The sequence below is a fragment of the Pteronotus mesoamericanus genome, unplaced genomic scaffold (genome assembly GCF_021234165.1).
Source record: "Pteronotus mesoamericanus isolate MK-2021 breed Mesoamerican mustached bat unplaced genomic scaffold, CSHL_Meso_final scaffold_636, whole genome shotgun sequence".
Taxonomy (NCBI): Eukaryota; Metazoa; Chordata; class Mammalia; order Chiroptera; family Mormoopidae; genus Pteronotus; species Pteronotus mesoamericanus.
The window spans coordinates 1-284,679 of record NW_026555324.1 but is presented as its reverse complement, the minus strand read 5'-3'; the positions used below and the strand labels follow the sequence as shown (position 1 = coordinate 284,679).

The 284,679-nt window shown below is 53.1% G+C and overlaps 2 protein-coding genes across 3 annotated transcripts; one reads left to right on the top strand and one right to left on the bottom strand.

The window, feature by feature from the left end:
• Nucleotides 1-23,168: 23,168 nt before the first annotated feature.
• PTPRS (protein tyrosine phosphatase receptor type S) lies at nucleotides 23,169-119,719 on the top strand. Its single transcript, XM_054562172.1, has 36 exons — nucleotides 23,169-23,347; nucleotides 61,650-61,841; nucleotides 67,907-68,052; nucleotides 68,623-68,764; nucleotides 71,562-71,750; nucleotides 75,370-75,387; nucleotides 77,326-77,436; nucleotides 88,126-88,395; nucleotides 89,896-90,477; nucleotides 91,440-91,573; nucleotides 92,106-92,250; nucleotides 97,471-97,776; nucleotides 98,991-99,184; nucleotides 99,338-99,364; nucleotides 101,479-101,596; nucleotides 103,102-103,710; nucleotides 104,129-104,226; nucleotides 104,801-105,054; nucleotides 105,647-105,740; nucleotides 105,845-106,060; nucleotides 106,523-106,680; nucleotides 107,182-107,193; nucleotides 107,428-107,540; nucleotides 109,128-109,175; nucleotides 110,223-110,320; nucleotides 110,400-110,523; nucleotides 111,102-111,277; nucleotides 111,356-111,475; nucleotides 114,314-114,468; nucleotides 114,579-114,864; nucleotides 115,064-115,242; nucleotides 115,633-115,759; nucleotides 115,845-115,970; nucleotides 118,414-118,568; nucleotides 118,725-118,860; nucleotides 119,428-119,719. Exons 2-36 carry the CDS (start codon nucleotides 61,751-61,753, stop codon nucleotides 119,494-119,496), a joined length of 5,826 nt encoding a protein of 1,941 aa, XP_054418147.1. The 5' UTR covers nucleotides 23,169-23,347; nucleotides 61,650-61,750; the 3' UTR covers nucleotides 119,497-119,719.
• Nucleotides 119,720-163,313: 43,594 nt separating this feature from the next.
• KDM4B (lysine demethylase 4B) lies at nucleotides 163,314-278,435 on the bottom strand. Of its 2 annotated transcripts, XM_054562165.1 has the most exons (24): nucleotides 277,901-278,435; nucleotides 261,277-261,376; nucleotides 256,232-256,397; nucleotides 250,615-250,790; nucleotides 249,408-249,522; nucleotides 246,750-246,943; nucleotides 223,977-224,026; nucleotides 220,155-220,258; nucleotides 215,631-215,768; nucleotides 195,425-195,621; nucleotides 187,270-187,371; nucleotides 186,715-186,914; nucleotides 178,757-179,199; nucleotides 178,378-178,498; nucleotides 176,284-176,462; nucleotides 173,539-173,758; nucleotides 171,906-171,982; nucleotides 171,542-171,597; nucleotides 171,219-171,327; nucleotides 167,432-167,617; nucleotides 167,192-167,356; nucleotides 166,670-166,789; nucleotides 165,912-166,004; nucleotides 163,314-164,656 (listed from the first exon to the last, which is right to left on the bottom strand). In XM_054562165.1, exons 3-24 carry the CDS (start codon nucleotides 256,370-256,372, stop codon nucleotides 164,480-164,482), a joined length of 3,363 nt encoding a protein of 1,120 aa, XP_054418140.1. In that variant the 5' UTR covers nucleotides 256,373-256,397; nucleotides 261,277-261,376; nucleotides 277,901-278,435; the 3' UTR covers nucleotides 163,314-164,479. The 2 variants fall into 2 exon arrangements, with proteins under 2 accessions (XP_054418140.1, XP_054418139.1); XM_054562164.1 differs by lacking the exons at nucleotides 261,277-261,376; nucleotides 277,901-278,435 and adding an exon at nucleotides 256,480-256,534 and having other exon boundaries at nucleotides 167,192-167,617.
• Between the last annotated feature and the right edge of the window lie 6,244 nt (nucleotides 278,436-284,679).

Genomic DNA, 284,679 nt, shown 5'->3' with positions numbered 1-284,679 from the left:
CTCCCTTCTTTTTTTCCTTCCTTCTTTTTTTTCACTAATTTAAAACAACTTTATTAGAATACTTACATAAACCTCTTTCTATCAAGTAAATGTTCATGTGCAGACATACAAAAAAACGACAGAACAGTGACACATATTCTTTCAGCAAAGTGGGATGATCAAAGGTTCTTGAAGCAAAATAATTGTGTGACGAAGTCCTTGCTGTGAGTGACCCTGATTTTCTCTTTGTCCTTAAAAATATATTGTTCCCTTATTGATTCTTGATTTTTAGATGTATCAAGGATATCCCTATGAAAACTCATCATCTGAGATTTTTATATGTACTATCAATTTCACCATCGGCATTTGTCTCCAGGGCTGCTCTCTCTTTTGCCTTCACCTATTTTATTTTTATTTAGGGGAAATTCACCTAATGATCATAGGTTTGGGACGTATCCTTTTGATGCAGAGTACCCGGTACTCTGACATCCCTCCGTTCCTGGGTTACCGCTATTGCATTTGATGTGTTTTCTTCCAGTCTTTTTTCTGTGCATGTAGGATGTGGGCAGCTGGCCCCTCTGTGCCTGCTTCAGCCTTTCCCCTCATTACCAATCTAATTTGATTAATCACTAAAGTGAAGGCAGGAGGTTGGTCTGCCTTGGACACTGCTGTGTCACTGGTGCCTGGAACAGCCTGGCACGCAGGGACTTGGTAAATACGTGGTGGATTGATTCATGAGAAATATCTCAAGACCTGTTTTATTTTGCAACCCAGCGTGTTGACAGTTTAGGACCTTTTCCCCAAGCGTGTGAATGTGGACGTGACATGATCAGTATAGACTTGAGAACAGATGCCCCTCTGATTCAAGTGGAGCCTTAAGGGTCCCCCCACCTCCAAATGTCACCAAAAAGTCCTTGGAAACCTCTAAACTACTTGCTATTAATTAGAGTTGAGGAAACTGAGGCCCAGAAAAGGGGAAACATCTTGTCAAGGGCCTCAACAAAATAATATCAAGAGGGTCCCTTTTGTTTTTAAAGGACAGTGTCTTGGATGGGTGACATTTGACTGGGACTTTGCAGTTTGCAGTCGCATGGTTTCATGGCTCGTCACTCAGCCTTTTGATTATTGACCACATCTCTGTGCCCCCACCCCCCCACCCCAGGCCTGCTCTGTTGCTGAAAACCCAGGTCCTGCAGCTCCATGGGCGTAAGAATAATAATAATAATATGTGTTGTTTTTTGGACCATTTATTAAACACCTATTATGTGCTAGGCATTGTGTTGCACATACATTATCTTGTTTGTCACAACATTCTAGTAAAGTTGGCACTGTTATTACCATACCTATTTTACAGAGCAGGAAAACTGAGGCTCAGGTCAGGGAAGGGAATCATGCAAGGGGTGAGAAGAAAGAGACACAGCTCGTGCAGGACCCAGAGGTGGGCCTCGCAGATGGGGCACAAGTGCGACCAGAGCCCCCTTGGTGGGAGTGGACTCCATGCCAGACCGGGGCTGGAGGCTGCCACACCTGGTCTTGATAATCCTGAAACAGCCCAGGGGTTGGTTTGGCAGACAAGGAAACAGGCTTGATCTAGGGAAGTGACTTGCTTAGGCAGAAATAGGCCCGGCGAGGGAGCCAGCGGTTGGGGGCTCTGAGTGAGAAGCCCACGACCCACCCTGACTAGAAGGATCTCTGACTGACTGCCAACTCGCAGAGAGCCGCGGGGAGGTGATGATAAATCTTCCCGTGTCGAAAATGAACAAGGAGGAAATTTATTTCAGTGGCGCGTGGTTGCACCTCTCCTGCTTCTCTCCCCGCAGGCCACACACATGGTGGGTGCGGAGGTTTCAGGAGGGGAGGCAAAACAGGGAGCCCAGATTCAACAAAGCAGGGGGTGAACTCTCTAGAGGGGCAGAGAGAGAACAGAGTCCTGTACCAGGTGTAGGGAGGGGAAACTGAAGCTCAGAGGCGAGGACACAGACCTACCTCGCCCCTCCCTGTGTCGCCCACCGGGGTCCTCCGTGCGCTGTCCATTCATTCAGGTCAAGCGCCCCAGTCGAGCCCCATCTCTAGTCTAGCACATGGGCAGCACCTCACTGGAGCTCTCCGATGTATATTCATGCGCACAGGCACACCCCAGTTCGTGGAAAGAAACTGTGACCCAAGGAGCCTGGGCAGATGACCTGCCCAAGGTCACTCAGCTAGGCGTACATGGCACCCAGTCCGGCTGGCGACCAAAGTCTGTAATTTTTTACTGCAGGCAGCTCTCTCTCTCCCCCTCTCTCCCGTCTTCCCTCAGAACCATTTAAACGATTACAAAGATGCTATTTTTATCTCGGGGAAAATTCAATTATAGACATTGACCTTTATGTTTTTTCCCAGGCTCACGTGCCGCAAGCCCAGGGTGTGAAAGGCTTCTGTGAAATGTTCTCGGAAGCGAAACATCTTCAAAGGCAAAAACTCGAGAGGTTTCTGAGGAAGAGCAGAGGCTGAGGGTGAAGGCCCAAGGCCGTGGGATGGGAGTCCTGTCTCAGCCCTTGGGGAGATCCTGGAAGGCAGGAATTCCCTTTTTGTTGCCACGTTTTGGGGCCAAGGTCAGGGAAATCTGGACTGCACTAGTTTTGAGTGTGATCTCTTCAGGGGTTCCTCACCTGCCTTTCATTGTACTTTCTGTTTTCCTGGACAAATTTATCACGGACTATCAATAGTAGAAACTCATTCAATGGGTTCTGCTTCCCTTAAGTATTTAATTCTTCAAGAAATATTAATGGTATGTCAGAAGCTGTCCTGTTTCTGGGAGGAAACGGTGAGCAGAACAGAATGAAAGTCCCTATTTCCAAGAGCTGATGTTGTATGTTAAAAAGTAAACAAGTAAAACATACAGTGTTTAACCAATGTCACCCCAGTAATTAATTAAAAGATACAGTGGGTAGTAAGAATGAAGGAAAGAAACTAAGCGGTGAAAGAAGACAGAGAGATGTGAGGAGGTAAACCTTAAAAGGAGTGGTTGGCGGGAGGCCTCAGTGAGATGTTAGCATTTGAATACTAGAGACCAAAGAAGGTCTAGTAAAGGTCTTCATCTAGTAAAGACGAAGAAGGGAGAGGGAGGTAGAGGGCAGAGCCTGTGCAAAGGTCCTGGGGCAGGACCACGCCTGGCATGTTGGAGAAACAGCAAGGAGGCTCATGTGGCAGTGAAGGTGGGGATGTTCTGGGGGCAGGTCATGCAGGGCCTTGTGGGCTACCGGGAGGTCTTGGGCTTTTATCCTGAGGGAGGTGGGAGTCTTGGAGGGCTCTCAGCAGAGAAAGGATGGGACCTGAGTCTGGTGCTCACTGGCACCCTCTGGCAGTTGTGGGGAAGAGAGATGGGGGAAAGATGAGGGCAGCACCTGACTTGGGTTCTCACTGACCCCCTCTCCTCCTGGCTGCTGTGGGGACGACAGACTGTGGGGGAAGACGGTGGAAGTTGGGGACCAGGGCGCAGGTTGGTAGTGATGAAGCTGGATCAGAGGATATACTGTAGAAGGGGGGAAGAAGTGGGCAACTTCTGGAGAGATTGTGGAGACAGAGTGAATGGAATTTTCTAAAGGACTTGTTGTAGGGTTTGGGGAAAGAGGAGAGCAGCGGATGATGCCAATGTGTTTGCCCTCTGTGCGTGGAAGGTTGGCGTTGCATCTGAAGAGACAGAAGTATAGGGGAGGGGCAGGCTGGAGGGAAAGGGGTTGAGAATTGAGATTTAGCTTTGTTGTGTTTTTGGGTGCCCACATGGAGATGTCAAGGGGCCAGTTGGATATGAGCGTGTGGAGTTTGGGGGAGAGATACCTTATGAAGACGTAGGTCTGTTGGTCAATGATGGAAGAATGTATTTGAATCCGTGGGGATAGATGAGAGGGTGAGGGAGAGAAGATGCCCGTGGGCTGTCCTGTGTTCAGGAACTGAGCAGGGAAGGAGAGAAGCTGGCAGAGACTGAGGGGTCCAACAGACAGCATGGTGGAAGCCAGGTGGGTGCAGGCGCCCAGGGACCAAGTGAGGGCATGGTTCCCAGGGGGAGGAGGGACCGGCCAGGTGAGATGCTGCTGGGAGTGAGAGCAGGAGAGGACTGGGAAGCGACCATTGTATTTGGACTCGAAGGTCATTTTGACAAGGACAATCTCAGAAAAGTGCTGGGAAGGGCTCACCACTGAGATTTTAAGGAAGGACTTTAGCTCTCTGAGACTCAGATATCCCACATCTAGAATGAAAGTATCAGTGAGACCCTGCTCCCTCCCCCACTACCACCACCAAAGTGAGTCTGAGGATTTGGTGAGGTCATGTGCTCAGCACATACTCTGCTCCGTAAGGCAGAGCTGGTATTTCTGAGCTATTGTTACAAGCAGGAGAGCTATCTGTCCATCCATCCACCCCCCCATCCATCCACTCATCCATGTATCCATCCACCCAACCATCCATCCATCCATCCATCCATCCATCCATCCATTTATGCACTTATTCATCCATCCATCCATCCAGCCATTCATCCATCCACTCATCTCTCCATGCATGCATCCATCCATTCATCTACTTATCCATCCATCCACTGACCCACCCGCCCACTCATGCCTGCAGCCATGCATCTACTCACCCATTCCCTCATCACCCACCCTCCCATTCGTCCATCATCTCCCTACCCACCGTCCCATCCCTCCATCTACTCTTCCACTCAACCCTTCTGTGTCACACATGCTGAGCTCTATGTTCTGCTTCATCTCAGCCTGTCCTGCTAACTCCCCTGCCCCCTCTGGCACTCTCTTGATATTTTCAAAGCAACACCTAGGTTTGAATGCCTGCCTTCCTCCCCTACATCCTGGGCATTGCTCACCACCATCAACCTGATTTGCTGAATGGACCAGAGCCAGCCGGCTGTCCCTCCCGCCCCTCAGCCCTGAGCTGTGCACAAGGTAGAACACCCAGCTCTCTCCCACAGTCTTTCTCTGAAGGACTGTTTCTGTCCATTCAAGTCTCCAGATTCACAACACTTGTATCACCTGGAAAAATATCCTTTTGGGGGCTTTTCTAGCCCTGGAGCCTGATTAGGGAGCCAGCCTCCTTGTGTATCCCAACTCTGCTCACTGACGTCCCCCTTGGTCAGAAGGCCTGTTAGCACCAGCACCAAGCTTTCCTTCGACTGAATCACTTTGTCTTGTTTCTGTTTCTCTCACCATCCCCTGAGGAACGGACAGAATTTGATAGATGAGGGAGTGGAAACCAGCGCAGAGGAGTCTTGTCCCAGCTTGGCCCTGCCTTACTGCATGACCTTAAGACACATCATCAATCTAGGCCTCAGTTTCCCCAAGTGGAATGAAGCAATGAGTCTTTTTTCGCAAGGAGCTAAGATTATACAGACATGCCCACCCTGTGGGCGGGCCCCCTGCTGGTGCTTGACGAGTAGCCCTCTCATCTTCCGGTGGGGAGGCATTTATGGACAGGACCCCAATGAAAACGACATTAGATAAGAGTTACCCATAGCCCATGGTGGGCCGGAGGCACCTGGAGCTGGCCACGTGGGTTCAAATCCCAGCTCTTCCATGGCTTTCTGTGGGCAAGCTATGTTCCCCTCTGAGCCTCAGTTCTTTATCTGTACAATGGGGTTATAGTCCCCCACACCTATGACATGCCTGAGTTACACATCTAATGCACTTAGGACATACTAGGTGCTTAATGAGGACCAGCTCGTATTATTAACTATATTGCAACCCCCAGACATAAGCACTATTGACAGTGTGATGTGTGGTCTTGAGATACTTTTCTAGCATAGAAGCAGGGGATCATAAATGGGAACCTACTTAAAAGCATTTTCTCGCAATGAATTTTTAACTGCAACAATAGTAAAGTCTCCTAACCCAGAGCTAGGCATTTTAGATTTTGTTATATTCTTCCAACAGCTTAGAAAGGACATGTTTTCATTAGTCCTCATTCACAGAAGAGGAAAAGAGTCATGTGGTGAAAAGAAAGTCTGGATGCGACCCCAGATCAGCCTGATTCAGAGGCTCCGTGGGTGAGCCAGGCTGGCCCCTGCAGGGGAGAGGAGTGGCATATAACCCCCTTCACGCCTCGCCCCCGCCCCGCCCCGCCCCAGGGGCAGCCTGGGCCAGGCTCCACCCCAGCCAGAGACTTCCTCCCGAAGTCATGGCAACCGGCTCCTTTGAGATGCTAATTAAGGCAAATAGGAGAAGATTCCCACCCTCAGCCCTTCCAGAGAACTAAAAGGGCACTGCCTCCTCCACTCCCGGTGTGGGGCAAGGAGCACACGGGCCTGAGGGACTCGGTTTCCCCAAGTTGCGTCACTCACCCTGAGGCTGGGTGCCTGGAGGCTGAAGATGGGAGCAGGGAGGAGAAGGGGTGAGCTCACCACTTCTGAGGCTCTAGGTGCCAGCCGTAGGGCAGGCGCCAGGCACTGAGCTCTCTCCATTCACGGTTCACTCAGTGTTCAAAATTTTAGTCTTACGTATTTCTTTGTGTTTGGATAGGAAAGGATGGAACAGCGTACACAGGTCAAGAGTGGTGCTTAGACTGCACCTGCCTTATGCCAAACCCAGTTCTCAGCACCTGGATGTGTTACTTCATTATCTCCTCATCCAAACAGCCCTCCGAGGGGGGTGCGTCACCATTTTTGTTTTGTAGGTGTTGACACTGAGGCACAGAGAGGTTAAGCGACTTGCCCAAGGTCACTCAGCTGGTCAAAGGCAAAGCTGGGCTCTTCCCCACTGCTTTCTGAAGTACCAGAGTTTGGGAAGAAAAAAAATTCTCTCCACTCTAAGCCCAGTCGCCCAGTGTCCATCCCTAGAGGCAGCCATTGTTATAGGTCCCTGTTCCTTCCGGGGCCAGTGTGTGCACACAGAAGCACCTGTGTGTTTCCTTACCTACCTGCTTTTTGCACACGCGTGTGTACTCAAATGTCACCCTGTACTTTCCTCACTATCCCTTAGCAATGCACCTTTGAGAGCGTTCCTAATCGGGGTCTAGGCTCTCCCTTTTGTATGCTGCTGTCAACTCCTCTGAGAGAATCAACCAGGCTGCTTCTAATGTGCTAACAGACACATGGTTCACAAGTCACCTTTTTAACCATTTAAAATGTACAATTCAGTGGCATTAAGTACATTCACAATACTGTACAACCCTCACCGCTATCAAGTTACAGAAATTTTCCATTTCCCCAAAACAAACAAAAAAACTTTATGGTGATATAACATACATAACAAAATGTGCTATCTTAATCTACAGTGTGTGTATATGTATACACACACACACACACACACACACACACATATTTGAGAGAGAGAGAGAGAGATTTGGGAGAGGGTGCGGGTTGGTATTTCCCAGGGGTGACAAGGGCCCAGGTGGCCACGTGGGGCCTGGCACACATGAGGAACAGTCGAACACACTACCACGTGTGCCCTCAGACGAGCTACACAGCCAGGTGGCATCTTAATCCTTTTTAAGTGTCCAGTTATGTGGCATTAAGTACACTCACACTGGTATACAACCATTATCACCATCCCTCTCTAGAACTTTCTCATCTTCCCAAACTGAAACTCTGTCCCCACTAGACACTACCTTCCCCTCCCCAGCCCCTGCTTCCCACCATCCACTTCCTGTCTCTGTGGATCTGACTCCTAGGGACCTCCTGTGAGTGGAATCACACAGAACTTGTCCTTTTGTGTCTGGCTTCTCTCACTGAGCATAAAGTCCTCAAGGTTCATCCATGCTGCGGCAGGTGTCAGAACTTCCTTCCTTGTTAAGGCTGAATTCCATTGTTTGGACGGACCACGTTGTGTTTACCTGTTAATTCATCCATGGGTACTTGAGTTGTTTCCACTTTTTGACTGTTCTGAGTTAACACTGCTGTGAACATGCATGTGCAAATTTTCGTTGGAACACCTGTTTGCAGTTCTTTGGGGGATTAAACTAGACTGATATCACTAGTCCCTGTGGACGGACATTTAGGCTGTTTCCATTTTCATTTTGCCATTGCAGACAAACTGCAATCAGCATCCTTGCCAGCTCTGTGCCTTGGGCAAGTCACTTCACCTCTCGGCATATCTGCTCCCCCACCTGTAATATGGAGCTCATAATACTTCCTGCCTCGTAGGATTGTGGGAGAATTAAATGCGAAAACTGTAATAAAAGGCTTGGAATAGGGTCTGGACACAGTAAGTGCTCAACTAACGTTCGTCCTCCGAGCAAAGTTCAGAAACGCTTTGCTCTTCCCTTCAGAGTGTCAGCTTTTGAAACTCAAGAGCCAGGAGGCAGCTGGCTGATTGCATGTGGGGTGGCAGGGAGGAGAAGACCCGGCAGGGGGTGCGGGTTGGTATTTCACGGGGGTGACAAGGGCCCAGGTGGCCGCGTGGGGCCTGGTGCATGTGAGGAAACAGCCGCACACACTACCACGTGTGCCCTCATACAAGTGGCTTGGGCATGTGCTAAGACAGGGAAGTAGCGGCTAAGATTCACTGACTGTTGTGAGTCCACGTGCCTCCCCCCACAGGCAGCAGCAGGGACACATGTGGGGACGCAAATGCCACAATGACATCTGTACCCTGTGCCTCTTCAGTTAGACTCAGCTCATCAGACCCAGACAGGCAGCTCGGAGATGCAGCCAGTGCTGGGCTTGGGAGAGTGGATGAATCTGCTGCTTGGTCTGTCACTTAACTCTGTGTCAGATGCTGTCCTAGGTGCCGGGACCCAGCAGGCAGCAGGTAGCCATTTGTGGTCTCAGTGTCTGGTGGCTCATACTCCCATTTGACACATGAACAAACCGAGGCTCAGGGGAAGGCAGGGACTTGCCCAAGGTGACAATTCTAGTAGGAGAGACAGGCACTGAACAGGTAAATAATCCCTGAAAAAATATCGATTTTTACCAAAAGGTGATTAGAACTGAGAAGAACATGAACAGGGGCAGAGAATAGTTGGGCGTGTGCTCAGATAGGGTGGTCAGGGAAGGCTGACGTTTAGGCTGAGGCTCCGTGATGAGGAGAAGCTGAGGATGAGTCAAGACTTTGCGGGGTTTCCAGTCAAGATGGCGGCACAGGTAAACGCTGTGCTCACCTCCTTCCACAACCACATCAAAATTACAACTAAACTACAGAACAACCATCATGCAGAACTGCCAGATATCTGGCTGAACAGAAGTCCTACAACTAGGGAATTAACTAAGGAGCCACATCAAGACGGGTAGGAGGGGCAGAGACGCAAGACAGGCTGGTCTCACATCCATGTGGTGCGGGTGAAAATCAGGAGGGATAGCTCAGCTGCAGAGGTGCCCCCCGCGGAGTGAGGGGTCCGATCCCCCCACCAGGCCCCCCAGCCCAGGGTTCCAGTACCAGGAAGAGAAGTCCCCATAACTTCTGCCTGTGAAAACCAGTGGCGATTGTGGCTGAGTGAGATGGAGCGCTGCTGGAGTCCCAGGCATTCCTCGCGAAGGGCCCACACAGGGACTTACTCAGACTCACAGCAGCTTGAAAGGTGCCAGGGAAATATAGGGAGTAACTGAATTATCTAGTGAAGGCTGGAGGGGCAGCTTTCTCCCAGACAAAAGTCCTGGCAGAGGTCATTGTTCCTTTGCTGAGCCCTGTGCCCACAGAGCCAGCAGACAGGCGCCATATCTGTCTCCATCAATCTGGCTGACATTGTATGTCCCCTCTGGTGATTCCCTGAGACCCCATCCAACTTGCAGGCGAACCCAAGCCCTTTCTAGTGGCTTTTCCATACAGACAGCCTGTTTTGCCTCGTGCTGTGGAGTGTCCTAAAATCTCTCAAACGGGCAGCATCTGGCTTCAGTGTGCCACGTACCTCTTGCTAAGTGGCCTCAGGCCTGGCACTGGTGGCAGCCAGCATTGGTTTGCAACTTGGCCTCTCCTGGGTATCTCCAAGCTCAGGACAAGTAGCAGCCATCTGCAGATCACTTTGTGCTCAGGCCCTGTGTCCCCAAGCCGAGCACAGACAATGGCTGATCTTGGCCTGTACCTCCCAGGAGGCCCCGGAGCCGGCGAACCTGGTGGACAGCTGCAGATGCTCTGAAGCACCACCCTACCACCTTCACTAGCAACACCCTCGAGGGGCGGACGCAGCAGGCACCAGAGCCACCCTAATCAAGGCAGTCCTGCTTTGTGGGGTCAACCCCTGCACGGTAGATCCTCCACAGTGGTTGTGACCAGTCTTTGCAGCCCATTGGTCTGGGGGTAAATCCCTCCCATTGATGTAACAGCAGCAATCAAGGCTCAACTACAATAGAAAGGTGCACACAGCATACAGCGGGGGCGCACCCAGAGCACTCAGCTCAGGTGACTGGTGAGGTTGCGTCACTGGATGCTACAGGAGACTACTATATAAGGCCGAAGAGACGTAGCAGCTGTACCAAAATAAGACAAAATGAGGAGACAGAGAAACATGTCCCAAGTGAAAAAGAGAGCAAAACTCCAGAAAAAGAACTAAACAAAATGAAGACAAGTGATCTATCAGAAACAAAGAGCTTCCCAGATAAGAAAAAGCTAAAGGAGATCATCACCCCGAAACCAGTATTACAATAAATGTTAAAGGGACTTCTTTAAGAAGAAGAAGAAGAAAATAAAGAGATTAAAAATATGAATAATAAAATGGCAAAAAATAAATTTATCAACAATTACTTTATATGCAAGTGAATTAAATGCTTCCATCAAAAGACATACGGTGGCTGAACGAATAACAAAACAAGACCCTTACATAAGCTGTTTACAAGAGACTCACTTCAGATCAAAAGACACACGGACTGAAAGTAAAGGGATGGAAAGTAAAGAAGATATTTCAGGAAAATAGAAATGAAAAAAAAAAGCTGGAGTAGCAATATTATACCAGACAAAACAGACAAGGAAGGACCCAGCAATTCCTCTTCTGGGTATTTATGCAAAGAAACCCCAAACACTACGTTGAAAAGATATATACACCCATCTGTTCATTGCAGCATTATTTACAATAGCCAAAATATGGGAGCAACCTAGGTGTCCATCAATAGACAATAGTGGATAAAGAAGTGGTGCATATAAATATACATTGGAATATGACTCAGCCATAAAAAAAGGATGAAACCTTGCCATCTGCAATAACATGGACGGACCTGGAGGGTACTCAGAAAGACAAATGCCAGATGATTTCACTCATATGTGGACTCTAAAAACCAAAATAAACAAACATGCAGGGGAAAAAACCAAAACACGCTCATAGATACAGAGAACATTTTGACAGTTGGCAGTTAGAAGGGGGATTGGGAGGATGGGTAAAAAAGGTGAAGAGATTAAAAAGTATAAACTGGGCATTGGCTGGTGTGGCTCCGTGGTTTGGGTGCTGGCCTGCGAACCAAAAGGTCGTTGGTTCGATTTCCAGTCAGGGCACGTGCCTGGGTTGTGGGCCAGGTCCGCAGATGGGGGCCTACAAGAGGCAAGAGATCAATGTCTCTCTTGAACATTGATGTTTCTCTCCCTCTCTTTCTCCCTCCCTTCCCCGCTCTCTAAAAGTAAATATGTGAAATCTTTTTTAAAAAAGTCTAAATTGGTAGTTACATAATAGTAATGGGAATATAAAGTACAGAATAGGGAATATAGTAAAAAATATTGTAATAACTATGTATGGTGTCAAATCGTTACTAGATTTATGCGGGCAATTTCTTTGTAGGTTATAGAAATGTCTAATCACTGGGTTGTACACCTGAAACTCATATAATATTGTACATCAACTGTAATTGAAAAATAAAAAGTCACTTTTAAAAAGGATTTGGGAAACAGTGTATCAGACAACTGATCCAGCCTGTGCAAAGGCCCTGGGGCAGGCCCATGCTGGCATGTTGGAGGAAGAGTGAGGCCCGTGTGGCTGCAGCAGAGTGAACGAGGGGAGGAGAGGGAGGTGGTGAGGGCAGTGAAGGGATGGGGACAGGCGGGGCAGGGCCTCGTGGGCCCCGTGGGAGAATGCAAACTTTATTAAGAGAGCACCGGGTGCCTGTGGAAGAGAGACAGGAACCAGTGACCTGATATTCTGATGCAAGTTTTAAAGAGACTTCTCTGGCTCCATGTGCGAAACAGGCTAAGTGCAGTTAATTAATTAATTAATTAATCCATCCTTTCATTTCCCCAGAGGCAAAAGCAGCCACCGAGAGATCTAGGCAGAATAGCAACAGGATAGGGGTTGTGTTTTGAAATGTTCCCCTTGGCTGCTGAGTGGAGGATGGAGTGTTGGAGTGAGAGGTAGGCGTGGGAATTAAGCGATCTGGTGAGAACTGAGTTGCTGAGAGAGGCCACTTCTGCCCCCTGTGCCACAGGTTGGTTCAACCTTGTTTCATCCTGCACATTTATTGCTTCCCGAAGCCACCCTGGGTCAGGTACTGGCACGATGCTTTTATGGTATCCTCTCCTCATCACAGTTCCCTAAAGTCCCTCTAGTCCATGCCAGGTGACAAAGGAGGCAAAGTGATCCCAGTCACCTGCAGACATAAATGTTGAGGGTAGAACACCAGGCCAAGAGTTGGGAGGCAGCCAAGCATAGGGACAGTCCCCACTGTGGTTGGCAGAGAGCACCTTCCTTGGCAGGCCCAGGTGGAGGGAAGCAAGTGGGGACCAAGTGTGGGGACCCGGTCCCTCCCCGTGAGAGCCCCAAGCCCATCTGTCCCAGTGCCCACTTGGGTTTATGCATGCCGCCACCATGTGGGGGAATAAATGTGGGTGGCGAGTGCCAAGGCTTTGACAGCTCTGAGGACAGAACCCAGGTGCAAGAAGCAGCCGATGGTATCTGCCAGGTCTGGAGGGCAGACTTGGAACCAACCCTGGAGCTGGGTCTGGAGATAAAACGGAGTCGGCTGCGGGGAGGGAGGCCTGGAGAGGCCAGCATCAGCGTAGCCGGGCACGATTGCGCGCTGGGGCGTCACACATGCCACTCCACACAATCCACAGAAAGCTCCAAGGGGGAGAGATTTCTGCTCATTTTTTGCAGAGAAGGGAATGAAGCTCAATGACAAGAAACGACTTGCCTAAAGTTACACAGGGAAGATGCAGTCCAGCCAAAATTTGAACCCTGATCTGTCTGAGTCCAGGATCCATCCTACTGTCCTTTGCAGGAGGGTGTAGAGGGTTTTCTTTGAGAAGAAGCAGCCCCTTAACCTTAGGATGGCAAACATATGACATACATATCAACCATATTATTTCTGTTCAGCAGTCCATGACAGGCATCACCAATCAATAACAGAACTCTCCCAAGGAGCCAAGGCCCAGGCATCACTAATCCATTGCAGCACGCTTTCCTTGCAGAACTGGGACGCAGATTCAGAATCCAGCCCCCAAGCAGCAGCTGCCCATAAATGAGCAGGTGTGCGGTAGGAACTGTGAGGTGAACACAGGCTGGCAAACGTTCCTTTGTCTTCCGGATGGAGAACTTTAAGCCACAGATTTAATCCCCTGCCTGTTAAAAATCCCTTTAGTTTCTTTTTGTTGCCCCAAGGATGAAATTCAAACTCCTGGCCCTGCCTTTGCCTTCGCTGTTCTCTCTGCCCTCTGTGCCATCACTTGGCTCTTCAGAGAGCTCCCCTCAATCAGCCACCCTGGCTAAAGTCTCCCAGACATCTACCCTTCCATCCTGTTACCATGCTTTTGTTTCTTTGTAGCAATTGTCAGGATCTTCAATGACTGTCTTTATCCCTCAGTGCCCCCGGCCCTCCCACAAGGTGGGGGTACAGTTTGCAGTGTCTGCTGTTGGAGTCCTCGCTCCCAAGTCTAAGAGGAAAGAATCTGATTGGCTCAGCCTCTGCCCTGATCCGATCTGTTCAGAGAGTAAGGTGGGGGTCACACTGTGAATGAGTCAGGGGGCACTGTGTTAGTGGGGTGGAGGGTCGGGGCCATTCTCAGGAAAGTCCGTGGGCTGGGCAGACATCCCAGATGGGTTATGAAAGCAACAACAAAAACAATAAGGAGAGTGAATAAGAACAGCAAATAATCATAGCTAATATTATACTTTTAAAAGTAAAATATCGTTTGTATTTGGCAAATGGGGAAATCGAGGCACAGAGAGGGAATGCAACGTACTCAAGGTCACACAGCGAGTACTCAGGCGGTCACTAGGAACCTCCTTCTCCAGGAGGAGAAACACCCCTTCCAGACCCGACCAGCAGGGCAGCCCCCCCCCCGCCCCCCCAGCCACACACACACTCGGCAACAGGACATGAACATTCCTGGGCCTCAGCCTGGCCCTTCCCATGTCCTGAAAGGGCCCCAAGGGCAATTCCCTCCCCACAGCATCCCAGTCCTCTGTGACCTTCACTCCATCTGGGCACGGATCCAGGAACATGTAGGGCTTCAACTCCGGAGCAATTACGTTCTCTTTGTGGCTACTCGGCCCCAGCCACTCGGAAAGGCTTGGCACCGACAGCTGTGGCTGAAGTTTGCATGTCGAGGACAGGAAGTGTCTATCTTTATATTCTGGCATTAACGAGCTTCTGTCATATTGAAATGGCACTTTATTTCTCCTCCTAATAAATGAGAATGTATTTTTTTTTTAGCTCTTCCGCCATCACTTGATTCTCAAGTTTGAATTGTCTGAATGCTTAAAACACTTCTAACTATATCCACTCATTTTAACATTTTCCTCTCCTGAATGAGAAAAGCATAAAAGGAGGAGGAAAAAAGTGAAAAACATTTTGATTGTATTAACAAGAGTATGGAGAACAAAAATAAGGAGGTGATTGTGCCACATTCTCTGCTTGGAACTTACTAAGAGGAGTGTGTTTAATTCAGAAAACTCATAAACTGGAGCACAGGGAGGAATCAGGTGGGATAATATGTAATACATCATTCTTTTTTTTTCCATACAAAAGCATTTATTGAGCACCTAACGTGTGTCAGGTGCAGCCCAAGGTGCAGGGGCTACATACTGTACAAATGTGAAAGAGCAACAACAAGCCCTGCCCTCCTGACATGGAAAATGTGTGGGAAGGCAGAAGTTAAGCAGCTAATTACATAATTAACCATCACAGTTTATATGTAAACCCTTGGAACAGGAGGAGAAGGATCCCAGAGGGGGAACCTCATCTGACTTCTCAGCTGTTGTATTAAAGATGAGAAGCAAAGCCGGCAGGCGAGTGGGAAAAACATTTCTGGCAGAAGGAACAGCACGTGCAAAGGTGGTGAGTCAGGAAGGAGCTGGGTATGTTGGGGAGCAGGGAGAGGTTGGCTGGGCCTTGTGGGTCCAGATGAGGGGGCGAGTGTTACTCTGGAATCCTGCGAGTTTTTCGAGAAGGGCTGGATTTAGAGCATATGAGGAATAATCAACAGACCAATACCCGAAAGGAGAAATATTCATTGGATGAATATTTCCTGAGCATCTGCCGCGTGCCAGGCTCAGCTAGGTGCTGGTGGCACAGGGACAACCAAGGTAGGGCATAGTGCCCTTGTTTATACAGATGAGGAAACCAAAGAGCAAGCAGACAACATGGATTCCCTGGGGCCACAGAAATGCCAAGGGGCAGGTGTGTCTGGCTCTAAACTCTGGGAATCACCTGTTCCACAATCCTGGTACTTAGAGTGAAAGCTGAGGGGCTGCCTGGAGGAGGAGAGAAAGCGGGTAAGGGAAAGAAGGAGGGAAGAAAGAGGGAGGAGGGTAAAAAGAAGGGAGACTTTTTCTGAGCAACCTCCAGAGAGTAGGACCAGGGCCAGAGGAAAGAGGTGAAAGGGAGACAGCGACAAGGAGATTAAAGAAAAAAACTGCCCTTTAGCATCACCCAAAGCTCAGGAGGCTTCTCCATACAGGAAATGAGGGTCCCATTGCTGGAAGTATGCAAGTCCAGCCAGTGTCAGGGAGGGGTTTCCACTCTGAGAAATGCCCCTCCCCTCTCCAACAGCCTTTGATGGGAGGGCAGAGGGGGCCCCAACCTGAGACTCCAGGGCAGCCTTGGCTGAGCACAGCTCAATTCACAGAGACCTGGTTTCCAGTCCAGCCTTCACTGCGCTGGCCTTCAGCCTCTCTGCGTCTCACCTGTGAAATGGGGCCACAGCGGCACAGAACCCCCAGGAAAAACATTGGGAACAGTGTCTGGAACAGGGAGTGCACTCTGGAGATGCTATTTTTGGTGACACTTGGAGCTCTGGTCAGCAGAGGGGCTGTGGTTGTTACTAAGGCCTGGGCGGGGTCTGGCACACACTGGGAGTGGCTGGCAGCAGCCAACAGAACTCTGCAAGTGATGTCATTGCTTCCAACTCAGCTCTCTGCAGACTCCTGCTCAAGTCCTCGGAGTGGAGTGGGCTCCCATTACTGAGTTTTGGGGGCACAGAGTGCCTGAGTGCCTGTGGGCGGGGGCTCACATACCTCCACCTGGATTCAGGGGCTACGTACCACTCATGATTAGTGCACACCTATGGGCCAGGTCCTAGGACTCTGTCATCTGGGTTAACGATACAATTGTGTCCCGGCTTAGTCCCTGAAGGTCACTGAGGCCCCAGAAAGCCTGCAAGGAAAGTGTGGCCAAAGGTCATTCTGTCTCCCAATTCTGTCCTCAGTCTAGCTACTTCTCCCCCTGTTCCTGCACCCTGGTCCACCCGGGTCCCCTTGTTCCTGCCCTCACCCACCCAGGGTCTGTCTTCTCTGCAGCAGCCACCAGAGGGCACCTATGAGCACTTGAGTCAGGTCCCCATCCTCTTCCCATCCTCCAGGGCACCTACCTTGGGATAATAGCCCAAGTCTTCCCTGCAGCCCACAAGGTCTTCCACAACCTGCCCTCACATCCTCCCTCTCCCCCTCACTCACTGCTCCAGCCACATGGGTGTCCTCCCATGTCCTCCAACATACCAGGTACAGTCCTGCCCCAGGACCTTTGCACTGACTGTCCCTGCTGCCTGGGATGTTCTTTACCCACTATGGCTTTCAGGCCTGTGATGTTCAAATATCACGGTGAAGTCTTCCCTGACCACCCTATTTAAAATTGCACCCCCAGTCCTTCCCCTCTCCTGCTTCATTCCCCTCAGCCCTTCCTACCACAGGTTTATTCATCTGGTTTCCTGTCCGTGTCTTCTGTTAAGAAGCCAGCCTGGGATTGTTTCCTGGATTGAACCCTGTTGTGTCCCCAGTGCCTGGCACACAGTAGGTGCCCAATAATTGTATATCAGATGCATGGATACATTTAGAATGAGCTGCATCTAGACCTGGAGCCAGAAGCCCAGCCCTGTCTTTCCCAAGCTATATGAACGCAGCCCATCCTTTTCGATTCTGAGCCTCAGTTTGCTGGGCTGTAAAATGGGCAGAAATCACCCATCTTACTCCCCGGGGAAGATGTGTGCTGCTCAGCTGCATGGGAAGCTCTCATCTCACAACCCAGCACACAGCAGGTGCTCATCGGATGGGACTTTCTGTTGTCCTATGTCCGTGACTTTTCCCCTTCCCTCAGTAGCCTGCTACTAGCTTAGAAATATCCCAATATTTTGGTTTCTTCCTGGTCCAAGAAACGTCATGTTCCCTTAGGGGACAAGGACAGTGACCTAGGTTGGGGGGGAGGTCCATGTGCTGCTTCTGAAACACTGCGTATCTCTGGGACACAGGAAAAGTACCCCCCTGGAGGACCCCAGAGTACCAGGCACCTGGAGAGGAGCTTGACGGGTAATTGGGACGCAAGGCGAGCTGATTTATTTAGCACTTCCCGTTTTATCCTGCAGACGTTTCCGCTGCCAGGACATCCCACTCGCAGCCGCGTGGCTGGGTGGGAGCCACGGAAGGTGCCAGGTGGAGCGCTAAGCTCTACCACTGCCGGGACACCTGTGCCCACTCCTGACCCAGTTGCCCCCTCCCCAAGGCTGGGTTTCCTTTGGAGGTGTGAAATAACACTACACATCTATTAAGTGTCTACTACACGCCAGAAGCTTCTTTCATACCTGCAAATAACTGAAGGATACACTTTGATGTTGGCAAAACAACTTAGAGACAATCAGAGTAACTAACACAGGTTGGGTTAAATTGTGTGGCAGTGCATGTTATTTACTCAACTTTGAGGAAACATGCCAAGTATACAAATTGCAAGTAGATAAAAATAAGAGCAGCTTTATAACTTTCTAAAATTAAAAAAAAAAACAAAAAACAACTTACACTCTTAAATGTATGTAGTTTGATTAGCTTCTCATGGGGAAAAAGAGTTATGACTCTGACCCCACAAGCATTAGGGCAATCTGTGCCTCACCTATGCCTGCACCCTCCAGCTCACAGCCTTCTAGCTCTGCCCATAATTAGCCCTTTCTCCTCTCGGGGTGCTCCGGGACTACCCCCACGCCCCTGAAGCTTTGCTGCAGTCTACTCCCAAGATGCATCTGGGCACAGTATGCAAATATAGTGAGTTAACCCCTTTCACACTCAGAAAGGTCCCACACACCCCGCAGGTATTTAGCAACCCCCAGGGTGTGCTTGGCTCTGTGGGATGGATTAACTAACGAGTTCTCACAGGGACTTAAATAAGACCAGGGGCTGTGAGCTGGAAGTCAGCAGGTGTCTTGTAGGAGTTAGGAAAAATGTGGAGTGGCAGAAAGAGCAAGCCTGAAGTAGGCACAGCCTGGGAAAACATCCAGAGGTAGGACCGTCGGAGAAGGAAAGGGTGTAGCTTCTACAGTCTGGCTGATCTTCGTTCCAGATGAATCCCTGGGCCAGTGACGTCACCTCCCAGAGCCTCTCAGCTTTATTGAGATATAATTTACACATCACACAATTTGCCCATTTGAAGTGTATAATTCATTAGTTTTTAGTATATTCCTAAATAATCATTGTCATCATCAACCATCCACAATCTAATTTTAGAGTATTTTCATCATCCCAGAAGAAATCCCAACAGGATCCATTACCTAAGTCAAGATCATGAAGATTTATTTATGCCTGTATTTTTACCCAGGAGTTTTACAGTTTTAGCTCTTACATTTAGACCTACGATCCGTTTTGAGTTAATTTTTATATATGGTGTGAGGTAAAGGTCCAACTTCATTCTTTAGCATGTGGATATGCAGTTTTCTCAGCACCACTTATTGGAAAGACCATTCTTGCCCCATTGACTTCACAACTTTGTTGAAAATCAATTGCTCATAGGTGTGAAGGCCTTGTCTGGACCTGTGTGTCTATTCCTACGCCTGTACCACAGTATCTTGGTGACCATAGCTTTGTGGTAATTTTGAAGCTGGGAAGAGTGAGCCCCTCAGCTTTGTTCTTTCTCAAGATCGTTTTAGCTATTCTGGGTCCACTGAATTCCTGTATGAATTTTTTGATCAGCTTGTCAATTTCTGCAAAAGAAGCTAATTGGGGTTTTGACAGGGATCGAGTTGAATCTGTAGATTAGTTTAGGGTCTGTTGCCATATTAAAACTATTATGTCTCCTGATTCATGAACATAGGTTGCCTTCCCATTTATTAGGTCTTCTTTCATTTCTTTCAATGATATTTTGTTATTTTTATAGTATAATTTTTGCACTTCTGTTGGTAAATATATTTCTAAACATTTTATTCAATTGTAAATAGGATTGGTTTCTTAATTTCATTTTGTTTGTTCATTGCCACTGGATAGGAAATAAAATGGATTTTTGTATATTAATCTTGTATCCTGCAGCCTTGCTGAACTTGTTTAATAGTTTTAATAGTTTCTTTTTAGTGGGTTCCTTAGGATTGTCTATACACCAAATTATGTATGTGTAAATAGAGATAGTTTTACTTCTTACTTTCCAATCTTGATGCCTTTTATCCCCCCGCCTCCCGCAATTGCCAGGCTATAACTTCCAGTAGTTTTGAACAGAAATGGTGAGAGCAAACATGCTTATCTTGTTCTTAATTTTGGGGGGACAGCATCCTATCATTTATCATTAAGTATTTATGTTAGGCATAGTGCCCTTTATCAGGTGGGAGGAGTGCCCCTGTGCACCTGTTTAATTGAGTGTCTTATCATGAAGGGATGCTGAACTTTGTCAAGTGCCATAGTCACAATTTGAACCAATGTCTCTCTGACTCCAGAGCCCCAGCACTTACCTGATACACTAAATCGGTGGAATCCCAAAGGAGCACCCCCTGCCCATGGAACCCAGTAAGGAGCCAGTGTTCAGCAAATGGGGTGTCCTCATGTCCCCCTCTTTTCTTTAGCATTGGAAGTGAACTCAGGGAAAGGGGGGGAAGAGAAAGAGGACACCATGTTTAATTTGAAGGAATGTGTAGTGACGGTGGACTCTCCGGCATAGAACAAAGTTGTAGGGGGGATGTTTGGACCTGTCTCCCACGGATTTAAGGCTGGGTCTATGCAGACAGTCCTGAACCTGGATGAGGAGTACTGTTCACATACGGTATTGGGTGGCTTATGGCTTCCCTGCAGTTGTCCCAACAGAAACACACTGGAGCTAATTACCAGGTTCTGGGGGACATTGAGGGGTGGGCAGGCTGGGCGGGCAGGGAAGGAGAAGGCTGGCAGGGTGGCAGAGCCCCCTACTCCCAGCAGAAGATGGAAATGTTCATTGACTAAACTTTTCACCCAGCAAACAATGAGTCACACCCACTGCTTGCCAGGTGCAGAGACTGGCAGAGACCCAGAGCCCACCAAGCCCCACCTACCGATTCTATTGTTTTCCACAGTATGGAACTTGGAGGCTTCAGCCATGCATCCCACCCCCCTTCTCCCCAGGGAGAACATTCTCTCCTTGGTTCTCTTCACGCTCTGGCTTGCAGGAAGTCTTGGTTCGGTGTTACTGAATCCTTAATGCCTTTCTGACACTTGTCAACCTCCTGGGGCTGCCTGGAGGTTATGATAATATCAGTCTAGAATGTTCTGTTCTCCTTGTATTGATTTTTATGGTCACCTGGCTAGCCATCCTGACTTTCCCATTGACAGGGGCCACATTTATCAAGCAAGCCCTTCTTGAGTCTATACTTGGTGCCTTGATGTTATGTGGCTCACTTCACTCCCTCAACACCACTAGGAGATAGAGGCTATTACTATCCCCCATTTACAGGTGGTCAAAGAGAGGCACAGCTAAGTGGCGGGACAGACAGAAAATAAGCAAACTGGCCAAAATATAAAATAATTCCAAACTATAATAAATAATTTGGTACCAAGATGAAGGGTGAGGAGGATTCAGCCTTGGGAAGGACAGAAAGAACAGCATCATAGGGAGAGAGAACAGCCGGTGCAAAGGTTCTGAGGCTAGACTGTGACTGATGTTTGCAAGGAACATTGAAGAGGCTGGTGTGGGTGGAGTAAGCAAGGGAGACATGTGGAGGACGGAGGGGATGGGCACAGATTGTGTAGGACCTCGGGGGCTTCACTGAAGACTTGGGCCTTTATCTGGAGTGATATCCTGTAAGTCTCCTCCCCTGGACCATTAACTCCCAGAGGACAGGACTTCTTTTAGCCTCTTTTGTTTACATCTGTGTCTCAGACCTTAAAACAACCTGGTACACAGATTAATGGCTTGAATGGATGGGTTTCCTAGGCACACACTGTATCATATTTTATGCCTGTTTTCCTTTGTTCCTCAAAAAGAATTCTCAGAGGTAGATATGGCTGTTCCCTTTTTACAAATAGGAACACTGAGGCTCAGAGTGACTTGTTCAAGGTCCCTCCCCTAAATAAGTAGCAGAGCTGGGGCTCATGCCATGTCCATAATCCTAGAGTCTCATTCCACTCTACTTTCATTGAGCTTCAAAGACTTGAGCACCTACTGTGTACAAGAAACCAAGCTGTGTTTGTGAGACCACGCCATTTGATGCTTCAAGAGAGGGCTGTGTCCCCATTGCTTGGATGAAAACACCATAGCCAGAGACTGTTGATGTCTAGGTCAGGGTTGTGCAGCTAGGAAGGACAAAATAGGCTCTGCAAACCTGGCCACTGCAATGGCCGCTGGGAAACTCCAAGCTTAATTTAGGTTCCTTGATTAATTATTCATTTTCTCCTCTCTCTTCTCCTATTTATGACTTCCGTCTTCTCATTTTGTTCCCGGTTAGTGCCTTTTGTTTACATCTGCATCTTTGGCCCAGAATGAATGAATCAACGATTTTGAAGAAAAAATCCTCAAATTCTAAACCTGAGTTCCTTTGTGGGTACGGGGCCCTCTCCAAATACATACCTTGAAAAAATAACACTCTTTCAACCTGTTCAGAACACAATGACCCCACATGCAATGTTGTTTGGTGTCCGAGCACTGACACTTCCTATGGTAATCCTTTGCTTTTATTATTATTTTTTCCTGTCTTGTTTCTCATTATCCCATTTTCAAGCACCAACGACAGGCTAGGCAGGCACATCATCACAATTCATCCTTACCCTCTCCATGTGAGCGGGGGCTACCTTGCCCCATTTCACAGGTGGGAAATTGAGAAATAGAGAGGAAAACCCAGTTGGCAGGTGGAAAAACCAAGTCTCAGAGCCTCTCAAGGGTAGTCAGTTTCTGAGCTGGGATTCCTATGGTGGTTTGTCCTCATTCCAGGGCCTCCAAGGATGATAATTAGGTGGAATGTTTGTAAAGTGCTTACTCTGAAGGAAATGTTCCCTCATTCATTCCCTTATCACTCCACAAATACACAGGGATTTCAGAGCCCATGGAGCCTAGTGTGATCAGAATAAAACCAAGATGATGGCTAGAGAATGGGGCATCAGGTGGCTAGTGACCTGGGTCAGGGAGCCTTTCTCCAAAGAGTTGCTATTTGAGCAGAAACTGGAAGATCTTGGAGAAAGACCACGGCAAGCAAAAAGAACTGTCGTCAGGAGCGAGCAGTTTGTTGCAAATTTCAGGAGCTGGCTTCTCTGGAGCATGATATGGAGACAGAGTGGTGGGTGTGAATGCAGAAAGATGGCTGGATTTTATTCGAAGGAGACACCGGGGAACCTTGGCAGATCTTAGAACTGGACATGGCAAGCACCGTGGCCTTTGTGCGGTGTGTCCTGGGGTTCACGCGTGAACCGGTGGCTGGGAAGGGTCCCTCGCGCTAACGTCGCTGCCCACGTGTCACGCGAAGCTCCGTGTCCCACGTGCTCCCGCGGCTCTTTAAACGCCAGTGACCACGTGACTCGGCCGCGCCGCCTCATTGGCCGGGGGGCGTGGAGGCAGCGCGGCTGCGCAGCGACACGCGCAGGCCTGCCCCGCCCCGCGGCCGGCGGCAGCAGCGGCGGCGCTGGCGGAAGGGATGACGTCACCGGCTGGAGGGGGGCGCGCGAGTCGGCGCGAGGGGTGCGCGAGCCGCAGTGAGTGTCCTCGCGCCGCCCGCCCGGCAGCCCGGCCGGCGCGCGCACGCCGCGAGCCGCTGGCGCTCGGGCTCCGCTCGGATCCCATGTAACAGCCAGGATGTGAAGCGGGGCAGAGCCGGGGGAGCCCAGCCCAGCCAGCCTTCAGGTAAAGGGGGAACAAAAATTCTGAATTACCATGAAATTGCAGGCGCTCCAATGGGGGTCTTGGAGGCAGCAGAGTGGGCAGCGCGCCGGCTTTGTGCCGGGGAAGCCTGCACGGCCATTGTGCTCGGAGGACGCTCCGCTGCAGCCGACTGCACGCCCAGTCGCTGCGCCTGGCCAGCTGCGTCCGAACAATGCCCCCGGGGGCCGGACCAGGCGGGGACTACGGGGCTGGGGGCTTCGCCGCGGCGGTGGAGGGGGCTGGGCTGGACTCGCCCGGAGCGCGGCGTTGGAAGCTGCCCAGCGCCGCCGGCTGCACCACCCCGGGCTGCGGGCGGGGCGAAGGCGCGCAGGGGGACGTGCGTGTGTGCGGAAGGGGTCCTGGCCCCGGCGGCGCCGGCGAGGGACCCCGGGCGGGTCCTGGAGGCAGGGGGCGCTGTTCTGGGGTGGGGGATACGCGGGCGCTCCAGAGTGGAGACCAGCCCGGGACGGGTGGCTCCAGGTGGGAGTGAGAGAAGACCGGCAGGTGCGCCCAGGTTGGCTGTTTTGCCCGCCGCCTTCCGTCTCCAGTCCCCATCCCCTGGGGGCCCAGACTCTACGCGTTTTCCCTCGAGCGTTTGCCTGGCCTGTCCCCCTTGAAAGGGGAGTGCCCCTCCATCAGCCTGGCCTTGCCCCACCCTTCTGCGGCCCTGGCGTCCCCTACCAGCCCCCCGGGCGAGGCGAGACTTAGACCCCAGCCCCAGGGACTCTGGCGGACGGACGAGCGCGCACCCGGCACTCGACCTCCCCTGGGCGCAGGGGGTCCCGGGAGAGGGGAAGCCGCCCCTAGACCCAACAGCCCCGCGGGTTCTGCACGCCCCTGGACCCCCTGGGGGGCTGGGAGGGGCGGGTCGGTGACGTCATCCCGGGGCGGAGTCGTTGGAAAGAGGTTGAAGGGGCATGCTGGGGTGGGGGTTGCCCTGAGGGGGAGGCTCCCCGAGTTAAGAGTGCCCGTGCCCTGGCGTAAGGGTTTAGGCTAGGCTGCGGACAAGTTCCCTGCTCCTTATGGAAATCTTTCAAATTAAGCGCCCCCCCCCAGCACTCCCCCTACAAATCCAGGACACTTATCCCCACGAAATCCCCCTAAATCGGAGAACTCCTCTTTAGCCATTTTGCTCTCCAAAATTCCCGCAAACTGGGTTTTTTTTTCAGCCACACCCCCCCCAATCTGGAACCTAAGGGACCCTTTTCCGATTTCAAATCCTCTAGTAGCTCTGTAAATATGCAGCTTTTGAGAGCCCCTTCCTCTGCAACCTTTCTTCAAATTTAGTCAACACCCTAAGGATCTCATCTCCCCCGAATTAACAGACCTCCCCAGCGCCTCCATCTGGGGGGCTCCTTCCCTCCCTCTCATGGGCTCAGTTGGGATTCCCCTGTCCCCCCCATCTCCATTAGGGGGAGTCCCTACTCTGAGCATGGGGCCGTTCTGCCGCTGGTCAGAGCCCTGGAAAATCCAGCCTGGCCAGCACCGCTGGTGAAGGGGGTGTCTGAGGTGTCCAGGCTGGGCATTGAGACTCTTAGAAATGGGACAAAGCATGAGGATTCTGAAGGGTCCCAACCATAGGCACCCATCCGCTCTCGGCCCTCAGTGGCCTCCATCCAGACTTTGGTTGCCGGGGTTCTGGGCTTCTCTTGATATCTTCCATTGTCATTGTCTCTGGGGTGCAGGGATCAAGGCCCCCTCTTTGTTTGGGGTGCCCTGCTTCCCTTTTGGAGCCGCCAGGCGCCTTCAAGGAGAGGAAGCCAGCCCTCCCCGCTACTCCTATGATACCAGCTGCTGCTGCCGGAGCTTTTATTAATGCCTGAGGAACCCAGTTGATCTTCCATTTGCATAGCTTCCCTCCCTCTCCCAGGGTCCCTTTCTTTTGTACACCCCTTCCCCTGCCAGTCTTGCCTGCCTTCTGTCCTTCAGCTTTCTTCTTCCTCTGCCAGCTGATACTTTGGCTGAGGAAGGCAGGCAGCTGGGGCTAGTGACGGCTGCTTCCCGTGCCCCCAAATTCCAGAGCCCACCAACTTGGGCATCTGTCTCCGGCTGGACACCCCTACCCCCTACGTTTCCCTTCACTGGGCATCTTTTACTGCTTGTGCTGCCTGCTGTCTGCCCAGGTCTCCATTCTTCCTCTCCAGAAAGCTTTGTTCTGCCCCATCCCCAGGGCCCCCTGGGGGGGGACACCTTCACCATGACGGTGCACTTCTTCATGGGGCCCAGCCCCACCCCCAGCCCCTTAGGGGCTGCCACCCGCCATACCCTGTCACACTGAGAGTTGGTATAATTGGGCTCAGGCAAACAAAACGTCGCGGGAGACCTGGCCTGCCTGGTGAGCTCATGCGTTTTTCTATTCTTGCCACCTGGGCTACCTGGGCCGGTGACATCGGCCCCCCAGGGGTGATGGGGGGAGCTGGTACTGTCATGTCAGTGGACTTTGATAGTCTGGCTCACTCCCTTCAGGAGATGGGGGATGGGTTGTTCTGGTGTGGCCTTGGGGTGACACTGGAGGGCGTTCCTGGGGGGGAATGGGTTGGGCTCCCCAGGGAGTTCCTTTGCAGGCCCCTGGATGAGGCATGTGGTGGGTGCCCAGAGAGGGTCACTGAACACCAGGTGCCTGCCTGCTGCCTACTGCACGGAAGTCACCCTCCGTTGGCCGTGCTTCTTCTAGCCTTTCCCCTCAGAGCCTTTCTTTTTCCCCTGCTTCCCTGGGGGTTCCTGGCATCTCCACATGCCCGTGGGCCCCACCTGGAGATGCGATGCTCAGGACCGGTGTCAGGAGCAGGAGGAAGGGGAGAAGCTCCTCAGATGTCGGGATCAGTGGTGGCATCTGGGTGGACAGTTCTGGACCCATCCCTCTCCACCCTTCTTTTCTATATTTGGGTCGGCCAGAGCGTGGGACTCTGCCTGGCATTCCCCGGGCTTGGGCCCAGTCAAGGAGACAGATCCCCCTCTGCCGCGCACATGGAGTTCCAGGGCTAACTCAGTTTCCCCTCCTGTCTTGTGGGTCAGCAGTGTGCAGCATTTCACAGGTGTTAGAGTGCAGTGCACGCTCCCAACTGCTGCTTCCAGCATCTGGGCGCCAGGAGACCTGTGGCTCTGCTGGTTATCCCAACAGCCGCACGGCCTGAACGATGATCAGCGAGTGAGGTAGCTGGGGAGGGATGGGCAGGGACGATGTGACTCTGAGGCACAGAGTGGCCGGGCGCCCTCTACCCTGCGTTCCCCTGCAAACCATGACTTTAGTACCTACTGTGGCCGTGTGTTGGGGAATATAGGGATAGCTTGGGGAGAGTTCGGGGTGGGGAGGAAAACCCTAAAAATAAATATGGGTATTTATAAACCCAGCAGGTTTGGGGAATAATTGACGAAGCTTAATGTTTTCAGCTGAGAGCAATTTGCCTCCCTGACTGCATTAGGCTCCATTTGTGGAGTCATTCGGAGCCAACTGAAGGCTCTTGAAGAGTGTGGGTCTTTTTGCCGGGGTCGCGTGCTTCTGGAGGGAGACAGGGGGCCCAGGCAGGGGCGCTGAGACGCAGAGTCCCTGGCTCCATCCAGGGCAGCCTCCTGGCACACTCTCCCATGGTGGGTATCCCCCTTCCAGAATCTGCAGGGAGGAGAATGCCCGTCTCCCACAAAGCCGGCGCAGGCTGTCCTTGCTCTGTCCTTCTGCGCAGCGAAAGGTGTCCGGGGCGGGGTGTGTGGAGAGACCTCCACCTGCCCACCAGGCAGGGTGGCTCAGCCTCCAGTGGGGACCGGATGAAGGCTTTACTGTCGTGCCACGTGCCAAGCCAACAGAAACCCGCCATGGATGCGTGGACAAAGTCACTTCATCACTGCCTGTTTGAGGGAGAACTAGAGTTCAAAGGCTTTTCAGATGGATTTTAAATTTTGTCTTATTCCCAACGGGTCAGGGACCAGAAAGCTGCTGGCTTGCGGGGTGGGGGAAGTGGGTGCTGAACAGGAGCTGAGGTTCAAGTATGTGCTACCCTATTACAAGGATGATGGACAGCCCAGAGACGGGCAGATTTTAGCTGTGAGAGGCACAGGAAGTAGTGACACCTGGATCTCCTAGCCCTGCGGTTCAATTTGTCACCTCCTCTGCCTTTTTAGAAGCTCAAGGGTACTGAGTATAACGTGTGGGTTTATTTTTTTTCCTTTTTCCTTTAAGGGAAAAAAAAAAGACACGCAAAAAAAGGGAAAAAAATCCTGGCGTACCATTTCTGTCTTGTCTCTGGCTGATATTTCTGAAGTGGTGGTGGGGGAGGGTGCATGGGGAATATGAAAAAATCAATTGGCTTACACTTCTGTAAAGGCGAAAATTAGCGAGCGGGTGGGAGTGACTCACGGACAGGGCCTAGACTTTTCATCGCTTTATTTTTGTCTCCTTTCCCCCTCCTCTGAGGAGGTGCCTACCCTGGTCCTCCTCCCGCCGGCGTGGCCACGCTGGACCTGGGGGTCCGTGCTCTTCCACCTGGCCTTGGAATCCCCTCTTTCCTTTCCTGAAATCAAGGCGCCCCCAAAGTCCTGCCGAGGCCAGAGAGACCCCAGATGTGAAAAGCCTCCCAGGTTTTTGCTCAGCATCCCCGTTGGTTCCTTGCTTGGTCCCATGGATCGCACTGTGGGTCAGGGGTTTGGAGCCTGGGTTTCTGGATTGCAGTGACCCCTCCCCCGAAAATGTCTGACCTGGACCTGAATTGAAAATGTCATTTTTCTTTCCAAGGGGCAGATTTTGTTCAGAATGCTGGGTGGTCCTTGTGACTTTTGAGGGTTTAAAAAAAAAAAAATCTTTGCTGTTAGCTCCTTGTAGGAAGGCCAGAGGTCCCCTGCCTTCCTGCTGGGAGAACTGAAAATCCCAACTTCGCTCCTGGCTCACTCCTTCCTTTCTCCCTCTGTGTGGCCTTGCCTCCACCCTGTTTCACTTGCAAAATGAAGTTATGCCCCTGATTCAGGGTCAGAGCCCTGACCTCCACCACCTGCCCGGGCCGTGCACACCGGGGTTGGTTAGTTGGCCGCTGTGTTGCTTCATCTCTAAGATGAGGGCGATCAGAGCCTGCCGCTTGTGGAGCTGGGACATGTGATGCTGTGTGTCCGGTGCATGGTCCAGCGAGGCATAGCAGTGCAGTTCCAGAGGCGTGGGCCCCCAGGATGGAGGCAGGGGGGCAGAGAGGGGCTGGGACGAGGTTCTATTGTCGCGCTGTCGTGTGGGTAATTGAGTGTTGGTGGAAACTTAGGGGTTCTGGGAAAGCAAGGTTGACGCGTCTGTGTGTGTATAATTTAATGCCGTTTATAATTAACCTTGTGATCAGCAAATGAGGGGATGTCGGGGGGATAATAATAGCTGCTCCGACTTATTTGGAGTTGGCGCCCCATGCCAGGCCCTGTGCTGAGTAAGCACACGAGGCATGGCCTCACGCCTTTAACCTTCACTTGCCCTGTGAGCTCAGTTGCTGTACTCAGGGCCCCATTTCTCAGAGAGGGAAACTGAGGCACAGAGAGGGGTCTTCATTGGCCTGGGGTTACACAGCTTGTAAGTGACAGAGTGGAATCTGACCCGGGGTCAACGGATGCCGAAACCTGAAGTCTTTGCTGCCGAGTCAGGTGGTCTGCCCAATAGTCCAAGAAGTTGTTTTGATGATGACATTTCTTTCACCTGCTGGGGACACCTCCAGGTTGCCGCAGAGGCTCTGGGGCTCCCAGCTGCCTTCCTCAGAGGGTGACAGAAGAGCATGGATGCTGGACTGTGGCTGCCTGTTCAAATCCCAGCTTGGCCACTTGTCTCTGTGACCTGAGGCAGGTCGCTCAGCTTCTCTGTGCTCCCGTTTTCACATCTGTCGAATGGAGAGTAATAGTGCCCACCTTGCAGGGTTGTTGGGAGGTTTCAGTGAGTTAATATGTGTAAAGCAGTGCATTGTTACTCAGTGGGGCCTGTCTGACGGGGGCTCCCCAGCAGCCCCCCGTGCCTCCATGGGGTCCAGCATGGTAGATAGGCTGTGATGACTCAGCCACTGCAAACTGGGGCGTTCCCTGTCACTGGCTGCCTGATCAAGGCCGCCCTGCTTCTGCAGCAGGGTGGGCCAGGTGCCTGGCAGGATCTGAGCCACGGGAGGCCAGGTAAGGCTGGTTGCGAGGGCAGGTGGCTGCCTTGGAAGGCTCTGGGCGCTCCTGGGACCCCAGGCGATGGTCCCCGACTGCCAGGATCTGTGGGAGCTTTGAGGGAGTGCCCAGGGGGAGGTCAGGGAGGCCTCACGGCTCCACGGTCTCAGCTTCGACTGAGGGCGCTCAGGGGTGGGTCAGTTCACAGACGTGATGCGCCAGCATCCGTCCGTCCGTCTGTTCGCCAAGTCATTCCTTTGTTGGTCGGTGTTTGTTGGATACCACCTGCCAGAGAACCTGGGAGACGGGCTCTGGATTCAAATTCCAGCTCTGCTGCTCCGCGGCTACAGGACCTTGGGCTAATTATGTAGCCACCCCGTGCCTCAGTTTCCTCATCTGTAAAATGGGTGTTTTGGCATTGCAGCGATCAAAATAGGGTCACTGTGAGGGGCATACGAACTAAGCCTGGCAGAGAGAAAGTGCTATGTGAGTATTTTTTTCTTTCCTTTTAAAAAATAATAGCAAATAAAAATGAAATTCTGGGGACATAGCAGTGGACAAGGCAGACTGCGTCCCTGGGACCCTGCAGTGTATTGGAGGAGAGAGTGAGTACGTAAATAGGCACAAAAATAGTGACTGCAGTAGGGTTTTGTGACCGAAAACCTGGTGGCACCTGGTACATCACCCAGCGACTGTTTTGTCTGGGGTGGGGGTGCAAGGAGGACCTTCCTGAGGTGACCTTTGAGTTGAGAGCTGAAGGGAAACAGAGGAACAGGTGCTGGGGACAGCAAGTGCAAAGCCGGGGAGGGGGGCGCCCTGGCTGTGTGGCTGGAGGGGAGGGAAGCGGAAACGAGGGGTGGACGGCCCCACTGGAGGATGGGCCGGGTCCCCTCACAACAGTCTGGAGGGGGAAACTGAGGCAGAAAAATGTGGCAAGGACATCATTCTCAAACCCCAGGGCCCATGAGGGCCTGGCAGCAGTGCCAGTGGGTGGTGTGGGCCAGGCCAGCTCCCCCAGCTTCCTGGGCATCGCCGGACAGCTCCACAGCCGGACCTGCCAGTTCTCCTGAGAAAAACCTGAAATCTACATTTCATATGAATTTGCCCTATTTTATATCCTTGGATCTTTCTTTTTCTTTAAACACCTCCGTCTGCTGGTTGTGTTACCTTGAATCACCTCACTTGCCATTGCTGAGCCTCTGTTTCCTGGGCTGTAAAATGGATTTAAGATTTGAAGTCACCTCAATGGGTTCTTTAGTGGCACCAGCCCAATAACTCATGGGAGGCCCGAAAACAGGACCCGGGCCAATATCCGCGCTCAATAAACGTTGGCTCTGATTGTATTAATATTGGTCATAATGATAAACTTGACTTAAATTAAATGCTGTGCAGAAAGAAGCCGGCTGGTCCCGCGGGGCAGGGCTGTGAATTATCTTCTGGCTGCAGGACCTGTTCCTTGCACTCTCGACTTTTCCGGAACATACCTGTTTGCTCTTGAGCCTGGGGTGTGGGTGTCAGCAGCATCATTTGTAGAATTGATTGCAGTGGTTTGCAACCAGGGGTGATTTTGCTCCCTGGGGGACACAAGGCAGTATCTGGGACCATCTGGGGTTCTCTTGGCATTGAGTGGGTGGGGCCAGAGATGCCACTCAACACCCCACAGTGCCCGGGATGGCCCCTCACAGGGAATGACCCAGCCTCAGTGTCGTCAGTGCCAACGAGGAGACCCTGATTCATGCTCAGGCCCCAGGGCGGCATGAGAAACCAGGTTGTTGGCTTGTCTGTGGATGTCCACCTCCCACGGTCCGCAGGGTCCTGTTGGACTTGAACGCTGAGATTACTGACAGGTTTCCTCTGTACACCTGTCCAGGCCCACTGCCCAATCGATTATCAGAAGCAGGTAATTGCCCCTGACATGCGGATTCTAGACGTCGGGAATGGCTGGTGTTTCTGGCTTTGGTGCTGGACCTGGAATGTGGAGGGGCTGTCACGTCCAGGTTTGTTTGTTTTCCTCCTTTTGTCCCACCTGCCCTGGGAGCCTAGGCTCTGTCCCCACTGGGGAAGAGCTTTTGGAAGCTTGAGCTCTAATTTCAAATTCTGACACAGATCTTTCCCAGCTGTATGAGGCGACCTGCTGTCCCCTCCCCCCAGCCTTGGTTTTCTCATCCGTGAAATGGGGACAGCTTGTCTGCTGCGTCATTGGGGATTAAATGTGTCATGCTGACACAGTGCCAGGCACCTGGGGTGCACCCATAGGGGCTGAATGACTGTGCCCCCCCCATCTTCATGAAAAACGAGGGGGTTGAGGACGGAGCCCTGTACCTGCAGTGTCCCAGCAACTGCAGCAAGGGGAGGTCGCCTCCCTGTCATGCAGCCTGCACTGGCCTCCAGCTCTGTGTTTTCTCTCTTCTTCTGAGAGCAGCCCAGAGAGGTGGCAGCTGTTGCCCAGCCCGCAGATAAGGAAACCGAGGCCTGCAGTGGGGATGAGGGACCGGAGAGGCCGGAGCCTTCTGTCAGGGCTGCCCCCCGCCCAGCCAACCCGAGGTGTCACTCCTGTGCTTGTGAAGGTTCAGAAGGGTCTGCACTTGGTTTAATGCTCTGCGGTTATTTTCCGGAAATTCTTAATAATTTTTGGTTACCCTGCAGTTTGATTCTGCACCGGGCCCTGCACTTGGGGAGCGGCCATGGGACTGGAAGGCTGCTCCTGTAGCGGCTGTGAGCAGGGCCAAGTGGGGGACGTTGTTGGCCAGGTCTGGTTCTATATATGCCTTTGCCTCTCACAAGCTGTGTGACTTTAGGGAAGTTGCTTTGCTTCTCTGAATGGCACACCCAAACTCCCCTCTTGGCAGCAAAGCCCCTGCCGGCCTCCCTGTCCTCGCGCCCTGCCTCTCTCACGCCTGCTCATTCTGCAGCCACCAGCGTCCCACACTGATTGTCCCAGTTAGGTGGATCATGGCTGGGAAAGCCCTGCCTCAGCAGGTCAAGCACCGCTGCTCAGCTCACTCTGCCCTGGCAGGGAGGCCAGGAGACCTGGTCCCAAGTGGAGGTGCTGTGTGACTTTGGCTGTTCACTTGCCATCTCTGAGCCTCTGCATGTCCGAGATGTCTGGCTCAGAAGCAGTGACGAGTAGTCATTGAAAGTCAGGGGTTTTGAGGATAGGGGTCAGGGAACCCCGGAACAGTCCATGACATTTCCCATCTCTTAGGAGAAGCCCAAATGTGTTGGGACCCCAAAAAGGCATGGTAGCCAGGCCAGATGATTTTAAGACTCAGTTACTCCTGATGTTCATTTGATACCCTTCGTGTCCGGCCCAGTTGCTGGAGAAGACACCAAAGAGTCCCCCTGGAACAGGCCAGGCTTTCTTTTGGGACCAGATTTGACATTTGAAGAACCCGCATTGGCGTCTTGGCTTGGCCTCATGCACACTGTGACCCTGGGCAAGTGGATCCACCTGCAGGGGCCTCAGTCTGCCCAGCTGTAAAGTGGGTGTGAGACTGTCTCCTGGGTGGTTAGGAAGATCCACACTGAGCACGCTGGGGAGGTGCCGGCCTAGACATCGTGTGGTGCAATGTGGTGATTAATGCCCTCTGGGAGCACATTGGGGGACCTGTGTACAGAGTTTTGGGGGATAGGGCTTGGGGGTGCTGAGGAGCAGATGGGCCAAGTCTGGCTTCTCTCAAGGATGTGGAGTCATGCCTGAGCCTTCTGCTGCAGTGCCAAAGCAGGCTGGCAGGAGCCGGTGCCAAACCCTGGGCAGATGACACCACAGGCCCGGCTGACGCCGAGATTGACGCTGGCAGGCGGCCTTCCCTGGAACCACCTGAGCCGTGGTGGAGAAGCCAAGTCACACCAGCATGGTCAGAGTCCTGGGCAGGTGCAGGGAGGCGGGAGTCAGTTCTGAGGCCACCCTGCAAGCTGTATTGAGGCCCCTGGACTCCCTGTCCGGTGCTCTGCCGGACACCACCTAAATTTTCAGTTGCTCACTATGATATGCGCCTTTTGCACTGGCTGCTGGTGCTCCTCATGAGTGAATAGTTTTCTTTAAACCCATTCTCTTTTAAAACTTAAAAGGGAAAACTTGGTCTTACTCTCGTGAATGGGAACCTGGTATATCCTTGACATAAGTAGGGGAACCTTACAAAAAATGGGATTGGAGGAAAAAAAACCCCATTAAATCATTTGGCTTCTGCCACAGGCTTAGCACAGAGGCCGAGGGCTACTGAGACATCAGCTGCAATAGACCCACCGGTGACTTCAATCTCCAGAAGGCTGGGAAGCACCCAAGGCAGCAGGAGCCCCCTTTCTGGTTGAGTCATTGTTACTGAATGTGGCTGGAACTGTTTGGGGTTTTCCCAGCCTTGCTGGGAGGCCAGGTCCCCTCTTGCCTTCCGACTGAGTTGCTTGGACTTTCTTGTTTGTGTCTGAGTATTCCTTCTTAACAGCCTGGGGAGAAGGTTATTTCTCCCTGAATTCAATTAATGAGCCTATTAAAAACTATTTATTTTCCCTGACAGTTGTTTACTGAGGAAAAGGAGATGAATTGGTCAGGCGTCCTCACCAGGCAGGCAGGAGGGAGGACGGGGGATGCCTGGTGCCTTGGGCACTGGTGCTTGGTGAGTGTAGACTACGCGTAGACCTGCCTTCGGGAGGCCCCCAAAACGCAGAGCTCGGGCTGCGGGCACTGATCCTGACCTTGGAGTTTTGGGGGAGGTGGACCCTGGGATGTGTGAAAACCACCCTGGCGTGGAGGCAGGGAGCTGGCTCTAGTGACTTCCGTCTCCACTTTCCAGGCCGTAGTGTCCCAGATGCACTGGTTTGGAACCTAAGACCTGACCTCATTGGGCCATATGTTTGTGGCAGGGTGTCCCAGTATTCCTTCTCTTCTCCATAGCAGTAAATCCTGACTTACCTGGGCTGGTGGCCACCTCGTGAAAAAAAAACAAAAAAAAAAAGCATTTTCCAGTGTACTTTGCAGCTGTCTGTGCTATATGATACAGTTCTGACTAGTGGGATAAATAAGCAGGATTTTTGGAAATGCCTTCAAAGGAAAGTGGTACATGCTCCCTTCTATGACCCCCAGCTGGAATATGGAGGGGATAGTAGGCACTCAGGCAGCCATTTTGGACCATGAGGCAGGTATGCGTAAGAATGGGGGAATCAAAGAGATGGAAGGAGCCTGGGCCCCAATATGTGGGGTGGGCACAGTACCCCTGAAAGACCAATCCTAGGAGCTTACTTAATATGAAGAGAGAAATTATGCCTCTCTTGTGAGTTTTTTTGCACCCATAAGGCCAACCTGATCCTAACAACAGCAGTACATGAGCCTTAGGAAATGGTGCTTTTCTTGTCTCCTTCAGGTCTCTGCCACCCACCCCCCTTTTTTTAAAAGATTTTATTTATTTTTAGAGACAAGGGACGGGAGGGAGAAAGAGAGGGAAAGAAACATCAATGTGTGAGATAAATCTATTGGTTGCCTCTTGGATGCCCCCTACTGGGGACCTGGCCCACAGCCCAGGAATGTGCCCTGACTGGGAATTGTACTGGCTACCATTTGGTTCGCAGGCCGGCACTCAATCCACTGAGCCACGCCAGCCAGGGCACTGGTCATTTTTAAGTGAGGCTTCCTCTGACCTCCCTACTAAGATTTGCAAAATTTGCCCCTCTATCCAGCTGCTCATCTGCCCCTTTCTCAACTCAACTGCTCAGAGCAGTTGTCACCATCTCCATGTTGTGTGCAGCTTACTCATCATCTGCCTCCTGCTCTGGCTGGGAGTTCCTGGGGAGGCGTTTTTGACTGTCTTCTCTGCTATGTCCAGAGCAGCTCCTGTGCAGAGTAGGGCTCAATGCATACATTTTGCACAAACAGAGCTCTGTTCGCAGGGGAAGACATGAGGCCTGAGGGCTTCCACCGAGCTGGAGGCAGTGCCTACACTTGCACCAAGCAGGTGGCTCCCAAGTTGTTCTCCCTTGTCACCCTGCCCCCCGACCAGTTGGCCAGTCCAGGCGGGCAGAGTCAGCCCCAGCGGCTGCTCCTGATCCTTTCTCTCGCCCCCATATTCTCACCTTGGCCTCCAGAAATAGCCCCTTTAAAATAGCCGTGTCCTTGTGAGCCTTCCGGGGCTTCTGCCTGCCCACGGATATGACGCTTGCTGACGGGCCAGTCTCCTTACTGCTGTGGGATTTTTAAAAATATAGTTGGTGTTAGGTGGGGTTTTTTGCCCCGCTTTCATGCCTGAAGAAGCCCAGTCACCCACAGGGCTGCTTTCCCATCTTTTTTACTTGTCATTTAGGTTTGGCTCTCTGTGTCCCTGTGGATGCTGCATCGAGTTTGCAGGGCCGGGAGCGCCTGCTGTAGGTAGGCTCATGCCTGCTCAGGCCCACCATCCCAGGGCTGCTGGGGAAGCCTTGAGTGTGAGTCCCATCACTACCTCTGGCTGGCTGTTAGACCTCGGGCAAGTGTAGACTGGCTCGGAGCCTCAGTGTACCGTCTGTGAAATGGGGACACCTCAGGACTTAGGCAAATGGCTGAAGTCCTCTGAGCCTCAATACATAGCTAGTACTCTGTAGAAGTTATAGGCATTTTCTTACGCGTTATTCTTGTCATTTATTGAGACCATGTAAATTAGTGGTTAAGAACTGGATCCTAGGGCCAGGTGGCCAGGGTTCAAGTGCTATTCCTTATTTGCTGTGATTTCACCTCTTGGCCTCAGTGTCCCCATCTGTAAAATGGGGGCACTGATGTCCCCAGCATGCCAGGGTCCTTGGGAGGATCCAGCGGGTTACTAAGGGGGAACCCCTTAGACTAGCAGCACTGGGCTCGGAGTGAGGTGCAGTCGTGCTTGTAAGTGATAAGTTGACTTGATAACCATTTATCAGGTGTCTTCTGTCGCCTGGCTCTCCCCTGGGACAGGGTCGGTGAGACGGGCGCTTCTCCGTTCTATCTGTTTGTTCCAAATCGAGGTCCTGGATCAACTTTAGGGTCCTCTCTCTGACCAGGGCAGGGATTAAACTGGCCGGAGGGACATGCCCAGCCCAGTCACCATGCAGGAGCCCTGCTTCCTGTGTTTGCTCAGCAGGTGCTGGGCCGCGGGGTGGCTCAGAAACGGGGACAGGAAGGCCCCGCTGGAGGAGGCGTGGATGCTTCCGATGCTCACCCTTCAGGCCCAGTGGCTGGTTCAGCTGCAGCCACTGCCTCCCCCACACCGGCACCCTCAGTCGTCCAGGGAGGTTCTCTGACGCCTACCGTGTGCTGGGCTCTCTGCTGGGACCCGGCTGGGGAGGAAGTGCTTGCCTTTGTGGGGCTCATTTTCTGATCACAGAGAGACAATAAGCAAAGGAAAATGTGTCACGTTAGATGGTGATAAGAGAAAGTAAGAAAGGAAAAAAGGGATTTGGGAGTGGAGGGATGCGGGCTGTCATTTTAAATGGGATGATAGGGACGGCTTCATTAAGGGGGTGACAGTTTGAGTAAAGGACAGATGGAGGTGAGGGAGGGAAGCAAGTGGCTATGTGGGGGAAGAATGTTCTGGGCGGAGAGTTTAGCCTGTGAGAAGCCCCTGTGCCAGGACCATGCCTGGCGTGTTGGAGGAGCCGTACAGAGGCCCGCGTGGCCGGGGGGAGCGTGGGGGGGCGGGGCGGGGAAGGGGCAGGCTGTGCAGGGCCTTGTGATCTGTGGGGAAGGGCTTGGGCTTTTAATCCCTGGGAGGTGGGAGCCCTGGAGGTCTGTGGTCAGGGGAGGGGTGAGACCCAACGCAGATGCTCACGGGCACCCTCTGGTGGCTGCTGGGGGAGCACAGCCTCCGGGGGGGGGGCTTGGTAAGGACCAGAGGTGAGTGGGATCCAGGGGGGGACGTGGGCAGAAGGGACTGCGCTGGTTCCAGTAGCTGATGTTGAAACTGGACCAGGTGGAGGTAAAGGAGAGGGCAGAGGTGGTCGGATTTGGGATCGAATTTGCAAGCAGACTTTTTTGTATATTCTTTTTGCGGAGTGGGGGGGAGGTTAGTGTTTTCACACACATTTAATTTTAACTAAAATTTTTCCTTAAAATATTTTTAAACTAAAAAATAATCAATACAGACAATTCTTTGTACAGCGTGATATATGCTTTAAACAGTTTTTTAAGTATTAATTTTTCCTGATTATTAAAATTTTCAACAGAATACAAATAAGAAATTCTTCAAATTAATGAATGGGGAGACAGATTTTTTTTTTGTTTTGCAAACTTTAAGTTATTTTTTAATTTTTTTATTGTTCAAGTACAGTTGTCTCCCTTTTCCCTTCACCACTTTCCCCTGCCCCACCCACCCCCACCTCCCACCCTCAGTCCTTCCCCACTTTGGCTTTGTCCAGGGGTCCTTTATACATGTTTCTTGATTTGACCCTTCCCTTTTCTTTCCCTGTTACCTCCCCCTTCCCTCTTGTTACTGTTGGTTTGGGGTTTTTTTTTTTTCAATGTTGCTTGGTTGTATTTTTCTTGCTTGTTTGTTCTGTTGCTTAGGTTCTACTTATAGGTGAGATCATATGGTATTTGTCTTTTACCTGATGGCTTATTTGCTTAGCATAATGCTCTCCGGGTCCATTCATGCTGTTGCAAAGGGTAGTAGCTCTTTCTGTCTGCTGTGTAGTACTCCACTGTGTAAATGTACCACAGTTTTTTGATGGGCGCTTAGGCTGTTTCTAGCACTTGGCTATTGTAAATAATGCTGCTATAAACATAGGGGTGTATAGGTTCTTTTGAATTGGTGTTTCGGGATTCTTAGGGTATAATCCCAGCAGTGGAATTGTTGGGTCAAAAGGCAGTTCCATTTTTAGCTTTTCGAAGAAATTCCCAACCATTTTCTCCAGTGTCTGCATCCCCACCAAGAGTGTACTTTTTGTAGGTTTAATCTTCAGAGTGGCTGTGAAGAGGAAGAGACTCTTATACCCATTTAACAGATGAGAACACTGAGGCCCACAGTGGCTGAGTCATCTGACAAGTGCTGCACAGCTCGATGTGGCATCATGGCAGGGTAGCCAGCTGAGCTGACCCGCCGCCAGGCCTGGCTGGGGTACATGTTGCTCGCCAAGCACTGGACAGCCATCACTTCTTCCTGATTTATAGATTAACCACATGCAGTTAAAGGCTGTGTGAGGTTAGTTTTTTAGTTCAGAGGTCAATCAGGGCCCACACCCTGTCTGTCCTGTTTTAGGAAAATACATTGTAAGGCTGTCAGCTGTGTGGACCAGTGGCAAAGCTAGCGATTCTGTTAGACCTCAATTTAAAGTCTGCCCTCACCTCTTGCTTTGCTGTGTGACATGTGGCCAGTGCCTGACCTCTCTGAACTCTCATTTTCTGTGACATTTGTTTGTTCATCCACTGCTTTTTTTTGGGGGGGGGGGACACTTGCGATGCACCCGGCAGTTTTAGTCAGGGTGGTTATTCTTGCTTTGATCACTGCAACCTCCAGCGCCCAGTGACAAAGCACAGTGCTTGGGCCTTGTGAGCATCGGCAGGAACCCCAGCTATCGTTGGTACCTTCTGTGGAGCCCTTCAGAGGGTGCTGGCAGCCAGATGGAGACCCCCAGGCAGCCGCCCTTGGGAGCTGCTGGGTGCGGCGCTGGGTGCAGAACCCCCGCCTGACGAGTCTGTGTGGGAAAGCAGCTCAGAAAGTTGGGCTTGGGACACAGAGAAGTTTTAGGAAAACTTGAACCTTATATTTTACTTATGTTTTCCATTTCGTGCCTAATTCACGAGAGAAAAGTGATTAAAATCTTTCTTCAAACCAGTTTATAAGATGCTCTTTCAATAGCTATCAAATGACACTGCTCTGTAATAAAGAAGTCATGTCCAGTTTAATTGGCAACTTTTTATTCTCCTGTTGGTATGTAAAATAACGATGCATCTTAAACTCAATGAAGTATAGAAATTGCCAGACTTGGAACTAGGGTGGAGGAAGGGAAGAAAAGATGGGAGGAGGGGTCAGGGAAGGCTTCCTGGGGGAGGTGGCAGCTGATCTCAGATGTGGGGGTTGAGTAGGCATTAACTGGGAGGTAGGGAGGGAAGGGTGTTCCAGGTAGAGGGAACAGTGTTGGCAGACTTCCCTGTCTGTACAAAGTCACAGTGAGCCCCGAAGGTGAAATGGTGGTTTAATCTCGCATCTTGCGCTGCTCTCAGTCCCAGATCTGGATGATGCCACCCACATGGCTGTTGCTTTCTGGGGGCTGTGTTTTGAAAGACCTGAGGCCCAGAGGCTTGGGTCTGTCTGAAGTCCTTCAACAACAGGTTGTTGAGCAGGAATAACCCTTCAAGGGCTCTCACCCTCAGTTCCCTGCCCCGCTGCTAATGAGACCAGCCTCAGACACACAGTGGGCCTGCAGCCTGAAAGGAAAAGAAACCCAAAGCAAACTTTAGTATAAAAGCAGAGGAGTTGATTGGCCCTCGTGACTGGCAAGGCTGGTGCTAGACCGTACCAGCCTCAGGCATTGCTCGATCCAGGGGTGCACACAGGAGCCTTTCACAGAGGAAGAGAAGCAGACCCGGACTGTTTAAAACACTTGCCTGAGTCCACAGAACTAGGAGGCAGTTAAGCCAAAATTCAGATTCAGGGCTGCTGTGAGCGTAAAGTCTGTGGCTTGGGAAGGTTGTCCCAGGCCAGGGGGTGACAACTCCATTTCACAGATGGGGAAACTGAGGTTCATAGATGGGAAATGATTTGGCAAAGGTCACACAGTAAACAAGGAGCAGAGCCCGAACTGAGCTCACATCAAACTTGTGTTCTTGGACCTCTCACCATATGGTTCTCTGTACATCCAGGTTAAATGATGGGTTGGTCCAACTGAGGTGGAGAAAGGAAACGGGCTTGCTAGGGGCCACGTTGACTGGGGGCCAGGCTCTTCTCTCTGCACCCAAGAAGTGCCCCTTCATGCCTCCTCCTGCCACCCACCCCAGATGGTATGACATTCCCCTTGCTCTTGATGAACACATCACGGGTGACAGGTTGGGGAGGTCCCCGCTGACCCTGGCTCCAAGCCAGCCGTGGGCCCTGGCCAGGCGTGCCCATCTCTGTCACAGGAGGAAATGAGACTGGCAGCCACTTGCCATCCTCCGAGCCAGCCGCCCTACTCCCTGAGGCCCAGGACCCTCTGTGTTGTGTCGCTTGCCTGAGCCTCCCCTCCTCCCCGCAAACACCCACCTGACCGCCCAGCAGCTCCCGCCGTCTCCTCCTGGAGGTGCACGCCCTGCCGCAGCTCACCTCGCCCTTGCACATCTCCGTGACATTTATTGGACACCTGCAGTGTACCAGGCACGGGGCTCGGCTGCTGGCAGGCTTTGCCATCACATAGCCCGTTCTGCCACATCCAAGCTGTGTGATCTTGAACAAGCATCCTGACCTCTCTGAGACTCGGTTTCCTTGTCTGTAAAATGGAGAGAATGAGGTGAGATGTTATGTGTAAAGCACTTCAAACAGTGCCCGGCACATAGTACGTGGTCTTCAAATATTAGCCATTGTTATTACTGCTACTATTACTTTAGCCTCCGTAAATATAGTCCTGTTGTTTTCCCTTTTCCACATGCCCTGCGCCCACATTGGCATTCGCTGGATTCCGCCTGGTCACCTACAAAGAGTGTTTACACTCTCCACTCCGGTCACCAGTGAGCCAGTGCAGGCCTGCCTGCAACAGCTTCGTGGGACAGGCATGTTTTTCTTCTTTCTTTGTCTGCTCTTGGCCGCTCCCACTGCTCCAGTTGCAGCAGCCAGCGCTGCTGCCCACCCATTCCCTCAGGGGATGGTTCAGCTCTAAAACTTTCTTCTGAGAGTTGAGAAAACAATCATCGTGCCTTTTCTGGGCCCAGGACCCTGAGCGGGGTCTAGATTCACCAGTGGATGTTTATTGAGCACCTCCTATGTGCCAGGCCCCAATCTGGACGCTGGGAACGGAGTGGTGCAGGGGACAGAAGAAAAAGCCCTGTCCTCGTGGAGTATAATGGAGAGAAGGACAATACACAAATAAATAGACGAAGTATTTATTAAGGGCCTACTGGATGCCATGACTTTAAGGAAAATGAAGCCAGGAAAAGGGGTAGGTGATAAAGAGGGGCTATTTTAGCTACTGAATCAAGGCAGGCCTCTCTGAGGAGGTGGCATTTCAGTAAAGACCAGCAGGAGGTAAAGAAGTGAACTATGTGGAGTTCTGGAGGAAAGGTATTTCTGTCAGAAGGAACAGTCCATGCAAGGGCTCTGAGGCTGGTTCCTGCCTGCGTCATTGGAAGAACAGCACGGAAGTCCGTGTGGCTGGAGCAGAGTGAGTGAAGAGGAGAGGATGGAGCAGGTGGTACAGGGCCTTGTGGATTTCAGGGAGAACTTGGGCATTTAGCGTGAGGGAGGTGGGAGCCCTGGACGGCTGTGGGCAGAGAAGGGATGTGCCCGGGCTCAGGTGCTCTCGGGGGAATTTTTGCCGCTGCAGGGAGGACAGACTGTGGGGCCACAGGCAGGAGCAGGGGGACCGGGGTCGGGGGGGCTGACTGCACTAGTCAAGTGGAGGTGGTGAGGGCTGCACCAGGTGGAGGCAGAGGAGCGGGGATAGGCGGGTGGGTTCTGGAAGGATTTTTCACAAAAGCCAGTGGGATTGGCCAGGCAGTTGGGTGAGGGTGGGCGTGAACGGAGTCGAGGATGAGTCCTAGGTCTTTGATCTGAGCATCTACAAAGATGAGAGGGGCAGGCATGAGGATCCCTCCGTTACAGGACAGCCACCAAGGTTCCCAGAGGGCAAGGGGCTGGTTCTCCCTGGAGGCCTGGTGTGGGCCTCCTGAGGGTGGTGAATGTGACCTAGGCCCATGTCCCTGTGCTGCAAACAAGCCAGCACCCTTGGCAAGGCACATTCTTTTCTCAGCCTTATGTAGAAAGCACTTAGAATAGCGCCCAGCTACGCCCTTGGGGTTGGACGGGCTTGGGTTGGGTCTTGGGTTGGGGCCTTGCCAGGTTTAAGCTCTACCGGGGCTCTTGAGGCAGAAATGCAGAGATTCACAGGGGCCTCCAGTTCGGGATGCAAACGGGGCCTGGTTTGCACACAAGGAGACTGAAGCCCAGAGAGCAGCCACGCAGCATGTGGCAGGGCTTAGACCCCACGCACGGGCCTGTACTCCCCCTCCTCACCTCCCACCTCCTCTTTCTTCTTTTCTGCGTGTCTCCCGCCCCCGGGCTTGCTGGCCTCAGTTCTTGGTTTCCAGGCTTCCCTTGGCTCCAGCTCGACACTCACCTCCCATCTCCTCGCGCTCTGGGCCCTGGGGCTGCTGCCCGGTAGGCTCGAGGGACTTGCTGAGCACCCGCTGCCTTACACCAGGGTTCCCTCGGCCCCCGCCCGACCCCCGGTCCCACTAATGATGGAAGAGGAATGGGAGGGAGCAAAATTATATACACATGAACATATAAAAATTAGTTTAGGATCTGGGCCAAGAACCACTTGCGCTTGGCCAGGCATTGTGGGTAATTCATCGCCGATTACCATAAAAGCCAGAGCCTGGCTGACAGGCTGCTGTGGGGCTTTTGTTTAAGATTCTGATGAATATATAATTTCTCTCCAGGTCTGGAGCCTGAGGGTCCTTCCGCCTCCTCAACGGCAGGACCCCTTCCCACCCTGCCCATCCGCGTCTCCCCCGCCCCCTGCTGAGCACTGTCCCCAGGAAAGACGCACACAGGCTCCTGCCCAAGGGCCTGGCTGTCCTGGCCCACCTAGGAGCCAGGCGGCCCCGTGTCCATTGGTGACATGGCCTCGGGGAAGCTTGGCTTGGCCTTCCATGCCCACTGCCAGCCTTGTCATGCAGCCCCATCCCTGGGCCCAGTTCCCTCAGTCTGCCGTGTGCATTTATTGGGCTTCAGGTGTTTACTTGGCCCTGCACGGATGCTGGGGACGCTGTGGCGATTGAGATGGATGGAGTCCCTGCCCTCTGTTCTTTAAGAGACTGTAGTTGATGGATGAGTGGATGGGCTTTTATCTATATTTAAAGATTCCCAGGAGATGCAAATTAAAACGATGAGATAACCATTTTTTGCCCACCCTCCCGGCACAGTGACCTGGGGCTTGGTAATATCTGGAATGGCAACAACAGGGGTCCAGGCCTTCTGGGTGCTGCTGGCAGGAGAATAAATAAGGATTGCCACTTTGCAACATCTTTTAATGTATGTTTCTGGCCAGATAATGCATACATGTGGGGCCCAATTGAGGGTGTGCAGCAGAATGCACAATGGAGGGTCTCTGCTGCCCCCCAGATCCTCGATTCTCTTTCTCCTTCCCCAGAAAGCGGTCAGTAGATTATTTTCTGCAAAGGGCCAGGTAGTAAATCTTTTCAGCTTTGTGGACTGGAGGATCTTGTTGTACTACTCAGCTCTGCTATTGTAGCAGGAAGGCAGCCAGAGACAATAGAGGATAAATGGGTGTGGCCATGTGCCGATAAAGCTTTATTTACACAAACAGTTGGCGGGCCAGATTTGGCCTGTGGTTTGTAGCCTGCTGCCCCAGCTCTGTATCAGTCCAGTAGGATTTTTATGCAGTGATAGAAATATTCTCAACTTGTATTTTCTGATAGAGTAGCCACTAACCACATGTCCTCTTCTGCATGTGTAATGTGTCCAGGGCAACTGAGGACTTGAGTTTTAAATTATACTCTATTTTATTCCAGTTAAATGTAAACAGCCATGGCCAATGGCCACCATTGTGGACAGTGCAGTTACATAGAGCTCTCCCTTGAACACTCAGTAGGCGAGCAGCGTGCTACTCCTTTTTTTAACCAAATGGTAGCATCCTTTACATGCTGTTTTGTCCCTTGGTGTGTGTGTTTTTTTCCCCTGTTTAAAAAAACAGGATCTTAAAGGTAATTTCATAATTGTATATCTAGCTCCCCCATTCCTTTGCACACCTGTGATACTAATCTCATAATACCAAGAGATACTAATTTTTGTGGCATTATCTGGTCCCTTGCACTGTTATATATTTAACTGATCCACTCTTGATAGGCACTTATGTTATTGCAAGTCTTGCTGTGAGGACTTTCTACATGTGTCATTTCAGGGGAATGTGCCTGTCAGATAAATTCCTAGAGGTGCCGTTTGTAGACTTAAAGGAAATGTGAGAACACCCTTCCACCTCTCAGCATCGAGAGAGAGACAGACGCTTCCCCAAGGGCCTGGGAGGCGTGAGTGTAGAGGTTCACTGTGGCCTCGGATGAGCAACAGGGAATCATAATAAATGGGTCCAGTTTTGTAATAGAAGGTTGTAAGGCAGGTGAGAAGAGGAATTGTACACACAGGAATGTGTGTGCAGTGTCATGTGGAAAAAATGCAAGTTCGGAAATGACCCAAACAGGATGATACAATTTCCGCCTAAAAAGCCCACTCCGTGTTCTAGCGTTACCTTTGGGCTGTAACTACGTGGGAAAGGTCTGCAGAGATTGACACGAACCAACGACAGAGGTTGCTTCTAGGAGCAGAGGACTCTTCCTTCCGCAATGTTCACGTCTGCCGTGTGCCAGCTGCTCGCTGTTCCAGGCACGAGTCATTTAAAAGAACAAACCTCCTTCCTCTTGCAGCTCGCAGTTTAGTTGGGGAGATAGAGAATAAACAAAACACAGAAGAAAAATGTCCAATGTCAGGATGGTGCCTTTTCCCAGGGAGGGGAGGGGTCAGAGAGGGGGATGTGGGAGTGTCAGTGTGGAAGGCGGAGTTTTAAGTAGGCGCTCCGGGAGTCTTCCTGGCAAGGGTAACACGGGAACAGAGATGGTGAGGGAGGAACCAGGTGGGTTTCTGGTGGGGGGAGTGGTCCTGGCAGAGGGATGGACAGTGCAGAGGCCTGGTGCTGAGTTCTCCGGGGACCGTTGCTGAGCCCAAGCCACTGTCCTTGCCCATGCCTGTGCCTCCTTACAGCTTCCAATGCCAGGGGCAGCTGCTAGAGGATAATCAGTAATAATAATAATAATAATAATAATAATAATAATGACATATTACTTTTGGGAGCTGGTGGTCCATCCTTATGTCTCCAAGTGGCTGCCACATATGAAGACTGTGTCGCAGATGGGCTTAGTGTGAGATGCCATGAATCCTGGGACCTTATTATCTCCAAAGGAGGCAGGAGGGTGAGGGCTGGGGAGGGGAAACTGAGGCTCAGGTGAGTGGTTGAGGGAGGAGTTGAGAACCAGCTGGAGTTCAGGTCCTTGTTCTGCTACTCATTAGTGGCGAGAATTTGGGCTCAACCTCTGCCTCAGTTTTCCTAACTGAAAAGGGGGGAAATAATACCATTCATTAATACCATTTATTGAGAGTGTTCAGCTAGCCGCGTATATATGCCCAGCCTTCAGGAAGTCAGGAATAATAGCCAGTGTGTTCTTTGAGCACCTACTGTGTGCCTGGCTCAGTTCTGAGGTGCTTTTCCCATACTAAGTGCTTATAGAGCATTTGGTCTTGGAGGAGACAACATTAGGTCCAGATCCAAACCCTTGTCTAAAGATGTCACCTTCTCCCTGGTCTTGAGAGCTTGGGGAGCGGAGGTTGCACAGCGGGTCTGCCTGCCCCCCGCCCCCAGAAGCTGGCTCCTTAGTCCCTGTCTTCTTACCTGTGGAATTGACTGGGGCTTGGCCCGAAGTTTCTCTTCTCACCTCTCTCATTTTGTCCAGTGCTGCGTAGGTCTCCTTTCCCAGTTTCTACTCTTTCTTTACATCTGAGATATTTCCCCCTCCAGGAAGCTGCATCCCCAGGCCGGAGGTATCCCCATCACAGCTCTGATCTCCCGCTGCTGGAGCCCCTGTGTGCCTCTCCCACAGGCGGGTGAACTCCTTAAAACTGGGCTGGGGCTGCCTGGGTAGTCCTGCGCCCCTAGTGCTCAGCCTGGAGCCTGGTATACAGTAGGGGCTCTCTAAATGCAGGTAGGGTGTGAAAGAATATTTACAGGACTGTGACGATTGTTCATGCCTCAAATATATTCAGTCCTTAAATGACTTGCCTGCTCCCTGCCCGCCCCCTCTAATCCCATTTCTCAGCTACCAGCCACCTCTCTTTCCCTAGAACTTGGCCTTTGTGTGTGCTGTGTGCCCAGGACTCCCTCCTCACCCCTATTTTGCATGGCTGCCCTTGTCGCTCTCCTTCTCTAGAAGAGAAGCCCTGGGAGGCTGTCTGCCTCGGTCTCTGCTGTGTCCCCAGAACTCAGGATAGTGCCTGGGGCAAGGTAGACGCTGAGGTCTGGCTAGTAACGAAGACCAGATCCCACCTCACTAGAGAAGTCAGTCAGGGGCTGCTTCAGGCCTGGCCTTGGGGACCTTGCTGGCTTGTGCCTCCGTTTCCCTGGTCTTCAAAGGCCTTGAAGCCACAGAAGTCTGCTTCAGACACTAAAAAACTGATTTTCCTCTGTACATGTAGGGAAACTGAGGCCCAGAGAGTGTTGAGAACTTGAGTAGGGCTACGTAGCTCTCTGGGGACACAGTTGGGAAGGGAACCTTGTCCTCCTGTCTTCTGCGGGCCATGATTTCTAAAGTGGGGGCACTGCCCCCAGAATGAAGCTGTCTGGGGTGACCTGTGGAGGAGGTGTCCGGTGACACATAGCTGCACAGACTAGCAACAGCTCCCCTTTCCGGTCACATGGAACAGGTCAAGGAGAAAGACTCAGTCAGGTGCAGGGTGATCTAGAAACCAGCACTTGCCAGTCTCTTTTTAACCAAATCCCAGTCAGGCTGCTGCCTTTAGCAACAGTATCCAGGGAAAGTCGAAGAACTCAGTACATATTTTCTTAGAGAAAATTTTTTAAAGATTTTATTTATTTATTTTTAGAGAGAGGGTAAGGGAGGGAGAAAGAGGGAGACTCATCCATGTGTGGTTGTCTCTCACATGCCCTCTCCTGGGGACCTGGCTTGCAGCCCAGCCACGTGCCCTGACTGGGAATCGAACTGGTGATCCCTTGCTTTGCAGTCTGGCGCTCAGTCCACTGAGCCACACCAGCGAGGGCCATATTTTCATTGTAACAATTTTTCTGGTGACTTTCAAGGCTAGTTAGATCTGTGCATTATCGAGTTAGTTTCTGAAGTAAATTAGTTTAAGGCAGCAATTTTCAACCTTTTCCATCTCATGGCACACATAAACTACTAAAATTGTGTGGCATGCCAAAAAAAGTTACATTTCTTTCCTGCCAATCTGACAAAATATAGGTATAATTTTGATTGATTTACGAAAAAATAATAGTAATTTTTTTTACTCCAAAGTGTCTTTTTAAAAAATCAGATGCATATACTTATCTGTAAGAATTTTTGGTACCAAGAATTAAGCAATCAGACACAATCTTATTGTGCAACATAAGATGCAACTGTTATTATATGACCTATAATATATATTTATGGTTCAAGACAGGGCATTCACACCGAATGGTTATTGTGTTGGCTGTTGCCATTTCTTTATTTGACAGTCTGAGGGAAAAGAGGTCAGTGCCCCTGACTAAATAGTCATCTGTTGCGTGTTTTAAAAATTCTTGGGGCACACCAGCGGAAAATCTTTGGTTTAAAGGAAAGGCATGAGCCAGTTGAAGGAAAGATTTAATGAGGGGCAGGCACGGGGCAGAAGTCATGGGCAAGGAGGGGAGGGTGTGGGCAGCACTGCGTACTCACTGGGGACCTGGTGATCCCAGAGGCACCTTGCAGGGAGGATGTGGCCAGAGCCGTGGAGGCAGCCAAAGATGGTGCAAGGTGGGAGACGGGGTGGTCAGCATATTGGTGCTGGGCTGCAACACGGCAGCTCTTTACAAATTGCTGCCCTTGGGACTGGAGTCATAGTCCCCAGAGAGTGGCAAATCAGGGAGACCCAGGTGCAAATCCCAGCTTGTGCACTTGTGGCTGAAGATGGCACCTGCCGACCTCTGCGCTGTCCTGCAAATGCCCCTCTCCAGGCTTTGCAAAACCTCTTAGCTGCTCATTTATTCATTCATTTATTTAGAGAGCATTTATTGAGCACCTTCTGTGTGCCAAGCCCTGGAATCCAGCAGTGACCAGAGCCAGCCCTGTCCCACCCTCCTGGCTCCATCTCCAGCAGAGTTGTCCCCAGAACTTTCTGCGACGATAGAAATGCACTCTGTCTGCACCTGTACTGTGGCCAGGAGCCTCATATGCGGGACGCCCAGCCACTGTGACTGAGGAACTGAATTTTGAATTTTATTTAATTTTATTTAACTAGTCATGTGTGGCTGTTGGTTCCGTAGTGGACAGAGCTGATGTAGACAATGAAGAAGTAAATATGGGGTGAGGCTAACATAGGTTTATGGTTGGTTGTATGAAAAATAATGCAATAATTAATAATACAAGAATAAACTCTGGTTCATGAACTCACAAGTGTAAACCTACGTTTTAAAAAGACTGAGGGCATTGAAGGGAGAAAGAGAGGGAGAGAAACATCGATGGGTTGCCTTTTGTACGTGCCCCGACTGGGGACTGAACCTGTAGCTCCAACATGTGCTCTGACTGGGAATGGAACTGGTGGCCTTTCACTTTGTGGGATGACACCCAGCCAACTGAGTCACACTGGTCAGGGCAGTGTGAACCTACCTTCTGCTACACCCTGTAATTTCAGCTGAAAGTGCCAAAAAAGAAAAAAATTTGAGGAATGTGTGATAAAGGATGATGGAAATGCTATCTGAACTGGAGTGATCAGTGAGGCATCTGTGAGATGATGTTTGAGGGCGACCTGAACGGTGAGAAGGAAACAGCCATGAAAATGTGGGGGAAGGGTGTTCCAAGCAGAGGGAACAGCCTGTGCAAAGGCCCTGAGGCAGGATGGTTGCTGGTGTGTTGAGGGAGGAGGCCATATGGCTGGAGTGGATGCACAGGAGGAAAGAGGGAGGAGGTGACAGTGGGAGGGAGTGGGGGCAGGTTGTTTAGGGCCTTGTGGGCTTTGGCTAGGGCTTGGGCTTTTACCCGGAAGGAGGTGGGAGACCTGGAGGGCGGTGGGCAGAGGAGGGACAGGGTCCAGGAACTGACTCAGGTGCTCACAGGTGTCCTCTGGCTACTGTCGGGAGGACAGACTGTGGGGAGTGAAGGCAGGAGCTGGGGGCCAGGGCAGAGGTGACTGGTCTCGGCAGGCAGTAGTGGGAACCAGGCAGGGTAAGAAGGCACATGGAGGAAGACGGATAAATTCATAAGAAATTTAAGAGGGACACTTGGGGCTGTTTGCAGACCAGCAACATGTACAAGTGAGGGAAGACGATTCAGGGCTGGCCCCCAGGTTCTAGCCTGAGCCTCTGGAAGGATGGAGCTGCCATCACCTGAGAAGGGAAAGAACCTGGGAAGAGCAGGTGCATCTGGATCCAGCTGTACCTGAAGGCACCCTGGATTTCTCCAGAAAGAGAGGAAGGTGGCTGGGCTTGGGGGAACCGGGAGGTGAAAAAGGCAGGTGAGGAGCTGGGGCATGTCTGCAGTGGGCAGTGTGCCCGCTGTGGTGCGCTGGCAGGCGCACATGGCGCCGTGACCATGATGTAAGTGTGGGTGAGGTGGGCTCCCGGCTGGTCGGCACACGCTCACTTCCCCAGGTCATGAATACTGTGCTGGCTGGGAGGGAGGGGAGCCCTGCAGCCTGGGGGAAGGAGGAAGCTGCCCAACCAGTTTCTCCCTCGCTCTGGATCCCAAGCGTGTAGAGTTTGGTGGTTGTATATAACTGAAACTTTGAGAGATTTTGGCCCCAACTGTGAGGACAGTGGGACAGGTTGGGAGAGGGCTGGGAGTAGGGGTGTCCTGCACAGGTGTGTATGGTTTTGCCTGAGGGCGCCATATCAGGGCAGGTGTCACAGGCTGTAAAACATCCTAACAGAGACACCTATTAGTTGGAACTTCTCTGCAGGAAGGGACAGGCCACAGGTTCAAATGTGGATGTTCCTCTCAGTGTGGTAGTTTGTAATGTAGAACAAATGGAAACTGATTAAACACTATGGGTTGGACATAGGCAAATGGTCTCATAATGGTGATCTCCATTTTTGAAAGTACCAATTTGCACACATAGAAGAAAGACTGGAAGGAAGCAGTTGGCCTCAGGACTTTTGCACTGGCTGTTTCTCCTGCCTGAAACACTGTTGCTCACGGGCATTTGTGTGTCTGATTTGCTGACTTCATCCAGGTCCTCTGAGAAGCCCCCCCGCCCCCCCAACCCGGGCCCATCCCTCCAGGCTTCTAGAGCCTCCCTGTGCATTTTCTTTTCTTTTTGGACTCTCTCAGCACTCTCCAGGGTTATATTGACAATAATAGTTTCCCTGTGAGTGTCTGTCTCCCTCACTTGTCTTGAGGGCAGGGGAGCTGGCTCTGTCATGCCCACTGCTGTGTCCCCCTTAGCCTGGCACACAGTAGGTACTCAGTGTTTGTTGAAAGAATGAATGAAAATGACCACATGCTCCCGTTTTCTCTCCAGGAGAGGGGTGGATTATGGGCAGTTTTAGTTTTCTTCTTTAGGCTGATTTTCTCTAATTTTCTGCTGCATCTGCCTTTTTAGAAAAATATTTATTTTTTAAAGATTTTTTAATTTACTTATTTTTGAAGACGGGAAGGGGGAGAAAGGAAGAAAAACATCAATACGTGGTTGCCTCTCTTGCGCTCCCCCCACTGGGGACCTGACCTGCAACCCCCAGGCATGCGCCGTAGATTGGGAATCGAACTGGAGACCCTCTGATTCGCATGCCGGTACTCAATTCACTGAGCCACACCAGCCAAGTCTGCATATGCCTATTTTGTAATTAGAATAAAAGTTACTTTGAAAAAAACAAAACAAAACCCATTACCCACACATGTCCCTGCTGCAGGGGCTGATGTGATCTAGCCCCATGCTTCTCCCCAAGGGCAGCTGTCTCCTGGGTGTATATAGAGGACATATCAGCTGAATCTTCCAGGGGCTTCTGGGGTCAGCCCTCAAGGGCATTGGTTGGGCAAAGCAGTCAGGGAGGGCTTCCTGGAGGTGGCAGCTTTTAATTTTCAAGTTGCTCAGGCCCAAACACTGTAGTCATCCTTGAGTCCCTGCTTTAATTTATGCCCCACTGCTAGTCTTTTGGAAAATTCTGTTGGCTCTGCCTCTATAAACTCTCCAGAATGTGCCTCTTACTGCTGGCCCAAATATGTGCAGTCACTTGCCCTCTTTCCCCCATTCCCCCCACTCCCCACAGTGTCCTTGCAGTGGCCAGAGGGCGCCTGTGAGAACCTGAATCAGGTCCTGCTCCTCTTCTGCCCACCACCCTCCCAGGGCTTCTACCTTCCAAGGCGTAAAAACCCAAGTCTTTCCTGGGGGCCCACAAGGCCCTGCGTGACCTGCCCATATCCCCTCCCCGCCCTCGCCGCCTCCTTCTCTTTCCCTCACTAGCTCTGCTCCAGCCACACAGGGCCCCTCCGTGGTTCTCCAGCGTGGCAAGCCAGGTCCTGCCCCAGGACCTGGGCTGCACTTCCTCCAAACAGCCCTAAGTTCTTCACAGTCCCTTACTTCCTTCGAGTCTTAGGTCGAATGTCATGTCTTTACACCTGGACCTCCCTTTTTAAGACTGCATCCCACGTCTACCCCTGCTTTGTCCATATTCAGGGCACTTACTACTGACCCTTGATGTGTTTTATTTTTTCTGTTTCCCTTCTGTCGCCCTCACTAGAGCATCAGCTCTGTGAGGGAAGGGATCCTTGCCAGCCTTAGTCCCTGCTGTGCCTTAGCCAGTCCTGGCTTACAGAAGGTGCTCGGGAATTTTTGATTAAAAAAGGGTGGGTGAAGATGCCTGTTTTGTGATGAGGGTGTCGCACGCTGTAGCTCCCGGGGAGAACAAGGTTGGAGAAGGATCTCATGGGTAAGAAGGGTCTTGGCCGTTTATGTAAAGGTTTGCTGAAACCTACTTCTGCCAGGTGCTGAACACAGCACAGGGTGTGTGCTCTGATCAAGACAGAGACCTTGAGGTCTCTGTCCAGCCCTTGGAGGTCACAGTCTGGTGTCAGAGGCAGGCCTATGACCAGGCAGTTAACGTATGGGGTCATTAGAGCCGTGATGGGGGACATTCAGGGTTCTGTGCAGACAGAGTCACCCAGCTGGGGAAGCCCAGATGCAGGCCTCACTCCTGCCCAGATCCCTCCCACCCCTTCCACAGGGGTGGCTTTGTTCCCTGCCCACTGTGGTGACCGCCACCTCATAGAGGCAAGAGGTCATCCTCAGGCAGACAAGGGCAACAGGCCCAGAGAGGGCAGGGCCAGCGTGGGAGGAGCTGGCAGGTCCTCAGCCACCATCCCCTGGGTCCGAGACAACCCAGAGACGGGCACTTCCGCCCCAGGCCCTACAGCCCTGGTCATTCTGACATGTCGGATCGGGGCCTTGAGGTGCAGGCTCTTCCTTGAGGTCACGTGGAGTGAACTTGGGTTCATTCCTGGTGTGTATGAGCCCTGTGCCTGGGCCGTCTACCCACCAATGCAAGCAAAGCACCCACTGTGCTGGTAGCATTTCCTGAGGGCCCACTGTGTGTGTGCCCTCCTAAGGTGGGGCACGCTGCTTGATTCCACATCTTGCTGACCCAGAGCACCTCCTATGTGTTCCACATAATGCGGGGGTGCCAGGTATCGTACCTCTTAAAGCACCTACTGTGTGCCTCCCACAGCTGGGGCTGTGGGGGAGTGGAGGTAATCCTAGTATCTCGTGTTTAGCAGCATCCCTGTGTGCTCTGTGTAGAATCCACAGCCAGACGTTCACAAAAAACCTTCTGCGCCCTTGGTGCTTTGAGAGCTCCAGTGCAGGCCTCCCCAGTGCTAGGGAGGGTGGCATTATACACTGTCTTGCAGAGGGGAGAGCCGAGGCACAGGTAAGGAAAGGGGCAGGTCACCAAGCCTCCAGCACTGGGGAGAGGTGGGGAATGGATCCTCTACCGCAGTCATAGCAGAGTATGGATGGGCCACCGTGGGAAGTGAGTTGACCCTGAACCCTTATCAGGGGCTCCTCTGGGCTCCCACAGCTGCCTGTGTGTCCCCATCGAAGCCCATGTCCTTTGTCGCACTGGGCAATGAGCTTATAGAGGCTGTGTCCCTGGATGCTTTAAATTTGTAGCAATTTCTCCATTTGTCAGTTTTCCTGCTCCAGGCCTCCACCAGTTTTGTCGGTAAGGGCTCATCCACTTGGTTCCAGCCCCTGCTCTTCCTGACCTTGGGCAAGTAATGTCTTTATTCCTCCACTAACCCCTGTGGAGATTGGGGTGACACTGGGGTGACTTGAGCAGGCACAGCACTTGGTATACACTAGGAGCTCAATATGTGTTAGCTGTGGGATTCATCCTGAGCACTGATGGTGGAACAAGTGGCATTTTCACCAAGGAGAGGAGCAGATGGGGGAGCCAGTCCCTTGCGGTGGTCCTTGGCTCTCCTTTAGGGCCTCCGCCCCTCCTTGAATGCCTCCCAAGCTCCCAGAACCCAAGGGGCCTCCAGTTCCCTGCCTCAGCCCTGGAGTTTTCAAACTCTCACCGGGGCAGAAGCGGAGCCTGGATTGGCTGTCGGGGTGGGGCGGCCCCTCCCTCTCCCCCCTCCCTTTCCACCCACCCCAATGGATCCGGCCTGGCACGGTGGCCCCATCTGTTTCCAATCTGGGCTTGCGCTTTCCGCCCCCTCCTTAGGGTTGTGCCTAGGGTGGGGGCCTCTGCCACCGTGTCCCCCATTCATTTCCTAGACCCCAACCAGATCCCAGCAGGAGGGCAGCCTCTTTGTGCCTGCGCCCCTCCCCCACCCTCTGGGTCTTTCTGTGTGTCTAGGGGGCGCGGCCTCTGCCATCCTACTCAGACTGGGAGGGACTCTTGCTGCCCCCTGTCCGACCTCCAGTATTTGGGTGTGTTTGGGGAGCCCTCTGCTGCGGAGTCCGGCCTCCAGCCCCTTCATCCGTTGCCATGGTCACGATCAGCACCTGGAAAGGGAGGGGGAGCAGGGTAGGGGTTCCCTCTGGCGTCAGGTTTCCGAAGGGGCGGGTCTCTGGGCAGTCCCTCGTGCATGTGCTTGTGCGAGGGCACAGTACCCCCCTTTAATGCTTTCCCCACACAGGAACCCCATGGAGGCTTCCAGAGCCCCCAGATGGGGCTCCCCTGCTGGTCCCCCGCCCCACTTCCGTCCGGAGCCCCGCCCCCAGGTCGCCCCGCCCCCGGCCTCGCCCCCAGGCCGAGCTCTTTGGGCCGGGGCCTCTCCCAAGTCCTCCCTGCGCGCGCGTCTGTAGCGCTCAGGGTGGACGAGGGACAGAGGGACCAGCTGCAGCGGGGCCCGGCCCCAGCTTCTGAGCCGCAGGGTGAGTGCACCTGGGATCTTTCTTCATATCTAGGACCATTCTGCGCTGGGCTTTGTTTCCCTCCTTGTCCCCGCTCTAGGCTCCGGTGAGGGGGTACTCTCGTGGCCCCCACCCACCCCCTCCCCGCACGGGCCTGGCCCAGCCAAGCAAGCTCCAGGGACAGCCCTGGACCTGACGCTGCCTGGCGCTCCCCTACTCAGGCCTGTAGTTCTCACTTTGGAAAACTGTTGACCGTTATGCTCTGTAGGGTCCCCTCCCCCGCCTGGCCCCCAGCCTTTTCTCCTCCCCCACCTCCTGGGGGCGGAGCTAGGCTGGGGCAGCCTTAGCTGCCAGCCCCAGGGCGCTTTGCTGGGGGGGCTTCTGATCACTCCCTCGGGTCCTTGGAGAAAACAGCAGGACCGTGGGGTTGGGGTGGGGGATACGTGGCTGGGATCTTTACTCTTAGCCACCCCGTAAAACTTAGGGAAAGTTTCCCACTCTCCGTTTGTCCCTGTGCCCTTCTGGCCTGTGGACCCCAGGTGGACTGTGTCCCGTTGAGGCTTTAATAAACCGGAGAGTCAGGGCAAGCATATTAGCGCCCACCTACTCCCCTGCCATTCCTGTCCCCAAGCCCCATGCCTTTGTGCCTCCCGTCATCACCCATGGAGCCCATGCCCCGGCAGCCCCTGTGATTGCCAGGGAGCCCTGCTTCCCAAGATTCCTTCTTCGTCCCGGGCCACTCCAGAAGAACTTCCTGCAACTCCCCTGCAAGGGGCCCAGCCCCCCAAGTCCTGTCTGCCCTTCTTCGAGTTTCACTTACACTTCTCAAGGCTCAAGCTGACTGCTACAGCAGATGTAAGTTACAGCTGGCAGTGTGCCCGGTTGGCCTCCCCTGCCTGTAGTGTCTCCCTCTGGCCTCAGTTTCCCCTTCTGCAGTGGACGTGATCATAGGAATGATGTAGGTTAAAGTGCCAAGTGGTGCCAGGCATGCAGTAGGCATCCAGTATATGCAGGGGCCTTGCCCCATTCCCATGGTGTGGAGAAGGCTCCTGTCCTAGAGCCTGACAGGCCCGTAATGGGAGCAGAGCTGCGATAGGAGACACAGGGTGCTGGGGGAGCTCAGAGTGGCTCCTGATCCAGCCTGGGTCATCCAGGGGGGCTTCCTGGAGGAGGTAACCGCTCAGCTGAGACCTGATGATAAGTGTGATGGCTGAGGTTTGATGGGGAAGGAGAACAGATATGCTGGGGGAAGGAGCAACATGTACCAATACCCTGTGTGAGCCAGTGCGCAGTGAGTGCGGCAGTGGGGTTCAGGCAGGGTACTGAGGGTGCAGCGTGATGGGGTCAGCATTCTGGAGGCTGTTAGGAGCCTGGATTTTCATGGATGCAGATGAGAGCCATGGGAGATTAAAAATCTGCTTTCTGAGAGCAGAGGAAGGACAGAGTCAGACACAGCCACTCCCAGCCCCAAGGGGGATCGGACAAAGCTGAGCTGACAAGGGTCCTGGGGCGGGGTTGGGGGGGCAAGGCTTAGGCTGGGGTGGGAGGATCTGTGGCCTCAGCTTGGAGGATGAGTTGATAGGTGGGCCAGCTGGGACACGGTATACCTGGTAGGGGGACCCATGTTGAGAAAGGTCTAGAGGCCCCAGGCAGACCAGTGCACTCTGGGAACGGCAGTAACGTTTGGGAAGAGGCCACAGGGTGAGCCTAGGTCAGATCCTAAAGGTCCCTGAAGGCTAGCAGAGCACCCTGGAGGGTGTGAAATTTTGGTACCTCAAGCTCCTCCATGAAGCCAATGTGGGGGCCATGCCAGCAGAAGCGAGACTGGCGGCCTGGTCACTTGGGAAGTCGGACTCCGGGCCCCATGGAGAACCAGTCTCCAACCTTGAGTCCCAGGCCAGTGTCCTGCATGCTGTGTGACCCTTGGCCAGCAGGAACCTCTCTCTGAGCTTCATGTTCTCATCTGTCAAACTGAAAGAAGCTCAAGGAGTGTATAAGAGGGCTTGGCACGCTGGAACACCCCGCTAAGATTACTGATTTTTCCCTCTGGGACTGGGCCCGGCTCCCTGTCTGCCCTGCCCATCCACTCCTGGTTTTGGGGACAGCAATTAATACAAATTGATATTCAATTAAAGGTAGCTCCCTTGCCCCGGTCCCAGCCTGTTCCGGGAAGGTGGCAGGGCTGGCCCAGCACTTAGTCTGTTTCCCAGTGAGGGTACAGTGACGCCCTAAGAGGGAAGAGGGCTTGGCTGGAGCCTTTGAGCCCACCAGTGACTCAGCTAGAGCTTGGACCCTGCCGGGCACTTTGGGAACACAGTTATCCAGCAAGGCTGGAAGCCCAGCCCCTGCCTCGAGAGTCTCCGAGGTCCTGTAAAAGGGGTTCTGGGCAGCAGGAAGGTCCGCTGGCCCAGAAGTGAAGCGGTGGGGAGGGAGGCCTGGGAGGGGGTGTGGATGTGAGGGCAGAGAGGTGGTCCCGTCCGGGTGTCCTGAAGCCCCACTGCCAGCATTGCTGCCTTCCCTTCCCCTGGCCTGAGGCCGTGGAAAGTCTCCTGAAGGTCAGAATTGCACCAGTAAGCCTAGACCCCTTAGGACAGGATGAATCCTTAGGCAGGCGGGCGGGGGCGGGGGCCCAGGGCATCCTCTGGCCCCAGCAGACCCCGCCTGATGCAGTGACCCAGCCTGTTCACTCTGCAGCCCTGGGTCATAATCATGCCTTTATGTTCCCCGCTCTGCGTGGGTACACAAAGCTGGCTCTGGGATCGCGTGACCCACGCCCTGGTGCCTGGCTGGAACGGGTGCCCACTCGTCCCCCGTTAGCACAGTAAGGGAGCCCCCAGTGGTTGCCCGGCAGAGCTGTGTCAGGCGCTGAGAAGATCATTGAGTTTCCTGAGGTCACATAGTGGCCAAGGAAGGACACAGTCATGTGATTAAATGTGGGCTCTGGACCCAAGTTTCAGAGGATCCAGGACCCAGCTGGGTGCCTTGAGCAAGCCCCCAGGGCCGCCTCTGTAAGCCTCAGTCTCCTCGTCCCAGCTGGTTGCCGGGAGCACGTGGTGAACAGCTCAGCACCTGGTGCAGAGGAAACTGAGCGGATGGCTGCGCGGCCCCTCCCCCGACCCTGGGTCCCAGGCCTCGAGGCTGCTCCTTTCTCCTTCCTTCCCACCCCCGGCCCAGCCTCATTTGCAGCCTGTTGTTTCCTGCAATTCCCACGGGTGGCTCTTCCCTTTGCAACAGCCACACCGTCCTCTGGGAACTTGGGATTGCAGCATCATGCAGCACCAATGCACCTGCCTCAGTTTCCCTTTCTTGACAGCACAGGGCTGGTGTCCCAGGCTGCTTTCTTGAAAGGGGCACAGGGAGGAGGCTTGGCCAAATGCCAACCTGGCCACATCCCTCCCTGCCCAGAGCCGCCTAGGGCTCCTTCCTGTCCTGTGTCTCTGCCCTGATCTCTTCTCGTCTCCCTCCTAGGACTTCTAGGCTCTGCTGCTTCTTGCTGTTTTCCTTGTGTGGATGACACCCTCCCCCCAATTCCCATTCACTCTCTAATTTTTAGCCAAGTAATACTATTAACATTAAATCTGGAAGCAGAGAGATCCAGGCAGAGGGAACAGCCTATGCAAAGGTCCTGGAGCAGGACCTTGCCTGATTGGTTGGAGGAACAGTAAGGAGGCCCATGTGGCTGGAGCAGGTGCCGGTTGAGGGAGGAGGGGAGCCAGGGAGGGGATGGGGCAGGTTGTGCAAGAGCTTGTGGGCTGGGGGAGGACTTGGGCTTTTACCCCAAGGGCGGTAGGGAGCCCAGGAGGGCTGTGGATAGAGGAGGGACGGGACCTGACTCGTGCTCAGTGGTGCCCTCTGGCTTCGGGGTGAGGACAGACTAGGGGAGTAAGGATTGGAGCGCTTTGGCCCAGGGAGGCGATGATGGGGTTGGGCCAAGTAGAGGCAGAAAAGGAAAAAGTAACAAGTGGGCAGATTTGGGATAAATTGAAGGCAGAGCTGACAGGGCTTTTTAATATTCTCAGGTCCCTTACAAAAACCCCCATCTCTTGGGGACTTTTAGAAAGCGGTTGTTGGCAGGAGAGTCGTGGGCTTTGCAGGAACTTACCTCTGTCATAGCAAGTCTCCAGGGTGCATGTGGGCCTAAGAGACACTGGTACTTTTTATCTTCTGTGTAGCGACTGGCCCTCTCCCCTCCGAGTCTGTCCCATGCCTCCCATCCCCATTTCAGTTTCATCATCCAGGCCTTGGAAAAGCCCCCAACGCTGTGTCCTCTCCCTCCCTCCCCGTGACCCCCGGCCCCCGTAGCTGGGTCTGGGGGAGTCAGGCGCTCATGACCTGGAGCGGCCTGTACCTGGTTCAGCCCTGGCCTCCCCAGACACGGAGAAGGCGTGGGTCCAGCAAGGCCGGCACTGCGGGAGCCACTGGGTAATTTGGAGCCGCCTTGTTTAGAAGACACTGCCCCTGGTTCCCACGGGGCATGGAGAGTGGGGGAAGCAGTTGTGGCTGGGGCCCTCCCGTACACGAGGCCTCCTGTGCAGGTGGCCCCTTCCCATGCCAGCTGCTGATCTAAGTGAGGAGACTGAGACTGGGACAGGGATTTCACTTCCCTGGGAGTCCATGGTAGGCTGGGCAGTCCCGGTTTTGAGCCCCTCCGTGCTTCAGGCTTGCTCTGCTGCCTCGGTTTCTCCAGAGGCTGTCTGAGGGCTCACCCAGCTATCCCAAGTGGTCTGGGCCAGAGCCCCCCTCCCCAGATGTGGCCAAGCAGATGTGCATCTGTGGGTGGGGCCAGCTGCTGTGGTCACCCGGGCCTCAGCTGGGCCTCCACCTTCCTCGTTGGCCACTTTTGCTCTTAAAGGGCCCATGGCTGGGGTACAAGGTGAGGGGCTGTGCTCGAGGTTCCAGTTGCCCCAACTTCCTAGTCCCCCGCTGGTTGTGTCTGAGTGTGTATCTGTAGTCTATGCACGTGTCTGCCTGTGTGCCCCTATGGTGGGTGGGGGGGATCTGGCTTTGCACGTCTGGATTTATTGTTGGCTTGGTGAAAGTGTGGTTTGCTGACTGCTAGGCCTGTTTCTGTAGCCTGACTGTGTGCACGCATCTGAGTCCGGAGTCTGTGTGCTATGTTTACCTGCTTGTGCACCACGGAACTCTGACCTGACTCCATACTTTCCTTTGCTTGCAGCTCAGTCATGTAAGTGTGGTGTTGACCTGACCAGGACCCTCTGTGTGTGTGTCTGATCAGTCGGACGATGCTAGTGGTCTGAGACTGTGTATTGTCTGCCCCACCAGGACCCTGTGTGTGTCCTGTGTGACTCGGTGTGTCTGAGGTCTGATTCTGTACCTGTCTGTGCTTGTGGTCTGACTGTGTGCAAGTTTCATTTGCCTGCCCTTGCGCGTGCTCCCGTCTCTGTTGCCTGGCTGCGTGCATACATCTGTTGACTGTTTCTGGTCTCCCTGTCCCTCTGTGGTCTGACTGCATGTCAGTGCCTGTCTATGGTTTGACTGCACAGGCCTTCTTCTCTGAGTTTTATTTGACTGCGTGTCAGTTACTGGTCTGACTGCAGGCTGAGCCCCCCACCCGACCCCCCAGCCCAGCTTCCCCGCCCTCCGCCCTGGGCCATGACCTGGCTACCACCCAGTCTTCCCCTGGGGCTGCTCCATGGCTGGGCGAGGTGACCACAGCTGGGTATTTTGGGAACCAGATGACAGGGGCTGCCCCATCATTATGTGGCACCCGTCCCTGTGGCCATGGTTCAGACCCACCCAGGGCATGGCCTGGGGTGGGTGCAGGGCTGGCCTGGCCAGGCCTTATCCTTGCGTCCCTCCCTGCCCCTCCCTAGCCCTCTGCCCTGACTCTGGCCAAAGCGGAGCCTGGGGAGGGGGCCAGCCCGGGGTTCTGCCCGTGGAACAAGGGACCTTCTGCCTTTAGAGGAGTTTAGATTCTTGTGGGAGAAACAGACACTGAGGGATTAACATTCCATTTAATTTACAAACTGGGGTATATGTTGTGGAGGATGGTCTTAATCATTTCTTAGGCTGTGGGATGTAGAATGAGGTGGGAGGGCTGACCTTCGAGTGGCAAGTCACGTCCTGGAGAAAGTGACATCTGAGCTGAGACTTGTCATGTGCTAGTCGGGGGGAAGGGGGACAGCACTTCTGGCAGAGGGCACAGCAGGGGCAGAGGCTCGCAGGGGGAGACTGCGCCCAGGCCGCGTGGCTGTCAGCAGGCGCGCCCTCCTGGGGGGACGGCAGGGGCCGCAGCAGGTGTTCGAGCAGGTCAGAGACCGACAGGTGCGTGTGTGTTGGGAGATCCGACTGCCGGCTGTGTTAGCTGGAACCTCGTCCTTCTGGAGTTCCAGGCTATGCGGGGGAGACGGGTTTTCAGAGCAAATTCTTACGCTGATGTTCAGTCCTGGTTTGGGGCCTGACTGGAGTCAGGGTGGGGCTCAGCTGGGTGTTGGGGCTGTCTCAGTTTGGGCTGCCGTAAGGCGGGGAGGTTACTTACAAACAACAGGCACTTATTTCGTGTGGTTCTGGGAGCGGAAGGCCAAGATCAAGGTGCTGGCAGATGCGGTGTCTGGTCAGAGTTCGCCTCCTGTTCACAGACGTCGTCTTCTCGCTGTGTCCTCGCATGGTGGAAGGGGTGAGGGAGCGCTCTGGCGCCTCTGCCATCAGGGCATTAGTCCACCCTCATAACCTAATCACCCCCAAGGGCCCTGCCTCCTAATACCATCCACTGGCGGTTAGGATTTCAACATGCGTGGGGGGCAGTGACGCAAACATCCAGTCTGCAGTAGAGGCTCAGCACTTTCTTTCCACCCCATCATCACCCTACAGCCCTCCCCCCTTGTCCTGTGACCCCGTCTTCTCCACTCCCTGTGATCTTCCTGCTGCCTCCCCCATGAAGGCCCCCCAGTTTCCCCTGTTCCCATCTCACGGCCCCTCTGTTGTCTCTGCAGACGCTGCCTCGTCTGACGCTTGGCTCAAGGCCTCTCTGTGAGGGACGGGGGCCATCCCCCCCTCCAGGGTGGAGGTCGGAGGTTGCAGGTCACTGCCAAACATGGCACCTGCCTGGGGCCCTGGCGTGATGTCTGTGATTGGTCCCGTGGGCCTCCTTGTGGTCTTGCTGGTCGGAGGCTGTGCAGCAGAAGGTAAGAGTGGGGCACAGGGCATGCAGGTGTCTGAGTACACGTGTGTGTGTGTGAGTGGGGGGCGGGGGCGGAGAGAACCACACGTCCTCTCTCCAGGGCTCCTGGTTTTGCCAAGTGGAGCCTCTCTGCTCCATGAATGTTACTGAGTAAAATGCCTCCTATGCACCGAGTCTGAGAGATTCAGAGGTGTAAATAATAACGATGGAATTGGTAAAACAATAACAGTAATGGTGATGATGAGGATGTCTGCTTCCCCAGCATCAACTCTGCACCAAGCCCAGTGCTGAATACAGACTTTACGTGCCTCGTCTTCCTCTAGCCTCTCAAAACCCAGCATGCCAGTTCTGTTTACCTTCTGCATTTTCCGATGAGGGAAACTAAGGCTCAGCGTAGGGAGTGACTTACTTGAAGTCCCTCACTCCTGAGTGAGCCACAGAGTTCACCTTCCTTTGCCACAGGTAGAAATGCCAGCACCTAGGTGGCAGACACAGAGGCATCAAACCTTCTAGGCAGGGGCATTTAGGAAAAAGAGGGCATTAGAGGTGGGGCTTTGTGGGTATGTAGGAGTTCGTTGATGGGGAGGGCATTCCTGGTGAGAGTGTTAGCACATGGAGGTGAAGGAAGAGGTTGGTGCAGTTTGGGGGTGGGCAAGGCTGCAGTTCTGGCAGTAACATGGAGAGGATGAGAGTCATTTGTGGGCCCATCACCAAGACCCACCTCACCAGGAGGGGCCTCGAGGAGGCATCGCTCAGTCCCATGGAGACACAGGGTCAGGCCAGAAGGGAAAGACGCTGGGATTTTTGAGCAGGCTGGTTTTGCTGAGTACCTGCTGGGTGACCTCAGACAAGTGACTCAGCTGCCGTTTTTGCCTTGATTGAGTGAGACTCACAACATTATCCCCATCCCAGCGTTCTTGTGACAAGGACACATGATAAGTGAGGCCCTGCATGCTGCCTGGCACAGAGTAGGTGCGCAGTCCCATGTCACTTCACAAGCTCAGTGATCATTGCTGCTGAGCGAGCGCAGCAGAGACACGCCTGCCTCGTGCGTCAGTGCGTCCTGTGTAACACAGGTCAGCCGCCCCGATCCGATGAGATGAATGCTGTCGTCATCATCTCTGTTGTACCAATGGGGAAACTGAGGCACAGCCAGGTTGCCACCTCCAGGCCCAAGGCCAGGCGTGGCTGGGCTGTGGTCTGTCCAGTACCACCCCGGGCCTTTGTCTTCCTGGGCTCCCAGCAGTGGGAATGGCGGACGGAAGGTACTAAGAATTTTTAGTTTCTAATTCATTACTTACCATGGGGTTTCTCCCCGTGGGCATGCTGACGTTGCGGTCTGGTCATTCTCTGTGCAGGGGGCCACCCTGGGCACTGTGAGGGGTTGAGGAGCTTCCCCCCCGCACCCATTCGGTGCCAGGAACAACCCCAACGTGATAACCGCAGATGTCCCCAGACAAAAATATCTCACCCCTAGTTGAAGAAATAATATATTTACTGCCTGATGTCTTGCTCCACTCAAAACTACCAGCCCTGGCCATGGTACAGCTGAGCTCATCCCCGTTTTCAGGTGGGGAAACTGAGGCCACAAAGTGGCCATTGTGATGGGCGAGAAAGATCACGGACTTCTAGTCCTGGGCTCGAATCCTGTGACGTGGGAGGGACTGTGTCCTCATTCACATAAGCAACTACTATGTGCCAGGCACTGGTTTAGACACCGGGGAAAAACAAGCACCTCATCGCCTTCCAGAGCTGCTAGTCTCTGAAGGGAGAGACACGGAGGGTGTTGGAAGGTGGACGTTCCTGAGAGCGAGAAGAGCAGGGCGGGGGGCAGTTGCGGCGAGTAGGTGGCACCTGTGCAGGCCGAAAGGCACTGAGACGTGCACTCAGTGGTATCTGGGGGGAAAGTATCCCAGGCAGAGGGACTGTGCCTGGTTTGTTGGAGGAACAGCCAGGAGGCCTGTGTGACTCGAGCAGGGAGGGGGAGTGAGGGTGCCGAGGGGGCAGAGAAGGTTGTACAGAGCTGTGTGGACTTGAGGAAGACCGAGGCTTTTACCCCTGGGAAGGTGGCAACCCTGGAGGGCTGCGGGTAGAGGGGCTGTACCTGACTCGCGCACTCACTGGCGCCCTCTGGTGGCTTTCGTGGGGAGGACAGACCATTGGGTGTGGGTAGAAACTGAGAGGCTAGGTGGTCAACGATGGGGTGTGACCCAGGATGTCAGCGCCTGGCATGTAGCTGGAGCTGGCTCAGTGAGTGAGTGCTTGATGGTCCCATAACTGCTATGACGGTGTTACAGTAGGTGTTGGTAGCCGTCAAGATTCCAGCCCAGGTCTCCATCTTTGGGGCAGGAGCATCTCGGCCCCAGTTGGTGGGTCTTTTTAGCAGGAGCCCTGTCATCTGGGGCCCAGCAGAGGAGCTAGGAGCACCATGATTGGCACTGCCTGCTTCAGAAAGTGGTCCAGGTCCTTGGGGAGCCATTGGGGCGGGGCCGTGAGGCCGCGAAGAGCCAGGGGAGCCGCCGAAGTGCTCACCAGCCAGCGCCGGGAGGAGTTCTTGCTGCTGCAGCAGTGGCTGCCGGTCCTGTGGGGCCCGTCCAGGCAGGGTTGGAGGGGATGGCAGGTGGGCGGGTCTCTGGGTCTGGCACCAGGTTCTTCTCCGCAGAATCTGAAATGGAAAACTGGCAACCAGGCCTTTCCCAGCCTCTGCGCTACTGGCATCGCCTCTCAGTCTCTTCACCTAAGGAACAGGGACCCCTGGAGCGCCCTCCGCAGTGGAGACCCACGGCCCCATTTATCTAGCGTACTGTTCGCAGGGCCTGAGCACTGGGTAGGATCCGGTTGGAATCCTAGCTCTTTGCCTGTCATGAGCCAAGTGACCCCAGGCAGGTCACGCACCCTTTCTGAGCCTTGGTTGTGCTCATCTGTGACGTGGGTGTAAGAACAGTGCTGAGCCCTGCTGGGCCTAGCACAGAAAGAGCACTTGGTGGCACAAACTGCGGCCATACCCAGTGCATACATCTTGTGTCCAGGGCTCCTTTGCCAAGAAGAGGAGGGGAAAGAAAGAGAGAATCCAAGTGTCCACAAGGAATTTTCTAGCAGGAAGTGCAACGGGTAGAGTTCTCCTGGGCTGGCCAGGATCCGGGAGCTGTCCGGAGAGAGGCCGAGAAGGAGACTTCTGGGACGTGGGCGAGCAGGAGTGAGGGACAGCTTCACTGGGCCCGGTGTTAGTGGGCGTCGAAGTCAAGAGCCCCACTTTTTCAAGGGTCACTGGACACAGAGAGGCGGTATGATGGGATCCTGGGGAGCAGGACTGCCTGCCCGCACCCTGCCAGGTGGCGCATAGTCAGGTATTTAAGCCCGGTGGGATCAGGGGCGTGTCCAGGCAGTGGCAGGGACAGAGGGGCTCTTGCCCCGGCCCGCTGTAACCCGAGGAGCCTCCCAGGGCAGGTGCCGGCCCAGTGGAGGTTGGTGCTGCCCGATGAAGGGAGGAGGACAGGGCTCCAGGAGGAGGGAGCAGCAGGGCTCCTGGGGCGCCTCCCCCGGCAGTTTGCCGGGTGCAGGGTGTGTTCCAGCCCCGATAAACAGGCAGTGATGTCTTCCGCAGCTGCTCTGCCCCTCTCTCCAGCGGCTCTCAGGGAGTATTTTCCCGGAAGTAAGATTCTTAACCTGGCCGCAGTGACTTTCCCTGTGACCTTGGCTGGGGACCCATGTGGCTCCAGCCGCCATCCCTGAGGCTCGGAGGAGGAGTGGCTGGCAGGCAGGCAGAGCCAGGGAGGCCAGCCCAGCCCTTGGCTCAGCGTGGAGCAAAACATCTAACTCAGGCTCAAGGCCCGGCGGTGATTGAGAGCACTGGTGGGGTCTTGGGGACAGAGGGACCGAGGTTCAAACCTGGGTGCGCTTATTTCTGAGTTCTGTGACCTTGTGCAAGGTTGTTAACCTTCCTGAGTCTGTATCCTCCCATCTGTACAGTGGGATTAGCAGTCACTGCCTCGGGGATGCCCAGGAGTTGAAAGAGGTCACACGTGCAGCACACAGTGGTCCCCCAATTTTTAAGCGAGAGGGGCAGTGCAGACACATGGTCACAGCCGTGGCGGCAGAGCCCTGCATGAGGGAGGTGATGCCAAGCAGACCACTGACGTGCGCGCTCTGTTTTGTTCAAAGCCGAGCCTGAGCCATGGGTGGGATAAACAAGCACCCAGACTTGGAACCTGAGGCCTCCTTGAGCTTCTCATTCCTTGAGCAGCCAGAAGTTTCCCGCTGAACCCTGGTGACCCTCCCCTGATTTTGGGGGCTCAGAGACCCAGGGTTGCTATGGTTTGAATTGGTCAGTCTTTTTTCTGCCTCTCTTCAGACCCCAGACTTTTTACTCAGTAGTTTCTCTAATCAGCTCACCTTTAAAAAAGTATTTTAAATTTATCCTTAAATAGTTCTAAATCTAAAAAAGTACCAAGATACGAAGCCTCCTTCTGCCTGTGTCTAGCCACGTGGTTTCTGTCTCTGACTGCTGCTTTATTTTTATTGATTGATTGATTTTGAGAGAGAGACATCAACTTGTTGTTCCACTTATTTATACTTTAATTGGTTGATTCTTTTATGTGCCTGACTGGGGATTGAGCCCACAACCTTGGCATGTCGGGGTGATGCTTTAAGTAACTGAGCCACCCGACCAGGGCCAGCAGCCACTATTCCTAAACACACACACACGCGCGCGCGCGCGCACACACGGTGCATACAGTCTGTCCCCCTTTTCGTTTTTCTTATCACACAAACAGGGAGAAGGAGAGGGAGAGAAACACCAGTGTGTGAGAGATAAATCAGTTGGCCGCCTCTTCCACGCCCCCTACTGGGGACCTGGCCCGCAACCCGGGCAAGTGCCCGGACTAGGAATCAAACTGGCGACCTTTTGATTTGCAGGCTGGCACTCAATCCACTGAGCCACACCAGCCGAGGTTCATTTTGTGATATGTTTTGTTGGTTTTTTTTCTCTTAATAGTTCATCTGAAAAGCGTCCTTGTTCCTTTTTATAGCAGCATAGTATTCCACTTCATTAACAGCCCAGTATTCATTTACTCATTTCCTTTTGGCTGGATATATAGATTATTCCCCTCAAGACTTTGCAAGTATCTTGCAGTCCTTAAGTCTGCGAGTAAAAAAATCTCAGAAGTAACTGAATTCATTTTATGGGATACTCTGTAGCATGACTGTGAATAGAAATCCACTATCCCTTTGGGCAATTCAGAGGTTACTGTGAGAAGTCAATAAAAAGAAAGCAATGTTATTGAACTCTGGCTGGCCACTCTAGCCTGTGCTAGGTGCAGAGTTGAGGCTGTCTGGAAATATTAAAGACATAGTAATTCCCACTTGACACTTTCTTGGAAAGACTAAGATCATTGTGAGAGGAAAGAATCCACGTGGGCTCAGGAGCCAGCCTGGTTCAAATCCCTCCTCAGCCGCGGGCTGGCTGCGCGTCTGAAGCAAGTGCCTTGTCTGGCCAGTGCCGCAGCTCCCTCATGTGTGAAATGGGAATTTCAGTGGCCTGCCCCTCAGTGCTATCAGAGGGATTAGATATTACTAATCTTAAATGTTACTAACCTGCTTGGTGCCTTAGTTTCCTGTGTCTCACCAGGGGATTAGATCGAGTTATCTGCTTCTAAGTCTTTTTAGAACTAAGGCCCCTTCAGAGTTTGGCTGGTTGCCACTGGGGGCCTCCAGGTGCTGACTTTGGAGACCTCAGAATTTCGGGGGTCTCCCCTTCCATTATCCCCTGTGGCACTAAGCGGGTGAGCTCGTGTCCACATAGGAGTGTACGAGGCTGTTATACCCAGTGGTGGCGGTGTGGGGCGGGGCTGTGTAGACCCCAGGGTAACCGTAGGTGCCTTGGCAGGGAGAGGGGGGTATTTAATGGTAACATCTCTTCACCTTCCTCCTCCTCTCTCCAGCCCGGCTGTTGGGCGCCATGGTAACTCCATGGCCAGGCACAGGATAAGGCGTGTGTTTGTGTGGCCCCCAGGGGTCCTGGCCACTTACCTGGGCCCACTGGAGCCCCTCTTTTTCCTGCTCAATCCCCAGAGCCCCCCAGGTTCATCAAAGAACCCAAAGACCAGATCGGCGTGTCAGGAGGTGTGGCCTCCTTTGTGTGTCAGGCCACGGGTGACCCGAAGCCACGGGTGACCTGGAACAAGAAGGGAAAGAAGGTCAACTCGCAGCGCTTTGAGGTGAGTTGGGGTGAGAGGAGGCAACCCGGGGCCAGTGCCCCCCCAGACAGGGCCACAGCAGCTCAGTCGTGGAAGATTATGCAGCAGTGTTTCCCAGACGTAACGTGGGCAGCCAGGGCTGGGCAGGCCTGGCTGGGTGTCCTCTCCAGCCGGGGCCTCTCCCGGCCACGCAGGCCTGCAGTCTGCTCTGCGAGGGCCCTGCCAGGCCGCCTTGCCCTGCCGCCTTCGTGCCGTGTGGTCTCAAGCAGGGCCCTGCCTTCTCCAAGTTTCACCTTGTGCTCACAGAGACTCACATCCAATGCTGCTGCTCACAGAAAGGCACCTGTACACATACATGCACGTGGTCAGATATGCATGTTTCCACATCCCACACATCTTCACATGCCTGCCCCACAGACCTAATGTGCATATCATACCCCTGCATGCAGTACTCTACTTGTATGTACCCAGGCCCAGTTTTCTGCCTCCAGTGCATGCACGTGGGACAGGGTGTGCACAGCCCCTCGGCTCCTCTCCCTGGACCCCTGGGGCCCCAGCCTCGCCTTGACCTTCCTCCCCTGCCCACGGCAGACGATCGAGTTTGACGGGAGTGCGGGGGCCGTGCTGAGGATCCAGCCGCTACGGACACCCCGGGATGAGAACACGTATGAGTGCGTGGCCCAGAACTCGGTGGGGGAGATCACGGTTCAAGCCAAGCTCACTGTCCTCCGAGGTATTGGGTTCCCCAGTGTGGGCGGGGGAGGAACTGGGCCCTCAGCTTTGAGGACAAACACCAGAGCCACCTGTGGAAGTCACACTTTGAATTCTGTCTTCCGGAGAACTTGATCTCCCTTCTTTAACCCCTGACACCACTGAGGCCAGAGCCTACGGATGGCGTTTAGCAGGCCTTTGCAGCAGAGAGGAGTGTTAAGGGACTAGAGTCATCCTCGTTTTCTTATCTTAATCATGCTCTTCTGATTACTAGAGGCTGACTGCACCCAAACTGATTCAAGTAAGAAAGAGAATTCATTGATTCATGTAATTAAAATGTAAGCAGAGTGTCCAGCTTCAGGTTCAGCTGGATCCAGGAGCTCAGACTGTTCTCAGAGCGCTCTCTCTGCCTCTGGTCTGGGCTCATTCTCTTCCACATCAACTGTATCCTCAGTGAGATGCCTCCTACTGACTCCAGGCTTCCAAGCCCCCAACCGAAAGGGAGGACTGCATGGCCCGGGACCGGTGCGCACTGGCCCAGCTTGACAGTGCCTGAGCCAGTGGCTACGGCTGGAGGACCAGTCAGAGGCTTCTGACTGGCAGAGCTCTCCCTGGAGTCCAGGGTGTGTCAGCCGCTTAGACAGTGTCAGTGAGGTGTGGTTCCCCCAAAGAACTCAAGGAGCGGTGGGTGCTGGACAGGCAGAAACAGCTGCCCACCGCTTCCTCGTGCCATCCCATGGACCCTTTGGGAACACTGCTTCGCTGGGCTGCTTGGTCTTCTCTTTCAGGTGGGCTGGGAGCACTGGAAAATTGCTTCCTCATTCTCAAACAGCAGCATTCCGAATGCCTTGCTGCAAATTCCCACCCAGCTGCTCTCTTCTGCCTTCTCTGTTACAAGGCAGTTTTAGCCCAGAGGCCTACAGCTTGAGTTCCAATCCTGGCGCTGCCACTCTGGAGCTGTGTGACTCAGGACAAGTTAGTGAAACTCTCTGAGCTGCAGTTTCCCCACCTCTGGAGTGGGATGACAGTGACACTCACACAAGGAGTGGCTTCGTGAGTCAGGGGCGTGGACGGTGCAGCCCGTGGAGGCTCGTGCAGTGCTGTACAGGGAATGAGCGCTCCATCAAGTCTGTCTGATAGGATTATTATTGTCATTGCTGTCATTCTGGCTTGAATGAAACAGCACAGCCCCCAGCCATCGTGTGGCTCTCAGGTGGGCGGGCTGCTCCCATCACCTGCAGGGATACCCTGCCCTCTCTCTCCTGTTCTCTAAGCATGAGCCACAGCGGTTAGGTGGGAGGTGTCCCCTCACGTGGCTCCTGTGGTGGCGTTTTTCCAGTGTCCTCCAGGGCAGCAAAGCTGCAGTCTGCTTGGAGCCCTGGAAGAGGCATCCCACTGGCCCCCAGGAAACTTTGTCCCAGACCCTGGTGTGTGACCTCTGCAGGGTCCCTCACTCAGAAAGCTCTGCTGTGACCGTCTAGAAATTCTTAATGATGTTTTAACCAGAGGCCCTGTTGCTTCATTTTCCATGGGTCCTGGAGCCCGTCCTGTGGCGGCGGATGGAGGCAGGAGGGAGGAGTGGGGAGGAGTTTGCAGGCTGGCCCGCCCTGCCCCTTCCCAGCAGATATTTTTGCCCTGACTTTTCCCGGGCACAGACGGAACAGCCTGCCTTCCCTCGCCCGGTGCCAGCCTCCACTGTAAGGGCTCAGGGAGTTAAAAGAACAAGCTGTGGATCTATTAAGTACCCTGGGTGTCTGGGAAAGCTACGTGTCTGCTCCCTGCCCCCCATCAAGTCCTCCTTGGCACCTCTCTGTGCTCCAGCTGCTAGAAGGACGCAGAGCTTGGGCTGGCACCCAGCCCTGGGTGCTTGACCCAGAATGCCTAGCCTCCCCAGCCCCAGGGCCTGAGCCCCAGTCCCCGCCCCTGGCTGAAGCGGGGCGGTCTGAGCTGCTAGGCCCAGCTTTCCCCACTTCTCCCTCCCTCCCCTGCCGTCTGATTGTGGACTCCGCTCACGCCTCCCACGCCGTTGTTTTAATTAAACTCCGAGGAATAGGGCACAATGTGGTACGCGATGAACATTTTTGTTTAATTAGGAGCTCACAGTAACGTCAGGCAGCCGCGGCCTCCCCCAGTACCCTCGTGCCTGCTCCCACCCTGGCTGGGGGCCACCCACACGTGCTCACGGGGACCCCCAGCAGAGCTGCATATACACGGGAAGTGCATACACATGGGACATGCTTGGGGTGTGAGTGCACACATGGGTGCACATGCATGCACACACAGAACCGAGCCCAGAGGATTGTAGGCAGCCTCCATCATGCACAGGCTAGCCTGGAGCCCCTGGAATTGGGGCCCAGTTGTTTTGGCTTTAACCTCTAGTGATGTCATCAGTACTAATGAGACCCACCTCAGATAGGGGCCTGCTGCTCCCTCAGACCCCAGGCCCAGTGTGAGCCTCTTGTAGCTGCCATCCCGGCCTCTTCCTGGCACAGCCAGGCCTGGGCGCAAATCCCAGCCTTGCCGGGTTCTGGCTGTGTGACCTGGGGCAGGCGTGTGTGTCTGAGCCCCGGTTCTCTGTCTGAAATAAGCCCGTGTCCTAGGAGGGCACAGGCTGGTACACAGCGTTCGGGACTTGGGACTGGGGCCACTTGCCTTCCGTGCAGCGGCCCCTGCGTGGGCCGCAGTCACAGCCCTCTCATTCCACTGGGGAGATACGGTGCTGTGGCTCCCGGCCCGGGCAGCCAGTCCTCGAGCTCCCCTGGAGGGGCGGCCATGTGAGAACCGGGCCTCTGCCCGGTTTTTCCTGTCTCCGCCCTCAGAGGACCAGCTGCCCCCTGGTTTCCCCAACATCGACATGGGCCCCCAGCTGAAGGTGGTGGAGCGGACGCGGACGGCTACGATGCTGTGTGCTGCCAGCGGCAACCCTGACCCCGAGATCACCTGGTTCAAGGACTTCCTGCCTGTGGACCCCAGTGCCAGCAACGGGCGCATCAAGCAGCTGAGATCAGGTGAGTGCAGGTGGGCGGGAGGATCGGGGAGCTGCAGAGGCAGCCGGGGGAGGGCGGCATCTGCAGGTCCTAAGCCTCATGCACTCACGGGAGACAGAGAGGCAGAGGTGACAGGCAGCCGTGGAGGCACCAATGGTGGGGAGCGCGTCTTCAGAGCTGAACCAGTGGGAACATGGACATTGCGGGGCGTGGACCGGCCAGGGTGAAGGAGAGCTGTGGCAGACGGGAGGGGAGAGTTTAGTGCCTGAGTGGGTGTATAACGGGCCCGGTTATGCACTGTGATGGGGGGCTGTGGGGGCCCCAGGGGCACAGGGTCTCTGGTACCCGGCAGTGGGTTCCCAGCAAGGCACAGGTAGTTGTTCCAGGTGATGGAGAGGTACAGAGGATGGTGGCGACCTGCAGCGCCTCAGCAATGGGGACACGAAGGGGGACAGGCAGCCAGAGGCGATGGGAGCCATGGCGGGCGGAGAGGGAAGGCCATCGTCAGTGCCTAACCACGGGGTGTATCGTGGGGGACAGGCACAGTAATGGAGAGCCAGGGAAGGTGGCACAGGGAGAGTGTCGTCTATGCTAAAGTAGTAAACACCCTCAGAGGAGATGGAGAGCCACGGACAGATGAGGCGTGGGGAGCCATAGAGAGCTGCAGGGTTAGAGTGTCTCCAAGACTGAAGCAGCTGTGGAAGCTATGGGGCAAAGACAGGCAGCCTCCCTTGCTTGTCTAGGTCCCAGCTGGGCTAGGGGGCCTTGGGACAGAGCACAGTGACTTGGTCACCTCAGGGATGGGTGGTTCCATAGTTGTGTCTCAGCTTAGCACCCATGTGCCCCTTCTGTGAGTCCACATGTCTGGTGGGTGCTCTGTGTGTATTGTGTTCATTTTCCCGCCTTCACAATGTGCGTGTGTGCGCGTGTGCGTGTGTGCGCGTGTGTGCATCCGTCTGTCCCCATCCCTGTCCCCATCCAGGCTCCCTCTGGTCTGGCCTGTGAGCACACGCAAGCCATGCCATCAGCACGTGGGTTCGCCGCCCCTGCCCCCACCCAGGGCAGAGCTTGTCTGCACACATCTCAGCCACATGTATACCCACGTGATAGTCCCTTCTGTGCTCCTGTGCCCCGGGCAGGCCCCCCCACATGCACATGTCTCAGGCCACAGCCCCTAGTCCTTGCGTGTGCAGACGTGTACTCACGCGTGTTTCAGTCTGTTGTGAGCATGCACGTTGGAACGCATCCCTTTTTGCTCTTTCTCCCCCCTTCCTCCGAGGGCTCCGCCTCAGAGCCACCCGAAGGCCTCGTAGTCGTCCTCCAGGCCCCTTCTTCACTGCCCGGCTGCGTCTGCCGAGGAGCCTGTCTGCCCGCCCCCTGCTTCCTGCCCCCCTCCCCAGGGAGGACCTAAGCTCTGGAAGAGGGCAGGCATTGAGCCCAGAATTTCTGCACTGGGCGGGGAGAGAGCCTGACCCCTCCTGACCTGTACAGGGATACTTGCAGCTTTGGGGGTTCAGCTGGGGGAATGATGGCAACCTCGGGAGTCCAGTTGCTTCCTTGTTGGCCTCCACCATCATCTCCCCAACAGAGTGAAATCATTGAGAACATGGACCTCAGGGCCTGATGGCCCGGGTCAGACGTCAGCTGCGTCCTGGAGCAGGTCCTCTCTGGGTCTCAGCATCCTTACAAAACCTGCCCACTCCCTGACGTTATCGTGAGGGGCCCAGGACAGAATGCCTGGCACGTAATAGGTGCTCAGTGAACGTAAGCTGTTATATTCATTGTAAGCGATCTGATTATTCTGACTCCCCTCCCCACCCTGCCCCCACGAGTGTGCGGGCTTCTGCGTGACCGCCTGTTAATGATCCTGTTCTCTCTTTCTTGTCCCTCTGTTGTAAACGTTCAGAAACCTTTGGTAAGTCTCGTTTCTTCACCGTGTCAGCAACTAACGCTCCCCCTTTGTGCCCTTGCCCCTTCCCCCGAGACTAACAGCCACCGTGACAGTAACTGTGACCCACTCTGCGCGGCATGTTTACTAACCCAGTCCTCTCCGCCAGCACTCCCTGCCGGTCGCCGAGTGTCTTTCCCAGCCAGGCTCCAGGGGGCTACAGAGAGAGGGCCCCAGAAGGAAACGAGGAAAAAGGCAAGGCCTCATGGGGTCATTTTGACCCCAGGATGGAGGCTGAGGGGAAATTGGGCCATCCTGGAGCTTTGCATAGAGCAGTCCAGCTGCCCCGTTCTGAGCCTTGATGCTGATGGAAAACGATGAAATTACAGAAGTTTGGGGGCTGAGGCTGGAATGAGAGGGGAGTTTTCTAGCTGGGCTGGTACTGGGCACTACTCACCCTCTTTTTCCCAGCATCTAACCTGAATTCCCTGAAACCAGCTGCTGGGCTAATTCTTACTGAGGTGAGAATGACTGATAGTGACCCATGATTTTTCCTTATTTTCCTTGGGGTACATCCTTTTCCTCTCAAAATAATGGCCATGGGCTACTTGGCCATCTCAGGAAGAAGTCCTGTTCTCTAGCCTCTAACTTCTGCCATCGTAACCCACATATAGTGGAACATCCTGAAGCAGGGCCGACCTGACTTCCCAGCTGCCCTGGGTTCTAGTTCGCCACATTTTTCAGCCTTAAGCAAATTCTCCTCTCTGTGGAAAGAGGAGAGAGTGGCCTTGCTGGGTTGAGGTGGTTAGAGATAATATGGGGGTCCCAAAAAGCTCAGGCTGAGGGTCCCCAGCCTGGTAGGCTGGATGGCTGGGTTCAGGGTGCACCCCTGCCTTTGATTCATATTGTGACAGTTCCCTTTGTCTGTCTGTAAGAAGGGCCTGGGCCTGGGCCCTGAAAAGGAGCTATTTTTTCCATCCTCAAGAGCTTCTCTGCCCTGGCCTTGGGGCCCCCTTGTCCTCGGCAGGGTTATCAGCTGTCATCAGCAGGGTGGGGGCGGGGAGACAGAGCCCCAAGAAGGTGAGCTGAGAGTGTGACACTCCAGCCCGGGACCTCCTTTTCCTGTCTGACTGAGTTGTCCCTGCCTCCAGCACCCAGGTGGACACACAGACAACCCTTTTTTCCTCTTTTCCTTTTGGAAGTAAAGGAGGCTGCAGGCCCTCCCTCTGCCCTCGATCCCCTTTCACCGCCCTCCCTGTCTCTCCCACTCGGCCTGTCTGTAACACCTTCCCTTTGCTTTATTAATGCCCGACCCTGGGGCACTAACCAGTCTCCCACCGTCTCTAACAAGATTCCTGAGATCCCTGTTGCTCCCTGTCGCTCCCAAGAGGGGAAGAAGGAGGGGAGGTCCTGGACCTCCCTCAGCCCAGAAGGAAGGCAGGCACCAGGGCCGGGCCGGGCCAGGCCATACACCTCCCGGGGGCATAGTGATGCCCCTCCTGCCCCAGGAGATTCCTGCCTTGCCTACGGGAAGCCCTCCTGACTGACGAGCCCTCAGACCCACCCTGCGTCTGGGAGCCTGGCCTCCCTTTCTTCAGCAAGGCCTGCAGGGTCCTTAGACTTGGCTGGCTCGGCTCCGCCGGGGTCAGAGTGGACAGCCCTGACTCGGGGCCTGGCCTGGCCGCCTTGGGGCCCCCGGCCCCCCGGGACTGCCGTCCGTCATTCACCTGACTCTCTCTGCTTCCCTTACAGAAAGCACTCCGATCCGAGGTAAGAGGCTCTTTACTCACCCACCCACCACTCATGCTCTCTCACTGCCCACCCAGCCCCCAGGCTCCAGGAGCGGGCTGCCTCAGGCCCCCCTCCACGCGTCTCCTCCTCGCCACCCTGCCCAGTGTCTGTCCATTCTCTGTGTCTGTGTGGCTGTCTGTGGCTTGGGGGCTGAGTCTGGCCGTAGCGGCCTCTCAGGCTACCTGGCTGCGGAAGGGGGCTGTCTCCTGCTCAGGAAGGGGCAGCGCCTGCTGTGCCCACCCGCAGTGCTCGAAGCTGGGTTTGTGAGCATCACTGTTGCAGCCCTCGTCTGTCTCCAGCCTCAGTTTTCCCATCAGTAGAATGGGCGTGCAGAAGGGCTCTGAAGCTTTGATCTGGAGCGGGGTCCAGCCTGAAGGGGCAGGGAGACAGGCAGCCTCAAAGGCCAGGTCTGTCTTTAGCCTCTGGGCGCTGCCCCAGAAAATAGACTGGAATAGACCTGGGGAGGAGACCCAGGGCAGAGTCAATGTCTAATCCTGGCATTACCACAAGGCACTGTGTGACTTGGAGCAGCCTCTCGGCCCTCTCTGGGCCTCCATAGCAATACCCACCTCCCTGCCTCCCCAGAGCCTTGAGGTCGGGGGGGAAGTAGCAGTGTTGTATGAGGGCAGGCCCGCACCCACCTCCCAAGTGAAGTGTCACCATGGGACACCCACGAACAAAGCTAGGAGGTGGGGTCTATTTGGGAGCTTGGACTGGATTTTCAGACTCTGCGCCAGGGACTCTGGCTGAAGCCTGTGATTCTAATGCACTTGGAGAGAGTCACTCATCTTTATTTACAGGTCAGCAAGCACTGGGTCCTGGCCTGAGATTCAGGCATTGCTTTGAGATGTTCACTCATCTTTATTTACTTGTGAAAATGAGGGTTTGCCCTAGGTTTTGGCTTTTGGTATTCTTGGGGGAATCCTGGGCTCACTTTCATTTACTCCCGGGCACTGTAGTGCTTGGTCAAGGCCTGTGCTTTCGAGTGTTTTTGAGAAGTTTCTTTCATTCTTCTGTGTTCACGGAGAGTGAAGTCCACCTTGGGCCTGCGATTTCTAACATGCTGAGGGGACACTGGCCCGATTGCCATACACCCCGCAGGCACCGTGGTCTGTGATGTGGGCTGGCGCTTGTAAACATGCTTGAAAAAATTGGCCTCTTCTTTAAATTTTTATTCATGCGTTGCCAACAAATTCTTTGATCCTGGCTTGTGGTTTCGAACGTGCTTGATGTGTATCGGTCTCAGTGTCCTTCACCTTAGCTGTCGTCAGGGACGGCCAGCCCAGGGACTTCGTTCCAACCCCCTTGAAGAACCACAGCCCTGCTGGTGCTGCCTGACGGGCACTGCGAGCTCTGGGGCCCGTGACTCCAAACACACCTGAGGGGCCCGGACCCGTGTCCCTTCTCACAGGGGCACTGGGTAAAACCAGCAGAGCACCTGCCAGTTCCCTGAGTTCGCAGGTCTCTTGGGGTGGCCTGTGAGGTCCCAGGGTCTCTGGAATGACGGCCACAGGTTATAAGTGCTCGTCCTGTCTTCGCCCTTTGCCTGGGCAGTGTCACTTGGTGCTTTTGCAAACGCACCTTCATGGCACACGCTCCCCCTCGGCTCATAGTTCACCTCGGCAGCCGTTTCTGAAGCCCCAGCCCCACCCATGAGCAGCTACTGTCACAGCAGCGGTGGAAGATTTCTGGGGAGTGTGGTGTGTCCAGGACACTATGGGGCTAGACTCATGGTGCGGGGACATGAGCCAGGGAGGCACTGGCCCAGCTGGGGCTTCTCGGCCAATAACCCAGCTCTCTCACCTGCCTCTCCGGCCCAGCCAGAGCAAGAGATGGGCCGGATGGAGTCTGGGAGAGCCCTTTCAGCCACCCCTGGGCCACGCCTCACTGGCTAAATGCTCTCCCTTCTCCCTACAGGGGCCCTGCAGATTGAGAGCAGCGAGGAGACCGACCAGGGCAAATATGAGTGTGTGGCCACCAACAGCGCTGGTGTGCGCTACTCCTCCCCCGCCAACCTCTACGTGCGAGGTAGGGAACGCCGTATCCAAGTCCAAGGCAGGGACCCGCCCCATCCCGTCCCCTTCCCTCCTCGGGCTCACAGCCTCCGGGCTCCCCTGTCCCCTGCAGACCTGAGCAGGAGGGCCTCCCTGCCCAGTCGTGGCAGGACCTTGGGCCAGGAGGCATCCCTCTCCAGATCTCAGTGTCTTTGTCTACAAACGGGGGCAGCTTAAGCCCCTACTCCTGTGCCTTGTGATGGACGCCCAAGTTGGTACAGGTCGTGGGGGCGGGGGCAGGAGGGAGCTGGGCAGGGCTGGGGGAGGGCTTCAGTCTTGAGCCTACAGGGCCGGGGGAGTCTGCAGGCCTCTGCCCCACCCCGCCCGCCCGCCCGAGTCGGCTTCTTCTGTGGTGTGTCGTGCGTGCCTCCCCTTGTCATGTGCTCGCTTCGCTTCTCCAAAATCCGTGGCCTCGTAGCTCGCCTCACCGCCCCCCCCTCCAGCACCCTCCATCTAAGAGTTGGGGACAGGTCTTCGAGGGTGCCCCTCACCACCGTCCCTGCACCCTCAGCTTTCCCGGAGCTCTCTCCCGGTCACCCCCAGGAAGGACTCACGTAAGCCGGAGCGAGCCCAGCGCCCGGTGCTCTCTCCAGGTGGCCAGGCTTGTCCCACCCATAGGCACAGCGTTGTTGCCCCAGCCCCCTACACCCCCAAGGGAGCCCCAGGCAGCTTCTACATACACTTCCTTTTGGGTCCCTTGGTGTCCTCTCAAAGGTCCTGGGTGCTTCCCCTGCCCCTAGATGCGTCTGTCGACCCCCTTGTCCCTGCGTTGGTTCTCTCTGGTCCTTTCAGAAATTTTAACCTGCCACCTCCTCCACTGTTTTTGTTCCTCTCTCCCACCTCCCGACGGATGTTTCGGATCAGATTCGAGGTAGAAGCAGCTTCTGCCTGCCGGGAAGTGGGCCCGTTCAAACCCCAGGGCTGTCCAGTTGGCCCTGTACACTTGGCTCCATCATGCTCCTTCTCCAGGCCTCAGTTTCCCCCGTTCAACATAACACCCTGCCATTCTCCACCTGGGACGCCGGGCAGCTCCCCCGCAAACCACAGCCCCACCCAGCAGCCCCACCCAGCATAGCCCCACTGGCCCTGAAGCAGCTCCTTGGTTCTGCACCTTGGGTTTTACATCTGGTCTCTGAGGAGGAGGCTGCACGGAGGGAGGGGACGGGGACGCGGGTGGGCAGGCGGGCAGGGGGCACACATTTGATGCGCTGCCATGGCCCCTCTGGTGAGTTATAGTGCGTCCATGACTCCAACCGACTGGTCTTCATCTAACCTGCTTATTTTTCTGCAAACACCGGGGATGGGAACGGATAAGGCTGGCAGAGCTCACGGAGCCTGCGGACAGCAGGGATGGGGCAGGGTGGGGGCGGGCCTCTAGCAAGGGTGTGACAAGGGAGGGGGTCCTCTGTGTCCTCAGCCCCCCAGAGGGGGGTCGCTGGCATGCGCCCCCTTCCTTTGGGGGGGGTCCAGCCTCCCAATCTTTGCCTGGGTCTCAGATGCTCCAAAATTGAATTAAAAAAAAGAAAAGGCAAATGTAGATCTTGTTTGTCAAGGAAGGCGTGGAGGAAAGGGAAAAGGTCATTGCTGTTCTTTTCTATTTTTTAATTTTAATTTTTTTTCTTTGGTTTAAAGAAAAAAACAAACTATTGCAGCTTTTAGCCTTGGGAAGTCCTCTTTTTACTCTCTGTATCTCCCCTATTTTTTCTCTTCTCCCCATGTCATTGTGTTCTGCATCAAATCCCCTTTACATCCCTCAGAGCTTCGAGAAGGTTGGTGTGTTTTTTTCTTTTTTACTTTCTTTACCCACATTTTTACATTCTGAAAGTGACATGCACACACACAAAGTACACACAGACACGCACACAGACACACACAGACACGCACATGGAAAATGATAGAAAAATGAACTAAAAAAGTAAAAACAATGGACTATAAATAATAAGCGCAAAGCAAACAAAACAAAAAACCGCCAAGCGAGAGCAAAAATGTAGAAAGACACGAAAATCTCAGCCGCGCCCAGCCCGGCCTAGGGCAGGCCGCACACATGCGATGCTTGCATTGTGGTCGCCTCTATGCATCCGTTGGTAATGTTGTTGCTAAGTTTTTTGCACTCCTCGTCGTCATGGTAACTTGGGCCTGATGCATGCTGGGAGAATGTAAAAATTTCTCTGCATGCCACTCTTGTCAGTTCGGTTTGGTGAATTCTCAACGCCTTCTGTTGGAGTGTTTTTCGTCTTCTGTTCGTTTTTCTCTTTTGGTTTTCTTCATTTTCCTTTATTTCTTTTGTTTAATTATGAGGGTTTTTATTTTTTGATTTTGTTTCATTTTAGGGGGGAAAAAACCGATCTGTTCGTTATTTTTTCCCCCTCCCATTCCCTTCACCCAGCCCTCTTCTTCTCCAAAGCATTTTGTCTTTGGTTCTGTCTTGTATTTCCGTGCTATTTGGTTTCGGTTTCTTGGGCTGAGCTGTTCTGTGGTTGTTCTCCAAACGCATTGTGATTTAAAAGCCAGTGTTCCTGTCCCAACTACTATCTGGGAGGGCGGAAGGGGTCCCACAGCTGGGATGCTGGGGCAGAAAGTGACCACTGGGCTCCAGGGTGCAGGGGAGGAGGCATAGGCAGGTGGTGGGACGTGGTCATAGCTGGGGTGGGGTGTGTGGGGAGGGCAGCCCAATTTGCTTGACCCCACTGGCCAGCCCCCTTTTACCCAGCCCTGTTGGGCAACAGTATTGGAAGGGGACTTAAGTGAGCACGTTCCCATTCTTCTGCCTCAGCACAAGACCACCTCCCACCCTCCCAAAGAACCCAGCTGTGAATGGGCAGTTGGCACTTTGAGTTCTTGTTCAGTACAGTGGCAAGTCCAAATGCGGGGAATGGCCACCTTAAACTGGACCATCCTCCCAAAGCGATGCATGCTTGGCACATAGGCAGCACGCAGAATGGCAGCTGGTGTGATGACTTTGTGGGTCCTGGCTGGGCACAAATATGGAACCGCCCGTCAGAAAATGTAGCATGACAGACTTCGGAAGAAGTGCTTAGCAGGTTATCCTGCCTTCTCACGTTACGCCTTCACCTCCCAGGTGATGTAGGCTGATTCCTCCACCCCCTCGCAGGCTCTGGGTCTAGTCACAGATGTCTGTTGTCCAGCAGCACAGCACGGTCACTTTCTGAGTACCTGAGCATCAGAACTGTGGAATTCTGGAGAAAACCCGGGGGAACTTTGGACACAGCCTCTCCCCCTCCTCCCTGTGCCTCCCCGATTCTCCCTGCCTCTCTCTCTCTCTCAGCTTTCTTTCTCTCTGTCTCTCTCACTCTCGCAAACCTTCAGAGACGCACGCCCCCATCATCTACTCCCTCCCCTGAGTAAAGGCAAGCCCTTGAGAGTTCCACGCCAACCCCCAAACCAGTCTCTAGTAAAGTCCATTTAGATTTCTAATCCCCAGCCACTTCCAAACATAGATGATCACTGAGGGCAGAGGGCAGCCTCTTTGGGGGTCACATGTTCCTCCTCTTGTCCCTTATCTGTCCCTTATCACTGAACAGCCAATTATTAAGTGTAGGGCCAAGTTGGCAAGAGGAGTTTAGATGCAAAAAGAGGGGATATATTCCTCTTGTCTCCTTTTTAATCCTGTGTGAGAGCTCTCAGGCTGACCCTCACGGAAGTCCCAGAAGATGGAAGGAGGGAGTCTCCCAGCCCCTCTGCCAAAGCTGAGTCCCAGTGAATTGGAACCAAGAGGTAGCTGAGGGTCTCTGAAGAGAACTTGGATTTTGGGGACATTAGAGCCTAATGATTAGAGCAAAGACTCTGTGCTCTAGCAGACCAGGGTTCAGATCCTGCCTCTGCTTCTCAGCTGTGTGGCATTGGACTGCTCACCATTTCCTCATAGAAACAGTAAGGATCGTTAATATGCCTAGCTTACCAGGTAGTTGGGAGGATTCCATCAAGCTAATTAATGCTCCTCAATTGCCCTGTGTAGTGCATGGCACCAAAAAAAAAAAAAAAAAAATCATTAATGGGGTTGTTGTAAACCAGGGAAATAAGGAGTTCAAGCAGATAGATAACCTGGACAAGTCATTTCCCTTCTTTGGGGACCTCAGTTTCCCTGTTACATATTTCACATATCCACTGTTTGAATGATACGGCTTATGGGAAACTGCTTGGAAAAGGGCAGAAGCTAATTCATTTGCTCAGGTCTTATTTTTGGCCAGCGCGTTTTTGAGGTGGTGCTGTGATCTCATTTTCTCCTGGCTCTAAACCCTTTCCGGTGGGATCAGCGGCCTCCCCAGGCCCTGTCTCTTATCTTACTCCTTGCCACTCCCCCAGGCAGTTCTGTGGCCACGGGATCTGAAGCGAGCAAAGAAGGCCCAGCTTGGGTGCTAGGTTTTACTCCGCCAGAGGAGATGGGCCACCTGGCACCCCTGCCCTGAAAGCTGCAAAAAGTTTACGTTGTTGCCAGAGCAGCCAGTCCCAAGAGTTAATTGCAAGGAATTTCCACCCCAAATCTAATTCTTCTTCAACTCCCATTTTGCTGATCCTGGGTTGTTCAGGGGGCAGAATAGTCAGACTTGCCCTTTTCCTCCTGATGTTATATCTCTGAGATCCAAAGGGGCAAAGTCAAACCAAGTCCATTTTTTCATGCATCTGGGAGCTACACTCCCAGAAATCCCCTGGGAAAGATGCAGCTCAGGCTTTTGACAAGGTGGGAAGGTGATCAGATTACATGCTCCCTGGCTGTTTATGTTCTTTTTTGTTTCTTTAAAATCATAAGCCTTTTAGGTGCAAGTTAGTGGCTAAAGATGGTGTCTTTATCACTTGGTCCAGCAACGTAGCATTATTGAACCACGATGCACAGGACCCAGGTGAATAGTGTGCCACACACCTACGTGGTGGGAACGTGCAGGAAGAACTCAGAGCAAGCTGGGGATGTGGGGAAGAACTTGCCACGTTTAAGGGACTTAAGATATCATCAGGGATTTGGAGGAGGCCATGCGGGGCTGGGATAATTGAATGCTCAACTAAGAAACTGGGCTCAGCCCCCATCACCAGGGGAGAGGTGAAGCGCCCCGGTCTCCAGGTGCCCCTCACAGGCCTTTATCTGAAACCTCTCCCCCCCGGTCTTTTCAGATCAGTTCATAGCCTGGAATTTTATGAAACAAATTGTCTTCAAAATTAAATTGCTAGCGCTAAAGCCATATCATTAGTAGATATGACTTCTAAGTGCTCCCCTTCCCTCCTGGCTCCCCACACAGGAGTAGGTGAGGATATTTGGGCCTGGAACCCCTCTCACTTCCTCTGTCTCCTGAAAGACTCCCACTGGGGTGTGTTGGTGAGCTCCCCAGTTCTGCTGATGGTACCTAGCCATGCCACCCCCAAGGCCCCTGACTTGATCCTCGGGGTAGGTGATGGCAGATCAGGACCCAGCCCTTCCCCTCATCCCACCCTCATCCCAAGGGGAGAGGGGGCTCCGGGGTGGGGAGGCAGGCTTTCCTCCGTTTGGGCACGGCGGGGGCGGGGAGGGAAGCGTCCCGCAGGAACACTGAGCTCCAGACACCTCTCGCCTGCTGCCTGCCTCACACTCTTTGCATCGCTGTTTCCTCTGTTTTTGGTGGGGGGGTGAGGGGAACATTAGATTACACCTTGTCATTTGAGAAGCCCCTTGTCTCTGGCTGCAGCAGAGGGGGCCAAGGGAGTCAGTTGATTGGCAAGATGTCATCCCATTTTCTGGTAGAACCAAAAATAAAAAACGGAAAAAAAAAAAAGTGGAGAGAGAGAGAGAGAGAGGGTATGAAACAAACAAACAAAATAAAGCAAGCAGCAGTGTCCAGCTCAAAATGCCAGCTGGCCAAGGCTGCTGGTCTGCCTGTGGGCCAGACGTCCGGCCAGGTCCCTCCAGGCCTTGCATGCTGTCCCCATGGCGGAGGGAGCTGGTGGTGGGAGGTGGGAGGCCAGGCGGCGGTGGAGGGAAGAAGATACACAGGGCAGGCCGGTGGGGGTGGTCCACACCCTCCCTGGACTATAGGCTGGGGTTCAATGGAGGGGCTGAGAAACTGGATTCAAAATTAGGCCTCGGACCCCCTCCCTTCCCGACAGGTGTAATCTAAGCTTAAACCCGTGGAGGCTGCAGAACTTCTTGGCATCTCTCCCCTGCCCTCCCCACCCTCATCCTCATTTTGGAGTCCGGAGGAGCATCCGATCGCTTCTCTCACCCCAAAATGCCCACCAGGGCCCCACGCCCCCACCCCCGCGGAGCTGCGGCTTGCTGAATCATTGAGATGTCTGACACTGTTGAGTTCCCTACCTAGTGCTTCAACCAGATCACCTCACTTTTGAGTTTCCCCCTCACCCTTTCCCACCCTTTTCCCCCTGAACCCCCCTTTTGGTTTTTGAGTTTATGCCTCTTCCTGTTTGGGGGAGGGGTCGTCTCCCGGTTGCTTTGACGGCTTTTGAGTTGTTTTTCCATGTGAATCGGGGTTTGAAGCGACCCACCCCCATCCCAAACCCGTCACCCCCCACCGCCCACCTTCCTGACCCCCTCACCCACGCGGGTCCCCCCCGCTGGGACCCCCGGCTACTCGGTGACGAGAAGAGCTGGAAACGAGAGCCAGCCGGAGCGTGCTGAGGACCAAGGCTGGTGTGGTCCCCTTATAACCTGCCTGGACCCTCCATTCAGGTCGGTAATTGGGGGCGGGGGTCCCGTGGGGCCACTCTGTCCCATGGGCTCCGCGCCCACCTTACTTTCTAACCTGCACCTCAGACTTGCAGCCGGGGGTGGAAAGATGACGTGGGTGGGTATCAGCACCAAACGGGGCAGAACACAGCGTCAGCCGCCCGCCCTTGCCAGCTAGGAGGGTGCCTGGAAGCCTTATGAAGACCCCCAAGGGGGCTCTGAGTCACCTAGTGCCAGTGGGCGCCATCCTCTCCAAACTTGTGGCAAACCAGCCCTCTTTCTCCAGCACAGCCTTAGCAATGAATGGGGTGGGTGAGAAAGCAAGTGGGCAAAGTGTCTTAGGTGTCAGCTTTTATAGCTATTGGCAGAGCCATTTAACTGATGGCTGCTGGCCATGTTGGGGATTATAAGCACTAAAATTACTGTAGTTGATAAGTGCCCTCCCACATTTAACCGACTTACAGTTAACAACCTTGCACAGCAAGTCTTCTACATATTCAAGAAGACTTGTCTCTACTTCTGAAAAAAGGTGCCTTCCAAATGATGATACTTCCTAAGGGAAGATATTTTAGGATCAGATGTGAACAGGGTCTTTTGGGTGTGATGTTGAACCTTACAGAGGGATAAATGGGGCTCACGTTTAATCTTCAAGCTCTAGAGCCAGCTCTTACTCCCTTTGATGTTTCAGCGATCCCTTTCAGCATAAGCCTTTTACTGAAGGCTTCTGGGCATTTATTATGATGACTAGTGGTTATTATTCAACTGGTGGTTGCCGGATGTTATTCAGTTAATAGCGGTATATAGGTGATGGGTACTTTGCTGTCCTCAGTAGGTAAGGACACACAAGTTTGAAAGAGCCAGATGCTGAAAAGGGACACCGGCCATCATTCTTGCTCTTTACCATGGTGCGAGCAGAGAAGGCTCGTGCTCTCCGAGGCAGGGGCCAGGACGCCTGGCTTTGCCCTCCGGTGCCCCGCTTCTGCCCTCCGTACCTTCCAGCCAGCCCTGTCTCTGCCCGCAGCCTCCCCTCCCTCATCCACAAAGCAGGCGTAAGGACATTTGACTCTCAAAGGGAGGGATAAAGCCAGATGGGGATTCAGCTTGAAGTCTTAATGTTCCATTTTTTAAAAAAAATTTAATTCTAATTCATCCTCGAACTCTCTTAAGGTAGAGGATGTAGGTAACCTTCCCAGCACCCTGGAAGTCCAGAAGGGAGCTTCACGGGTCCCGTGCCAGGCCAAGTAACTTCTCTGCCCTAGGCACTGCCCCAGGCAGCTCAGCGGCCTCAGTATGTCAGCGATTGCCTCCGTTTCACAGATAGGGAAACTGAGGCTCCAGAAGGATGAGGGATCTTCCCAAGACCACACGGTTCATTCAGTCACATCAGCGCCCTCCACCTCCGCCCAGAGAGGTTTTCCAAAGCCTTGAGGAGTTGGCCTTATTGTGCAGTTAGTGTCCGGTCCTCTGTTTCTTAGGCCCTAAGTGACAGGCAGGGTGTCCCTGAGAAGTGGGCTTAGAGGGGCTTCAAGAGAGGGGCTCGAGTGGGGCCGGGGTGGTTTGCCCCGAAGGTTCTTGCTCTGCGAGGATGTCGCCTCTGTGGCCGCCGAGGCTCTGGGGTGCTGGGTGGGGGTCAGACCCTGTGTTCTGCCAGGGGTGGGGGGTGCCGCCCGGGGGAAGCCACAGCCCTTCTCCTTTCAGACCCCGATTTTCAGCCCCACACCCATTCCATTTTTTTTGTTGTTGTTCTTGCTTTTGGGTGTTTTGTTTTGGAAGGGTTTTTTTGTTTGGTTGGTGTTTTGGGTTTTTCTTTTTTCCGCTTTGTTTCTTCATTTGTTTCTCCTGGTTTTGTTTTGGACGTTGATGCCGTTTTCTGTCCTTGATTAATTAGCTCCCCACGCTCATTCCCCCATCGTGTTCTGTTTCCATGACAACGCAGCGTTGGGCATCCCACTCATATGCCTCGCTGTGGATGCCGGTGGCGGCGGCTGGCCTGGACCACGTTCGCTGGCTGGCCAGATCCCATTCTCTTCCCCCGACTCCCCCCACCCTCCCCCCAGCCCTGCCAGAAAGCCACCCTCCCATCTCAGAGCCCCGCCCATCACCCACTCTGTCTGCATGGCTCCTCTTCCGCCCTGCCCCACCCCCACCCCGCCCCTCACGGGATACCTTCCACTTCCTCCATCCTGTCTCCAGCGTGACTCTGGACTTTTCGAGGGGCTTCCTTTTCAGAAGGGTGCCAACTTCTTGGCCCTCGTCCTCAACCCCACAGGGCGTCCCCCTTCTCTTTACCTCCATTCAGGGATTCAGAGAGCAGGCATTGGAGTTTCCAGCTGGGAGCCCAGGCCGCCTCCCTTTATCTGTCCTCTGCAGGGCAGGCTGCACCCTGGCCGGCACCCTCTTAGAGGTGCAGCTGTGCCCCAATGCCAGGTGAAAATTAGAGGCAGGTTGGAGTGCTGAAAGTCACATTGTGTCCCTGTTCTGCCTTTTGAGGCCCCACTCTGTCCTCTCTACAGCTAGAGACAAGACTCCTTGACCCACCCAAAGCTGGGGACCTGCCCATGTGGCTTCCTGAAGCCCTAACCTCTTAGCCAGAGACAAGCTTTCTGACTAGGAGGCTTTACTAGGCTATCGCCAGCCCTTCCCACTGTGGTCACACTCTCTTAGGGGGGCAACAGTGCTGTTGAGAAGTTTAGGTGCCCGTGAGCATCAGCCTCTTGCACCCCTAACCCGGAAACCTGTCCGACTTCCGAAAATGGAGCCCCCGAAATGCATCCTGCCGCCTTCATGGTCTGCGAGATGGGGACAGAAGGCTGCATCCGCTTTCCTGCTAAGAAATGCGCAGAACATGTCCCTGTTCTCTCAGCGTTCAAGTTCATCCCCCCCCCCCCCGTTTATTATTATTACTACTATTACTACTACTATTACTATTATTGTTGTATTCTGCCAGGGCTATGATGTGACAATGTGACATGTCACATTGGGTCACATCCGCTAGAATTAATATGCAGCATTGAAGTGGGCCCCCTCCCTCCTCCTCCTCCTCTTTCTGTCTCTGTCCCTCCCGCTCTCTGTCCCTCTACCTGTGTTCTCTCTCTCTCGCCTCACCTGTCTCTCCTCGCTGGTACCCACATGAGTATGCACTAAGGCCCCTGAGATCCAGGCCTCTTCGCTGCATTAGCGCGCTCTCTCTGTTCCTCTTCCTGCCTCTCTCTCTCTTTTTCTTTCTTTCTCTCCACCAATCTCTTCTGCATGCTGTTTGTGACTCTGAGAGCTGCATTTATCAATGGAAACTTGTGAGATCCGACAGAAGCTTTTAGAAGGGTTTCTATACCCAAAAACCACAAAAATTTCATTAGAGTTTCTCATCTTTTCCTGGAGGGCCCCCCGGGAAGTGGGCAGGGTCCCTGAGTCACCAGGGGGGCGAGGGTGGGGGGCTGAGATTCCCGGCCCCCTCTGCCTCCTGGTTCCAGCTCTTCTCCGGCCTCCCCGCTCTGCGCGGTCCTTCCCAGAGCCCCACACTGCCAGCCGGGACCTTCCAGAGCTCCCCACTTGGGAGAGCGGGTGGAGGGTCTGCTCCCTGAATCCACATCTGTCATCAAAGATGAGAAACAGCTGATAAATTTTTGTGTTCGTAACTGTGCTGTGACCAGCCCCTCTGGTCTCTGAAACCCTGTTGCTATGAAATAATGCTTCATGTCTCTGATTATATATCGATATATCTCTATTGTTTGTGAAGTACCTTCCTTTGAAGTTTTGGTTTCTTTGTGTTGGAATTTGTTTCTTTAATTTGGTTTCTTTGTTTTCTTTTCATTTGGAATAAAAATTTCAACTGGGGGAAGGAAACAGCCTTGTTTATATTTAAATTGTTTTCCACTTTTTCCCCCCTTTTTTTTCTTTCTTTCTGTCTTTTTTTCTTTCTTTCTTCCTGCTTTCTTTTTTCCTCTACATTGTCTCCCCCGCAACTCCCAACCCTGTGCATCTGCCTCCCACCCCCAGTCCGCCGCGTGGCCCCTCGATTCTCCATCTTGCCTATGAGCCACGAGATCATGCCAGGTGGCAACGTGAACATCACCTGTGTAGCCGTGGGCTCGCCCATGCCATACGTCAAGTGGATGCAGGGAGCTGAGGACCTGACACCTGAAGATGACATGCCTGTGGGCCGGAACGTGCTGGAACTCACAGATGTCAAGGACTCTGCCAACTACACGTGTGTAGCCATGTCCAGCCTGGGCGTCATCGAGGCTGTGGCCCAGATCACAGTGAAATGTAAGCAGAGGGCACAGGGGAGGCAGGCGGTCCCCTGACCCCAGGTGGAGGGGATGGAGTACAGGTGGAAATCCTCTGAGAATTGGCCGTGGGTATGCGTGGCTTTGAAGGGGACCGTTCTGTGGATATATATTTATTTGTTATAACTTATTCTGGGCCCCATGGCATGAGACATGGTCTTGCTCTGTCGATCTCACAGTCCAAACTGTGAGACTCCTGTGTAGCCCCGTAGCTATGGCACAGGCTGATTGGGGCTTTGATGGGGTTCGTGCAGCACCGTTCACATTCCGAGTAAAGGCCCTACCTCCCAGGAAAGTTAGATCAGGGAAAGACTAGAAGTTGAAAGGGAATAGCCAAAGCAGATGGGATGCGGTTCTAAGAAAAAAGGATAGCCTGTGCCAAGACTCAGAGGGCGGGGGGTGGGCAGGTGTGAGGACTGTGGTCGCCCTGTGTCTCAGGTTTGTCGTGTGATTCAGAGGAAGGTGCCCACAGATACTTTTTCTAGCTTTAAAACAGGGACCAGCACATTACAGCCCTCAGGCTGAATCTGGCCCGCAACTTGTTTTTATAAATAAAGTTTTATTGGCACACACCTATTTTTTCACGCCTTGTCTATAGATGCTTTCTGGCTACAAAGGCAGAGCTAAGTAACCTCAACAAAGGCCTGTAAAGCTGAAAGTATTTACCCTCTGGGCTTTTGCAGGAAAAGTTTAAGCAGCCCTGCCCTAGGGCTGTAAAAGTGCCAGCATCAGCTGGTTTGTGGATCATTTTGCTGCCACATCGAACTCCTGATGAATGCTTCCAGGGGCCTTTGGGATGTGAGATTTGGGACAAGCAGGAGAGAAAGTAACAATTATCCAGGTGCTGGGACACAGCTGTAAACGAAACTTTGGCCTTGTTGGCAGGGAGAACAGACAAATGTGAAAATGAGATAACCTTAGGTAGTGGTAAGAACTGGGCATGGGAACCGCTAGCCTGGGTGGCAAGCAAGGCCTCCAGGAATGGTCTGAGACAGAGCTGGTCCTGTGGCCATCTGAGCTGCCCGGGCACTGGAACAGCAAATGTAAAGTGCACACAGGAGGGCCCTCTGGCTGAGCACAGTGAACCACAGAGAGAGCTGCGGACCATGACCATGGGCCAGTGCTAACTTCAAACATACGTATTTTTCTTAAATAGCAAATATTTTTTATAAAAGTAAACGTTTTCAGCTCTGCAGGCCATCCAGTCTCTGCTGTAGCCACGCATCGCTACTCTCATAGAGTCATAGAAGCTGTCGGCAAAAATAAGCCCTGATGTGTTCCAATAAAACTTTATTTACAAAAATAGGCACCAGCCTTTGGACCATCGTTTGCTGACCCCTGCTGTAGGTGATGGGGTAGGGGTTATTGGTCACTGCCCAGGAAATCAAGTCTCAGAGAAGGCAATTGAGTAGCATAAAGTCACACAGCTTTCAGGGTGTGTAGGCCAACGTGTGACCATGCCTACCCACCTCCCCAACAGCTCTTCCCAAAGCCCCCGGGACTCCTGTGGTGACTGAGAACACAGCTACGAGCATCACCATCACCTGGGACTCAGGTAACCCGGACCCTGTGTCCTACTACGTCATCGAGTATAAATCCAAGAGCCAGGACGGACCATACCAGATCAAAGAGGACATCACCACGACGCGTTACAGCATTGGCGGCCTGAGCCCCAACTCAGAGTATGAGATCTGGGTGTCAGCAGTCAACTCCATTGGCCAAGGCCCCCCCAGCGAGTCCGTGGTCACCCGCACGGGCGAGCAGGCCCCGGCCAGCGCGCCGCGTAACGTGCAGGCCCGCATGCTGAGCGCCACCACCATGATCATCCAATGGGAGGAGCCCGTGGAGCCCAACGGCCTGATCCGGGGCTACAGGATCTACTACACCATGGAACCCGAGCACCCCGTGGGCAACTGGCAGAAGCACAACGTGGACGACAGCCTGCTGACCACCGTGGGCAGCCTGCTGGAGGACGAGACCTACACCGTACGCGTGCTGGCCTTCACGTCCGTGGGCGACGGGCCCCTCTCAGACCCCATCCAGGTCAAGACACAGCAAGGAGGTGAGGTGCCTGCGGGCGGCGTGGCTTCTGTGGGGCAGCAGGACTCAGGGTGTCCGGCGGGGGCGGCGGTGCGATCGTGTGCCTGCTCCTAATGGGCAGCTGGCTGATGGTGCCTGGAAGTTACAAAGTGGTTTGTATGTCCCACACGGTGCTCTGAGATGTTTTCACGCTAGTGTTTCCGAGCAGAAAGTTGTCCCAGAAAACCCACATTTCTGGATTCACTTGAAAAACCTGATTTGGAAAACCCGCAGGGCTATAACCAGGCATCCAGATAGATCCCCTTGGCTGCGTCTGAATAAAGGGCTCCCATTTCCAGTCGCTTCCATTTTGCCCAGCTCTCCAGTATCTGAGTTTGAGAGCCACTGTCGGCTGCTGTCATTGGAGAGATTCATGCTTATTTTAAAATAACAAACGGAACACGCTTGACTCAAAGGCCGTGGGCTGGCCTCCAGCCACTCAGGTTGAAGGGCCGGGGTGGGGATGGAGGACATCTAGGTGTGTGGGGCCCCAGCTCTGCAGGTGTCTGGTCCTTTCCTCACGGGCTCAGGCTTCCCAAACCTCAAATCCAGGAAGACTCAGGCAACTCAAGGGAAGCGACAGGAGGGCCGGGACTCCGCCACCACAGAGCGGAGAGGATGGAGGTCCACATCTCCCAACACTGCCCCCACCAAGTCCTCTGTCACTTAATTTGGGCGGGGTGGGGGGGTTGCACTGGGGATTTGAAAGGGGATTTGGAAGCAGAGAGAAAGGGGATTGGGGTGGACGACAGGGTGCAGTAGGAGGTCCCCCTGCGAAAGAAGTAGTAAGAGTGGGGGGACGTTCTAGAAGCACCTGAAGACAAACAGTCTGAGCTCCATGGGGCTCTTTGTGAGGAGAGTGCAGACACCTGGCAGGTTAGGGGCCCCAGGGGTGTACCCCTTCTTGGCCTCCCCCCATTTCTGTTTCTGTGTCCCTCACCTCAGTGCCTGGCCAGCCCATGAACTTCCGGGCTGAGGCCAAGTCAGAGACGAGCATCGGACTCTCGTGGAGCCCCCCAAGGCAAGAGAGTATCATCAAGTATGAGCTCCTGTTCCGGGAAGGCGAGCACGGCAGAGAGGTACCTGGGGGCCAGGCGGGGTGGGGGAGGCGCTCCTCCGGGCCTCCCTCGCCTGCTGGGAGCTGCTGCTTCTGTCTCGCTGACTGCATCCGGATGTCTCTCTTCCCTCTTCTCTTTGCCCCGTGTGTTGCTAATTTTCCCACCTCTCTCCTTTCTGGTTCTCCATCTCTTTCCCTGTCTCTGTCTCTTTCTCCCCCTTCCCTCTGCCCACTTTTTTCTTTCTTTTCTCTCTCATGTCTCACCCTCTTTCTCTATTTATAATTCATTGGTGTCTCTGTCTCTGTATGTCTTTCCATTTCTTTTTCTCTGTGTGTCTGTTTGTGTTTGTCTCTCTTGTAATCTTTCTCTCTATTTATGCCTGTTTCCATCTCTATTTCTCTATGTGTCTGGGGTTTTTTTGCCATCATCTCTAAATCTGTTTTTCTCTCTCTGTCTCTGTTTCTGTATGTTTGCCTCTCTGTCTCTGTCTCTGTCTCTCTGTCCATCTCTCTCTGTCTCTGTGTCTCTCTCGCCACCCCGACCCTGCTCCTAGGTCGGGACTACCTTCGACCCAGCCACGACATTTGTGGTGGATGACCTCAAGCCCAACACAGAGTATGCCTTCCGCCTGGCGGCACGCTCTCCGCAGGGCCTGGGCGCCTTCACCTCGGTGGTGCGGCAGCGCACGCTGCAGTCCAGTAGGTGTCTCGCGGACCCTGCCCTCACCTTTGGGGGGGGACCCTTGGCCATCGCAGATGCCCTCTGTGTGCATTGACCTAGGCGGGGCCTGCCGTAGGGGGTGGGGGCGCCTCTGGCCCACCCCCTCCTCGCTCTGCCCCGCAACCTCAGGCACACCCACCAGCACCACCCTCGCTTTTCCGGCAGGTCCACCAGGTTCTGCAGGCTCTGCTTTCTCTGCCTTCCTGGGGGTCAGCTTTGTGGTTTTGCCCTTTGTTTGGGAGGAGTTGCTGACTGCACCTCTCCCCTCTTCCTCTCCCTGATTCGGGGCTAATTAGAACAGTACATAGGCTGTCACAGCTTGCACCCCAGAGAGAGAAAAGGGTGCAGAAGCCATCTCACCTCTGCAGGTGGCCCTTCCTCCCCCCACCGCAGGGGCCCCGTGACCAGGGGCAGGGGTGGTGGGAGCCAGAGCCGACGCTGGGTTTTGGGCGTAGTGCAGCGCCCAGTGCAGGGCTCTCAAGTGCCTAGAGTTCCTGGCTGTGCCTGCCCGGCCTCCCCTTCACAAACAAGTGACCTGGCCAGCCCACTGCGGCTGGGAGCTGGCTCTGGGCCACACTGTGGCCCCCACCACCACCCTCCCTGCCTGCTGTGAGCTCAGGGCCTATGCAGGCCCCTCCTCCTGCTGCTTCCCTGCCTCCCTCTCTTCCTTCTGCTCTCTCCTCTCTGCTCAGCCTGGCCCAGCGTGGCCTCTGGTGTGGCCTCCGCCGCCGTGGCCTTCATCGTGGTGGCCCTCCTCCCCTTCCGCTTCTCAGTCAGTCACGCGTAGCCACCCAGGCCTTGTACTGGAAGCAGCCTCAGTGGCCAAACACTCGAGCCCCACCCCGGGTGTGTGCACCCGAGGGCATCACGGGTCAGTCGAGCATGGCAGCAACTCGGGCCAGGGTGTCTGAGCTGCTGGAATCAGGGGCCTCGGAGACACAGCCCCCTGCCACCCCCAGCCCCTTCCTTCCTCCACGCTCCTCCATGCCGAGCCCAGCGCTCTGCAGGTCACAGGCGTCTGGGCGTTCTTGTGCGTGAGGCGATCAGTGAGGGTGTCCTGTGGCTTGGGCAGCCACGTGAGAGACTGGCACAGGTGCCACAAAGGTGAGTACGCGCTGGTCTCAAGCAGGTTCACAAAGACGGCCCACCCTGCCTGCCCGCCCTGCAGCAGCTCCCAGCAGCTCTGGGCTGCACGGACAGCCCAGAGCCCAAATTCAGCCCCCCAAATTCTCCACTCCACTGCCAAGATGCATGCCAGCCCAGAAAAATGGGGAATCCGGAATCACATGCTGCCCCCGACGTGGGCCTGATTTCTGTCCATAACTGTCCCCTCCGGAGATGTCATGCAGGTTGGGCCGGATTGTGAAGGAGGCGGCCTCCAGGGTCGTCAAGAAAGTGGCTTTGGCCCAGCCATGCGAACCTCGGGGCGGCCCAGGACAGGGACCGGGAGAGAAGGGACTCTTCACTTCTCACCCCGAGACGGGTGGGGCCTGAGAAAACTGGCAGCCAAGACTCAGGGCCAGGCGTGTCTTCCCCGGGGCTGCGGGCTTCTTAGGCTGAACTCAAGGGTAGGTGGAGGCCAGACCACTCAGCCATGGGTCTCCCCTGACACCGTCCCCCTTCCCTGCCTCGTCGGCACCAGTCTGGAACTGCAGCGTGCCCACGCTGGGGGCTGGAGCGGGGCTGTAGGCCCGCTTGCGTCTGGAGACCCACCCAGAGCTCGGTCTGGCCTTGTAGCTCAGCACTCGCCATTCCCTCCCTCGTAAGAAAGTCATATAAGTTAGCAGTTGAAGAGTGGAAGGTAGGTAACCAGACTGGGATTCCTGGAAGGCGTCTTTCTTTTATTATGGTTTTTCTCATCATCATCACTGTTGTTTCGTATTTTATTATGGTTTTGGTTTTATTTTTCCTCCCCTTTTTCTCAGAGCATCCATTCTTTCTGGCACATTCCTTGGTTGGTTTTTTCGCTCCTGCCTGATTCCCCTGGGCACTTTTGATTGGGGTGGCTGGTCAAGAAATGTAGGAAGGGGCACTCCAGTAGTTCACTTAGAGTGAGGCTGCAGGGTCATTCTAGCTGAACTAAGTCAGTGGAATGGCCTCTGGGGTCTCTTGTAGCCTGATGACTTTGGAGACAGACTTCTGATTCCTCTCTGAATCCCAGGGTCTAGCTCAGGGTGTGCATGTAATAAGTACTCTATTAACACCTGTTCGGTGAACAAACGAGGCCGGCATGATGATGAGGGTTCTCTGTGCCTTGACATCAAGCAAGGCCAGTGACTTTTCTGGGCCACCCTCTAGGCAAGGCAGGCTCGAGTCCTGGGCAGCTGAGGGAGTGTGGCTCCAGTCAGCCTCAAGTGGCTGGAGCTGGTGGAAGGTACAGGCTGAGATCATAATTCCCAGCCTCAGGCCAAGGCCGTCCTCAGAGAACAGGGGAGCCTGGGTTCAAATCCTGTCCCTTGCCACATGCCCTTGGGCCGGCAGTTTGCCATTTCCCAGCCTGTTTCATCTATAAAATGGGAGGTGATGTACGAAAAGCACCCAGTACTCAATCAGTGATAATAGAAAACCCAGGCAGGTGGGTATTCAACCTGATTCCCCACCTGTAACATGCGGCAGAGCTGGAAGGGTGATAGTTCTGGCTCCATAGGGTGGTCATAACTATTAAATGAGGCATGACCAGTGGGACGCATTTTGAGTCTATAAAGGGCTTAGGGTGCTGGGCATGCAAAAGGTGCATATTACTTGAGGTTTATTACCAGTAATGCCCTTAACACAGGGCCTGGTCCGTAGTAGGTGCTCAACACATGGAGACTAGTACTGTTATTTCATAAAACCTTTAACACACAGTAGGTGCTTAATATGTGGGAACTATCACTGTTAGAATGTTGCCTAGCACACAGTAGGTGCTCCATATATACAGCTGCTGTTTTAAATCTAAACACACATTGTCACAGAGCTGAGCATATAGTTGGCACTCAATGAATGGAAACTGTTAGCAGTCTGCAACAAAGTTAACCTCATTCCAGGCACACAGTAGGTACCCAAAACATGAAGGCTACTATTGTTCTGCAAAGCCTTTGGTACAATGCCTGGCATACCATAAGTGCCCAATAAGTGGTACTTTCTTTAAAGAAGTTGGCCTGGTACTAGGCACAAAGTAGGTACTTACATGGGAGCCTAACATGGCGCCAGTACACAGTTTTTGCTCCAAACCTAGAGTTACTATCTGCAAAGGCCTTGGCATCATGTGCGCAAATAACAGCTGCTCATAAGGAGTATTACTGTTTTTATATAAGGCCCTTAGCATAGCGCCTAGCACACAGTATATGCTTAATACATGAGAACTATTTCAGTTAATCCAATAAAGCCTTCAGTATAATGCCTGGCATGTAGTAGGTACTTCATGTATGGTGATATTACTGTTATCCAGTAATACAGTTCTTGGCATGCAATAGGTGCTTAAGAGGTGAGAACTACTAAGGTTCTGCAAGGCCTTAGTAGAGTGCCTAACACATAGTAGGTGCTTAATAGGCGGGAGCTATTACTGTTTTTCAGTTAACTCCGTAGCACAGTGCCTGGCACACAGTAGGAGCTTTTGGCATGTAGGGACTATTACTGCTATCTGGTAAGTCCTCAGCACAATGCCTGGTGGCACACATAGGTGCTGCATAAAATGCAGCTGCTATTTTTATCTTTAGAGGGCTTTTATAATGCCCGGCCCATCGTAGGTGCGCAATAAATCAATAAGTAAGACTTGCTGTTGATCTTTAATCCTTAGTGTGGTGCCAGGTGCAGAGTAGGGACTCAAAACTCCGATCTGTCAAGACCTTAGCACACTGTACATGCTAAATATGGGCTGTGTTCTCTATAAAGCTTTGAGCCCAGGACCAACACAGTAGGCATGCAGTAAACAGGCACTTGTGGTATTAGCCTGTATAGCCTCTGGCATGCTAATTGGTACATAGTAGGTGCTTAAAACATTAGCGTCATTTTCAAGTGAGGTCTCTTCTGAGGTCCTGGTTGACATAAGCCATGGGGGTAGCCTCTGAGGTCTCGTAGAACAGGTGTTCAGGAAATAGGTGCTTTTACTATTAGGGAGTTCCTAGCACCATGCCTAGCACACAGTAGGTACCCAGTAAATGGAGCTTTTATCACTATTCCCCTCACGTTCTATTCCCCTGGCACACAATAGGTGTTAAGTAAGTAAATGCACTTACTATTATCCCATGAAGCTCTAGCACTGTGCCTAGCACAGTATAAATGCCCAATAAATGTGATTTTTATTGCTGTTACTTAGCATAATCTGTGGCACACAGTAGGTGTTCAATAAATATTTTACTGTCATTCTGTGAAGTTCTTGGTGCCTAATAGGGCTTTTATTGCTATTTCTCTGGCATACAGTAGGTGTTTATTAAATTAATGTATTTAGTGTTACTCATCTCTGGTGCTGTGCCTGGCACACAGTAGGTGCTCAGTCAGTGGAGCTTTTGCTATTCTTCTGGCACAGTACCTGGCACACAGTAGTTGCCTGATGAATGGGGCTTTATTGCTTTTCCACTTTGGCATGGTGGCTGGCGCATAGTAGGTGCCAAGTAAAAGGGGCTTTTATTGCTATTCCTCTGGCACAAGGTTTAGCACATAGTAGATGCTCAATAAATAAGTACATTTACTATTCTATGATGCACTTGGCATGGTGCTTGGCATATGGTGGGAGTTCAACAAATAGATGCTTTTGCTATTATTCTGTGAAGTCCTTGGCACCATGTCTTGCACATAGTAGGCGCCCAGTAAATGGGGCTTTTATGGCTATTCTACTTGGCATGGTGTCTGACACAGAGTGGGTGCCCAGTAAATGGGTCTTTAATTGCTGTTCCTCTCATCACAATGCCTGGCACCCACTTGTGTGCTCCACAGGGACTGTGGCTGCCCACTGCCTAAGACCTACTATGTGTCAGGTAGGTGTAGCCACATAAGTGAGCGCAGTGTTCTTGGCCAGCCCTCCCAGCCCCACCCCCACCCACCCATCTCACCTTTGGTTGACACTTGCTTCTTTTGGGTTCGACTTCTCTTTGCTTTGGTCCAGTTTTGTTTGTTATCATCTTCTTTTTTATTTTCTCTTTCCCATCTTTTGTTTCCCCGCCCCCTCCTGCCCATCCTGCCTCCCTTCCCCACTCCCACGTTCTCCCCCCCTCCAATAGAACCGTCTGCCCCCCCTCAAGATGTTAAGTGTGTCAGCACACGCTCCACGGCCATTTTGGTAAGTTGGCGCCCGCCGCCGCCGGAAACGCACAACGGGGCCCTGGTGAGCTATAGCGTCCGCTACCGACCGCTGGGCTCGGAGGACCCGCAACCCAAGGAGGTGAACGGCATCCCCCCGACCACCACTCAGATCCTGCTGGAGTCACTGGACAAGTGGACGGAGTACCGCATCACGACTGTCGCTCACACAGAGGTGGGACCAGGGCCCGAGAGCTCGCCCGTGGTCATCCGCACCGACGAGGACGGTAAGCACCACCCTGGCCTGGGGACCCCACGCAGGCCCCAGTCCATCCTGCCTTGGAGCCTCCTATCTGGAAAACTGGGCTGGCTGGTGGCCAAAAGGTAGAAGCCACTGTCATGAGAGGGAGACATGAAACAAGCATTCTCCCCAAGAAATTCTAGGCTCCTTGACTTGGAATTCTTCCTTCTAGACCTCTGGGCACCATTCGCTCCCTGAGCCTTGTGCCTGGAAAGCTGAGCTGGCAGCCCTATAGTTTGGTCCAATGGTGGAAACTATGGAAACAAAGTGTAAGAAGCAGCAAGTAGCACTTGGAAAAAATTTGTGGTCCCTAACCCAGAAACCTAGCTTTTAGGCTTATCTTGGGATGAGCCAGCATCTGCAGCTTCCTGGGTATAAACCATCCTTCCTGAAAGTCGGTAGACTGGGCTGATCCCATTTAACCACCAGCTCTCTGGGAGACGGAGATGGATTTGTACCGTTAGTCAACTTCTGGCATGTCAATATTCCTGCCCTAGCCAACTGCAAGATAGAGAGTTTTAAGCTGCAAAGTGATGTGGGTGCTCACGTTAGGGAGGCTGAGGGCCTGGGTCAAAGGAAAGTGAGCAGCTTCCTCAGTAAAACTGAGCCTCTTTGACCCTGGTTTGCTTTTCAAGCCGTTGGCCTGGAAGGTTTGATTGGCAGCCCCACGTTGTGTTCTAAGCATGGGGAAGAAGCGGAGCAGCTCCTCCTGGGCGGGTGTGGATGGAGAGGCCCTGGCCTGGGCCAGCTGCATACTGGGGCGTATAGGAGGCCGCAGCCGGGCTGCCGGGGTTCAGACCCCTACCTTGCCTCTTTCTAACCCTGTGATCACAGAATCAACTCTCTGGGCCTGTTTTGCTCTCTGTAAATGAGGGAAAAAAGAGCCCCTATCTGGAAGGCATGCTGTGAGGATGGCAGCAGTGCGCCAAAGTCACGTGGCCCTGGGGGGTGGCCATAGGCACGGGTGCTGCTCAGTCGCCCCCGCTGTACGTGGGGCACCGTCAGGGCTCCCTCCCCGGGCTGGGGGAGGCGTGAGGGAGGCATGCCCTCCTGGCTGGTGCTGTGCACTTAGAGTGAGCGCCCAGTTAGCTAGCAGCCACTTGGCACCCTGGCAGCGGGCAGCTGCCCGCGGCAGGGCCGGGTGCCCCAGTAACGGTGCCCCCCACCCTCCCCTCCGCTCCCTGCTCCCCCCCTCGCCAGTGCCCAGCGCGCCTCCGCGGAAGGTGGAGGCGGAGGCGCTCAACGCCACGGCCATCCGCGTGCTGTGGCGCTCACCCGCGCCAGGCCGACAGCACGGCCAGATTCGCGGCTACCAGGTCCACTACGTACGCATGGAGGGTGCTGAGGCCCGGGGGCCACCACGCATAAAGGACATCATGCTGGCCGATGCCCAGGTGGGCGGGGCTTCAGGGCGGGGCCTGGGTGGGGAGGATTCCAGGTGGGCAGGGATGTGCCCCACCCTGTGCTCCTGCCCTCTTGCTGCTTCTCTTCTCTGGCCACCCCGCTCATCTCCTCCTCTCTCCCCTGCCGCCTCTTCCCACGCTCAGTGGGAGACGGATGACACGGCTGAATATGTAAGTAGTGCTCTCCGGCCGCTGGCGTGCTGTTTTCGCGGGCCCTGCCTTGCCGTGCTGTGACCCCCGCCCCACCCCCGCACGCCCCTTGTCAAAGGGTCTCCTCCCCCGGGTCCCAGAGGCACATCCCATTATCTCTCAGAGCTTGTGGTCTCAGTTTTCACGTTGGACCAGTGGGCACAGCAGCCCAGGAGGCACCTGCTAGGGACCCCAGAAGGGGAACCCGGACACAAGGCAGAGGCCTGGACCCAGCGGCCATCCGTGTCCTTCTTACTTGGATGGCCCCTAGGCTCCCAGTTACACAACCCAGCCCTGGCCCCGCCGCCTCACTTGCTGTTCTCACCGCCACACCTTTGCTCAGGCTGTTCCTGTAGTGCCTTCCCTACAGGGCCACCCCGCTGTCTCCCCGTCCTCCCGAGACCAGAGCTGGGTCGCTTTCCAGCTCAGCCTGACCCTTTCATCACCTGCCTCAGCACCCCCTGACCTAGAACTTCTCTCTCTATCAGAAGTGTCCACTTCATCCTGGCCCTTGAGTAACGAGAGGGGTCAGTGGGCCCGGGGTGGGAGAGGAGCCCTGTAGCATCACCGTTTTCATCCGTCCAAGCTTTCTCCAGAGGCCCTGAACAGAGTCGGCATTGCTGTGTGACTTGGCAAGTCACTGCCTCTCTGAGCTGTCTCTCTGTCTTTAACTGGAGGCTACAGGGTCTTCTGAGAGCACCAGATCTGATGTTAAAGTAACACTGGCCCTACCCCCTCCCATAGGGAAGTTTCAGCCCGTCCCGCCCACCAGGACCCTGGGAGGGGGTAAATGTGAGGCTTAGGGGCAGGAGACCCTCTGTTCATGCATCCCTGACCCCCTTCCTCATGCTCCTGACCTGGGGACAACCCTCAGCTCCAGGCATGTTGGACCTTGTTTGTAATGTGCATGTGTGGGGAAATGGGCACGTGTGATGGTGTGCACGGGTGTGCGCGAGTCAGTGTCTGGCATTCGTTGAACAAGCAGTCGTTCACTGAGCGCCCGCGGTCGGCTAGAGCCTGTGCAAGGCGCTGCGGAAGTGACAGTGCCCAAGACAGAGCCCTGAGCCTGCCTTCCCTGGGGTCACAATTCAGTGCACGAGAGGGACGTTAATGGGAAAAAGACACAAATAGGTGTCTAGTTACAGCTCTGGTGGAGGCAGGGTGTAGACAGTGGTGTAAATGTCAGCTTTCCAGATGGGTGGGTGGGGGCAGCCCTGGTCCGTAATTAGCATTTGCCAGTGGTGTAAATACTCCCACCATGTCAGCCTCAAGCCACTGGCTAGATGTACAGTAGCTCATCATTCTAGAAGGTACAAGAGACAAAATAACCCTGACAGCATAGATAGGGGTAAACATAGTAGAATAATGGGGCGGGGGGGGGGGGGAATGAGTCTATATAATGCCTTTGGGTTTTTTTATTTTATTTTATTTTATTTTATTGTAAGTTTATATAATTTACTTTTTAATAATGGCTTTAATAACTGGCTCACAAAATTTCTGAAAATTTTAACTATTGGCTCTCACAAGCCGGTATAAGGAAATCCCAGCACACCAATAGGTATAGTGGAGGCAAAGAGGAATAGCCTGTGCAAGAGTCCTGGGGCAGGACCATGCCTGGCGGTGGGAGGAGCAGTCAGGAGGTCCTTGTAGCTGGAGCAGAGTGAGCGACGGGGAGAGGAGGAGGAGGAGGTGAGAGCAGGGAGAGGACCTGGTGGGTATTGCAGGGCCTCTTGGGCCACAAGGAAGACTTGGGCTTTTACCCTGAGAGAGAGTTGTGGGCAGAGGAGGGGCGGGGCCTGACTCAGGTGCTCACAGGGGCCCTCTGGTGGCTGCTGCAAGGAGGACAGACTCTTGGGCCGGGGGTGGGAGCCAGATTACTGGAGCAGAGGCAACCGCCCTTTTCCATCCAGTCAGGCTGCGTGTGCCCATATCAGCATGGACCTGCTACCCGTCAGGGTCTGTGCATGAGGTCGGGTGCACGTCTCTGCCTGAGGACCAGGACCCACACCCACCTTGTTTGAGCCCAGCCCTGGAAGGAGGGAGGACAGGGCTGATCTTAGCTCTGGTTGCATCCTTGACCCCACCCCTGCCTGCAGGAGATGATCATCACAAACCTGAAGCCAGAGACCACCTACTCCATCACTGTAGCCGCCTACACTATGAAAGGCGATGGCGCTCGCAGCAAACCCAAGGTGGTAGTGACCAAGGGAGCAGGTATGAGACTCCCCTGCTCTGGCAGCTCCTTGGCCCCCACAGTGTCCCCCAGAGTTCTTGAGCCCATTTGGAGAGAGTGTGTACTGGGCAGGGGGAACCTCCAGAGCAAAGGGGTGGCACTGCTCAAGGGGGAATTTGGAGCCCAGCCAGGTCAACCCCATCGCTTGTTCATCACACTCTTCCTTAGTAGCCAGCCAGATGCAAATAGTTAACGGCCGACTCTAACCCCTTGTCCTCCTGGCTTTTGCCCAGTTGCCTGGACGCCCTTGTCTGGCCTGGCTGTCTCTTCCCCACCCTTTAGGTCTTTGCTTTGTTTCTACCTCATCGGGGAAGCCCTCCCCACCCCACTCCATTCCACAGTCTTGGTTTGATGCCCCTCCTGGGCCCCCCAGCACCATGTCATTCCCCCATCAGCTCTGACCACCCTGGGCGGGTTGTCATTTTGGGGTGCAGTGCCCGTCTCCCCAGCTGCACCATGAGGACCCCTCTTCCGGCAGCCCTTCCTCGTTTTCCCTCTCTGGCTCTCCCCGTCCGTCCCAAGGTTCTGCTTTCTCCCGGCCACAACCGAGCTGAGCGAGGAGAAAGAGACAACTGTGCAGATGCAAGGGGAGGACGTTCCGAGCAGAGGGCACAGCCCAGGCAGAGGCTTGGAGAGGGGCGCAAGTGTAGTGTGTGCAAGAAACCATAGAAAGGCCTCTGCCCCGCTTCCCACACCCTCTCCTCCCTCGGGGACCCTCGATGCCACACCTCTGACCACATAGCCTGACATTCAGGCTCAACACAGCCCCTCTGCGCACTGCCGCCAGCCCTGCCCGTGCTGTTTCCTGAGCCTGGCTGGCCTGTATATCCTCCAATGTCCAGTGCCCCTGTCACCTCCTCCAAGGAGCCTCCCATGGTTTCCTCTTCCTCTCAGGGACGTTGCATTAGAGCCGTACTTGCTAAGCTGAAGCCACTGCATACGCTGTGACTGCTCATAGCACAGTCCATGAAAGGTCCTGATAGGTCCTGCAGCGGAGAAGCCTGGTTTCCCCCTTCTTTACCAGACCCCAAAACCTCATTTAGCACATTCGTTACTACTCAGACTGCGAGAACCATAGGGCATAGGCAGGATTCGGACACTCTTGTGTCCATGGATATTAATCAGGTGTCAGCAATGGGCAAATAAGCAAAGCAAGAAATATATGACTTGCTGACTAAAGGAGGAGATACACAGATGAGGCCTGCTGTGAAATCTAGGGATGTTTTCCTTGACTGTGTTCTCTGAGTCCCTGGCCGCCTCCTCGTCCCTTAGACTCGCCCAGCGCAGCCCTGGCTCGGCCTCTGCGCTGGCTGTCCCCTCTGCCCGGAACGCTGTTCTTCCTAGACCTCCCTGCGGCTTCCCCCTCACCCCCTTCAGGTCTCTTTCTCAGCGAGGCCTCTCAGAGACCCACTTTTAAAAGCAGCAGCCCCACCCTGTGCTCCCAGACTGGCAGGCAGTCACTGATGCTGGCCCTGTGTCCCCACAGTGCTGGGCCGCCCCACCCTGTCGGTGCAGCAGACCCCCGAGGGCAGCCTGCTGGCACGCTGGGAGCCCCCAGCCAGCACCACCGAGGACCAGGTACTGGGCTACCGCCTGCAGTTCGGCCGAGAGGACTCATCACCCCTGGCCACGCTAGAGTTCCTACCCACTGAGGACCACTACACGGCATCGGGAGTGCACAAGGGGGCCACATACGTGTTCCGGCTGGCAGCCCGGAGCCGAGGCGGCCTGGGCGAGGAGGCAGTGGAGGTCCTTAGCATCCCAGAGGACACACCCCGTGGCCACCCGCAGATCCTCGAGGCAGCTGGCAACGCCTCGGCTGGCACTGTCCTACTGCGCTGGCTGCCACCGGTGCCCGCTGAGCGCAATGGGGCCATTGTCAAGTACACAGTGGCCGTCCGGGAGGCCGGTGCCCTGGGCCCTGCCCGAGAGACTGAGCTGCCGGCAGCAGCTGAGCCCGGCGCTGAAAACATGCTCACGCTGCAGGGCCTCAAGCCCGACACGGCCTATGACCTCCAAGTGCGGGCCCACACACGCCGGGGCCCCGGCCCCTACAGCCCCCCTGTCCGCTACCGGACGTTCCTGCGGGACCAAGGTAGGCGCGGCAACCCCCGCACCAGAGCCGGACCGGGCCTTGTGCCCACCCCTACCCCAGCCCCTTCCCTCTCCCCCGCCCAGGTAAGTGGTCACTTTTCTGCTTCCTCGTGGATGCTCGAGGCGAGTCTGGACCCTGAGGCTCTGGCGTTGGCAAAGGTGGGACGTGCCTCGGTGGCACCACCATCCCCCCCACCCCCTCCCTCCTCTGCCTTCTCTCTGCAGCCGCGCCGTCTCCCCCAGCAGGGTCTTGGGACAGGGCCAGGCAGGGCCGGGCCAGGGCCAGGCAGGAAGGCCGCGGGCACAGCGGACAACAGGGAACGCCTGGGCCGCCCCGCCCCACCCCCGCCCACCCAGCCCATGCCTGGCACTCACGGGGCTTCTCTTCTGCTCTCTCCCGCTTGGCTGCTGCCTGGCAGTCTCGCCCAAGAACTTCAAGGTGAAGATGATCATGAAGACGTCAGTCCTGCTCAGCTGGGAGTTCCCTGACAACTACAATTCGCCCACACCCTACAAGGTATGGCCACCTGGCCGAGGGGTGGACTGGGCCAGGGTTGGAGCTCAGTCTGGAGTCAAGGCTTATTGGGGTGGCGTTGGGGTCCCGGTGGGCTCAGGGCTGTGCAGGATGGGGCTTCCCTGGGGACTGAGGCTCAGTCTGGGTCCGGGCTTAGTTCGGGATTGGGGCTCAGGCAGGACGGGGACTCAGAGCTGGGGCTCAACAGGGATTGAAGCTCAACCTGGGCTCGAGAGGTGCCCTGGCACCAGGGCTCAGCCCAGGATTAGGGCTGAAACTGGGACTCGTCTGAGATTGAGGCCCTGACTGGGGTTGGGGTTGAGTTTTAGGATTAGGGCTCAGTCAGAGTTGGGGCTCATTTGGGATTAAGAGTCAGTCTGGGGTGGGGGCTTGTTCTGGGATTAGGGGTCAGTAAAGATTGGGACTGAGAGTGAGGTTCAGAGTCGGGTCCGGGCTCGGCTGGGATCAAGGCTCAACCTGGGATCAGTCCAGCAGGGTGAGGGCTGAGCCTGGGATTGGGGCTCAGTCCGGGTCAGGCCTCCCAGAGCCGCACCGAGCCACTGGCCCTGGCCCACAGATCCAGTACAACGGGCTCACGCTGGATGTGGACGGCCGCACCACCAAAAAGCTCATCACTCACCTCAAGCCCAACACCTTCTACAACTTCGTGCTGACCAACCGCGGCAGCAGCCTGGGGGGCCTGCAGCAGACGGTCACTGCCTGGACTGCCTTCAACCTGCTCAATGGCAAGCCCAGCGTGGCCACCAGGCCCAACGCCGACGGCTTCATCGTGGTGCACCTGCCCGACGGCCAGAGCCCCGTGCCCGTCCAGTACGCCTGGCGCCCCGGGCCCCAGGGTTGCTCTCCGCCCCCCTCCCTGTTGGCCTCTGTGTGGCGGGCCGGCCACTTGACCTTTCTGTGCCTCGGTTTCCTCATCCGTCTATAAAATGGGGCTTACATCAGCCCTGTCTTGTGTGGTTCCCCTCTGCTTCTCATGGAAATAGTCGCTAAAATGTGGCCTTGTGTCCGCTTCTCTGGCATCTTCTCGCACCCCTGCGTGCCCTGTCTTCTACTGGTTTGGGGCTCCCAGATTGATGGGGAGGTGGCCAGGCAGACTGTCAGCCCTTTGGTGTGGCAGTCAGAGGCCAAGAATTGAGGGCTACAAAAGTGTGTGGGCATGGAAGCTGGGGCTTTGAAGGGTGTGTAGGAATTCAAGAAATAAAATCACATGGGATAGGCTTTCTAGGCAGAAGGAACAGTGTGATCGAAGTCCTGGAGGTTGAAATATGGCTGGGGCTGCAGGGGAATGGACCCATTGCGTGGACAGAAGGGAGGTTCAGAAAGGGAGGCTGCCTACTCGTCCCCAAACAGCCTCTCTGGGCATGCCTGGGGACAGCCCCACTGACTCTTCATCTTGTGGCAGGAACTACTTCATCGTGATGGTACCGCTGCGCAAGTCTCGTGGTGGCCAGTTCCTGACCCCGCTGGGCAGCCCAGAGGACTTGGACTTAGAGGAGGTGAGGGCTGGAGCCCAGCCTGCAAGGGACAGACATGTCCCAGCTGTCGTGAGCCCAGTCGATCCCCGCTGGCCTCTCAGCAGACCACACTTCTGTTCCCATAGCTCATCCAGGATATCTCCCGGCTGCAGCGGCGCAGCCTGCGGCATTCGCGCCAGCTCGAGGTGCCGCGGCCCTACATTGCGGCTCGCTTCTCCGTGTTGCCGTCCACCTTCCAGCCTGGCGACCAGAAACAGTATGGCGGCTTTGACAACAGGGGCCTGGAGCCGGGCCACCGCTATGTTCTCTTTGTGCTTGCCGCGCTGCAGAAGAGCGAGCCCGTAAGTCCTGAATGGTGTCTGCCCACATCCAGCCACACTCTGAGGGAGGCAGGCCTCAAAGTAGCCTCAGCTCCTGGGGCCCTGACCTCCGAGCCAGACACAGATCCCGCTTCCTGGGTAGATGGAAGTTGGAGGAATCCCAAGAGGAAGGCGTTTTAGAGGAAGGAACTTGGGAGCTGGGGCTTTGCCTGGATGCCTAGGAGTTCAGCAATATAAGGCACCCCAGGGTTTGCACATAGAAAGGTCTGGCGGTACAAGGGGATCAGAAGGGATTTCCAAGTGGCTGAAACAGGGGGAGCACAGAGAATGCCACACTAGCCAGGGCCAAGCCATGCAGGCCACCCTGGAGCCAGTTTTCTTGGGAGCAATAGAGAATCTAGAGTAGGAGAGGGACAGGGACCCATGTGGCCCCTGCGAGGAGGGCGGACACTGACAGAGCCTCTCTCCACCCCGTGTGTGCAGACATTCGCAGCCAGTCCCTTCTCAGACCCCTTCCAGCTGGATAACCCAGACCCGCAGCCCATTGTGGACGGCGAGGAGGGGCTCATCTGGGTGATTGGGCCCGTGCTGGCTGTGGTCTTCATCATCTGCATCGTCATTGCCATCTTGCTCTACAAGAAGTGAGTCGCCAGCACTCCCCTGCCCAACAGAGCGGAGGCTTTTCTGGAAAGGGGGTGTGTTTTGGAGAAGTCTAGAGAAGCATCATCTCCGAAGACTGTCAGGGAAGCCTTCTGTGGTGTAGAGAGGGAACCCGGGGCTCAGAGGTTCAGCCACGTGATCCAAGTCCTGCACCCTGGGAAGTGGCAGGACTGGGATTCACACTGGGACAGTGGTTTGACGCCTCTTTAGCCCCACACTCCACTCAGGAAGACGACTCGGGGTAGGGGTTGTCTCTGTCCAGTTTAATGAAGATAGTGATTGTCGTGGCCACTTGGGCCGTGTCCCAGCTTAGAGAGGGAGGGCAGTGGGCCTGGCAGAAAGGATCGTCCCTATTTTCTGGGTGAGACCAAGGCTCGGAGAGGTTCAGAAGCCACCCACCGTCACAGAGCGGGCCCTTTATCACCAGCACAGCCTCACCTGTTTTCTTTTTTCTCCTCACCCATGTCTGCTTTTGGGCGCAGCAAACCTGACAGGTAAGAACTGGCCCTGCCCACCAGGGGCCGAAGGCTGGCAGCTGAGGAGGGAGAGGAGTGGGGCTGAGCCGCGGGGCATGGGGTACCTGGCTGCTCAGGCTGCACGCGTGTGTGCGCACGGTCCTGAGGGCCCCCATTCTGTGTACACACGGTCCCTTTCCCACCGGCTGGGTTGCACACTCTTGGTGCCTGGAACATGTTCACTCACTGATTCCTCCTCTTCCCCCCATGAAGTAAACGCAAGGACTCGGAACCCCGCACCAAATGCCTGCTGAACAACGCCGACCTTGCCCCCCACCACCCCAAGGACCCCGTGGAAATGAGACGTATTAACTTCCAGACACCAGGTATGTGCTTACCCCAGGTGCCAGGGACGACAGTGACGGGGAACAGGAAGCTGCCTCCTGGCGACCCTCATCTGACTTGTCAAGCTGCACTTGGCGCAGTTCAAGTCCCAATTCCCAAATTCCCTCATGGGTCCTGGCCGGGAGCTCCCAAGGGTTGGTTCTGCTCACAGCCAAATGAGACTTGAAAAGTTGCGTTTAACTGGTGGTTGCAGTCTCCTGTGGGGAACTAAAAACCACCCCACCCCCCTAATTTCTTCTGGCAGAAAGAGCTCTGCTGCTGTTCACACCCCTAGTCTTAAGGCCGCTTGGCTTTCCCCGCACTCCCCTGGGACGTGCTCCGAGCCAGGCACAGAAATTACGCCTCCCGCAGGCCCCGTCTCATCCTCCATGGCCACAGACGCTCATGCTCCTTCCGCCTCCACACAGTTCCCTGGAGATGGGTGGGGGGCAGCGGAAGTCACCTGGTGGGACACTGCCTGAGGGTCTCGTCTGTGATCATCGTCACGTGCAGTGCGCCGCACGATCCCCCATCTCCCTGTTAACGGGCTCATAGCAGCTGCTTCTGACCAGATGAGTGTCGATGTAACCGGTGGCCGCCGTTCTCCTTCCGAGCTCATAGCAGAGTGACATCTGTCCCTCCACCTGCCCTCTGCTCTCCACGTCCCGTGTCTGAACTGGGTCATAGTGACTGTTCCCAGCCGAGGGGAGGTTTTAAACTCCCGTGTGTAACTGACGGCGGCAGCCCTCCCCGCAGGCTCACGGCCACCGCCGTGGACGCCTCTCTCCCTGCTGCTGCCGGCCCGCACCACGCCCGCTGTTTTTATCGGAATGAGGATTTTGAGCATTGTGCTTCCCTGCTGGCTGCAGCCCTCCATCCGGGTCCTGAGAGGTCTCGTGCGGCACCTCTGACGCACTCCCTTCTCTTCTCTGTCTCTGTCAGTTGTTTCCATCCAAATGAGGGTTCAGCATGTGTTTAACGGGTGGCTGCTGCCCTCCCTAAGGTTCATGGCACAGGCCCATATATCTGCCCCTCCTTTGCCCTTAGGTTTCCCCCTCACCACCCTGCATCCTTCTCCAAAATCCCCCCCCACCAGCAACCCCAACAGGGGACCCAAAGGCCAGTTTGGTGTGGGGCAATGTGTTGGTAGAAGAACGTAAAAGTCATGGCCAAATACCCTGGCTGGTGTGGCTCAGTGGACTGAGCACCAACCTGCAAACCAAAGGGTCACCAGTTCGATTCCCAGTCCGGGCGCATGCCTGGGTTGTGGGCCAGGTCCCCAGTGAGGGGCATGTGAGAGGCAACTACATTGATGTTTCTCTCCCTTTCTCCCTTCCTTCCCCTCTCTCTAAAAATTTTAAAAAAAAAATTTTTTTTTTTAAATAAAGTCATGGCTAAACACCAGGCAGAGGGAAACACAGCAGCTACCCTAGGTCTTGGGTGGGGGCCGGCAGCGTGTGTCCCTCATTGTTGAAGTCGCTCTGCCCCTGGCGTCTGTCGGCAGGCTGTTGTGCGTGCACCCAGCAAGGGGTGGGGGAGGCGGGGCCACCCGCGTGTTTTCATTTATTTATTGTTTGCTGTTTCTGCAGATTCAGGCCTCAGCAGCCCCCTCAGGGAGCCGGGGTTTCACTTTGAAAGTTAGTTCCTGTGTCTTTCTGTTCTCGGCTCCCTCCCCGCCCTTCGTTTGTTTTCATCTTTGGTTTCTCCATCCCGCCACCTCTCTCTGCCCACCTGTTCTGCGCTGGCTTCTAGTGGGGGGTGGTCTGGTCCACTGTGCCCTTAGGGTGCTGGTTGCGACTGGGGTGTGTATGGGGGGCGGGGACAGAGACGTAGGCGAGACACATACATACATAAGAACAGACGCCCACCTGTGTGGTGAGCAGGGAGAGCGACCAGGCAAATGGATACCAGCCTCAGGCCCCATAGAGGTGGGCTCTTAGGGGACACCCAGGGGCCCCACTTAGGGCAACAGTTGTTTATTAGCTGGTCTGGCAACGCTGGCGCCATTTAACACTGCCGCTTCTGTAGCGGCACGTGGCTGCAGAGCGCGCGCGTGTCGCGCTGGCCTGGGAGAGGGGAGGCGTCGGGCAAACCCAGGTGCCAGGGAGAAAGAGCCAAGCCCACTCCCTGCGTCCAGTCACCAGATCAGGGCTGACAGCACGGCGTGTACCAGGTAGAAAACGGGCCCTCAGAGTCAGGAGCGGAGGGCACCTGCCCCGAGCAGGTGCCCTGACAGAAGGGGACACACTCGTGTCTCCTCCGCTCCCCCAGGCCGAGGACTTCTCAGGGCCTGTGATCCCAAAGGGGCCGACAGGAGTGCTCGTCTCCCACCCCAGGGAATAACCTTTCTTCATTTCTGCTTCTTCATTTCTGTGTCACCCACCTGCTTCCTGCCACGAGGCACTAGGAGCTTGAAGCCTGTCTACCAGGGCACCCCTCCCCTAGCTGGGTTGGGGATGGAGCTGGGGGACAGTGTGAGCGGGGGCGTCGGGCTTGGCCAGGAGCTGCAGCCTCTGATGCTCCACTGTCAGACCCTCAGGCCTGGGGTCCCCACCCCCACCATGCCCTCTAACCGCAGCTCGTCCATCGCAGACTCACACTGTAGAGCACCCCCCACCCCTCCGCGGCCTCTGGGCCGGCCCCCCGTGACCGGCCTGCACCGGCGGGGTCTGCTCTCCCTGCAGGCATGCTCAGCCACCCGCCGATCCCCATCTCGGACATGGCGGAGCACACGGAACGCCTCAAGGCTAACGACAGCCTCAAGCTCTCCCAGGAGTACGAGGTGAGCAGGGCCCCGCCTCCCACCCTCTCCCGCTGTCGGATGCCCACCCTGACACCTGCCACCTCCCCTTTCCCTGCAGTCCATTGACCCGGGGCAGCAGTTCACATGGGAGCACTCCAACCTGGAGGTGAACAAGCCCAAGAACCGCTACGCCAACGTCATTGCCTACGACCACTCCCGTGTGATCCTCCAGCCCATCGAAGGTAGCACACGGGGCCTGGGCTCCGTCTTGCCCTTCTCATCCCCCCAGAGAGCCCACAGACCCCACACCTCACATCGGGCATGGGGCCGGGCCAACGTGGACGACCCAGGGGACAGATGGGAGGCTGATTCTGGCCTCAGGCCTGGTACAGCGCCCGCCAGAGGCCACTGGAAGTTTTTAGATAGGAATTTAACAGATGGCTGCCGCCCGTGACGTGTTTCCATCTGTCGCTCTGCATCACTGGTTCTCAGTTCAGGGAATTCTGTCACCCAGAGAGGTTTGGCAGTGTCTGGGGATAGTTTAGTGGTCATGAGTTGGAGGAAGGGGTTCCTAGTGGCATCTAGAAGGTAGAGGCCAGGGAGGCGGCTCAGTGCACCGCAGCGTACAGGACGGCCCCAGCAGAGGGCCGTCCGGCCCGTGGCAGTGGTGCTGAGGTGGAGGTGTCCCAAAGTCTACGCCGCACTCTGTCCTTGGGGACAGATTGGGGCACTCTGGGAGGGCTTCCGGGTGGGCCAAACGGAGCCAGCCTAGGAGGACAGGGCACCCCCACTGACCTCTGGCCTCTCGCCTTGGCCGTAGGTGTTGTGGGCAGTGACTACATCAACGCCAACTACGTGGATGGCTACCGGCGGCAGAACGCGTACATCGCCACGCAGGGGCCGCTGCCCGAGACCTTCGGCGACTTCTGGCGCATGGTGTGGGAGCAGCGCTCGGCCACCATCGTCATGATGACACGGCTGGAGGAGAAGTCACGGGTGAGGCCTGGGACCCGCTGCTCTCAAGCCCCCGCCAGTCCCTGCTCACACTCACCTCCGTTCTTTTGCCTGGCACAGATCAAGTGTGATCAGTACTGGCCCAACAGGGGTACGGAGACCTACGGCTTCATCCAGGTAACGCTGCTGGACACCATCGAGCTGGCCACGTTCTGTGTGCGGACGTTTTCTCTGCACAAGGTAGGGCTGGGGCTGGGGCTCGGGGAGGGGTCGTGGGGGCAGAGGAGGGAGACAAGGCCCCCCTACCTTCTGCCCTGGGAGCTCCCTGTCAGACAGAGATAACCAAGCACATTGACCCAGGCCGACCACGTTCTCATGAGGCCCCCATGATGAATGGGGAAACTGAGGCTCAGAGCAGGGCATCGCTAATCTCTGGCCACAGCAGTAGGACAAAACCAGCAGAACCCAGCTTAGCACCGAATCTGTCATCTATCCTCTTGCCGTCAGTCATGTCCCAGGTGTTCCCCGCCCTGGGTCCTGGCAGAGTCTGAGCCATGCCCCTCAGGGCCTTAAATCTTTGGTGGAACACAGAGCTGGGGAGACCCTGCCAGCCTTAGGCAAAGGTAGTATTTAGGCATGTATTTCACTAACCGCTGCCGTGCACCGTAGGACGTCATCCATCGTCTACAGCAGTGGTTCTCACCTGCGGCAGCTTGCAGTCCAGGGGGTGTTGGTTATTTTTTTATTGTCACATTGGCGAGAGGCGGCAGCACTAGCAGCATGATGCGCTCCAGACCCCATTCAGGTCCTCTCGCAGCGTTAATTAAGCACACGCCTGGGCCAGGTGCCAGAAAATGGAGTCGACAGACAGGAGGCGGTGCACAGTTCTTAGTTTCTTCACACTTACCAAGCACACACTGTGTGCCCGGCCCTGACCTGGGCACTGGGACACAGCAGGGACCCAGACCAACGAAAATGCTCTGACCTTGTGTTTAGTGGACAAGACACGGACAAAAGGCATGGAAGTAACAAATATTTTTAAATTACACGTATTAGGGTGGCATTGGCTGATGATAACATTATGTAAGTTTCAGGTGTATGTCCTGAGAGCATGATATCTCTCTAGTCCATTGTGCGATTACCGCTTGAAGTCCAGCCGCCTCCCATCCCTGTATATTTGACCCCCTTTGTCCTCGCGTTCTCATCTTCCCTCTCGTAACCACCATCCTGTTGTCTGTGCCTGTGAATTTGTTCATTTGTCGTTTCGTGAGGTTCTTGTTCTTTTTCATCTGACTTATTTCACTTACACGATACTCTCAAGAACCATCCACGTTGTCACAAGTGGTAGTAGTTCATCCTTTATTAAGGCTGCGTGGTATCCCGTTGCACACACACACCACGTCGCCTGTATCCATTGGGCCTTCAGAGGACTCTCAGATTGTTTCCACGTCTTGGCTGCCGTGCATAATGCTGCACTGAACACAGAGGTCCGTGTATCTTTGTGTGTGTAAAGTGTTACCAAATTTTTCAGGTAGATAGACACCCAGAAGAGAGATTGCTGGGTCGTGTGGCAGCTCATTCTTAATTTTTTGAGGCACCTCCTCACTGTTTTACATAGTGACTGCTCCATTTACATCCCCACCAGCAGTGAGTGAGGGTTCCCTTTTCTCCACATCCTCTCTGACACTTATTTCTTATTGGTAATAGCCATTCGGACAGGTGTGAGGTGGTACCTCATTGTGGTTTTGATTTGCATTTCCCTTATAGCTGGGGAAGCTGAGCATCTTTCCATGCATCTGTTGGCCATTTGTATATCTGGAAAATTGTTTAGGTTCTCTGCCCATATTTTAATCAGGTTGTTTTGTTTTCATTGAGTTGTATGAGTTCTTTTATCTTTTGGATATTAGCCTTTTATCGCAGTTACCACTTGCAAATATCTTCTCCCTTTCAGCTGGTTGTCATTTTCTTCTGTTGATGATTTCTTTTGCTATGCGGAAGCTTTTTAATTTGATGCTGTCTTGTACATTTATTTTTCCTTTGACTTCCCTTGCCTTCGGGGGAGAGGTGAGGTTCACAGAAATTTCTCTGAGACCAAGGTCCAAAAATAATAAGAAATCTTACTTGTAGGATTAAAATAAAGCAGGAGAAGAATAGAAAGTGTGCTGGGGTAGCTGGAGGACGCGAGGGCGGGAGCCACGAGGAGACACGGGGCAACGGCATTCTAGGCAGAGGGCACCGCCAGGGCAGGGCTGTGCCTGGCGTTGGGGGGCAGCGAGAGGGCCATGTGGCTGCGGCTGAGAGGACACGGCGCGGGGAGGGGCGGCCAGCGGGGCCATGGGGAGGGCCTGAGCTTTTCCCTCGAGGGCGGTGGGAGCCCTGGAGCGCTCTGGGCCCAGGGGGTATCGGACCTGGTGCGTGCTTGCTGGCACCCTGGCTGCTGTTGGGGAACAGACTGGGGGCGGCACTAGTGGACTGGAGGGACCAGGGCGATGAGGGCATGGCCCATGGTGACCACCGTGAGGAAGGTGAGAAGTGGGCAGCTTTGAGGTAGACTTTGGGTTTTTGTGGGGGGTTTTTTGTTTTAGTTTAGAGAACAAGAGGAAGGGTGAGAGAGACGTTGATTTGTTATTCTACTTACTTATGCAGTTATTGGTTGGTTCTTGTAACATGTTCCCTGACCAGGAATCAAACCCTGGAACCTTGGCATATCAAGACGACGCTCTAACCGACTGAGCCATCTGGCCAGGGCTGGGGTAGACTTGAAGGCAGCCGATAGTGCTGGCTGATGTGTTGAATGTGTAGAAGTTGAGTCGAGGGCAAGTTAAGTTCTGTTAAGAGCACCTGAAGGAAGGAACCACCATCAGCTCAGGTGGAGGGGCCAGATTGGGGGAGAAAGTTGGGACAGATGAGCTGCATTGTGTGAAACAGACATGACACTTTCACGTGGAGACCCCTCTGTGTCCAGGGGGGCAGACGGACACCTGCATCAGACACTCAGGGGTGCGGTGGTTTGGAGGTGTGTGCTGGCTGTTCTTGGATGTGGGCTGCGGTGACAGGTGGTCTCCCTGTGGCCCCTAGAACGGCTCCAGCGAGAAACGCGAGGTCCGCCAGTTCCAGTTCACAGCATGGCCAGACCACGGGGTGCCCGAGTACCCGACGCCGTTCCTGGCTTTCCTGCGGAGAGTCAAGACCTGCAACCCCCCGGATGCTGGCCCCATCGTGGTCCACTGCAGGTACGCTGGTCCCTGTCCTCTGCACGCAGCTCCTACCTGTGCCTTGCTTTCTACGTCCTACCTCATCCCCTCTCCTGAGGGGCCCCTGATCGCCACACCTGTCCCCGCAGCGCTGGCGTGGGCCGCACCGGCTGCTTCATCGTCATCGATGCCATGCTGGAGCGGATCAAACCAGAGAAGACGGTGGACGTGTACGGCCATGTAACGCTCATGAGGTCCCAGCGCAACTACATGGTGCAGACTGAGGACCAGTACAGCTTCATCCACGAGGCCCTGCTGGAGGCCGTGGGCTGCGGCAACACCGAGGTGCCCGCCCGCAGCCTCTACGCCTACATTCAGAAGCTGGCCCAAGTCGAGCCCGGCGAGCATGTCACTGGCATGGAACTCGAGTTCAAGGTGGGGAAGGCTGTGGAGGCTGCTGTGGGTAGGACGGGGAACGGGCCGAGGAGTGGGAGACTGAGGTCACCACTGACGATAGGGACCCCTAACGATGGGGACCAGAAGTTGGGGATGGTTTTCCCCTGCCTACTGTCCTGCCGTTTGCACTCTGGCTGGAGGCTGTTTGGATGGCAGCCCCGCCTCCTCGTCCCCACAGCGGCTGGCCAACTCCAAAGCCCACACATCCCGCTTCATCAGTGCCAATCTGCCTTGTAACAAGTTCAAGAACCGCCTGGTAAACATTATGCCGTATGAGAGCACGCGGGTCTGCCTGCAGCCCATCCGGGGCGTGGAGGGCTCCGACTACATCAATGCCAGCTTTATTGATGGCTACAGGTACCTCCCCTTTGCCTGGTCACACTGGGGCCCCAAAAGGGTCCCAGCCTTGTCCCCAAGTGGCCTCCATTCTTGCTTGGGAGAGAAAGCTACACAGACACTGCCAGCCCCAGGCAGTCACAGGTGAGGTGGAGGGCACCTTCCTGTGCGCGTTTCACCGATGGCGGCTGTCCGTGCTGTACTTCCGTCTTCCCTGTTACATTAGTGGTTGTCAGTCTGAGCAGTTCTGCCAACCGGGGGAAATTTGGCACTGTCTCGGGACGTTTTTGATTGTCGTGATTAGAGTGTGTTGAGCAATGGCTACTCCTGGGTATAGTGGGTGGAGGCCAGGGGTTTTGCCCAGAGCAGTGCCTCCCCTGAAGCCCTGGACTCACACACCTCACCCTGCAGGCAGCAGAAGGCCTACATCGCAACGCAGGGGCCGCTGGCAGAAACCACGGAGGACTTCTGGCGCATGCTGTGGGAAAACAACTCGACCATTGTGGTGATGCTGACCAAGCTGCGGGAGATGGGCCGGGTATGCGGGGGCCCCGGGGTGGGGGGCGGGCAGGGGCCCGGCGGGGACTCGAGCAGCGCTGACCACAGATTTCATCCCCCGATAGGAAAAATGTCACCAGTACTGGCCAGCTGAGCGATCCGCCCGCTACCAGTACTTCGTGGTGGATCCAATGGCGGAATATAACATGCCACAGTACATCCTACGGGAGTTCAAGGTCACAGACGCCCGGGTAAGTGTGGGGACGGATCGGCAGCAGGGACTAGAACCCAGACTGGGCTTCATGTTTCGTGGTGACCTGAGGAGGGCTTCGCTTGTTGCAGGTAGAAGCAGCAAAGGCCCAGGGATAGGAGTAAGCATAGGGGGTTGGGGGTCGGAAAGAGTTGACCAATTACTGCTATCACCCAGTGGGTGGAAGAGAGGACCACGTTCCTATGCTGGCCCCATAGTGTCCCCATTGGAGCATGTGTAACCCACTCACTAGGGAACATGGCCCAAGGGTCTCATGTGAAAGGGAGGGAGCAGGGCGTCCTCTGGAAGCAGCAGCCTGTGGAGGGAGGTGTCAGAGGCCTGAAGGCTGGAGGGAGAGGTTTGGTGGATTGACGGTGCTGTGTGGTGGAACCTGGAGCCGTGGGATGGAAAAGCGTCGCGTGCAACGGGAGTCAGGTGGTGGGAACTGGCACCGAGGGGCAGGGGGAGAGGAGGGAGCAGCGCAGATGGTGTTGGCTGATGAGGACTTAGCGGAGGGCGGCGGCGGTCGGAGAATAGTAGGTATTAGATGGCAACTGATACGACTGACACTGGAAGGTGGCCCTGTTGCGTGACAGAGGATCAAAGCTGGTGGTAGAAGAGGGAGTGGGAGAAGGCAGGGCTCGGGTGATGGGGGTTAAGGCAGGCAGAATGTCGCCGTGGCTGATGCAGCAAACGTCAGGATTGGTCCTAGTGTCGGGTGCTGTGAGAGGGTGCCCTTGGGGCGGTGAGATGTGGGACTGAGAATGGAGGTGGGTGGGAGGAAGGTGGGGTTGGGGGCGGAGCGCCTGGAGCGGACACTGCAGGCCGGTGAGGGTGGTGTGTTATCAGCGATGGGCGGAGGAAGAAGAGGTTGGAGGAGAGCCCGTGGGGGAGGGCAGGGTGAAGAAAAACAGTGGAAAATGACTTCTAAAAGTAAAGACTGACAGCATTCAGTGGTAGCAGAGCTGTGGCTGGTGCAAGGCGGGAAGACAGGACCGGAGAAGGGAAGTGGGAAGTGGTGGAGGACGGAGGCCGTGCGGTGCGATGGCACCGTGTTGCCGTGGAGAGTGTGGCTGGAAAAGGGCAGCTGATGGGGGGAGGAGGCTGGGGAAGGGCAGCGGAAGGTGTTCCTGGAGGTGAGGAATTTACTAGTGACGGGTCGTGGACACTGGTGCCATTGGGTCGTGAAGGACGTGAGGGGGCAGGGAGTCGGATGCTGGGCGGCGCAGCGGGGTGGCGGGAAGACAGGACTGGCGAGAAGGGGGGACCGAGTGCGGGGGCTGGAGACGGTTGCTGCCGGGTGATACCACTGGATGGTCGAGGAGCCGGGGCTGCCAGTGCCGGGTGGGAAGATAGAAGGTGATGTGCTGGCTGGTGCCCTCAGGTGAGAGAGGCTGGTGAGTACAGTTGTCCCTCACGTACCTGCTGGGACTGTGTTCCGACACCCACAATGGATGCCTGAAACAGAGGATAGTCCTAAACCCTGAACACACTAGGATTTTTCCTGTGCATACGTACCTGTTAAAATCTTTAATTTATAAATTAGGCGCAGTAAGAGACTAAACAACAACTACTAATAAAATAGAACAGCTATAACAGTATACTGTAATGAGTTCTGTGAGTGGTTTTGGGACCAGTATGAAGTAAAATCCAGGTCACTTGAATATGAGCACCGTGATGTTGCCACCAAGGCAGCTCCTAAGTGACTGACAGGCAGGGAGCATCTACGGCGTGGCCACGCCGGACAGAGGGCTGACTCACGTGCCAGGCAGAGCAGGATGGCGGGAGATGTCATGTCACTATTCAGAATGTCACACTGCCATTTACAATTTAGCAAGTGGAAAATTCCAGAAATAAACAATTCATATTTCGGACCGTGGTTGACTGCGGGTAACTGAAACCATGGAAAGCAAAACCGCAGAGGAGGAGGGGCTGCCGTCATCAGCAGTGGGTGGCGGAAGGGAGGGGTTGGGCGATGGAGTCGGGCGGCGCTGCTAAGTGATAGGCGGTGAGGAGTCGGAGCGGTGGATGGAGGCGACAGCACTGCGGGAGCGGAGGGCGGAGGAGGGTGGTCTGGGGCCGGTGCAGGCGGAGGGCGGCCGGGAGCGGCGCTGCTGGGTGCCACGCTGCTCGTGGGGATGGGGTTGGAGATGTGGAGAGAGGAGCACCGGGCGGTGGCGGGTGGAGACAGAGGCCGTGTAAGATCGTGTCGCTGGGTGGTGACAACGGGAGATGGTAGAGGAAGGGTGGTGTTGGCGGTGAGGCTGGAACATCTCAGTGAAAGGGGGTGCCATGTGAGGGTGAAGGACAGTGCGCCGTCAGGGTGGGCAGGAAGGACGGAGGGTGCTGGTGGCTGGCGCGGGAGGGCGTTGGAGGTTGGCAGGAACGGAGAACAGCCGCGACCACCACTGACCTCGCTGGCAAGACTGGGCGCTTCTTTCCAGGATGGCCAGTCCCGGACTGTTCGGCAGTTCCAGTTCACGGACTGGCCGGAACAGGGCGTGCCAAAGTCGGGGGAGGGCTTCATTGACTTCATCGGCCAAGTGCACAAGACCAAGGAGCAGTTCGGCCAGGATGGCCCCATCTCTGTCCACTGCAGGTGAGCTGTGCCCCGAGCCTCAGGGCGTTTCCTGGCTGGGGAGGCTGAGGCCTAAGGAGGGAGCCGGCGGCCTCAGGTGGCCCAGCCTGGGACATTTGCATGCCTGGGCAAGTGGGGGCTCAGCACCTGGCCCTGACTGCCATCTCCCTCCCGCAGTGCTGGCGTGGGCAGGACCGGCGTCTTCATCACGCTCAGCATCGTGCTGGAGAGGATGCGGTATGAAGGTGTGGTGGACATCTTCCAGACGGTGAAGATGCTGCGGACCCAGAGGCCAGCCATGGTGCAGACGGAGGTGAGGAGGGGAAGGGCCGAGGTGGCCTTCAGTGCCTCCTGCTCTGGGCTGGAAGGGGATTAGTCAACTCTTGACACAAGAGTCGATTGCAGTCCAGAGCCGAGAAGGGTCCCTTGGAATGGACAGAGAGGGGTCCATTCTAGTCCCAGAGTCACAGCAAGTTCATGGCTCAGCAAGGACCCTCACAGAGGCCACAGATTCTAAAGTCCTCCTGCTCCCCAGATGGGGAAGGTGAGGTCCACAGTGGAGCGGGTCTTCCCTACAGTCACATTCATGCTGGGCATTTTAATCATGTCCTCCCTCTCCTGTCTTTGGAGAGACAAAGCTGGTGTCACAGACTCGTGGCTTGGAGGCACATGTGGCGGGGATGGCTGAGCAGCCACGTCTTAAAATAGGTGTCCGACCTGTAGGCAGAGAGAGGAGAGGGCCTTTGGGGCGGAGAGTCTGCCCGTGCAAGGGACACACAGCAGGCTGTGGAGCGTGGCTGCTCCCAGGGGCCGTCAGGAGCTCTGAGAGGCATCAGCGCCGGGGGGCGCTGACAGGGCCCATTCCCCTCCCTCCCTGCAGGACGAGTACCAGTTCTGTTACCAGGCAGCTCTCGAGTACCTGGGAAGCTTTGACCACTATGCAACCTAAAGCCATGGTCGCCCCGGCCCAACTCCACCGGCTCCGGACGCCTATGTGTGGCCGGGCTGGGTGAGCCCCTGGAGGCCTGGACCCCCGGACCCCCGGACCCCCGGCGGCGGCGGCGGCGGCGTTTCTGCACGGTCTCTGGGAAAGATGCGGCCCCCAGCAACCTCCCTGGCACCAGCCGCCTTGAAATACTTGCCACATTCCTTGTTTCCTTCCAATTCCAAAACGAGCAATTCCGGGGTGGGGGGGTGGGGGGATGGTGAGCAAATGGGGGTTTTCCCCAAAACCAGAGGAGGGCGGGGCCGTGACCCCTCGTCCCGCAGGGAGTTTTCCAGCCCTGCCTGGGGGGCGGGGGGGGGAGGGGCAGGATTCAGCTTTTTGGTTTTTGTTTTTGTTTTTTTTTCAAACTCCGTGTAACTGTATCCAGTGACATTTCCTTTTTTTAAATAGCGTATTTTTTTCCAATTTTTTTTAAAAGAAGAAACAAACAAAAAAGTGACTTGCCAGTCAACGAATTTAAAAAGAAAAATGTTGCTTATTCCTGTTATCTTCACAGTCTATTTTTTCACTGTAGAAATGTTCTTGCGTGGTGGCCGTGTCCGCTCCGGCAGCTGTCCCTGGGACTGGCTTTTTTCTTTTTCCTGCCATCGGAAGCCGTGCCTCACTCAAGAGTAGGACGTCCTCTTGCTCCTGGTTTCTTTTTTCTTTTTTTTTTTTCCTTGTTTCTTTTTTTTAATGATTAAATTCTCAGACATATCAAGGACAGGTCTGAGGGTGGGGCAGCGGAGGGGGGGCCCTGGCCTCTGGGGGTGGCAGCCGCCGGCCTCCCTGCAGCCGGAGCCCCCATCACTCAGCCCTGAGGAGGGAGAAGGAGCGGAACGGGAGCTTCCGCCTCTTCAGGGGAGAGCGGCCGGGTGCTGCCCCGCTTCGGGGGCCTTCCCCCGGGACTGCGGGGCAAAAGCAGGAAGGACGGTATCCCCCACCCCCGAGCAAGTGAGTTTTTCTCTTTGTACAAGAGCAGATCTGCCGTTGCTCTAGACACTGTTTATTCAAACGGAAGCAGCTGGGTGGTTTTCCCACCTCTGTGTATGTAGATATATCAACTTTGTATTAAAGGAAGATGGTCTGAACCCAGTCGTCGGTGACATCTTTGTCGTCCTCCTGTCTGTCCCATCTTGTCCTGGGGCTGGCAGGGGCCTGGAAAGCTGTATCCTCATCCTGTCCTGTAACAATGCAGTGAGGAGTGGGGCCCATAGAGGTGGTGGTGCTGGCCCAGGATCTAAGGGGCTATGCTGGGATTTGAACCTAGAACCCAAGTTCTGGTTTTACAGGGGCTGCCTCATTGATAATAGTTATTCTTGTTGAGTGTATTGTGCCCGCTGTTGAGCACTACCAGGAGCCAGCTCTCTGAGATGGATGTCATCAGCCCAGTTTACAGATGAGGAAACTGAGGCTTGGCAAGAGGCAGGAACTAACCCAAAGTCACACTTTGGAATGGAGTGGGGTTCATACCCTGGTCAGTCTCAGCCACAGCCATGCTGCCTTCTCCAGAAGGGCCAGTGATGGAGCTGAGTTGACTGAATGAAGGACTGGGTTAGGAGCACTGTTCTTCCCCAGTGAGTGGACCCAGACTCAAAGCCAGGGTCAGGGGGTGGGGGGGTGAGCCATTTCCTTTCTGTGCCCCGAAGGAGCCAGAGATGGGATGAAAGATGCCCGACTCCATGGTCACAGAGGCTCCAAGGATGAGAAGGCGTGGGCTTTGTGAGGACGGGGCCCATCCTGGGAAAGAGTGGGGTCACTCCTTTTAGAAACCATCAGATCCTGTAGTCAAAACTATATACATATATATATATATAGAAGATGTAACTAATACCATTAAAAACCTTAGTCAGATAAGTTGATCAAACATTACATTCCCCAAGCCCCAAATTCTCAAACACATGGACCACTTATTTAAAAATCAGCATTTAGAAAATCCAGCAGTAGACATTTTTACAAATTCCAAGAAACAAATCTCAGATAAAATAATCTGATCTTGGTACCACGGAGCAGATTCTGCAATAAAGTCTGCCTCCCTAAAAAAGGCCTAAATTGGGAAATTTTAAAATACACATTTCTAAATAAGGCATGGGTTTAAAGGAAAAAATAGGAGGAAGTAGATTATGTAATGAAAGCTGTGGATTGCAGCCAAAGAGGTGCCCAGAGGAAAATATATAACCTTGAATACACTGATCAGAAGACAAATACAGAAACTTAATGAAGTTAAAAGGCAAATGAATGAAACTTTCCATTCAAATAACTGGAAAGTAATCCTAATTAAAAAAAAATAAAGATGAAAGTGGAAATTAATGGCATTTTTGAGGTTCTTTTGTATTAACAATTAAAAACATTTAGCTCCTGACTTCTGAATTCAGTAAGTAAGGGGGAGGGACCCTCTTCTTAGTGACCGACTGTGAGACAAAACAGAAAAGTCATCTAACCTAAGCTTGGTCCTTGCTGAATCATATAAGATGGCTCCTCTGTTCAGAGAACTCCCACTCAATTCTCAAAGTCCCTCTGGCCTCCTAAGCCCGTGAGGCTCAAGTGTCTAAATAGGGTGTCCCTTGCCCTCCTTACTGGAAACTGGATGAAGAGGATCTTCAAGTTAATATGTGTGATCCTCAGTTCTGTGGTTCACCCGTTGAGATGCTCGTGGCCTGGTTGGGAGTAGGTGGTGGCAGGCAGGGATTTACCTGAGGGCTTCCTGGAAGAGGAGGGCCAAAAGGAATTGTCTTAACCTACATGCATGACCACCAACGCACTCCAGTGGCCTTGGCCCTGCCACAGGATGCCATAACCACCCCCGTTTACCGAGCTCCTGTGGATGCTTGCCTTGCGCAATCTCAGTCCTCCTGACAATGGACAGATAGGGAAACAAACTGAGAGGTCAGGTGTCTTGTCCAGGATGACACAGGTGGTATGTAGTAGAGCTGGGCATGGGCCCAGGTCTGCCCATGGTCAGCATCAGCCACATACGTCACAACCCTAGGCTGGGAAGGACAGGGCCTAGGGCAGAGCCCCACCTCCTATCACCATGGTTCTGTGGGGAACCAAAGCACCATAGCAGTCACTGAAAAATATTTAAAGCAAAAACGCCCATGAGGAGGAATGAAAAGACACAGTGGTGCTGGAGACTGGACCTATCTCAGGAACAGAAAGACCAAGTCATCAAAATAAGGATCTTGAGGAGATGAATGATGCAAACTTGGTCGAATAGATATGTACAGACTTTGTCCCCAATAAATAGAGAGTACACCTCTGTCCAAATATCAGAGCTATCATGATATGGGGCGGGTTAGGTCATAAAGGAGAGCTCAACAGTCAGACTTATAGGCACAGAGCAATAAAATTATATAAATCAATGACATCCAGCCCTTGGAGTCCCCATAATTGGAAGTGTTAAATAATGAATGAAAAGTAAGTCATGTAAAGTGATAAAGTATTTAGAACTGAAGGATGAGACCGCCGCAAATAAAAGCCAGTGGGATACAAATGAAGATGTACTCCAAGGTCAATTTAAAGTCAAGTGCGTGTATGGGGAGAGGAAGATCACGGAACGTAAATGAAACAAGCAGCCAAAGAAGCACTTAGAGGCAAATATGTAGCTTTATATGACTGAAACTAAACTAGTTAAAGCTTTCAATTAAGCGTCTATTACAAAAAGGGACAAATGCAAGGTAAGTCAAGGGAAAACGTTACTAAGATGATCAAATTTATAAATGGAAAACTATGGCAGCAACAGGAAAATAATATAGAAAACTGGGTCTTTGGCTCTGACTGGGTAGCTCAGTGGGTTGGAGCATTGTTACACCAAAAGTTGCAGGCTCGATCCCCAGTCAGAGCACAAACTTAGGTTGCAGTTTTAATGTTTCTCTCCCTTTCTCTCTAAGATCAATGAACATATCCTTGGATAAGAATATTTTTTAAAAAGCTGGGTCTTTGGAACCACCCATAAAAGAGACCTTTGGCAGGAAGACAAAAGGCACAAACAACGTTATGGAGGACAGGAAACCAACTACTTACAGAGGAGGGGTTTTAAAGGGTGTGTACAATTTTATACCGCTAAAGCTGTAACAGGATAAAATAGAGGCAAATCTAAGAGAAAATTGAGTCTTAAAAAGTGAATGAATTTTAGAAGTTACTGAAATGATGGTCAAGGCTCTATCCCGTGTATGAAATACCTTCCCAGATGGTTTTTCAGGCGGGTTTTGCCAAATCTTCAAGGAAGAGATGATTTGCATCTTTTATAAACTACATCAGCTTGTAAGGGAAAAAATAGAAAGTTCTCAAACTGTACAAGGGAAGTTTGAGGTGGGGGGTTGCACATCCCCCTTATGTGTCTAGATGCAAAAAGGTTAAGAAAATACAGTGCAAATCTAGCATCTCATCAAGAGAATAGGATAAAATAATGGGGAAGGAGTTATGCAATGCAAGAGGAGTTCAACATTAGAAAATCTACTCAAATGAGAGCTAGAATAAATTGCTACTTTGGAGAGCAACTTGAGAGTGTCCAGTAAGTTGAAGATGTACATTAAAAAAATTTTTTTATGAGAGGGTGAGAAACATCAATGCAAGAGAGAATCATTAACCAGTTGCCTTGTTCATGTGCTCCTGTGGGACCAAGCCCATAACTTAAGCATGTGCCCTGACTGGGAATCAAACCCGCGACCCTTCAGTTTGTGGGATAACACCCAACCAACTGAGCCACACAGGCTGGGGCAAACATGTACCTAACTTTTTGACTCAACAATTCTACTCTGAGATACATGTTGCATGGACTCTTGCAAATGTGCCCAAGGAGATGTACAGGTTAATCCAGAGTGGAAGTATTTGTAGAGGAAGGGAGGTAGGAGAGAGAAAGAAAAAGAAAACATTAAGACAATCAAATTAATAAATGGAAAACTATGGCAGCAACAGGAAAATACTCCTTCTGAGCTCCAGCAGCAGGGTAGCAGCTTGAAAGGCACCAGTGCTATACAGGGAAGAACTGAAGTGGCTGGCATCAGGGCGAGCAGAGGCCATTGTCCCTTTTCTGAATCATCCCCCCAAAGAGCTGGCAAGCCACAGCTGAGACTCCATCAACCTGGCTAACACTGCCCACCCTGGAGATCCCCTGAGACTACCTCACCCAACTTATGGGCCCACCCAAGCTGCTTTTCCGTACGAATGGTTGGTCTTAGCTCATTCTTCACAACTTCCTAAATCCTCTCAAACAAGCAGCAGCTGGCCTCAGGGAGCCCCAGGCCCAGCACTAGCAGCAGCCAGCCTACATTCACAGATTGGCTTCATCTGGGAATCTCCAAGCCCAACCCAAGTAGCAGCCTTCCCAGATTGCTTTACAGCTCAGGCAGGGTGGCCCCGGGCAAAACCCAGGGGGAGCTGAACTTGGCCTGCACCACACGGAAAACTCCAGAGCCTGCGCACCCAGTGGGCAACTACAGACCACGTCAGAGCACCACCACTTTGCCCCTGCACAGCTGATCCTCCACGAAGGGCAGAAGGTGGTGGAAGTGGTCACAGCCAGTTCTTACAGCTGACTGGTCTGGGTAAATCCCTCCTATTGACCTACCTACAGCATCAAGGCTCACTACAAGAGGAGGGTGTACTCAGCCCACACAAAGGGTTCACCTCACATACCTAGCTTGGGTGATAGTGGAGGCTATGCCACTGGACCCTACAGGACACCTACTACACAGAGTCAAAGCAGCTCTACCTAACACATAGAAACAAACACAGGGAAGCTGCCAAAATGAAGTCACAAAGAAACATGGCCCAAATGAAAGAACAGATAAAAACTCCAGAAAAAAGCTGAACGAAATGGAGATAAGCAATCTATCAGACTCAGAGTTCAAAATACTGGTTATAAAGATGCTCAAGGGGCTTAATTAATGAGGACCTCAACAGCGTAAAAAATATCCAGTCAGAAACAAGGATACGCTAATTGAAATTTAAAAAACAATTTACAGAGGAACAACAGTAGAATGGATGAAGCTGAGAATCAAATCAATGATTTGGAACACTAGGAACAAAAAAAGAAAAAATCAGAACTACAAGAATTAAAAAGAATCCAAAAAAATGAGGATAGTAGAAGCAGCCTCTGGGACAACTTCAAGCAGTCCAACATTCGAATCATAGGGGTGCAAGAAGGAGAACAGAAAGAGCAAGAAATTGGAAATCTATTTGAAAGAAAAATGAAAGAAAACTTCCCTAATTTGGTGAAGAAAATAGACATGCAAGACCAGGAAGCGCAGAGAACCCCAAACAAGATGGATACAAAGAGACCCACTTCAAGATACATCATAATTAAAATGCCAAAGGTTAAAGATAAAGAGAGAATCTTAAAAGCAGCAAGAGAAAAGAAATTAGTTACCTACAGGGGAGTTCCCATAAGACTGTCAGCTGATTCCTCAAAAGAAGCTGCAGGCAAGAGGGGGCCGACCAGAAATATTCAGTCATGAAAAGCAGGGACCTACAGCCAAGACGGCTCTACTCCGCAAAGCTATCAGTTAGAATCGAAGGACAGATAAAAAGCTTCACAGACCAAGAAAAAAAACCCTAAAGGAATTCATCATCACGAAAGTTTAGTGTAGGAAATGGAGTAGGCAGAGGACTTACACACATGACCCACTGATGTGAGTAATGGTGAGGGAACCGCCTGAGGGAGAGGGGGTTGCTGGGTAGAGGGGGGCAAAAGGGCAAAAACCAAGGTAACTGCAATAGCATAATCAATAAAATATAATTAAAATTAAAGAAAACATTGTGATACTGGCATAAGGATAGGCATATAGATTAATGGGACAGAATTGCGAGGCCAAAAGTAAACCTTCGCATCTATGACCACTGATTTTTGACAAGGATGCCAAGACCATTTGGTGAAGAAAGGACGGTCTCTTTAACAAGCGGCGCTGGGGCAGCGGGACATCCACATGCAAAAGGAGGCAGCTGGACCCTTGCCTCGCACCGTATACAAAGTGAGCTCGAAATGGATTGGAGACCTAAATGTAAATTATAAAACTAGAAAAACTCGTCAATATACAAATTCAGGGCAGGGCAAAAGAATGTTCCTCCTGGGCAGGAGGAAGGGGGTGCACGAGCAAAGAGCGCGCAGGGAAATCCAGCGAGATGTGTGGTATTTTCCTTTTTAAGTTGGGTATGAAGGATATGGTGTTCATTATGTCATTATACCACCTGTGTATATCTGGAATAATAAAGTAATAAATTACCAATGGAAAAGGGGAGAAATAGCACCTCAAAGCATTTGACTAAAAAAAAAAAACAAGTGTTTCATAACTGGATAAATTAATCTGATAATGCAGGAACTTCAGAAGTTGGCAAAATTTTTCTGTAAAGAACCAGATATAAGGACTCTAGGCTTCGCAGGCCAGCAAGTCTCTTGCTACCAGTGAGCTGCATAGTCAACTAGGCAAAGCTTTCATTATTGTAGAAGATATGAAAGAATCATCTTCAATTGTACTGGAAATAAGAAAACCCCAAAAAATATGTTACAAAGCCACCATGAAAAGTTATTGGCCTATTTCTGAGGTTGGTGCGGCTCAGCAAAGAACATTTCTAGCCACAGACAGCTCAGATCCAGTTTCTTGTTGAGAATTCAGCACACTCATATTTATGATCATGTACTTACAGGCCAGAAAAAAATGCAATTTTCCACATAAAAGAGAGGACTGCCGCCCTCCCACACTCGGCGGTTGCACCTGCCCTCTCACTCTCTAGGCGAAGTCAGGCCGCGTTCACCGGCTCTTCCCTGCCCCTGTGCACAGCCAGAGTACTCTCTCCGAGTTGCAATTACTTATTTAGGAGAAGGTGTTTCTTGAAAGCCATTTTTTGTATCACTGTGACATGCACAGTGTTACCTGGTACGAGTTAGCTGTGATTACATGTTTCAGAAAAGACCAAAGCGAAGGAAGGAAATGACGGAGATGGTGCTGACGATGATAGTAATGGCAGTAAAATTAGTCGGTGAAAAAAGGATGATTGGACCACTTTCTCACCCCGTATACAAAAATAAACTCGACACAGACTAAAGACTTCAATTTAAAACCTGAAACAGTAAAATTCCGAGAAGAAAACATAGGCAGTAAATTCTCTGACGTTGCCCTTCACAGTATCTTTCTGGACATGTGTCCTTGGACAAGAGCAACAAAAGTAAAAAAAAAAACAAAAAAACAGGACTACATCAAACTGAAAAGGTTTTTTAAATTTTCTTTTAAATATATTTCTTGATTTTAGAGAGGAGAGAAGGAGGAAAGGAAGAGAAATGTTGACTGGTTGCCTCTCTCATGTGCCCTGAGCAGGGATTGAACCCACAACATTTTGGTATACGGCATGATACTCCAGCCAACTGAGCCATCAGCCAGGGCAAACCAAAAAGCTTTCGTACAGTTAAGGAAACCAACAACAAAAATGAAAAGACAAACAAACTACTGAATGGGAAGAGATATTCGATTATACACTCAATAAATGGTTTATATCCAAAATATGTAAGGAACTCGTACAACTTAACACCAAAAAGCAATTCAGTTACAAAATGGGCAGATACAAATGACCAACAGACATCTGAAAAGATACTCAATGTCACTATCATCAGAGAAATGTAAAATAAAACCACAATGAAATCTTACTTCACACCTGTCAAAATAGCAATCATCAATAAATCAACAAGTGTTGACAAGGAACCATAGTGCGCTGTTGGTGGGAATGCAGATTTGTGCATCCACCATGGGAGAAAGCGTATGGGTTCCTCAAAAAATTAAAAATAAACTACCTTATGACCCAGCAACCCCACCTCTGGGTATTTATCTGAAGAAAATAAAAACACTAATTCAAAACGATACATGCACCCTATGTTCATTGCAGCATTACTATTGACAGGCAAGATGCAAAAGCAACTTAGATGTCCATTTATACATGAATGGATGAAGAAATGGAACATATATACAATGAAATATTACTCAGTAATAAAAAAAGAAAAAAATCTTGCCATTTGCAACAGCATGGATAGGCCTAGAGGGTGTTGGTATCATGCCAGACAAAGACGAAGATCACGTCATTTTACTTATATGTGGAATTGAAAACAAGACAAATGAATAAACAAACAAAACAGAAACCGACCCAGAGGCACAGAGAACCAGCCGACGGGAGGGGCTGAGGTGGAGAAACAAGGGGAAAGACAGGAGGGAAACAGAATTTTGCATCGTCTCAGAGTTTCTCCACACAAGGTTTGATTTTTATTTATTTTTTACCAAAGAGAAAAGTAATACTAACTTTAGAGTGGACAAACCTGGCCAACAAGACCTTAAGCAAGTGACCAGGCAACATCCCCAGTGACGAGACGCGTCCGTGACACGCGCCTCCCGTTGCACTGCACAGAGGACACAGCATCGCTCCTGTGCTGTTCTTGCCGGAAATGCACAGCCTCCATCTAATTATGAGTAAACGTCAAACTCAAATTGAGGGACATTTAACTGACCAGTGCCTGTCAGTGGGTCAAGGCCATGAGAGATGAAGGATGAGAATCTACCACAGGCCAGAGGTGACGTAGGAAACGTGTTGACTACACGCAACGTGGGGTCCTGGACTGGGTTCTGGGCCAGAATAAGAGGCAAACTGCTTGCCTTTGAGAAAGGTCTGTAGATGAGCTACTAGTGCTGCATCACGTTGACCCCCCAGCGGCAGGATTGCCCTCTGGTTGTGTAGGCTGCTCGCAGGGCGAAGCCAGGTGCAGGACACACGGGATCTCTCTGTATTATTTTTGAAATCTCTGTGGGTCTAAAATTATTTCAAAATTTTAAAGTCATCCGCTAGTTGTAACAACAGCCATAACCAATGAGAAACTGGAAATAAAAAAAAGACACTAGATCCTAACAGTAGGGGCCAGAGGCTAAGAGGAGGGGGCAATGGGGAGAGGGGTTTAATGGGGTGAGGGGTTCGGATTGGCAAGACGAAGAGGGTTATGGGGCAGGTGGTAACAACGGTTGTACAACAATGTGAGTGCACTTAATGCCACTCAACTGTCCATTTAAAAACGGTTAAGATGGCAAGTGTTATGTGTATTTTGCCACAATAAAAGAAGAGGAACGAAAGAAAATGATTATGAGTATCTACCTCAAAAAAAAAGACACTAGATTTTTTCGGGGGGACACATATATGATTATAAGTACACAGAACAGAGAGATTGGAAAACCATGCGTCTGAGCCTATGGCACACTTCTGGGGAGATATGGCCATTTTAAAACATGAGCACAGACTCCGTGATACTTCTGTCATTGACAGGTGGGGTCCATGTCCCCTCTCGAATGTGGGCAGGCTTGTGACTGTTAAAATCTCCGGAGGACAGGGGAAGTGGTGCTAAGTGATTCCCAAGGGGAGGTCATAAAAGGCCCTTCGCGCTCACTGGTTCACTGGAGACAGATATCTGCTTTCTGGAAGGACCTCCTGGGGATGCTCTGTTGGGCCCCAGCCGCATGGAGAGGCCACATGCTGGTGTCCTGGTCTGCAGTCGCAGCTTCCTAGCCGACAGCCCAGACATCTCCCAGCGGAAGCTAGTGTCCCTGCCGCACTTGGTCCTGATGACTGAGTCACGGGATCAGCACTCACGAGCGTTACAAAACGATTGGTGCTCACGGCTTGGAATCCTAGGTGAAGGCTGCGTAGCAATAGAAACTCGAGCAGAGGGTGCAGGCGAGACCAGGATGAAAGGGGACTGAACCTGAGTTCTTACAGAAACGTTTCTGTTTCTACGATGGCAAATGCACTTACTTATTTGGTAATGGTGTGATTAAAAATGAATTTAAAAAATAAAGCCCTTCCATCCCTTATCAGCTATTAGAGACTTAGCTCACAGTGAGCAGAAAGCGCAGCCCACAAGACTGAGGGTACAGTGAATGGGGCTAACTATGCCACGTCCCCTCGGGCCTTGTCACTACCATTACAGAGAAAAAACCAGCTCCCATTGATTGAGACGTAATTGCAGTATTTCATACCACCGTGATAACATAATATTATCATCCCCATTTTGCGGATGAGAAAATTGAGGCACAGAAACATTAAGTAACTTGCTCAAGACCACACAGACAGAAGATGGCAGAGGCCAGGATTTGAACCTGGGCCTCTCTAGCCCCTGAGTGTTCACATCATTGAGCAAGCACCACGCCAGGCATAGTCAACAGTGAACAACACATACCCTACCTCCACCTGCATCGGGTTCATTGACAAGTAGGCGAGACGGAAATGTAAAATGGGAAATTTCTATGCTATTATGCTAGGTGGAACACAAGGGATCGTGGGTACATAGATTAAAGGGTGTCAGGAAAGGCTGCCCAGCAGTGCAAGGCAAATAGGATCTAAGATTTCAATTTCATCATGGTGGGGTGGGGGGCACAGAAGGGCGTGCCCAGAAGAAGGCACAGCTCATATAAAGATGAGTGAGAGGGCCCAGCATCCCAGGGCATCGGGGACAGATGCAAACTCACTGGTCCCATCATCCAACTCACCCTTATTTCTGTCGGCCTCCCCTCCAAAGGACAACCGCAGGGTCCCTGCCGCCCTGGCTGGGGTCAGTGGGGAGCTGGACCGCCCCTGGAGGAGGAAGGGGCCCGATGGCTGCGTTCCCACTGACGCCTCTTGTTCTGCTCAGGCCCAACTCGTAGGCTCCTCCACCACACGAGTCGTCGGGAGATGGAGGAGCCATTTTGAGGCAGCTCTGTGGGGTGTCAGCCTTCCCTCGCAGGTCCCAAGACCCAAGTGGACCCTGAAACCGTGGCAGTGCTGAACCCTATAGATACTATGTTTTTCCTACACATCCATACCTATGATAGAGTTTAATTTATTAATGAGGCACAGTAAGATATTAACACTAATGGTAAAATTACAGTATATTGTTATAATTGTTCTATAAAAGTTATGTGGTGAATGTGACATTACTACGTAACATAAGGGTGACTTGAACACGAGAAATGATACTGAAACAGTCAGTCTGGTCCCCTAGACCCTTCTCAGCGACTATCTGACGGAGCGTCACAACGAGGAGACGAGGAGACACCAAAAAAGGGAAGACTCACTTTCCTCCAGGGGACAGAAGTGCCTTCATCACGCGACTCAGAATGGTGTGCAATGGAAAACTTAGAAATTCCTTCCGGAATTTCCCATTTAATATTTTCGGACCAGAGCTGACCGCAGCTAACTGGAGACCCAAAGAACAAACCCATGGGCATGCGGCGGGCGGACGGCACTGCGGGGGAGAGGGAAGATGTGCCCGCAGCTCCTCCACTCACCCTGCCCGGGGCTTTGCCCAGGGGGCTGAATTTTCCTTCTGGTTCTATACTGAGTTAAACCAGGTCTAATGGACAGAACTATGCACCCCCCCCCCGCCCCGGCCCCAAATGCATATGTTGAAGCGCTGATGCCAGGACCTTAGAATGTGACTGGATTTAGAGATGGAGGCCTTTACAGAGGTGATCAAGTTAAAGTGAGGTCAGGAGGGTGGCCCTGATCCAGCATGACTGGTGTCCCTACGAGAGGAGGAGCTGAGGGCACAGACTCGCACAGAAGCGTGACCATGCGAGGACACAGGAGAGGACGGCCCAGGCGGAGGCCTCAGAAGGAACCCACCCCGCTGACACCTTGACCTTGGCCTTCCAGCCTCCGGGCCTGAGACCTGCTAAGTGTCCACTGTGGAAGCCCCCCAGCCGGTGACATGTTGTTCACAGTGGTCCGAGCAGCCTAATACACAGGTTCCCCAAGTTTCAGAACCAAAGCACAGGTGATAAATAGAAGTGACGGAAAGTGGGGTGATTTCACATGGCACTAAATAGCTCTGAATCCCAGATGGAGACGTTCGGTTTTCATTCTCGAAATTCTTCTGTTGGGTCCAGACAGAAAGGCTCAGTTGTGTGTTACTTAACAACCAAACCAACCCTTGCTAACCTCCCCTCACCTTGAAAAACATTGAGGTATAATTTACATGTCATCAAAGTCCAAATATTAAGTATATTGCTGAATGAATTTTTACATCTGTTCACCCATTAGAATGTTTCCAGCCTGTTATGCTAGGAATGCGTGTCCCCAAAATTTACACAGTTGACCCTTGAACAACGAGGCATTGGGGCACTGACCCTCACATAGTAAAAAACCCACACATAAGTTTTGACTCCTCCAAACATTTGAATAGTAATGGCCCACCGTTGATCGGAGCGTTAGGTATAACACACACAGTTGATGAACACGTATTTTGTATGTTCTATGTATCATATACTTTAGTCTTACAATAAAGTGAGCTAGAGAAAAGAAAATGTTATTAAGAAAATTATAAGGCAGAGAAAATACATTTATGAGTCTTTACTGAAAAGAAATCCATGTGAGAGTTGACCCATGCAGTCCAAACCATGTTGTTCAAAGGTCAAGAGTGCATTGAAATCCTACCTCCCAATGTGATGATATCAGGAGTTGGCATGTTTTGGGGTGATTAGGTCACCAGAGTGGAACCCCCCTTGCATGGGAGGAGTGTCCTTATAAAAGGGACTCCAGGGAGCTCCCTTGTCCTGCCACATGAAGACATGGCAAGAAGGTGCCATCTATGAACCAGGAAGACGCTCTCACCAAACTTAGAATCTGCTGACACCTTGATCTTGGACTTCCAGCCTCTGGAACTATGGGAAATAAATGTCTGTTGTTTATAAGCCCCCTGTCTCTGGTATTCTTTCTTAGCACCTCCCCCTGAGACCATAAATTAATCTTGCCTGTTCCTGAGCTTCATAGGAATGAAATCTTGAAGCACGTTCTCTTTGGGGTCTGGATTCTTTCAGTCATGTGGCTATGTGCCGCTTCTGTTACATGATTTCCTTGTTCTTGTTGCTGCATACGTAATATTCTGTGGTTGGATTATCCATTCTGTGGTTGGATTATCCAATTCTGCTGTTGATGAGCGCATGGGCTGCTTCTAGTTTAGGACCAAAGCTGATGTGAACATTCTTGTCAAAAGATGTGGAATATCATTCCATGGGATGGTGGAATACTATGCAACAATGAAAAAGAGCCAGCCATTGGGTAAACACGCAGGAGTGGGGTGGCTAGATACTCTAGTCTCCTAAATTTTTTAAAGGACATCAGGTCCAGGGTGCAAGTCCTTGGGCAGGAAAAATTCCATAACATAATAAAAAACATAACTGTTTCCTTTATACACATTTTATTTTTTAAAAGATTTATTTACTTTTTTAGAAAGAGGAGAAGGGAGGGAGGGAGGAGGAGAGGGAAAGAAACACCAATGTAAGAGATACATCAATTGGTTGCCTCTTGCATGCCCCCACCTGGGGACCTGACCCACAACCCGGGCATCTGCCCTGACTGGGAGTCAAATCTGTGACCTTTTGGTCCGCAGGCTGATGCTCAATCCACTGAGCCTCACCAGCCAGGGCTGTTTCCTTTATATATATTTTAAATAAAATTTGTTTTTTAGATAGGGTTTAGGTTCACAGCAACAGTGAGCAGAAAGTACAGGTTCCCATAAGCTCCCTGTCCCCCATGTGCACAGCCCCCTCGCCATTGTAACAGGCATCTTCCTCACCAGAATGAGACGCTTGTTACAGTCGATGAGCGAACGCTGACACGTCGTCACCCGGAGTCCGTAGCTGACGTTGGGGTTCACTCTTGGCGCTGGGCGTTCTCTGGGTTTAGGCAATTGACTGACGCCGTGTACCCGCCACCATTAGCGTGTCACACAGACCCGTCTCACTGCCCAAACCCCAGCGCCCCACCTGTTCATCCCCCGGCAACCTCCGCCCCTTGTGCCGTCTGCGTAGCTTCACCTTTGCCAGAACGCCGCCGAGTTGGGGTCATGCGGTCGGTAGCCTTTCCAGACTGGCTTCTTTCACTCAGTAGCACACATTTAAGTTTCCTCCATGTCTTTTCTCAGCGGACGGCTCATTTCTTTTTAGCACCGACTAACATCCCATTGTCTGAATGTCCCGCAGTTTGTTTATCCATTAACTACTGAAGGCATGGCTGTGTCATAAGATAATTCTATGTCTGTTTCTTTTAGGAAACTCCATACTGTTCCCCACAGTGGCTGCAGCAACTTGCAACCCCACCAGCAGTCCACGAGGGCCCCTCTTTCTCCACATCCTTCCCAACACTTGTTATTTCTTGTCTGTTGGTGATTGCCGTGCTAGCAGGTGCGCGGTGATGCCTTATTGTGGATTTGACTTGCATTCCCCTGATGATCAGTGATGTTGAGCATCTTTTCATGTACCTGTTGGCCACCTGTATATCTTCTTTGGAGAAATGCCTATTCAGGTCCTTTACTCATTAAAATCTGATTACTTGTTTATTTGCTATTGAGCTGTCTAAGCTTCTTGTATATTTTGTGTATTAAGCCCTTATCAGATGCATTGTTTGCAAATATTTTTTCCCATTCCATATGTTGCTGCTTCCCCCTGTTGGTTGTTTCCTTTGCTCTGCAGCAGCGTTCGCATTTGAGGCCAGCCGCTCATCTATTTTTGCTTTTGTCACCTGTGCTTTTGGGGTCTTACTGAAAATAAATCTTAACACCAGATCAATGCCAAGAAGTTTTTTCTTTATTTCTTTTCTAGTATTTTACAGTTTCAGGTCTCTAATTCATTTTAGACCATGAATTAAGACGTTAATTCATTTTGAGCTGATTTTTGTATGTAGTGTGAGAGAAGTGTCCAAGTTCATTGTTCTGCGTCTGGCTGTCTAGTTTTCCCAATATTGGTTATTGGAGAGACTATTCTTTCCCTACTTGTGTGTTCTTAGCGCTCTTGACAAAGACCAATTGACCATAAATGCATGGATTTTTTCTGGGCTCTTGATTCTGTTCCACTGAGCTACGTGATGGTTTTTATGCCCACGCCTTAGTGTTTTGATTATTGCAGCTTTGCATTATGGTTTGAAATCATGGCGGTGATGCCTCCAGCTTTGTTTGTTTGTTTGATATTGCTTGGGCTATCCAGGGTCTTTCGTGTTTCCACATGAATTTTAGGATTGTTTTTTCTATTTCTCTGAAAAATACCATTTTTCAGAATTTTGATGGAGATTGCATTGAATCTATAGGTCACTTTGGGTTATATGGACATATTAACAATATTAATCCTTCCAGTTCATGAACGCAAAATATCTTTCTACTTATTTGTGTCACCTTCAAATTATTCATCAATGGTTCATAGCTTTCGCTTCCTTGGTTAAGTTTATTCCTAAGTATTCCACTCCTTTTGGTGCTATTGCAAATAGGATGTTTTCTTTTTTTTAAAAAAAAAAGATTTTTATTTATTTTTAGAGAGAGGGGAAGGGAGGGAGAAAAAGAGGGAGAGAAACATAGATCGGTCGCCCCTCACATGCCCCCAGTGGGGGACCTGGCTCACAACACATGCATGTGCCCTGACCAGGAATCGAACCTGCAATAGTTCATTGTTAGTGTATGGAAACACAACTAATTTCTGTGTTTTGATGTTTGCATCCTGCAACTGTACTGCATTCATTTATTAGTTCTAACAATTTTTTTGGTGGATTCTTTAGGGGTTTTTTCTATATAATACCATGTCATTTCCAAACAGATAATTTTACTTCTTCTTTTCCAACGAGGCTGGTATTTACTTCTCTTTCTTGCCTGACTGCTCTGGCTGGGGCACCTAGTCCCTTGCCGGATGGAGATGGAGAGCAAGCGTTTTCGGACCTGTTGGCCACGTGAAAAGGTGGCCCTAACCTCAGAGAAAAACCTTTCAGCTTTTCACTTGATGTGATGAATGTGATCTGAGTGAATTACTGAGTTTTGAGAGTTCTTCTTACATTTTGGATAACAGCTCTTTGTCAGAGGAGTCTTTTGCAAACATATTCTCCCATATATTTACTTTTATGACGCTCCATCTGGTACACAGGTAACATTGAGACAGGATAGTAAGGAGCTAGGAAAATTCCTTGGCAAGTGGAACAGGAAGGTGAAGACAAATAGCTGGACAAACTGCCAAGCAATTAATTCACAGCTAGGTGCAGAAGGTCACCTCCCTGGAGACAACATCCAGGCCTCAGTTATATTCCAGCTCCAGGCCCAGAAAAGCAGCAAAACCAGGTGAAAGACTCGGGGACCAGATTCAATGACCAGTGAGCCCTGGGGCTGACCAATCAGTGGAGACCACAGCAAAAGGGCGCATGTGGAGAACTGATGCATAGTCTGCTGAAACCCTCCCCTGAGACCTCCTCTAAGATTCCCACCTGCAAGAGAGCGATAAAAGCCTCCAGACAAAGGACCCAGTGCACCCTCTCCCTCTGGGGATCAGGCCATGCCTTTCCCTTCCTCCTCATCTTCCCCCCACAGGCGTTCATCTCCTAAACTCTAAGGTCCCCACTAGGCTTGCAACCAGGGGAACAATGGGCCGCTGGCAGCTCCTCCCAGGCTAATCCCCTGAACCTGTCCCCAAGGCCCCCTTTTTTCTGACTTCCCAGTGAGCTTCTATGCTAACCCCTTCCTTGTTTGACTGTCCCCAGTTTCATAAATGTACCCTCATAGTCACTGGGACTCATGCAAAACCTTTCCTTCATGAAGGCACGAACCCACACCCTGTCACCTGGCTCTAAGCAGACCCGCTCCGGGCCAGGCCCCTGGCCGGTAGCAGCATCCTTTGCAGGCCTATAAAGGCTCCTTGTGAACCCAGAGGAGGAGCAAGCTGGTGGAGGACCCAGGCAGAACAGCCAAAAACAGGAAGAGCCGTTCAGACCACGCGGCATTGTGGGTACATTCTGCTGACTGAGGATGAACTGAAGGACCAGCCTGGAATCGAAAATTCTTCTTTTATGAAACATCTCAAAAGCCATTTTCTTCACCTGCTCAGCCTGTAACCACGGAATTCATTAAAACCCAGAAGAAAGAGGAGAAAGGAAGCTGGTGAATTCTAATTTTGTCTTTGCATTTCAATCGGGGGCAGACAATGGGCAGCTGCAGCCAGAGGGCTTCAGGCGAGACCTACCCCCGCAAAGTGCCCCCCACACAAAGGGGCCTCCGTCTGGGAGTCCGGGAGCTTTGTTCCCCAGCAGCGCCTGGCTTCCAACCTCTCTGGCGGCCCTTTCAGGAGCCGGATGGGGCTCCAGCTGAATAAGCCCCCTGAATGGCAACCTTACCATTCTGAGGTCAGCAGGTTCCCAGCTCTGGGATGACTAGGTTGGCTTAACCCTCTCTCTCCCATCCTGGGAGCCCTCACAGGGGACACTGAGCGGGAAAGTGGCAGAGAGCTGGGGCACTTGTACGTCACATCTATTGGGGGCCCACTCTCTGTCATGGGGTCTGAGCTCTCCCTGCAGTGACTTCCAGCAACCGGTGGCCCTCCAGGCTCATAAGCCATGAGAATCCTGTGAGCGACTCCACAAGCAACACACTAGGGTGGCTAACTTAAAAAATAAATACACTAACAGGTGCTGACCAGGATGTGGAAGGATTGAGCCCTCATTTATTACTGGGGCGTGTTCAAAATGGTGCAGCCGCTTTGGAACAGTGCAAGTTCCTCAAAATGTGAACTGTAGAATTAACATATAACCCAGCAATGCCACTCCTGGGAATGGAAAACATGTTTGCACAAAAAATCATATGCAGCCCTGACTGGTGTGGCTCAGTGGGTTGGGCATCATCCCACAACCTGAAAGGTCGCTGGTTCAATTCCCAGTCAGGGCACATGGCTGGGCTGTGGGCCTGATCCCCGGCTGGGGGCGTTGCAAGGCAACCGATCGATGTTTCTCTCCCTTTCTCCATCCCTTCCCTTCTCTCTAAAGTAAAGAAATGAAATCTTAAAAAACAAAAACAAAAAAACAAAAAGAAAACCCTTGTAGGGCAGGGGAGAGTAATGGGGAAAATGGGGACAACTGTAACTGAACAACAATTAAAAACGTGTTGAAAATAAAATTAAAACTTGCATGAAAACTGTTTACAACAACACGACTCACAGCAGACAAAACACAGAAACCGCCCAAGTGCACATCACTGTCAAGCAGATACACAAGCTGTGCCCATCAGCACGATGGAATATTTATCACTCGGCCGTGAAAAGGAACAAGACACTGACCCTCCCTACAACGTGGACGGACCTTGAGCGCGTGACGCTCCGTGAGAGAAGCCACACACAAAAGGCCCCACAGTGTGTGATTCCATTTATGTGACATGTCCAGGACGGGCACATCCTCAGAGAGAGGAAGTGGGTTAGGGGGTGACAGGGAGGGGTTGGGGGAGGGGAAGGAGGTTGGGGAATGACTGCTGATGGGGACAGGGTGGGTTTCCCTTCCTGGTGATGAAAATGTTCTGAAATTACATACTAATGACAGTGGCAAACTCTGTGAACAGACTAAAAACTACTGACTTGTAGACTTTAAAGTAGTGAATTTCATCCTATGTAAATTATCTCAATTTGAAAAACTTTTTTAACCCTTCAGAGCCTCCCAAGGCAAGCGCCTCACTCCCAGCCTCCCACCTCCCTCTCCGGCCGCCCCACCTCGTGGCCCCACCCCAGCTATTCCCTCCGTCTGGGGCTCCTGTCCCTACCCTGCCCAGTTCTGCGTCTCCCGCCCACCCTTCAGGTCCTAGCTCAAACTTCTTCCTCAAGTCTTCATGGACCTCCCACTCCACCCCAGGTGAGCCCCCCTTAAAACATCCGCCTAGCTCCCTGTTCCCTCTCAGCATTGGTACAGTTGTGATTTTGTATTTTTGCATGTTATTTATTGAACATTGGTTTCTCTTCACTAAATTGTAATGTCCCCAAAGGCAGGGATCTGGTGCTTCTTGGTTACCCCAGCTTCCCAGCACAGGCCTGGCACATAATAGGTGCTCAGGAAGTATTTGTTGAGTAGGCAAATGACTAAATGCAGGAATGAGTTAATGAATGAACTTGGAAGCCTGGCAACCAGTCACTGACTTGACAAATACTTGTTAACTGAGCGTCTGCCGCCTGCCAGGCACTGCGCCAGCTATGGGGACACACAGTGAACAAATACAGGGCGTAGAGGACAAACACGGCCAGGCAGCTTCAGACACACTCCCTGATTCCGTCTCCTGGTGGTCATGCCCGTATGTGATTCCCCACTCCTTGAGTGTGGATGGGACCTAGTGACTGGCTTCAAACAGAAGAAGACAAAAGGGATGAAACGTCATTCCAAGATGAGGCTGTAAATGTCCAGCACTTCTGTCTGGTTCGCACTCGCGTGCTGTGATGAAGTGAACTGCCACCTGGAATGCTCATGCCAGGAGGAAGGAGGGCGCCCCCGAGCCAACAAGGACTGAATCCTGCCCACAGCCACAAGCATGTGCTTGGGAGCGAACCCTCATTCCAAAGGAGGCCGCAGCCCTGGCCAAAACCTCATTAGAGCCTGAGAGACCTTCAAGCAAGGAATCCATCAGAGCTGCACCCAAAGTCCAGGCCCCAGAAATTGTGAGATAATAAGTGCTGTTGTTCAAAGCTAGTATATTTTGGGAATACTTGTTATGCAGCAATAGCTGACTGATACAATGCTTGACCACTGTGTCAGGGACATAAAGGGGCTCAGCGAATGTTAGTGGTTTTGATTACTCCTAACATGGGGCACGCTGTCCAGATGGACATGAAGAGCCACCTCCAGAGGAACGAGATGTCCTAGTGGGGACCCAGACCCCCCCTCAACACACACACTGACACCCGTCACCTTCAAACAGACTACAGCAGACAGCCATCACCTGGGGGCCCAGCACTGTCCTCAGCCACCCCAGGTTCTGTTTTAGGGAGTCTATTACTGGATGTGGCTTTAGGGTATCATGGTGTCCTCTTTTGGTGAAGAGATGGGTCCTTCCCTCACCTCATGCCTGCCTGCATGGGGGGCCATCAGGGTTTAGTCTGGGTCACTCTTTAGGCTGGCTTTGAGGCTGGTGTAAGTGACATGAGAGGAGGGAGATGGCAGGAGGTCATGCATCAAAGCTAACTGTCGCTCCTTTTCCATTCTGTTAAGTCCCCCATCCTATCCTTCCACTGAACCCCTTCCCCTTCAGGACAGCGGGAAGTGGTTTCTATCCTTTGCCATGGGAAAATCCCACGAGATGCACGCAGGTACCAGGCACAGGGCACAGTGACCGGGAGACAGAGCTCAGTGGCAACCAAATGATCCTGCACCACGGGGTCACCAGACTGGCCACAATGCAACACGCCGCAAACCAAGGTTGGTTTGGAGGCTCCGAGGGAGGCGGGGCCCCCTTAATGACCCTGGTCTGAAAGGCCATCCGTGTACCAAGTCTGACGAGCTGGCTCTGGAGGCTACCACGTCCCATTTCCTCATCTTGACTCTCCTCCTCCAGACTTTCACATTCATTTTGTTCTAAATTGAAGTTAGCAATCCACTAGGATAAACCCCCCCGCCCCATGGATGCCTGTTTTTTGTTGTTTTAAAAAAAAATAAATAACCTAAATAATGTTTAAGATTTTTTTTTAAGTGGGAAGAAAAAACTAATTATATCTTTGAGGGAAGAGAATCGTAAATCACAGCACTACAGTGAGAACATGGGCGGCTCAGGCCAGGCCGCAAGCCGGCGACAACTTCTTATCTCATTACGGTTTAATTAAGAATTATGTCTCAGAGTCTTCTGTTTCATTATCGCTGGGCCCAGCTGACTTCTAATCTCTTTTTACCCAGCACACAGGAGGGTCTGGTCCAAGATGTGTGCTAATGAATTTACAATTCTCTCTTTGGGGAACTTTAATAAAATTAGCGCGCACAGGAGATGAACACAGATCGGGTAAACTTCTGGAAGGAATATTTGCTTTCAATGATGGGAGGAAAGGACCCAGGGGGTCCCTGGGGGGCACTGTCGTGGCTCAGGAAGGATGACTGAGTGCTCCGCTGTGTGATCTGGGCTCCACTTCACTCCCTTGGCCAAGGAACGGCTGCCCTCATGTGTTTCCCTGTAGATATTGAGCGCCTGCTATGGACCAGGTCCCAGGCTGGGTGCCTTAGATGGAGCTAAGGTGGGTTTTCAGCTCTCAGGGGAGCAGGTGGATGAGCCAAAACTCTAAATCATCTATAAATAATTGTATAAAGATGTCTGTGAGAAGTTCTCCAAAGGTGAGCACAGTAAGGTGGGGAAAACTGGAACAGTATGGATGCTTTAAAACTGGATGATGGCATCAGGGGAGGCTTCCTGGAGGAGGAGGCATTTAAGCTGCAACCCAAAGGACAAATAGGAGTTGGTCAGGAGAAGGAGGGGTAATAGGTACTCCAGGGTGCAGGCTGAGTAAGGATGGCCTGTGAGATGCAAGGGGCTTGGCCATTTTAGGAACTAGGGGGTAGGAAGTGGAACAGGAAAGGAGGCCCAGGAGGTAGAAGCAAAGGATGCAGGATTTTGAGACCCCCATGGGAGCGTTTGTCCTATGGGCAATGGGAAGCCCTGGAAAATGCCTCAGTCCCTGATGAGTGAGTGGATGCAGCTCGCACCCTGGCCACACCCTCATGCTCACCTCAACACCAAAAGCAGATTGCAAACCCCCACCTCTGCCTATAGGATTTTTTTCTGGCTGCAGGAGCTAGTTCAGCCCTGTGCAGAGCGAGCCAGGGGAGCTGAGGATTTGCTGGCTCCAACCTGAGGCTCACCTCTCACTCACCCCTCACTCATAGGACAGCAGAATTTGCCAGATAATCCCCCAGCTCTCTTGCTGGTCAGGTGGGACCACCAGGTCGTGTTCCACGCTGTCCCTAGGGTCCCAGTTACCCACGCCTGCTCACAGCGCACTCTGTACTGGCTCCTCTCCTTCCTCAGCTCACTTTGCCACCCCTCCTCCCAGGGATTCCTAGAATCCCCTCTCATGTAAACTACTTGCCCCCAAATCCTTGTTTCAGGTTCTCCTTCTGGGGAACCCAAACTAAGATAATCAGTAAATATTAAAGTAACAGTGGTTCAAACAAGATAAATAGTGGCTCAGATGAGAAAAATGAAGTATCTGAAGGTGGGCACATCCATGGGCATTAGGGTTCCAGGTTTTTTCTTTTTTCCACCCTTCTCTGAGTCACTTAGGATCCAAGGTGACTGCCAGAGCTCCAGCCATCACACCTGCATTCCAGACAGCAGGAAGGTGAAATGAGGGCAGGATAAAAAAAGATGTGTCTTTCATCTGAACCAGCTTCCTTTAAAATAGCTGCCCTAGAAATCACACCCAAAACTTCTGCTAGGATCTCATTGGCCAGAATATAGTCAAAAGATTACATCTACTTGCAAAGGAGACTTGGAAATATTGTCTTTTTTTTTCAGATGTTCTTACCTTTATTGCAAATGTTTCTTTTAAAAATTTTGTATTGAATTTATTAGGATAACATTGGTTAATAAAATTATATAGGTTTCAATTGTACACTTCTCTAAGACATCATCTGTATATCGTATGTTCACCACCCAAAGTCAAGTCTCCTCTCTGCAGAAAATGCCATTCATAGGGATCTTGGCTGACAGTGACAAAACCCAACTCTGGACAGTTTTAAGAAAAAAGGCAGGTTTATAAAACGATATTGAGAAATGAACATTAAAGCCATAACATGATACCTCTTCAGGGCCTCTAAAGGGTCACTAATAGAACTTTCCATGGCAAAGAACATGGCAGCAGCTGGCCAGGTGTGGCTCCGGAGTGTGCGCAACTGAAGAACTGGATTTTTTTTTGTTTTATTTCCCCTGAATTAATTTGAATTTAAAGAGTCCCATGTGGCTAGTGGCCATTATAGTGGACAGCATAGCTCCAGAATACCTAAAATTTAAAAAGACTGACAACCTCCAGCGCTGGCAAGGATGTGAAGCAACTGAAATGCTCCAGTATTGCTGGTGGGAATGGATGCAAAACGTGATGAAATCACGTTGGAAATGGTTTGGCAGATTTTTATAAAGTTGATGATTTTCTTAGGTAGCACCTATGCATCCTATTCCTCGATATTTACCCACAAGAAATGAGAGCATGTTTACACAGAAGCCGGCAGACAAATCATATGTACAGCGGCCTTATGTATAATGGCCCCGAACTGGAAACAACCCAATCAGCCATCGACAAGTGAGTGAGTAGATAAGCAAACCAGTCCCTCTATAAAATGGGACACCATTTATCAATAAAAAGGAATGCAACATTCATACAGCATGGACGAATTTCAAAAACAGTGTGTTAAAAGAAGCTAGATGCAAAAGATGACATTCTTGGTGCTTGCATTTACATAAAATTCAAGGACAGAATGAATTCATCCATAGCACTGTATTGCCTTCTTATTGCTGCTATGTTGTTACCCAAAATTTTGTGCCTTAGAACAACCTAAATTTATTCTTTCACCATCCTGGAAGTGAGAGGGTCTCATGGGGTTAAAATCAAAATGGCTAAGGGCTGGTTGCCTCAGGGGAAGAGTCCACCTGCTGCCTTTTCTGTGTTGAGAGCCTCCAGATTCCCTGGCTCAGAGGCCTTTTGCCATCCTCAGAGGCAGCGCATGCTGAGTGGTCCTCAGGCCTCTCCCCTCCCTGCCCCCGCACTCCCCGCCCCCCCCCCCCACCGCCCCTCATGTTAAGTTCAGCTGACAGCAACCTTCCCTCCATCTGCAAACCTAACTGCCCTTTGCCACATAATCTAACATATTCACGGGTTCTGGAGTCAGGCTGTAGACATCTCTGGGGGCCCTCATCCTGCATTCCACCGTGACACTGAACACCAGATCACTGGTTATTGCTAGGAGAGGAAAATGACTGGAAGGGGACATCAGGAGACTTTTGGGGGCTGGCCACGTTTTGTGTCTTGATCTGGGTGGTCACCATACTCCATGCAGATGTAAAAACCCATTGAGATACACACTACAGATATATGTACTGCACTGTATGCTGTGCCGCAGTCAGTTTTTTTTTTTTTAAAAAGAGAATGATCTGACACCAAATAAGCACATAAAAAGATGTTCAATATCATTAGCCCCCAGGGAAATGCAAACTAAAGGCACAGTGAGATACCATTCCACACCTATTAGAAAAGCTAAGACGCCAAAAAAACAGAACTGTGACAACACCAAATGCTGGAGAGGATGTGGGAAAACTGGATCTCATGCACGGCTGGTGGGAATGTGAAACGGTGCAGCCGCTCTGGAACACAGCTTGATGCCTTTGCAAAGTAAACATGGAGCTGCCATTCCAACCAACAAATGCCTTCCTGGGCACCCGTCCTGGAGACATGAAAACATATGTTCATGCAAACAAGTGTACACAGTATTCATAACAGCTCTATTCATAATAGCAAAATTCTAGAAACCAGATGTCCTTCAACGTTTGGACGCTCGAACCAACTCCAGCAAAACAATACCTGGACTATTTCTCGGCCATTAAAAGGAAAAAATGATTGGCCCACGTGGCAACCTGGACGGGGCAGCATGAAACAGTTGACCTCGGGAGGTCCTGTGCTGTCGGTTTTTATTTATACATCATTCTCAAAATGAGAGACCTGCAGAGATGGAGAGCAGATTAGTGGTTTCCTGGGGACACAGAAGGGGATGCAGGGTTGATATAAAGAGACAGCACGAGCCCTGACCAGTGTTGCTCAGCTGGTCGGGCACCGTTCCGCAAGGCGAAAGGGCGAAAGGGCGGAAGGGCGCCAGTTCAATTCCCAGTCAGGGCTCATGCCTGGGTTGCGGGTTTCGTCCCCAGTCAGGGTGTGTATGAGAGGCAACTGATCAATGGTTCTCTCCCCTGCTTCCCCTCTAAAAATAAAATCTTAAAAAAAAAAAAAAAAGGAAAGGAAAGAAATAGCATGAGAGAATGGTTTTGTGGGGGTGAAACGGCTCCGTATTTTGATGATGACAGTGGTAGTAGGTGCACGAAGCTACTCATGGGATAAAACTGCATGGAGCTCCCACACACGCGCACACGAACGCACATTCTAAAAGCTGCGGGGAACCCCCGCAGTCTGGTAGGCAGCACTGCCACTCCGTCAGCCTCCCTCCGGCTTTGTCATTGCCCTTTGGCCCTGGAAGATGCCACCCCTGGGGTGGCTGCGGGAAGGGCACGTGGGACTACCTGCTACTTTTGCAACTTTCCAAAAGTCTCTAATTATATCAAAATTAAAAATTTTTTAAAAACCCAAAGAGAAAGATCTGATTAGCAACGAATTAAGAGAGAGGCTTTTAGGAAAACTAATGGAATCGCAATTTTGTTTTTCCCCCAAAATGCTCCTATGACTATTTACATGGCAAAAGTCAAAGGGCCAGACAGAGGCGTATGTCACCAGTGAGAACATTTGTTGGGAGAAAAATAGGCCCAAACTGCCGTCTAAACACTTGACGGTGGGTTTATTCAAAGAATTTGCACATAGTTGCAATAGTACATGAAGCCGTATGGACCTCAGGATAACATAAAGCAAGTTGCAGAGTTTGGTTTTGAAGATAAAGCCCTCGTTGAACCCCTAGAACTATTGCTTCAAATTCTGGCCCCTGATTTGTGTAGATTTGCTGCCTGGTGCATCTTTGATCCCGTAAGCTTAGCAAGGCTCAGCGTGCCGGGGGCCGGGCGCCTCCCAACCTGCCTAGTCCACTCAGGGGGCCATAACAAATCCCACTGACTGGGTGGCTTAAACAACAGACATTTATTTCTCCCAGATCTGAGGCTGGAAGCCCGAGATGAGGGTGCCAGCAGGGCCGGGAGGGCGCTCCCCCGCTGGCTCACACACGCTTTCTCCTGCACCGCACACAGGGCTCCTGGGTCCCTCCTCCTCTTACAGACACTAATCCCATCACAGGAGCTCTAACCTCATAACCTCATCCAAACCCAATTACCTCAAAAGGGTCCCCCCCAAATACCATCGCACTGGGGATTAGGGGCTCCGACAGAAAGCGCTGCGGGGGCGGGGGGGGAGGGACGAGCATCTAGTCCACAGCACAATGCCAGGGAGAAGGAAGCCTAAGGCAATTTCCTAAAATAGAATCACAAGCCCACATTTGCTCTTCTTCTAACACCTTCCCCTGAGACCCAGGAACCACCCTCCCCCCGCCCCCACCAAATGCCTGGGACATGGGGCTTCCAGGACAAGCCCGAATGGAGAGAAAAGCAGCTCTGAGCCCAGAGAAACCAAATCCCGTGCTTTGCGGGTGGGAGTGTAAAATGGTACAGCCCCTCTGGGAAATAGCTTGGCAGTTTCTTTAAAAACGAACCGTTTTCAATATGATCCAGCCATTGTACTCTTGGGCATTCAACTCAGACAAATGAAAACTGCAGTCCACACAAAACTTGGACATGAATGTGCACGGCGGCTTTAATCATAGCAGGTGCCAATGGGAAACAATCCAGATGCCCCCCAGCGTGTGAATGATTCAACAAATGGTGGTCCATCGGACCGTGGAATACTACTCAGTGATGAAAAAGAACACGCTACTGACACACAGCACCCAGCTGAATCTCGTGGGCATGACTTTGATTTAAGCCTGTCTCACAGAGCTGTGTACTGTGGGAGTCCCTTTACGGAATATTCTTGAAATAACAAAAATTGTAGACGGAAAAAGAGCTCCGTGGCTGCCAGGGGTTAGGAACGGCGTGACCCTAGAGAGAGAGCTCCAGGCAGAGCTTTGTGGAGATAAATCAGTTCTGCATCTGGGTTGCATGGGTAATTACAAGAATCTACACATGTTGATAACATTGCATAGGATTAGTCATTGTATCAATGTCAATTTCATGGTTTTGCTATCATACTAACCATGTAAGATGTGACCATTAGAGGAAGCTGGGGTTCTTTCTATATTATCTTTTAAAAAAATAAAAGATTTTATTTATTTTAAGAGAGAGGGCAAGGGAGGGAGGATGAGAGGGAGAGAAACATTGGTTGGCTCGCATGGGCTCCGGCCGGGAATCAAACCAGCAACCTTTCACTTTGTGGATGATGCCTGACCAATGGAGCCACACCAGTCAGGGCTGCTTTTTCTCTCTGTATTATCTTCGCAACTTCCAATGAATCTACTAGATTTACTTCAAAATGCAAACAAAAAAACCCCCACAAAAACATGGACTGACCTCTGCGGTCTTATACATGACAAACCTTCCAAGCGGCAAAGCCTCAAGCACAGATCTGACGCTTCCCTGGGAGATTCCCTTGGGAAGAATGAGCCAGCTCAGGGGAGGGGCCCCTGCAGAGCTCACAGCCCCACCTGCATGTAACAATCGCAAGGCGACTTCCCAGGGCCAAAAGCTGGGAAATGCCACTTCACACATGGCCCACGACCCTGGCAGACGCTTTATTTAAACTAGCCTGGTTGGCCTTTTGGCTAAAATCAAGTGTAAACCAGCCTTGCCAATAACAAGGTACACAGACATGCAGTCCATCACTTGCCAGTAGTTCTCGCAGTGCTCTGGGCCCTGGCAGGTGGCCACGACGCACGTGCGTGGCAATCGAAGCAACGTGCTGGGCCCAGACGCAGAGCGGGGATGCTCCCCCTCAGACGGACTCTGGTGAGCCTGCCTCCAGGCCTCCGCTCAGGCTGGTCCTCATGCCTGATGGCCCTTTTCCTATCCTGCCAAGCCCTTTCTGGTTTTCATCCCAGCCTGCAAATACATCTTCCTCTCCATGAATCCGCTAAAGACTCTGTGAATCCTCTAAAGATTCAGACTACTTTCACACAGTCAAAAACATATCCACAGCTCCGGATCTAAGCAATAAACACAGCTGTCCTTGGCAAATGAAGCTCACAGAGAGATGGATATGCAACACATCAAAATTAGGAAAGCTGGGAGGGCTTCCTGGAGGAGGTGACATCCAAATTGAAGGCCAAAGAATAAACAGGAGATGGCTAAAGAAGAGGAGCCCAGGGTCCCAGGCAGAGGGCACAGCAGGTACAAAGGCCCAGAGGAGGTGAGTTTGGGGACCTGCATGAAGCCATACCTGGAGTATAAGAGCAAAACTGGAGGAGACATTATAGGAAGGCCACATAGGTCATTCCCAAATGTTCTCAGAACCCACTGAGAAAACCCTGGAACACAGGGGTGAGTCCGAAGCACCCCCTGCACCACCAAGACAAACTGCATCAAAAGGGTAAGAAAAGGAACTGCACGCTTCTCCCCCCCCCCCCCGCCCTGGGCAGCACCAGGCCGAGGCCCAACCCCCTCCCCCGCCCCCTGAGCCTGTGGCTCCTCCTGTGGAAACACAGAGCCCAGGGTAGACATTCAGCTCACCCAGGCGCTGGGTCACTCCCTGGGAGCCCCTACTCCGGTCTCAACCCCTGGGGAGTGCAGGGGACTCTGTGGGGCTTGACCACTGGGAAAAAGACAGTGATGGCGAAGGGGGGAGGGGCTTTCCAAAACCAGCACTGGGGTCTCCCCTGACTGAGTTCCTACCTGTGGTGTTTAAGGAGCAGTCGTCCACACAGCGGCCTTGCTCACCTGCAGAGCCAAGGCAGGGGCACAGGCTGACCAGGGAGTGGTGGGGGGTGCAGGTCTGCCGGCCCTGCAGCCTGGACTGACGGCCCCCTGCCCACACAGAGGAGCTAAACTGCAGCCCCACTCACTGCTGTGTGTAGTGCGTGGAGCTGCCAGCCTCTCCTGACCCGAAAGCCTGACTGGGAACAGCCGGGAGGCCCTGCCAGGATGAGGTACTCATTCAGAGCCCCGCTCCCGGCTGAGTAGCTCCTGGCCCACCTGACCAGAAAAGCCAGCTGGGGACACGTGGGACACGTGGAAAGCCGTGTAGCACAGCCAAGCTGGAGCCGAGAGTCTGGCGGGCGGAGCTGATCATCCAGAGCAAAGCCAGACGCCCCGTCCAGCCAGGAAACTCGGGGCATGAGTGGGCTGAAGTCAGGGCCGCAAAGACCTTCGCCGGCCTGGGAACCGGTTCTCCTGCTGCACGTGCAGGGAAACTCGTCCATAGCTCCGCCCTCTGCTAAATACAGCCTTCAGCCCACCTGCGCAGGGAACCCACCCAGAGCACAGGAGGGGGCGGCCTCGGCCACCGCACAGCCACTCACAGGGGCACGTGGGCAGAGGTCACAGTCTGTGCCTTTCCAGCGCACGGAGCAAACCCAGCAGCCCCGCCTGGTCAGGGAGCTCAGTGCACCGCCTTGCCTGAGCCGGGCACCACGTTGCAGGCACCAGGGTCCGTCCTGCTGCCCAGTCAGACCGAGAAGACAATTCATGGCTCCGCCTATGTTGAGCAAAGCGCCCGGTCCCCCTGGAGAAGGAAGCCTGACCAGAGTGCCAGGCGGCTGCGGAGCCCACCCTCCAGGCCGTCCTGCGTAGGGGACTGAGAGGCAGTCCTGTCCAGCTGCTCTCAGCCGGTGGCACCCCCAAAATAGACCCTAGGAGCAGAAAAGTGACATGTGACACGAAAGGGAATCCCCATAACATTAGCAGTGGATTTTTCAACAGAAATTTCTCAGGCCAGAGGAGACAGAGATGTTATATTCAAAATCTTGAAAGAAAAAAAATTGTCAAACAAGAATTCTCTATCTGGCAGAGCCGTCCTTCAGAAATGAAGGAGAGAGAAAGACTCCCCCAAACAAAGAGCTGAGGGAGTTCCATCCACACTAGAGCTGCCTTAGAGCAAATGTGGAAGGTACTTCCCTGCATGGAAGTAAAAGGATGCTAACTAACGTCATAAGCACAGGAGAAGGTGGCATAAAATTCACCAGTCGTGGTAAATACGGGGTTGGGCAAAAGGAGGTTTACAGTTGTGGGTACATGAAACACAGAGTTTATTCTTGCATTATTTATTATTGTATTATTTCCCATATGAACTGTAAACCTACTTTTGCCCCATGCTGTATGTGGTCAAAGTTAGATTCTGTAATGAAATTGCGATACATAATTGACACACAACTCTGGTTTATTTTTTTATTTTTTTCCTCACTCAAGGACATACTTATGGATTTTAGAGAGAGAGGAAGGGAGGGAGAGAGAGAAACATCCATTAGAGAGAGAAGCAGCCATTGGATGCCTCTTGCATGCGCCCCGGCCGGGGAATGATTCTGCAACTTGGGCATGTGCTCTGACCGGGAGCAGAACCTGCCACCTTTCAGTTTATGGGACGATACAACAACCAACTGAGCCACACCAGCCAGGGCACAACTCTAGTTTAAAAGTTAAAAACCAAATGTAGTAAAAATAACTGTAGCTAACATAATCTGTTAGTGGGTACACAATATAAAAAACATGAACTATAACGTCAGTGACTTGAGATATGAAGGAGTAAAAGTAAAGTTTAGGAATGTCATCCAAGTGACGTCGTTATCAGGTTGAAACAGGGAGTTACCGTCTTAGCACTCACGTGCGCCTCGCAGTAACCACGAGGGGAAATCCTGAGCAACGACACAAAGGAACGGGGGAGTGTCAGCCACTCTGTACCAAAGACATCAAAACACACAGAAGGGCAGCAGAAGGAGCAAGGAAGAGCAAGCCTACAGAACAGCTGGAAAACAATGAACGAAGTGGCAATAGTAAGATCTTACCTTAATAATTACCCTAAACATAAACAGATTAAAAGCCGAGAATGCGGAGCCCTGGAAGCCTCCTGAGCGTGCTACCAGTTTTGTGATTTAGATGGACCCCTGTCCCACTCAGGGTTGGCGCGTCCTCTTCTTAGGGAGCTCAAGAGCCGCCCTATCTCTGTCTTCAAACTCTGATCACCTCACCGCACCTTGCGCCATGGAGCCTTTGTAACGGGTGACACCCTTCTCCCCAGAGAACTCCTCCTTGTCCTCCAAAGACTGGCTCCATCAGTGACTTACTTCCCCAAACAGCTTTCTGGGGACCTCACCCCAGCCCACCCAGGCCTCCCCCAGCTCTGACCCAGAGGACGGGGGGCGTCTGATTCTGGAGTTGCCTCCCCCCGATCTTGAGGCTCCATTAAGGCTAGACCTGAGGCCCCAGTTTCAACCGGCCCAGGAAGGGCACAGGTGAAACCATTAAATATCCATTACGTAAAGAAGTGACCGAGCCCTGCCAGGTGCGGCTCAGCGGATTGACCGCTGCCCTGTGAACCAGAAGGTCGCTGGTTCAATGCCGGGGTTGCGGCCACATCCCAGGTTGGGGGCATGCTGGCGGCAGCCAATCAATGTTTCTCTCTCACATTGATGTCCCTTTCTCTTTCTCCCTCCTTTCCCCTTGCTCTAAAAATAAATAAATAAATAAAAATCTTTTAAAAAAGAAAAAATGAGCAAAAGTTTGAATGTTACCAGTGAGAGCCAAGGAGGAGGGCATTAGCTGTGTGACCTTGGGCAGAGCTCTTTACCTCTCTGAGCCTCAGGGCATGAAAGGGACCTGCCAGTCAGGACTTTGCGTAGTGGGGATTGGCAAGCATTTTTTGCAAAGGGCCAGAGAATGAATAGTTACGCTCCGTGGGCCAGAGACTCTCTGTCCCCAGTGCTCAGTTGACGCTGCTGCACAGACGCAGGAGCAGGCATTAGGAAAAGGCATGGCTGTGGCTGGGTCCCCATAAAACTTCATGGCACAGACATTTGCATTTCATACAATTTTCATGTGTGGTGAAATACCTGTCTTCTTTTGACTTTTAAAAATCCATTTAAAAATATAAAAACATTCTTAGTCTGCAGCCTGCATAAAAACAGGCAGGGCACCAACTGTGGCTGGTGGGCCCATTTGCGGGTCTCTGGTCTGCGTTTTCAGGGCGGTGGTAACCGTGTGTGTGTGTCTGTGCGCGCCTGTGTGTGTGTTTGTACATGCAAAACTATTCAAGTTGGACTCTTAAGATTAGAGTGTTGTTTTATATTGCAACTCAGTTTGTAAGAGCAAAAAGAAGAAAAATAAGGAGGTAAATCTATCGGGATTTTCTAGAAAACAAACAAGGAGCGCAGCCAGATTTCATTAGAACAGGTTTCCTCTTTGTGAAAACCATCCCAAGATGCTGTGTGCATTTCCCTGGGACACGTAGACATCTACAGACACACAGCTTAGTGTGCGGGAGGCCCCACAAACGCAGGAGGTCCTGCTCTCAGGAGGAGGGTCCAGGCCAGGAAAAAGGGCAGGAGGTAGAGAAAGACGTTAGCTTTACTCATAGTGTTCGGTGGCAGCTTAGCATTGTATCTGTGCAAAAAGAGAGTGAAAAACATGGCCACACAAAAACTTGTACACAAAAAGGAGCAAAGCTCTGACACTCAGTAGAGCATGGACAGATCTTAGAAACAGGACGCTCAGTGAGAGAAGCCAGACACGAAAGGCCACACAGCGTGTGAGTCCGTTCATGTGAAACGTCCAGGACAGGCACGTCCACAGAGACAGGAAGTGGTTAAGTGGTTGCCAGGGGCTGGGAGACGGGAAGGGAGAGTGACTGCTGATGGGGACGAGGTTTCTTTTGGGGTGATGGAATGTTCTGGAATTAGAGGGGATGGCTGCACAGTCTGGTGAATACAATAAAAGTCACTGAATTGTATACTTGAAAAGGCTGTACTTTCTGGTATGTGACTTATATCCCAATTTTTTTTTAAATACAGATAAAAATTTTTTAAAAGAACATGGTAAAATCTGCATAAGGCTTGTGCCTGAGTTAATTGTACTATACCAATTCCTTGGTTTTAATAAGGTACTATGGTTGTATAAAATATAATTATTGGCGGAGGCTGGGGGCAGGGTACACAGGACTTCTCTGCACTATTTTTTTGGCAGATTCTTGTTAGTATTAAGCTATTTCAAAATAAAAGGTGATGATGATGATTATGACAATGATGGAAGTGGACTGAGATTCGGCCGCACCTGTCTGTCCCTGGAACAGCTTCTGAGCAGCCTGACTCCGGGCTAGAATCAACCCCTGGGCCCCGGCCAGCCAAGGACGACCAAGAATCAGGGTGACGAGCAGTGCCCAGACCCCCTCCTTTGCCTTGCCAAACTCAGAGGACCCAGGACACCTTAACATGTAGCAACCAGCTTTTAATTCCATGGCCCAAACAGCACAAGGAGATTATTAGTTTTCTGTAAGATTTGATTCAATTAATTAGTTCCCAAATATCAGCCTATCCAGGCAAGAAAAGGCAAACAGAGATAAATCCCAGCCCAACCTAGCTTCATCTTTTAAAGGCAATTAACTCTTAGTTATTAGCTTTTAATTAGGGAGTAATAATGGCCTCATTAATACACTTTATTATACTTGTCACCAGGCAGCTGTTGGGAACAGATCCTGTTATCAGGCGGCGGAGGCCCCGGCATGGGCAGTGCTCGCTCCGGCGGAGGCCGCGGCGGCAAAGCTGCCCTCAGCCCCAGGCCGGGGGTGCAGGGCTGGCCCATCAGCCCTGCCTGGTTCCATCCCCGTGGCCCTGCAGGAGATCACAGGGCCTCCTGCTTCACCCCCTCCCCCCAGATAAACCCCAGGCGGATCCTAACACGTCCCCCAGTGCTGCATCCCACCAGCGCCCCCCAGTGCTCTTCCAGCAAAGCGCACAAAGCAAAGACCTTCCCTGGGTCATTGGCCCCTGTAACCGCCTGTCCCTACTGTTGCTACTGGCTGCCGGTAATGCCCCTGACCTTCCAGCCTTTGGCCCTCCTCTGCTCTACAATTAAATGCAAGGCTCGTTGTTGCAATGTTCTTGAGGAGTGCCCCATGCTGGGAACCACCTCAGTGGGTCCCCCAAACAGGAGAAGCTTCTGTGAGAGGAAGTAAAATCCAAGGCTAAAATCTCACAAAATATCTACGTACCTCCATGGACATAAATGAGTTCACAGAAGCTTTACTTTCCATCACCAAATGTTCACCAACTAGTGAGCGACTGAATGAGCTGCACTCCAGCTGCATGGTGGAATATTACACAGCAGTGAAAAAGGAATGCCCTGCGGCAGTACAAAGCAACACATGTGAATCTCACAGGCATTGTGCTGACGGAAGGAAGCCAGGCACAAATGACTATTCTGAGTAGTCCCATACATAGGAAGTTGTGGAATAGCTAACACTAATCTATAGTGACAGAAAACAGATCAGTGGTTGCCTCAGAGCTTGGAAGGTAGATAAGAAAATATTCTGGAAGGAGGGAAATGTTTTCTATTTTATTATTCAAGGGTGTGCATTTGCCAAACTTATGAAACTGTACAACTTGAGATATGTTTTAGGGCTCAATAAAAAATTAAAAATATTAGATTGGCATTAAAATATGAAGCATAAATATTCAATGAGATGAAAAGTGTCCACAGTATAAAGTTAAGCTTCACACAGTTCACAAAAGCAGTCACAATCAAATGACTTCCCCGTGGCGTGTATTGCAGATCACTCTGCGATGGAGTGAACGCTTATGTCTCCCCAAAATTCCTGTTTAAATCCTGTGCCCCCGATGTGATGGGGTTAGGAGGTGGGGCCTGCGGGAGGAGATTAAGTTATGAGGGCAGAGCCCTGATGGGTTGGATGAGTGGCCTGATAACAAAGACTCCAGAGAACTGGCCTGCCCCGTCTGCCACGTCAGGACGCAGCAAGACAACAGCATCTATGAACCAAGAGTGCGCTCACCAGACACAAAACCTGCTGGCATCTTGATCTTGGATTTCCAGCCTCCAGAACTGTGAGAAATACAGCAGGTCCTTGTATGACGTCATTTTGTTCAACAATGCCTTAGGAACTTAACTCTCATTTATATCAATTAGTCTATGTTAAAATCGGTTTCATAGTACATCATTTTTGCTTAAAGTTGCAGAACCTATTGATAGCCTTAAGTGAGGACTTAACTGGAAATGTCTGTTGTTTATAAGCCACCCAGGTAAATACTGCAACCTGAAAACATGCTGTAAGTGTGAGCAGTGGCCACAGGTCAGCCCGAGGAGGAGACCGAGGATTAGTACACGCCAGCACGCATCAGGCCGTGAGCACAAGGGACTCGGGCAGACCCTGGAAAGAGTGTGAAGAGAGAGCACAGAGACAGATAAATGCAGGTCTGCATTTATCAGATCTGGGGCCACTCAAGCCCCGTTCTCCTGCGCCGATGGCTGGGCGGTGCTCTTAAAGGTGACATGGGGCCACTAGCAATCCGAGATATAAAATATAAGAGAACCTAACACAACACTTCTCAGACAAAACACAGTGACCTTTGGGCTTAACTGAATGTGAAGTTCTGGTATCGAATGAATAGGCTTGATTACCAGAGACCAAAGTAAAACCTGATTACAGAGGTGCCGTTCCACACCATGCTGCTCATGCGAGAGCCGCCCACGTCCCCAGCGGTGTGCAGGAGCCAGCTCATCTCAGCTCGTGAGGGCCAATCATTAAATTTTCAGGAATTTTGCAAACTGGTTGTCGAACAGCCATTATGAAAGATAAAATTATATAAACTTACAATTGAATATATATATTAAAACAAAAGCAATAAATACTCAAAACTCATCATTTGCTAATTATTTTACTACATTTTGCTATCATCTGTACTCATACTTACTTTATCTGTTTGGTGGGAACATTTTATAATGGTGTGCTACCCTGATTCTCTTTCAAATTCTTGAAATTTGAAAATTTCAAGAATTTGAAACAAGGTAGCACTGCTAACATGTTGGTAGCTTGAAATTGGTGGTACCATGAAAATAGGCAAACACTACCAATCCAATGAATGAATGAATGTGGTCAGGGACATCTTTCAGCCTCTGGCACTTGTGATTGTAAAATGGCTGCTGTGGCTCTAGCCATCATGCCCACATTCCATATGGGAAGAAGAGGGAAGAGGAATGGGAAAAGGATCAGCACCAGCCCTCACTGTCCCTTCCATGAGGAAATAAAAAACTTCGCCAGAATTTTCCAACCACCTAGGTCTCATTGCCTAGAACCTTGTCACATGACCATGCATAGCTGTGAGGAAGTTTGGGAAAGCAAGTATTTTGATTTCCCAGCCTTTAAAGTAGAAGAAGAGAATAAAGCAGAAGCAGTTGATGATGTCTGTTGGGTTTTGCTGCCATAGCATCTAGTAGCTAAAACCTTTTCTACGAGAAGCAAGAGGGTCTTCACAGTTGAGCGTTGCTTTGGAAGCTGCAGGTAGCTTGGGGGAGGGGAGGTGAAGTAAGTACTGGAGGCCCATCAGCTTGTGGACAACCAGGAGGAGACACCGCTACACAAATGCAAGGCGGCTTGTAAAGTACAAATCCTATGCAGCTTTACACGTCAAGAACGTCCAGCACCAGTGATGTCCCTCTTGGGGACACAACAACGAAGGAAGTGATGATTATGACAAGAGGCCTGTCTCCCTCTTCAGCTGAGAGGCAGGCTGGGCAGCAATGACAAGACTTCACTCTTCGTTTGTCAAAGGATGCAGTTGTTCCTGGGAAAAGGCACTCCCACGCAATTTTGAAACACAAGTTTTGAGATGACGTCTTTTGGTGACAGTGATCACCTACGTCCGCGGCTGATATTTCAGATGGCTGCTCTGCTCGCGGGGCTGCCCTTGGGTGTGCGGCCGGGAGGCTTTCGGCCCCTCAAGCAGCCTGAGGCCGTCCCTTTGGGCTGACAGGCCTCACTCTGAGAACAAATTGGGGTTTCTTTAAGAAAACTGAGCTTTTGCACAAATTGCTCCATCGCCAGGGGTCTGACCCTTCAGTGACACATACGATTTTCTTTTCCTGTTGGAGAATGAGATGGAAGATTCACCACAGGGCGTACTTTAAAACTATATCCAAATGCTTCAGCGAACACCGACGTGGGATTCTCTGCAGCGCTAGTGCAGCGGAAGCTGGGGCGCGGAGCGTGCAGCCGCCTCCTGGAGAGGAGAGGGCTGACTTGCCAGCCTGCTGCGGGACAGCGATGGCTCGGGTCTTTGGCAGATACGTCTGCATTTCCTGGGTCTTAGTCTGAACTGATATTAAGTCACCGGTGGCTTGTCACTGCTTTCACCACACAGTATGACGGGCTTGGTTTTTTCCAATTTCCCAGAATCAAATAAGGGAAGAGCTGGCCTGGGTGCGGTCCTTGACCCATCACTCACCAAGTGACACTGAGCTAGATGGACAGAGAACGGTGAAGGCCTAAACACCGGATCAGTGGGAAGTGGTCATCGGGGAACTTTTAAAATATGTTCCAAGATGGTTCTGACCAGAGGCTTTTAATCATATGAAGGAACGCTTAACTTATTAGAGGAATGAAGGTTTAAACCGCGATCAGATGCAGCTTTGCACTTATCAAAGAGACCGAGACCACGGGCTGCTTCTAGCTCCTGTCCTGAAGGGCAAGGGGACGAGGCTTCCTCCGCCATCGCACTGGGGGCGCGCAGCATTGGGGGTGATATCTGGCTGCAGGCATTAACAGTAAAGTTGTAGGTGCTTCCACCCAAGAACCCCCACACCCTTTTGAAAGAAATTTATTCTAGAAAAGCATACATACAAGAAAGCTGCTTGGCTGTAGCATTATTCCTAACTGGGAGATTTTGGAAATAAACTCAGTGCCCATCAATAGGGTATTGATTAAACAAATTGCAGCCCATCTATACAACAGACTTTTATTATTTAGCAAAGAACAGGGCCCTTCTGTGTGTAAAAATGTGGACGCCCCTCCAACCAGACATTCATGCTCCTCCTCCACCCTCGCTGTCCCTTTTCAGAGTCACAGGAACCTCCACCCTGTTGACCCCAAAGAATGATCACTTCTTTCCTACCATCAGTCCGGCTCCATCATCATCTCTCTGCACCATGCAGTCCCCTCCTCTCCTAGCCCCACGTAGCCTGCCCTACCAATAACAGCCACCAGGGGGCGCCTTGAGCCCCTGTGTCAGGTCTCACAACTCCTCTGCCGACAGCCCCCCAGGGCTCCCACCTCCCCTGGGGTGAAAGCCCAAGTTCTCCCCACAGCCCACAAGGCCCTGCACAACCTGCCTCCTTTACCCCTTTACCTCCTCCCTCTCTCCCCTCGCTCATTGTGCTTCAGCCACACGGCCGTCCTCACTGTTCCTCTAACACCCAGGCATGGTTCTGCCTCAGGACCTTTGCACAGGCTATGCCTTCCACTCAGAGCTCTCTTCTCCCAGACACACACCTGACTCACTCCTCCAGGTTTTTACCTAAATGCCACCTTCTCAGTGAGATCCTGAATATCCTACATAGAAATCATACCCGAGCACCCCTTTTTTCGTGTAGCATTCACCATCTTCTAACCTGCTCCATAACTTGGTTATCTATCTTGTCTGCCTTCCCTGAGAGTCTGCGGCTCCAGGGGCAGGGACGTTTTTGCCTGTCTTCTGCCCCAGTGGAGCCCATGCTCCTGGAGCGGAGCCAAGACAACAAAGGCACCCTGTCAGTGTTTGCTGAGTGACTGAATGTAAACTTTCCCTTCTTCCCGCCTACAGCTGTTCATCTTTAGAGATCATCTGTTAGGAAGAGCCGTCCCTCCTCCCCCAGCCCACTTATTTATCAATTCAAGTATTTGTAGCAATTTGGGTATTTTATAGTCTATAAATAGGTTTACTCCAACCCTGCAATTTATCTCGTTCAAATTTTTCTGGCCTTGGCCATTGGGTGTGGCTTAGGTTTGGGTCCTGTGTCCTTTCTACAGGTCTGCATCTTTTTTTTCTTTTTCTTTCTTTCTTTTTTCTTTTCAATTTCCTACTTTCTCACAACACAAGGTATTTCAAATTTATTATGCATTTTTCCAGCCCCAGGCATAAAATTAATGATTTCTCCAAGGATCTGGTTCCTTTATTAGAGAATGGTATTTAGAAATCAAGATCCAGGTGCCAGGTGTGCTCACTGCTACTGGCGCATCAGAGTATCCATGCCCACACACACCTATATCCACTTCTGTATCTGTCTGTACTGTCTATGTATTTCTATCTACCTATAAAAGCCCTCTCCACATGTCAAAAGCCAGGGATTACCACTGGCATTCCGCTTCTAGCCCAGCATGAGGTTCATTCCAGCCTCACGTCCCCCGACTATGCGTCATTTTTTCTCTGACTCAGAGGGGCCTGGGTCCATCACTCACGACTGATTAACTCATGTGTTCAACCCCAGCAGTCACGTGAAGTAGCTACAGAATGGCTAACCAGATTTTCTCACTGGGGCAAGGCATGGGTGGCCACCCGTTGGGGGGCCCTGCCCCTGCCCCCCCAGGAGGCGGCTGGGAGGAGAGTCGTTTGTCCCTGTCACGGGGTGAGCAGCAGGATGGATGCTGCACTGAAGAGACACCGGGCACCCAGACACTCACGCCTCCGTGCCTGGCTTCTGCCAGACGCCGGGGTCACCCCTCCTCTGCCGGTGGCAGCAGACAATTCTCATTTTCTCCATTAACAGAGCGGAAGTGCTAAGCAAACCTAATCCCTAAGGAACGCTCTCTGGGGCGGGTGCCAGGGTTCCCCTCTTGGTCTCACTGGGGCAGGGGTGGCAACAGCCAGAGGGGGGAGTGGAGAGGAGCAGACACAGAGATTTCAGCACCGTCATCAAAGCTGCGAACGCCAGCACTGCGAGGCCAATGGAGGCCCAAATCCTCAGCTGCACCGGCCAAGGCTGGTCACTTGGGCACGTGGGTGGCTTGTAGGGGTTGGACACCAGACGTGTTTGGTTCTCCAGCCAGCAGTCAGCACCAGGAGCAGGGGTGCCCGAGCTGTGGGGCGCAGCACCCCCAGTGGGTGGGTGACGGATGAATGGAGGGTCCCTGGCCAGTCTTCTCTGTCCTTCTGCCAGGCTTCTTGGGGCTCGGGGTGGGGTGGGGGAGGGGATCTGCTAGGACCCAGAGGGCCTAATTGGAGCTTTGAAAGGCAAGGTGGGCCTGGGCACTGAGGGCTGCCGCCGAGGGAGAATGATTTTGTCAGAGGCACAGAGAAGGTGCAGAGGCCCCCTAGGTCTATGGGTCTGGGATGGGTGCTATTTTTTTCTGTAAATGACGAGGTGCTAAATACGTCTGACTTTTGGGACCGGGGGTCTCAGTTCCTACTGCTCAGCTCTGCTGTTGTAGAGTGAAAGCTGCCATAGATAATGTAAATGAATGGGCATAGCTCTGTTAATAAAACTTTATTTATAAACAAGCGGAAGGCTGGATTTGGCCCAAAGGCTTCAGGTTGTGGGGCCTTACCCTAGGAGGATGGGGTGCTCAGCACAATGCACCCCTGGCCCCTCCCCTCCCCCATCTTCCTGATCCCTTGAGGCTTTGGATCCATTTATATATCACTCCCTTAGATGCCTCCCTGACACCCTACCTGACAGGATGCCAAGTCAGAGGTGTATTTACGGTCCCTGATATTCCTGCTGGCTTTCCTAAACCCTCAACTCCACAACAGCAGTGACTGTGTCTCCCTTTTGTTCAGCCACCCCCCAGGTCCTGGCACGAGGCAGCTGTGTAGGTATTTGCTGCGTGAATACATGAATCAACCTCCGGTGCTGAGCACAGGGCCCAGTGCCGGGGTGAGAGGTCCCCGTGGCTCCGCACGGCTGCGCATTCGGGGACCCAGCCCAGTGTCTCGGCCCTGGCTGCCGGCCATGAGGGCCTGTCCCAAATGCCTCTGTTTTATGATGTTTCAGAGAATGACGGTATAGACGGGCCATCTTGCAGCCGTGCCGAGACCACCTGGGTCTGCTCCTTGTGCTGTGTGGCCCCACCCCGAGGCTGAGGGCGGACGTGCCCACCAAGCTCTGCGCAGCCTCAGGGACACTCATCTGTCTGGTTGGTGACGCACAGGCCCCGTAGCGAATGGGGAAATGGAGTCGGGTGCTGTGGAAGGCAGCTTCTCTGAAAAGGTGGGTCTAAGAAGTGGGGTGAGGGTGGGTGTGGCTGGGTGGAAATTCTATGAGAGGAAATCTCTGCTCAGGACACAGTTGCCCTGGGAGGACATGTGTTCCACAGAGGAAGAACCGAGGCTCGGAGCGGGGTGTGCCCCATCACAGGCTGCTTCTCCTCGCCTTCCTGCGCGAACACCCTGGGGGCCCAGTCTGGGTCCCCCTCTCCCCAGTCCAGTAAACATATCACCTGTGAGCCAAGATCTCCTAAAGACCTCCCCTGACCCCCAGACCTATGTATCTTCTCGCGAGGGGATGGTGTTCAATCCGAGCTGTCAGTCTCTCCTTATCCCTTGCCGGCCCCATTCCAGCTCACAGCGGGGCCATCTTTCCATGTGCTCGGTGCCTTCCCCAGCGCCCCCCCCACCCCCGTCGCCCCTCCGCCCCCCGCTGTCCTCGCTGCAGCAGCAAGAGGACACCTGTGAGCACCTGAGCCAGGCCTCACCCCTCCTCAGTCCACAGCCCTCCAGGGTTCCCACCTCCCTTAGGGTAAGAGCCCAAGTCCTCCCTGCGGCCCACAAGGCCCTGCATGACCTGCGGCTGCCACCTCCTCCCTCTCCCCGACACCCACTCTGCTCCAGCTATGCAGGCCTCTTGGATGCTCCTCCTGCCATCATGTCAGGCACAGTGCTGCCCCAGGACCTTTGCACAGGCTGTCCCCATGCCTCACTCATCTCCTTCAGGACTCCTGTGTAAAACAGGACACCAGTAACAGCATATCCTATCACGTTCCCCCTTGTCCTTGGCATCGCAGGGGATGGCCCATATCTCTTACTGTCTGCCTCTCTCACTGGCGTCAGCTGCGTTGGTGCCATTTCTCAGTGCTTGTTAGAGGAGTGACATGTTCACGCATGCCGGGGGCCGAGACTCATCCCAGGGCCAGGAGACCCCACTGTCTCACATACCCAATACACGCCCACCATGTAGACGTCAGAGGAACTGGGCAGAGGCTGAGAGGACAGGAGGGGAGGACAGCCATATTTTCCAGACAAGACAGGGGTAAAAAGAAAGAGTCCTGCCTTGATGGTCTTGCAGAGGGGACCCAGGGCTGCAGCCCCCTCTTGCCACCTCCCTGCCTGAGAGGGGACCAGGAAGCCTCTGGGGAGGCGTCCATACAGATACAAGGTGTGGCCGACTAGCTTGGGAAGACGCCCTCCTCCACCCTGAGGGCAGGAGGCCCCTGCCGCCCAGCCCCGCAGCCTGGGGAGTCCCACGCCTGCTCCCCCCAGGGGAGACTGCCATCCCGCCTCCTGGGCACCACTCAGAAATGAAGACACGCCAATGACAGGGACCTGCAATCGCAGTGCTCATGAGCCTTTAATCATTATGAGCCTAGAGGCAGGGAAATCAGGCAAAAATACAGCGCAACCTTAACCTCGGGTCGGAAAAGAATCACGGTGGGCGGGTTCCGTTTCTGCACAGAGACACAGATGTATCTTGGCGGGGAAATGTGCATTTCCCCTTGGCTGTGCGGCGGCCTGTCTGTACAAGACGTCTGGAAACCCAAGACAGGGGCGCGACCCAGAGGCCCCGCCGCGGGGCTGGCTGTTCCTTGGAACCCTGAGGACCCCAAGGGCCAGAGAGGCATCTACCTGCTTCTTTTTATTCTCTTTACAATATAAATAGCATTTCCAAACTACATATGGATACAGTGCGGCGCCACCAGGCGGGGCTGCTGCATGCAGAGGGAGACCCCCGAGTCCGGCTGACTGCCCGCGCTCCCTCCCGCACGCCGCACGCCTGGGCGCCGCCCTCCTCCCCCCACCGAGATGAGAGGTTCTTGGCTCATTTACAAACTCTCCATTTTCCTTCAATAGTTCTCTCTGGCCTGGCAACCGTTAGAACACTTTTTTTTTTTAATTAAAAAAATTTTTATACACGCAAATAACGCTCTCAATCCTTCTGCAGGGACAGCAGGGATGGAGAAGGCAGGCAGCTGAGCTGGCGGTGTCCTTCCCACGCTCGTGTGAAAAGCAGGTTTCTTCTCGCTCTTCGATTCAACCCATAATTCGCAGGGGGCAGAGTTCCTTCCACCTGAAAGCAGCGATGCCCTCTCTTGCTTGCTCTCTCCCAGACACACGGGTCGCAGGCAGACACACGGGTCGCAGGCAGACACACAGGACGCTGCCAGCCCCTCAGGGTCCCAGGGAGCCCTCCCCATTCCCCCAGACACAGAGGGCCGCAGCCAAAGCAGAGGCACCTGGGAGCCTGGGGACATAGGCCTCATTAAGCAGGGGAACAGCGGGTCTTGGGGCACCTGGAAGGCCTGGCTCAGCTCCATGTCCTCCCTCCCAGGAAGCCAGGCACCCACCTGTTCCGGCTGCAGGAGGTCACCCACCCTGAGCAGACTAATGGTGGCCTGGGCAGCGTCAGGGACACTCAGCCTGCACCGAGCCCTCGCACAGACCATAGGCCTCAGCTGTGGAATGGGTCTCATGGGGGAAGAAGCAAAAGATGGAACAAACCAGAAGAGATTGTTTATTTTGCAAAGGCAATCGCAGACAGGAGGGATGCCTGTGGCCAGCAGGCGGCCACCAAGAGGTACTGCAGCCTCCTCCTGCCCAGCACAGAGGGGACTGGCCTGTGGGCCCTCGGGGGGAGCAGGTGATGCCAGCTGCTCAGACTTTCATGACGTTGGGAAGAGAGCAGAGGGACAGGGCACATCGCCTGTCGCTGGGTGTCCTGCCCGCCCCCTCCCCGCTTAGGACTCACCGCACTTCCCTGCCTGCTCACAAATGAGTAAGGTTTTAAAACAACAACAACAACAACAACAAAAAATGAGATGCTTTTGTCTCCCTCAGCACATCTTGGTTCTGATAAAAAGAACATTTTGTTTTGTTTTGTTTTTAAAGCCACAAATCTAGAAAACAACTTTAGGGATTTTTTTCCTCTTCTTTGTTTTCCTTTTTTCCTTGCGTTTTTTTAAACAATAGGTATTTATAGAAAGAACCTCACAAAGGTGATTTATGTACAGAAGTCACAATCTCAAAGGCTGCTCAGGAGGCAGGCAACGCAGTAGCACCTTTTCGAGAAGAAGAGCTTACGTGGTTTACGAATCTGAGTAGTGGGGGTGGCGTGAGCCCCAACCGGCCCCCCAGAGCCGGCGTGGCCCCACTCCCTGAGTCTGGGGCCGCTGTCAGCGTCCTGCTTGCTCCTGTCCACGCAGGGCATGGAGGTAGCCTCTCGGGGCGGGGAGGCGAGGACAGGAATTCACAGCGAGCAAATGCCAGGGCCCGCTGCCGCCTGCTTTGCTGGGCCGAGGGGTGGCTGGGCGGCTGGCTGGCTGTCTTAGAACGGGGCTCTGGGCTGGCACTGCGCCTGCAGGAGGCTCTCCATGAAGGCCAGGTAGTCTGGGTTCCGCCCCGAGTCCTCGGCGGCGCGTGGGGTGCCCACCCGCGGGCGCTTGGCGGCCTTCACCTCCTCTCCTGAGAAGACGCTGTCCTGCGGTGCCCCGGTGCTCACAGACTGCGAGGAACCAGACAGCACGGGAGTCAGTGCAGAAGGGGGTGCTGCACACGGAAGGTTTGTGTCCCCCAAAATCCAGGGCTGGAGCTCTACCCACCAGTGGGAGGGTGTGAGGAGGCGGGGTCCTGGGGAGGCACTGGTCACGAGGGCAGGACCCTTACGAGTGGGATTGGTAACCTTATAAAACGGACCCCAGAGAGGGCTTGCTTGCGTGCGCGCTCCCTCTCTCCCCATTTCTCTCTCTCTGCTACGTGAGGATACCAGAAGGGGGCTGTCTGTGAAGCAGGAAGTGGGTCTCATCAGACACCAGATCTTCCAGCGCCTTGATCTTGGACTTCCCAGTTCCTGGGGCTGTGAGAACCGTGTGTTGTGTGGGTCGCCCGGTCTATGGCGTATCTGTTACAGAGGCCTGGACAGGCTGAGACAGGGCCTCCACTCGGCGCCTGGCTGGGCCACATGCCTGCCCTGTAAGGGCCAGGGGCCACTGTCCCTCACCTAATGACCTTCCAAGAGGGCCAGTCACTGGGGACGGCTTCTCAGTGCTCCTGTCTCCATGTAAAGCCCCAACCCGCATGTGGGCCTCCCAGCAGGCGGGCACGGAGGCCCGCGCCTCCAGGCACTGGCCCCCGCAGGCTGGCCCCGCCCCGCAGACAGCCGGCCAGGAGGAGGGCCGGGCCTCCAGCGCAGGACGCGCAGCTGCTCATCTGCCTGGCGGCTCCCTGTCCGCTCCCCACAAGGGAACCGGTCTGAGGTCGGCTGTGCAACCCCCACCAGCGTTCACGCCGAGCCCGTTCACCCACAGCCGCAGCTGCCTGCTCCTCAAAACCTGGTCTTTGGATTAAACACAAAAGAAAGAGAACAGCAGCAGGCCGGGAGAAAAGGCCGGTCGCTTCTTGCCTCTGGGACTTGCTGTTCCCTTTGAAAAGGGATGAGCTTTGGAAAAGCCTTTCTTTTTGCACCGACAGCCTTGGAGTTCAGATTCTGTGTGCAGGCGGCAGACGTTCCAAGTGCGAGGTGCCCACAGTGCGGCCAGCAGGCCGGCGGAGCAGGCTTATCCCCCTCGCTGGGCTGTCACGGGAAGGGCCCACCTCCTCGCCCCATCTGCCACAGAACAGACTTGCTCCCTGGGCACCGCCCTCGGTTGCCCCCCAGTGGGAGCAAAGGCCCAGGCGGGAAGGCCGAGGTCACACCCCTGATGCCCACAAAGGGCTGCTGTGGGCAGCTCCCCCCAGGCGCGCCTTGTGCGGCCACTCACCAGCCGTGACCGGACCCTCTTGGGCAGCTCCTCATCCAGGGTGAAGATGTCACCACGCTTCACTGTCAGCTGGGACCCGTCCTCAAACTCCACCTGCCAAGGGGCACGGTTCTCAGTCTTGGTGCCTCAGGGCCACTGACTGACTCCCAAGGTCCTTGCCGAGCACCGCCCCTTCCTGCCCCCTGCTGCCGTGGCTGCACTGCCCGGGAGGGTGCGGGTCCGGGGGCGTCCTCCCCAGCCCACTCCTGTCCCTGCTCGTCAAGTGAGGGCAATGGGAGGAAGAGGAATGTGATTAAAAATGATGGAGGGAACAGACAACGTAAGAGAAAACAAAACAGCCAAAATCGCAGCCATCATCTGTAGTTGCTGGGACATGTGTGGCTTTTCTTCTAAGATTCCACACTTGTAAAATAATGTCCCTTCTGCAAACATGGGAAGAAATTCACTACCATCTTCATTTAAAAAAAGGGGGGGGGCACTGAACTGTAGGCTTAAAAATGGTTAAAACAGTACATTTTATGTTATCTATGTCTTACCACACACACACATGCACAAAATCAAGAAAATGTCTGTAAAGGGGAAAACAGTAGACAATCTGAAGCTCGTCCCAGCTTAAAAATATAATAAGTCCTGACTTTCTAGCTTAGGAGAGCAAAAGATTGGTCAGCCCCCAATAGGACAAGCGCAGCCACCCCCTCCCCCTCCTGAAGCCTGTAGGCCCCCTGCATCCTGTACCTGGAAGACAGGACCCTGCTCACCTGATAGATGTGACTGGTCACAGAGGAAATGAACTTGGCCTTGTAGATGTTGCCATCAGTCCACCGGAGCTCAACAAACTCCCCCTCAGGCGGGGGTCCCAGCCGGACGCAGTCTCTACTCTGTTGGAGGCAAGAATTTGGCAGAAGGTGAGGCGCTGGCCCCGGGACACCCGCGCCCGGGGGCTCCGGCAGGCTCAGACCCCGCCCCCATTCTGCACTGCTCGTGCTCTAACTGTAGCCGGACAGGCAGCGGCGCTCCCTGCTGGACCCTCAAGGGGCCAGTGCTGGGCAGGGGCGGAGGGTGGGGGGAGGTGGGGGACGGCTGCAGCTGCCCGCCCTGGAGGCCACCCTCGCTCAGGCTCATCTAGGCCGACCATGCCTTCTGCTCTGTGTCCGCAGAAACACGCAGTCCTCCCCTGCAGGCGGCCTGTGGCCCTGGAACACGGGTTCCTGTGAGGGCCTGGGCAACCCCCCGCTCCCTAACAGCAGCCCCTGCCCACCCTGTGCCCGCCCGCGGCTCACGGTGATGCTCTCTGGGTACAGGTTGTCACTGTAGGACCCGTCATCAAAGTTCACTTCATAGAAAGTCTGCGTGGTGGTGCCGATGACACGGCACCGGTAGTAAAGCCCATTGCGGTTCTTGGTGATGACCACCTGGCCTAAGGACACAGCCCTCAGGAACTGGACCTGGGGGTGGGGAGAGGGCCGCATCAGCGCTGGGGTGGATGGGCAACGGGAGGGGCGGGAGGGCTGGGCACTCACAGCGTGGCCCCCCGACTTGTGCTTGAAGCAGGTGATGGAGACAACGTAGGGCCAGTCATCCGGCTCCATGAGGACCCCGGCGGCGTGGGCACAGGTCACGTGGAAGGAGGTGGAGCAGTGCTCGTAGGAGCACTGGATACAGGCCCCCGACACCTTCTTCATCCGCTTTCGGCAGTATACGCATTTCTGGAGTGACAGGGAGAGGAAGCAGGACTCATGTAGGTACCTGGTGTTGGAAGCCCCCCCCGCAGTGAGCCCCCAGGACTGTCCCCTGGGGTTGACCCCCAAGACCCAGGGCCAGAAGGGAGAGGCCCCGGCAGCCTGGCCTTCACTGGCTGGAGGTGCCCTCAGACAAGCCCAGGGAGTCCACTTAGCTGGGCTCTTGACTACAGCGGAGAGCCCCCTACACCAACCCCACCTGTGGCCCCCCCACCAACCCAGGAGCACTTCCAGGATTCTTCTCCACTGGCCCCTCTGCAGAGGTGCCCGGAACAGCACCAGAGAGCCACACACTGGGACACCGTTCAGCCAAAAAAAAGCACGAGGCCCTGACACGCACCACAGCATGGGTGGACCCTGAACACATGGCGCTCAGTGGGAGAAGCCAGATGCAAAAGGCCCCACAGCGTGTGACTCCATTCATGTGAAATGTCCAGGACGGGCATGTCCACAGACCCATCCACAGACACAGGAAGCGGGTTGCCAGGGGGTGGGGGAGGCGGAAGGGGGTGGCTGATAATGGGATGGGTTTCTTTTTGGGGTGACAGAATGTTCTGGAATTAGAGATGATAGTTGTACAACTCTGTGAATATATTAAAAGATAGTGAATTTTAAGCTCACTTTAAAATGGTAAATTTCAATTTTAATTGTGAATAAAAAGCTCTGCAGAGCAGCTTCCTTCATAAGGTGGCGGGGCGGGGGCGGGGGAGGTCTGAGTGAAGCCTGTCATCCCCTGTGGGGTCCTGTGGGGGGAATGCCTGGCCTGGAGTGACCTGCTCCCATGGCTTTAGCATCCAGGGCCACCCCAACGCCCCCAGCTTGGCAGTTACCAGGTCCCCGTCCCTTTGAGCTTTTAATAAGCGGCCTTTATCGCTCTGTAAACCATGTTCAAAAGTCAGATAAGCACCATGGCCCAGGGCACTGCAGGGGCTGCTGAACCAATCAATGGCAATGATATCTCATTATTAAACTGTCAATACCTAATTCTCCCGCTGGCCTGGGTGACAGGCACTGACATGTAACATGCTCCACGCAGCATTAACCCTCAAGGCCTGGGTATTCTGCACAGCAGAGGTGAGCGCAGCTGCGCTGTGGTCCCGGGAGGAGCTGTCCCTCCTGGGAGCCAGCAGGGCCCGAGGTCTTGCACATGTCACCTGCCCCACCCGAGGCCCAGGAGAGAGCCAGGGGAGGCCTGGCCTGTCCCAAAGCACAATCATCTCCCTGCCCCACTGGGTGGCTACTCATTCTTCTGAGTTTCTGCATCATGCAGAACGTGGGCCAGGCCCCCACCATGACATCTGCCAGGAGCTGAGCACAGGGCGTGTCTGGTGTCTGAGGTTTCCCTGGACCCGTGCCAGCCAGGCGAGGGGGATGAGGTCATGGCTCAGACCACTGGACGGACAGGGCCAGCCCCTACTTACCAGGACCCCCCAGAGCCAGCAGCCAGGGAGTACTGGGGATAGATTGATGGACAAGGACCAGGAGTAACTGTTCCCAAGCATGTGGCCTGTGTGCGGCCTGGGGAAGGTGGGCGGACAGCTGGGCAAGCAGGAGTTAACTACGGCTTCCTTGCACAGCTCCATTAGGCAGTACAAGCAAGCCTCATGTAAAAGGATTTTTAATCCATCGTTACAAGTGCTGGTAATGAAGAGGCTGCAAGCTGGAAATGTCAGACGCTCCATAAAGCATCTGGGGGGAGGATGGCTCACAGGCTGTGCACCGCACCATCACTCCACCTGAATGATGTGGCTTTTATGCTCTTAATCACCTGCGGGCCACCAGCCTTTTCCTGATTGCCCATCGGTGCCCGGCACTCCATGCTGAGGCCCCGTCCCCCTCAGCCCCCACTCAGCCCTGCCTGGTGGCACAGCGCCTGTGGGCTTAAGGTGGGTGTCCCTGTTCCTGCCCACAGGACTCCCCACAGCACAAGCTCTCTGCCTTCTGCCCCACCCTCCACAGGCCCGGAGGGGCATCAATATCGCGGGACTGCTCCAGGCAGCTTGGAAGTAAACCCGGCAGGGAAAACAGCCATGGATGTAGGCCAGGGTGTGGAGAAAGGGAATCCTCGTGTACTGCTGGTGGGAACGTAGAATGGAGAAGTCACTATGGAAAACAGTATGGAGGTTCCTCAAAAAATTAAAAACAGAGCTGATGCCCTGGCTGGTGTTGCTCAGTGGACTGAGTGCTGGCCTGCGAACCAAAGGGTTTCAGGTCAGTTCCCCAGCAGGGGGCGTGAGAGAGGCAACCACACATTGATGCTTCTCTCTTTCCCCCTCCTTTATCCTCTCTCTAAAAATAAATAAATAAAATCTCAACAAAAAAAAAAAAAAAAAAAAAAAAAGGAACTGGGCCACTTAAAAACAAACAAACAAAAAAAAAAACCCCAGAGCTGACATATGACCCAGCAATTCTACTTCTGGGTATATATGCAAAGGAAATGAAAACAGGACACTAAAGAGATATATGGGGTGGGGGAAAAGTATATGAGCAAATACTTTTTACAGTTTACAGTTGTGAGTATAAGAAATATAGTTTATCTTATATTATTATTTATTAATTATTGTATTATTTGCCATACAAGCAACTGTAAACCTCCTTTTGCCCCACCCAGCAAACACCCATGTTCACTGCAGCGACCCAAGCGTCCACTGACGGACGAGTGGATAAAGATGCGGTCCAACCACACACAATGGACTATCACTCAGCCGTGAGAAAGAAGGAAATCCTGCTATCTGTGACAACAAGGATGAGCCTTAACGGCATTTTGCTCAGTGAGAACCAGACGCAGAAGGACAAAGGCTGCAGGATTCCACTGATCCGAGGTCCATACAACAGTCAGACTCAGAAAAGCAGAGGCTAGAGGGGCGGAGGCCAGGGAGGAGAATTGCTCATCAATGGGTATATGGTCTCAGTTACCCACAATGCACATACCCCATGCTCTGCCATACACATCACGCCCATGGTTAATAATACTGTATTGTGCACTAAAAACTTTGTTTAGAAGGAAGGTCTCATGCTAAGTGTTTTTACCACAAGTTAAAAAAAAAAAAAAAAAAAAAAAAAGCCCTGGCTGGCGTGGCTCAGTGGATTGAGCACTGGCCTGTAAAGCAAAGGGTCGTGGGTCCAATTTCCAGTGTAGGGCACACGCCTGGGTTGCAGGCCAGGTTCCCAGCAGGGGGCATGCGAGATGCAACCACACATTGATGCTTCTCTCCCCCTCTGTCTAAAAATCAATCAATCAATCTTAAAAGAAAAAAGAAAAAAGTTAGGTAGCAAGAAGAGTACAGGGCAGATTGTGTGAGGCTTCCGCTTATGAAAAAGGTAGAAAATGCATGTGCCTTCAGAGCATGTAAAGGCCATCTCTGCATGGAGACCTGGGAGCCGGGAGTCTGCTGTGTGCACCTGAGAGGGGAGACTTGCTATTCCTGGGCACCTGTGTGCCTTCTCGCTTTTGTACCTTGTGCCTCTGGGACTATTCAAGAAGTAATACTTTTGGCCAAACTGAAATTGATGTCACTTGGCTTCCTGGTGCTTCCCTCCCTTACAGGACAAGATCCAAGGGTCCTACCAGCTTCCATCGCTGCTCAGGAATGGCGCTGATGTCCACAGGGTGGCGCTCCATCACGTTCAGGAACCGTACTTCGGGGACTGCGATAGCACAGATCACGTGGATCCACCTGGGGAGAGCAGGAAGGGGTGGGGTCAGAGGTCATCAGTGTCCCTGTCCCCCATGTCATTTCACTCTATGGGCACTGCCCTTGTTCATGATGTTGCTGCTGGCCAGTCAGGGCTCACAGGACCTTAAGGGATAGTCTGAGTGATGGTTTGCTCCTCCTGGTCTCCCCCAGCCCCAGGCCCTGAAAAGGAGCGGAACCCCTTCCTTCTACCCACCTCCTGTCGGTTGTCATCTGCAAAGCTCCTCCGCGGAGGTTGCACAGGCAGCACTCCTGCAGGGACCAGACAAGCCGCAGTGAGGAGGGCGCAGGGGAGGGCTGCCCCCACGCTGCTGCTCTGGGGCCTGGTCCATCCCCTGCCCTTGGTCCTTACATTTCAAACGAGCAGCCACCAGAGGAGGAGCCAGGAGTGCGTCGGCTCCACCCCCTCACTGCCAAGGTGAAGAAACCAAGACCCAGAGAGGTGAGGCCACCAGCCCAGGGTCACTCTGCGGGACCTGGCAAGCCCAGGGCCCAGGTCTGGCTCTCCCAAGGGGCTGGATGGCTCTCAGAGTCCCACCCCAGCTGCAGGGGTGAGTTACCGCAGTCCAGGCGTGGGCCGTGCACCGGGAACATGTCCAGCCTTCATTGACCAGCTCTGGGCGGATGCCGTAGCAACCTGGAAGACAGCAGAAGACGGCTGAGTCGGGGTGCGCCTGTTGCTGCGGCTGCACATGAGGCTGACAGGGCCTCCTGGAATCCGGCCTCGGCACTGAGGCAACTGCTCTCACTGCCCTCTCTGCCTCAGTCCAGGGCACGGCGCACAAAGCAGGGGAAGGTCTGGAAACGGATGTCGGGAAGGGGAGCAGGGTCCCCTAGGTGTACCCCTCCCCAACTCTGCTGAGACCCTGGGAAAGTGACCAAGAAGTTGTATGGCACGCAAAGTTGGCCTTGTGGATGTGGAGTTCGGATCGGGATGGCCCAGTGTTCGGGCAGAGGAGCTACTTCCGAAACCACAAGCCAGAGGCTCTGACTTACCAAGGCGATTTGCTCTGGAATGTGGTCATGGTTCAGAAATGGGGAGAAGGCACAGAGGAGAGGGTCATGCCCCAGAACGAGGGACTCTGCCACACCCCTGGGTCACTGCCCAGCAGCACTGCAGGGACCCGCAGTCATCTGGGGCTTGTCACCCACCACACAGGGGCTCCACTGGGTGCCGTGGGCAGTGGCCAGGTGCAGAGAGATCCCCGGTAGAAACACAGGGAGAGGGCAGGGTGACAGAAATGTGGCTCTGTGTCCCCATGGAGACTCCAAAGGACAGCAAGGTGCCCGAGAGCCTACACTGGACCCCCTGCTCTGTCCCCCAAAGCAGTCAGCCAAGGTCAGGGCCTGGGGCACCTGGCTCCTGGAGGAAGTGGGGGCTCCACCTCCCTGCAGGGCCAGGTCTCAAGGAACACCCTGCACTGAGCCTCCTAAGGCCAGTGAGCAAGGTGCGTCTGCCCCTGGGACACCACCCACAGGCCCCTGAGAGTGGCCCCTGGAGCCAGCCCAGCAGGGCTGAGCCTAGAGACGTTCAGAAAAGAGACAGAACGAGCTCCGGGTAGTCTCCATGGAGACAAACGGAGGACCGAGACCTACTGCTGCCTTCCTCCATAGGGCAGGGGGCAGACAAAATTAAATGGCTCCACACGGCTGCCTTCTTTCCTGGGAGCTCAATATCCCATTTGTGGCCTTCGTGCCCAAGAAGGGGGCAGACGTCCATTCCCGTCTCCTTGGGCCACGGTCTGGCCTCAGCGTCTGGGAGAGGGCAGTCACTGATGGCAGAGATAAATCAGACCCCGGGCTCCCCTAGAATTGCAACTTTACCATCAACTCTAAACACAGTTAAAAATCGTCATGGTACCTGACAAGCACCTAATCTCTCCCTGCTGCTCCTTACGCCCCAGAAGGCAGGGCAGGGCAGGGGTCAACAGAACAGTCCAGAAAGGGGGCTGACCTGGCAGGCCCACCTTGGCCAGGGGGAAGGACAGGAAGCCTGACTATGAAGGCCAAGACCCTGCCCTATGACGCCAGGTCCTATGAAAGCTCCAAAAAAGCAGCTCAGGAGGAAGGAAGGGGCTCCCCGATCCACGGACGCAAGGGCGGTCGCCCTAGGAGGGCTAGCAGGGGCCACACGCTGCAGCCCCCACAGTCCTCCTCCAGCCCAGGCTGCCTGTCATCCAGGACCCCACTCACTGGCATGGACCTGCAGGCAGCACTTGGCGCAGGCGATCAGCAGGCTGGTCCCATCGTCACCGATGTAGGAGTTGGCTGGGAGTGGCTCTGTGTTCTCAGCGCTGGAGGTGAAGCACATTTCGGGGATCAGTGGCCGTGTCTTCTGGCCGCATTTGGAAGGTGGTACGGAGGGGCCCTCCCCGAGGGAGGCCTGTGGGACCTCCTTCTCCATCTGTAGAGACTGTAGAAGTGGGGTGCCTTTAGTGGAGAGCCCTTTGGGGGGCCCCTTGTCAACATTAAACCAGACCTCGGGGTCATCCTTGCCTCTCTTGGTCTGTCCCTCATGCAGTTTCTATAGCCAAACAGCCCTGGCCTGCCTCCCACCTTCCCTGCTGCTACACCGGGGCCTCCCGCCCCTGAAGCTGCCCCTGGAGGGCTTCCCCAGTGCGCCAGCCCTACCTGCCCAACCCTCAACTCTGCTCTCCCAAACATAGATCCTGTCCTGCCCCCGCTGAAAACCCTTCACCAGAGTCACATCCGAACACGGCACCGGCACCTTCCTGCTGCCCCTCCCCCCGTTGCCTCTGCAGCCCCTTCCCCTCTTCCCCGAGCCACAAGGGCCTTGCTCTTCCAACACTCCAGCTGCCAGGGGCTGTCCTGCCCCAGAACCTTTGCACACTCTTTCCCTCTGCCTGGAGCCCTCAGATCTCTGTCCTGGACCCCGCCCTGCCCCTGTGACCAGCAGTCCCAGCTCATCGGCGCTGCTGTCTTTGTGGTCCTGATCATCACCTGAAGGCATGCCATCTGTGTACCTACGCAGGTGTTCCCCCACCTCCAATTGTACCCCATGATGGTTGTACCCCAGCTTCAGCAAGTTCTCCAGCTCTCATCCCATGAAGAGAACGTGGTGAGATCGTCCTGCCCGCAGCACCAGGATCCAGCACCCAACCCAGGCCTGTTACAGGGTGGAGGGGCTCCCCGATGACCTCCAGGGAGCGACAGGGGGATTTGCCCCTGCTCCTGACCCCGGAAGAGCGCGCTCCAGTCTGGGACCTTCAGCATGACCTGCCAGGTGTTGGGGGGATGGTGGCACCTCAGACCAGGAGACTAGCTTTGAAATCAGAGCCTCACATCAGCTCTCCCCACCACTCTAAGCGGCCTCCATTAGTCAAGAATGACTTTCGTTTCCAAACAGGCAGGCTGTCCAGCCGTAGCCCTGCTACGAGGGCCAGCAAGACTTGGTTCCCGGGTCTAAAGACTCTAGGTTTCAGAAGCGAATGCCCTATAAAGCCACTGGTACTGTGGCTGATTAAAGTCACGATTCTTTGCGTAACAGCTGGAATGAAGACGGTTCACCCCTGAAGCTGCAGGTCCGAGCACTCTGACTCCTGGAAGCCCCTCCAGCAGCACTGAGGAGAGATGTGCTGGAGAGGACATTTGGATATTACTCATTTCCTCCTCCAGATATTGAATGTGCTAAGAGACAGTGGGTCCAGGCAGCTCTGGAGACGGACACACCGCCGTCGGCATGGGGCGCAGGCCTTGGGGCAGCTGAGCTAATGTGCAGAAGGCATCGGGCACTAGGCTAGGAGCAGGGGACCCGAAAAAGTGAGCAAGGCCTGGCTGCGTCCTCCTGGGATTCACACTCCAGGGGTTGATAAACACACAGGCAAAGAGCAAGAGCAGAGGAAGGCCAGGGGAGCCCAGAGTGGGACATCCCAGAGCCAGCCTGGGGAGAGCAGGCCTGGGAAGGCTTCCTGGAAGAGGGAGCAGTTGAGTGAACTCAAAGAATGAACAAAAATCTGTCTGGCAAGGCAGGGGGCTGATTGGGTGGGAGACCCTGGGGGACATCACAGAGGACACTGCTGCTGTGTGGGGTGGGGAGAGTAGGGGCAGATGTCATGGCTTAAGGAAGGCCGTGGGGGCATGTGGCCAGGCCAAAGGCCATGGTGAGCCCGGCAGAGTCTCCGGCCAGGGAGTGTATGGACAGAGCAGCCCCCCAAACATCTGTTCTGGCCACGGTGAGGTGCTAACAGGAAGGACAGGGGGCCTGCGGTGGGGAGAAAAATGCCGGAAGGCAGGCAACGGTCGGGGCCGGGGCAGGGGCCGCGGGTGAAACAAGAGGCTGAGAGGGCAGCTGGGCAGGCTGATGGTACAGGACAAAAGTGCAGGAAGAGGCCAGGTTCCCAACCCAGGAAAACATGGGGCAGAGGGGGCCCTGGCCTGGAAAGTGTGCGGACGCGGTGCCTGGCTGAGGGGAACTGGATCAGGTCTTCATGGCACTGGTGTCCCAACCGGGCCAAGCGGGGGTCTTCGCCCTGGCCCCGCCCACCTCTGGGGCTCGGCTGGCCACCACTCACCCGCTCGGGGCTCCAGCCGGCACCAACCCCAGGCCACGCTGAGGACCTTTCTGAGGACAGTGGTTGTGACACTTCCACAGCATCCCCCGACCTGTCTGTCCAAAGCCCCATGTTTTGCCCATTGACAAGTCACCTTCAGATAAGACTCAGAAACTGGGCCCCTTCCCTACGGCCCTCACACGGGAGGTGCCAGCGCACCCGGAACTGCCAAGGGCTTCTGCCTGCTGTCCCATGACTGTCCCACCCCAACCCGTCCTCTGGGCTCTCAGCTGATCCCACTGTGGCCCCTCCAGCAAATAGGGCCTCCTTCCCCACCACCTGCCCCAGAGCCCCTCTCAGGTAGAGCAGCACTGGCACCTCGGAGGGCAGACAGGTGCTGCGGGGCACCCTGAGGCCACACGCCCACCTGGCTGTACGGGTAGAAGAGGGTGCAGATGGCGCAGTAGGGCTCGGTCAGGGCAGCCACCGCGTTGAACTTCCTCTCGGCTTGGAAGCTGGCCGCTTTGTTCTTCCATTGCAGGGACAGCAGGGACCTCAAGGCCTCGGGGTCACTCATGTCCTCCTCCCCGGAGAAAGGGAAGGCTTCTAGAGTAAGGGGGTGGGGGCAGAAGGTTAAGCCATGCCTGAGGACCCACCCCCTGCCTCAAAGGGCAGGCGTCTCACTGCCACAAGCATTTGTGCTGATGGGTCCCCACTTACACAGCCCCTGAATCTCTCTGCAAAGGGGCCACCAAGCCACCCAGGCCTTGGCAGGTCAGGTGCAGACATGTGAGCTTAAGGGGGCCAAAGAGAAGTGTGGCTGGAAGTCAGGGCAGGGGTGGCATCGCTGGAAAGCCCTATTAAGGTTAAGATGGCACAGGCGTCTCTTCTGCCCCCCCGCCCCCCGGTGTTGCCTGGGGCCTCCATGACCAGCCCCACCCCCACCGTCCCATCGCTGGGTTTCCTGAGCACTTTCGGTTCCCTGCCCCCCGGGAGCCTGCCCTGAGAAGCTGATGCTCAGTCCTGAGGCCCCAACCCTCAGTGGCTGGGCCAGCATGACTGATACATGGCCCTCCTGACTGTAAAGCCGAGGCCACCTGGAGGAACTCAGGGCACATCTTGTTTTCCTCAAGGTCCCTTCTATATCTGGCGGCTGGGTCCTGTGATCCACGGAGCTTCTAGAACCCTCCCCACACTAGCCTTCATGTTAGATTCACAATAAAAGAAGGCATCCAGATGACTGCCAAATTCCATGTGCATCCTAAGTGGAGGGCTAAAGCGGAAGATGAAAAATTGGCTTCCCAGGGTTCCTGCCCACGAGATAGCGGCTCTGACTCTCAGCTGAGTGTTAAATGCAAGCTGCTCATCTCCTGGCCTCTGCCCCGTCAGCTCCAGTTCCCACAGCCCATTCATTGTTCCAGCCTCACCAAGGTCTGCAGCTGCGCTCAGGAAAAATTGCTTCTGCTGCGACTGGCGGCTCCTGAGCCCTGTGTCACCCACCCATGGCCAGCCATAGGTTGGAGCCCTGGGTGTCCCCAGTAATAGCTGCCTGCCTAGGGAGGGGTGATGCAAAGGTTTCCTCTAGTCAACAAGCAAAAACAGGGGCTGCCTCCTTGCACCTAAAGGCATTAATAGGCACCCGGACTGAAGAGACAGGACATTCTACTGGAAATGAACTTGGAAATGAGCAAGTCCTCAGACCCCATGCAGCTCTGTAACCTTCTAATTCAGTCCATTCCTCAAACCTAAAGCTGGAGGGTGCGGCTGCACTTCTGCCCCTTGCTCAGAACAGGTGTGGGCTGGGTGTTTCCTTCCACTCACTCGCCCATTTGTCTGCTCTGTGAATGTTCTGGAACCTCCACTCCATGCCCATCATCTGAGCAGATCCTGGGGCCGTTAGAGGATGTGACAGGATCTTCACACACCTTGGGGGCCACAGGAGTTTTGGTAGTGGGGCGGGGCTTAAATGGTGTCTGCTTAAAGGGGCAGAGCTTACAGTAGAGAGTAGGAGTGCCTGGGGTCAAGGACAACAACAGCCCCAACAGCAATGACCTCATCTCAGCTCCATGCACCTTCCTGGCAGGACTCCTGGGAGGGCCAGCAGCTCCCATTTTACAGTTGGGGACATCGAGTCGCAGAGCGCTGCATGGCACTCACGGTCCTGGGCTCTGGGCAGTGGACTAGCATCAGAGCTCAGACAGGCTGCAGCCTTTCCCTCATGGGTCACATTCAGGTCCTGGACCCAGGACAAGCAAACACCCCATTGTGGGAAACAGGGCAAATGGGGTTGTAGGGGACAGAGCCATGGGGTAGCCCTGTAGAAGGTGTGGGGGGGGGCTGCGTCTGAGGGCCAGGCAGTCTGGTGACAGAGGCTGAGGGCCGGACTTAAGAAGGTGGGCAGCGGGGGCGACCAGGGGGGCAGGTGGCAGAGGGGGCCTGGGGGTAGGTGCCAGGTGAGAGGGGGAGTTACATGCAGCCTGCGGCCCAAGCAGACCAGGCAGGGGACAGCACCCTCCCTCACCCTCATCACTGGATGCCTCCTGCTTGACCACTGACAGAGGGGACCGGGTGGGTGGTTTGCCCAAAGGGTGGCGCCGGCTCTTCTTGATCTCCATCTTCAACTTAGAAAATGTTGATGGCGCCTGAAACACAGAATAGGAAGCGTCTTTGAGTCACAGCTCGGGGATCGGAACAGAGCTCAGTCAGCAGTACTTCAGTTTCCTGAGTAGGGGGTGAGAGACCCCAGGAAGAGGCAGCAGGAGCCGCTGTGATTTCTAAACCACACATATGCTACAGGCCGCGGAGGAGCCGTGGGGGCCGTTCCACAAGCAGGGGCCCTGCGGTCACTGCACAGGGACAGGCGGAACCCCCAGCCCCAGGGGCCCTTGAGGGCATCCCACCTGCACTTCACCGGCTCCGCTCTCCTCCTCAGGCCCCGTCAGCTCCATGGGGGCCATCTGCTCCTTCCAGGTGGAGCCCTTCTGGGCAAAGTGCTCAGAGGCCTGCTGGCAGGACACTCGACCTTTGTCACACGTGGCTGGGTTGGCCCACGGCACCACATACAACATGGGAATGATGGGGCGCGGCTTCAGCTCCAGCTCCTCACCAGGTGCCTCGGGGGGCACGACATTGAGGGGCGGTGGCGGGGGGCTCTCTTCAGTGGCTTCAGGGCCAGGGGTCAGCACTGGGGGCTCCAGTGGCGGGGGCGGCACCTCCTCAGTGGGGAACTGGGTAGGCAGTGGTGGCGGCAGCTGGGGCAGGAGAGGGTGGTGAGCGTGCACGGGGCTCTTCTTCTTCCGGTCGCTCCGGGCCTTGGCTGGCCGCAGCTTGCCCCTCCTGTCCTCTGTGAGAAGACAAGAAGGGCCGATCACAGCTGAGGCCGGGGGCCACGCATCTCCTGCGAGCCCCCGGCCCAGGTGGGAGCTCTCTAGAGGTGGGGGAGGCCTCCTCTAGCCTTCCCCAAAGGAACAGAGGCTTCGGGCAAGTTCAAACCACTTCCAGGTCATCCTGGCAGGAAACCAGCTGCACCCGAGCCTTGGGGGAGCCCCCACCCTCTGGGCTCTGCAGGTGCTCAAAGAATCTTCTGAAATTAGCTTGAGGTGGAAGAAAGGGAGGTATCTTTCTCAAGGGGTGGGGGATAAGAGGCAGGATTTGTTTTACTTTTTGATATCTGAGTTTTGTATATTTCTACAGTGAAAACACGCAACTTGTAGAATTTTTTAAAAGCAAAGACTCAGATAACAAACCATAAATGAGCAGTCACTTGAGTGGAACACAAGAGCCAGACGAGCCTGCAGGGCCTGGAACACCCTTCCGCCCCGGCAAGGGCAGCGCTGGGGGGATTTCCTGACAGGTGACAGGGCGGGCAGGAAGCAGGCGAGGTGCGGCTTCAATGGCATTTTAACTGGGGGCCAGAATGGGTGTGTGGTCGGCAGAATCATGGCCCCCAGAGACGTCCGCATCCTGGCTCTGGGACCTGTGATGTGGAACCTGACAGGGCAACATGAGACGGAGTTGCACATGGGACTGAGTTCATGGAGACGGTCTGGGTGGCCCGAACACGCTAGCAGAGCTCCTTCAAAGCAGAGGCCCTTCCCAGCTGCAGTCAGAGGGTGCAGTGACTCCGGAAGAAAGGTCAGAGGGGTGCTGCCAATGGAGGAGGGAACCACGAGACTGGGGTGTGGTGACCCTAGGACCTAGAAAAGGCTGGAAATGATTCTCCCCTCACATCTCATACAGGAACCTGCCCTGCCACACGTGGGTTTAGCCCCATGAGACCCACGTGAAGCTTCTGACCTCCAAAACTTTCAGCAAATAAATCTGTGTGGTCACTGCCATGGCAGCCCCACGGGACTCGGCAGGCAATGGCCTTCATGGAGCCTGCTGTGCTCAGGGTGGGGAACACACAGCATAAGCGACTGCTCTCAAGGACGAAGGAATGGCGGCAGCCCACCAGGGCCCAGGGCTGGGAGCACGGTGCGCCCCGGAGCCCTTGGGCCTCGCCTGCCCCGTCTGGAGAACGGGCACAAAGCTCATCTGTGTGTCCCAGGTTTCCAGGGGTTCAGGATATCACATCAGGAGGGACACAGGCTGGAAACCAGGGGACCCACTATCCTGGCTGCCTGGGACCAAGGGGTTGCTGGACAACCCGGGACAAGCGGGTGTGCCACAGGACTCACGGGGCCCAGGGTACCTGTGCTTGACAGTCTTGGGCTGGGAAAATAAGGGCAAACAAAGGTCGAGAATCCGCTCCTGTCCATGTGAAACCGGTGACAATGGGAAGCGTAATGAGTTCTGGTTTGCAGCACGGCACCCGCGCTTTTACCTCTTGCTATAAAAACCCGTCCATATGTCACTCCTGTTCCTCAGCCAAAGATGATGGAAAAAGTGCTGATGACCTTGGGTGAGGGCTTGTCATTCAATCCCTGATCGGCACTGACCTCAAGAAGGGATCAAGCAAGGAATCTCCCTGCCGGAGGACACGCAGCCCAAAGTACAGGGAGAAACCCGTCACCCTGCTCACCCGCCGTGAGGGTGCTGCTGAGGCGCCCAGGCGCCGAGCCAGGCCTTGGGAACCCCTGCGGAGGTGCCCCGGCCTCCGCCCCTCCCTGCTCCTGCCCTTCTCTATCTGCAGCTGCAGCCCCCGCACTGGCTGCTGGGACAGCCCCTGGGGTCCTTGGCAGACATAACCTGTGGCTGTCAAGAGAGGCTCCATCAGCCAGAAGGCGATGAGAACTCTCCCCTCCCTGCCCTGCCCTCAGATCTGCGTCTTCCTGAGGCACCAAGGGTTCTTCCCGAGCCGATGCCCCTAGAGGAGCCTTAACCACTCCCCAGGCCTCCCTCCCACCCGCCCCACATGAGTCTGATCAAGTTCTCTGGCCAAGGAAAGCAAACAATAGATGCTCCCTCCCCTCCAGAAGTGGAATTTGGATGGCTCCCCACAACAAAGGGTCCCTTCCCCATCCAGCAACGTGGAGAGGGAGGGACGTGGAGCACTACTCAGTAATGCCTGGTAACAGCTGCATGGCCCTGGGCAGTGACCAGGAGGTGACCAAGGGCCCAGGAGCTCTGTGGCCGGGGTGCTGTGGGGGCTAACTTACAGCATCAGCACAGAGGCGGGCCTAGAGCCACTGTCCCCTTAGTGCAGAAGGCACTTGTGGGTAAACGCGTCGTTCTCTGAGGAAACTCAGTATTCCTCCCTCCCTCGCAACGCAACTGCTGAATAGAAATCACACTGTGTGTGTCATTATGAGGATGGTGGGTCCAATTCACTCTCTGCACTGGAGACTCTGCTGTCAAAAAGGGACAGGCTCCAGCCTTTTCTTCATATCTCCCAGGCTCTGGGGAGCCAACAGGGGCCAGACGGCCCTTTAGTAGAGAAGCCCAAGGCCAGGAAGGACACCCGAAGGCTTGGGGCTCTGTCCTCACCACAGGACGCCCCCAACCCTGGCAGCTCCCAGTCAGGGACCCCACTGTCAGACCTCAGCAAGCCCCCTACCTGTCAGAGCTTGAAGCAGCCCCCACATGGAGCAGGGATGTCACATCAAAAGGGCTTAGGATCAAGGAAGAAAAAAAAAAAGAGAGAGACCAAGCCCTGGCTGGGTGGCTCAGTTGGTTGGAGCGTCATCCTGTACACCCAAGGACTGTGGGTTCAATCCCTGGTCACATCCCAGGGCACATATCTATTGAGGTTGCAAGTTCAATTCCCAGGTCAGGTTGTGTACGGGAGGCAACCAATGTGTCTCACCCCCCTCCCCCTCAAAATCAGTAAATATATCCTTGGGTGAAGGTTGGGGAAAAAAAGGGCTCAGTGTCCCAGTCAGCCTGTCACCAGCAGGTGAGGCCTCCCACCCGTCAGGTCTGGGCCACGGGCAGGCGGCAAGCAGGGCCCTCTCCCACAGCAGGCAAGCTGAGGCCCTTCCAGCGCTACTGTTAGGAGTGGTGAGGACGTCACAGCCAAGACCACCCCCACCACTGGATTATATCGGCCTGCCTGGTTCTTTGGGGCTCCCCACACCTCTTCTATGGCACCAAAGTTCACCTGGGGACGCACTGAGAGCACCTGGTTTAGCTGGGATCCCAAGCTCAACCTCTGCTGTATGTTGCCCACAGAAGGGGGGCAGTGGCCTCATGACTGCTACCTGGTTTAGGGACACTACACCCCCCACCCCTCCACCCCCTGCCCAGCCTGGGTGAGCTGGCCTCGGTGCCCACAGTACAGGCCACTCCTGCCAACTGTACATCTTCCCCATGCAGAGCTGAGGCAGGGCACACCCCCGTGGTGAGGGAGGCCCGGCTAGACTATGCTGGGGGGGCAGGGGTGTCCTGTGAAGCAGGGTGTGTCTCTGAGTGAAATGTGCAGTCCCCTCATAAAGGCCTAGCCCACCTGCTCCCTGCGGGGTACAGCAGCCTTTGCTGCCCTGTCCTAAGCCACTCAGAAGTCATCAGGCCACTCCTGAAACCGGGCGCTCCATGGCCAGCGACTGCCCACAGCAGCTGCTGCTCACACTCCTGGGTGCTGCCATCACCTCGAGGGCCTGGGGGGCACTGGGGCGGGCCCCTTGGGCTGCGCGCTCTGCCGGGGAGCAGTGTGGCACCATGGTGGGACCTGCCCTCCGGGGTCCTGGCGCTGCCCCTGTTGCCCCGTCCCCCAAGCTGTGAGAAAGGACAGCGGCCATGCCGAGCCACGGGTGGGGCGAGAGTCCTGTGAGATGGCCACAGTCAGGCAGGAGGAAGGAGCCCCTGCCATCCCAGCAAACCAGGACTGGCACGGCCGCCTTCCGGCCCCTTGCCTGAGCCGGGGCTGGGCATGGCAGGCGAGGGGTAGAGGAAGGCTGCCGGCCCATCCCAGGGCAGCAGCTCTTCCCAGACCACCCGGCAGCGGGTGCGGAGTGGGGCGGTGGCAGCCAGCAGGAAGCAGACTCCCAAGGCCTAGAGCCCCATCAGCCAGCCCAGGGCCCCTCCTACCCCGAGAGGCTTCCTCCTGCCCGCTCTTGCCCCCAGCACTCGGACACTGTCAGTGGTCAGTGTGTGAGTGACAGTAAATACAAAATTATTGTTCACACCTGACATGATCCTTAGCACTTAGAGCTTTTAGGAACATTAAGCTGGTATTAAAGGAAGTCTGGAAACAACTTTAAAATCTTCCACTCATTCCACGACACGTGTTTGCTGTCACCCGACTGCGAATACTTATTCAATGTGTTCAGAGTCATCTTCCCATCAGTGGCTCAAGAGATGGCTCTCAGGATGCTCCTGATCTCAGCAATGGCTCTCTAGTGGCGGCAGCTACATCCAGTGCCCCGGAAGCTATGTCCAGTGCCCCAAAGGGACCACTTCCTTTCCAATGGAAGACACCTCACCACAGCCCAACTCCTCCTTCTTGGGAACGGGGCTCTGCCGTGGGACAGGGACCGGGTGTCTGGAGTTGGGGAGCACTGCCAGCCCTGGGCAGGGATGCTACCCCAGACACGGCCCCATCCTTCCTGGGGTCCACGTGCCTCTGGAAGCTGATGGAAGCCACGGCCCTGAAGGATGGCACTGAGGCCCCACCACATGACACCATACATGACACTTCAACCATCGCTGGAGTGCAGACCCTGAAGCCCTCTGGGAAGAGCCCCAGGGGTCCTGGGATGAGGCTGCTAAAGGGCAACGGGAGTGAGTACTGGTGAGAAGAGCACGCGTCCTCCACACCCCCTCTGCATGGCCTGCGGTCTTGTCTACACGTTTTACTCTCAAGAAACAAGAAGATCCTGTTCAGGCAGCAAGTGCCCCCACGAGGGAGCCCCCCTGCCTCCCTAGTGAGGCCCTCGGCCCAGAGGCCCACCTTGGAGAACTCATTATTACCCAGGACAGCCCAAGCTCGACCACCCAAATGCCTCACAGAACATGCGCATTTGGTCGTATTTTTTTACCTCCTGGAGCACGCACACCACCAGGGCAGGGCCTGAAGGACCACTGCGCATGGGCATCCATGTGCCCCTCTTAGCTCCGCCCCCAAACTCTGGGGGTCTCTGAGAGTAACCTGCTGCTTCTTTTCTCTTGGTTTCAGTGAGGTTTTTCTTTGTTACGGGCTGAACTGTGTCCCCAGCCCCAAATTCCTCTGCTGAAGTCCTGCCCCTACTGCCTCAGAATGCGGCCTTACTTAGTAAGGCCCCGCAGATGCCATGCGTTCAGATGAGGTCTTCAGAGTAGCCCTAATCCAATGTGGCTGGTGTCTTTATCAAAGGGGGGCATTTGGGCAGAGAAGCGGGCACAGGGAGAAGGCCATGCAAATGCGAAGACTGCACCTGTAAGCTAAGGAGAGAGGCCGCAGAAGGAACCAGCTCTGCCCACCCTTGATCGTGGATGTTTGGCCTCCAGACCAGTGAGATGGGAAACTCTTTTTGAGGCCCCCTAACCCTCCATCTGGGGTGCTTTATGGGGCAGCCCCAGGAGAATCAAACGCAGCCTCAACAATCCACTGCTTAGCTTGATGAGTTTTCTGAACCCTATGTACATGGGACATTGCACGTCCATGCCCCCCTGGGCACAGAACGGTGGCCATCACTTTTCCCACCTGCCACGGAGTGTGTCCTTCCTCTGTCCTGTGAACTGATGGCCAGTCTCCAGACCCCCCCTGACCTCACTTCTTCTAGCGCTCTCCCTTCACCTACATTTAGATCAACAACCCCCACCCCCGCTGGGATCATGAAAGGAGCGGGAGAACCTCCAGATAACATGGGGGAGTTCTCCCAAAGCGCAGGGCTCCATGTACTTAGCAATTCTTCCTTGCTTTTCAAAACCATCTCTAATTTCTTCCGTAAAGGTCTTTTACTTTTTGTTAGCTTTGTTCCAAGGCGCTTACTCTCTGGGTGCTTTTACTCTAAGTAGCACCCTGACGATGGCGCTGCCTGTCCATGGCTGGCCTCCAGGAATGAGGCCTGGCTTCTGTGTACGGGGCTCATATGGCATCCCTGCTGGATCTCTGAGTGACTAGATGGCTCAGTCCCCGGGTCCCTTTCTATGGAGGGGATCAGGCCTAGGCCCAGATACTGCCGGCACATGCCTCCTCTCCAACCAGGCGACCTCTCTCCATCTTGCCTTCTGGACCTCCTGGGTGCACTAAGCAGACAGGGGCATGACGCTCCACTAGGCAAGCGTGTGTTGGGCCATCTGGGAACATGCCAGCGCACAATTCACCCAGAAACTCTCCAGTGCCCTCCTCGGGGACATTCGCCCTGTCAGCCAGGGGACAGTCACTCCCCAGCTGGGAACCTTAGCATCACCCTGGGGGTACACTAGGGGGCACGTGCCTGTCTCGGACTCACCCATGGACAGTCCCCTCAATGTTGCATCCTGGTGAACACACAGCTCGGAGACAGGCAGGGCCACGCCGGGCTCCCATGCTCCAAGACGCAGCCCTGAAGAGGGAAACTGAGGGTCCGAGCAGAGCCCTCTGGTGAGCTCTGGCCTGTGACCGGGCCTGAGGTACCACTGCCAGGCGATCTGCCACCCCGACCCCCGTTATTGCCCAGTGCCTAGAAAGGGCCGGAGAGGAGAAGGCCCTTCCTCTATCCTGGGGAGCAGCTGCTATGTACAAACATGGGAGCAGCTGAAGCTGCAAATTAGAAAAATGAAACCAGCCATAAAAAAGAAAACACTGTAAAACATGGGAGTGAGAACCTTTAAAACACTCACATACTAATACTCCATGGCTAAAAGGGCCCCGCGCAGTGTGAAGGGCATGTTTCTGAGACACCCCCACCACGAGCCCGCTCCCCAACATCTAGCCACAAACAGCAGGCTGTCCTCTTCTCTAGGAGACAGATCACACCTCTGCTGTGGCTGAATGTCTGTGTCCCCCCCAAAACGCATTATATTGAAACCTACCCCCAATGTGATGCTCTTGGAGGTGGGGCCTGTGGGAGGTAATCTGGTCATAAGAGTGCAGCCCTCACTAATTGGATCCCAGACAAGAGAGGCCACAGAGCTGGCTGGCTCCTCCACCCTGGCCGCAGCAAGAAGGCAGCTGTCTGCAAACTGAAAGAGGGCCCTCCCAAAACCTGGCCACACTGACACCCTGACCTTAACGCCCAGTCTCCAGAACCCTGAGAAACAAAGGTCTGTTGTTTTGAAGCCGCCCAGTCTGCGGTGTTCTGTGACAACAGCCCAAACAGACGGACCCATCTCTCTTCAGTTTCTGGGAGAAGAGGGACTTTTCATGGAAACCCCTAGCTGTTCACTGTTAGGAAATGCCTCAGCCAGGAAAGCACATGCACTAGACTCTTAAAGAGCAGAAACTCTGGTCACAGCGAAGGCTGGCTCTTTCCGCCAGCTCGGGGTCAGGAAGGAGTGGGCGGGAGCTATAACTAACCTTCAGCGCCCTCTGTCTCTCGGCCCTGCGGTGGCAGCTGGGGATCCTCCTCCTCGTCCTCCAGGTCGGCCTCCTGTGCGGCCTCCTCCTTCACACTACCGCTGGTCTCCTCCGGGAGGGCCGCCCCGGCCACCCCCTCCCCTGACAACTTGGGGTCTTCCGGCTTGGGCTTCTTGGGCTGACTACGTTTCCGGTGAGACCTGGAGAGGGAGAATCATCAGACAGGAGGCGAAAGAGCAGAGGGGAGAAGCCTCAGGTCTGTGCTATTAGAACGGAGCCCCCACAACCAGAATCAGGGTACAAAGGCCCGCAGGAGGTGGCTCCATGGGGCAGGGGTGGTGGAGGGAGAGAGGCCTGGGCCGGGGAGGGTAATAGGGGCAGTGGGGTCGTGTCAAGCGGGTGCTGATGACAGCCGCAGATGGGATGACTGGACAAACCCCGGGCTCCAAGAGCCCCCATGGGGTGGGGGTGGGAGGGCCAGGGAGCGTGAACACAATGGAAACAGCAGCCGGTGGAAAATGGACAGACAACAAATGAAACAAAAGGTGCACTTACGACAGCCCCGGCTTTTTGCTCTGCTCTTTCTTCCTCTCTAGATTTGGTTTCCTCTCCTCCTCAGTCTTTTTCCAGTGTCTGCTTTCTTTCAGACTAATTTGTCTAGAATGTAAATGTCAGGGAGTTGTTCTCTAGGACTGGTGTAAACTCCCCAAGACGCCTCACCTAAGGGCCTCGACTTGGGCGCCTGCTTCCGTCGGGCTCCCCCGGCTCCGGGAGCCTCTCCACACTCAGGAGCCCCATGCCCGGGGAACAACCTGCACCCATGCCCCTCGTCACCCTGTCACCGGCCTCCAGGGCAGAGCCCATGCCGGAGGGATGGCACATCTCCACGACTAGCCTTGGCTCAGGGTGTGGCAGGCCTGGGGGTGGCGGGAGTGAACCTCAGCCTCCAGTGAGAAGTCAAGCTGAGGCTGAGCTAATGGGTTCTTAGTGAAAACAAGGGAGAGTTGGGATTAAAAGGGAAGAAAAGAAAGCAACAAAGGGGGTGGGCCTGCAGACTAGTGGCCAAGGCGGCCCTGCAGAGGCCCTGGGGAGCAAAGGCCTGGAGCCTTCTGGGGAGGAGACAGGGCTTTTAGACCCACAGCAGGTGTGTGGCACCCAGGAGCTCAGGCAGGGCCCAGACGCCCCCCAGGGAATGCGGGGAGGCCCTGCCACATGGCTGCAGGCTTCAGACCTCATAACCAGCCCCCACTACCCTTCCGTCTTTCCCCGTCAGCAGCCTGATAATGGCAGTGTTTCCCAGAGAGGTGCTGGCTGCAGCTTCCCTCCATCCACGAGTTCTCCATGTGGCCCAGGGGGGCCAGACTCGGACGTGGGGACCTTGTGGGCGTCCCTGTGGCAGACACACCTTCAAGGACCAACATTCACCAAGGAGAAGCAAGGCTATCTGACCAGGGCTGGGTGGGGCCCAGTAAGGCCCTGTGGGCTCCCACCGCCAGGACCCCTACCTCCCACCTGCTGGTGTCTGCAGCAGGAGGGCCCAACGACACCCTTGCTGCCTCCCCAGCCTGCCCCACTCTCCTGCTGGCTTCTGGGGAGCCCCTTGCTAACTGTCTCCTAACACTAACCTCTGCTCGTCATTCATGGCTTGGCTGCCTAACTCAAGGTCCCTAGTCTCTGCTGTTCCATCTCCTCTAAGCCCAGTGGGCACGTGACAAGCCCCACTAGATGTTTGTGGCATGAACCACCCCATGGCCAAAGGTGAAAAGCAGGGAGCATTCGGCGGCGGGGGGCAGTGGAAGGATTGAGCAACATGGGCAGAGGCATGGCGTCACATACAGCATGGCGTGCAAGGGTCACTGCGAAGGAGGCAGGGTGGGGGCGGGAGGGGACACGGGAGCCAGAGACACTCGCCACCACAGCAGAGCCACCAGAGAATCCACACAGGGTAAGTTTGGGAGATGGCTCCCACAGAGATGGGCAGAAAGCCCCAGGACCTGTCAGGAGATGCAGCTGGCTTCCATCACCAGCTGTCACCTGAGGAGGGGCTTCTCTGGAACATTGCAGGTCACTGGGCTGCAGGGCTGGGTGCCCAAAGCGAACCTCCACGCTGGCCCCAGGCAGCACCCAGTAGAGGGATGTCCTCCTACTATCAGCTCACCCGGCCTCATTTTCCTGCAGCTGGCCGGTCCCTCGGTGCTCTCTCCGCCCCCCTTCCTCTTACCCGACCCAAGAAGCGGCCCCAGAGGCCACTGCTGACCTGTCTACTCACTTCCAGGGCTGACCAGGGGCATATCTACTGGGGCCCTATCTGTCCCAGAGAACCCAGGCCTTCCTGTCCCCCTCCACTTCGCTGGGCTCAGAGCTCTGGGGCCTCCAGCCCCAGTGCCAAAGCCCCAGTACCACTGGGCCACCCCAGCGTGAAGACCCCTAAATGGGTGGAACTAGGTGAATGGACTTAGGCAGAGGGCCATGCTCTACTGCAGGGGGAAGGCAAGTGGAAGGTCAACATGTGGAAAAATGCCCATTTTGTGAACACATAAACTGGGAGATTAACGCAGGAAGAATCTGTGGCCCATCTGCCAAAGAGCAGAAGGGAGAGGCACCCACCAGGCACAGCCTCACACACTCTGGCCAGAAGCACATCCCCTGAGCTGCTCCCCGGATACCACACCTTCTTTTCTTTTATCTGTTTCTTCTCTCAGTTACTTCCATATGTCTCCCCAGGACAGCTTCCTTTTTTGGGGGGGTGGGGGGAGTTGCTTCTTTTGTCAAGTTACCGAGCTGTGCAGACACCTAGGGTGTAGCCACAGTTCCTGCTCCCACACCCACCAGCTTCTCCACCTGCATCTGCCACCATCTTCAGTTGCTGTGAAATCCCAGTTACATTTTTGACTCTGTAAATATTGCTCACCCATGCTGGCGTGCTGCATTCTTTACATACTCTTCCTGCAGTTGGTAACTGACCTATCTTAGGGCCTAGCTTTCCTGGTTGTCTCCAAGCTCTAATGCGGTCTCCTATGCAGGGTGTCACATACTCCTTGGTTACATCCTTATCTTGAGACTGGTTTGGAGTCTCCTTGGCTGGATTGGTTTTCTTGGTCCTGTGTCTTTCCTGGCTGATGCCCTTGTTTGGCTAGAGCACACCCTCTAGTAGCTTCCTCAGAAAGGAGGGGAAACCTGGGCCTCTGCTTGTCTAAAAAATCCGTATTCCTCTTGCCCATTTAGTTGGTAATTTGACTTAGGTACATAGTTTTGGGCTAAAAATTATTTCTCTTCTCATTTTTGTAGCATTATGATTGCTACGTCCAATGCCATTGGGGTCCCCTGTTATTTATGTTGACAGACATATTCATTCCAGAAGCTCTGGAGACCTTCCATTCAACCCAAGAGCAGTGATGTGCTACAGTGTGTACAATTTTCATCCCCTGTGCCAGACTCTTTAACCTGAAAACGTGGTTCCCAGGAAGTGTTCTGTTCTCTTCCTGAAACTCCTAGTAAAGGCTCAAGCTTCTTGACTGAGCCTCTGACCTGTTTTCCAGGTGATCTTTCTGTCCCACCCTCCGGGAGATTCTCGCGCTGCCTCCCAACCCATCTCGTGCGTTTTCTTGACACTCATTTTCAATGTCCGAGAGCCATCCCTTTCCTAAGTGTTTCTTTTTATAGCAACAGGTACTTCTGTCATCAATACACAGCCACCTCCCCTTCTGGGGAGGACGAGTCTTCTGCTGCTCATCGACTCATCTCTCTCTGGGGAGTTCTGCTTTTCTTTTTTGTTTGAGATGCTCTCTGTCTTCTGCTCAAGAGTTTCCTCAGAGGTTGAGGAACCCCTGGCTGAGTTATGCGAGGGACTAAGAAAGTGGTTGGTGGCTGTGTGTGTGTTAGTAGGGCTTGCTGAAGGGGATGGAGAGGACAGGAACTGTCACTTCACGGGGGGCCCCCAGTATCAGAATCTATAGCTTTGCTCTGCTGGGCCACTCTGTGACCCAGAGAAGACCCTACAGTCTCTGGACTCAGGGTTGCGGGGCACATGGCGCTGGCAGCCAGGCTTCAACAACCCCACCCTCAGGGAGCCCCCTCCCTCCCACCCAGGACTGGCCAGGCTTCACCTCACTAGGCAGCAGGGCCACTGTTTTCTGCTGAGAGGTGGGGTGAGGTGGGTTGGGGTTGGGGTGCGCTGAGCCTGACAATCCCTTACACAGCTGCCTTCAGCCCACTTGTCCCAGGAGGTGCCTGTACCTCAGAACCCTATGCCTTTCCAAAGTTCCTCAGTGCAAACTAGCCACATGCTGTCTGCCAACCCTCAGCCTGAGTTTCTCTGTACTCCAAAGTCAGGTGTCACTTGCCCATCCTTCCCTTGTTTTCCAAGTTTCCTACTGCTGCTCAGCTGTCAAGGTCCTCTCCCCCATCCTTTGTCACTCATTTATAGTCATTTTAGTGGCATTTCAGGGGAGGATGGAGATAAACGTGCACTTGTCAGGCTTAACTGGAAGTCAGTTTATACAAACCAAAAATTGGGACTGAGTCCAAATACCTGTACTAATATTTCCAAGACAGAAGCAGGTGTCCTTGGACAGGATGGCAGGAGAGGCAGAGTAGGCCTCTGCTGTGCACAGCGGGCGCGGAGTGGCTCCGGGCCTGGTCATCGAGGGGCCGGAGCCCACAGTCCCTCTCTGCCCTAACGCAGGACTGTCACACTCACAGGACAGCTTTTACCCAGGACTTCCAACTCCACAGGGGGAATCTGGGGCATCCAAGGCTGCTGGGCCAGGGGGCAGGGGCTGTGAGCCGTGTACCCCAGGGCCCTTTTCCCACTCGCCCAGCCCCAGGACGCGCCCCCCTTCCTCCCAGCACTCCCTGCCCTCACCACCAAGTGGGCGGGTGCTGTTTAGAGGCTTTTGTCTTAGAAAAATTGCAAAATTGTAGAGGGTGTCCTGGGGAAGAACAATTTGGAAGCAATTCAGTAAGTCTCCAGGGCAATAAGCTCCTTCAGGGCCTGGCAAGCCCCGGAGACCAGAGGGCCATCCCTGAGTGGTCAGAAGCTGTTTCTGTGGGGAAGGTCTCAGGGGTGTGGCAGGGCCAGGGTGGCCCTGGTGGGAGTAGACTCAGAGGCACAATGGTGTCCAGTGTCAGGTCAGGAGGCATCAAAGGGGGCGCTGGAGCTGCTCCTGTCTCCTCGTTTCCATGGTGATCCGAGGGTGGTGGTAAGAAGTGGTGCAGGTGGGCAAGCTGGGCCGGGGCTCTTGGCCACAGAGCCGATGGTCTCCTCCATGGGTAGCTGGAGGTCACAGCCAGAGGAGCCAGCAGGAGCTGGGGCGGGACGGGGACCAGTGGGTCCCAGTGAGGAAGCAAGTCTCCTCTCTGTCTTCCTCTCCGCACTAGCATGGTAGTAGCTGTCAGATGCTCTGCAAACGCTTGTGCGGTGGGCTAAACATGCACCTGCTGCAACATGTGGTCGATGGGCTGTGTTTCTCAGTGTTCTCATTGGGAGTAACAAGGAGACAGGAGGAAAAAACAGTCTGCACATAGCAAAGGGCTGTAGAAAGGAAGGGGAGCAGGAGAGCTTGGCAGAGACCCGGCCTGGGTGAGGCACCAGAAGCTGCGGTGGCCTGTGCCAGAAAGGCAGGGATCCCACCTGCTGGTGAGGACAGAAGAGGCCACACAACACGGAGCAGCTTTGCGCCCTGCTTGTCATGGGGGGGCAGGGTCGGTTTATCCAACAAGATTTAAGTGTGGAAGATGAGTCCACGGAAGGGCGGCGAGAACCGAGAAGACCGTTCTCTTCCGGAGGGGCCGACACCTGGCCTCTGCTCCGAGATGACATGTGGGGCACAGTGTGGGGGGCTGGCAGGGGGCTGGGCCCTCAGTGTGGGGGTGGGTTGGGACTTGGCTAAGCCGGTCTCAGCAGGACCAGGGCGAAGCTGCAGGGCCAAAAGACCAGGTGAGACTGCAGGGGGACAGAAGATGGGTATGGAGCCCACCACAACGCCACACCCTCTGTCTGGGGCAGGGGTTCTCATCCAGGGACACTGGGTGGTACCGGGGGACATCTGTCATTAGGAGTGGGGGACCTCCTGGCATTGACTAAGAGGGGGCAGGGATGCTGCTCAGCAACCCACAGTGCGCAGACTGGCCCTCACAGAGAATGACCAGCCCAAGTGTCCACAGTGGAGGGGGGCAGGGGCCAGCAGTGGGGTGGAGGCACACAACCCTGGTCTAGAATCCACATTTGCTCCTACCCCTCTCTAATCCAAGCCACCCTTCCCTCAATACAAATTCTCTGAGGCTCAGGGGAACAACGCCCCCAGTGGAGACCAGCCACACTGGGCAGGGGCAGGAAGGCAGGGGTACTGTGGGCATGGGACCAGGAGAGACAGATGCAGGCAATTCTGAGTCGCTGACTCAGGTGGAGGGGCTGCAGTCTTGGGCTCTGAAACGACAGTCCCCCAATCAACCTTTTAAGAGAAAGCCACCCCGTGACTTAAAAAGAAAAGGGAATCAGTCTTATTTTACATATTGAAGGCTTTAGAGAAAATTATATCCTTGGGAACATGACTTAAATTGTTATTCAGTCCCACTGTTGGAATATTACCGCTCCCCAGGTTGGAGGCAAAAGAGGCTGAGGCAAGAGAGGAACGTTCCAGAAAGGAACTGAGCGTGACAAGCAGGCCAGGAGCCCACTGAGGGCCACCTGGGCGGGGGGAGCATGATGGGGCAGCGGGCAGGAAGGGAGCCTGCGAGAAAACATCCTCTGCACACAGGAGGTTCTGGTTAAGGGGCCCCTGGTCCTCTAACCCCATCCATTTCTGGAGTGTGTGCCTATTTATTGGCAGTCTGCTCTGCTGACCAATTAGACTGAGTCACAACCAATTAGCCGTTATGCAAATGCTGCATCCGGCTCTGTTTAGCAAGCTCACCCTGCTCGGAGGGATCAGGAAAAGCAACACGAAGTTGCTTTTCATGAGGACACACAGGAGAGCAGGACTCAAAAGATCAGACAATAAAAGAAATCAGAAAAGAGAGACTCACCTTCTGGCAGGCTGTCAGGAACAGATGTGAAAGTATTCAGGGCTGATGGAACATTCTCAATGAGAGGCCAGGGGGTAAGGAAAACACGTGGGAAGCCAAGACTGCCCAAGATTCTGGATTCACAGACAAACACGTTGAAAACTAGAATAGCCCAGTCAGGGAAGAAGGTTCTGGACCGGGCATGACCACTTGGTCAGAATGATTTTTCCCAGAAAGAGTTCCAAGCGTGTTTCTGAAGAGTGGGGGAGTGCCACCAACTGGGCACAGCCGAAAGAAATGGCCGAGCCCCTGTCCCCTCAATGGCCAGGCCCTGGGGCCAGCTATCCATTACCCATCATCAAAGGGGACAAAGGCCAGAAATGACGAGGCGGCTGCCGATGGAAACCTCGCCCGAGGCCCAGACCCGCTGCTGCCTGTTTCAGTGTGGCCCACCAGCTAAGAAAGTTGTCTCTGTTTTCAAATGGTTCAAAAATATAAATAATAACACTTTGTAACATGTGAAAATGATATAAAATGCCAATTTCAGTGTCCACAAACAAAGGTTTATTGGGGCACACCACGTTCACTGTTTATGGAATGTCTACTGTCTCCGGCGGCTTTTGTGGAGTCAAGCGGTTTTAAGAGGAAACATCCACACTGTCCCTTCACGGGAACGCTGGCCAGGTGACTTGGGGCTGTCCCTCCCCAACATAGCACACTCCTGGGGCCCAGTGAGGACTTGTGAACACTCCTCGGGCCCCAAAAATGAGTCCGTTGGAACTCTGAGCAGCTCGGAGCCCTGAAAGCTTGGACGTTTCCCAGAGAAGAGAGCAAAACGGGGACCGACACTTCCAGGGCTTCAAGGTGCTGCCAGAGCACAGTGCTCACTGCTATCTCATTCCTGGCAGGAGGTCGGTTTCCTCCTCCTCCCAGACCTGCCACCCACATCCCCATGGACATGCGCTGATGCCAAGAGGCTGCGACCACTCCACCCTCTCCTCCCCCACTGGATGCCAGGCACAAGGTTGGGCAACTACCACACTGTCTGGAAAGGCGGGGGCAAGGAGGGAGGGGCTCCCTGAGATGGAATGGGGTTGGCAAAGGATGACCCTGGGGGACTGGGTTTCTCCGGATTTCCACGGCTATGAATCTGAGCAGCACATTATCAGAAATGCCAAAATGAGCAACCAAAAGACAAAATGGCAGGAGCCAGCGGCACGCACAGACCAAGCACTGGACCCCCACGCCCCATGGCTCAAGCACGGTACCTGCCATCGCTCGGAGCCAAGAAGGCGCCTGGCAGTCCCAACACGAAGACATAGGGCTCTTTCACCTAGGGTCATGGCAGAAGAGGAAGAGGGACAGCATGTGCCATCCCAAAGACGAAACCAGAAGGCTGGAGTGCCAAAGGGCCAGCCTCCCAGGAGCTGGTGGACAAGGAGCAGGAGGGAAACTGAGTCTAACAACATAGACACCACCTGCTGAGGCCCACGAACCACACATGCAAAAATATCAGGGCCTGAGGAACACACTCTGACTCAGAAGCAGCAAGATAGAGAAGAGGAGGAGGAGGAGGAAAAGAAAGGATAAGAGGGAGAAAAGGAGGGGACAGCCTACAGCCACCTGCCAGCAGGGAGTTGCGGGGATCAGGGTCATTTATGGTCACCAGCGGAGCCAGGAACAGGGCGGTTCCTTGGCAACTCACCTTCGGAGGAGCTTGGCCTTGAGTGAGGCCCGGGAGGTGCTCCAGGTGTTGAGCTCAGGGCTGCTCAGGGCCGTGGGCCTGGTGTGGTCGAGCACCGTGAGGTCCTTTCCTTGCTTCCACAGCTCATAACGCTCCGGCTGCAGGATGCGCACGAAGACGTCCATGGAGATTTTGACCATGTCCTTCCGGCATGTGCACTGTGGAAGGCAGAAGAGAGACCCTCTGAGCCTGAGGACAAGCCACCCCACACTAACACTTCCATCATGAGGCAGGAAATGGCATCTCCTGGTCCCAGGTGGAAAGTAAGGCTGCTGAATGTCCTTTTCCAAGCTGTACTCCCCAGATGGGAGCCTCTGGTCCAGTTCTTGGCACACGGTGACAACAAACAAGTGTCAGGCAGCCTAGAGTAGATGCTGCCCTGAGTAGGAGTGTCCCTGTGTCCAGAAGCTCCAAGCCAGCGGCAGGCACATGTGATGAGGACATACTCAGACAGGGTCCCCCCTTTTGCTCTGAACACCAACCCTTCCAACAAACCCCATGTTCTCAGAGCTTTTCCCTTCACGTTACAGCATCGTGGTGGCCGCTAGGGCTGGGCATGTGCAGGAGGCACCACACCACAGGTATCCTGGGGATACTTAACACTTAGGGAAGTTGTGGGCCAGAGAAGCCAGCCAAAAATTCCAGAATCTGGGCTCTGACAAGGAGCTCTCAATCAGCAAGAGGAACCCAGGTGGCCCTGGCTTCCTGCTTACCTGTGAAAAAGGTGAAGATCAGACCGGAAAAGCATCCTAACTGTGAGAGAGAGGGAGAAACAGAGGGGACGTCTGGTCTAGGGCAGGGCTGACACCCTCCATGAAGGGCATAGTAATAATCATTTCAGCTTTGTGGGCCACACAGTCCCTGTCACAACCTCTCAACTCCGCACTGTAGCTGGAAAGCACCATAGATACTACACAAACTAATGGGCATGGCTGTGTACCAATAAAACTTTATTTACAAAAAGAGGCGGAGGCCAAATTTGGTATAAACTGTGGTTTGCTGGCTTCTGGTCTAGGTTCCAGAGGATAGAGCAGCCCCTGGAATAGGTGGTAGATTTCTGGAAAGGGGGTCTCCACAGGGATGGCAGAAGCTGTGTAGAAGCTCGGGAAGGGGTGCAGAGGATGAGGAGTCCTCAGGGGCAGCCAGCCTGGACCCTGGGGTGCTGCACCTGCCTCCCTCTAAAGTAGGTACAGTCCTTCCTCCTTCTGGGGACACACATACCTGGGGATATGCATGTCCTGAGAAAAGTGACAGGAGGCCTTAGCGTAGCTGCCCTTCGGGGGACACCTGCACTGCTGCCCCCAAAAGCTGAGAACTCTCGTGGCCACACTACCTGCCTCCTGTCAAATAAACAGGCTCAAGAGAAATCCATCTCCAGGTGTGTCTACAATTCATTTCCATTTTAAATGCACAGCTTTCCCTCCTTTTATAACCTTCTCACTGTCACTTTCTCAATGGAAATGAAAGAAACAGACAGGAAAACACTTAATTAAATGAGACAATTATGTACCTTGCCCTAACAAGCCCTTCAAACTTCCCTCAATTTTCTGCAGAGACAGTGAAGTATTTATGACCCCAAATGCAAGTCTGCTGGGGGTGGGGGTGCAGGACAGGCTGTAATAAATGTCCTGGGGAATTTCCTGCAGCTGCAGCACCTCTCACCCTCCCCGCTCCCAGCCGCAATCTGGGGGCTCAGACTTGGGAACAGCAATGACACAACCACGCCGAGAGGGAGGGAATATTTATGGTCAAGAGGTTCCCAGCCAGCTCAATCCATTTAATGAAAAACTGCACAACAGAGAAAGGCTGGCAGTGCAATTTGGCTGCAGAGTGGCGAGACCACAGATGGTGCCTGTGTTTCGGAATCCTGGCTGGGCTGTGATCTCCCGTGTCACCATCGACAGAGGCTTAAGGGATTTATATCGAGCAGCTCTGCAACTGCTTTTCTTTTAAGTAATTGAAAAAAGCACCTGTGTGCACCCAAGGAGGGGGACACATAGATGTCAACCAGGGAGTCAACGGCTCCCATGGCCTGGAGCCCAGTCCAGACCCCTCACCCAACCAGGTCGAAGCCACCAGGGACAGCCACCCTTGAGGCTCTGTGCAGGTTCTGGGTGGGATGGGGTTTCTCAGGGGTAGGGAGCAGAGATTCGGGGAACATGGGCACCTGGTGAGGAAGTGGTAGGAAGAAGGCAGGGTCCTGTCAGTCTCAAGGGAGGGCAGTGACAGCTTACTGGATTTAGGACTTAGAGACAGTCACCTCTGTGGGCTGAGCAGCTGAACCTGGGGGTACAGGCCACTGCAGACCCATCACTCTGTTTCAGCCCAACAGTTTGGGTAAGAAAATTGCTACGGGAACTTCTTTTTTTAAAATTCTATTTATTTATTTTTTAAAGTTTATTTTCAGGGAGAGCAGAAGGGAGGGAGAAAGAGAGGGAGAGAAACATCAAGGTGTGAGACAAACATCGACTGGTTGCCTCTCACACGTCCCCACCTAGGGACCTGGCCCACAACCCAGGCATGTGCCCTGACTAGGAATCAAACTGACGACTTTTCAGTTCACAGGCTGGTGTTCATTCCACTGAGCCCCACCAGCCAGGGCTTGCTTTTATTTTCAGAGAGAGGGGAAGGGAGGGAAAAAGAGGAGAGAAATATCAATGTAAGAGAGAATCATGGGTCAGTTGCCTCTCATATGCTCTCTGACCAGGGACCGAATCCACAACCCAGGCATGTGCTGTGACCAGGAATCGAACCAGTGAACTTTCACTTTGTGGAACAATGCCCAACCAACTGAGCCACACCAGTTAGGGCAAGGCAACTTTTTAATAGGAACTTTCAGAGGCTGAACATGCACGAGCTCCCCCCACCTTGCCATCTTCTGTTTGGGGGCTGTATGCAGAATAAAACATTAATGCAGCTATTTCACTTCAGGCCCAAGAGCATGCACAAGGCCTCCACCCTGCAGAGGCCGTCCCGGAAAGGGGCGGAGAGTGGGTGGGAAGCCAGAAGCTGGTGGCAGGTAGGGTCCTCAGAGCAGCCCAGGGAGGCAACTGAGCCTAAAAGCAAACTGCACTATCATTTTCCTTGGATTGTCCTCTCTGCAGCCCCTGTCGGGCTCCCAAACCTCTGGGAACAGGCCTTCTCATGAGGATCTGCTGGACTGACTAAAACTGACAGCTTCTGCAGCTCTCATTCTGGCTCCTGGGCTGGGTGGTCCCCATCAGCACCGTGACAGAGACGGAGTGCACCTCCAAGGGAGTTTGGCCATGTCATTAGTTTCTGCGGGAGAAATTGAGCGCCGACGGGGGAGGAGGTCTGAGGCCTCCCCTTGCACGCCCCAGGGTCCTCTGTACCATCATGAAGGCATAAAGCACTCAGCCACCAGAACTGCAAGAGGCAGGGGCTCCTGTTTGAGAGCCACTAAGTAATGAGAACTCTGAGCAGCCAGTCCTGGCTCAAAGCAGCCAGACCTAGTGGCTGGTTGCTCCATTAGTGCTGAGTGGGGCATCTGGGGACACATGAAGGAGTAAAGGCAAGAAGTGGGAACGTGGGGGGTGTGGTGGGGAGTGCAGAGTTTGCAGCCTGGGTTCCACTGAGCGTCTATTTCCACGGATGGTCTGCTCCCAGACAAGCTGCATAATCAGAGCGTCCCCTCCCCAGGCCTGCCTACCTGACTGCTTGCCTTGGGGTGCACCTCCCATCCATAGGGTGGGCCTGACCGCTGAGGGCTCAGCCCCGACCTGTTCACCCCCATCCCAAGATCCTGGGCCTGGAACCTGTGGCCCCCCCCCATTCACCACGGATGCCAGCAGAGTGAAGAGGCACAATGTGGGCTGGGGCAGGGTGGGCACCCCTCTAAGCACCCCCAACACCCGTGAGCTGAAAACTGGCTCTCAGATGGTGCCCAAGATCAAGAGAGGCCCAACAGCCTGCAAAGAGCCTCGCAGAGCCCTTGACGGCACTGCCGTTCCAGGAGCCAACTGCCTGCGTCAGTCGAATTAATCAGCGGAATACGTTCAATGATACCCCCTGCACACAGGAGAAACAAGTGCTGTTTCAAGTGACATCACAGAGAAGGCACAGCTCTACCCCCTGTAATCCCCCAGAAGAGGAGGGACAGGATGGCTTGGCCACTACCACCGCATGCAGCCCCCGGCAAGGCCAGGCTGCTGGAGACAGCAGACCCCAGCTGCCAACCAGACAGAGACGGAGGCGCAGCTCTGACGAGCCCAGAACAAAATGCATGCGGCTCCTTTCAGCAAGCGTGTCTGGCCTTCCCCTCCTAGGGGTCTCACTCGAGGAAGTCAGAAATCCAGACAAAGCCATTCTCTGTTTCGTTACTGAGAGAAACATACACACACACACTCTCACAGGCAAGAAAAATTCTAACCATGCTGTTCAACAGTCGTGGACAGATTGGATAAATGATAAATCCACCCGATGGTGCCAACTAAATAACAGATCCACCCTAAGAACATTTCTGTTATCTGAAAAAATACAAAGTGCAGAGTCAAGAATACAGTAAAGCCCCAATTAAGAGCAAAAATCTTTAGAAAAAGTCAAGGACATTCATTAAACGTGAAACATGGTACTTTCATTTGTGGAGTCAAAAATACTTTGTGCTACTTATTTTTCTAAATCTCTTTATTGAGCAGGTATATGATTTAAGTCAGAGTGGGCAAATTACGGGTGTGAGCAAATCTGGCCTGCCACCTGTTTTGCACATAAAGTTTTTTGGCGCGCTGTCCATCCACAGTCAACTGGCGCTGCTCCAACAGAGCTGAGCAATCACAGAAGACCGCATGGCCTGCGAACCCCCAATACACACGAACTGGTCCTTTACAGAAAACGTGCCCAGCCTTGAGTTAAGTCATAAAATAATTTTCACAGGGTAACTTGCGGTCTAAGGACCTTGGTGGTGAACTTCCCACCTGCCGACTTCAGTGAACTATGTGAGCAGCTCCAGGTGTGTGCTATGGGCCGAAATGCGCACCTCCCCAAATTCCAATGTTGAAGCCCTGAACCCCAGTGTGACTGTATCTAGAGATGGGGACATTAGAAGATAATTAGGGTTAAATGTGGTCATAAGGGTGGGATCCTGATCCTATAGGACTGGTATCCTTTTAAGGAAAGGAAGGAGGACCTCCAATCTCTCCCAAGCTCCCCATCCCCTAACACGTGAGACACAGCGAGAAGCTGGCCATCTGCAAACCAGGAAGAGTCCTCACCAGAAACGAATGACACTGGCACTCAGGTCTCAGACTCCTACCCTCCAGAACTATGGGGAATGAATGTTTGTTGTGTGAGCTGCTCAGTCTCCAATACTTGTTACAGTAGCCTGAGCTAACCAAGATGGGTGTCCTGGCGGGAATTACTATTGTCCTGTTTTTTACAAAGCATGGTGGCCTCACCGGACCCTGCCTCACACAGGATCTGGGGGCCCAAAGGGACCTGCCCCATGCTCTCTGAAGGCACAGTCCCCCTCCCACCTGCGGCTCCAGCTCTCACCCCAAGCCACGGGTTTCACACATTCTGCCTGGGACTGCCCCAGGGTGTTTCGTGTTAATGAAGTCAGACTCTCATAAATAAAGGAACACAGGATAGAGGTCTCTGAAATGACATCTCAGGAATAGCGGGATCAGGGCCCCAGTCATCCAGTTCCCTGAGAAATACTGGGCTAGGGCCTACAGCAGAAGGCGCAAAGCGGGCAGCCTTCAGGGTGAGGGCTTCTTGTTCTATTTTTTGTGGCGGTGGTGAGTGTGTGGGTGCGGGTTCCTCTTCTCACTGAATTAACCCCAGTACGCTCCGCCTGCCAGCAATAACATTTGTGTGTCACTGAGGGAGACGGCTAAGATGAGGTCCGGTTACAGGCATCGCTTCCTCAACAACAGAGCTTCAAACTTCCTGAGCCTGCAGAACAGTCTGACTCAGAATGGAAGCGCGTGCTAAGGGTCTTTAATTTTCCAAGGTTTTAGATGTTTAAAAAGAAAGGCACTGATCTTAGATTAGATTCTGCAATTGAGGCCATAAAAATCCAGAGCAAAATGGTTTCCAACTTTTAGCTCAAAATGAGTCCCATCTTCCACGTCTGAACTATTACAAGCTCTGAACTAATAAGGCTGAATTGATGTGGTTTCACCCCACAATGGCGGGCCCTGCTCTGCAGCAGCTAATAGCAGAATTGCAGAGAAACACACCCATGTGAGAAGACAGGAACGTGGTTGCAGAGAAGGCTACATCCACTCAGGGTCCACCTGACCTTGGTTGCCAGGACTAGGCCCTCCCCTTGGGTGCCAGGAAGGAGCATCTACCATGCGCTCTTCTTGTCCTGCCACTCCAATTATTGGCACATTTGCCCAGATGAGGCCCTGGGAGAGGGTACCTTCTCTTGCTTCCTTGGCCATCCCATAACTAAGCCTCATGGACTTACCAGGGTCCCCCAGAACCCTGGTGTGCATGTGTACAGCTCCAGGTCTGCGGTGACGGGGACAGAGGGAGAAAGGGGGTAGGACAAGCCGGGGGGAGGGGAGAAAGGAGGGCGGAAGGGAGGCAACAGGAAGGGGGAAGGGCGGGGACAGATGGGGGCAGAGAGGCTTTGGCATGGCTGGAGCCTCACAGGACAGAACCCTGACCCCCCCCAGGGTGCGGTCATCCCCCACACCATGCAGGGCGCCCCCCACATAGAGCCTCCTGTCACATAAGCACTGGCCTATGCGATCCCAGTAGCTTAGGCTTGTCACAGACTCATGCAAAAGGTCAGGGGTCTTGAGAACTCCAGCCAGAAGCTCCACAAGACGCACACTTGTCACTTCCAAATGACAAATGACAGGAGTTACAACCACCACGTCTAGAGCCCTGGGCCTAATGTGAGCACCGAGCCAAGGGCAGGAGGCTGTCGCCCTGCGATGGAAGGCTGACACATTGAACAGCCCGGCGCTCGTGTTGGGGTCTCCCAGGACCTGCTGCTAAGCTGGAGGAAAATGAGAAAACAGGGTAGGGAGGAGGTTTGCCACTGGTTATCAGAGCAGGGCACCGAGGAGAGACAAATAGGTTTCTTCTTTCCAAAGCATGAAACACAGAAAGTGAACGTAGTCTGGCTCAGAGCTGGTGGCCCACAGGGCCCAGCAGCGCTCGGCTGGAGCTGTCCCAGCCATGGAGGGGAGATGGTGGAGGGCAGGCTCAGAGGGCCCATGGCACCTGGGCTCCCCATGTTTAGGGCACATGGCACGGCACCTCCCAGAGCGATCAGCCACTAGCACAAGACCCTGACAGGCACTGGGGACCCCACTGCAGGACTAAAATTGAGGACTGGCCACCCTGACTCCACTTCTCCCTCTCTAGGCTTGAAAGCAAAAATACATTTAACCTTTTCATAGGAATGAACGTGAATGCCCAGTACAACTTGGAAATCTTACCACCTGACACTTCCAAGGCATGAAGCATGCGAAAGCACTTCACCGCCACTCGTGGGCTGCTACCCAAAAAGTGGGTCTCAATCAGCAAGTGGAAGGCCCTCATCCCCTGGTCCCACCCCCTTCCTGTTCCCCTCCCCCATGCCCAACGCCCAACCCCTCTCCAAACCTTCCTCTCAGGTGCCCCGCTCCACACTGCCTACTCCTCTCCAGCCTTCATCCTTGGCAGGGCCCTGGTGGCTGGTCATCCCAGTAAAGGCGGAAGTGTCATAGCAGGACTGACAGCAATCAAAATAATGCCACATACTCCTTGTTGGGAGCTTTCAGTCGTCTGTCCCGGGCTCCTGGGATGTACAGGCAGCTGGGGCTACCTTGGAGCCCTGGGGTCTTACCTGCCACGTTTCTTCAGTTTAAACACCAGGAGCTTTAATCAGAGGCCACCTCTTTTAAAAAGGCTGACTAGACATTAGAGTTTGCTCATATAAAACAACAAAGTGAGAAAGTGGCAATAACAGGCCTAAGAAGAAAATTATGAAATGTGGTTCAATGAAATGATTAATCCGAACAGCATCTGACTACAGGGACCCTCTTATTTTCTGATCTGAGCAGCAGCACCAACTCCGGCCCTAAGTCAGGAACCAAGCAGGACGTGCAGAGCTATGTGGGGCCCAAAAGGTTCAACAGCCACTGAAACTGCCCTTCTGTGCGTGGGGATGGGGACCCTCAGGAGAGCAAGCCCTTGGCTGGGGGTGGGGGGAGTCGGGAGGAGAACAGGACAGGAGTGAGACTGTCTCCCAGTTGACAACTCGCTGTCACCTGCAGGGCCATACATCCAAACCCAAAGGCCCCCTTTCACTCCATCAGCACCTCCTGGCCCTGGCCACGGAGCTGCAGACCCTGTGACCACTCACTGCCCATGACACCTCCAGTTGGATGTCCTGCTGAGCTGCCTGAGAGGATGGGAAATGTCCTGTATCTGTGCCATCTGATGTGGTCACCACTAGCTCAAGTGGCTTTTTGTTGTTTAATTTATTTTTAGAGAGAGGGAAAGGGAAGGAGAAAGAGAGGAAGAGAAACATCAATGTGTGGTTGCCTCTCATGCATCCCCTACTGGGGACCTGGCCCATAACCCAGGCACGTGTGCCCTGACTGGGAATCAAACCAGCAACTCTTTGGTTCGCAGGCCTGTGCTCAATACACTGAGCTACGCCAGCCAGGGCTCCAAGTGGCTCTTAACTAGAACTTGCAGTTGCAACTAAGGCACAGAATACTTAATTTTACTTCATCTTAATTAATTTATAGTTAAATGGCTGCACATATAGTGACTTTTGGCCACTTGCAATGTTGAACAGTGCAGCCCTAGCACTGGTCCTTCCTCCTCTCTCTGCTCACTAAGTGGCCCAACTGTGTGCCCAGATCCTTACCCCCAACTACGTGTTCCCCCATGTCCCTCCACCCCTTCTATCGCAGAGTCCCACAAGACTGGCCCTGAAACCTAGGCCCAGACTGTCCCTCTGCTCCACCTACCCCACATACACCTGGGCAGTCTTGCTTCCTCTACCCTTCCCCTCGGGGACTTTGCACTTTCTGTTTCAGGTCCGCAATGCTCTATGCCTCCCACGCCCCTCCCATGCTCCCAGGGGTACAGGACTGAAGTGTGCTCCCCAATTCATACCTACCAGGGACCTCAGGATGGCCCCTGATTTCAAATAGGGTCTCCACAGATGTAACTGGTGTAGGTGAGGTCCTCCTGGATTAGGGTGGGCCCTAAACCCAATGACTGATGTCCTTATAAGACAGACTAGCGACACAGAGAGATGGCCATGTAACGACAGAGGCAGAGATCAGAGAGACGTATCTAAAAGCCAAAGGACACCAAGGATTACCGGACACCCCCAGAAGCTGGGAGAGGAAGGAGGGATCCTCCCCTGGAGCCCTTGGAGGGAGGATGGCCCTGCCGTCCAGAGGGCGAGGACAAACTGCTCTTGCCCAGCTCCCCAGTTCATGGCAGCTGGTGACAGTGGCCCCAGGACACGAACACAGCAGGGCCTCATTGCAGCACCAACCGGAACCTCCCCTCCTCCAAGCAGCACTTGCCAGCCTATCGCTGCCCAGCCCCAATATCCCTTTTGCTCTTTGCAGTTTCTGTAGGGTCAGAAGTCTTTCCAGCAGCCTGTCCCTCAGCCGTCTCCTCCTCTGTACCCTGTCAGTCTCATTCCGTCTTCCAGCTGCTGAGCAGTGACTTGCACGATGATTGCTGAGTGGGTATCAAACAATGACGGTGACAGACACGTTTCCCGTAGACTGACTGGGGTGAAGGGTAGGGGGCATATAACCTGGCCCTTCAGCCCACAAAGTGTTAACCACTCAGAGATGGGGATTAGAAATCCCACCGAGAGGGTGGCATCTGCTCTGAGGGCTCACAGAGGCAGGCCCCCTGTTTCTGATGTAATTACCAGCACTGCAGCAGAGACGCCACAACAAACCAGTTCATTAGGAAATCCACTGGAAGCTCTCAGAAGTGCTTCATAAACAAAACAATTAGGGGCCGGCAGGGGCTCCCTTGGTCCTTGGCCCCAGGGCCCGCTTCCCACCACTCCTGATAGCCAACCGGACCCAACAGCCAAGGACCAGGCAAGATCTTGAGACCCTTTGACCAGCACACCAGGAGGCCAGAGCCCCAATACTACCCTTTTTTCCCTTCTACATGAAAAAAGCCTCATCTGTGTGCCACTGCTGGCCTTGCCAGGGTCTGCAGGCATGGCCTCAGGACCTGTCCCCTTTCTCCTCCTGCACCCTGTCCTGGGGCGTCTGGCCACGGCTGGAGAGTCAAGAAGGTCCTGTCTATCTGTGAAGTGCCTTCCCATCCCTTCTGCACAGATGACAATGACAATCACAATAATAATAAACCCAGGAAGCTCTGAGCCAGGCACTTCCCAAGCGTTTTTCCACTACACTTGACAGTCCCTGCCTGCTCTGAGGACAGAGCCAGGCCCCAGCGCCACAGCACCAGCCCTTGGCCCCTCTTCATCCCTGGGCTCTCCTTTCTCCTGCTGAGACTCGGTCTCCCTCTCCTCTAGGCTCCATCGCACCACTGCGAAGGGAGCCAGTCCAGCCTGACCTCGTAACAAACCTTGCCCATCACCACAGCATTTACTTAGGCCAAGAAACAAACTCTGTCCTCAGCAAGACAGCCCATGAAGGTGGGTGGGGGTGGAGGCCAGTGCAGGAGGCAGAACAGGGGGCTGCATTCTCAATCTGCCCATGAAGTGCCTCCAACCAGCCCACACCCACATCTAGGAAAGGCCTCAATCCTCCCTTTGCGCCAGAGGTGGCCTCTGTTCCCCAGAGCTCACCAGCTAACCGTTCTAACAGAGGCCTGGGCAGCAAAGAGGAGGAGGGAGAAGGGAGAACTTACCCATTGAGGAGCCTCGCTAGTCCAAGGCATCTCACCTAGTGACCCTGTACCCAGGGGACAGTGAGCAATGTCTGGGACATCTGTGGTTGTCATGACTGGGAGTGCCCCTGGCATCAAGTGAGTGGGGACCAGGGATGCTGCTCAATACCCCACAGTGCCTAGGATGGCCCCACAAAGTGACCTGGCCCCAATGTCAGCCAAGGGGGAGAGACTCCTACTTCTACCAGGAAAAGCAGCAAAGCTGTGATGATGGGGAGGGGCAGACCCACTGACATGAGCGAATCGTACCCCAGGGAGGATGGCATGGCCTTCTCAAGCCCTTCCTCTGAACAAATGGGAAGTCTGAACACAGCTGCCTGTAACCTGGGGATGAGCCCAGACACAGGGACAGGACTAGAGGCAGAGAGGGACTGGGGCCAACGGGAGGTTGGGACATCTATCTGTCACCCACCACAAGAGAGCTGCAAAGTTCCAGGGAGAACAAGGAGCAGAGTGGAGGCCTGTCAGAGCGCCGCGCATCAACCCAAGGAACCACAGACAGGCACTGATGCTCTTCAGGACACACTCAACTGCCGTGAACAGAATTAACAGAGCCACGGGAGCACGCAAGACGAGACAGAGGCTGCTGTGTTCACCGAGGGGAGAGGGCTGCAATTACATTTGTGATTCTTTGCAACGCGTTCCTGCCTAGACGAATGGGAAGCCTGTCACAGTGGAGGCTGTGCTAGAGGAGAAAGCATAGGGAGGAGCAGGAATCCCCTGCAGATCCTGGCCTGAGCCTGGTGCAAGCCCTGAGCCTCCCAGCCACAGCAACGGCAGGGAGAGAGGCACTGAAAAAAAAGGCGGAGACCACAGGCTGCCATCTCAAGCCCCTCCAGGGTGGGGCAGGGGCAGCAGGCCTCTGTGGCCTCAGAACCTCTGGACCGGAGCGAAGGTGCTTCTCAGGGGAGCCCACCAAGCAATCAGTCCTGCCCATGCTCAGCCAGTGGGGCATCGTGAGGGAGTCTGCCAGACCAGTCCTCCTGTGCATTCTCACTGGGGGCAGCACTGATCCTCAGAAAAACCTTTCCCGCTTGTGTAGAGAGCACGGATATACAAACAGCACATAAGCAAACATAAAGCATGTCTATGGTGTTAAAACTAGGGGCAATTAGGAAAACACGGTGTAAAAGGGTTTGGGTGAGGGAGTGGCAATAATGCAAGAAAGCCTAAAAAACATGCCATAGACCCACCCTCCTAGATCAGAGCTCTTGCCTGGAGCAACTCTGCTTCCAGGAGACACCAGGCAATATGTGGGCACACCTGTGGCTGTCACACTGGGGTTGGTCCTTGCACTGAGTGGGCAGGAACCAGGGATGCTGCTCAACGCCTGCCCCCCCGCCAGAGCCCATGATGCCTGCCCCAGAGAACAGCTGGACCCGCTGTCACAGTGCCAAGGGGAGCCCCTGCCTGAGACCCGTCCTTCTTCAGTGGATCTCACCTGCTCTCAGTGGTCGCTCCAGAACACAGAGTGCATTTCCAAAAGCAAATTGAGCAGGGAAGAGGGTGCTGGCTCCAAGACCAGCCTCAGGGCTCCCCCACAGCCTCAACTCCAGCCCTCCATACACCACTTCAGGTGTTATAACGCCCTGAGCTTCCAAGGGAACGGGCTTCAGCAAACCACCCGGGACAGTGGCAGGAATTTCCAAGGGAAGGAATAGGCGGAAAATACATGTATCTCACATGGCAATTTACTGTGGCCCCCGTGTATCTGGCTGCCCAACCCATAAATCAGAGGGTCAGGGAGGCGCAGAAAGGTGGGTGGGCAAGGCAGGCAACTTGGATCCTGGAGGTTCAGGATGCAGGCCCGTTCCGGCCTCCTCCACCCGTCTCCACCCCCCCACCCCCTCTTTGGGGCTCCATGTTAACAGCCTGGATCAGGCAGCATCATTACCAAATAGAAGGCACACAGTCTTGGAGGCAGCAGAAACAATTTGATTCACATTTTACAAGTGATTAAGTTGATGTACCTCAGGCTGGGATTTCAGGAGAGGACCCCACCCTGGGTGCGAGAGTGGAGGGAGTGAGGGCCACCTCCAGAAGCCCTCCCTGCTTGATGCCTCCGTGGGGGGACGGCGGGGGGGGAGCTCACGTTTCCAGGGAGGCTGTGTGCTCAGCAGGCGGTGCCGAGACAGCTGTCAGAAAACCAGTTAAGTGCAGCCAGGCTCCAGGCCTTGCAAGCTGGGTTTTAAATCTCTCTCGCTCTGTTTAATTCTGCAGTCAACTCCTTTAGCACGGCCACTGAGCCCATGGAGGGGAGAGGTCTTGTCAGGCTTCGCCCAGCACCACCCACCTAGAAAGCAGCTGGGGACACGCTAAGCTAATCCAACGTGGCGTGCAGCCTTGTAGGACTAATTTGAGTTCAGTCCTAAAAAAGCTGGTACGTGTACATTTTATTTTCCCTGAGTGAAACTGAAGCATCCCTTTGATCTCCCTATTGGTAATCCCACTGCAAAGCCTGCCATCTGAGCATGTGCCAGGAATTGTTCTCTGAATCAAGCAACCCCCACCCCCAGAGGCTGCTCCAGACACCCCAGCCGAGCACCAAACACCCACCAGGAGGAGGCCGTTGGCTTAGTAGACACTTAGGGCAGGGAGGGTGTCTCTTGGGCCTAGCACAGGCGCAGGCCTCCAAGTGGGGTGAGACAGACAGAGAAACAGGGGAATGTCAAGGGCGTTCAGGGTCTGGTCTTCCTGCTGCTGTGACTGTAGCAAAGTCTCTTTCCCTCTCTCTGGCCTTCTAAGATCATGAGGCCCGAAGTCAGGGACTGATGCATGTTACTGACAGCAGTAAAGCTGGAGAGGGAGAGACAAAGAGGGAGAGGAAGAGGGAGAGGGAGGGCGGGACAGGGACAGACAGAGAGAAAGCTACCACCCAAGAGATGTTGCTGAGGAAGAAGATCACTGAAAACAAAACAAAAGCAGCAGCGTGTGCCCACACAGTGATGAGTGTGGCTGGTTCAGGCACACACCCGTAGCCTACTCTGACCTCAGGCCCCACAGCATCCTTGGGCCCCCAGGGCCCACTGGCGGCTTGGCACTCTCACCAACTCCCTGCTCACTGGCAGTCCCAGGTCATTTTGGGACCCCCTCCTAAGCACACAGTAGGTGCTCAGTGGGTGCAGAGTGAGATGTTCTATGCTTCCCTCTCTCCAGGCCAGGGCATGGGGAGTGAAGGAAACCAGGCTCAGAGCAGCGATGGCTGGCCTTGCTATTAGGTCCTCATGGTTTTGGCTTGACTTTTATTCCCATTTTAAAAATAAACCAATAAACAACTGCTAATGACTCTGATAACGACAAAACCATTTCACCTTAAGGGGCTGCAGGGGTTTATGGGGGAAATGCCTGGGAAAGGCCAATATCACTCCAACCCCCGCAAAGCCACACTTGCCTTTTTAAAATAAAGTTGCAGAAAAAGAAAAACATATCAAGAATTAGTGTATATTTTAAAGGCATGCCAAATTCTACCACATACACCTAACATCTACCAATATTTGGGCAAATTCCCCTATTCCCATCCCCCATGCACAAAATCAGACTGTATCTCATGGTTCAAAACCTGTTCATTCATTTGAAGTGCCATATCCATCTTTCTACACCAATAAACCTAATGAACCCCTTTTTGTGGCTGCATAATATTCTATGGGTTCACCGAATCTGGTCACAGACATAAATTTTCCACTACTATAACTAATGACCCAATGACTATCCCTGTGTGTGAAACCACCATGCACTTGTTGAAAGCGAGAAATGCTACACCAGAAGAGACACGTATACAACTGATGGCAGACACCACACGGAGGCTGCCCCTTAGGGCCCACCAGCAGCCCACCAAGGAGTCAGGGCTCCACACCCACAACCCCCCCGCCCCAGGGCTTCCTGGTTCCAAACACCTTTCCCAACTGCATGGGTAAGAAGGAATGATCCCACTGGTCTGCTCGGTGCGCACAGGCACCTGCACGCATGCCTACACCCTGTGAACCGACCTTTTGTGAGCTGCTTGAGCATCTTTTGCCAATTTTTTATACTGGGTTATCTTTCTCGTCTGATAAGAACTGTTCTAGATGATAACTTTTTTTTAAACAGCTTTATCTCAATATGATAAGAACTAATCTGGGTGGTAGAATTTTCTTAATCGTTTTATTGAGATGTTAATTCACATATGCTATAATTGACCTACCAAAAGTATACAGTTCACAAAGAACATGTATGAATGACCCATGGACATGGACAATGGTGTGGGGACTGACTGTGGGGACAGAGGGTGGGCAGGGCAGAGGAGGGCAGAGGGGGAAAAAATTGGGACAACTGTAAAAGAATCACAATGGAAAAAAAAAAGAAACTTAAAAAGAAAAGAATACAATTCAAGGGTGGATGTGCCTTTCTGGACATTTCACATAAATGGAATCACACACTGTGAGGACTTTTCTGTCTGGCTTCTCTCACTGAGCACCATGTGTCCAAGGTCCATCCACGTAGCGAGTGTCAGAGCTTCACTCTGTCTCATGACTGAGTGGATGGTAGCAATGGAAGGTCTGTTTCCCCTTCTTCCTACTTGCCTTACTCTCTAATTTTCAACAATGTGTATTTGCCAGTTTCAAGTCTCTGTAGCTGATGGATGAGGCTGGCTGGATGTTCCCAACCCCTTCCCTGAAGCTGTAAAAATCATCTGGTAATCTCTACCTCCGCCTCTGGGGTCTCAAGCCCCCCTGCTCACCCAACAGACTGGCTTGGTTCTGAGTCATTATGTCGGAGCCCTTGCTGTTTACTGCCGGTGACGCCCAGCTCTCCAGATGGAGGCCCGGCCCCACCCACGCTCCACCACAGCCTGAGACATGAAGCAGTGATGGGAACTCGTGGTCCAGAAACTGAGGAAGGCAGGCCACGCTTCGACTAGGGTGGGTTTTCTCAGGAGCTGCTGGGTACTGGGTTTGAGTATTTGGCTGAAGGAACCTCCATCCAGAGGAAATTAAACATCTGCCCCCTGTCCCCTGCTCTTGCGGCCAGTGGGCCCTTGAGGGTGGATGTCATCCATTCGCTGGTGGTGGTCATGGGGACAGTGATTTGCAGGTTGGTAAAAATCAATGGAACCCCAGATGGGAGAGGCCACTTGCTCTAACATCTAGTTCCTCAAAGAGGAACAGTTCCTAGGGAGAAGGCAAGTCAATACTCTGTGAAGTCCTTGTTTGTTCCCACAATTCCTGTTGGCCCAGCCTCCACTCTGGAGAAGAGAAGCACATGAGACTAATGAAACCCAAGAGGGGGTGTCTCTCTCCCTGGTCCCAGAGGGGCCGGCTGTTAAGTGAGGTCTCACATCTCTGGCAATACCTGGTATCTGTCCTGCTTATGTGGCTTCAAACCCCATGGCTGCAGAATACAGGAGAGAAAATGCCTTTCAGTAGGAAGAGGAGACCTGGAGCCCCAAACACAATGCCCTTAGCAGGAGTCTGAAAAGAAACCACACTGAGCTCATGACACCTCAGCATAGACAGTCCATACATATAACTGCTGGACAAGCACCCACTGCCCAAAAAGAGAATGAGGAAACCTGGAAATTGGTGGACAGGAGGTCTCAACAAGGGCTGACTCTCCCCCAGAGGACACTGGGCCCCATCTGGGCAGACCTATGGTTGTCACAACTGGGGGTGCTCCTGGCATTGCATGGGGGCCAGGGATGCTGCTCAACCCCCACAGTGCCCAGGATGGCCCTGAACGTTCATGGTGGTGAGGAGGAACCTTAGACTGGACCAACAAGCCAGAGCCTGAGGGACTGGGGACATGCCAAGCGCAGAGTCCCACACACAGTGCTCTTGAATATCTTTTCCCATTTCATGTTAAGGCAGCTTCAAGAAGGGGCGTCCCCTTTTATAGACAGAAAAGCTCAGGGTGGTCCAAAGGTTGCAGACCGTGACAGGGGCAGGCCCAACGTCCCCAGGCGCCCTGAGGCAGGGACGCAATGGGTGAGCGCCAAGCAGGGCAGCCCGGCAGGTGCAGGCAGCCATGCGTGTTCCTCCCACGCGCAGACGGGTAACGAGCACTAATGCTGGCAGAGTGGCTCAGAAAGGAAACCATCCGAGACAGAAGCACCACCCCACCTTGACAATGAACCAAGCTGGTCAGCATTCTGTGTGTGCTGCAGGGAGAGGGCACAGAAAGAACACCCTGGGCAGCCTCCCGCTGTGCCCGGGGCCCAGAAACGCTCCCTCGGAGGGGCTCTGGTGACAGGCTGTAAGCTCTTTTCCAGGATTTTACAGCCTGCGGAACCTGGAAGCCCCTCTGTCCTGCAGTCAGGAGGTTGGGTGAGTGATGGCCTGCAGGTGGTGGTTGTGGCATCAGCACTGCCATATCCAGCTGGGTGACCACGGCTACTGGCACCCTCTCAGACTCACCCGGGACCTCCCAAGGCAGTGGCCTCGGCTCTGGAAGTGCAGGAGGTGACTCCTCAGCCCTAGGCGGCTGGAGCCAGGGCTGGCAGAAAAGGCCCACACCAAGTGGCAACTACTGTCCACTTTATGGGCCAGACAGCCTCTGCTGCAACTAGTCAACTCCACCAATGCAGGTGAAAGCAGCCGCGGACAACAGGTCAACATACTGGTAGGGCTGGGCACCCAAAAAACCTTTATTTATGAAGGTGAAATTTGAGTTTCATCTAATTGCCATGTTGCATGTTCTTTTGACCCTCCTCCCAACTCTTTAAAAATGTAAAAATCATTCTATTTGCAGACTGTACAAAAATAGTCAGCCTGCCAGTTTGTGACCCTGCTCTGGAACACGGTACCTGAAACTCACACAGGCCAAGTGTGAGAGTCTGGCTTTTAATGTGTCAGCATGAGGTAGAAGGACAGAAGAGGGCCAAAGGAGGGCAGGAGCTTCAAGAAGGTAACAAACCAACAAGTAAACTAGTCCCTAAAATCTGGAAAAGTGGAAATTCTCCCCTGGGTTATGTTCTGATGAAAGTGCAAGAAGAAACTGGCCCCAAAACGCAGATGGACTGGGGCAGCTTGGGGTAGCTTCCAGGAAAGGGAGTCCTGGGAGCCTTCCTGCTCTAAACTCTGGCCGAGGACCTGCAGGTCTCTGAGTGCTGGCTGACCTGAAGGACTGCCCAGCCATCCCACGGTCCTGCGCCTGATACATCTCAGCTTGTTATCTGCAAGGCCAGGCACCTCAGCAGTCTCTGCAGTCTGGACTACTAAGGAGGGCAGCAGAGCTCGCAAGGGTCAGGAACTGCTGCCCCACTTCAGCCCCTCAAAGCCTGAGAGGTGACATCCAGGACTGCCACACATGGATGCCTAGTAGCCAATGGTCACTCCCTGGCTGAACCCCTTGCCTTCCTGCTGCAGGGGCCTGGGCAGTCAAGCCAGCTCTTCGAGGGAGTCCCACGTGATGCCCGGATGCCCGTCTTGAACCCTAGCTTTACTCTGAGCACCACACTCCACTTGTTCAGTAATTTCACGCTACGCCGCCTGGCTATGTAAGCGTGGAGGCCCAATCTAAGGCTCTGTACTTTCCAAATGTCACTTGTTTGTGAACACAAGCAGAACCCAAAATAGCTTTTAATATCTGGGCAGTCCCCACTGGCCTGCTCAGTTTCAGCTCTGACAGCCACTCCAGGACAAGCCTGGCCCTGGGCTCACAGCTCCATCTCAGTCCCATTGCGGCAGGAGGGCGCAGCACATGCAGGCTCTGAGGATTCTCTCTGCCTTGAGTCTTACCATCCATGGTGCTCCTGCCTAATGCAAACAACAAAACCACACGCCCCGGGTATTTACTCCTTCAGATCAAACAGGCGAATCCTGACGTTCACATCTCCTCTTTTAGTGACAATCAGAGTCTCTGCCTGTTCCCACCACGATTTCCTGAATTAAGTATAAAAAGCCCAATGCTTTTAAGCTTTTAAATCCTGGGAGCACCTCTCCCATCTTCCTTGCTACAAAACCCATTTCCTTTTCTAAACTGTGCTGAAATAGTAGAGCCAGAGGAAAGAGATAATTAGAGAAATAAAGGCTAGCCAATTCGTCTAGAAGAGCACTGCCCCACAGAAATACAATGCAAGCCACCTTTGTAATCTTAATGTTTCTAGTCACCACATTCAAAAAGTAAAAACAAACAGGTGACATTCACTTCATGGTATAATTTGTATAACCAAGCTATGCAAAAATATCAGGCTACATGGCCAATATAATTGGATTTTTGGTGAGTATGTTATGTTCTTTATCACACCTGGATCTTAGACACTGTGTGTTTACACTCACAACTCATCTCCATGCAACAGAGCCACTTCTCAAGGCCATGACACCTGCGTGTAGCCAGTGGCCACCATATTGAATATCACGCGGTCTAAGCCCCTTTGTAAAGGTCTGAGGTCTAGAAAATGCTACATGAGTTGGGGTCTGGGTTCCAGGTGTACTCCCTCCCCAGTGACCCCACCATCTGTTCTGACCTTGGGTCCTGACTGGGAACAAGGCAGATAGGCCGGAGGCCAGCCTGATGGGAGAAGTCTTCCTCCGCAGCAGATGAGACAGGCATCACCGGCCACAATGGCAGTCCTAGGAGGAGGGCCCTGGTACTGGCCACGGAGAAAGGGCTGGGTCTCCTGCTGGCCCGACAGTCCTCTTTCCTGCTGCTTCCCCCAAGGCTCTATCATCCCCCACCTGACTGGGTAGGCCTGCAGGTCATGAGCCCTGTGTATATCCTGTCACCTGGAGCTCCAAAGCCACCAGGGGTAGATAAGCAAGAGGAAGGAGACGAGGCAGGCACGACCCAGCCCCACTCCCAACAGCTCCACAGACTTGCCACAGCACCCTCCACGCTGTCAATCGAAACCACAAAGCCAGGTGCACTCAGAGCTGGGGGAATTTGAGAGCAAGCACTCAGTTCAGATGCCACATCTTTTGGCTGATAATAGCCCTTGGAGACCAGGAATGGTAAATTACGGGGGAAAAAAATCAAAGGCGTCTCCTTACTGTTCGGTATCCTCCTGGGATGGCGACATAGCAGGCGGCCCTCGGGCCCAGAGAGCGCAGGGTCTGCCATGCCGGGGTTCCCCCAGGAGATGGGGGGCCCCTGACCCCAGGCCTGCCCAGGCCCTATCTACCTCACATACGCCCACCCCACTCAGGCCTTGTCCCCGTTCACCCAGGTGACAAATGCTCTGGGGACAAGTTCACTGAGATCCCAGAAACAAATCCAGAAGGAAAGTTCAGGCCCCCAGCCACTGCAGTGGCCTGGGTCCAAGAGAGCCACCTGCGAGGGGCCAGCCCCCTTTTCAGAGTCTTTTACTGTGTCTGAGGGCACTTACCTGAGTGGCCACCTTGCCGTAATCAATCCACCGCAGGGTAGCAAAATTGGTCGATTCTGCACAGTTGAATCCATGATTGAAGCCAGCATGGTAGCCATAGGGAAAGGTGATCATGAACTCCCCCGCCTCCTGCGTGATCTGAGGAAGGAAAGTCCGACAGGTGAGGGGAGGCTGACAGGAGAGGCCGACACCCAGAATTAGAAGGAAAAGGAGCCTGAGTGTGGCTCGTGGGCCAGAAGCCACTCCTGGCCCAGGGCAGGGGCAGGCTGGTGGAAAAGGTTACCTGGAGCCATCAAGGAACACAGAAAGGGGATGCGGACTCAAGGAGTTCCCAAGACGTGCCAGGGAGCCCTGACTTCAAAAAGCCAATGGTCTGCCAAGTGAAAGGTGACTCTACCTAACTTCACAGACTTCAGTGAACTTCCCACATGGCTGATAAAGTAGGTATGGCGGCGGACAGGTCAAGCGCTCACTACCAGCCCATGCTCACCTCAGCCCAGCCGGAGCCCTGCGGTGACGGACACAGTTAGCACTCCTCAGAGGGGTGAACTGCAGATACAGAAGGACTTCTGGATGCTACCATTCTAGGCACTTATTTTTGGTGATGGGAGGGGGTCTCCTGTTTTGAAGGAAGGTGGCTGTGTCACACTTCCTGTCCACTGTGGGATGTTCCCATACATCAGGGGACAAACAGCACTGACAGCAGCTGCAGAACCTCTGAGCGCAGGATAGGGGATGCGCACAGTGCAGTGACCTGCAACCTAAGTCCCCTTCCCAACATAAGCACAGAATCTGTCCTCTCTATTCCAAGAGGAGGACTTTTCAGATGAGTTCAAAGAGAATGAAGAAGCACAACAGCACGTGCAGGGAAACAGCGTCAAGGTCAGATCTTTGAAGAGAGAGCTGATGTTTCTAGACCCAGTCAAATGGTCTGGACAACCAGACACCAAAACAGAGACTCCAAACCCAGGAGCTGGGCATGAGTGACGGAGTGGGGCCCACAGTGACTCCAGACTGATGCTTCTGAAACTACCACCTGAAAGCCTGGAGGAAAAAGTGGGCGCCACATCCTCAGTCCCCCAATCCAGGGAGGGAACACAACCCATGACCACACTGACTACCCCCTGCCACTCTGCCACCAACCCATCAACCAAGCACTCCAAGAGACGACTGTGCCCAAAGCCAGACCGCAAACAATAGGGCGTATCATTGCCACTTTGCGGGACTGGTGCAGTGGGGCTGTCGGCCCCATCCGCAGTGGTGGAAGCTGAGGCTGGTGGCAGCGGAGCAACTCTCTGAAGTCGGGTAGGCCTGTTTTGTCTTTGATTAACAGTCAGTAGAAGGCACAGAACACAGGTTGTGCAGAGTCTGAGTAACCACCACTCCAGACAGAAACAGACCGTTTCATGTACCCTGGGAACTGAAGAACCCCGGTACCACTCAAGTCAGTGTGCTTTCTGACACCACGGATTACATTCCTTTGCAGGGGTTCATGTAAACAGAATTAAACAGTCTGTACTTCTGTTTGGCCTCTTTGCTCTTCGAGATTCATTCAACCCATGTACATATCAGTCTTTCTCTCTTTTGTTCCTAAAAGGAATTCTGTGGTGGGAATGTGTCACTAGTACTTATTCTCCTGTGGACAGACTGGGACTTTGGTGAAGAGAGCTGCTGGGAATGCTTGTGGGCCAGTCTTCTCGCAGACATAGTGTGCATTTCTTCTGAATAAGCAGATACAAAAGGGAAGGCCTCAGGTTCTCAGGGCAGGTGCACAGCCACATACATCCCCAAGAAACTGCCAACTGCTTTTCCACACAGGTTGCCCGTCTGCACCCCCACCAGCTGTGAGTGAGAGTTCACTCTCCTCCCCACTCAGTATCTGGGCATGCACAGTGGGATCCCTCTTGGCTTTGGTCACCTGTCTCTGAAATCCACAGAAAGTCACACCATGTTGGTCTGTGCATATATCTCCTTGTACAAAATCTGTCCAAGACTTCACCCTCCCCTATTTATCTCGTGGTTCATCTTTTTATTGTTGATTTGTCAGAGTTCTCAGGCCTGCTGATCTTTACTTATTCCCCGAGAGACGAGCAGAAATCACTGGATTTGTTTAAGCACCAGTGAGACGTCAAACCCTGGTTGGGGGAGAATGGGTAGCAGAAAGGCGAGGGATGGGAGGGGGAGACTTCCAGAAGCCAACCAGAGAGTCAAAAATCAATCAAAACTGACACAGCCTGGAGAAAAGCCAGCTCTTAAGAACACTAAGATATTTTTCTTTTCAAATAATGAATTGCACCAATCAAGGGAAGTCAGTGTGCATTAAGTTATATTTTTAAATTCCTGTCCAAGTGACAGCTATGTGCGGGGAATGAAGCATGCAGCAGGAGGTGGGGGGAGAGAACACTCACATATCCCCAAGGTCCCAGCCACCCCATCTACGGTCAAGATTCTCTGGGCCGGCTTCTGCCATAGGACTTAGAGCTTCCATTTTTTTTTTAAACGCAATTACTGATTTCTTTATTCTATTTGAGCTGACCCTGGAAAGCACTATCTCACTTCTCCTCCACCACCAAATTGCACACTCCCCTTCTCCCCACTAGGGCATGGCCCCATGTGGCGCGAGTACAGAGCCTTCAGGGGGGCACAGCCAGGTCCCGGGGATGCCAAGCCTGACAACCCAAGATGCGAGGGAGGCGCCCCCCCACTCCAGGCTCGGGCTGACTTTGGGGCCTAGTTTCCCCTGCCTGACCCCCCACCATAAATCAAGGCCTAGAACAGAAGAGGCACTCAGTTAAGACAAGAAGATTATGTTCCTGTCAGAAAATCTACGTCACGGTGGCTTTGTTTCAAGCCCACAGTGTCTTTCCTCTGTGTCACTGCCATCAACATTATCCCGGCAGTAAATTAGAAGGCACTGGGGATGATGGATAGGCTGGGTAGTAATGTAATACGGAGTGAAGGGAGCACCAGCCCCCAACACCAGTCATGGGGAAAGCCTGGAATTTGGTTTCTGGTGCAAGCACATACACAGAATAAATGAGGAAGTCAATGGCAGATTCCAGAAATACACACTTTTAATTATTAAAAAGCTTGCTATTGATCTGCTTTTTCTTCTAGAGGTAAATACCATTACAGCGATTTATAAGTGGAGTGTGGAGTCGCTCCTTAGAAGGCCACCAGGAACTCAGATTAGGGATTCACATCGAACCCTGACAGGGGCATCCACTGGAGCCCAAAGACAAGGACCCAAGCCCTGCTGGCAGCAGGAAGGAAAGGGAGTCCCGCCAACCAACCCCTGCATCCTTGTCCAGGAGGCACCACTTTGGAGAACGTTCTTGACAAGACACAGGAGAGCAATGTGCTCTGTTCATGAGGTTTCCGGTAACAAAGGGTGTTCTGACCAAAAGCAGAAGAGAAAAACACAAAACCTGCATTTCTCAAAGCAAAATATCCCATGACTTGGTAAATAAGCGATGGCTGGGAGTTGCTTACTGGTTGTGGCCCCAACCGAAAGAACAAGTCCCAGATGCGAGCACTAATGCTGCTGGTGGCTTGACTGAAATATCAGAAGCAATTTCTGACTTGCTGACACTCAGGTGAGAGTGAGGCACGAGGGTCTGACTGTGGAATCGGCCATTGTACCTGACAAGTCATCCTGAGGAAACCTGCAGAACCCAGGCTCCCATAGGGCCCTCCTTCCCAGTCTGCTCAGGCCTATCGCGAAGGCCCCCAGCACTTGCCTCGTCCCTGGACAAACTGGGACACAAGCCTAGACTTTCTTGCCCAGGAGTTGCTTAGAGCGCACAGCTGGGGAGCCCAACCCCAGGTCAGAGCCCCGTCTAGTCCCAGGTGCCCTTGAGACTCACTGGGGATCTTAGGTGCTCACCCCCCGCCACCTGACCTTCACAGGGCAGTGGGTTCTCCCAACCAGATTCCCTGGCTTTAGGCCTATTCATCATAGTCCTTCACCCCTGGAGCAGTAAACTAAATGAATTTAGTCTTCCCTTCGTGGGAGGCCCAGACAGTTAATTTATAAACGGGCAGTATCCATTCTCTCAAGGCCATCTGTCCTCGGCTGAGGTCAGGGCTGGAGATGAAGGGTGAAGGAGACAGTGGGAACCCAGTCCCCACTAGGAAGGAGAGGGACCTGCCCCAGGCCTTGGGGTCTTTTGTAGCTTCCCGGAAAGTCTGCAGGAGCTGCCTCTCCATTCTCCATCCCAGGACCCTGAAGAGGGACAACCCACTGGCCATACCTGGCTGAGGTTTAGTTTTGAGTTGGGTTTGGGTTTGGGTTTGGGTTTTGAAGGGGGCAGGAGGGAAAGTCAAGGTCCAACTGGATTGTCCCCTATTCCATCATCCTCCACCAGGGAGAACTGGAGGCTGATTGCCCAGCCAATGGGGACCTTCCCTGGCCTGCCCTTGTTCTAGAACATTCTTAAGGGTTAAAAAGCCAGTTTCCTGAAATGTTTGTGGTCACCTGGGCCTGAGGTTCCAGAAACCCCTTCTGGAGCAGCTCCTACGTACCCGGCTGAACGGGATCCCGTACTTCTTAAGGATGATGGGCGAAATGAGGGTCATCTTGTGCCGCAGGAAGGCGTCGCAACCCTGGGAGCTCCCGGGGAAGAACCCTGGAGAGAAAAAATGGGCATCAGTATAAGGGCAGAGATGGGGCCCGGGCCAGGACAACTCTCCCTGGGCAGCTCTTTCCTCCTATTAGAGACTAGAGCTTAAGTCTGCAGCTCTACGGGAACTAAAATCATGGACCCTATCACACAGCCACATGCCTGCTAGTGACAGCAATGGTGAAACTCCCTGGCCTCCATTTAGTGAAAATGGGACAGAGAACAAGCCAGGCTGTCTGACAGGGCACATACCCATGGCGCGCGCACACAGTCACAGACGGGGCACGAGGCGTGGCACGGCTACACAATGACCTCCCCTCCAAAGGACCAACTGTGCTGCATTCATATGGTTACTCAGCCAAGTGAAAGCATGGCCCAAGGGACAGAACACAGAAGCTAACGTTCTAGAACGAGGCAAGCTGTGATCAGTGAGGAATGAGGGGTGCCCCGCCCTCCCAAAACACACCAAGACTGAGTCTGCAACAAAGAAGGCCACACAAGTGGCCCGGGCTCTGCTCTTGGCTCTTAGCATGTACAGTCCCCATGGCCACCAGGCAGGTGAGGAGACAGAGGCTCCGGCCATCAACCAACCTACCTGAAGCCCCTAGTCCTGTGGGGAAATGGCAGAGCAGCCCAACCTTGGCTGTGTCCACAGCTCAGGTCCCTAACCCACTTACAAAGCTCGCATTTGGGCATGTTTTCTGTCCACGACTATATACCACATAGCTGACTCAAGGTAATATTTGTAAACAAATGGAACTCAGACCATCAGCTCTACCTGCTCAGAAACCGTTTAACTAACACAGTTCAGGGACATTTCCAAAACCACTTGCTAGCTGAACCTCAAATCAAATGATGCCTGCGTCCTATGGCTAAAGAAAAGCAAGTTCTAGAATTCTACTAGAAGGCAGCTGGGCTCCGCATTGCAAACTATCACTGAGAGGTGGCAAAGAAGGGCTCCCATGAGAATTCAGTGAGAGTGAGGTGTGGAATGTGCCCCCCAGCATCCACCGCTCTCCAGGACTGACCCTGTGGCACAGCTGGCCTAAGGACGCTTCTGGATGCTGACCCAGACCACAATACACACTTTCAACGTGTCGCTGGTTCAAGAGGACATACTCCTGTGTGTGCATGCATGTATGTGTGCAAGCACACAGCCCCATGCACACACTGACGTGGGGAGGGTGGGCTTTGCCGCTTTCTGGGCTGGCAGATGGAGCCTGGCTACAAGGACACAATGGCAAGGCTCTGGAAAGTGCAGAAGATTACTGAATCCTGCAACTTTCCTCTGCACTAAAAGCATTTCAATTAGAGTTATGGCTGCCTGCCGCCTGGCCTGCCGGCCTCTCTGCAGTTCCTCTTTTTAATGCACAGTTTAAGTGGCTCTCATTAAAGCTCTAATAAAGGCACACATTTTAAGTGATTAGCACCAATAATGCGCCAACACATTAATGCTCTGTGGGCTCTACAACTCTCCCAGTGAGCCCATTTGGAGTGCAGCTATTCATTTTCCATATTAATCGCAAACTCATTCCACCCATCTCAATAATGGAGTCGGATACGTCTGCCCCCAACAAAGTTTGAAAAGGGCACCAAAGAGGACAGCCTTCTTGTGCCCTGGAACCTTCCTGTCCTTCCTCCTCGGAGCAGGGAGCAGGCCTGTGCGAGGGCCCTAGGGGAAGGCCTGACCACGGCTTCCCTGCTCTCCTCCTGTGCCGACAGCCCAGTTTCTCAAATTCCCGGAGCTGCTCCATCCTGCTGAGGAGTGACTTAGTGAGTCCCTATTTTTCATGAAGCAGTGATGGCCGGCCTCCAGGAGACCTCAGAGCTTGCTCCCTCTTCTTCTTCCAGCCCGGGCCACTAAGCCCCCTACCCACCATACAGCCTCGGCAGTCAGAAACTACACGGGCAGTAGGGCCCTGGCGCAGGGCCGGCGCAGGGAGCATGGCCAAGTCCTGGGGACAGCGGCCGAGGCGCCAGCCAGGGTCTTCAGTGCCCCACAGTGTATCCAGGTTCTTGAGCTTGCACTCAGATCATTCAAAACTCTTCTGGTAGAAAAGGTATATTAAGCGACAACAGTCCGTGTGTGGCTAACTGCTGGGTTTTAGAGAAGTTGTGAGCGATGGTCAGTGATGCCAGCCATGTGATCCCCAGAGCATGCCCATGCTGGCTGCCCAGAGATGCTTTCTCCTGGGGCTCTATAGGTGTGGGTAGCTGAACAGTGGCCACCCGAGATGTCCCTGTCCAAAGCCCTAGAATCTGTGATTATGTTCTCTTCCTTGGCAAAAGGGACTCTGCAGAGGGGATTAAGTTAAGGCCTCTGAGATGTGGATGACCCTGGATTCCCTGGGAGCTCAGTGTCATCACAGGGTCCCCATAAGAGGAGGCAGGAGGGTCAGAGTCAGAGACAGGAGAGGCTGCGCTGCTGGCTGTGGCGATGGAGGAAGGGGCCATGAGCCAGGGGTGCAACGCCTCTAGAAGCTGGAAAAGGGTAGAAACGGTTCTCTCCTGGAAACTGAGGGAGGACCAGCCCTGCCCACACCTGGGTTTTAGCTCTGTAAGGTTCATTTTGGACCTCTGACCTCCAGAATTGTAAGCAAATGAATCTGTAGTTTGTTTGTTTTTTAATGAGAACTTTTTAAAGAGCAGTTTAAGGTTTACAACAAAATTGAGAGAATTTGAGTTGTTTTAAGTCACTGAGTTTATGATAATTTTTAAATACAATGGGAAAATAGTTTAAATTTGGTTTTTATTGTAGAACATAATGAAGTAAGTGAAACAGACCCTGACTAGGGCTGTCTAACTGTGGCACTTGCACCACGTGGCAAAACGTACCACGAGGGCACATTTTGGAGAACAGGGCTCAGCCTGTCCTGTGAGGGTAGGGCTCAGGTTCCTGAGAGAAATGCTAACACCGACGCCCTCCACCCGGGAGGCTGAGAGGTGCCTGCCCCACTCGCCCTTCCTCCATTCTCAGGACCCGTGTCACTGGCGCGTCAGTGGCTAGACCACTAAGACAGAAAGCAGGGTGCCACCTGCTCAGTCCCTTCATCGGAGTCGTCAGGGGCTTCAGCACCATCCAGCCGGATGGCCGGCAGGTCTCTATGCATCCCTCACCAGATACAGCCTGGGAGCACCTCTGACAAATCCACTGGCCCTTTGAGCTAGTGAGGGTCTGAATACAGGCGGTGAGACAGTGGCTGCCGGAAGGGACATTAGATGAGAGAGTCCAAGCAAGTCAAAACCCCACATGAAAAGGGAGGGGCCTGAGGTCACCATGCAGCTCTGAGGCCCCAGTGAGGTTGCTCCTAACTGATTTCTTATTTTCAAGACTGAACAAAGCCTTGAAGACTTAGACAAGGGTGAGATGGAGTGCCAGCTGTTGGCGGGGAGACAGAATGCGGCTGCCCTCCCTGGTCCTCAGGAGCCTGTGATCAGGTCTTAGAACACCTTGCTAGGAAGGAAACCAGAAAACAAGTGTATTTAAAGCGATGGCATTCTGTGCAGAATCCATGAAGTGACAAACCCTAACACAGGGACCACGGAGCTGACCACAAGGATGCAAGAAAATGATAAAATAAGACAGTAGCATCTTGCAGGTCTCTGAAATTGAAACCCAAACAGAACCCAGGAGGGATGACTGCTGCTTCCCCACCGCACCTGCCCCACCTCACCCTGCCCAGGCCCCGGCCCTGGGCCCCGGCCTTTGGCCTCAGACACCTACCAATTGCCAGCCGCTCCAGGCGCTTGCCATGCTCCGGTGGGATGGCGTACCTACAAGAAGGAAGGCATGTCAGAAGCGAGGTCCTGTGGCCACCACACACTTGGGAGTCCTGGGGAAGTGCCTGGCCCCGGGGAGACACACAGCCCCTGTGCAGAGCAGAGGTGACTGCAGCAGGGGTCAGTGCTGCGAGGAGAGTGGGAGGCTGTCAGGGGAGGATTCCCACACAGCAGGGGCTGGTGAGGCGGGGGGGGGGGGGGGCTAAGGACCAGGGGCCCAGCGGGTTGTGACGGCACTCCCAAATGCCAGGAGTGGAGACAGTCCCGGTTAATCTGCACTAAACCTCGATGAGGCTGAAAAAGCAAAATAAAATAAAATAAAATAAAAGCACTGACTGGAGCTGTAGGGGTGGGGCCCCTGGCCGCCTTGTGCCACCAGCCTGTTCTTCCAGTCCCAGGAGCCAAAGGGGAAAGAGCTTCAGGAAGGAGAAAAATTTCATCTGTCACCCACTTCATAAGTTTTATTTTTTCACATTTTACATTTGAAAGATTATGAGGCTCCATCATAAATAAAAAAAGATGTGAGATGGAAGTTTGCAAACAGATGAAGCAAGAGTGACATCCCGATGATGCTGTGAGAGGAAGGTGGCGGGATGGGAGGCTTGGGATGGGAAGGCGGGGGAGGTGCTGAAAAGCCCCAACCCAATTGACGTGCCACCCCCAGCCCACCTCAGGGGACTTGGTAAGATGAAAACCTCAACTTCCAGACAAAGGAAGGCAGCGCAAGCCCTTAATGACACAAAGCACTGAGCACACCCGAGTCCCATCTAGGAGGAATTCCAGGAAAGCAGGTCTCAACCACAGTGATCCTGTTCCCTCTCCAGAGGACACTGGGCCATGTCCCTGTGGTTGTTGCGACTGTGGGTGCTCCTGGCATCTAGTGGTCAGGGGCCAGGGATGCTGCTCAACCCCCCACAGTACCCAGGACAGCCCCCCACAAAGAACGACTGGGCTCTAAATGTCAGTAGTGCTGAGCAGGATAGACCCTGCCCCAAAATAAAAAGGCCACTATCTCACACTCTGGAATGAGTCCAATGTGAGGATGCATCATGGGGGCACTCCCTCCCCGCTCTCTCATGGTGCCAGCAAAGGATGGGTACCCACACGAAACTCAGAAGATCACCCAGCTGGAGCTGGTTAAGTCCATTCCAACTGAGAGGCTTATTATTCCTTTTTCATAAAATAAAAGCGGGGAGGGGGAAGGAGATAAGTTCAGCATCATGTTGTCTCTAATCTAACAGGATACAAATAATTAATTCCTGCGCCCACTCTGGGGCCCTTGAAGAAATGGCCGCAGCCTCTTTGATTATGCTGTTGTCAGAGGATTTTCCATCGTCTGGACAAAGATGAGGTTACTCTTCTTTAAATGGCCTTTTATCACACACAGAGAATAAAAGTTAACCCCAATCCAAAGCACCTTTGTGGGATTATGGTCTCCCAAACAAGGAAATGAAACAGTCTGTCCCTTCTGGGAAGACGCCAGAGGACTGGGAGGACTAACTCACGGCACCAAGGCTCTGATGATTAATGCAGCTTCCCCAGCCTACGATGCCGCTTTCACTTAATTACCGCCTGTAATTGGGAGTTGTAAAGATAAGATTAATTGAATCTGGTGGATGTTAAAAGTTTAATACATTGGAATGTGGCTCCTCTGTTATCGGAAAGTACAGACTGCAGGACACTGGGCTGAGCGTTCAGGAGAGCGGCCCCTGGGGAGATGAGAAAGGACTCAGGGAGGGAAGCCAAAGCCACAGGGGTTCCTGGGCTCCAATGTCCCAGAGTGAGCGGTGCCTCCCACTGCTTGGAACAACCCAGCGACAGCCTCGGTGGTGCCAAGAAGCCCCATCAGCAACAACATTCCACACCAGCCCAAGTCCAGGGATGCGGCAGGAGGAAAACCTCAGGCAAGCACAGCTGGGGCGCGGGTCCTTAGCAACACAGCACTGAAGGCCGGCCGGTCAAAGCAGGAGGGGACAGTAAAGACTCCATCTCAATAGCTATTAGATCGCGCCTGAGTCCTGCCAGCCTTCAACGGCTGGGAGACACTCTGGAACTGTGGGCCCCAGGTTCCCTCTCCCACCAAAGATGGCCCTTTGGGGACCCCAGGTGAGCCTGGTGACATGGGGGCCCCAGAGAGCCAGCTACAGAGCTGGCCTCCCAACAGGGACTGACATTTGCCATTGAAGAAAAGTCCCTGGGACCCTCTTGTGCATGGTACCCTTGTGACAGCCCCACCCAGCATCATGCCACCAGGTCAGGTCATCCCTGACTATCAGGCTTGGCTCTTGGAAGGAAAGAAAAAAAGCAGCAGCCACTGCTGTTGAGCAAGTGTGTTTGCCAACCTCAGGGCAAGGAGCATCTGTCTGGACATTAGTGAGCAAGTTCTTGTGGCCATAAAACAGAGTCAGTATACTGGTCACCAACACAGGGGGAGTTTGCCTTGCTCTCCAGGACATCTGTCCCCATCACAAGGTCACCTCAGGACCAAAACCGATCAGTTTTGACAGCCTGCAACCCCAGGCAGCCTCTTTATGTGCGACAGCCCTCGTCACCTGGGTGCAGAGGCCTGGCCTTTTCTGGGTGCCTGCGTGTCTCAGGACTAACCTGGGGCAAAGTCCTCTGGCCTCTCCCCCTCCTCCAGCTCAGCCCCAGTGCTACTCAGAACCTCCCCGGAGCCCCCAGCCCGCTCTCCACCAGCACAAGCGGTCTTCTCCAGCAGGGTCGGCGTCCCCTCTTGCGCTGCTACACACTGGCCCCTGCGCCTCCTCCAAGGCTGGCCACGTCCCACCCCAGATCCAGTCAACATGCTTCCCCTCTCCCAGGACACAGCAGTATCTCGTGGGCCCCCTGGACAGTAGCTCACTCCAGGCCAGTCGTAGGGCACGGAGGGACTGCAGCCCAGCACGTAAGGCATGGTGAAATGATCTGGAGATGTCTGGAGATAGGAATAGGGCAGAGTGAAAGGAAGAACAGAGCAAGGGGTTTCAGAGGTGGAGGCAGAAATGCGGGGAGGCTGCAAGAGGCTCAGGCCCCCTGTACAGGGTTACCCAGGCTCCTCGGGACACAGCCACAGGCCCTGCCTATGGGAGTCTAGCTCTAAGTCAGTGGGCGGTCACAGCAGGCACCTCCGAGGGGACATGGTGGCCACCACTTGGGACACACAGCAAGTCCTGGCCCTGAGGTTAGCCAGTCCAGAATTGCCCCTCTGGAGCTTTCTCCAGTGCCAGCTCCCGTCCACCAGTGTCTTTGTCTCCATATTTAAAACCCCTCCCTACTTTCTGCTTTTGAAGGTTTTTTACACAAAGTACTTCTAGAACCAGAAAGTCACAGAAAATTTGGTTTCTATCTATAGCTGCATGGTCGAAACAGTATCCTGGCAAACTCTCCAGGTGACTTTGCAGAGGGCTGTAGCAGGACTCGACAGGCTCCGTGACTCTGGTTTAATGTCGTGGAATCACCCACCAAAGGAGCCAAAAAAGACAAACTCGGGCATTGTTTGCCAGACACCCCTGTTGGAAAGGCAGTTGTCGGCAAATGTCAGGGGCTTCGTGAGAAAACAACTTGTTTTTAGACCAGGTATAAGGTCCACAGGATGCAACAGGAGAGACAGAAGCCCAGAATCCAGGCCCTGCCATGGGGACCCATGACATGTGAAAAGCCACATGACGGTTAAGAAACAATTACAGCCCTGGCCGGGTGGCTCAGTTGGTTGGAGCATTGTCCTATGCACCAAAAGGTGTGGGTTCGAGTCCCAGTCAGGGCACATACCTAGGTTGCAGGCTTGATCCCTGGCTGGGGCGTATATGAGAGGTAATGGATTGATGTTTCTGTCTTCCTCTCTCTCTGTCTCCCTCTCTCCTTTTCTCTCTCTCTCGAATCAATAAATATATCCTCAGTGAGGATTAAAAAAACAAACTATAGTCTAGCAGTTTCACAGTTCAAATCATGGGCAGGCCAACAAACGAACTCACCAAAAGGAAGAGCAGGAAGGAGGGAGGGAGGGAGGGGAGAAACACACATCAGGTGGTAGGACAATGAACTGCCAGGCCAAGGTCCAGATGCCACCTCCCAGGGATGGGTCAGCCTGGGAAGATGGGTGCCCCCCAGCTTCTATGCCTCTCCAGGTTACTTTTTTTATACTTCAAGGTATTTGGGATAGTGACTATACCCCTCTCCAATCATGGCCACCTCAAAAAGGCAAAGCTGAAACCCAAAAATCTGCCCACAGGGCAGAGCAGAGGTCTGGGCCCCCAGAGTCTGACCCATTTACTGGGGTTCAGGAACATACTGAAAAGACTGGACACTGTAGAGGACCGTCATTTGGGACAATGTTCCTATTTTAACACTGAGGCGAAAGTGGGGGACATCCCGCCAGGCCCTGCTAAGGTCAGGCCTGCATCCAGGCTGGCGGCCGGGACATACTTCGAGGCCCCGAATCTCAGAGGGCTCCCTCCTGTGTGGGTCACGGCAGTCTCCACTGGACCAATAAAGAAGCTCCAGAGCTTGTGCCACTGGGTGCATTGTGGGGGCTGGGTGGGCAGAGGCCTTGGCCAGGTGGCCAGGGGTTCTCAACACAGCCAGGTGATTCAAAAGATCTGCGTCCTCTGTGGGCAGGGCTGCCAGCCTCAGTGGGGAACAGGCTGCCTCCACTTACCAACACACCCAAGGAAGTCTCCTGTCCGCTGGGGAGGATGCTATTAATAGTGTCATTTTCTCGGTGTTTTGTTTATTCCCCTGGAATGGCTTGATGGATGTGAATAATTATCAGACTATAAAAGCCAGCAAATGTGCTACTTTCTATCGCTCTAAATCATCAAACAAATAAAGTGTGAAACAGCATTTTTGAATATAATTTTCCCCTCTAATGGCTTAGAATTATTATCAAGAACAATGAAAATAAATAAGCAAATGCCTTGTGAGTTAAAAATTAAATGAGTGTGTCAGGAAGAGGAACACAGAGCATCTTGGAGAGCAAGGACCTGCTCAAGGGCCATTAGTTATACGGACATGCGACAGGGCTTTGGGCCTTGCAGGCAACCAGCTGGCCTCTCAGCATTCCCCTCCACCATTCCCTGTATCCGCTCGGCATCCCTGTAGCGGGCATCAGGGTCGCTTCTCTGGGTAGGTGATGTGATGCCCCAGGAGAGGGCTATGTTGGCGTGCATGTACCACACTACCTGTGCATCCAGCTGAACCCCAGCAGCCCTGGGATCCTGCCTGTCATTGCCCTAGGACAGCCACACAAAACTTCAAAAGGCAAGGCAGGTAGGGGGCTGGCCTCTGCCCCTCCTGCCCCAGGCATGGACAGGCAATGCCAGAGGGGCTGCTGCCTCTCAGACCACCAAGAAAATCCCCCAGACGAGGAATGTGAAACTCCCACAGAAGTGCTCTCACACACCCCGCAGGCCCCTCACCGCCTCGCACCCGCCCGCCACACTGCGCTGCACGGCTCTCGCAGACGGACTGGTTCTCTTGCGGAGAGGGCAGCATTTCCATGGTCAGAAGGCAACTGCCAGCACCCCATCCTGCCCGCTGCAAGGATGATGAGACTTGATGGGGGCCACAATATCAAGTCAGGGCTCTAAATCCCTAACTACCCTCCCTCACGAGGCCCCCAGTCTCTGCAGGTCCCCTTCCTGGGATTGTCTTGCTCAGAATCCACAGTTGCAACACCGTAACACTGACTTTCTTCACCCTCTGCCCCAAGCCTCTTCTGACTCTGCCAATAAAAACTGCATCTGGAATTTCTTCATTGCCAGGCCTGACAGCTTCCACTGGCACAAGGCTCCCTGCAATTAGGAGCTGGTGATAAGAAGGCTCATCTCCCCGACCTTCCTCTCTGCTTAGGAACTCACGCCAAGAGCAGGGGTCCAGCCAGGAGTCCTTTGGAAATGTCAGTTCAGCCTGATGTGTGTCAAAGGGTAAGAAAGTTAATTTTACAGTGTCTGCACAAGGCCTGGGCGGACAGGCCCATCACCGTTAACATGCTATAATTATGGAAAGAGAAACAAGAAGGCAGAGTCCATTCGAAGTGCCAAAACCACGTGTCAGCTTGGAGGCCACCTGGCGCTAGCAGGCCACCTGCACAAGCCCCAGAGGCTGAGGCAGCTCCAAATGCCAGAACCCCTGTCAGGGCCCTGCATGCCAGGCAGACATTAAAGCCAGCACTACTGCGGCCCCCAGACACAAAGCCCCTATGAGGCTGCAGCCTGTGGCCTTTCTCACCATGAATCGGTGGGACAGTTCCAACACACTGCCCCACGGCCTAGATGGACCCAGCAGAATGACCGAGCCACAGAAGAGGCTTCCCCAAGAGCTGTCAGCAATGGAGGTGCCATCTCCAAGCTGTTGAGAGCTGGTCTAGGCCAGGGTGACCTTGCCCCTCCACATGTGTGCACTGTGGAGTGGAAGAACCAAAAACATGATCACAAGCAGTCGCCCCTGAATATGATAGCCACTGAGACCAGCCATGTCAATTGATCTACTGAAATGTCCCATAAACACTTCAAGTGACTTCTATGTATGGCATTTCGTGTGTGGTACATAAATTGTACTTCAGTAGAGCTGTTAAAAATGTCCCAGCCCAGAAGACGCAGGAGCGGTGAGCCACAGTCCCCACCCCAGGTGCTGGGTTCAGAGTCACAAGTGCATTCAGCTCTTCGGCAACTTCTGTGCCTTGGACCAAGGCATTCACCAAGTTAACATGAGTCCCATCAGACAAACCAGAAACCCTGAAAAGGGTTTCCAGGTGCTGAAAAATGGCACCAGACCCTAACAGTTTTACTTAGAGTCCTTTGTAAACCTTCACACTAAGGGCCAGTGCCCAGTTAATACTATCAAGCAGGTGGCAGCATCAGATGTTAGTGAACTTATTTTATGAATCCGGCATATTTTTTAATGAATGAGTGGGTGAGAAACACTGTCACCCGCACAGGACAAGGACACACAGGCTAGTCTCGCATAGCTACAAAGGTCCCAAATAAAGTATCAGCAAATCAGACACAAAATGCATTATAAGGCCAAGGATTTATCACCAGGATTGCAAATAAAAGTCTATATAAAATTCCAAACCATTCAGTATAAAAATTTTGAGCCAACTAGGACTAGGAGAGACCTTCCCACAGTCACACTTCATGGTAAAGCAAAAGGCATGCTGGAAAGCTGGGCGCAAGGCAAGCCACCCATTATCACAGCCACTCAACAGCCCATAATGAGGACACTAGCCAATGTAATAAGTCAAGAAAAACATAAAAAGGGGAGTAACAATTAGAAGGAAAGAGACAAACATTTTTCTTTTAAGTAATACAATCTTCTACTTGGAAAACTAAGAAAACAAGCTGCTGAACTACAGGACAAAACAGTCCAGCAAGGGCACAGAATTTAAAAAGTTAATGCACCAACAGCTAGACCTCCTCTGCACCAGAAACATTCACAGCAGACTGCAGAACCTACTAAGGTCACCCCTTCCTCTTGCCTGGGACTGAAAGCAGAAATTCCTCCCCACAAACAAGGTCAAACATAAACCTGGGCAAGTGCCCGCTGCTGAAGGAATCCGAATCTGACCTGGAAGAGCTGACGCACATCTCTGCAAGGCTGCTACTGCTAAGGTGACACACTGCTTGGTGCCTCTGCACAGAGCAGGAGATGAGAAGAAACTCACCTCTCATCAAGTCCTTCAGTAAATGAGGTAACAGTGATGAATTATTGTAACAACAGCACTGACTACAAGCATGGCTGGGTCATTACAATGAATATGAGCAGAGTAGCCTTATCATTATGGTTGAAAAATGAAAAAACTGCTGATATTCGCCCAGGCAGCATAAGTAAACAGGACAAAAGGTCACCCCATATATCGCCTGGCAAAAATAAAACATGTCAGAAAAAGCACCTGGCAAACAGGCTTGCCCTTGAAACACAAGGGAGCAGGTCGGAAGGCCTGGATGGACAGCCAGCACTGGGGCCACTGAGATACCTTGGGGTCCACGTGTCCTGATGGGAGGGGAGGAAGTAGAGTTGTCACCAACCCAGTTAGCCTGGAAGGGAGACTGCAGGGGAGGAAAGGGGAAGCTAAGACCCTTTCCTAAACACTCAGGAGCAAAACAGAAGTACATTTCCAGGCCCCTGGACAGATGGTGCACACATGGAAGCAACAACCTACAGGGGAACATCCATACACCCCGACTTGGTCACCACTAGATAGGAGCTCGGCCTGAGATACACAGCTCCCTCCCTAAGAAAGTGACTGAAATTGTCTGACAGCAAACGGATAGTGGTCCAATTTATCAGGAAATCTCATCTTTACTTCTGAGGAGCCTCGGTCAACAGGGAGGCAGCCTCCCTCATTTGTCCCCACCCCAGAACAGATATGAACACTTGCTGGGGAGATAGGATCAGCCCAGGACCAGAGTGGCTTGTTCCCAGGAAAGGACCTTATTGAGCAGTGGCAGCTTTATCTTTAATGGATCGTTTTCCAGGACAACAGAGAATGGAATTTGGTATCTCACACCAGCCGTGTCAATGATTTGAAATAATGACATTTTTATTGAAACCTACACATGAGATAAACAGAGTCCTGGGAGTGTCTGCTTGGTGAAAATGGGATGTCTCAGATGGAGAGGACCACCAGCAGGGATGCCAAAATGAAGTGGCCTGCTGGCAGGAAACTAAGGTGCACTGCAAGCAGGAGGGGACACCATGTCCTCTTAGAGGGCTGGGGAGGGGCCGGTTAGTGATTTGGGCACCAGGCTGCCCCCAACCTGTCCCTATCTCTACTGGGTCCCAGCTGTTTGCAGTGCTTCCTATGGGGACCCAGGATGGGTCAGCATCATAGAGGTCCCACAGCTCCAGAGCCCAGCGTCACGGGAGCGGGAATGGGCTGCACACACTGCCAGCCCACTTTAATTAAAGGAACAGACTTTACAAGGCCAGTGGTGTTGCACCTGCAATTAATCGCTGAATTGGAGGCATCTGATCCCTGGCCCTGGTTTATTATAGGCGTGTGTATCGTTTTTGTTATATGACAGGACCAAGGATGCCAAGTGTGCTCATTTTTGATGAATTTTTTTTTTTAAGCTATCAGGGGTCCTTCCCAGGTGAGGTTTTGAAAGGAAGGTGCAGACAACTGAGCATTTAGTAAGAGTGGCAAGAAAAGTGGCAAGAGATGCTGCCAGCATGGGGGACACGGGGTAGGTAGAATTCAGTGCCACTTACATAGACCTCAATTTTCTCCTCATAGAACTGTCCCAAATTTCTCCCTGTAAAACAACCAGGGGGCAGCCTCCCATTGTGCCTGGACCCCGCAGCAGCTGGGTGACGCTGGCTGCTCCCACCACCAAACTCTTCCACACACAGCAGCCTGTGTGCCTTAGTGGTGAACACCCTTGATTTATTCCTGTTGAAACATACAAGACAGTCTGAACAGGAAAAAGCGAGGATAGGTCTATTGAGAAGACAGGAATGTCTGAAGGGACAGGAATTTCCCAGGAGAGAAAGATCTTGGTTCCCATTTGACCAGAGTAGAGAGGAAGGAGACAGACCCGTATCAGCCACCCCTGACATGTACCAGCACGAGCCCTGGAAGTGGGAACAAGCTGGTGCAGGCCTGGGAGTATGGCTGAAGTCCAGGTTCCCGCGGGTTGAGAGCAGTCACCTTCAATGTGAGGGACTCCAGGTCTGTTCAGGTGACTTTTGATGTGTGTGGTGTTTGCATTCATTGCCACATATATGACATACAATGCCTGCTGAACCTCATGTGGATGCATGTTGGCAGTAGAGGCCCCTGGCGACTGGATGGACAGGCCCCGCCAGAGGTGACCCTGTGTCCTTGACCTGCCCTCTTAAATAAGGGACTAGCTTTCTAGAGTGGTGGGCACAGGGCTACACAGTCTTTACAAACAGACCACCAGGAGTTCCAGCTTCCATGAGGGCAACCATCTGGGTCTCCATCTACTGAAGCCACAGGGCACTCGGGTCACTCCCAAGTGGCTCCGGGCCCTGGGGATTCCAGGAAGGTTCAGCTCTCACATCAGTTATGCTTGCTCGGCTCTGCTCAGCTCCCAAGCAGGCGGGAGCAGCAGACAGACTGAGCCTCGCAGGGAAGCCGCTGAACAAGGGCCATTAGCATGTCTCATCCTGGCAGCACGGCCACCTCTGGCCTCATCCTGAGCCTGCCCCACAACGTCCCGACACGACCAGGGCTCCCATCTGCTGCTGGTGCGCGACATGAGAGGAGTACATTCATGGCCAGATTTGTAAGCAAAGCTCATGCAGACTCCCCTACCCAGAGACTCACAGGAATCTCCCTCTGGGGAGCTGAAATCTGCTGGCAGGAACCTTGCCATGGAAACCAGACCCTGCAAACAGAACCCAAATCGCTCAAGGCTCAGCTGGAGTGACAGGTGTGGGGATAAGCAACTCTAGGCCAGGATACCCTCTTTTTCTGCAGCAGAAAGCCCCTCACCACCACCCCTGCAAGCAGCCACAGACCAGCCCCCTGCCCCCGCCCCCACAAACAGTTTGAATCAGCTCCTAATCTAAACCCTGCTCGTGGGCGGATCTCCAGATCGACATTTCAAACAGAAGGACCAACAGTTTCTAGAGTGGTGGGTGGGGAAAGGCTTCTGGCTTCTTGTCTGGAGTACTCCAGCCCAGAACCAGGAACACGGGGGCCAGAGGGCTTCCTTGGCTCCAGCTGCCCTAAAGCAAAAATCCTGCAGCTTTACAATAGTGCCAGCCAGTGCAGAATGTCGCTGGGCCAACTTTAAAGCACCTACTTTGAACAAAAGACTCTAAATGAAAGGCCATCTGCTCCTGCCAAAGCCAGCCAGCAGGGCTATGCAACAGCCAGTGATGCCTGCAGCCGCAGCCACGAGTGGCAGACAGACAGGAGATGATCATACCCGAGTGGGGTGGGCTGGCAACTAGGCAGCAGGGCCAACCTGCCCTGTCCACCCCACCCAGGCCCTGGACCCTCCCTCCCATGCTAACTCCCTCCTAGCCAGAGGAATCTTCCTGGAATGCCTCAGCGCAGTAGCTGCCCAAGCCAGAAACCTTCTAGACTCCCAGCTCCTGATGCAGCTGCCTACTCTCCAGCTGGGCCCCTCCTGGGATGCCTTGCCCTCTCTCCTCTTGCAGCCTCCCTGTCTCCATCTCAGGGGCTCCCAGGCTGCCAAGCACTGCCAGGCTTTGCCCTGCGGGGGGTTGGGCGGGGAGCCTGCAGGGGTAGGGCATGGGGTGGGGAGGGCTCAGTCACCCCATAGGCTCCTTTCCCACTTAGTGGTGTCTGTCCTCAGGTGAGTCCAGGGCTTGAGCAGACCCATCTCCTTTTATAACTGGGACACCACCTTTGTTAAGCACCCACCCCCTTTCCCTTATCCTCCTGGACACATGATCTGACTACATTTCCTGGCCTCCCACACTAACATGTGGCCGTGTAACTGAACAGCCAATGAGATGTGGGCAGAAGTGCTGGACGCTGCCTCCCAGGCCCGTCTGTCAAAGCTTCCTGAATACTCCCTCCCTCTTGCTCCACTGGCACACTTAGGCGCAGGGTAACCTGGAAGCCCTGTGTGGAAGGTGGCAGAGCCTACGTCAGCCTGGGGCCCCATATTCCTGCATCCACCCCTCCATCTCCCACAAGAACCAACCAGCTCTGATTTCAGCTACAGGGATTTGGTTCAGCAATCATTTTAGGAACACTGTAAGAAAAGGGTCCTTCTCTCCAGAACTTCAAGTTTGGACCAACTTTGCCAGCTAGGGCACACTCTGTCCCCAAAGCTGGGCAACTGCCTGGTTAGAACCTGTCACCGTTCCTGATTGGAAGGACATTGCTTTGAGGGACAGGGCGAAGCAGTGGTTAGAAATGCAAGCTGGGCCAATGGCCTATTTTACGCCGTAGTGCCACTACTTCTGAGCTAGTGTCTCTACATCACCTATGATGGAGGATGGCATGGGGCCACAGAGATGCACAAGGAGTCACTCCAAGCACTGCCTGGCATGCAGGAAGCACCACAAGAGGCCACTAGTATCGTTATTTCTCATCACATGATCATGTGTTGATAGATAATGGACTTGTTACACAGCGGCAGGTAAAAGATGACTCGTCGTTTGCAACAGCCACAAACTGGAAACAACCCAAGTGTCCATCCACAGTGAACACATAAACAGATGGGGAAAAGTCAAACAATGGAAAATTTTACAGCCATGAAAGTGAATAAATTATTACCACATGTAACAGGGATGAATGCAAGGTACAAATGAGTCCATCTAAATGAGGTTCAAATCCGACTAACATTCAACTGCTCAGGGACACAGACACATGCAGAACAGTGACACAGAGAAGCAATGGCACCAGCTCCATCCAAGTCAGGAGGGCAGTCGTCAGCTCTGGGTGGGGAGGAGCCCCAAAGGGAGGGGGCACCAGTGCAGGGGAGGGGAGATAGTGTTCTTCCTGACGTCATGAGGGTCACACGGGGCTGGCTGTAGAGCCATTCCATAAACAGTGCATAAATACGTATATTTTTGGTACATACGTATTTTGTATACTTTCTGTACCATGTTACGTTCTGTGATTAAAAAAGAGACTCCTGGCCCCTGGGGCTCACACACCTGTTCCCAGTTACTCCAACATTCCTCTCAGTGAGAGAGTTTTGCTGTTAAAATTAAGGTCGCAAACGAGTAACCCGTAAAACAGAGATTACCCTGGGGGGCCTGACCTAAGCAGGTGAGCCCTTAAGAGGGGCGGGCCCTTCCTCAGTCCCAGGGGCCAAGGGTGAGAGGAATCCCCGAGGCTGCCCTGGAGCTGTAGGGGAACCCAAGAGCAGCCTCCAGGGCAGCAGGGTCCTCACCCTGCCCGCGGCCTGAATGAGCCCAGAAGCAGACCTTCCCCGGAGCTCCCAGGTAAGGGCGCAGCCCACCAATACCTCACTTCAGCCTCTGTACCCCCAGCTGAGGACCCAGCTGGCCTGTGCCTTGGCTCTGACCCACAGAAGTGTAAGCTAATCAACATGAGCCATAACTCTGGGCTGACTTATTACAGAGCACCAGGAAACTAAAACCGCCCCAACCGAGGAAAGGATAGAAGAAAGAGATAAAAAAATACCTGACAGAAGTGCGCTAGAAGGCTCACATCTCTCCAATCTGGGTCCTGGGCACAGGGCTGCTCTGTTAATTATTCTCTTCCCTAGTCTGATGTTGGAAGTTTTGTTTGTTTGTTTGTTTAAGAATCCACTTCAAAGAGAACAGCATAGAAAGGGGGTGAGAGCAACTTTACAATGAAGAAACCTGACCAAGACACTCAACCAGGGGATCAGGCCAGCCTCAACAGTGGTAAGTCACGGTGACACATGACCCCGGCGATAACGGGATGGAAAGGGGCCTTCACTGCGGGGTCTCCTCCCAGAACCCGTCACCCTGGTCTAACCGTGAGAAAAGCACCAGAGCAATGCCAGTTTAAGGGCTTTCCACAAAATTCCTTTTCAAAACTGTCAAGCTCACCAAAAACAAGGAGAGCCTGAGAAACTGTCACGGCCCACAGGGGCCCAAGGAGATGTGAGAGCTAAATATCACGTGGGGTCTTGAATTGGGTCCTTGGACAGAGAAAGGACATCAGGGAAAATAGAGGAAATCTGAATACAATATGGACTGTAGTTAGGGAAAATGTGTCAGTATTAGTTCATTAATTGTGACAAATGTACCAGGCTAGTGAAAGATAATACGGAAGCCAGGTGTGGGACATACGGGAAGTCTCTGGACTGTCATCCTCAGCTTTTCCTTACATCTAAAACAGTCTGGAAAGAAAAGTCTTCAAAAAGAGAGAGAGTACACCACCAAAACAGTGGGTAAATAGACAAGCTCGTAACAAACATCTAAGGAACAAGGAAACCACCTCACAGTTTGCATCAGGCACTCCTGGCCCCAGTCTGTCCTGGGACCTTCCACCCCAAACCAAAAGCCAATTTCCCAATTCTGTCAGCTGCAGTGACACCCAGATGCCCAGGCTCACAGCACAGCAACGCCTGCTCTGAAATATCGAAGCCCCGCCCCAGTCTTGCTGGCTCTGGAGGAGAGCACATGGCAAGATTTTTCCTTAGCAGACGGCTGACCTTCTTCAGCTTAACTGGATGCTAAAATCACTTTGCATTCCCTGAACAAACACCAACTGTGTCTGTTCCTGCCAGTGTGATGCGACACACAAGGAGCCAGCCCACAGGGACAGATGGCGCTGAAGAGCAGGAGCCCCTGGGTGTGCACCCCCAAACACGCTGGGTTTCCTGGTGTGGCACAGGACGCATGTTCTCACATGATCACCTCCAGCCTTGGCCAGGCATCTAAGAGTCTAGTGTGGCAAAGGCTGGCGGGAAACAAGTCGGGCGAATGGGAGGATCTGTGATTAAAACCACATGGTGTCACGCTGTGCACAATTCTCTGGAACTCCCCTTTGCCATACCCACCATGGTGACGAACAACGCAATCCTAATCCCGGAGTCCGGTGGCACTTGACTGCCCCATGTGAGACTCGAAGGTCCCTCTGGTATCAGGAGTTCATTTTTCAAATGCCAGAAGCACCTCTCAGTTTTACATTTACTGCACTATCCTGACAAGCATTGAAAGCCATCTGAAAGCTGGAGGCATCGGAGCAATAGCGCGGCTCTGGCCAGCGTGAGGCTGAGGGCTGGATAAGGAGGGCTGGGAGGGGATCCTCCCTCCCCTAAGTGCCTGCGTGCACAGGCCCTCCTGGCCATTTTGTTAAACCACTTATGCTAGAGTTGTGCCATCATTGTGATCTCAAGTGCCAGGGCAAGAGGCTACAACACCCAACTAGAAACAAAAGCCCCAGCCTGGGTTCTCAGTGACCACGTGGGTGAGTGGGAGCACACACACACACACATATGTGCACACACTCATGCAACAGAGTGCACACTCACACACACTCCAGGACGACCAAGCACTGAGGACTGCCAGGGCCTAAGAGCATTCCAGGCTGCAGGACTTTCCGTTCTGAAGCTGGGAATGTCGCACGGGTCACCCTGACACACACGCAGGAGCCTTGGAGGTGGCCGTGGGCAAGCGGGTTAGGCACAAGTGGAATAAAGGATGACCATCTCTGATGCTGTGGCCACTGTTAGGGTCAGAAAAGAAGAGGCTGGAAAGGTGACCAAGGCGCTCCCTGAGCCTGCCTCTCCACAACCCCCCCTGCCTGGGCCCAGTGACCCACAGCTCCCCCGAACACGCTCACGTCTGCTCTCTGCTCTCGGAAAGAGGTTTCTGCTTTAAAATACTCTTTGTTGCTCTATCTCTCACCTTAGCTCAGGAGCTAGATTACCCCAGCGTGTTAATACGGTACAAACCAAGCCACCTTCTGATATCTTGGTGGGTCTTATCCATATCTGACCTCCCCAGGCACCACAGCCACACGAGCTCCATCCCAACACCCAGGGTGACTAACGGGAGGAGGGGCCATGTTTATCTTCATGCCTATCTGGTCTCGCATCTTGTACCAGTGATGGTGTAGTGCTGGAAAGCTAAGTTACTGACACCAATCTGTGAAGCTGTTAGGCTCCTACCAACATTGCACAGAGCCTTCCCCGCCACCATGAGGCCTTCTGGGATCTTGCCAGAGCAAGGTGGCTGGGAGGAGTTACCCTTGTTGCTGCAGGAGGGGCTGTGCCTGAGTCAACCCTGTTGACTGCCGCCCTGGAGTCTCAGAAGCCATGAAGCTGCACGTGGCCAGCCAGGCCTCCTCTAGGCACCAGCGTTCTCCACCAGAGGCCTGCAGGGCTGCTGCCTGGTCAGCTTCCCACAGCTCCATCACCCACTTCAGACTTCCCAGTCTGGCTCTCTGGTGACAAAGCAGAGGCCCTCACAGGGCCTAGGCCAGGCGCTGCGGTCCACCAGTGCCACCTACAGCCAGACTTGGGGAGTTGGTTGTAGACAGCCAGGTAGAAAGGAGGAGAGAAAGTAGGAAGGAGGAAGGGAGGAGGAAGGGAGAGAGGAGGAAGGAAGGGAGGGAGGTACCTGGCCCCTCTCCCCTTGGCTCACTGGGAGGGATTATTCAATGCTGCCAGAGGTGCAGCTGGGAAGAGAATTGATGCTGCTTCAGGCGGGCCCGCAGGGAGGTCCCTGAGGGCCAGGACAAGGGAAAGGGCGCAGCCCAGCAGCCCTGCCTCCCCACAAAGAGTCTTGCTCTGCTGGGACAACAAACCCATCAATCTTGGGCCAGGCCCATCCAGCCTCTTGCCCAGGCTGTAGAGAGAGAGCAGGTCACATGGGAGCCAGCCAGTGCATGCCTACTTCCTCCTTGTGCCCCAAGGCAGGGAGTCCATGTCCTCAAATGCACACGTGCACACAAGCTCAATGCACAGAGGACTGCCATGCAAACATGGATGCAATGCGCACACACATGCAATGCACGTGTGCACACACGCACAGATGTGCACACACGTATATACATGCACACTCGTGTGCGCACACGTGCCTCCAGAGAACCAAGAGCTGTGCCTGCTGGGAGCGCCCTGGCAGCAAAGGCTGCCCAATCCCCCTCCTGTGAAACTCCCCTGAGCAAAATGCCAAAGAAAAACTCTAAGTGTAGCTGAATCAAAGGGAAAAAAATTCTCCAAGCCCCTGGGAGCCTCAATTAGGCTTCTGAAAGGTCAGCGAAGGGGAAGAACTCTGAGACACTCTCCCAGACTCCCAGGCTCCCTTACCAGCATTCCCTCCACCAACCCTGCACAGAAGGATCAGCTCATGGTACCTTAGGACCATCCAAGAGCTAGCAAGGGCTCCATGCCCTTTGTGGAAGCACAATCAGACTCTCTCCCCTGTCCCCTTCTCAGGGACACTAACACGGGAGACATAGAAGACTGTATCCCAGGTAAGGAGGAAAGTGGGAGGGATGGAGGGGCTGGAGATGCCAGAGAAAGAACACTCAGGAAAACCTGCAGTACCACCCTCGTGGGATGCTGCAGAGTCTGGGGCCTGAAAGCCAAGGTCAAAGCCCGGAGGGCCAATCCCCAGAAGGAGGAGAGCATCTTCCACAGGGGCACACCCCTTTCTGCAGGGAGACAGGGATCTCCACCTCCTCCAAGAGCAAGTGGAACCAGAGGGAGTTTGGGAGGATGAGGAGGGATGGGGGGGTGGGGGGTGGCCCTGCCTAGACTGTGTTGATGCTCCTTCAGCTAAAATATACTTGTTTCGGCCTCAGTCACCCGAGAAGCTTTTTCTTACTCACAGCATTTAAAAAACAGGGAGGAAAAACAGCAACTGGACAGTTCTTCCTGCATCCCAGCCGTCACAGTGTAAAGCTCACAAGAGGCCCAGTGCCCAACGTGCAGCTTGCGGCTGCCCAGGGCCCTGGCTCCATGCCACTCCCCCATCCTGCCCACCACCGTGGGGGCCGCCAGCCTCTGCTCCTTGCAGCAGTCCTCGGCTCCTGCAGCTGAGCTCAGGGCCCAAGCCAGCCTCTGCCTCGCAGGCTGTCCTCTCCCAAGCCTGCTCTGTGAGTCAGGGGCCGCAGGGTACCGTGGGGCCTTTGCCAGCCCTCCCCCAGCAAGCAGGCACGCAGGGTGTGCCTCAAGGCACCTTCTGCTGCCCTGAGGGGCAGGCACGAACCACAGCAGGGCCAGGTGACTGACTCCTTGCAATGGCAGCAGTGTGTGCCATGGCACCCTACGCAGGCTGGCAGGCACTCTGCTCTCTGCTTCAGGGTGCTCAGCACACTCCAGATGGTCCAGACGTGCTCAGGGAGACAAGGGCTGACCACAGGCCAGTGCTCTCTAATTCCCAGCCCGGAACTCTTTCCTGGGGTCACATGGAAGCAGCAGGGAGGAAGGAGGTGGCAGGTGCTACATTTGGCGATACTGTTAGAAACACTGTTTAGTGCTGCGTCTGAGAAACAGTGTGAAACAACATGAGGTGGGTATGTCACACATGGAGCTGATGTTTCCAGTGATGGGCCTGGGAGCTGACCAGGCCTGAGGTCCACAGGGGCTGGACCAGCCGGCAGATGGCTGAGGGGAGGCCGTCGGACAATGTGGCCCTGAGACGGGCTGCGGGGCTATCATCTCTGGCTAAACCACCACCGCCCATGGGCTTCAAGGCAGGTATTTGGCCTGGGACAGCAGGCTCTATAGTGCACAAGCTCTGGACCCTGAGCCCTGGGATGCCCACCACCCAGGTCCTGCCCTGCAGGGCCCGCCCACCATATTGGCCTCAGTAACCAACCGGGCTGAGGGGCTACGGGAAAGCTGGGCAGTGGAAGGCCGGTCCTCGGGTGAGCACGAGTGCCAGTCTATTTTAAATCCCCACCTCAAAAGGATTCTGAAGCACTCAAATGCTTCAGATATTCTTAGCCTCGCTGCCAGAGAGCACCACGTAGTGCCAGCCTTTCGAAGCAAATTCTATGCTTTTATCGACACCAGGCTGTTCACGTCACTTTGACACACAAATCACACTACTGAAGTAGCAACAGACCCAGAAAGGCTTCATAAAACGCTGTAAACCTGAGGACGTCGACACTTTAAAAAAAAGTGCTACCGAAATACTCCAAAATGGTTGCAATTAAGCTACTGCAGACGCAAGCGGAGCAGTACACATATTAGGGAGACAGACGTGTGAATGCAATCTGCCAGGGAACATCCCCACTCCGAGAGCCTGAGGGAGGGGTGGGAGCAGGGCACACCCTCCTAGGGGGTTGCTAAGTGGCTCCCTGTGCCCTCAGCCCAGGGGCAAAAGGGCACCTCACCTGCCCGCCCAGGCTGGTGTCCATGTCAGCCCCATGACAGAGCACGACCAGGAGGACCAGCTCCCATAGAAACGGGACCTCCTCTGCACAACGGAAACCTCAGCGCACTGAGGCTCTGAGACGCTGAGGGGGCATTGTGGTCCCAGTACCCAGGTCTCCTGATCATCACCAAGCCCTTCTCTGTGTCAGGCCCTTGCTGGGAGCTGGACACAAAAGGGAGTCTGAGGGTCCTGCCCTTATGGGGCCCATGCTCTGGTGGGGAGACACTGCAACCAACACCCTGAATCCAACCCTGAGGAGAGAGCTGGAAGCATGCGCAGCACGACGACCAGGCTGAGCAGACCAGGCAGGATGCTGGGAGGAAGCCTGGCAGGGGAGGGAGGCAAGAGTCCTGCGGCTGGACCCCACACAGCCACATTTTGAGAAGCCCCTTTTCACTGGCCACACTCAGTTAGTATGAGAGACCCTCATGTGCAATCCCACTTCCTTTCAAGACCAGAAACCAGGCCAAGGTCAAGGTGCCTTCCAGAACATTCTTTCCCTCAGAGGACGTGCTGCTCTGTCCAGTGCTGGCCCTGCTGATGGCTTCTCCATTGCCCTCGGGAATCGGGTTGCAGGGAAGGGTGGAGGTAGGCTGGTGGCTGGACATAGGGGCCACCCCAAGCAAACCAGGGATGCAGCGTAGGACAGCAGGCGGCTGTCCTCAGGGGCCGCAGCCTGGAGAGCACTGAGTGCTGGCACGAGGAGGGGAGCACACAGAGCCAGCTGTCTTTCCTGCTGCGTCACCCAGGGAGGGGCCTGCTGTGCCCTCACATCCCCAGGGTCCCCTCCCATGGACAGCTCTTAGGGCCTTTCACTGTATTATCTCACACTTCACCACCCTCGAAGCCAGTGCCACCACCTTCCCACCACCCTCCCTCCCAGCCACTTTTCCGCGGCCCCCATCCTCTCCCGAGCAGCTGGCCTCCTTGCTGGGCTCCCTGACACCACTTGCTGCGCCAGTCTCCCTTTCCTGGCACCCTCACTGCCTGCCGCAGGGCCCCATGCCCCCAGAAGACACTTTGCCCACCCAGGGCCACATCTGACAGATTAACCTGCCCTTAGCCAGCATGTGCCAGGATTCAGCATTAACTCCCCCCCCACTTCCTCACTCATGCTCGCTCTCTCTCTCTCTCCCTCTCCCTCAGGAAAATGGGTTTTCTTTCCTTAAGGTCCCCCTGTCTGGCAGACTCCAACCAAAACCAGGCATCCTTGCAGGACTGAACACAGCAGAGGCAGTGTCCCCACTGCCCATCGACCTGCCCAGAAGAGTCCCTGCTCTCCTCCTACTGTGGCTCCCAAGGGGCCCTGGGATAATCACTGCCCAATGGGTTCTAAAAAGGTGGAGTCTAAAAAGGATGGAAGAACCTGGGAAATTTCCACAGCAGTGCAGGGAGCAAACGGTCTAGAAGGAAAGGCAGGGGCGCCATCTATGGGCCGTCAGGGGAACTGCATCCTGCCGAACTGGGACATGAGGCAGAGCACAGACCCTCAGGTACATGGCCAAGTCACTGGCCAACACCATGAGGTACCATCCAGGCCAGTGAGTGGGTCCAGCACACACATACTAACACACACACTCACACACATACATAGAAACACACACATAAACACACTAACACAGATATTCACATACACATGCATACATTCACACGCATAGAAGCACACACACACTCAAACAGACTCACACATACTCTCATACTCACACATGCACATGACCCAGCCTGTGGACTGCACGGGGAGGCAGAAGGATGCTCTGGGCACTCCGCCTGCGTGGCTCACAAAGAGTATGCTGACAGCTGGGAGGGGGCAGGCAGGGCCCCCCGGGGAGAGGCAGATCCACTCACCCCACAAGCTGCGCTCCCAGGTCCCGCCCTTCTGCCCACAGGTGCGCACTTGGGGCAGCGCGCGGCCCCCTCTCCACCCGGCCTGGGCTAGGGCCTCCACGGAGTCACAGCCTGGCCTCGCCATGAAGAGAGGAGGGGCGGGGTGGCTACCCTGGCACTGGGACCTCCTGGGCACTGGGACAGTGCCACTGACCAGGAAACACTTCTACCTGAGTGCTCAGAACCATGCTCATGGCCATGAGACTCAGGCCTTCATGCAAAAGCCAACTGGCTGATCTCTCTCCAAATTTATTCCCAAAAAGCAAACACCCACTGGCCAAGAGGTTTTGATGATCAAAGGCTAATGCAAAGCCACAGACTGCCACCAAAGGAGGGAAGTGGACTGAAAACAAGAAGCTTATGGAACTGTACCGGGATCCCCGAAAATGCTCAAAGTAGCACAGCTCAAAAGCCAGAGGGCCCAGATCTGGCAAGATAATGGCCCCACAGACATCCCCGTCCTAGTCCTGGGGCCTGTGGAAATGACACCTCACATAGCAAAAGAGACTTTTGCAGATAGATTAAGGACCCTAGAATGGGGGTGAAGCTGTGTTACTTAGGGTGGGGGTCCAGTGTCACTGCAAGGTCCTCATAAGAGGGAGACAGAAGGGTTAGAGTCGCAGGGATAGAAGAGGCTGCACTGCTGGCTGTGAGGGAGGAGGAAGGGGCCATGAGCCCGGGATGCGGTGCCTCTAGAAGCTGGAAAAACCTGGATTCTCCTGTGGAGCCTCCAGAAGAAACAGCCCTGCCCATACCCGTGCATTAGCCCTGTGACACTCCCAAACTCCAGGACATGAGAAAATAAATGTGCATTGTGTTAAGGCTTGTGGCCATTTTTTGCAGTAACTCTAGGACGGTCACACAAATGCCCCCGCCATGTCCATGTCCAATGCCTCCCTGTCCTGCCCCATCTGTCTGGGTGGGAACTGCTTTGTTCACACGAGAGCCGAGGAGAGCACGGTCACACAGCCAAGGGCAGAACAGGAAGGCCTGGCTTCCCACTTGAAATCTCCTGGCTGCTGGGCCCTCTGCTCGGAGCTCCTGCTCCTGCTCCACTCAGCAAAGGGCTCCAGGAGGTCCAGTAACATACAGGGGATGAAGTGTCCGTGGGTACCGGCTCCGCTAAGGTAAGGGGTGCCTTGGCCAGGGCATGCCTGCGACCCAGCTGTGTTGTGTCCCCGTGACCCCATCCCCAACTGCCCCGAACTCACTTGGTTGAGATCCTGAGTGCCATGATCTGTTCCCGGGCCTCCTGCTTCCCCTGCCACCCCCCGAGCATCAGAGATTATTGTGACAACAGAACCTTCTAAGACAGCAAGGGAGAGGCAAGGGGATGCAAAGCCCTAGTTCAGAAGCCCCTGCTAGAAACAACAGTGAACAAACAGAGGGCAGCTGCCACCTGGCCTGCCAGCAGAAGCTGAATGAGAGGTGAGTGTTCAGGGTTCAGCTCAGAGATTCTGGAACACAGAATGCACTGGACATCTGACCCAGCCTGCAGGATCCCCCTGTCTGGCACCTGCAAACCAGCGGGTACACCAAGGCAGCAGGCGCCTACTGCTAACCTGACCCCCAATCCGAAGGCCAAGAGAAAGGCCAGGGGAGACTCAGTACTTAAAGCCTCCCAGTGCTCAGGCCCGTGGCCCAGGAGAGCCCGCAACACAACAGCCACGCGCCTGACTCGGCCTGGGGAGGCGCTGAGGGAGGTGAGCACCAGCCGCTGCTCAGTGGGAGGCTCTCCAGCTGCAAACCCCAAGCTCCATGAATTGGGAAGCTCATTTCTGAGGGGCACATATCCCTCATCCCCAAACTGCTGGGTAAACCAAAGCTGCCCTAAAGCCAGAGGGGTCAGGGCCAGCAGATCTTGAGCTACCAGAGCTCCAACCCTGGCCCACCTTGCCTGAGAGCCCGGCCCCAGAGAGCCATCCAGAAGGCACCCCCATGCCTGCCTTACCCCAGAGGGGCCTGTGCCCTGCCCTCCCCATGCCCTTGGCCCTGCGGGCAGCAAGGACCCTCCTCCCTGAGGCGCAGGTCGAGCTGCTGGCTGGACGCTCACCATGACTTGGGCTCCCCAAAGTGCAGGTAGTTGATGCTGTACAGGTCCATGTCCTCCGTGTGCCAGGCAAAGGTGGTCTTCCACATGCCGAAGTACAGGTAGGGGGTGTTGACGCCCTCAATGATGGTGCCACACTCGCGTTCCACCATGTCCAGGATGGTCCGAAGGTTCCCGATGTTCCACTGTGCCACATCCTGTGGGGCAGCGAGCGCACAGTCAGTGTGGGGCCATCCCTGGGGCACCTGGGCCCCGCCCCGGTCCCCAGGCACTGGTGGGAGAAAGGGAAGTGTCGTTCCCTCTGAGCTTCCAGCTGCGGTATTGACTCCCATGAGAGCCCAGGAGCCAGCCAGCAGCGCCAAACCTGCCCACTCTAGAGCCTCACCCACCCCGGCATCCCAAACCCACCCTGGGCTGCTCACACCCCGCAGACGCCAACCAACTGCCCTGTGTCAGGCAGTCAGGCAGAGCTTTCTCTGGGTTCCATGCTGAGCTATGTGTTAATCTTGGCAGTAAAGACTGCAGTTTGGTCATGAGTAAGTAATGCGCCTCAAAGTCAATGATACAGAAGGAGGAAGACAATTGCCGGGCGGGGCCAGGCCGGCTAAGGTGCCTGAGAGCCCTTCTGACGCCTCCCTGCGCAACAGAGGGAGATGGTTCTCAGAACCAGGCAAATGAGGCTAGAATCTTCCCCTACCAGTCTCATCTATTCTTAATGCCACAAGCAAACAAACCGTGTCTTGTCGTAAGAGCTCATAAAATGCGCTTTAATCAACTTCCATTCCCTAGAGAATCCTCCAAGCCTGCTGAGTTGCTGAGTGAACACCAGCATTCTTCCCGGCCCAACCCACCCTGCGCCACCCGCTGCTGTCCGCATTACAGGCCCTTAATGTCCAGACCAGTGGCTGGTCTCTGCAAGGTGAGCCCTGGCAGAAGCCCAGGACCTGGGGCGGGGGCAGCGACCAGCCCTCTCAGGATAAGAAAGGAAAGCCCAAGGGTGCCTTGAATAGAAGCTGCCCAAGGTCAGGGCACATCAAAAACAGGTTGCCTCCCTAAAGTCCTGTCCGACTGACTCACTCACTGTCCAGCCCACATGTGCACAACGCAGCCACAGGCAGGGGACCTGGAGGCAGTAATTCATCATGTGACCAGGGCAAGTCATTTCTCTGCTCTGAGCCTAAGCTTCCCCATCTGTAAAAGGAGACTGTTGCACTAGGTCGGGCATGGGACACACAGGGCCCCAAATGCCTTTAGGAGCCAGAGGGTGCAGGTGTTGCCCGTGATCTCAGCACAGTCCTTCACGGGGCCATCGCTGTGCCTGGCTGCAGGTGGCGCACGAGCGCACACCTAGGGATTCTCACTGGATGAGGATCTAATTTTTGAATTTTTATTTGAAAACAGCACCACAGGGTCTTCAAGAGAATTAGAAGACAAGCCATAGACTAAGGGAAAATACTTACAAAAAGTATTTTCTGATAAAGGGCGGTTATCCAAAATATATAAAGAACTCTTAAAACTCAGTAAGAAATACACAACCCATTTAAAAATGAGTCAAAAACCTGAACCTCACCAAGGAAGATGCACTAATGACAAATAAACACATCAACAGATGCTATACCTCGTATGTCATCAGGCAAATGCAAATTAAAACCACAGTGAGCTACCACTACACGCCTATCAGAATGGCCAAAATCCAGAGCACTGACCACACCAAATGCCGGTGAGGACGTGGGGCAACAGGAACTCTCACTCACTGTTGGTGGAGGGGAGCCCGATGCAGCCCCTCTGGGTAAAATAAAATGCCAGCCAGTGACACATGTGGGGACCCACGTGGTAGGCCCATTTTTTCCAATATCTTTTGGGAGTCACAAGCCCCGCCTGTTCTAACAGGCTCCTCTCTGGGCATCCAGGAGGATCCCCACCCTTCCCAGGAGGGGGTGCTATTCCCACCCAAGAACAGGACTCAGGTGGCGCCCACCAGCTGCCCTCATGGTGAGTATGGGCTGAGTGGATGAAAGAGTGTCCTGGTAAGAGACGACGTTCAGAGTGACAACCTAAAGTGAGGGCTACAGATGGGGACAAAGAGGGCCATCCCAGAATGTAGAAAAGGCCAGTTTTTAGCCCAGGGTGCCCCATGCAGAACACCCCCAGGAAAGAGCAAGGCTCAGTGACTGGAATTAACCCCAGGACATCCATCCCAGGGTTACCTGAGGTCCCATAAATATAAATAACTGTTTCCTAAAACAATACAGCTCCCCACTCAAACCTCTGTCTGCCTAACCCAGCACCTCTCTGGGCCTCTGCATCACGCCACCAGAATCCGGCCTATGTCCTTGGACAGGCCCCCTCTGTTGTCTGGGTGTCCCCAGAGCCCCCTGAGAACTTGGGGCTCCTAGAATTCTAAGGGTGGCAGATCAGGGCAGACACGGCTCAACAACATGGTAGGAAAGATTTTGCAAGTCAGAAAAACCACAGGATCCCTTCTTCATTCATTCTAAGACTAGGCACATAGCTGTAACTGATGCCCAAACAAAAAGCCCAGCTAGGCTTCTGCGTCATTTTAACTTTCGTTTTCAATTCCACTTCCATTCACACCTCCACCTCCACCATGGAAACCGAGTTCCTCATTCTCCCCAGAACCTCCTGGACTTGGGAACTTACGTCATCGTACAAGGAGCCGCTGATGTCAGCTCCGTAGATGGGAGAGACGAAGGTGAGGTTCTTCCAGTACTTGCGTTCCAGGTCATCGAAGTCCTGGTGCCGGGGAGTGCAGTATCTGTGAGCAAACAGCACACCAAAAATGGGGGGCTCTGGTCATGTGCCTGATGCTCACAGCCGAGCTAGGCCCAGGGCATCTGCTGGATACACCGAGGGACAGGGTCTGCCCAGACCACCCATTGTCACCACCGAAGGGCACAGCCCCAGAGAACACAAATGGGGTTCCATAGCTGCTGGGACAGCATTTATTCCAGAGGGCGTGTACAGGATGGGCAGGCGGCCCTGCCTGGAATGATGCCCACTCATCCCATCTCACGAGCTAGCCAGGTCTGTGGCATCCAAGTCACAATGCGCACCAGGGGCAGCCGGAGCAGGTGGACGGGCACAGGCTCTATTGGTTCTCATCATCGCACTGCTCTGCAAGTACTGAGAGTATCAATTATGAGCCAGGCACTGTCCTGGGCGCCAGGGACAGCATGTGAGCGCGTGGATGACACCATGCCCTCAAAGGACACTTATGTTTGAGAGCAGAGGCAGTGCTAGAAATGCACGGATGATTTCAGAGAGCCAGGGGGCTGGGAGTAACAGAACAGGAAGGAGAAAACAGGGTGGTGTGCCCATGAGTGCACCGTGTATGCACTGTGAATGCTCACGAGGGCACCCATGAGCGCATGGGATGTACTTGTGTGCGCCCATGCAGGCACCCTGCAAGTCAGGAAGCAGCACGCAGGGATGCATGTCAGAGAGCCCCTCTCTGAGAAGGCACCATCAGAACCGAGACATGGCAGGCTGTGGGGGACGCACTCCAGGGACAGGGGACAAGGGCGAGCCCCCAGAGGGCAGTGCTCAGCGGAGAGTGGTGAAGGCAGCATGAGGTAGACAGGTGGCCACGGGCTGGGGAGGGTCTGGATTTTGCTGTCTTGAAATCAGGGAGCTCTGAACATGAGGTGCCAAGATACACCCGGGGCACCAGGAGCACACGGTATGCGCCTTGTGCGGGCCTGCGTGTACCCTACCATCTCGGCACTCTCAGAGCCCCTGGTGGACTGGGCCCTGCAGATCAGGGGGGTGGAAGCCTTCATGTGGCTCCACCGCAAAGCCAGGGTTTCAGGGGGCCCACACTACACCCGCCTGGGTCCCAGGTGCATACTTCTCGCTGTTGGCCAGGCGGCGGTACTCCCCAACCGTCATGGCTTTCTTCTGGATGTTGTACTGCGTGAAGAGGCCTGACTGGCCTGTCACTACCTGCTGGATGGGGGCTGGGATGACCACATCATCGATGTCATCGTACGTCTGCCGTGGCTTCCACTCCTTTGGAGGGATGATCTGTAAAACCGAGGGGGAAGTCAGCAGCACCTCCAGACAGGCATACTCACTCAGGACAGGGGAACGAGCAGAGGACACACTGCCCACTCCTGGGAGACCAGCAGCCACTACCTGGGAAGCACCCGGGACTGCCTTTATCAAGTACCCAAAGGATCTTGTGCCAACAACGTGGGCAGCACCTGCTGCATTTGAAGTTCTTTCAAAACCTTTGTCACTAGAGGGCAGGGTCACCGCACCCTTCTGCTTCAGAAAGGAGTAGGGTGTGCCCAACACTCATTCTACGAACCCGCTCCAGTGAGACCTTCTAGGGGGTACTCAAAGCTCTAGATGCAGGGAGGCAAAACATGGGGAAACAGAGATCCACCAGGGTCTTACACTGCATGGAAGAGGGCAGATGACAGGTACTAGTTGAAGATAAGGAAACTCTGTGGAAAGGTAACCAGTTGTAAGTACTAAGACTATAAAATAAAGAAAGGCTGGGTAAGAATCCCACAGGCATAGGGGAGGTTTACAATTCAAAATGGGAGGAGACCTGGGGTGGGGGTGTCACCTTTGAGAAATGGCACAGATATTTCATGGAAGTAGATCCAATAGGCAACCACCAGGCGCTGACCCTAAGTAGATGGCAGCTCTCCTGCCCCCCTCCCTTCTCTGCTCTTCCCCGCAAGGGACACTCAGGGCTGGCACAAAGAGCTTAGTGTCGGGGCACTAGGTCTGGGCACATCCTGAGCAAGCACTGGGCTGGGTTCGCTTAGGCTCAGGAATCCACTCCCAGCCCCTTCACCCTCCTGGTCAGGGGCAACTTCAGGGCTGGACAGAGGCCTCCTGAGGGCCAGGCACACTTCTGTGCAAGCCCCACAAGGCCAGCTGGGGCGAGTCTCTTCCAGTCCTGGGTGGGTGTTTGCAAGCTTCACGTCTCCTTGCAGGGTGCTCAGCAGGCCACCCAGCAGCTCTGGGAAAAGGAACTAGCCCAATCCATTTTCAAAGCATCCGCCATAAACTCTGGAGAGGCTGAACCCTCACCCTGCTTGGAGCCAATGAAGGACAAACACCACACTGATGCCCAAGTTTGCCAACAACTTAAGGAAGGGCTGAAACCCATTTACCATCCCCAAAGATTCTGCTATCAAACCTAACACATCAGTGGAAGAAAATGTTTTGCTTGGCAGTAAAAACACTTATTCTCCAGCTACCTGTTAAAAAGAGGAAGGTGCTGCGTCCCCTGTCAGCACATACAAGTTTTCTTATAAAATACAAAAAAATAACAACAGAGCAATAAGAGGAAATCAGCTGGTCTCACCAGGGGACACTGGGTGACATCTGTGGTTATCATGACTGGGGTGCTCCTAGCATCGAGTAGGTGGGGGCCAGGGGTGCTGCTCAGTGCCCCACAATGACCAGGATGGCTCCCCACAGGGAGGGACCCAGCTCCGGCGTCAGGAGTGCTGAGGCTGGGACCCTAATATAGAGTTAAATGGGGATGAAGACACAACTCTTCAGTGAAGGCTCTTTCAAGGGACACCTTCTCTCTTGCTCTGTCAACTGCGGTCATGACTCAATAGATGCCAAGGGTGCACACTCATGTCTGGTACAAGACCATGTGACAAAAGGGTGCTGTCTGGAGTCAGCCTGGCAGCTGAAGGTTTTCTTAGATTTCAAGTGAGAAAGCTGGAGATTCAGATGCTAAACTAAAACATTCAACGCCGGAAACACAAAAAATAAGTAAGAGGGGCTGTGCCCCCTGGGATCTGAGATGCTCTTCTGTGAGGCAGGGACCGTGACCCTGATCAGCTTTTTAATTGCATTATTGATGTCTCCTCCTGAGAGAAAACCTGGGCCTCCTCCTGCAGGAAAGTGCCATGACCCTGGACAGGCTCCAGACCCACTTTGGTTCTACCAGAGGAAGTCTGTCCCTAATCCCAGTCTGGGGCAAGATGAACAAAAAATGTCACTCCCAAATTTCCCACTTTCAAACAAGAGCTCGGGGTGACATTGTTCATTTACGCTGTCCCTAACACACTGCTGTGCAAAGACACCTGAAAACCAGGAAGGGGCCTGCAGGCACATGCCCAACGACCGGTTTGCCTACGTGTGAACTACCCATCCCTGGACACATTCTAAGCAGGTTCTGAAAAGGCTGCTTGCAAGGAGGGCCACTTCCAGCTGGTCTGGAACCCGAATCTTCTGGAAAAATCCCTTAGTAGTGTATTGTGGCCTAGGGTCACGGCACTTTCCTGCAGGGCACTTACCCTCACATCTCTGTAAGATCGGATCTGAAAGGGGGATCCCAGGCAAAGGACATCTGATGGATGCAGCCTAAAGAACTTCTAGCATTCTGACTAATTCCATTAGGCTGCTAGGTACTGCCTTGGACTGACACTTGCTTGAAGCTCCTGGAGAGCAAGTCCAGCCAAAGTAAGGAGGAGCGGAAAGGCCACATACCTCAAATGAACGAGGCAACACCGAGCTGATGCCCAGGCGTGAGCTGTGTGGCAAAGCTAGGAGTCTGGGCAGCTAGAGCAGAAGGTGTGGGGGACCTTGCAAAAGGGCAGGAGTGAGGGGACAGTCTTTGCCCCCCAAAACCACTTGGTCCCAAAGCCACTCCACAGGGTGCAGGCCCGGCCTCTGAGGGCTGCCAGAGCACTGCCCAGCTGCAGAACTGCCCTCAAGGACACACCTGGGCACCAAGCACTGGGATCCCTCCCCAACTGGACCCCACGCTGGCGCATCGCCCCACCACCCGGAATCGTGCCCCTCCCTGGCTCCTCCTGTCCCAGCACTTCCCAAGCGGCCTCGGGAGATCTCCTAGCCCTGGCCTGCGGGGAGCAGAGGCCCAGTGGGCATGGCGCCCATGCATGTGCAGAGGGCCTGAGGAACACGACTAGGCTGTCCCACAACGCCAGGGTGGGACTCCCGCACCCCCAAAGCCGCTTCTAGCTGCAGCTCTGGCTCCACCTATGCCTGCTAAGAGCTCACCCCAACCAGCTCCACCGAGCCGCACAGGGCTTTTGAGAAAGGGACCAAATGCAGCTTCTATGAAAGGAAACCTCTACCTCCCCACAGGTATGCACACGCACATGGACACACACACAAAGGGCAGTCAAGGCTGATGAAGCCAGGGCAGGGGGTGGGCGGCGACAATCGGTGTCTACAGAGCTGACTCAGGATGGCAAGACATCATATCCCCTCTCCAAAGAGACTAGCAGCCCTGAGAGCCAAAGGCCCCCATTTAAAAGAAAAGGGAGGTGCCGAGGGAGGGAGTCCCTGCTTCCCTGGATCCACATGCTGTCCGTGCTGGTAGGGACAACTCATGTGCGTTGGTGTGACCTAACTGCCAGCAGGGTCACACAGAACCCACGCCTGCACCCCTAGACTGCCTCCCCCCACACTGGATTCAGAAAGAATTCCCACATACAAAGGTGACCATTAGTCAGAGAGAAGGCAGCAAATGAAATACCACTTCAGAGAGAAAAGAAACATGTAAAACAAAAGGCAGAGGGAAACAATACCCTGACAATACTTGCCCCACTAAAATCCCCAGTCCAAACAGTTCCCCATCGATCCAAATAAATTAGTGAAAAATTGGCCCGCTGGAATTAAAAGCCTAGAGGAGAGGTGACTGGGTTCAAAGGATGACGTAGAGGGGAAGGAAGGGCGGAAGAAATGACAGAGGTGCAAGGATAGCAGAGCACTGATGGGGTGGGATTTAAAGGTGTTCCCAATGGAAAAGTACAAGATACTAATTTGCTACAAGTCTCCTTACCTAAAGGATAATGTGAACCCAAAGGCAGATCGGCCAGATGTGTCCAGAGAAAAGTAGAACTAGGTCAATGACAGGAAACAAAGAAATGGACCCCACATCCCACCCCAACAGGCACCAGGACTCCGCTGGCTTCAAAATCGCCCCACCACTGGGGGCCTGCAACAGGCAGGACAGCAGGAACAGTGTCATCTGACAATTGACAACAGACTATGGATTTGTCAGCAGGCAGGAAAGCCCCAAATGGGCACTTCTGAACTTGCTAGAACCCCAGGTGCAGGGTTTCCACAGCACTTCTCATATGAGATGACAAACTTCAGGCAAGTAAGACACAGGCAGTGGTGAGCACTGGAGCCATTTCAAGGGAGAACGAAGCCACAATGACTGGTGGCCAGGGTTCCCAAACCAGATAAAAATGTCGTGATTTGTCTATATAATCTCATACACAATGAGCAAAATGCACGAGGGAAGGGGAGAGAAAGGCGCTGCAGGTACACTGTTTTCCTTCCTCCTGCAGCTGAGCTTGAAGGAACAGGGGTCGCCGAGAGAGGAAATGATATTAGTAACAAAACCAACCAAAACGGGCTGTGGGGGCAGCAAACTGCAGCTTGTGGTCTAAACCTCGTCTACTGCCCGCTTTTGTACAGCCTGCAAGCTAAGAATGTGTTACTTTTGTTTGGAGTTGTTTTTTTTAATGGTTGGGTAAATTTTTTTAAATAAGAATATTTCAGGACAAGTAAAAGTTCTGTGAAATGCACGTTTCAGCCTCCATAAATAGTTTAACTAATGCACAGCACGCCCGTTGGCTTACAAGTCATCTCAGGTGGCAGAGCTGAGTGGTGGCGACAGAGACTATCCAGCCCACAAAGTTGAAAATACTGCACGGCTCTCTAGAGAAGAGGGTTACCAACCTTCTGGTTTAAAGAACAGACAAGTAGGAATCTTAAATAAAGTGATCCTCACCCAGGAAGTAACAAGAAGAACCCTAAGCAAGCAAACAGGTATGAATCTTTCCAATCCTTCGGTGAGGAATGCCATGCAGGTTTATGTGAACATGAAGAAACACAATCATATATATTAGAAAGATACACAGGATGAGCTTGTGTGTCCCTGTCTGCCCTCACATGTGTACACTCGCACACACATATATATTTATACGTGTAATATGCCAAGGAAAGTGACATATGTTGGTAGCCATGTTGCTTCCAGGGACAGGAGCTGGGAGACTGGAGCTGGAGGAAGAAGACTCACTTGTCACTCTATGCCCTGCTGTACTGTTTGAATTTGCCTCCCATGTGCATTATGATCTCAAAAATAATAATAAATAAATGTGTTGTTTTATTGGGAATATAAAGGCAAAAACTCAGGCCTTCCTGGCATCAACTGCCCCGAAGCCTCCCCAGACTCTCAGCCTCCTTCTCCTCTGGGTGGGGTAAGTGGGCGCTGGGCTGGCTCGGTCCAGCTGTGTTCTGCCCCAGCCTGCCCACTCCTGCAGGGACAGTGGCTGTGCCAGTCATTTATGAGTTCCAGTGTCTAGTACAGAACCTGGCACAGGGAAAGCACCCTACTATGTTTGTAGATAAATGAGATCAGAGTGGTTTGGCGAACAGGTTAGTGGAAGCACCACCTTCAGACATGGACACACACAGAAAAGCTCTGCCAGGCCCAGGATGTCACCCACCTTGGCCAGGCCTGCCCGGTGGGCTCCCTGGGACTCAATGTAGGCCACGTATTTGTTGAAGTCCTTAAATTCTTCCATGGTTGGGCGAAATGTCATGATTTTACAACTCGGGTTCTGGGCCCCGTGATCCTCAGACCCCATGGCTGCAGCTGAGACTCCGCCACACCTGTGAGGGAAGACAGAGAGCATGAGCGTGGCAGCGCCACCACCAGTGGGTGCTCTGCCCCTGCAAACAGCATGAAAAATACCTGTGGCCCCAGGAAGCACCGCAGGGCAGAGAGGAGACTGGGAGCCGACTTCCTTGCTCTGCAATGGCACAAAATACCAAAATGACTTCAACTAATTAAAAACAGAGGTGTCCTAGTTCTAAAAGCCAACATGACAGTGGAAGCCAGAGCACTGATTTTAAGCTGATCCTGAGAAGTAAAAGTTTTTCTTATCGTGGACTCAAATCAATACATGTCCTTTGGAGCTGGACGTCCAGAGAGACGGCATCACGTGACAGGTTCTGGAAGGTAAGTAAGGTTGTACGGGAGCCTGCCTCCTTTGGAGGTTAGAGCCTGTGAGCAGGAGAGTGACAGCTGTAACTCCCCTGCTTATAGGCGGGGCCACCCAGAACAGCATGCAGGCCACTCCAGGACTAGCCTGGCTGCTGTCAGCGATCCTAGGCCCAGTGACCCTCGAGCAGCCCAAGGCAGGAATCTGGAACCAGGAAGGCAGAAGGCCTGGCCAGAATGACTCATTTCCTGCGATGACAAATGCTCCAAGGCACCCTCAGGTACAGCCATGCCTAGATACTTAGGCACAGAAGGGGAGAACGTGGCCAGGTCTGTGCACTCTAAGACTCACTGCTGGCACCTAAAGATAACAGGGGACCAGGGCTCCTCTCAGGGAGGAGACTGCAGGCTGGAACAGCCCCCTCATCTACTCAAAGTTAAGGAGACCCAGTGGGGTTGTCGGTGGCCCAATCTCAGCAGGAAGGGGTTCAGTGATGGATTCTGGAAGGGGTCTCTGCTGGCAGATTAAATTCTCCTGGTTTCAGAAGACTAGACCTCCTTCAGGATTTGGAAAAGGTCAGAATCCAAGTGAACACAGACCTGAGAGCTTGGAGAACAATTTAACCAAGTCCCCACCCCACCCCAAAGTGGTAATGAGAAAGCCAGGAAGCCCAATGTTTCCAGAAAAGGGAGAGCCAAGACGCAGTCATAGGCTTCCAAAATGTGCTCCCTGTGGCGGGCACTAGAGGGCAGCACCAGCCCAGGAACTGCAGCTGAGGCAGTTTCCCAGGGAAGGGATCTGGAGGCCGCAGGCTCACAGGCACCCTGTCCTGGTCCAGCCCCTAACACCCCATGTGATATCTGGGGCACATGAGGCTGGGGCCAGGGGGGCAGCAGCTAAAGTCCCCTTCTGAGGGTCATACTCTTAGCTGGCTGGCTAATGAGGGCCCCCAAGGATCCTGACATACACAGCGTGGGGTGGCAGAGGGGTCACTGCTTCACTGCTGCACCCAGGCTGGGACCCACCATGATCCTCTGTCCTGTGTCCACAAGTCTCGAAGTTTCTCGAGGAGCAGCCACAAAGCTGACATGTGCATGGCAGGTTCATAAGTACCTGTGACAGCGTGTGACTGCAGCTCTGGGATCACAGGGGACCTCTAAGAAAACAGTTTATAAAAGGAAAGGGGCTGCCACAATCCCCCTCCGGAGCAGCAGGCACCAGAGGGCCCCAGCCTCAGCCAGGCTGCCCACCCAGGAGGCTGTCCCCAATGAGCCCTGACTAGCCCTTAAGACTGACCACCACGCATTCCCAGCAGGCCCCTTGTCTGCATCAAGGGCCCAGGACCTGAATCCCTACCTGGGACCTGCACCCACCCAACCTGAGCCCTGAGCCTACCTGCCTGCCCTCTCCCCTCCAGCCCAGACACAGCCACACAGGGCTCACTGCACAGTGGCAGACAGGACAGCAGGTCTGTCCTTGGGGGAACAGACCTTGACCCAAATACTATTGCAAACATCAATGTGAACCCAAGCGGTGCTAATGGCTGTGGAGGGGGACACAGGAGGGAAGGGTGGGGTGGGGAGGGAGAGGGCTCCCTGGGCTGGGGCCTTGGATGAGACAATGAAGCATAAGAGCTGGCTGGCCTTCCTCAGGACGCCACCACCCCTAGCCACCCACTCCTGTCCATCCCCCTTCATCACCCCTCAAAACTTCCCACACCCACTGGGGAGGCTCAAGGGCCTCTGCCTATGCAGAGCAATGGGCACCAAAGGGGTGACCCGCTGCCCACCACATCACACGGACCATCAAATCCGTCCTCTGAGGGCTGTTGCCAGAGTATGACTGCCCCAATCTCAGCTGCTGGTGCCAAGGCCTCAATGGCCAGGCAAAAGTCCAGAGGCTGGTTCCTCATTCTGCCATGGCCACCGGAGCCCAGATCTGGAGGCAGAGGACACATCAGCACTTCACAGGCCCCCGGCCCTGTTCTTTGAGTTTTACATGGGTGACTCGTCCACTCCTCACAGTAAGCCCATTTTTCCTAGTTCATTGAGGACACAGGGCCCCACAAGGGGAAGTCACATGCCCAGGCCGCACAGCAGGTAGGTGGCAGGGCTAGGATGCCCAGCCAGGCTCTGCTGAGACAGCCACGGTGTTCTTCCTCTCCTCCACCCCGGTGAGTGACAGGTGCCGGGACCTACCCACACCCAATAGCTCCCCTCTTTAGCTGGGCTGGTCTTGGCCAGCTGGCTGCCTCTCCTCCAAGACTGGCTCGCGAGGGGCCCACAGGGGAAGGGGCTAGAGCCTCTTGCAGAAGCTGCCTCCCACCGGTCCACCCAAATACCCAGCACCACCGGTGGGAGGTGACGGAGTGTGCCTGTCTCCTCCCCGAGACCAGCTTGTCCTAGGCAGAACTGGGGCAGCCCCAGGGCCCTGCCCACACAAGCTCTCCCTCATGTCAAAAAGCACGACACAGAGAAGTCTTCCATCTAGGAGGTGCAAAAGCAGACGATGAGACAGCAGGTAGGGTGTTTTGCATATGCACACTGGCAAGAGACGCTGTGCTCCAACCACCATCATCCAGATTCAGCTCCACGGTGACATCTATAGGTTTTTTTCTCTCTTATTCATGCTTTTTGAAATGAAGTTTTTTGGTAGGTAAATGCAAGGAAGAAAATTAAAATGGCTTATAATCACAACATTCCATAACCCTTGACATATTTTTTGAACGAGGGCAAAAAAAAAATCCTGTGTGTATGTGTTTAAGAAATAAAAATGGAATTTCACTGGACACCAGCCCTGGGCCAAACTTTTGGTTTACTGGAAACATGGGGGGTGGGACAAAGGACTGAGAGAGCCCCCAGGAGGGGATGTGCAGAATGTCCAGCAGGAGCTATAAACCCTTTACCAGTGTCATGCCAAAAAGTGGGGCTCTAACAACTCAATAATGCAGAGACAAACAATAGCCCAATTAAAAAGTGTGCCAAGGACTTGAATAGACATTTCTCCAAAGAAGGTCAACAAGCATGTGAAAAGGGGTTGAACATGGCAGCCAGCAGGGAAATGCACATCAAAACCACAGTGAGCTACCACTCACCTCCATTAGGATGGCTAAAAACACAGACAATAGCAAGTGCTGATGAGGATGTGGACAAATTACAACCCTGATAAACTGCCGGTGGGCATATTAAGTGGTAGAGCTGTTGTAAAAAAGAGTTTGGTGGTTTAGAAAAGATTGTGATCGGCCGAATAATACACCTGTGGATCCCAAGACAGCCACATCCTTATCTGAGCTGCCGCTATGCTCCCTCACATGGCAAAAGGGACTTGGAAGATGGGATTAAGAACCCTGAGATGGGGGTGACCCTGGATTCCCCAGGGGGCCCAGTGTCATCACAGGGATCCTTGTAAGAGGGAGAGAGATGGAGACAAGATGATAGGGGGATGAAGGCAGAGGGTGAAGTGATTTGAGGAAGGACACCCAAGGAAAGGAAAGCAGACAACCCAATGAAGCTGAAAAGAACTCAAAGAGATCAATTCTTCCCTGAAGTCTCTAGACGGAGTGGCCTTGCCAACACCTTGAGTTTAGCCCCGTAAGACTCACTCCAGACTTCTGACCCTCAGAATTGGTAGAGAATAAATACGGGTTGTTTGCGGTCACCAGGTTTACAGTCATGTGGCAGCAGCTGTGGGATGCACATACGGGAGCAAGAGAGAGCGGTTTTGAAAGGTGGTCCAGGGTTTTCAATGCGCTTGAAAAGGCCACGTCCTAGTACACACCTGGCCCTCATCGGCCATGTAGCCTGCATCTGAGGTCTACACTGACCACAAGGCTGCCCTTCTCAGGCCACTGGGAGTGGCCGCCGTGGCCAGGTGCACACAGGACTATTCATCCTCCACTCTGTCACCCCCACCGCATGGATGGCAGCCGGGAGGTGATTAGTTTGTCCCGCTCTTCTTACCAGTAACCATCTTGGGCCACCATCAGAGGCCACCACCTTAAAACCCTCTGTCCTCTGTCCCTGGTTCATTAGAAAAGTATAGGCAGAGGTGAATAGCCTGGGGCTGAAACCCAGAAGCAGCTGGGCAGTGGATTCTTTTAAATGCATTTTAAAAGACTCTTACATTTTAAATACCTCCCCCGCCTCCCCATCCCTAGCTGTGACTGGTCACTATCCTTGGCAGGTTGTAGGGTGGAGTGAATAGGGTGCTCAAGAAGCCCAGAGCGGGGGTTCTGCCTGATCCACAGCGACACAGACAGAACAGCCTGTCTCAGGGACCCCAGCATCAATCACAATGCAGAGTGGTCCTCGGGGCTTCTACAAGTGAGGGACAGGCATTTAGATGCTGAAGGGTGAGAGGGCAAACCGGGAACATGCAGACTAGAGGAGAGACATCCAGCAGAGCCACCCCTAGGGGGTTCCAGGCACCTTTGTCTAAGGCCATGCAGAGCCTGGACACCCCAGGAACTCAGAACTAAATGGGGCAACCTTAACCCCCCGCCACCTGGGAGGAGGCCACGGACTTTGGTGCCTTGGTCTTGCACTTACTTGAAAGTTCCTGGTATATTCTGATGGCAAGGCTGCAATGACAGATGTTCTATAGTAAGTGGCTTGGATTTCTGTCAGGATCCAGCAACAGTGATGGTTCCTAAAATGCACAAAATAAAAAGCACGATTAACTACATTGATCGCATGCTTAAGTCTAAACTCCTCATTACACTCCCAACAGCAGCATGTAGCCCAAGGACGGCTCTCATCTTTATTCAGATGTTTCTAAATCCCTGCCACTTTTCAGAAACAGGAAAATCCATTTTAAGCTCATCTTCCACTAATCAATAGCTAAAGAAGCAAGAACCTCCATAAAGAAATTAAGCCAGAAGTTTCTGGAAACCCTAAGGTACAGGCAGCTTTGGAGAGGTTTACAATTTCTGCCTCCTGTGAACCCCTACAGACAGGGAAGATGCCACTCCAAGGAAGAAAGGCACATGGACAACGTCTCATGGTGACTGCCATCTGCACCCCTACGAAGTGCACATAGCGAGAGCCTGGCAGGGGCTGTGCAGACCCCTCCCCGAGGGCAGGGACACCCCAGTACTTGTTGAATGGATGCAGCAGCACGAGATGCTAAAGCTGGGTTTGGCCTCAGGCCCTTTGACAATCTGGGCTACATCTACCCTGACTCAGAAGCCCTCCCTCCCACATCTCCCCACAGCTCTCCAGACACATGCACCCCAATGGCACAGGGTCTACCAGATGTTCCGTGCCTCTGGGCCTTTGCACACACTGTCCATGACCTGAGAATCCCGATACGCCCAATGTTTCAAGGGCAGCTTGTCCCCTGGTTCTGTTGAACTCAATCTCACATCCTTTCTCCAATTCACTGAGTTTTAAATAGCACAGGTTTCACCAATACCCTCACAACTGATAATGCACACTGACATTTTTCGTCTTATTTTAATCTGGTTTTTAACATTACTGGGCACAACCCATTTTAGTGATGTCACTGTCTTTGAACAGGTCTCAACCCCTGGTTGAAAGGGTACAAGAAGCTGTGAAACTGTTGGATCTCAGGCTGCACACATCTTCCTCTGGACACAGTAAACTGTCACTGGCTCTCCCAAGGGCTCCCCAGCCTCTCCCACCTGCACGGCTGAGGACAGCCCTGCTCCATGGCCCTGCCAGCACCCAACATGGGCTGGAGCTAAGTCAGAGGAGAAGATTAATGTGGAACCTCTCCAAGGAGCTGTAGCTGGCAGAATAATGGCCACCAAAGATGTCCGTGTCCGAATCCCCACTACCTGTGGCAATGTTCCCGTCTAGGGCAAAAAGGACTTTGCAGATGGGATTAAGTGAGATCTGGAGAGGGGAAGATTATCCTGGATTATCAGGTGGGCTCTGTCACCAGAGGGGCCCACCCTAGAGGAGGGACGTGGGAAGGTCAGGGTCAGAGGAGCTATGATCACGGAAGCAGAGGTCAGAATGACGGGCTATGAAGATGGAGGAAGGGGCCATAAGGGAAGGACTGTAGGCACCTCCAGAAGCTACAAATGACAAAGAACAGATGCTCCTGTGGGGCTTCCAGAAGGAACTAGCCTTGACCACACCTTGATATTAGCCCAGTAAAACCAGTCGGACTTCTAGCTCCCGAACTGTGAGATAAATAAGTGTGTGTTAAGTCACTAAGTCTGTGGTTATCCATCAGGGCAGCAGAGACCAATGTATACTTCCAATGTGCATTTCCCTGATCACAGAAGTGAGGGGTCTTTTCGCTTCCACTGACCACAAAGGTCGCTCTGCTGAGAACTATAAGCCCCTATCTCTTACAGTGTCTCAATGACATGTCTCCCTTGTCACTCGTAACTGTCTCTTAGCATGCTCTCTTCCTCACTGGACATGGTCTGCTCCTACCCAGCACATGGTCTGAAAGGCAGAGAACCACCAGGGCCTGTGCTTCTCAGCTGGACAGACCCCAGCCTCTGCTGCCCATGGTTGTTGGGCCACCGAGAACACGAATACTTCTGATCTCACATTCTGAGCCAAAAGCACCAACCTCCAAACCTGGAGGCTAGAAGCTCCGGGACTGAGGTCGAGGCCCAGTTCTCAGGCCACAGGCTGAGGTGAGGCCCCTGTCCACCCTGACCCATGTCTACATGGGACAAAGGTCTAGGCTAACCCATATCCACGGCTCCTCTGAAGGATCCCCAGCATGCTTTGGGATGCAAGCCCAGCCACAGAACCAGCCCCAGACGCACATGGCACAAGGCGGCCAGGCCTGAGGGATCAGAGGACCTTACACGTAGACTGCACAAAGTGACTTCCTTCCAAAAGGGGGACAGAAGGACTTTACGGTAGAGGAAACTAGCAAACACAACTCAGCCAGGGGATCAGGGTCAAAATAACAGAAATAAGTCACAGTGCGCATGACCCTGGATATGACAGGGTAGAAAAGACCTTCACCTCTGGGGTCTTCCTTGCAGAACACGTTACCTCAGTCCGACCATCAGAAAAATAACAGATGAACCCCGACTTAGGGACTTTCTACAAAATCTCTGACCAATCCTCCTCAAAACTGCCAAAGTCACCCAAAACAAGAAAAATCTAAGAAACTGTCGCATCCTAGAGGAGCCTAAAAAAAACATGACAACTAAATGTCATGTGGGATCCTGATCGGGGTCCTGGGAGAGAAAAAGGTCATTAGGGAAAACTGAGGAAATCTGAATATAGTATGGACTTTAGTTAATAAGAATATGTTTACTAATTTTGACAAATATACCAGCCTAACATAAGATGTTCATAATAAGGAAATTGGGGATTTGGGGGAGGGGGATTGTTTCTAAGAACTTCACCTGCTCAATTTCTCTGTAAATCTAGACCATTTAAAAAATAAACTCATCCCTCGCTGGTGTGGCTCAGTGGATTTGGCACTGGTCTATAGACCAAAGGTTTGCTGGTTCAATTCCCAGTCAGGGCACATGCCTGGGTTACAGGACCAGGCCCCAGTTGGCGGCATGCGAGAGGCAACTGATCCATCAATGTTTCTCTCCCTCCCTTTCTACCTCCCTTCCCCTCCTTCTAAAAATAAGTAAATAAAATCTTTTAAAAAATAAAATCAAAGTAATTTTTAAAAAGAGAAACAAATCAAAAAGGCCCAGGCAGGCTGGGTCTCATGCCTCCTGCTGCCCAGGCTGGCCTGGCCCAGCTGCTGACCTCACTGTGGGTCCTGGGAAATCTGGGGCACTAAGAATAGAACTCAAGAGGGAGTCCGATTGCAGCCAGGTAAGCGCCTGCATTGGTGACCCAAAGCATCAGATACCAATGCCCCTAAAAAAGCCCAGTCTGACCATTTCTCCTTTAAAAAGGTGCAGTCTGACTACTAGAAGACGCTCTTATTCTGACACGCCCGCCCGAGGCAGGTGCTGACACAAGCAGCAGAAGGCACAGGGGCTTACTTCTGTACCTCCTCTGCGAAGGGCAGGCAGGTGGGGCCAGGAAGGAAAAGGACCAGGAACCAGAGAAAGATCCAGCTCTACCAAACGCTGAGGCAACAGGAGCTGCTGCTAACTAGTGGCATCTCTGGGACACCGCAGCTTGGCCTCCACGCCCCAGGTGGGGCACATGGGCTCTCCGGTGCTATTAGCTCTCAGCGACCCAACACTGACATTTGGAGTGGGTCCAGGGACTGGGCCCACACCAGGCCACACTACCCATTCTTGCCCTAGAACTCGGCCCAGGGTCTGAGAGGTGGAGAAATGATGGGGCGTCCTATGGACCAGAGAGGAAGGGAGCCATCACTTGTATACTCAGTTCCTGACCTGGAGGGCTCAACTCTCAAATCTCTCTGCTCCTCCCACACCACAAGCCCCAAGTGGCCCTCCAAAGGGGCCATGTGTCTCCTGCTGCACACTGAAGTCTGCAGGGTCTCTGTGCCCTACACAGGGCAGGGAGGCCACCCAAAGCCTCAGAAGGACCCACCGACTTGAACACTTTTGGGTTTTTTTTTAAAATATATATACAGATAGATGCGCACAGATATAAATACAGAGAAGCACAGATGCACAGGCTGGTATTCACATCTCCAAGTTCTGTCAGCTGACAGGCCTGGGAAGCCATGGCACCCCAGCACTGAGTGTACCCAGCAGCCAGATGAGCTTTTCAGTATCGTTCTCCAACATAAGGAAGCTGGCTCCTTGGAGAAGTGGTCGACTCCAGGGTCGAGGCTGGGAACACACAAGATGAGCCCGGGTATCTCGTGAGGCAGGGAGGAAGGAAGCCCTTGCTAGAAGACCTGGACACAAAGGAGGTGCAAGGGAGCCAAAGACGGGGACAATGGGTACCTGGCGACCAAAGCAAGGATCACTCGAGCAACATGATGAATAGTGAAGAACTGATTACCTGCAGATAAAATAAATATGCATAGGTCTTTATTGGTATAAAACTTAAAAGGGAGAAAGGACAGCCCTTTTCTACAAAAAGAATTCTAATTCATAGAGAAGGGCTGAGGGCGATACACGTCACAGTGAGAAAGCCAGAGTAATTTTTGTTGCGTATCATTGTCGTTCATCTGAAATCGACTGGCAGAAGTTTGAGGGAGAAACAGGGTGTTGGCATTGTCTCAAAACCCTAAAGGAAAAAAGAGTACCTTTCCAGCGCAGCCTCCTGGATGGCACCACCTTATCAAGTGATCAAGACTGACACCACCAGTGATGGGACGTTGATACACTGCATGGGGAAGGACACGACGTCACCAGCAACAGCCTTCCCAAAATATACAACTTCCATCTAATCACGAGGAAACATGGGACAAAGCTCAGGGATGTTCTACAAAATCCCTGACCGGTGCTCTCCAAAAGTATCAAGGTCATGACAGATGGGAAAGGAATGAGAAATGGTCCCAACCCTGAAACGCCTGCAGAAACATGACGACTAAATTTGATGTGGCATCCTGGATGGGGCTCTGGGGCAGAAAAGGGACAGGAGTGGGACAACTGGTGAAGTCCTAATAAAATCCATGGTTTGGTAAACACTATTCCTCCATGTTTCTTGCTTATTTAGTTTGGGCCGTTCTTCTGCGGCTAGGAGCTAACATTTGGGAAGGTGGCTGCAAGGTACACAGGAGCTCTATGTACTGTCTTTGCAAGATTTCAGTAAGTTTAAAATTATTTCCAAATAAAAAGTTAAAAAAATAAAAAACCTCTACCTCTGTCCTCTGAAGTTCACTGCACAGCAGGTTTCAGCTGGAAGAGGAGAGCCTGGCTGTAAAAAGATCCAAACTGATAAGAAAAAGCAACCTGACACCACACTGCAATCCAGTTTCAGGACCCATTACAGACCCAACCTGCTGAATGCAAGTTCCAGATCCTTCCAGTTTGAAAAAACTAAAAAAGTGACATTTTTCATCAGCCTTTGCATACTGGGCATAGAGCCTTTATTTACAAAGATTTCATCATCAAATCCTCCATATCCTCATGGACACCAAAATCCAACTGCAGTAGCTGCGAAGGCTCAGTTAAGGGAAGTGGTGGTGGGTACCCCAGGTTGTCTGGATCCCAATGAAGAAGACTCTAGTCTCATTACGTGGATCTGTAAAAACCTCATCATTTTTCTTTAATGTCCACTCCCAAGCCTAGACATCGCCCACACTGGCAAAGCTACAACATCAAAACAGCGTGGTACTGGCATAAAGATGTACACAGCAATCAATGGAAGAAGAGCTGACAGTCCAGAAATAAACCCGCATGTTTAAAGTTGGTTGATTTTCAATGAGGTTGCCAAGACCATTTAATGAGGAAAGAACAGTCTTTTCAACAACTGCGCTGGGACGACTAGGTATGCACATACAAAAGAATGAAGCTGGACCCCTACCTCACACTGCAGATAAAAAAACTCAAATGGATCATAAATCTAAATGTAAGAGCTAAAACTATGAAACTCTTAGAAGAAAACACATGAATTAATCTTTGCAACCTTGGATTAGGCAATGATGTCTAGACACACAACCAAAAGCACAGGCAGCAAAAGAAAAAAATAAATAGACTGGACTTTGATCTTCAAAGGACATAATCAAGAAAGTGAAGACAACCACAGAATGGCTGAAGATATCTGCAAACCTTGTACATCATATAGGACTTATATTGAGAATATATAGAGAACTCCTACAGTTCAACAACAAAAAGATAAATAACCTAATTTACAAATTGATAAAGGATTTGAATGGACATTTCCCCAAAGAAGATATATAAACGGGCAACAAACACATGAGAAGACATCACAGCAATGGAGCATGGGAGAAGAACAGAGGCCAAAACTCCAAACGCAGTGATGGTGGGACAGATGGTAGAGCCTTATAAATAGTTTCAATGATTACACTTTTCATATATGTCCTTGTCTGTTCTCTCAAGCTTTCTCCCTAGAAACCATGGTGGGGCCATGAAGATGAGTAAAGGCCCCAGAGGCCTGGTCCCAACCTCAGCTGTGTGACCCAGGACAAGTTCCTAACATCTGGGCCTGTTTCCTCATCTGTAAAGTGGGGGTCACCATATTAATGCCCTGCTCTGGGAGCTGTAGGGGGTTAAATAAGCTAAAAGACAGAAAGTGCTTAAAGGAGACCCTAGCACACTGTAAACCCCCGACACAGGGCAGCTGTTATGGGCCCTGTCATCTAAGAGGCTCACACAGGCAAAGACGGCAGATGTGAAGACACACTGGGTGAGTGCCCTCGTCCATCCACACTCCTGGAGTCCATGAAGGACCTCTCTGAAGGACAATCAGGCTACATCTTTTTTTTTTAATCCTCATCCAAGGATATATTTAACGATTTTAGAGAGAAAGGAAAGGGAGAAAGAGGGAGAGAGAAAGAAACACTGATGTGAGAGAGAAACATTGACTAATTGCTTCCTGTATGTGCCCTGATGGGAATCAAACCTGCAACCTAAGTATGTACCATGACTGGGAGTCGAACCCACAACATTTTGGTATATGGGACGATGTTCCAACCAACGGAGCCACCAAGCCAGGGCACAATATCTCTTTTTTAAAAAATGCCCACCCCCTTCTACCCATTCACACTCTTAGGCCTCTATGCTCCAGACATGTGGCCTTCCAATCCATCCCCGCTTATCTATAGGGCCTTCCTCTGCAAGATCTGGAGCTTGAAAGGCTGCCAACACCACAGCACCTGGCAGCAGGGTGTGGACTAACTAAACAGACCTCCAAGGGAGCACTGGGGCCAGAGAAGGTTTCAGCTGGATCTTGTGAACTGTGAGACGTCTGGAAGTGATTTGCCAAGTTCTGTGGTACACACAGTACACACTTAGCATGTTGAAAAAGCATGTGTACACATGACTTTTTAGAGGGTGACCACTTCCAGGGGGCTGAGGGACTACAGATCAGGGAGAGAGGGAAGACAACAGAGGCATCTTGAGGTGCTGGCTAACGATGGACTTTTAATCAATGGTGCTGGGACGAATAAGTGGCCATTTGGAAAAAAAAAAAAGTCGGGTCCAAACCTCCCACCATTTGCAACAATGAACTCCAAATGGATAAGAGATCTACACGGGAAAGAATGCAACCATACAGGCTGGAAGAAAACATGGTAAATTCCTTTTCAAGCTCAGGGTAGAAAAAGGCATTCTAACTAGGACTCAAAATCCAGAGGCAATAAATGAAAAAATTCATAAATTTGACTGTATATTTAAAAACACTTCTATAGTGCAAAAAAAAAAAAAAAGACACCATAAAAAAAGTCAAAATGAACCTGGGAAACTGAAGCATTTGCAATACACACAACAAAGGGCTCACCTCCCTAATATACTATATTAAAGTTTTAAAGGTTTGGGGTGGGGGAGGGTCAAAAATCCAATTGAAAAATGTGTGAAAAGCATGAATAGACAATTCTCAGAAAAAAACACAAAAATGACCTTTAACATATTAAACAATGTTCTATCTCGCTCATAATTTCAGAAATGCTAATTAAAACTACACAGATCCCATCTGTCACCTCTCAGATAGGCAAATATTTTAAAAATAAAACAGAATACGCTGTGGAACCAGGCCCTCTCATCCTGCGGTGCTGGTGGGAGTAAACCAATACCACCTTCTGGAAGAAAACTTGGCAGAAGCTAACAAAACACACTTGCTCTTATCTTTTGACCCAGCAACCCCACTTCTAGAAACTCACCCTGACAATACTCTCCCAACAGTACGAAAATACCTATACAGAAGGGAATTCACTGCAGCACCGTCTGCACCTGCAAGATACTGGAAACCACCTAAACATCCACACAAGGGAGCGGCTGCATTAACACTGCTGTGCCTCATAGTGGACACCAGGCAGCTGCATAAGAGAGTGAGGACATCTCTACAGCCAAATGCAGCGGTTTCCAGTGAGAAGAGCAAAGCACAAGAGAGATCCCCACGACCCCATTTTTCATGTAAGAAAGATGAAGATATAAGAAAATACATGTCTGCTCTTTTGAGCAGGTGGGAAATGATAGACTAGTAGGACTAGGGAGGGATGGGGATGGGAGGGAGGGTAGGGAAGGGTGAGTCCCGTCTCCGCACAGTCCTCACTTGGAACCATGCTCGTGTCACATAACGAATGGGGATACACAGATGAAATCAACAAGAGATGGAGGAAAAATCCTACTACAAAATACAAACAAACAAATAAACCAAACTGTATTTCAAGAAAATAACATAACCACAGTAAAGAGAGGGAAAAGAAAGAACTTACTCAAGTCACTTTTAAAGACAGTTTTGAAACTAGATGCCTTGGAAATAAAGATAAATCAAATACTGACTTCTAGTCCAAAGGCTTATTTTACTATAGGAGACACGACAGGGTCATACTGACAGAGAAGAGAGTTACAGAAAAGGAAAGGGAAATCCAGCAAGGAGCCTGTGTGTGAAACTAGAACTAAAAGCATTGGTGTGAATCCATGGGCAGCTCTGTGTATGGAGAGAGCTGGAAGCAGAAATGAATGTGGATGTCGTGTGTGTGTGTGTGTGTGTGTGTGTGTGTGTTTGATATACATATACGGATGTATACACGTGCTAATGCAAGTGGGTATTTATTCACACCTTTATTTCCCAGCTCTGGCTGATGAGATGGCCTAGAAGCAAAAACACCCTATTGGCAATGAGCACAGTGAGCACCCAGATCTTGGTTTCTAAATGACATTGTCCACAAAAGAACCAGAACTCCTTGCGGAAGTGGTCAATACCAGAGCTGGGCAGGGTGAGTACAGGACAGGCCTGGAACATCTCAGTGTGTCCAAAAGTAAGGGAGTGCTCAGGCAATGGTGGGGATATGTCAAAAGGACACAAGGAGCCAGCATGGGCTCTTGCTCTGGATAAATCTGGGACCACTTGAGCAACATAAAATGAGGGTGATGGATTATAACCTACTAAGTCAGGTAAGAATCCAGGAGTCCACAGTGATATAAACAGACAAATGAGGAAGAAGAGACAGCTTTTCCATACAGTACAAAGCCAACCAATGAAAGCAGAAGGAATGATGGAATTAGACAACCACCATTTGGCAAGAATCAGCAATGGCTGCTACAACAGGCAACAAGTGTTGGAGGAGTAACAGGGTGTTGACACAGTTGTAGAATATCTCTCACAAGAATTTTATTAAACACAAGTGGTAAAATAGTAACTTTATGGTGGAGAAGACTGGAAGACACCAAGTGACTGAGGCTGAGATGACAAGAAATAGGACAAACTGACACCAGGAGCCTACGGATACAATGTACCAAGAAGAATACAAGATCACTTCTGGGATACTCCTGCCAAAAGTGTGTAACCTGAACCTGGTCATGAGAAGCTATTAGACAAACCCACATATCAAGGGACATCCTACAGAATAAGTGGCCTGTACTCTTCAAGACATCAGTCACAAACCCCAGACAGATTCTGGAACTGCTCCAGATGAAAAGAAACAAAAGCGACATGACAGCTGAATATGATGTGTGATCCAGAATTCTCCTCTGAGACTTTGGAGAATTCACTTCCTGATTCTCACAATTTGATAAGAGAATACCTCATTTGGAAGAAATAAATATTGAAGTATTTAGAGAAAAGAGGTACCTATTTGGAACAGTTTGGAAAAAAAAATGCAGAGAGGGAGAATGAGGGAGACAAAGGGAATAAAAGCAGGTGCAGTAGATTGGGAATTCGGTGAAAGGGATCAGGGAATTCTTCATATTATTCCTGCCAACATTTCTGTAAATCTGAAATTATGTCTCCAATTTTTTTTCTTAAAAACATAAAAGCACTTGGATTCGAAAAATAAAAGGGAAGTGCTTGGGCAAAAGGCCAGGGAACCCCGGAGGGACGCAGGTGTGGCTGCCAGCACTTGCTTTTGGAACGTCATGGACAAGAAAACAGGGCCTGCCGGCCCACCTTCCTCTTTACTAGGCTCTCAACAGGGTCAAGGAAGCAGTGTGGGCAAAGGCCATCTGTCCTCCTGGCCCACAGCCCAGGGCAAGGGGCTGGAGCCACACAGAGACAGAAGAGAACGCCAACACCCTGGGGGCTGAGGGGAGCAAGCGAAGTCCCCACCCGGCCAGAAGGCCACCCTGGCATACGCTCAAAACGCTATCAGTCCATTCTTTATACATTTGTATAGGTCGTAGATGTGCTATAATTAATCATTTAAAACTATAATCATTAACAAAATAATCTTCGTTTCTCCGCAAATGTGCCTTGTAATTTTGTGAGCATCTGTGTAGGCTCTGGGTGGGGACGGAAGACATACATGTACACAAATTATGTGGCAGGAGGGGACCGCATGTCTCACTCACTGCCCTAGTGATCCTGGACAGGTTCACTGACCATCACCTTCCTTCAAGGGTTTGTCCTAGGCCTTCCGTCAGAGCTACTCTGGGATCAGAGGTGACCAGTAAGGATGAAAAGGCCAGTGATGGGGGCACAGTCCCCCCACATGCAGGCATGGCTCTAAGCACCTGGCATGTCTAATCAGCACCAAAACCCTACGAAGCAGGTACTGTTTATCACAGCCCATTTCATGCATGGGGAAACTGAGGCACACAGCAGTGAAGTGACTTGCCCAAGATCACACAGACAGCACCCAGCTCTCAATCAGTGTCCTAACCACTAGCCTCACCAGGCCATGAGGACTAGGAGGGAGACACGTGGAAAACACAAAGCTTTGTCCCCACCTTGTGCTTTAAATTGTAGGTCTTCATATAATTCATAAAAGTGAAAAGAGAAAAACACGGGCCAATGTTTTTATAATCCTGGGAGGGAAAGACCTCTCTAGGCAGGTCACAAGACCAGAAGCTTTACAGGAAAAGACAAATTTGGCAATAAATTTTAAAATATTCAATGTAATGACACATCAAAAATAAAGCTGAAAGGTAAATGAGAAACTGAGAAAAAAATGTGTAACACCAAAGGGTGCTAACAGCCCTAACACAGACAGGGTTATTATAAAACACTGGTTCTCAACCAGAGGTGATTCTGCCCCCCTGGGTGATGTCTGAGGACATTTATGGTTATCACGACTGGAGGTGGGAAGGTGCTCCTGGCATGGAGTGGGTGGAGGCCAGGGATGCTGCTCAACACCTCATGGTGCCCAGGACAGCGCCCCACAGAATGATCCAGCTCAAAGATACCAATAGTGCTGAGACTGAGAAACCTGTTATAAGTCAAGAAAAAATAAACACCCCAATATAACAAGTGGGCAATGGCTATAAACTGGCAATTCAAAAAAGCAGGGGCTAATAGGTAATAGATTAAAAGAAGAAACAAAGTTGGGGCTGTCACTAGTATGATGAGAGCCTCCAGCTGTTATAGGAAGGTCGATCCAGACCACCTTTCTGGGGACAAGTGAGTAGCATGTTCAGAATAATAAAGGTGTCCAGCCCTGACTCAGTTGTGGCTCAGTTGTTGGGCATCATTCTGCAAAGCAAAAGGTCGCTCGTTCAACTCCCAGCCAGGGCATATGCCTGGGTTGCGGGTTCAGTCCCTGGTTGGGGTGTGTACAAGAGGTAACGATCGATGTTTCTCTCTCACACTGATATTTCTCTCCTTCTCTTTCTCCCTCCCTTCCCTTCTCTCTAAAAATAAATAAATAAACTCTTTTTTTAAAAAAAGGTGTCCATGCTCTGAGCTACCACAATCACAGGAGTTCACTTCAAGGAGGTAACAGCAAGGATCCTCGCTGCAGCACTGTTTAAAATATATATATAATATAAATGCCCATTAACAAGAAAATGGGCAAGGAAATCATACATGCCCACATAAAAACACAGGAGTATGTAGTCAATGAACTAGAAAGACTTCTGCCTGACTCAGTGATGAGTGTACAGCCTTCAGGATCTGAGGGAATTTGCAATTCACACAGACTTCTGTCTTTACTGACGATATTGTAATAAAAACAAAGAGTACTTAGAGCTCACCTCGAGGGCAGTCTGTGGGACCCAGAGATCCTGTCCCTCCAGCGGCTCACTGGCTGGTCCATCTGGGCAGACAGGAGCGATCTCAGGGGAAAAGCAATGTGTCCTAGGATTAAACTACCACCGAAACAATTATGGTGATAGTTTACCTAATTCAAATTTACCTACTCCTTACCTAATTCAAATTTAAAATACCAAGCCAACCCTCATAGGCTGCTGGCACTAAAAATGATGCAGCCACTTTGGAAAACAATTTGGAGGTTTCTTAAAGCATTAAACATGGAGTTTCCGACTGACCCAACAATTCCACTCCTATGTATCTACACAAAAGAAATGGAGACACATGTTCACACAAAAACTCATACATAAATGTTCACATTATGCATTTTATGCATTATTTGCAATGGCCAAAAAGTGGCAACAACCCAAATGTCCACCGACAGATGAAAAAACAAAATGTGAGTGTGTGTGCAGATTATGTTTTACTGAGTTGTACACTTGAAACCTGTATGGTTTTGCAAACCAATGTTACTCCAATAAATTCAATTAATAAAAATAAATAAATAAATAACAATTAAAAATGTCAAATGTGGTCCATCCATACAACGGAATATTATTCAGCCTTAAAAAGGAAGTTAGTTCTGACACCTGCTACAGCACAGATGAACTTTGAGCGCATTATGCTTGTAGAGAAGCCAGACACAAAAGGCCACATATTGTATGACAGTTTTGATAGGAAATGTCCAGAACAGGTATAGCCACAGAAATAGAAAGTAGACTAGTGGTCTTCAGGGACTGGAAAAAGGGGAGTGCCTGTTTTACAGGCATGGGGTTTCCTTTTGGAGTAATGAAAAAGTTCTGGAATGAGAGAGCTGTGATGGCTGCACAACCATAAATATACTAGTAACTACTGAAGTATACACTTTAAAATGGTGAATTGTATGGCATGTGAATTATACTTAACAAAGCTGCTATTTTAAAAAAGTACCAACCAGAAAATAAATGCACATAAGCTCCCCAAAATTCTAATCAAAAATTTGATGGTAGTTTGAAGATTCAACTAAGCATATCCAACACTGTGGCTGCCCATGTTGCCGGTGACAAGGAGCACCTGTTCCATCTGCCCCTGGCTCTCTGCCAGGCACCATCCTGCCTGCCACCCCTCAGGCAGCCCTCCTGGGCTCTAAGAGGAGTCAACAATCTAAGCAGAATCCCTTGCTGGACTTCTACAGATTGATCTCAGAGCTGAGTAATAAACACTCCTTAAAGCCCAAAGACCTGCCTCCAAGTAGGCGTGACACACTAACCTAGATTTGGAGTCCTGTGGTAGAATCAGGGCCACAAACCGGTCAGCTTAGATGGGACAAGGAAGAGGCCAGAACTACAAAGAGGGCAATCACACAGGGTTGGCACCTTCCCAAGCCTGGTCCTGACATGGCAGAGCCTCACAAGTAGTTTCAGTCATTACAGGTTCTAAGAGGGCTCTGAGACGTTCACGTCACCAAATGTAAGGAGGAATGAACAAAAGAAGGGCGTTGTTCAGGCAAGTGGACACATCAGCACCCTTGAGAAACCCCAAACCCAAGTCACTGAATCAATCAAGTGAGTTTATTCCTAATTAAGAATTGTTCAAATAAAATCAGCAAAGGTCTGCTTCAAATAATACTGGGAATCAGAAGTAGATTCCAATAAAATGTATATGATAAGGCCTAGAGCAACCATAAAGAATATACTTCCAAAGTAGAGTGACAAAAATCATTAAAGGAATTGAAATGTTATAGTAGAAAATATTCACTTAATGCAAAAGAAAGCAATAAAGGAGGAAGAGAGTGGGGAAAGACATGAGACTTAAAGCAAAAAAGATGACAGATATAAATCCAACTGGATCAATAATGACATTAAATGTAAATGGATTAAACAATCCAATGAAAAGACAGAGATTGCCAGACTGGAGGGAAAAAAAAACAAAAACCAAGATCAGTTACATGCTGTCCATAGAAAACACTCTTTACAGTGAAAGACACAGGCCCTGGCTTGTGTGTGCCATCCCAGTGTGCCAAGGTTGCAGGTTCAATCTCCAGTCAGGGCACACAGAAGAATCAACCAATGAATGTATAAATAAGTGGAGTAACCCACCAATGTTTCTCTCTATTCCTCTCTCTCTCCGCCCCCTTCCCCTCTCTCTAAAAAAATAAATAAAATGAAGTTAAATAGATTGAAAGATATAAATAGGCTGAAAGTGAAAAAATGGAAAAAGGTATAACATGCAAACAGCAAACATAAGAAAGCTTGAGTGGTTATACAAATAACACTTTAACACAAAAATCTTAGTAGAGATAAAGATGAACATTAAATAATAATATAAGGGCCAATCCATCAGGAAGATACATAACAATTATAAACATATATGCACCTAGTAACAAAGGTCTAAACATATGAAGCAAAAATCTGACAGAAATGGAAGAAGAAATGAACAACTCAAAAATAAGAGTTGAAGACAGCTATACTCCAATTTCAACAATGGGTAAAACAACTAGGCAGAAGATCAACAAAAAGAAGACTTGAACAGCACTATAAGCCAAAAGACATCTATAGAAAACTCTACCTAATGAAGGAAATTATACTGTCTTCTCAGTACATATGGAACCCTCTCCAGAATGAACCACATATTAAGCTAAAAAACCCTCATTGCATTAAAAAGAATTGAAGGCACACAAAACTAAGTCCTCTGACCACAATGGAAATCAGAAATCAGTAACAGAATGATGCTCTTTCTGAAAGATAAAATTTGGGAATTCAAAAATATGTGAAAATGAAACAACAAACTCAACAACCATGGTTCAAAGAAGAAATCACAAGAGAAATTAGAAACTACTTTGAAAATTAAAATAAGGAGGACACAACGAACCAAAACTTAGAGGATGCAACTACAGTGGTACCTAAAGGGAAACTGATAGCTGCCTATATTTTAAAAATGATCTCAATTCAATACTTTTAAACTTATACCTTAAAACATTGGAAAAAGAAGGGCAAACCAAACCCAAGAAAGAAAGAAAGAAAGAAAGAAAGAAAGAAAGAAAGAAAGAAAGAAAGAAAGAAAGAAAGAAAGAAAGAAAGGAAAGAAAGAAAGAAAGAAAAGGAACGAAGGAAGGAAATAATAAAGTTTAGAGCAGAAATCAACAAAATAAAAAAAAAGAAAATCAACTAAACCAAAAATTGGTTCTTTGAAAAGATCAATAAAATTGGCAAAACACACACACAAACACACATACACACACAACAGGAAGAAGACTCAAACTGCTAAAATCAGGAGTGAAAGATGGGGCATTAGCACTACTGCCCCACCTTACATAAATAAAAAGGATCATAAAATAATGTTGGCGTGGACACTACTGTGCAATAAAAGAGAATGGACTGTTGATAAAACACAAAAACAGGGATAGATCTCAAGTGAGAAAAGCTGCTCCCCCAAGCTTACATATGATGTAGGATTCCCTAACATTCTCAAAATGATACGATTATAGAGATAGGAACAGACAAGTGGTTGCTGGAGGCTGGGGGCGAGAAGTGGGGGGGACTTTAAAAGGGGAGCATGAAGGACTTTGTTCATGTTGAAGGCACAATTTGCTATCCTGATTGTGATGGTAGCTACACAAATCTACGCAGGGGATAAGATGTCACAAAGACATACAAAAAAAGGAGTGAATGACAAAAACGGTGAAATCTCAATGAGGCTGCAGCATGTTGTGGCCAAGTCAATTTCCTAGTTTTGACGGTGGATGATGGGGATGGAGTGGTGGATCTGGAGACTGAAACCAGCTATTCCGACCTGGGAGTCAGAATTGATTCCTCTTTCCCTCACATCCATTCTACTCATGAGGCCTAGAAGGTCTGCTGCCTCCAAAATCCACCCCAAGTCCAGCCCCCATGACCCTCAACCCAGACCACCTTCTTCTGAGCCATGGTCACGGGGTCATGGCTACCCTGGATGATGGCTGGAGTTTCGTCCCGGCTTTTACTCCTGCCAGCCACCAGAGGAGTCTTTTAAAACATAAATCTCTGACATCATCGCCACCTCCCAAGGCTCCCCCCTGCTTCACCACAGCCTAAGTACAGGGTACACCCAGTCTGGCCTCTGTGTACCTCAGGGCCTAGTGCTCTCTCCTGCGAGCTCATCACACTTCAGCCACGCCATCCTCCTTCTCGTCCTCAAACATACCAAGCTCATTTCTACCTCAGGATCTTTGCACCTGCTATTTGTTCTTCCCTGTGGAGCTTCATGTCCCAGATCTTCTCATGGCTAGCACCTTCAAGTCATTCACATCTCTGCTCAAATGTCATCTGGGAGAGGCCTTCAGTGTCCACCCAGTTTAAAGAAGCATCACTTCTCAAGTTCTCCAATCAAATCTCTTTCTCATCTTCATCACATAGTGGCCGTCGTTTCTTGCTGGCTACTTGGCTCCTAACTGGGCACAATAAACACGAAGACATCTAAAAGCAGGCTCCCAAGCCATCGGGGGTATAGTTCACCTTTGTCTCCTGCACAGCTGGGGCTGGTGGAGTAAGCCGGCTGTAAGAATACCACTGAAGCTTCTACTTGGCAGCAGGGGTGACAGCTCCCATGCCGAGCACTTATGAACATGCACTGCTCCATTTACGGCGTGTCATCATTGGCAAGGAAAGTACATGAGGATACCACGGCCCAAAGTGCCTGTGTTGTTCACCCCAAGTCAGTGGCAATGACAGAATTTGGAAGCTCAGGTCCCATTGTGAGCTCTGGTTCCAGGCTTCAAACCCAAGGCTGCCTCAGTATGAGGCCCAGGAGGCCCCTTGGAAGCCACAGAGATGCTGGTCCCCCTAAAAGTCCCCTGGCCTTCCTGAGTGTCTGGACTGCTAGGGGGTCCTATACCTAGGGCGTGCTATAGGACCCCAGGAAAGCCCTCCTTTCCAGGGAAAACTTTACCAAGTTCCACAGCCCTTACTGCTTCCCACCAGACTCACCTGTACCTCCGGGTGCAATGTCAGATTTAGGGGACCAATCAGAGTTGAACAGGCCCTCTCTAAGCCCATCAAGCTACTGTGGGGCTGCTCCAAGGCAAAGACCCGAAGGTTCTGGCAGTTTTCTGAGACACCCACTCTTGTCAGACCTCCTTCAGCCCAAACTCAAGTTCACCCCAGAGCCCAGCCCAGGCTCAGTGCCAAACCACTGACCTGGGGAAGAACATTCTCAGCTGACACTATAGGCAGAAGAAGGGGAGTGTGGTGCTCGATCAGGCCCAGTCTTGCATGCACACTCACCTCTCACCTGCGCAGTGCATAGGGGGTCAAGGTGACTGAGCAACGTCCACTCCCTCGCTCTTACCTGACCCTGACCACTCTGAGTCCCAGCACTCCCAGGCGCAAGGCCTACGAGACAGAACCCCCTGCCTGTTGGTCAAAGGGCCACAGCACCAGCCCCACGAGGGGGTTCCTGCCTCCTCAATGACCACATCAGCCTCTCAGGGCAAGAAAAACATCCTGTCACCCCCAAAGCGACCACTGGACCCCCAGACCACAAAGAGAGACCCACACAAGTTCCATATTGACTGCACACATACATCAGAAGCTCACTAGGGACTACAGGTGCCCTGTATTGTTTTTCTTTTGCCTTGCTGTGGCTGCTGATTTTTATGTCATAAAGATAGTTTTATAATGAAGATCTCTCTAGGAGTCTTACTAGGGGAACAGCCACTGCAACTTGGCCAGTCACAAAGTTGTCAGGACTTCTTTTGGCTAAAAGTCAAATTAATGAATCCAGGAGACCTGGGACTTCAGGGAACAGGGGCTAGAACATTGAGGCAGCGTCTCCAGGTATCTGGTCTCATGGTGGCTGCACCTAGGACACCTGAGCCCAAGTGGGGACAGCTGAAGAACGTGAAACCTAACCCAGCCCTCTCACTGCCAGGAGTCAGTCTGCAAATCCACAGTCCCGCCCCAGCCCTCACATGGGTCTGAGGCACCATTCACCCCAGGATGACAGCGCTCTGGGCTGGTGGCTCCACGGCATACCCCAAGTTCACTGGAGGAAAAAACCTGAAGAGGCATTCGGAACAGGCAGCAGGGCTCTGCGTTCTGGCAGAGCCTCCCCCAGGAACACCATCCAGCTTCCTAGTCCATAAAATACTATCAAAAACCTCCTACCTGCCCCATTAAAATAAAGAAACTCCAGAAAAAAAACCAACTTATTTTCAAGGTGGCTTCTAATAACCTCAATTGTTCCTTAACTTCCTTCCCAGCAGAAATATGGAACAGCAGCACCAAAAACCATGGGCTGTTCTAGAATGGAAAGTGATTTTAGAACCTTCTATTGCAACACCTCGATTCACAGTCAAGGAAAGAACAGAAGCCCAGAGAAAAACCATCACTGTAATCTACTGAAGGCTACCTCTGGGCCAGGTGCGCTCGCAATCAGGACTTCTCTGCAGGGGGCCATCCTGAGCGCTATGGGAGGGTGAGCGGCATTCCTGACAGCCACCTACTAGATGCCAGGAGCACTCCCCATGTGACAACCACAGATATCCCCAGACAATGCCCAGCATCCCCGAGGGGCATAATCGAAGGGAACTACTTGCTAGGGGATTTTCACGCATACATTCAGTTAATGGCACCCACACTTGAAGCAGAAACCTCCACTGTTATCCCCACTTTAGGACAAGGACATAGACTCAACAGAGGCAGCATCTGAACCCAGTCAGGCCTAGTGCATTAGGAGCAGCCTCTAGCTGCCAGTCCCACTCGGCCATCCCACCTCGAGACTTCAGGCCATTTAAAACTGTCTGCAGCCCCAACCGGCGTGGCTCACTTGGTTGGGCATTGTCCCACAACGCGAAAAGTTGCCAGTCCAATCCCTGGTCAGGGCACACACAAGAAGCAACCAATGAATGCATAAATGGGTGGAGAAACAGATCAATGCTTCTCTCTCTCCTCTTCTCCATTTCTCTCTCTCTCTGAAAAAAAACAAAAACAAAACGAACAAACGAACAAAACCCACACATCTTCAGCTGTGGGATGTTATTTACAAACTATGCTTGTAAACGAGTCTCTCTCCTGGGCTTTCCTATGGCCTAGGCAGAATTTCATGGTCCCCTAACTCCCTTCATGGAAACATCTCAAGTCCCAAGTTCACAGCCCCCCAGCATGGCCGGCATCCACGCCACAGACGCACTGCCATGGGCTCGGCCTCAGGACCCTCTGCCCTTTCTGGCAGGGCAAGGGCTCAAGCTCCCATCAAAGAGGCTGCGTGCAAGGGACCACAGGAAGGACTGGGCCACATCCATGGCCACCCAACACTCTGTGGGCTGGCCATGCAGCCTACCATCCTGGAGTGGCTCAACCAGAGTCTCAAGAACAGGGCTTTCAGCCTGTTCTCACTTCCCCACAGCACCCCAAACACAAGTCCTCCAGGAGTTGGCCCTGCCCTCCCCACGGTCACCCGTGCTGCCCAGGCAGACCCACGGCCTCCTTCTCCTCCAAGCACAGGCTCATTCCCACCACCTCCATGAAAGCCCCAGGGCCTCCCAGCCCCCGCCCCAAAGGGATCTCCTGCAGCTACACTCCACTCTGGTGGGTCTCAACCTCCTCACTCACCCCTCACATGGTTGTAGTTGGTTTGTGTTGGGTCTGCCTTGTCTCCCCAGCCACAGGCTTACAGACCCAGAAACTCTGATGGGCTGGGAAGGGGCCAGCCTCCATCCCAAGGGCCAGCCTGTGGAGGCCCCTCGCAGCAGCAGCAGCAGCGCTGAGCGTGAAATACACCAGGATGTGTAGTGTGAAAGAGACAAAGGATGTCAGAATGTGAAAGGCACTGGAATGTCCAGTGTTGAATACACCAAGATGTCAAGTGTAAAATACAATTTTTATACTGATTACATGTTGAAACAATAATATTTTGGGTATTTTGTTTCAATAAAATACATTATTCAAATTAATTTCACTTGTTTCCTTTTACCTTTTCACGTGACTACTAGAAAATTTTAAATTATGCAAGGGGCTGCCTCACATTAGTGGACAGCGCTGCCTCAGCCATCAGTTTATACTTATGCCTGTGTTTTCTCCTGAGGTTTTTGTTGGTTCAGCTCTCACATTTAGGTCTGTGGTCACCTAGGGTTAGTGGCTGTATATGGCATGAGACAGGGGTCCAACTTTGTCATTTGACCCTTAGTGTTCATGCGCATCCCCCATGGCATCTTCCCAGTGCCATGCGCAGCTTCCTGGCACTCAGAACACCCCAGGTTACCTGTACCCTCTGCCAGGAGGACTGTGAGTCGCACATACACACCTCTTCCCCACAGGGAAAACACCAGCAAAGCAGCTGGGCCAAATCCCCCAGCACGGTGACGGCACTGGCCTTGGAGGGGAGGGGGTACCTGCTTATCCAGGGAGGGAGGATGCCACAGCCGGAGCCACAGTCCACCCACAGGACTGCTCGGTAGCTGGTGAGCTTCATGGGGGCTCTGTGGGGGCCATGGGGGTGTTCATGGGGCTGGTGGCTGCTTTCTTCTAGGCAATAACTCACAATCTTGTCAGAGCCCCGATCAGACAGACCAGGAAAAGGGAAGTGGCCCGGGGAGGCAGCTCACTACCAAGCCTGCTGGCCAGACACAAGGAGGGAGAGTGGGGATTGAAGGGGATTCAGAAAGGAGGGTCTTCCTCTGAGCCATGCAGAGCTCTCCGGGAGGCCCACACAGGGTTCAGATCGTGCATGGCCAATCACACCTGGAGGAGGGACACTAGCACCGGGGCAGGCAGGGACCAAGACACCCCTTCTGACTCTGGCTGTGGTGGATGCTGGGGCAGGGAGGCCCCAATGAGACCTCCTGGGAGAACATACTGGACACAACAGACAATCCAGAGTGACAGGGCTGGGGCAACACTGCTCCACAGAGCAGACGGATACCCAGTGGCTGCACTAAGAGGTCCTTCAGGGGACCCCACCAGTGGCCTAGGTACAGCCCACCCTGGTTGGACCCGGCCCAGCTTGGGCTGGAGGAAGAGGAGGGCAGAGAGGTGAGGACTCACCACTGAACACTGGAGTCCATGACCTGAACATGCAAAGCGCAGCTTGGGCGCCTTCTGCAGGTGAGCTGGGGCATCGTGCCTGACATGCCAGGCCTCCACAGTCATTCCAGTCACCAGGGAGAGCCACGTACCCAGACTTCCCTCCTCCTGGAAGCCCAACCCCAAACCTACAACCCACGCACCACAGGCTCCCCGATTCTTACCTCCCTCCACTGACCCCTCCCTGCCTCAGCCCCCGAGATGTAGCCTCACAAAGGTTTTCTGTGCTGCCTCTGCCCAGGGGGGTCAGCTGGGTGAGTAGTCTGCACACCAGCCCTGGAATTTTAGACCTCTGAGGCAGTTTGGGGAAAAGGAGGAGCAGAAAAAAGGCTATAAAAATGGAGTGAAGCACTGACACCCACTACATCATGGATGAACCTGGAACACATGACGCTCAGTGAGAGAAGCCAGACACAAAAGGCCTCATAGTGTGTGATTCCATTTATGTGAAACGTCCAGGACACGCACATCCACAGAGACAAAAGGTAGGTTAGTGGTTGCCAGGGACTGGGGGAGGGAGGTGGGGTGATAGTTTAATAGGTATGGGGTTTCCTTTTGGAGTGACGAAAGTGTTCTGGAATTAGATGCTGGTGATGGCTTCACAATTCTGTAACTGTTCTAAAGACCACTGAATTGTCCACTTTTAAAACAATTAGGGGTCCGGTTGGCACATCAGAGCCAATCATTGGGCAGCTGTCATGTGGCTCTCCCTGGTGACTGGAAGGACTTTGTTCTCCCTCATCAACCAGACCCTAAGCTCCTTGAGGGCAGCCCCTGCTTGTCTTAATCTCTCAGTGCCCAGCACGGGGGCGGGGGGCCAGCCAGAGACACGCAAAAGACAGGCAGGCCTCCTCCGCCTTCCTCTGCCTCCTCTATGCTCTTCCATGTGGGTCTTCCAGGTCACAGACCTCAGTGCCCCCTCCAATTGCCCCTCTTCCTCTGGCCACCAGCTCACCATTACCCATGATGACAAGACAGCGCAAATGGCAACTCTCCTGCTGCCCCCCTGATCACCACCTGAGCCACAAGCACTGCCCCAGCCCTGTGCTTCCACAGATTTGATTTCCATCTCTCTTCCCAATTCTGCTCTGCCCACCCCAGGACACCCTCTTTCCCTCTGCTCTCCCCAGCCCTGTTCCATCCACAGCCCCACGACCCTGTGGGCAGGAGACGCTGTTCATCTGGCCATCACAAGCACCTGGCCACGTGCATGAAGGCTCAACAACTGTCACACTCGACTAGATAATGGCAGACACCCACGGCCAGACCCCGGGCTTCAGAGACATGTCTGATAGCTGTGTGTCAACTGCAAAGCCACAGCCCAGCTAGAATCACAAAAAACAAGCCACGGATCCCCAGAGCCACAGACGAGAGGCATTCTTACATTCTCAATTGTCTATCTTCGCCTTGAGGCTGAAGTATGACACGGCTTGAGAGCTTGCAGAGGCCAAGGGGACACACCACCGAGGCCACCCTGTCCGAGGTCGCTACAAAGGTCAGTCTGAACCTGACCACACTCACTTGCCGTAGCTCTGTTAGCAGCTACTGAGTTCTATCTGTCCATCCGACAAATCGTTCTTCCTTCCATGGGGTCCCGTGAGAGCCCTGGCATGTACAGGAGTCAGTTCCTTGATGAACAACAGTGCTCATCAGCCTTTAGCTCAGATTGGGGTTCTGCTTTGCCTTTGGTGCAGGAAGGACAAGAAGAGGCCAAAACAGCCAAGAGCATTCTGTGGCTTCCACCTGCTGTAGCCCAGGAAGGCAGTGAAATGAGATGCCTTCTCTTCCAAAAAGGTGTCAGAGAATTAGTTTTCTCTACTGACTCTTCCTCAGGGCAATGGAATTGAAATAAAGCAATAAATTAAGAGTTTCAATTCCAGGGGCTTTACTCACATGCCAGCTAGAGATGGAGCGATTCTCTCAACTGACTCAT

Coding starts and splice junctions, on each gene's coding strand:
- PTPRS (XM_054562172.1), top strand. CDS start 61,751: ATGGCACCTGCCTGGGGCCCTGGCGTGATGTCTGTGATTGGTCCCGTG. Junction 77,437..88,125: donor CGCCAACCTCTACGTGCGAG/GTAGGGAACGCC, acceptor TCCCACCCCCAG/TCCGCCGCGTGGCCCCTCGA. Junction 110,321..110,399: donor AGCTCTCCCAGGAGTACGAG/GTGAGCAGGGCC, acceptor CTTTCCCTGCAG/TCCATTGACCCGGGGCAGCA.
- KDM4B (XM_054562164.1), bottom strand. CDS start 256,372: ATGGGGTCTGAGGATCACGGGGCCCAGAACCCGAGTTGTAAAATCATG. Junction 220,259..223,976: donor CCTGGAGCGGCTGGCAATTG/GTAGGTGTCTGA, acceptor TTTTCTCTCCAG/GGTTCTTCCCCGGGAGCTCC. Junction 167,618..171,218: donor CTGAGCAGCGATGGAAGCTG/GTAGGACCCTTG, acceptor CTGTCACTCCAG/AAATGCGTATACTGCCGAAA.